This window comes from Urocitellus parryii, chromosome X (genome assembly GCF_045843805.1).
Source record: "Urocitellus parryii isolate mUroPar1 chromosome X, mUroPar1.hap1, whole genome shotgun sequence".
NCBI classification, from domain to species: Eukaryota; Metazoa; Chordata; class Mammalia; order Rodentia; family Sciuridae; genus Urocitellus; species Urocitellus parryii.
In genome coordinates this window covers 14,570,999-14,859,356 of record NC_135547.1, presented here as the reverse complement: position 1 = coordinate 14,859,356, position 288,358 = coordinate 14,570,999, and the positions used below count along the sequence as shown (strand labels likewise).

Here is a 288,358-nt window from a genome sequence, read left to right as displayed (position 1 = left end):
GAAGTTTCATATGCAGCTCATGTAAGATCTCTAGGTACACTTTATTCAGTACAAAAAATGTCTCTGTGGCTGTCAGGCTTTGGCTTTTCCCCTGAATGTTTATCATGGAGAAAAGATTTTTTTCTTCCTAAAAATAGAGGACTAAGGTGGCAGCAGTGTAATTTAGAATTCTAGCCCAATAGCACTTTTGATGAGAAACTGTTTCTGTACAGCACTACACAGACACTTTGGGAGAAATACGTTGTGCCCAGGGGCTCCAGTGCTAACAGGTTCAACTATAATGACCAGGCAGAGGTGCCAATTGGGGCCCTCATTAGTTTCAGACCAGCCACTGTTCTCTAACATTTTCCTTAGGGTGGCCCCTTCTCTCCAATGTGCTGCAATGATATAGTTCTGTTTACAGCATCATCATATATGGACGAGTCTATATAAGTGATAAATTGACTTAATTTTTTATTTTTATTATGGAAAATTTCAGTTTCTACTGAGAAAATAATTTAGCAACTCCCAGTATACTTACTCTCCTCCTCCACTAGATTATTTTAAGCAAATTCTGGACACCAAACTATTTTATCCATAACTAATTCAGTATTTGTCTTTAAAAGAAAATGATCTCTTGATCATACTTAAAGATATCGTTAATATAGCTAAAAAGAAATAATTCTTTCATGCCACCAAGTATTCAGATAGTGCTATATCTAGTATAACTTGATCAAGGTTTTCCTTCTCCTCAGTTCTCTTTCAGATCTCTTTGGGGATATTTCTTTAACTTTTTATAATTTCAATTCCAATGAAGTATATTGAGGTCAATAATTTCATTCACCAGAAATTCTTTGTGATAAGAAACAAAAATAACAGCCACAACCAACAATGGATAGAATGGCACACATAGGAATTTTAGGGCAGTGAAACTAGTCTGTATGCTAATGGTGGACACCAACCATGATACATTGTCCAAATTTACAGTGTGTACAACACCAGTAGTGTGACCCCTAACATAACCATAGACTTTGGGTTATAAAAATGTGTCAATGCAGTTTCATCCATTGTAACAAATGTACCACTCTGGTGGGGATGTTCATAATGAGGGAGGCTGTGCATAAATGGGTCAGAAGATATATGGGAAATCTCTGTACCTTCCAATAATTTTGATGTGAACCTGAACTGCTCTAAAATAGTAAAGTCTTAGAATAGAAGAGAGTGTGTGTGTGTGTGTGTGTGTGTGTGTGTGTGTGTGTGTGGTAATTACACCTCTTAAGAGGTTTTTCTTCCACGGAAAGAGCAAATTAGAGGATATGGAGACTCCAGGTTCTCTGGACATTCATTGTACAGTTGAGCCAATGGATAGCAGCATAGTCACAGTAGTTATTTTGGAGCATAGGTTAGTTAGGCTTGTTAGATTTAACAAGTAAGAATACAAGATACCTACTTAAATTGGAATTTCAGTTGTTCAGAAAATAATATTTTAGTATACATTTATCCCAAATACTGCATAGGAGATATATTCTTTTTTATTTAGGTCATTGTTTGTTTGAAATTCTAGTTTCACTGTACATCCCATGTTTTTAATCTCTCAACCCTAGGACAGGTGGTGTACCAGATTTGACACAGGGAAAAGAAATAGCTAGAAGAACTGATGACACTATACGCTATTTCTTGAAGAGTTGAAAGGGTCTATAAGAGCTAAAGGGCATGGGAGAAGTGAAGAAAAGATAGAAGCTTTTACAGGTGTCTTAGGGTGAAAATTAAAGTACTTTTAACACTTTCTGCAATATTCAAAAAAATTCAGTAATCAAAGAGTGTGGTTGCCGAACTATGTTTCTTTGAATATGACAGCACTCTGAAGCTGAATCATACAATGCTACAACTGATTCTTTTTGCCTCTTCAAATAGACTTGAGCTTTCTCAGAGCAGTTAGTGGAATGACCTTTTTATTTGCAGATTCATGATAGGGAAAGAAAGAGTATTCTGACACCTGCTTACACACTCCAAATACTCTTATTCTCTTCAACTCATTCCACATTTCTAGTTCCTGCCACAATCTTGGGATATGTGCATTGTATTTGTTCAGTGGTAAACAAAAATTTTAATCTGATCTCTATTTCTCTTATTCTGAATCTTGAACAGAGAAAGTAATTAGTACAAAATACCAGGCATGGCACCTCTATAACTCAGTTAAAATGTAGGGCTACAATAGCCATTAGCAATTTTCTGAAATTCACTATCTGTAATGTAGGCTTTTGACATAGGGTTATGGTTTAGATATGAGATGTCCCCCAAAAGCTCATGTGTGAAATGATGCAAGAAAGTTTGGAGGTAAAATGATTGGGTTGTGAGAGCCTTAACATAATCAGTGAATTAATTCCCTGATAGGGATTAACTATGTGGTCATTGAAGGCAGGTGGGGTGTGTCACAAAGAGGTGAGTCTCTGGGGGCATGCCTTTGGGGCTTATATTGTTGTTGAAGAGAGAAGTATCTCTGTGCTTCCTGGTGTCCCGTGCGGTGCGGAGCTGCTTTCCTCCGCCACACCCCTCCAATGATGTTCTGCCTCACCTGGAGCCCTGAGGAATGAAGCCAGCTATCTATGGACTAAGACCTCTGAAACTGTGAGCCTCCAAATAAACTTTTCTTCCTCAAAAATTCTTCTTGTCAGGTCTTTTGGTCATATGAGCCAAAAAGCTGACTAAAACACATAGTTACTAAAGAGATGGTAATATAGCTATGTATATAATAAAAGCACTTCAAGTTTTGTAAATAAGCTTTGGCACTTAATTTTTAATATACACAGAACCTCAAAAAATGGAAATGGTAAAAAGAGAAGTGTCTTTATATTTCTTCCATCCCCTTAAGGTTCTGCTCTTTGATAATGAGGAAACATTAAGTGTGATTTCTAAGCCCTCGTGTGCATAGTACCCTACAGTTTGCAGAAGTCTTGGGTATAACTGTTCACTTGTATAGCATTCCCCAGTTCACAAAGCCTTTTCACATTTGGTTCACTATGTCCTTTGATTCCTACAGTAGTTCAATGGGTTCAGCATAGCACTGATGTACAGATTAAGCTGCTCGTTCTTATCTACGCAGTTGGTGGGTGGCAGAATCCAGACAAGGACAGTTGTTTGCTTCTAGGTGGCTTTTCCCATGATACCACGCTGACTCAGATTACAGGATAAGGAACAAAACATACTTAATAACAGCTCCGTTTGATCATTTAGATGTCGGTTAACTGCACCCTCATTTCCCCCTATTTTAAAGATACCCTTCCCCAGAGTGCCATTTAAAAACAGATTCATAAAAATGAAGTACATCACATGTACAGCATTTGCTGGCCTCTTTACTTTTCCTCTTTGAAATATATTTTTCAGACCTTTGCTTCATTATGAAATATCAAGCCAATTGCCAAATGCCATTCAATATGAAAAGTTCATAATTTTTCTGGCCCTGCTATCTTCAAAATAACTAGAAGCAAGAATGATGCAGGAATTGAATAAACTTATCTAGGAAATGCACCTGCTTTTCATATTTTAATGTAACTTATGATTCCTTAGAAAGAATAAAGGGCAACTTCACCAATGGAATGGATGTTTTTCTAGAGCAAACTTTTTAGGTTGGGGAACAGGGTTTTAAGGAAATTTCTAAAAATTAACATAAAATTCTCTTGAAGAAATGATGGAATTTTTCCAAAGAGCTGATTTTGCCTTTAAAGTTCTTTTCATATTTATATTTCTATGAAATCCCACTGGAGTGTTAAAGCTGGGGGGTGAGGATTCCAGTTCATGCCAGTGAATCTCTGGCGTTCAGTGTTTCTGGGAAGATGGTTTCTTAGAAGCTAGTACATAAACCTAGGATTAGAGTTCTTTCAGTCATTATCCACTGACTAAAGGCTAACTATGGATAGAGGACAAACCCCATTTTTTATTTAGTTCCCAATCATCAGGGTAGAGAAGAACTGCCATAGAATTAATCAACACCACTGATAGGGAATGTGAGTTGATCATGTTGTGTATGAAACTAACCACTGTAGCCCAAATTGTAACTTTCTTTTCTTCCCCTCCTCCTATTCTCTTTCCTTTCTTCCTTCACCCTCTTTTTAAATTGACAAATAAAATTGTATATATTTACCAAGTATAATATTTTTTGAAATATATAACTGTGAAGTGGCTGAATCATGCTAACATATGCTTTAGCTCATAGTGGTTATTTTTGTGGAAAGAACATTTCAAATCCATTCTTTTAGCATTTTTCAAGAAAACATCTTATTAAGTACAAAACATGTTGTACAATAGATCTCTTGAACTTATTTCTTATATCTAACTGAAACTTTGTAACCTTTCCCAACATGAGGATCATGGTAGGGAAGAGAGAAGACTATTAAATCCCTGTCTTAGCTGTACAGTCAATATTAGTCTTGACTGTTCCCAGTGGTGGATAAATAGGCCTTCGTTTCTTAGGAAAGTCATATTCTTTAAATGTGTTCCTAGCTTAAGATTTGGCCTTAGTCCTGTATTGAAATTTCCGTTTAGTCATCAGGATGTTACTAAGGAAGGAAACAAAGTATAATACTCTTTTCCTCATTATTGAGAGGATTATAGTGATGCCTAATATATCATAGATAGAGGAGGAAATTGGATTCTATTCTTAATCCATTGTTAATGACTTAGCTTTACAAAAATACTTAGTCTTCATTATACCTTCTTCTGTGTTAATTGTGGAAGCAATGGGATAAGTCTTCCTGTAAGAACCAATTATCCTACATGACACCTTTTAATTCTATAATTCATTGATCCTCCTGGAGTTGAGAATTTCAAACCAAAATTGGCAGGAAGCAGTTAATTATAATTGTCTTAGCTTAATGGCATTAGCGAATAGCTTTGAATTCAAGGATAGAATATATGAACATCACTACTAGATACAGATGTTTATCTGATATCAAGGACTAAGTCATGTAATAACTGTTTTATATTTCAAATACTTACCAAGCACCTACCATGTGTCAGACACTGATCTGACTGCCTCTATACATACAGATTCAACAGTAGGGAAAAGAATCCAAAAGTACCTGCTTGAATTCAGTTAAACTATGTGAATGAAGAGAAAGAAAGTTGAATTTTTGTCAAAAAGTTGGGTAATTTTCTAACCACCAGTTGCATTTACTCATTCAGCTCTTTCTTGGGATATTTTCAAAATTCTCAAATCCAATCAATTGACTTAAAATCACACTCCGACAGAAGTTCAGCTGGTTGGTACAGATATAGACTACCTTCCTTTGGTTCTATTTTTTCCTTTACCTCAAATATATACCATTTATTTGTGGTGAAAACCTTCAAAGCACTTTTATATTTTTAAATATACAGTACATTAGTATTCAGTATAGGCATCATGCTGTTCAACAGATGACTTGTCTCCCATCTAACTGTAACTTAGTATCCATTGACCAACATCTCCCCATTCCTCCTCAACTACCCATCTCTCTCCAGCCTCTGGTAGCCACTATTTTACTCTTGACTTCTATGAGGTCAACTTTTTATATTCCATGTATAAATGAGATCATGCAGTATCTATTTCTGTGCTTGGCTCACTTCATTTGGCATAATGTCTTCTAGATTTATCCATATTGTTGCAAACAACAGGATTTCCTTTGTTAAGGCTGATTATTATCCCACTATATAAGTATACCACATTTAAAAAAAATCATTAATCCTTCGATGGATACTTAAGTTTGTCTCCGTATCTTGGTTATTGTGAATAATGATGGTAATGCATGTTGATTTCAATTATGTTGGAAGTATACTCAGTAATGAGTTGCCAGATCATATAGATCTCTTTAGTTTGGTTTTTTTTCTTTTTTTGGAAGAACCTCTGTTTTCCAAAATTGCTATGCTGATTTTCATTCCTATCAACAGTGTGCAAGGGTTTCCTTTCCTCTATTCCCCTTCTGGTTGGTTCTTTAACTTGTTCTCTTATAGTCCAAACAGAGCAAAAAGCAACAATGACAACAAACATACTAGCCAGATTATCTGGTATGAATTCAGGGTGATTTCTGGAAAACTTATGCAGTACTTATTCTGTCTTAATGAAAAAAATTTTTTAGGCTGAAAATGCTTCATTACATTTGATTTTTGCCTACTGTGAAAGCATTATTTTTCTATTGAAATACTGAAGTTTATGGAAATAAGAATATTTCCTTAAGTGGCGTAACACTGACTTCAGGCCTATTTTTGAGTTCAGCACTTTAGGTGCTACATGGTGAAGATTTTAATTTTTTTTTTATTGGAGCTATGGTTTTCAGATAATGGAAGGGGCAATATATTATAATTCTAATATGTAAAAACATGTAATTTGACTTAGAAATAGCTTTTTCTTTTTAAAATTTTTTTTTGTTGTAGATGGAATACAATACCTTTTATTTATTGTGATGTGGTGCTGAGTGCCTCATGTGTGCTAGGCAAGCATTCTACCACTGAGCCACAACTCCAGCCCCGGAAGTAGCTTTTTCTTTTAACAACCCCAAGCTCCTTTTGAGAAGAAAGGATTAGAAGGCCATAGGTAATTATCCTAACATACTTCTTTCATGTATCTTACTGAGAAGAACTCATTGGACTGGACCCTGAAGTTGGGAGTCAAAGAGAATTGATCCATCCAAGTTAGAATAAAGTATAGAACCTTAGGTGATTAAATGACAATTCAAACTCATCTTACTAACTGAATTTCACAGAAAAGTTGAAGTCCACAGGGAGAGAAAGACGTGTGTGACATAATCAAGCCAATTACTTATGAGTTGAGCTAGAACCTGCATCTCTGATCTCTAGTCCAGCATCTATTTTCCCAAAGTACAGTGTTCATGGTGGTAAAATCCAGTTAAATCTGACCAGTGTGCTTTGACTTGAAGAAATGAGACCATAGTTTTATGATTTATCATCTCTATTATTCGATAAGGATTCCTCATGTTAGCCATTCTATAATGTATACATATTTTAAAACATGCTGTATACCATAAATACATATAACTTTTATTTTTCAATTTTAAAAAATTCTCAAATAGTAGACATTTTTACGTTTAGAATAATTGGCTTAGAGTGTCAGGTCAGAAGATTTTAGAATGAGAAATTGCTCATGCTCAAGAATAGTGAAAAGGAAGCAATCTCAATATTTGAAAGAAGCAAAAACTTTTCTATTGCATTGGGTTATGGCTTTGGGAATTTGTCAAAAGGGGGAAACACTTGAGAAATCTTGCACTCTCTCTTTGCTATAGTTTTTCACAAGGAAAAAAGAAACTTCTAGATAATCCTTGGAACCAGCAGCAGTCTTGATGCTCGTCTAGATGAGAGGAGAGCAAGTCTTCAACTTTCCAACCAAAGGTTTCCAGCAGTGAAGGAGAAATAAAATAACTCAGTCTGATAAGCATCAACTAAGTGCTCCTTCTCTGGGTAATTGGCTTCCTGGAAGGTGAATTGGTGCTCATTTAGCAATCCAAGGCCAAGTGAGCACTGGTCAGGGGAAAATGAAATGTAACACATTTAGTGCTAAATTAAAGACAGGATCTACAAGCTGAGAACCCACATGAATCAGAGACATGAATCACAAAGTCTGTCCTGTTTATGGCAAATTGGCCCTGACAACAAATAAAAAAAATCGATCATTAATTTTCACGCTCTGCTTTTGATAGACTTTTTCATTTGAAGGCAATTGCTATCATAATAACAATAATAGCACCTTATAATTTTACTTTGCAAAACACTTTCCTGTCTACTTCTCATAATTATAATTTCAGTTCACAGTGAAAAGTATGACTTTATCATTGATGCAAAATGACATTTCAAAAGAAATCCAAAGAGCTACTAAAGCTCCAATTCTATAGTCTCCTAGCATAGAGTGACTGTTTAAGGCAGTATGGATGATATTTATCAGAATACAGAATTCTTATTGGTGGTTTGGGGTGATTTTGGCTGAGAAGGTGACATTTTCATGTTGTGAATTATATATGAGATTCAACATAACTTGTGCGCTTGTGGGAGTTGTGTTAGTTCAATGGCAAGCAGTAACCTGACTACTTCCCCGTTAGTTGATGCCTTTTTTTTTTCAGGGGGGACTAGGGATTGAACGCAGGGGCACTTGGCCACTGAGCCACATCCCCAGCCCTATTTTGTATTTTATTTAGAGACAGAATCTTACTGAGTTGCTTAGTGCCTTGCTTTTGCTGAGGCTGGCTTTGAACTCGCAGTCTTCCTGTCTCAGCTTCCTGAGCCACTAGGATTACAGGCATGCACCACTATGCCCAGCTAGTTGATGCATTCTTTAAACTGAAGATTCAAGTTTGAGTGACATTGACCATGCCTTTGAAATAGAGAAAGGGTAGTCTCAGCAAAAGGAACAGCAGGTGCATAGCCTCAGAGATATGGACAGGCAAGGTTTGTCTAGAAGAAACACAACAGTTTACTATAGGTAAATCACAAGGTAAAAGGGGCTGGAAGGAGCAAGGGAGTAGCAGAAGATGAATCTAGGACCAGATAATAGGCTTATGATGTATGTTAATCAGAGATAAAAAGCCTGAAGGCAAATGGGTGTCACTAAAGGGTTTTAAGATGGAGAGTTATATGAACTGATTTCTTTGCAGGAAGATCATTTAGGTGATCTGTGAATAATGGATGGGAGGGATATCAAGATTGGAGGATATGATAATAATCTAGTCAAGATATGATGGGGCATTGATGATCATGGCAAAAGCAATGAAGAGAAAAAGATGGATTTGATGGACTTACTAGGTAAAATCAGCAAATATTGGTGATCAAGTTTGGGGAAGATGAGGAAAAATGAGGTGCCAAGGTATCAAGATGACCCACTAGATGGTACCATGGCCCAAATTTGAACTCTTTGTCTTATCTCCAAATCTATTCCTAGCTTGCTCTTTCCTGTCTCTCTAAACAATTTCATCTTTTCAGTTACTTAGCACAAAGCCTCTTTTCATTCACCAAATGCCATGTCATAGTACATTCTGTTAGTTCTCCTTTTATTTATTTTTTAATTTCTTTTAATTAGTTATACATGACAGTAGGATGCACTTATATAATTTGATATATCATACATAGATGGGATATAATTTCTCACTTTCCTGAATATACATATTGTAGAATCACATTGGTCATACAGTCACATACATACATGCAGTAATAATGTCTGTTTCATTCTACTATCTTACTTATCCCCACATCCCCTGCCTTCCCCTCCTTTCACTTCCCTCTATCTAATCTAAGGTTAGTTCTCCTTTTAAAATATACACAAAATACAACCATTTCTCCCCGACTACACTGCTGCCATCCTCCTCCAATCCATCATCATCTCTCATCCTGAGAGCCTCCTGAGTTGTTTCCTTGTCCTCACTCCCACCTTGGAGTATATTTTACAGCAAGTCATCTAAAGTGGTTCATTTAAATATAAGTAAATTTGATGAGGTCATTACTTTTAATTTCCAGTTTACCAAAATGCATGAAGAAACAAGTTAATGACACAAGGAAACAATCAGATGAAACTCTCCAGGATAACTGGCCCAGGCTCTTCAATAAGTTAATGCCATGGGCAAAAAAGAATAGGGGTGGAAAGATGTCCTACATTAACAGGTCTGTGAGAAGCATAATAATCGAATGCAATGAATGGTGCTTGAATTTATTGTAGTTTAAACAAAAGTACTACAAAAGAAATTACGGGGATGATTAGAGAAATATGAATGTGGTTAAAATGGCTAGTTTTTCTGGTTATCATAATACATAAAGTGATTATACAGGAAATATTTTTAAAAGAAATATGAGGTATTTGTGGATAAAGCATCATGGTACCTATGCTTTCAACACTTCCACAAATAAAGTACAGTTAAAGCAATATGGCATACTGGTAACATTTGTTAATTCAAGGAACTGAATATATACATGCTTATTGCTTATATTATTCCTTTTACTTTCTACTTAAAACAATTTTTAAGTTAGGAAAAGTAGGCCATCCATGGATACTCCTCAAAATTCTTCCAAAGGCTTCCCATACCAATTAGAGTAAAACACATTCCTTTTCCACAATACAAATCTTGCTATCTCTCTGATCTCATCTTCTGCCACACTTGAGCTCTCACTGTTTCAGAAATGTAGATCTCCTTGCCAAGTACAGTCCTACCAGTAGTCTTTGCACCAGATTTTCTTCCTGCCCAAATCAGTCTTCTCTCATGTTTCTAAGGCTTATAGTTTTACCTTTTTCAGTCTTCTATTTCTTTCATTAACAAAGCTTTTCTGGATCATCCTTTATAAAACATTACCCTTTCCATCAATTCTCTCTGTGCCCTTATCTTGCTTTTTTCTCATTAACATTTTTCACCACTTGACATATATTGTTTGTCATTTTTGATGTAACAGTTAAAAATTTGATTTAAATAATATTTTTTTTTAAAGAACCTAAATTAGTGGTAAATATTCATACCTTTAAAAGCAGTAGGTTTTATGAGGAAATTTTATGAAACCTTCAATTAACAGATAATCACTTCCTTATTTTAATAGTTCTAGAAAGTAGAAAAGTAGGAAATTAATTAGCCCCCCTTACAAAGCTAGTATTATCTTAATATAGTTCAGATAAAAAATATAAAAAACTATAGGGGCTGGGGTATGGCTTACTGGTAGAGCACTTACCTTGCATATGTGAGACTGGGTTCGATCCTCAGCACCACATAAAAATAAAGATATGTTAAAAATTATAGGTTAAGCTCACTTATTTTTTATCACTTTCTTTGTCCTTTTTAGTTATACATGACAGTAGAATCTATTTTGATATGTTTATACAAACATGGAGTATATCTTATTCTAATTAGGATCCCAGTCTTGTGGATGTACAGATGTGGAGATTCACTGTGGTGTATCCATGTATGTATGGAGGAAAGTTAAGTCAGATTCTTTCCACCATCTTTCCTATTCCTATTGCCCTTCCCTTCCCTTCATTCCCCTTGAACTTCTATTTTCCTCCTTCCCCCCTTGTTGTAAGTTAGCATCCACATATCAGAGAGCATTCAACCTTTGATTTTTTAGGATTGGCTTATTTCACTTGGCATGATAGTCTTCACATCCCTCCATTTGCTGATGAATGTTAGTCATTCTTCTTTATGGCTGAGTAACATTCCATTGTGTATATCTACCACAATTTCTTTATCCATTCATCTGTTGATGAGCATCTAGATTGGTTCCATAGCTTAGCTATTGTGAATTGTGCTGCTATAAACATTTATGTGGCTGTGTCACTGTAGCATGCTTATTTTTAACTCCTTTGGATGTATACCAAGGAGTGGTATAACTGGGTCAAATGATGGTTCCATTCCTAGTTTTTGAGGAATCTCCATACTACTTTCCAGAGTGGTTGCAATAATTTGCAGTCCCACCAGAAATGTATGAGTGTACCCTTTTCCCCACATCCTCACCCAAATTTATTGTTTGTATTCTTGATAATTGCCTTTCTGATTGGAGTGAGGTGAAATTGCAGTGTGGTTTGAATTTGCATTTCTCTAATTACTAGAGATATTGAACATTTTTTTTCATATATTTGTTGACTGTATTTCTTTTGAGAAGTGTCTATTTAGTTCCTTTGCCCACTTATTGATTGGGTTATTTATTTATATTTTTGGTATTAAGATATTTGAGTTGTTTGTATATTCTGGAAATTACCACCTTATCTGAGGTGTGGTTGGCCAAGATTTTCTCCCATTCTGTAGGTTCTCTCTTCATGCTCTTGATTGTTTCCTTTGCTGTGAAGAAGCTTTTTAGTATGATACCATCCAATTTGATTTTTTATTTTACTTGTGCTTTGAGTCTTGCTGAGGAAGTCAGTTTCTAAGCAGTGTTGGGCTTACATTTTCTTCTAGTAGGTGCAGGGTTTGTAGTCTGATATCTATATCTTTCATCCATGTTGAATAATGTGCAGGGTGAGAAAGATAGGGCTTAAATTTCCTTCTACTATATTGTGGATTTTCAGTTTTTCTAGCTCTATTTATTGAAGAGGCTATCTTTTCTCCAATTTGTTTTTTTATTTTATGCCTCTTCTCACCCCATCCCAGCACACACTAGAATATAAGTTCAATATGAAGAAGAGTTTGCCTGTCATTTTTTTCTTTATTTTTTATTTTTTATTAGTTGTTCAAAACATTACAAAGCTCTTGACATATCATATTTCATACATTAGATTCAAGTGGGTTATGAACTCCCATTTTTACCCCGTCCTACAGATTGCAGAATCACATCGGTTACACATCCACTTTTTTACATATTGCCATACTAGTGTCTGTTGTATTCTGCTGCCTTTCCTATCCTCTACTATCCCCCCTCCCCTCCCCTCCCCTCCCATCTTCTCTCTCTACCCCCTCTACTGTAATTCATTTCTCCCCCTTGCTTTTTTTCCCTTTCCCCTCACATCCTCTTATATGTGGTTTTGTATAACAATGAGGGTCTCCTTCCATTTCCATGCAATTTCCCTTCTCTCTCCCTTTCCCTCCCACCTCTGTCCCTGTTTAATGTTAATCTTTTTCTCATGCTCTTTCTCCCTGCTCTGTTCTTAGTTGCTCTCCTTATATCAAAGAAGACATTTGGCATTTGTTTTTTAGGGATTGGCTAGCTTCACTTAGCATAATCTGCTCTAGTGCCATCCATTTCCCTGCAAATTCCATGATTTCATCATTTTTTAGTGCTGCGTAATACTCCATTGTGTATAAATGCCACATTTTTATCCATTCATCTATTGAAGGGCATCTAGGTTGGTTCCACAGTCTAGCTATTGTGAATTGTGCTGCTATGAACATCGATGTGGCAGTATCCCTATAGTAAGCTCTTTTAATGTCCTCAGGGAATAGTCCGAGAAGGGGAATAGCTGGGTCAAATGGTGGTTCCATTCCCAGCTTTCCCAGGAATCTCCATACTGCTTTCCAAATTGGCCGTACCAATTTGCAGTCCCACCAGCAATGTACAAGTGTACCCTTCTTCCCACATCCTTGCCAGCACTTGTTGTTTGACTTCATAATGGCTGCCAATCTTACTGGAGTGAGGTGGTATCTTAGGGTGGTTTTGATTTGCATTTCTCTGACTGCTAGAGATGGTGAGCATTTTTTCATGTACTTGTTGATTGATTGTATATCCTCCTCTGAGAAGTGTCTGTTCAGGTCTTTGGCCCATTTGTTGATTGGGTTATTTGTTTTCTTATTGTTTAATTTTTTGAGTTCTTTGTATACTCTGGATATTAGGGCTCTATCTGAAGTGTGAGGAGTAAAGATTTGTTCCCAGGATGTAGGCTCCCTATTTACCTCTCTTATTGTTTCTTTTGCTGAGAAAAAACTTTTTAGTTTGAGTAAGTCCCATTTGTTGATTCTAGTTATTAACTCTTGTGCTATGGGTGTCCTATTGAGGAATTTGGAGCCTGACCCCACAGTATGTAGATCGTAGCCAACTTTTTCTTCTATCAGACGCTGTGTCTCTGATTTGATATTTTGAGTTAACTTTTGTGCATGGCGAGAGAAAGGGATTCAGTTTCATTTTGTTGCATATGGATTTCCAGTTTTCCAAGCACCATTTGTTGAAGATGCTATCCTTCCTCCATTGCATGCTTTTAGCCCCTTTATCAAATATAAGATAGTTGTAGTTTTGTGGATTGGTTTCTGTGTCCTCTATTCTGTACCATTGGTCCACCAGCTTGTTTTGGTACCAGTACCATGCTGTTTTTGTTACTATTTGCCTGTCATTTTAAAAATTGCTATTTTAACTGCATGGGCATTGATTAAATAAAAATCTGTTGAATTAAATGATGAATAGCAAATTTGCTTTGGTAGAAGAACTAAGATAAGTTCAGGACATGTTGCGCTCAAGGACCTGTAGCATATTTAAATGGGAATATTTAGTTGTCTATTTATCCTGGAGAAATTGTGGTTTTAGACTTTGTGGTAAGAAGATAAATAATTTTGAATTGGGTAGTTTCTATTTTTTATTGAAGAAGGAGGCAGTGTCATCAACTGAAATACAGCACATAGATGAAAATTAAGATCCTGGAAGTTGATGTTCTTTCATTCTCTGTACTTTCATAAGTGATGAGAAATGAAGGGAAGAGAGCCAAGGCGACAGCCCCAGAACAGTAATATTTAAGGGGAAGACAGACCAAGAGGAGGAAATGAAAAAAACACTAAGAAGACATGATCAGAGATAAAAGAAGACAATCAAGAGAGTCTCAGTTTCATGTAAACTCAGGAAGATATGTCTTAAAAAGGATCTCAGAGACCAAGGGCCCTAAAATTGGCTATGTAAATTAAAGATGGATGGATGCCATATGAAAGCAAATGGGAAAAGGTTAAGTATTGTAGGTTTAATCTTAGGAAGAAATGAGAGATATAGAAATAAATATCCCATAAAGACTACTCTTGAAAGTTTTGCTGAGAAGGGAAAAACAGTAACTTGAGAAGTAGAGCTCTATATAAGGCTAATGAAGGGACTTTAATTTAGGATTAGAAGTCATTCAAACATTTATATGCTGAGTATGAAAAGATAATAGAAAGGAATTGAAAATCAAATAGAGTAAACATGAAGGGGCAAGTTTTAGGAAAAAATAAAGAAGATAATACAAACAAAGGGACTGTCCTTCAATAGGAAGAGAGAGTCATATACAATGGAGAAGAATAATGGATGAGTAGGGAAAAAATTATGTAGGTGGAATACTGGGATAATAAAATATTTCACACCAATATTTATGATATAGGAGTCTGTCTGAGGGTGGATAGTGTTTTAGTCAGCTTTTTCATTACTGTGACCAAAAGATCCGATAAGAGCAATTTTAGAGGAGGAAAACTTGATTGGGGCTCATGGTTTCAGAGGTCTCAACCCACAGAAGGCCACCTTCATTGCTTTGGGCCCAAGGTGAGGCAGAACATTATGGTAGAAGGGCTTGATGGAGGAAAGCAACTCCAGACATAGCAACAAGGAAGCAGAGCCTCACTTACTGTAGCAAAATATGTAACCCAAAGGCATTGCATGGTGACCCAACTCCTCCAGCAACACTCTACCTGCCTAGCATCACCACCCAGTTAATCCATTCAAGTAGATTAATGCACCGATTAGGCACTTTCAAGGCTGTTTTAACCCAATCATTTCACCTCTAAACTTTCTTGCATTGTCTTACACATTAGCTTTTGGGAGATACCACATATACAAACTAACAAGTAGAGAATGTGAGTAGAGAGACCAAGATTTAGGATTATAGTGTGAGAAATAGGCATAAACTAACAGTAAAGAATTACATGTGACAAAAAGGGTTTAATTGAAATTTAAAAAACAGTTTTATAGACATTCATCTGCAAAATTGTCTGAGTTTTTTTTAGCTGTGTTTAGCCTTTTTTTCTAAATATTTTTTAGTTGTAGATGGACACAATAGCTTTATTTTATTTTTATGTGGAGCCAGTACTTCACATGTGCTAGGCAAGCATTTTACCACTCAGCTACAATCCCAGTCAGTGCTTAGCCTTCTGTTTATAAAATTGAGGAAGGCAGATAATGTACTGAGAATTTGAAGGCGGTAAAGCACCAGAGGGCAGTATTGCATTGTGGGTAAGAGTGAAGATTTTAGTCCCAGGCAGATCTTGATAACTGGCTCTGCTATTTTATAAGTATGTAAACTAGGGAAACTTACATCTCAAAAACTTAAGTTCCTCATCTTTAAAATGGGTCAATAATAGTACCTACCTCATAAGATTGTCAAAATTAGATGGAAGAATTACTATAAATTGTCTGCACCTAGGAAGTCTTCAATAATTGTTACTTACACACAAAAGAAAACTTAAATGGATAAAGATGAAATGAGATGGCTGGTTAGACAGAAATCCATGTTATTGACCCTGGCCATTGGATATAAAATGAATCTCTGAGGGACTGGTACACTAGAAGCAAATGGAAAAGTCTTAGGAACAGAATCTTTTAGTGAGGCTAAAGAACAACTGTAAAGGAAATGAGAGAACTACATAAAAGATAACTGATTGAGATTGGTATTGACATTTGAAATCTGATAGAATGGATCTTGGTAATTACAAAGTCTAGTGTGTGGTCCTATCAAGAAGTTTAAAGGCAATATAGCTGGAGAGCCTGCAAAAGGTTGAGGTTAGCTGTTGGATGAGTTATTCATATGTCACTGAAATCTCCCAACAATTATGGCAGGATGGAAGTAGAGAAATGTCAAAGGCTTCAATGGATATGGGCCACTTCATTAGTTTCCAGTGATTGCTATAACAAATTATTATGGATATATTAACAGAAATTTATTCTTTCTTCATTTTGGAGATCAGAAGTCAGAAATCAAGGTGTAAGCAGGCTTTACAACCTCTGAAGGTTCTAGGGGTAAAGCCTTTCTTACCTCTTCAAGCTTCTGGTGGTTCTGGAAATTCTTTGCTTATGGCTGCATAACTCCAATCTGTCTCCATCTTCACATGGCTGCCTTCTCTTCTCCCTGTGTGTGTCTCATGAGGACATTGTCAACTTGATTTAGAGCTGCCTACCCAGAATATCTCACAGAGAGGTACTTAATTACATTTTATTTATTTATTTTGCAAATGAGATCACACAGGTTCCAGAGGTTAAGACATATCTTTTTTTAGGGTCACCATTCAACCCACTATAGGGAGTGACTTGACAGTTAAAACATTGATGAAAAAATGTCAGATTATACCTTATCTCTCATCTCCTATGGACACATGCTACCATTAGTACAGTTTAATCATAAGAAAAATCTCTATTTTGACTAAGCAAGAGATGTAATAGAAAATATTCCCTCACTCCTATCAACAAGGAGAATATACATAAAGATAGTGGTAATACTAAACTTCCTAATCATAAGAGGTAATGAAACAAAAATATATTACTTACAACTATGGCTATGTAATTGATACCTGGGTCCAATGGATCCTGTTATCTTGTGTAAGAATACTTAAACATTTTCACCTTGTTTTGGTATTTTCCAATGAACCAGGTTTGAATAAAGATGGCCTGTGAGAATGCAGTGGTCAGGGATAAGGGGAGGTGAAGTGGGAAATCAAGGGAGAAGAGTAGAAAAATAGAATCTGTGGTTGGGGGCCAGCATCTCAATCCAACTTCAGTACTCTGGAACCAAAGGTTACACTTTTCTTATTCAGTTTTGAAATTGGAATTTGATAAATTAATGTGGACTTTAGAGAATGTTATCCTTTTTGTCAATTATCATCAGGGTCTGATCTATCACCCTTGAGTCCTATTTTTCTGGAGTAGTAATGATCATATCTTGAAGGAATGATTGAGCTCACATTATCCAAATTATCATTAGATTTATTGGTCAATTAGACATTGATCTATTAATTTAAAATGATAAATAGAAGTTGCAAAGACTGTGAGATGTCCCTCCTGGCCAACAAAGCCAGTGTCCTCTCAGAAGGAAGATTACACTATCTAATTGTGGCTCAATAAGAATGGTGTCCTGATTGTCCTGCTAGAGGAAAGGTCAAAAAGTCTGTGGTCAATGAGTACCCCTTTTACTCCATGTTCTCCTAAACCAGGTGTTTAGTGATTAAGAGACTATCTCCTTGGACATAGTTGGAAGTGCTAACAAGGGCCAAATCTAATTCTTTTTATCTGGATTGTGACATGATTGACCTTCAATTGGTATTGCCATTATATAATCCTTCCTATTTTAATAGATTTGTAGAACCTGTTAAAACTTCTCAGTTGATATCTTATTTTACAGTGATTGCATTTAAGGTTGGCTGCTTCCTAGGAAGACACTTTAATCGTATTAGTAATATGTCACCCTGCCAGATAGGTTACTTCAGGAAAGGTTTCCAATAGCCAGCTGCTTAAACTCACAAGTTTCAAGCTGAAAAGATTCCATTTCAGATCCTTTCCTGTTTCATCCTTTTTATACTTTCATGTCCCTCTTAATTCCACATCATATTGGCCATCGCTACCCTCCTGGAGACTCTTTATAAATCAAATGTATATAACTGGGTTGAATACTTCTCATGATGTGTCATTTTGCATAAAGCTCATTGTTTAGATATTTCTTTCAAATACCAATACACAAACCATCCAAGTTATAAAATGTAAAGAGAGAAGTTCAAATGTTCAAGAGAATTTTCACTAGATAAATTTTATTGGGAAACATTTTTTGGATCATATATCAGCTAATGCCAAACAATCATTAGCGATGACCTCATACAATTCCTTCATTCTATACTCAGTGAAACAAATACGTAACAGTTAAGCTCCTTTCCCAATGTCACCTGGAGAGTTCAGTTTAAGATCAAAGCAAGATAGTGCTTAGGTAGTCCTCCATGTGTGGAGGAACTTGGAATTCCTACACCTCTTCAAGTCAGTGCTGTCTGAATTTACCTGGAAATTCAATACTTGAAAAAAAAAGTTTTCTCATGAACATAAAGTCATTAGAAAAAAAAAACTTACACTATTAAGTTGTGCTGCATGTGGCAATTCTTAATACATACAAACTCACCTATAAAAGAATCTAAAAGAAAGCAGGTTTTGGCTGGGGATGTGTCTCAAGCGGTAGCGCGCTCGCCTGGCATGCGTGCTGCCTGGGTTCCATCCTCAGCACCACATACAAACAAAGATGTTGTGTCCGCCAAGAACTAAAAAATAAATATTAAAAAATTCTCTCTCTCTCTCTCTCTCTCTCTCTCTCTCTCTCTCTCTCTCTCTCTCTCTCCCTCCCTCCCTCTCCCTCTCTCCCTCTCTCCCTCTCTCCCTCTCTCCCTCTCTCCCTCTCTCTCTCCCTCTCTCTTAAAAAAAAAAAGCAGGTGAAAGAGGTAGATACACCAACATATGTATCATTTTGTTGGTCTGGAAACCCATGTGCACACATCTATTCATATTCAAACCAAGAAAATCTTCACATTACATTGACTTTTGATAGATCCTATATTCAGGAAGAAAGAATAAAGGCAATCACATTAACCAAGGTACATAGAAAGAAGCTCTGTTCAGGCAAGTTTTGGTAGAATCTGCAATTAAGGCCATTCCTGATAAATGCCACAATTTATGATTTCATAAGAATAGATAAATCGGGCTGGGGATGTGGCTCAAGCGGTAGCGCGCTCGCCTGGCGTGCGTGCGGCCAGGGTTCGATCCTCAGCACCGCATACCAACAAAGATGTTGTGTCTGCCGAGAACTAAGAAAAAATAAATAAATAATTCTCTCTCTCTCTCTCTGTCCCCCTCTCACTCTCTCTTTAAAAAAAAAAAGAATAGATAAATCAAGGCACTATTTCATTTAATTTTCTCTAATGGAAAGGGAGAAAAAGCTACCTTTTAAATATGCTTATTTTTATCCTGCAAACAGTTTTTGTTATCCACCAGCACTGCAGCCTACCTTCTTGATGCCAGCAGAGGGAGCTCAAAGACAGGTTGCCAAGCTGCAGCAACTTGCAGAACCTGGGGGTGAGGGGAATTGCTCAAGAAGGCATATAACTAGAAAGACAGCAAAAATAATTGCTACCCCAAAATACAGAGATGACATAATGAACTAGGTTATTCCATATGTTGATTAAAATGAATTTGACAAGTTAATTTTAACATTTTTCCAGATAAATAAAAGGAGTGGCTAAGAAATTTGGAAACTTTCTAATAGATTCTTCTAACCATTGCTTTAAAAACATTTAAAAATATTTGCTCTTACAAGATCAAATTAATTTTGAATTAATATAAAGTTGGTTTTACCATACTAATTTGTCACCCATCTTTTTTGGTCACCCATCTTTTAATGCTTATTTACCTTTAAGAGGTTTCCCTTTCCTGAGTACACATTTGCACATGAGCTTGAGCTGAACAACCTCTATGACTACATGTACAGGTAGACCAAACTTGAACCATTGTAATTTGGTGTCTACTATGATCTGAATGGTTGTCTCCCCAAAATGCATGTTGATATCCAATTCCCAATGCAATTATATTAAGATATAAGACCTTTGAAAGTAGATAGATCATAACGTTTCTGCTCTCATGAATGGGATCTGTACCCTTATCAAAGAGAACAGAGGAAGTTAGTTTGCAATTCTGCCATGTGAGGACACATACAAGGTACCACTTACAAGTAATGAGCCCTCACCTGATACAAAAATCTGTTGGTACCTTGATGTTGGACTTCCCAGCCTTCAGAACTGAGTAATATATTATTGTTTATAAATTATCTAGTCCAAGGTATTTCACAATAGCAGCCTTGAATGTACAAAGAGTTGTTTAATCTACATTCATGATTCAGTTTATCTAACATACATTTATTGAGGACCTATAATATATCAGATACAGTATTAAGGACCCAGGGATCCACCAAGGAATATGACCAAGAAACAGTCTAGTGGGGTTCACAGGTGGTAACTAATCAAATAACTAAAATAATTTCAGGGATATGCTGTTGAAAAAATTAAGATAATGTTAAAGAGTGACAGAATGGGAATAATTAGGCAAGAGAAGAAAATAAGAGGGATACAGAAAGGAAAGAAAGAAGTCATATTGTCCCTGTTTGCAGATGATATGATCCTGTACTTAAAAGATGCTAAAAGCTCCACCAGAAGACTTCCAGAGTTGATAAACAAATTCAGCAAAGGAGCAGGATACAAAATTAACATAAAATAATCTAAGAAATAAATGAGTAAAGCAATTGTACTTACAATATCTTAAAAAACAATAAATACTTAGGAATAAATTTAACCAAAGGGGTGAAAATCTCTGCAATGAAAATTTCAGAATACTAGAAGAAATTAAAGACACCAGATGGTGAAAAGACCCCTATGTTTATGGATAGGAAAGGTTAATGTTGTTAAAATGGACATACTATGAAAAGCAATCCCATAAAAATGCCAATGATATTTTTCTTAGAGCTAGGGGAAAAAAACTAAAATTTATATGGAAGGATAAGAGACTTAATAGCCAAAGCAGTTCTGGGAAAAAAAGAGTAAAGTGGAGGCATAACAATATTTGACTTCAAATTATCCTACAGAGCCATAGTAACAAGAGCTTGGTACTGGAATAAAAACAGACAGGTAGACTAATGGAACAGAATAGAAGACACAGACAAATCCATACAGAAACAGTCATATGATACTTTTCAAAGGTGCCAACAACTTATGTTGGGGAAAAGACAGTCTTTTTAACAAATGATGCCAGGAAAATTGGATATCCGTATGTAAAAGATTGAAACTAGATCCAAGTCTCTCACCCTGTACAAAAGTCAACTCAAAATAGATGAAAAACTTTGGAATAACAATTTCTAGAAGAGAAAATAGAGAAACACTTCCACATGTGGGCATAGCAATGACTTCCTCAATAGGACTTATATAGCTCAGGAAATAGTACCAAGAATCAGTAGGGATGGCATCAAACTACAAACTTTTGTACAAAAAAAGAAACAATCAACAGTATGAACCTACAGAATGGGAGAAAATCTTTGCCAGCTACTCTTTTGATGGAGGTTTAATATCTAGAATATGTATGACTTGAAAAACTCAACACCAAAAACATCCAATAAATGGGCAAATGAATTAAAGAGAAACTTCTTATGAGAAGTAAAAATGGCCAATGATTGCTAGAAATGTTGAGTAATTTTTCATGTAATCAGGGAAAAGCAACTCAAAATCATGCTTAGATTTCATCAGATTGGCAATTATCAAAAATAAAAATACCAACTGCTGGTTAGAGTGTGGGGGAAAAGTAACTCTTATACACTATTGGTTGGAATGTAAATGAGTACAGTCACTATGGAAATCAGAATGGAGGTTCCTTAAAAGAGCAGGAATGAAACCATATGCTCCACCTATACCACACCTCAGTATTTACCCCAAAGAACCAAAGTCGGCACACTGTAAGAGAGATGTGCATCATGTTTATAGCAATATGATTCATAAGAGCCAAGTTATGGAAACTGTTTCTGTCAACAGATGAATGGATAAAGAAAATGATCATATATTTATATTTATATTATACATATTATCATATAAAATATATTCTTATTTACTCATAAAGAATAAAATTGTCATTTGCAGAAGAATGAATGGAACTGGGAAATATCATGCTAAGAGAAAAAGTCCAGAATCAGAAAGTAAAGGATATATTCTCTCTCATGTGGAAGCTAGAGAGAGAGAAACAAAGAAGGATCTCATGAAAATAGAAGACAGACCAGTAGGGTAGAGGAAGGGGATCAAAGGGAGGGTGGACAGAAGGCAAATGGGAAGTACTGGGGGATGAAATTGATTGACGAATGTTCTGTGCTTGTACAAATATACTACAATGAAACCCACTATTGTGTATTAGTCTAAAAAAATTACACGGAATAAAACAGTGAAGAGATAGATAGGAAACATGTTTCTTTGAGGGGTGATATTAACCCAGAGATCTAGTAAGGAGATAGCCATGCAAAGATCTAGCCAGATTTGGCAATAAATTTTTTTTTTCTGAAAGGACTTCTGGGTCCTATAACATATTTCTGGATAAAGTCTGCTTTTGTAACACAAAACAGCCACAGTTAGTAGTGAATAAATGGGCATAGTTGCATTGCAATGTTTCACGAATGGGAAAGAGTCCTCCAGACAAAAGGAACAGCAAAGTTAAAATTACTAAATCAGGAATGAGATTGGCATTTTATAGGAACAAATATGCAATCTGACTGGAAAATAATGAACAAAGACAGAGCAATACCAGCATATATCAGAGAAATAATGGTCATATCACCTTGTAGGATGTGGTACGGACTTTGCACTTTATTGAAAATATAAAAGGATAGTATTGGGGGATTTTAAGCAGGTGAATAGCATAATCCAGTGTAAGTTTTAAAAGATTCTCTGGCTTCTGGGTGTAGCGTGGACTATAGTGAGAATGAGTGGAAGTGAAAAACTAGTTACCAAGTGATGCAAGTGAGAGAGAGAACAGCTTTGATTCAGGTAATAACAGTAGTATAGGACAGTGTGGATGGATTCAGCATGTGTTTTGAGGTAGAATCAATAGAAATTTCAGCTGGACAGAAAAGGTATATAGTGGAATCCAGGATTTTTAAATTGAACCACTGGGTAGAGACTCTGGTGATGCCTTTCACTGATTTGGGAGAGATTAAGACAGAAGCAGAATTTGGGGCAGGATGGAAACCAAAAGTTTTGTTTTGGGCAAAAGAAAGGTTTAGCTATCTAGATATGCAGAGAGGAAATTGGAGATATGAAATGAACCTTGTCAAGCCTAAAGGTGTAACTTTGGGAGTAATTAATAGTATAAAGTGTAAAGATCTAACTTTAAGAGTCCTTAGTTAATAGGCAATATCAAAGCCATTTATTGTATGACCTTGTCTACAGAGACACTGTCAGATGGAAAAGAGAAGTTAGAACTAATATCAAGCTTTGAGACTCTCAATACTTGGAGGTTGAAAAGAGGTGGAACAGCAGCAAAAGAAACTAATATCCCCATTGACCATGAAAACTAAGAGTGGGAACTTCCTGGAAGTTAAATGGAAATTGCTCCAAGATGAAAGAGTCAACAGTGGTCTGTTCTGGCTACTGGCCAAGCAAGACAAGACTTCTTGTTCCCCTTGAGTGGAAAAATGTGTAGGGGATCTTAAGCTCCAAATTATCTCTTTACTTTTTTTTTAAAAAAAATATTGATTTTAATACTTTGGAAGCTATGTTGTATGACCAACTCATAATGTTCTATTTTAGTCATTGTTTTCACATTTGTACCACAATGACAAAGTTGTGTTCTTGAACTAGAGTATGCCCACTACTGTTTATTTCTGTTCTGACTCATTCTTATTCAGTTTTCTTGATTTTTCTATTACTATCTCTTACTTAAAATGAAATGACACAAACCTTTACTTCAAATCTCAGTGCTGGAATACTCAATGTTTCAAGAAGAGGGGATAGGAGACTATAATAGGCGTCAGTGAGTTTCCCTGGCAGGAAAGGACCATTATTCTGGGTGCAAGAAGAGATGCAACAACGAAGACAGAACTACTCTTTCCCTGACATCAGGAAAGATGTTCGTAGCAAAGGTCAAGAGCTGTGGTTATCTAAGAATTTCAGTCTCAGTGTCTTTACTGCTACTATGAAATTCTGATAATTGTTATTGGCCTTTGCCTCAATATTAAATGGAGTCACTGTGTCTGAAAAAAATCAAGCTGTCTACTGCCCAAAGCAAATGATAAACTATAAAAATAGAGAAATGGACAGATATTTGCAAAAGTTATGTTTCTGAGGGAGAAGAAATCCAACAATAATTTAAAAAGATTTTTCAACTTTTCTATTCACATAAGATTGATAGGAACATTTATGTACAAATTTTTGGATGAACAAGTGTTCATTTTCTTGTAGTCATATGGTAGATAACTCTGTCTAACTTTTTGAGGAACTGCCAAACTATTTCCTGAAGTGGCTACTATACCAATTGATGTTCCTGCTATCAATGTATGAGAGTTCTAATTTTTCCATATCCTCATCAATATTTCCTATTTTTCATTTATCATTATTATTGCCAACTTAGCATAAAATAGAGAAGAATTACCTTCCCTAGTGACTGTCCAGAGAAGCTTTTGATTTTGTGGGTTTGGTTTGCATTTCCCTGATGATTAATGATGTTATGATGTATGCATTGAAAACTACAAAATATAAATGAAAGAAATTCAGACAAATACAAATGGAAAGACAGCTAGTGTTCATGGATTTGAAGACTTCATATCATTAAAATGTTCATACTAACCAAAGTGATCTAATAAATTCCAATGGCAGTTTTTACAGAAATAGAAAAACAATTGTATAACTCATATGGAACCGTGAAAGACTATAAATAGTCAAAGTAATTTGAGAAAGAACAAAGATGAAGTTATCACATTTCCTGATTTCAAAATATTTTTCAAGGCTACAGAATTCAAATCATTGCCAGTATTGGGGATGTCACTGGAAAATGTCAACTTTAGTTTCATGGCTGAACTGGGGAATGAGGTATGTGGCATTAAAATGCCACAAATCTTACTATTGTTACTGAGATTCTGTGAATTTTCTTAAATAAGCACACTCTGGGTTGGTGCAAACTTTTGGCTAGTTCTGGAGTTCTTCAAAAGATGATTCTACAAGGTTCTTCCAGTCTCTCCCCCCCCCCTTTTTTTAGGAAAAGGCTTTGGAATTCCTTTTTCCTTCATTTTCACTAACATTACTCTTTTTTATTTTTGTATGTGATAGGTGACATAAAACATTGGAGACAAGATTTATCATATCTACAGGGAACCAGTTAAAACATTTTCTTGTTGGGGGCTGAGGTTGTGGCTCAGTGGTAGAGCACTTGCCTAGCATATGTGAGGCCCTGAGTTCGATTCTCAGCACCACATATAAATAAAGTGTCATTGACAACTAAAAAATTTTTTAAAAAATATTTTCTCATGGAGTCTTTCCTATGTGAAGCTTACCTAGCCTAAATACAGAGTCAATGTTAGACATGGAGGTGAGATACTCAAATATCCCTTAAAGAAATAACTTCTATAACTTCCACTGGCAGCCCCCAGCTAATGACAGAGCATTACCAGAGTCTGGTCACTTTTTTCCAATGTGGGACTCTTACAGTATATCTTTTCCTGCAATGAAGGGCTCAGGCTAGAGAGTAACATAAATAAGATATCCTAAAGCAAATGGGCCACAATTATGGAGATTTTGCCAGTTAGACTGAAGTTTAGACTTAATATGTAGACAATACCAGTTTGTTTGAAGGTTAATGAATATTGTGTTTGTGGAAGTTATGGAGGTGTGATATGTTGATCTCCCACCAAGTTAGAGCATATCATTCACCTGTATAGAGTACAATTATCTATACAGGTGACAGCCTCCACCTATTAATTAGTACCTTCAAATTCTGTCTCAGCTATTACTCTTTATGGACATCCCCAGCCAATGAGTGGGCATGGTGAAGGCATTAGGGCCTGGCCCCTGCCCCCATGGTTTTTGCTGTAGAGTTCTCTGTTAGGTTGGATGGGATTCTGACACCTGAACCAGTCTGATACTCTCCTGGGATTTCCCTACTTACTTTTGCTTCCTTCTCCTTTTATTGCTCATAAGTGTAACCTGCAATAAACTTTTATATTTCTAAATTAATTCCAGCATCATCTTCCAAGACAGAGCTCAATCAACATACAGCTTAAGCCATATATTTGTATTTGATGAAGAAAAGGAAATAATAGATTATCTTTCCCTGGAAATCTTTTTAAATATATTTTCTCCTTGGGGTCTAATACGATCCCAGTCAAGATGACACTGTTATAGATACTAAAGGTCAAGTTATGTTATACTTTGAAGGGTGACCAAAGATAAATATAAATGCACATTTATCAGTGCTAATTTGCTGCCAAGTATCAAACATAGGCCTAATTCTAACATGGTGCAAGTTACTCTGGGAGATATACATTATGTAAGTAAATAGCCCTTCAATTAACTAATCATAGCTAGTGCAGCTTAGAGACACAAATTCAACATATATCTGGCATCCAAACGTCTGGATAAAAAGTGAAAAAAAAGCATTCATCCAGATATTTGATGTAATGCTGCCAAACCCAAAGTTAATTGCAGAATTGAGATGACCATCCTTTTAATTTGGGCCTCAAGTACTGTCATCTGACACATTATGCCAATTGGCCTGTTCTTTAACAATTAGAAAGAACCGAGAGACCATCAATGAGAATGTCTTCTCTCCCTGATTTACAGAATAAACTGAGAAACAGAATAAGTGACTTTCCCATAATTACACAAAAATCTAAAGGCTGAGCCAGAGTTGGAACTAAAGTTTTCCTGATATGACACAGCTTTCCCTCTTTGGTCATTGTATTTGACCTGTCATTGATTCTAGCATATTCCTCTTACTATGGCACTACATTCAATAAAGTACATTCATTCACAGATCTTTACCCTTTCCACTGAGTTCACATACAGCCCAACAGAAAAATCCTCTTTCTAGCTGCAGAGATGATACTTGATATATAACAGAGGGCAAATCCACTATAGGTTACTCAATTTATATTATCCAACTTGAAAGTAAGAGAAGGCCTCATGCGACACCATCTGATCATGCAATTTTCCTGTTGTGAGGAAATCAAGTTCATCCTAGAGATTCATCTACTGTGTGACATGCTATTCCTTTACATTGAAACTTCCCAACAATTTTCAACACAAGATGTTCTGATGACTTCTTTTTGTAGTACTTTGGTTTTATTTGAACTCTAAGCCCTAGAAATTGGAAACATTTTGGTTATTCACCTTCAATTTTCCAAAGTGTTTCATAGTTAGGCTTTCTGGCTCAAAGATGTCAATACTCTCACAAGATGGGTCAGCTCCTGGAAGGACAGTAAATTTATTGTTACTTTTATAGAAGAAAAAAAAAGTGGCAGATGCAAGTGAATTGGGCACAATTGAATCTGCTTTTTCCAAGGCACCAGAATTAATGATAATTGTATCTTTTGGCAACTCAGTAGCTGGCACCTTTCCCTTAGTCATTATTTAACTCATGTTCCAACAAGGTATCAGGGAATATGAGGATATGTGAAGTGCCAATCCTGGTGGCAGAAGATCGTATGACAAATGAAAGGATTTAGCTTGATTCCTTTGTGTTCTCTCCTTTTGGATTGTTCTCTCTAAGGATAGTCCTGTGGTTTTTGGACTGGCTCTGCCTTGAACTGGTGGAACTCAAGCAATTTGGCAGAGTGAGACAGGCAGAGATTGGTAATGGCTTCAGCTAATTGGCTATGAGAGGTTGCAAAGACCATAGACATTTCATTTTAATATACCTTGGATGAATAAGTTACTTTCTTGGGAAATTGCAGACTGGCATATACTCCCATCTCAAACTTTCCTATAGGAGGATTAGTTTTAAATGAATTTCAAGGATAGCTGAGAAGGAGAACTGTGTATTTTGTGGTGGTAAGGTGTTACTAAAACCACTTTCATTCGTTTACAAAGCACATGCTGCATATCAGACACTGGGCCAGACAATGAGATTAAAAAGAAAAGGTCACTGACTCTAGAGAATTTGTGATCTAGTGGGAAATAAAAACAAACAGGTAATTAGACCCTACACAGTGATGAGTCCTATGGGAGGGCCTAGAAAGGGAATCTAATGGGGATCTGGTACATAATAGAACACTTCTTAGAGGAAATGAGAGCTAAGATTAAGAGTAAAGAAGGTGAGAAGAGAGGCCAGAGGTTGTGCTTAGTGGTGGGAATGAGATGTGTAAAACAAAAGAGAAAGAAAATGTGGAAAAAAGGATTCCCCTGATGAGTGTACTGAGAAAAATAACTTTGAGAATTACATGTAAAATAAGGAGTGATAAGACTCTGAGAGTTGGCTGTTTTTCCAAAAAGGAAAAGGAGGACTTTAGCATCATGCATATAGGTGTATTAAACAACACACTATTTTTCAGTATATACCACACATGGAGCTCTGCACTGAGTCCTCTAGGAATCAGAACTTTTAATAGTGATTACAGAAAATATTCATCAGGCATTTAACTCTACAGAATAAGTACTACTATTATTCAGTTATCATTTTGAATGTGAAACCATTGAAAACCAGAGAGAAATAGACAGTAAGCACCATGGTCACTCATAATAAGAGTCACAGGATTTTAGTGCTCAAATACAGAAGACATTGAGATAAAGAATGGGCAGGATTACAAAGGACAGGTCAGAGTGGGATTTGTCATCAGCAATTATGGGCTTAAATGGATTTGTCCTCTAAATGAGTGAGGCTGGAGGAGAACAGAGGCTGATGATTGAAACCTAAAAGATACTCATGATTTACTAGAGTGAAAAAGAGAAACCATCACATGAGACAAAGAAGTAACACCCCTTTCCTCCCTGAAGCAAGTCACAACAACCAGAATTGATTTTCCCTAAGGTATATCATAGAAACTATAACTGTTATTCCCCAAAGCAACCTTAAATACTAGAAAGAGCCATCTCTCCCTTCTCCCTTAAAGACCTTCATTCTGTTACAGAAAGCTCAGTCCTTGTCCCTGATGCCAATCCCATAACAAGGACACAGTTTTGAGAAAAAGGAAAAAAGTTTGATTGCTTTGCTAGCAAAAGAGAAACACAGGGGACTTCTGTCCCAGAGGCTGTGATTCTGCCCATCAGCAGAAGCGGGGGTATGGAGAGGTGCTTTTAAAGAGGTGACTCAAAGGCCGCATTCCACGTTTTCTCTGTTGGAGTTGTGATTCACTTATTAATTTGGCAGATAGTCATTTCTGAGACCTTCTGGTGCCACCCCCAAAGTCTAGATTACTTCATTCTTGTGGTGGATGTGTGCGCAGGGACAGCTAACTCTGCCTAGGATGGGAAAGAAAGGTAAACCTGTTTCCCCTGAGATTAGAGAGTGGGGGAGATTAGGGAGGAGCAGGGAGACAGGAAGAGAAATATGTCCATTTTAAAAATCAGTTGCAGAGGCAGAGCACCAAGGAGTCATGCCTTATGTCTGGGAGGAAGGAATACTACACAGAGAGGCCAAGCGGAATCTGAACAAACAGGTTTGCTGTATTTCTGGAATGTAGGAGGGATGCGTTTTTTTTTTTGTTTTTTTTTTGTTTTTTTTTTTTAATATTAGTTGTTGATGGACAACTCTGGGAGGGATCCATTTTGAGGAATGTATGAATGGTTGTGTCAGCTAAAGCCAAAGAAGGAAGTTACTATGACCTCTAACTATGCAATTTTACTTCCTCTTCCCATTCATCCCTCAAATGTACTGTGTAATGAGGCAAATGTTGATAGTTTTCTTGCAATATATGAAAACTGAGATGCAGAAACATGATGTGTTGACAGGTATCGAAGACAACTCTTTGAAGTAGTCGGATCTCTGCAATGTGTCAACATTTCTACAGCCAGAAGATTTTTTTGGGCACATCACCAGATCATTTCTTTGCAAAATACTTGACGTCTTGAAAATAAAATAATCGATTTACTTCACAAGAAGAGTCTTGTGCTCTAACAATCTCTTCTTCCCCTCCAACAAGAACCACTTCTCTTCAGTACAGAAATTCCAGCTCAATGGCATACAGTTAGGATTCATGAAATGCTTCAGTTAAAGTCAACTGTGTAATTGCCAGTTAAGTGCTTCTGCTAGGACTAGAATCTGAGGAACTAAAATCCTAATCATGTACTTTTTCTTCTGGAGAAACCAAATTAAGAAGGAGTTAACCCTCAAACTGTCTTGCCTTCATTCTTTTCCAAATGATTGACATACTATTTGGGCTTTTGATGGGCCATGGAGTTTTAGGGAACAATTCCTAACTTATCATGAGTCAGGATGCTTAGATGCTTAGATCTTTGCTACATACCTGAAACACAGAAAGAGAGGCCAAGAATATCACTTTGGTAAGAAAAGAAACAAATGAAAGAAATAGAAGGGAGGCATCTCAATAGTAACAGGTTTATTCAGGACAAAACTGTAAAGAGGGGTCCAGTGGAGACTGAGACCCATCTTCTGCTGACAGCCTGGGGTAGATGTGAGATATGAGGAAGTGGGGGAGTTTTTGTGGCTAGGCTGTTACTAGGGGTTTATCCTTTTGTGGGGGGGGACCTCCATTCTTTGAGGTCATCACTGTTCCATATCAAACCAGGTGTTTTCAATCTTAGTTTTTTTTAATATTTATTTATTTTTTATTTTATCGGCGGACACAACATCTTCGTTGGTATGTGGTGCTGAGGATCGAACCCGGGCCGTACGCATGCCAGGCGAGTGCGCTACCGCTTGAGCCACATCCCCAGCCCCTGTTTTCAATCTTAGATAACTTTCCTTTCTTTGCATGATGATGAAGTATTGTCTGAGGCTTAGTTCAGGCCAAGTCAGAGTGACTGTGAGGTGACTTTCATTCTAAAATCGAGGCTATGTTTCAAAATGTACCTAAAAACTTCCACATTTGTTTAAGTTTGATGAACTATAACTTGCAGCTTGAGAGATACCTTACTTAAAGACATTTATAAAATGTTGTATGTCAAAATTTCCATGTAACTTTAATGTCTATGCCCTTACATACAAGCTTATCTGAATCCAGGCAACATTTTCACAAGAGTGAAGGGAATGTGCTCCATGTCAACAAACTAAAGTAATGCAATTTTAATTTTCATATGCTTACTTTGGCTTTACATACACACAATATTATAAACAGATTCTCAGTGCAAGAAAAGTCAGACTATGGAAATAAAGTCTAGAAGAATAAATAGAAACAGAGGAAGATTGAACATTTTCTGACTGTCTGACCTTCTACTTAGGTAACCACTGGAAAAGGTCAAGTCTCTTTCTCTAGATGAAAGTGAATCTGATTTAAATGGCAATATTGGATTTTTTAGATCACTGAAGAATGACAATCATGCTATTCAAATGATTCATTTCTTTTGTTGACTCCACTTTGTCTTTGAATCTTTATATAACTGAACAGAAAAAAACTCCTTAAATTATGAAAGGAACTTCAAACATACACAGGGACTGTTCATATTTGTCTGTTTACTAGCTATAAACTTCACATTAACCCTTGCTAGCCAGCCCCCCCCACCTAATGATCTATAGTTTTAAAAAAAATTAAGGGGAAGGGAAGAATGTCTGGGTCTATTTTCTAGATTCTCACTTATACAGGAAGAATGTAGAAGGGATGCTCTCTCTAGAGGGTGTACATAGGGGGGTATTTGCAAAGGTAGTGTGGTGGATGTTTTGTGTGCTCTCAGAATCTTACCTTGGATAAGGCATTTATTTTCCAATTGTGTTGGCTCCCAAAGACTATAATCTGAGTACCTCTTTGGGAATCATCATCAGATAAAAGGGAACTGCCTTGCTCAAGGTTACACATACTTCCAAAGAATAGCCCACATCTAATGCCTTGGAATTATGGATATACATAACCTGGACACCTCAGGTTGGTTCAAAAAAACCTAAAAGGACCTTCCTAGCTCTAGGGCTCCCCCATATGGTGCAAATTGAGGCCTCTACAAATGCGTCTCAGTAGAATCTGTCAAATTCTGCCTCCTCCCAAGAAAACTCCTGCGCACACATTTCCAACTTGAAGTCTGTTTTTTGGGAAAGTTGACCCAAGTCAGGGGAAAGTAGAGATGTTGCTAGATAGCAGAAAGGCTCCAAGAAGTTGGATATTCCTTATTTCTCTTGGCATAAAGATAAAATAACATACTCCTGGCTTACTACTTTCAGCCTTAGAATTGCCAAGAGTTTACCAGTACAAAGTGAATTTCTGATCTATGCATATTTTGCCATATTTAGTATGACTCCATTGGAATGAATAATATACTATCTGATATTTTAGCAGAATTGACAAATCAATTTGGGTAAGATGGTAGACCCACTCAACTGTGTTGGTAACAGCTAAAGAAAAGTGAATAAAATTGGACTGCAGTTGTGTAAAATGAATCAAAATGCATTCTGCTATCATATATACCTAATTAGAATAAATAAATTCCCCAGTCCATTTTTTAATTTAAATTTTAAATTTAGTGACTAAGGATTTATATGATGCATAATTCTGAAATTTCTTTCTAAACCAGCATGAATGCTTATATAAAAGGCTGACATTGTTGTACAGAAAGAAGATGTGCGAGTGCAGATATTGCGAGGTATTATGATTAACATATAAGCTTTATCCTTGCACATACAAGGATAAACCAATCAGAGATAGGAATGTTTTTGCCTCATTCTGATCATTTCTAAAATAAGAGATTTTGATAAGTGAGTTCCAACCTTTTTTTTTCATTATTCTAGTTATACATGACAGCAGAATGCATTTCAAACCATTGTACGTAAATGGAACACAACTTTAATTTATCTGGCTGTACATGATGCAGTGTCACACAATGCATGCAATCATATACATACTGGGGTAATAATGTCTGTCTCATTCTACCATCTTTCCCATCCCCATTCCACCACCCCTTGCCCAATCCAAAGTTCCTCCATTCTTCCCTTGCTCCCAACCCTGTTATGGATCAGCATCCACTTATCAGAGAAAACATTTGGTCTTTATTTTTTTTACTTATTTCTCTAAGCATGATATTCTCCAACTCCATCCATTTACTTGCAAATGCCATTTCATTCTTCTTTAAGGCTGAGTAATATTTCATTGTGTGTCTATGTATGTATATATGTGTATATATGTGTATGTGTGTGTGTATATATGTATGTGTATATATATATATGTATATATATGTATATATATATATATATATATATATATATAATCTCACAGTTTCTTTATCTATTCATCTATTGAACGACATCTAGGTTGGTCACAGTTTAGCTACTGTGAATTGAACATTGACATAGGTGCATCACTATAGTATGCTTACTTTAAGTCCTTTGGGTATAGATTGAGGAGTGGGATAGGTGGGTCAAATGGTGGTTCCGTTCCAAGTTTTCTAAGGGATCTCCAAACTGCTTTCCAGAGTGGTTGCGCCAATTTGTATTCCCACCAGCAATGTGAGTATGCCTTTTTCCCCCACATTCTCACCAACATTTTTGTTGCTTGTATTCTTGACAGTTGCCATTCTGACTGGAGTGAGATGAATCTCAGTGTAGTTTTGATTTGCATTTCTCTAATTACTAAGGATGTTGAAAATTTTTTCATGTATCTGTTGATAGATTATATATCTTCTGTGAAGAGTCTGCTCACTTCCTTAGCTCATTTATTGATTGGGTTATTTGTTTATGTTTTTTATTGGGGGGGTTAAGTTTTTTGAGTTCTTTATATATCCTGGAGATTAGTGCTCTGAGCTATATGTGGTAAATATTTTCTCCTATTCTGTTGTGTCTCTCTTCACATGATTGTTTCCTTTGCTGAGAAGAAGCTTTTTAGTTTGAATCCATCCAATTTATTCTTAATTTTATTTTTTGCGCTTTAGGAGTATGGTTAAGGAAGTCAAGTCCTAAGCTGACATGTTGAACATTTGGGCCTACTTTTTATTCTATTAGGCACAGGGTCTATGGTCTAATTCCTAGATCCTTGTTCTACTTTGAGTTTTGTACAGGGTGAGAGAGAGGGATTTTTTAAAAAATGGATTTCCAGTTTTCCTAGTACCATTTGTTGAAGATGCTATCATTTTCCAATGTATGTTTTTGGTGTCTTTGACTAGTATGAGATAACCATATTTATGTAGGTTTGTCTCTGTGTCTTCTATCCTGTACCATTGATCTACAAGTCTGTTTTGGTGCCAATACCATGCTGTTTTTGTTACTGTAGCTCTGTAGTATAGTTTAAGGTCTGGTATTGTGATGCCTCCTACTTCACTCTTCTTGCTAAGGATTGCTTTGGCTATTCTGTGTCTTTTATTTTTTCAAATGAATTTCATGATTGCTTTTTCTATTTCTATAAGGCATGTCACTGGGATTTTAATTGGAATTGCATTAAATCTGTATGATGTTTTTGGTATTATGGCCATTTTGACAATATTAATTTTGCCTATCCAAGAACATGGGAGATCCTTCCAGCTTCTAAGGCTGTCTTTAATTTCTTTCTTTGGTGTTCTGTAAGTTTCACTTTAGAGATCTTTCACCTCTTTTGTTAAATTGATTTGCAAGTTTTTTTTTGTTTGTTTTTTGAGGCTATTGTGAATGGGGTAGTTTTCCTAATTTCTTTTTCAGAGGATTAATCATTGATGTATAGAAATGCATTTGATTTATGGGTGTTGATTTTATATCTTGCTACTTTGCTGAAGTCATATTAGTTCTAGAAGTTTCCTGGTGGAATTTTTTGGATCCTCTAAATATAGAATCACATTGTTGGCAAACAATGATAGTTTGAGTTCTTCTTGTCCTATTTGTATCCCTTTAATTTTTTTTTGTCTGTCTAATTGCTCTGGCTAGAGTTTCAATGATTATGTTGAATAGAAGTGGTATAAGAGGGCATCCCTGATTATTCCAGTTTTTAAGGGAAATGCTTTTAATTTTTCTCCATTTAGAATGATGTTGGCCTTGGGCTTAATATAGATAGATTTTACTGTGTTGAGGTATGTTCCTACTATCTCTAGTTTTTCTAGTGTTTTGAATGTGAAGAAGTGCTGTATTTTATCAATGTTTTCGCTGCATCTATTGAGGTGATCATTTGATTCTTGTCTTAAAGTCTATTAGTGTGATGAATTAACATTTATGGATTTCCATATATTGAACCAACCTTGCATCTCTAGGATGAACCCCACTTGATCCTGGTGCACTATCTTTTTAATATGTTTTTGTATGCAATTTGCCAGAGTTTTATTGAGAATTTTTGCATCCATATTCCTCAGAGATATTGGTCTGATGTTTTCTTTCCTTGATGTATCTTTGTCTGGTTTCAGCATCAGGGTAATACTAGCTTCATAGAATGAGTTTGGAAGGGTCCTCTCCTTTTATATTTCTTGGAATAATTTGAGGATTATTGATATTCTTCTTTTGAATATGTCTTTCTTAGTTGTTGTTAGATCTTTATTTATTTATACGTGGTGTGAGAATCAAACCCAGTGCCTCACACATGCCAGGCAAGTGCGCTACTGCTGAGCCACAGTCCCAGCCCTGTTATTAGTTCTTTTTTGAAGGTATTATAGAACTTGGCTGAGGATCCATCTGGTCCTAGGCTTTTCTTAGTTGGTAGGCTTTTGGTGTCATCTTCTATTCCATTGCTCGAAATTGATCTTTTCAAATTGTGTATATCCTCCTGATTCAGTTTGGGTAGATAATATGTCTCTAAAATTTGTCAATGTCTTTGAGATTTTCTATTATATTTGATTATAAGTTTTCAAAATGGTTTCTAATTATCTTCTGTATTTCAGCAGCGTATGATGTGATATTTCCTTTTTCATCATGAATTTTAGTACTTTGAGTTTTCTCTCTCCTTCTCATTAGTGTGGCTAAGGGTTTATCAATTTTATTTTTTCAATGAACTAACTTTTCATTTTGCCAATTTTTCCAATTGTTTCCTTTGTTTTAATTTCTTTATTTCAGCTCTGATTTTAATTATTTCCTGTCTTCTAGTACTTTTGGTGTTGATTTGTTGTTCTTTTCCTAGGGCTTTGATATGTAATGTTAGGTCATTTATTGACTTTTTCTTCTTTTAACAGATGAACTCCATGCAATGCACTTTCCTCTTGGTACTACCTTCATAGTGTCCCAGATATTTTGATATGTTTATTAGTGTTCTCATTTGCCTCTAAGAATTTTTTAGTCTCCTCTCTGACATCTTCAGCTAATAATTGTTAATTTAATTGCATAATATTTAGTATCCAGGTATTGGGAGTAACTTCTATTTTTAATCATTCATTTCTAATTTTATTCCATTACAAGCAGATAGAATGCAGTGTAGTGTTTTTTAGAGTTGCTTTGTGGCGTAATATATGGTCTATTTTAGAGAAGGACCATGTGCTGTTGAGAAGAAAGTTTATTCACTCATTCATGAATGAAATATTCTATATATGTATGTTATGTCTAAATTATTGATTGTATTATTGAATTCTATAGTTTCTTTGTTTAGTTTTTATTTGGAAGATCTTCCAGTGGTTGGAGAGGTGTGCTAAAGTCACCCATTATTTTTGTGTTGTGGTCTATTTGACTCTTGAAATTGAGAAGGATTTGTGTGATGTACATAGATGCTCCACTTTTTGGGGCAGAAATATTTACAATTGTTATGTCTTGTTGGTGTATGATTCCCTTAATCAGTATGAAATGTACTCCTTTATCGCTTCTGACTAACTTAGGTTTGGAGCCACTTTATGAGGATGAGGAACCTCTGATTGTTTCCGCAGTCCATGTGAGTGGTTCATTTTTTCCCCCAAACTTTTACCTTCAGTCTGTGTATGTCTTTTCCTATGAGATGAGTCTCTTGAAGGCAGCATATTGTGGGGTCTTTCTAAAAATCCAATCTGCCAGTCTATGTCTTTTGATTGAGTTTAGTCTATTAACATTTATTATTGACACATGGTTTGTATTCCCGGTCATTTGGTTCATTTTTGGTTTTCAGATTGACTTGGATTATCCTTCAATTGGCCTTTCCTTTAGTGTAGTTCCTCTCTTTGCTGATTTTTATTATTGTTTTTCATTGCCTCCTCCTGCAATATTTTGCTGAGAATGTTCTGTAGTTCAGGCTTTCTCACTGTAAATTCTTTTTAACCTTAGTTTATCATGGAGCGTTTTTATTTCATCATCAAATCTGAAGCTTACTTTTGCTGGATATAAGATTCTTGGTTGGCATTCATTTTCTTTTGGAGCTTGGTATATGTTGTTCCAGGATCTCCTGTCTTTGAGGATCTGCGTTGAGAAATCTGAGATCTGAATTGATCTCCCCCTATATGTGATCTGATACTTTTCTCTTGTGGCCTTTAAAATTCTATCCTTATTCTGTATGCTAGGAATTTTCATTATAATGTGCCTTGGTTGAATCTGCTTATAATTTTGTACATTTAGTGTCCTGTAAGCCTCTTGTATTTAATTTTCCATCTCATTCTTCAGGTTTGGAAAATTTTCTGATATTATTTCATTGAAAAGATTGTGCATTCCTTTGGCTTCTATCTCTGAGCCTTTATTCTGATAAATTTTAAGTTTGGAGTTTTTATGTTATCTCATAATTCTTGGAAGTTCTGTTCATGGTTTCATTCCATCTTCAAGTGTGTTCAACCTAATTTTCAAGAGTGTATATTTTGTCTGTATTGTCTGAGAGTTTGTCTTCCTAGTGATCTAGTCAGTTGGTGATGCTTTCTATTGAGTTTTTAATTTGGTTCATTGTTTCCTTAATTTCAAGGATTTCTGTGTTCTCCCCCCCCTCAGACTCTCTCTCTCTTTATTGAAGTGATCTTTGGTGCCTGAATTTGCTCTTTTATATCATCCTTTACTTCACAGATCATTTTAATTATGTACATTCTGAACTCCTTCTTTGACATTTCTTCTACTGTCAATGGATTCTATTATTGAAGCATCTTGATTTGTTTGGGGTGTTTTCTTCCCTTGTTTTTTCATGTTGTTTTTGTGTCTTCCCCTGTAGCAGTGTGGAGCCAAGTTATTACACTTTCTACCCTATAGACTTATAGTGTCCCTGCAGATTTCCAATACCTCACCTTTAAGGGGGGAATCAATATTAACAGTACCCAATGCAAACAATATGCAGCCTTAAACCAAATAGTTCCTATTAAGACATCTACAGTTTTGTCACAATAAACAGAAATGGTGTGTTCAAATTATTATCTACAATATAAACAGTAGGTTAGTAATAGGGTCTACAGTTTCTAATGGTGGACAAAGGGAGAACCCAGGGGATGTAGGATGAGATATTTATGAGGTAGGAGGTGAGAATATAGAGGTATTAAATCACAGGAAACATGAAAGAGGAATCAAAAGAAGCTGGCTGTTAGCAGGAAAAAAGAAAAAGCAGCTCCAGGGAAACAGATAAATGAGAGGAAAATATATAGAGAGAGTTAAATAAAATAGATTTTAAAAAACAAAAATAAAAAATTCAAAAAAAGAAAAAATAAAAATAGAAGAGTGTACAACAAAACTTATATACTATTTAGACATCTCAGTCCTTGGCAGCCTGACTTATGAAAAGTACTTGATTTCACAAATGTTGGGAATGTGGCGGTGGGAAAAGAAAGAAATATATCTCAAAGGAAAATTGAACAATTGTTTCTGTTGGAGTTCAATATCTTCCCTGCTTCCCTTCTTATCTAGTAGGTGGAGTTGCCTGGAGTTTGCTGGTATCTCCACCCTCAGGATGGTGAGGGTTACTAGGGTGCACATGTTAGTCTTGGAGGCAGAACTCTTAGAGATGGGGTATAGCAATTGCCAATCTCCTTTGGAAGATTGCACCCCAGGAATCTCCATTGGGGTCCACTCTTGTGATATGGGGACCTGGACTTAGCCCCTTAGATGATCTGTGGACTCTGCAATTCCTGTTTTCTAATTTAGTTTCTAAACTGTATCTCTTCCATCCCTGCCCTTTTGACTTCCCAGTCAGGAACATCTGTCCCCTGAGGGATGAGCACCAGGACCTGTGGGCCTGTTGTACAGAGCTGTTCTGTATAGGGCAAATTGGATCAGGTGTCGAGAGCTATGGGCCAGCCACATTGCTGAAAGCACTAGGATGGGTTGGTGGCTGGGGAGAGGGGTTGGGAGACTAGGGATTAGGGATCCAGAGGGTCCTGTTGATTGCTAAACAAGCCAGACCAGGAGATCAGTGGGTGCCAGATTGGAGAGGGAGTTGGTAACTAGGCTGGTGTCAGGTCCCAGCAAGTGTTGTCCAAGTTGGCCCTGGGAATTTGATGGGTGCAGAGCTGGTTGGCTGAGAAGCCGGGATCAAGATGCCCTCACACCTTCTTCCAACCTTACTAACCCCGTGCAAATCTCTGTCCTACCTCTGTAGCAAGATGGTGGCTATTAGCACACCTAGCAGGGAGAACTCAGGTGTAACCAAGCCTGTAGGGACATTGATGATGGTCTACTAGGCCCTGGCTATTGTCCCTAGATGGAAGTGGTTCTTTCCCTAGTTAGTGGTGGCAGCAGCAGCTGACCTGTAACTTACCTTGATGTTAGGCTTCCAGGCCCCAGCTGGTCTCCCAAGATGGAAGCTGCCCCAACTAAAGATGGAGATGGCAGCAGCAGAGGTAATCCAAGATTGTGGTGGAGGTGTCCCAAGATAGATGCAACTGCTTTCATAGATGGGGCAGTGAGGGTGGGCCATGTGGTAGCACTGAGTAGCCTATTTGGAGATGGAATGTTTGGATACTGTGGTGGGTGTTGCTGCAGCAGGAAGCTGCCTCCATTCCCTGTCAAGTGTCCCAAGGTGAAGGCTACCATGTTAAGGAGACTATGACAGTGGCAGGGGGAGCCCCATGTTGGTAGATGGGAAGCCCATGGTGTGGGAGGTCTGGTGCCCCAAGTTTCTTATAAAATTTTTTTTAAAGAAAATCACTATAGTTGAGCACAGTGGCAAATGCCTATAGTCCCAGTTACTCAGAAAGCTGCAGCAGGAGGATTGCTTATTCCTAGGAGTTTGAGGCCAGCATGGACAACATAGTGAGATCCTTCCCCCAGAATAATAACTGTATATATGTATCAAATTACCACACTGAGTCAGGTGTGGTGGTCCACACCTGTAATTCCAGAAGCTTGGGAGGCTGAGGTAGGAGGATCTTAAATTCAAAGCCAGCCTCAGCAACTTAGTGACACCCTGTCTCAAATTAAAAGGGGATGTTTCTCAGTGGTTAAGTGCCCCTGGGTTCAATCCCTTGTACCAAAAAAATGCCATACTGTATCATTGTATAACTTCATACAATTAAAAATAATAAAATATCCCTATCCCCATCCTGAACAGTTCCATGAACTCCACGATTTGAAATATAAAACCCGTTAGACAAATTTTTTTAAAAATTAAACAACTTTTTTTTCTTAGATTCAAGTAATTAATATGCAAAACATGTCAACCAGATCTTCTGGTGAATGTGAGGTACCAGTTAAACCACACTAAGTTTAGAAAACTGTAGCCCAAAGCAAAGACACTGGATCTTCCACTTAGTTTGTGCATCTGTCTTTTGAAAAGTAGGACTTCCAATGCAAAATAGTTCCAGATATCTTAATATAGCCTTAGAGGACCAAGAGAAACTTGAGAATGGAAGTCATTAGGCTCTTTTACTTTGAAAGTCCCTCTCAGGTCTAACATGTTTTGTATTTGAGTCTCAGTATAACATTATAATTTTACCCCATTTTGTTCAATTACAAGAAGTCACATCTGATTCTGAAACTTTATAAGAAGTAAATTCCTTGTCAATTGACTATATAGAACCATTTAGTATAACTATTTTTTTTGTACCAGGCATTGAACCCAGGGCTGCTTAACCACTGAGCCCCATCCCCAGCCCTATTTTGTATTTTATTTAGAGACAGGGTCTCACTGAGTTGCTTAGGGCCTTGCTTTTGCTGAGACTGGCTTTGAACTCTCTATCCTCCTGCCTCAGCCTCCTGAGTCGCTCTGATTACAGGCATGTGCCACCACACCCGGCTAAGACTTTTTAATTTTTTTATTTAGAGACAGGATCTCACTAAGTTGCTGCAGCTGGCTTTGAACACATGATCCTCCTGCCTCAGTCTCCGAAGCTGCTGGGGTTACAGGCTTGTGGCACCATGCCTGGCTAGTGTATCTTTTTAAATTGTCTAATTGGAACTGAGAATCAGAAATGAATTATGACAACCTAATATATAGCTAGAATCAACAGACTCACAAACTTTCACCTGTTATCATAATGCACCATGGTAAGTCCACAGTGCCCCAGAAATCTGGAACCCATTATTCAAACATCATAACTAATACATCCTAATATATGGATCCTACAAACAAAAACTTTTAAAAATATACAATAAAATGTATACAAAATAAATAATCTGAGTTCTATCTGAAAGTCCACTTGCTTTCATGGGTTTCTGTTTATAAATTAAAAACAAAAAGTATTCTATCATCCATCTGGGTCAACATACATTTTAGATTAACATGGAAAACATTTGGCCCTGATCTATTTAGAAAGTGATGGGGTAGATCATCTGTGCCTATTGGCAGGAATGGTGAATTTTACTGACATGCCTGAAGAATTCCTAACCAATATGCAAAGTGTCTCCATTTACAGACAAGATGGCTTTATCAAACAGGAGCAGGGAGGCCCAGCTAACAGGAGAGCCAAAGCCTCCCATTAAGCTGCCTGGCTCCACACTACAAACCTCACCCACAACATGGAAATTAAAATCTTCTAAAATTCCTAAATAACACTTCAGTTTGTTGGAGGCAGAGTGGGAAAACTCCACAAATTGAAATAATGAGATAATATATTCATGACTAGTTTTTGAAAAACGACTGGAGGTACAGTAGAAAAGCCTCTTGGGCTACTTTGTATACCCCTGTAAAGTAACCAAACATACATGAAATTAAAATAGGACACACTTTGGGTTCCTCTTATTCTTGTTTTCCTTTCTTCATCAAAGGCTAGTGAGCTAGTATTACCCAGTTTAGGAATGCACCCAAAGCCTATTCAAAGATAAATGCAGTCTGCTCACATAAGTAGGGCTCTGGCATTTTGGAAGAAATTCAACATTAATGCCCTGCCTGATTGATGGTTTTGCTCTTACGCAGAGGTGGTACAGAATGTTATTGGTCACTTTATAAGTAGTGCCCCTGTTAATGTGTTTTGAGTCTAGTTGCTTTAGATGTATTGGAGACCATCATAATCATTTATTTTCTATGAATTTAGTTACCTATTATTTAGGATGACGTATAGCCAACAGAATTATGATTCTGTATGCTTGAAACATATCTATGCCCCTTCTTTACTCACCTTTTATATTCTGTTCTCAGGTTTCAATCAGATAGTACCTCCAAGGCATTAGGGACCAAATGTATTTTTCATTCTATCAGAATTTCAGCAGAGGCAAGGGGAACAACTGTGGTATAATAGAAGGCGCAGTGAAGTGGGAGTTGAGAGAGCTGCCTTACCAGTTCTACTAACTTGCTCTCTGATTGAAGGCAATCACTTCCCTCTCCTAGTACAAGTTGAATATCACTAATCTGAAAATCTAAAATCTGAAATGTTCCAAAACCTATAATATTTTGAATGCCAACGTGATGCCTCAAGTGGAGAATTCCACAACTGACTTCATGTGGTGGGTCCAGGTCAAAATTCAGGTGCATTAAAAATATTGTATAAAATTGAGGCTGGGGCTGTAGCTCAGTGATAGAGCACTTGCCTAGAATGTGTGAGGAACTAGGTTTGATCCTCAGTACCACAAAGGAATACATAAATTAAAGGGGGGCTGGAGTTGCAACTCAGTGGTTGAATGCTTGCCTTGTATGTGTGAGGCACTGGGTTTGATCCTCAGTACCATATAGAAAATAGATACTGTGTCCATCTAAAACTTAAAAAATATTTTCTAAAAATTGTATAAAATTACCTTCAGGTTATATGTATAAAGTGTATATGAAACATAAATTTCATGATTCTAGTTGAGCCACATCCTCAAGATATCTCATCATATATATGCACATATTTCAAAACAATCATAAATCTGAAATAATTCTGGTTCCAAGCATTTCATATAATTGACACATAACCTGTATATTGTTCTCATATTTGCAAAGTGGTGGGCCCAGAGGTATGAGGAGTGGAAGAAGGCTCTCTTTTATTAAGAGTTTTCTATGTACTAGATATTATGCAAATGCGTTAATACCTTGTTTAATTTGGGCTTCACAACTACCATAAAAACAACTACCATAAAAGGTAGATACTAGTGTTATTTCCATTTTACAGAGGAAGAAATTGAGGGTTAGAGAAACCAGGTTTCAGGTAGTGCTCAACAGAGTGCTAGGAGTCTAAAGGTACCTCTGTGGGCATCAAGGTAATGAGAGGGTAGATTACTTAACCACCAACTTCAATCATATCTACTGTTTTATATGCATACATTGGGCTTCCATGTAAGTTTTTTTTGTATTTTAAAGTCTACCACTAGAAAAAATTTGAAAATTTTTAGTACTCTCAATGATCCTGTTACCAGCATACCATACAGTATTTTTCCCCATTAGAAAATACTAATCTGTTAGATTATCTCATTAGATATTATTAGTTTCTTATGTTTTTCTTGCTCTTATTTTAGAAAAAGAAATTCAGGGCTTCCCATATCTCATGGTGTTTTTTAAAAAATTTTTGTTGTAGATAGAGTCCTTTTATTTTCATGTGGTGCTGAGGATCAAATCCAGTGCCTCACACATGGTGTTTTGAATTCTATACAAAAACCGAAGCTGATCTGGAGAGGGCCTGGGTGAATTGTATATGTGGGGTCACTTGTGTTTTGGCTTTATACTCTGTTATCCTGGAAAGGTAAAGCAAAAGTTCAGGGTGAACTCAGGACTGTCCCAATTTTCTGAGTCACTTGAGGCAGAGGTGAGCTATTGGCTTGCCTCACTTAGATAAGGCCTGGACAATCTCCAATTCCCCAGCTAATTAGTTAGTTCCTTCTGCCCTGTGGAAGTTTCCAGTATTGCATACTGTCATAAATATGAGTAAAGCATCTTCTCTTGGCTGTGAAATCATTCAAAATTACAGTTCAGTTCCATTTTTAGTACTCTTTGCCATCCATCTCTGTCCAAGTCTATTCCTAAAGACAATGTAATAAGAAAATCTCATAAATGAATGTGATTTAAAGCCATGCAATCTGCACTAAAATGCTTTACTGATCAATAAGGTTTTTTTTTTTTTTTAAAGGAATTAGACAAATATAGAGGTGGCACCAAAAGTGATGTGGAACTGCATTCATGTATTAATTCTTCCTAGCAGATAGTACATTCTGCTATCATGGGCACCATTTTCTTTGTGATCCTGAAACCCATCATGGCTAAGGCTGCCTTTGCTTTTGGCCCTTCTTGGGCGCTTAAACTCCAAGTGAAGGGGTAAGGAATAATAGCTTTCTGGTTGGGCTTTAGCAATAATCCCCTGTTCTTGGTGTTCTGTAATTTCCAGAGCCAGACAATAGCCATGTGATTTCCTGTCATTTCTCCAACAAATATTTGTTGATGAAGAAAATTTGGGGTAGTGGATACATTCATTATATCTTGATTATGATGGCTTCACAGGTGTATAAACATACCCAAATCCAGCAGATTGTGTATTTGAAATATGTGCAGTTTATTGTATGTCAATTAGATCTCAACACAGCTGTTAAAATGTTTATTTGATACTAACCCTGTGCTAGGCACTATACTTGATGCTTGGGGTGCAGAGATACATAAGTCCTCATAGTCTATATCATGTTTGCTGCATATGAGATATACATGAATGAACAGATACTGGCAATGGTTTAACCTAACATAGATTAACAATTATATGTTCTTGTGTTGTCACTATAAGATATGCAGTATGGGTATTAATACCATTTTATACATGAGGAAATTGGGATATAAAATGACTTGCCAGAGGATCCTCCCCAGGAATCCCTAGCCACCCCTTATCTGGGTTGTCTGACCTGAGTCTACTGAGAAGGCCAACTAGCCCAAATTTGTGTATAGGGACCATTAATCATTATGATATCTATATTTCTACTGGCCCCCAGAGGTGCTGCTCCCAAGGCAACCCTAAGGAGACTGTGGGTCCCAAGGACCTGTCCTGTTTTCTGTGTTGACACAAAGATCTTAACTAGTCTGAATTTCCAGTGCTTGTGTCTGTTTGTTGTACCTTTGCATGTATCTTTGTGTTTTGGTTTCTGCTCATGACCTGTTTTTGTTTTCTTTCTTTTTGCCCTCTATTTCCAAGCAAACTTCCTTTGTCTCTAACTTCCATCTTCTATTGGTGTGGCTATCATTTCTTGCCTAATAGTGAACCTTACCTTCTAAATAGAAACAGTGTCTTCAAGGTCAGGGGTTAGAGGGCTCTCAGGACATCACAGTGTAATAATTTTTTGTTAAATATTTTCTGAGTTTACATAATGATTCTATCTGTGAAGTATATTTGTTATCAATTATTGCTGAGTTACTTTCTATAAAATGAGGATGAAACAATTTATGGTGCCATTATAAAGATAAAATGAGGCAAGCCATGCAGACAACTTAGAACAGTGCCTGGACCTTACTTAGCAGTTAATAATGCTAACTATTATTATGACACATATGCATTATAATTATGGGTCAGTATCTGGGTAGCAGTTTGGGTAGGATAGGATTAGAGACAAAACAGAGCTGGACAATGCAAAGTGACTGCTAGCAAGGAGCTTGCAATCTATCACTAAATTTTTATGTAAGGCATGATGTAATTATAAAAATAAAGAAGCAAAATATGATAAGGGAAAGGTAAAATTCTTAGAGATGGAGGATGGGGAAAATTTTCAGGGGGAATATGACATTTAGAGTGTCTCCTAATGCACAAGTTAAATTTTGACATAAGAGATGAGCAGGAATGGAGCAGGCATGAAGGACTAATGGAGCTACATGAGCAAAGGCATAGAGGAGGGAAAGTGGTCCTAGACATCTACAGGAAAGACACATTATTATGATGTACTTGAGGTACCATAAGAGGTAAAGCCACAAAGGTAAGCTAAGACCAAACTTCCAGGAGATTTTTAACTTGAGGATGTTAGAAGTATCTTTGAAGATCACTTTGAATGTGGGGACAAGTGCATGGAGTACTGCATACAAGACATATGTTAAGGGTGTTTCAGCGGCAGGCCACACCCCTCCTGCTGGGACCATGAGCAGCAGACTACTCACCCAGTAGGCGCAGCCCTGGGTGGGAGGTCACTTGTTGCAATCCCTGTGCTTGCTCAGTGGCCCGCTCCTCCACTGGTTGCTGCAAGGACAGTTAGCCAGAAATTGTATTGGTGGCTGCCTATAATCTGCCTAGCTACTGCCTGAGTATATATACAAGGTAACTGTGCAACATAACCAGACCTGCTTCCTGCTTGATCTCCGGAGGTCTTGATTAGTGACTCTGCAGCCACACTCTCCTTACCCTGTTCTGTGGACCTCCTTGCTGGATGAGAGAGAGGCCACACATTTGAATATACTGAGGAAGGTGTTAGATGCAACTGTATGCAGCATTTTCCATAACTGGTTCAAGCTGATTTACAAACTATGATAGGTGATGCTAAAATTTGCGCATTTATGAACCAACTGATATTATTCAATGAGAAGGCAGCATTACCCATGTGATATTCCCACCCCCCCCCCCGATGATGAGGAAGCATTAGACAAGCCCAAATTGAAGGACATTCTAATAAGTAACTAGCCTAGCCTGAAATGTTCAAAAGTGTCAAGATCTTACAAGTTAATGAACTGTGCAGAAAATGACTAGATAGACATAACAACTAAATAAATACATGATTCTGAACTGGATCCTTTTACTGTAGAAGATGTTAAGACAATTGGTGAAGGCTTGGATGGGATCTAAGGGTTAGATTATCATGATGTATCAATATCAACTTCCTGATTTTGATCATTGCATTGTGATTATATAGGAGATTGCCCTTGTTTGTAGGAATAGTCACTAAAGAACTTGGGGACACTGAAGAATTAAACTGGTAACTTACTCTCAGTGACTCACAAGGACAAGAAAAAGCTTTTTGTATTTGAAACCTTTCTGTAGCTTTGAAATTATTTTAAAAATTACATGTAAATATATATAATGTACACATTACATACACGCACACACACACACACATATTACTAAGATGGGTTTACCAAGGGAAAATGTGATTAAAATAAGTCACAAATTATCTTTTTTAAAAAATTGCTTTCTGTAGAATGTGGCTTTACCTGCTTGGTCCAGGGGGATCAGCATGGCAGAGACTGCCATGCTTTTGAGGAAGCACACAGAAAGAAGCAGCAACAGGCATGTTCTTCTACTTCAGACTCTATAGACATATATTGTGAGCTTTGATCTCCTCCCCACAACTTGGTATAAGAAGTAATGGACAGAGAGGAATAAACCTATGGCCCAATAACAATATGCTAATTGGCATAAGGGCTGCTTTTCCTCTGCTTGTAAGAAACATTAGCATGTTTATTTAAACCCTACTTTCTATGTCTTGGTAAGTCCTATGGGAACCTAGAAAATAATTTATGTTGCCTCTCCTCTTTATCCCAAGACCTTCAAAAAAAGATTCAGACTCAATAGTTGAAATGTGCAAAGACTACCTATTTTAAGTAAAGTGTCAATAAGCTAATTCCTCCTTTGGCACTTTTAGGAATTACGTTTTTCAAAACCTGTCTCCATAGACATTTAGAACATCGTCAATCCTCACCTCACACCCCACGCACTGCAAGGCTGATGCTACCATTACTACTGCCACCCAAACTGGAGTAGCATCTTTTTTTTAAAGCTGAAAAGATGTGGTTACCTGGACCAATTTGCTGAACCACCTTCTGGTTTCCAGGCTATGTTGTTTGTAGGGCCAATGTTTAAATCCCTCAGTCAGCTGCCTGTTAAGCACATTGTTAGCACAAAAAATGCTAACATTTGCTGGGGGTGCAATAGTACATGTCTGTAATCCCAGAGGTTCAGGAGGCTGAAGCAGGAGGATTGCAAGTTCCAGGCCAGCCTCAGCAATTTATCAAGGTCCTAAGCAAGTTAGTGAGTTCCTGTGTCAAAATTTAAAAAAAAGGATGGGAATGTAGCTCAGTGGTTAAGCACCCCTGGTTCAATCCCTGGTACCAAATATTTTATTATATATATATATAGTACCAAATATTTTTATTATATATATTATATACATTATATATATATTATATACATTATATATATATATATATATATATATATAATTTTTTTTTGATGTGTGTGTAAGTGATTGGGGGGAGAGAGGGAGGGATATGACAGGCACCAGGATATGTGCTTTACATGTATCAGTTCATTTGATTGGCATAAAATTCTATGAGGTGGGTGGTTATGTTTATTCTTTTTTTCTTTTTGCAGTGCTGGCAATTAATCTCAGGACCTTGTGCATGCTTGACAAATGTTATACTACTGAACTACGTTCCTAGCCTTATTCCTAATTTTACAGGTAAGGATGCTGAGTTTTGGACAAGGAAAGGTATTTGCTCAGAGTCGCATACCTTTCAAGTTGTAGATCTAGAGTATGAATCTAGACCAGTTTGACCCCAACATTAATATCTTAACCACTTTACTATATGCTGTCTCCTAAACCATTTGGTCTTATCAATTATATAAATCACAACACTTCAGTCTACCTCAGACTTTAGAGCCAGACTATCATGTGCTAGTGAGTCCTTGGGAAAGTTACTTCAATTCTCTGGGCCTCAATTGTTCTTACTTGCAAAATGGGCATAATAACATTGCCTACCTCGTGGTTACTGGTGAAAATGAAATGAATTATGTATGTAAAGCATTTAGAACAATATTTAGCATCAAGGAATCACTGCAAATATGATGGCTACTTCTATTACACAAATTGAACACGGGAAATAATGTCTTCTGAAACAGTATCCCACAATGATAGCTTATCATACTATGATTATCTAGTTAAGCAAAGATTACTTTTCACTCTTCCCATTAGCATAATAAATGTTAGAGTTTTGATCTAGCCATGAATGGTGTCTTATAAAGTTACAGGAACTATTTTTCTTTGTACATTATTCAATACACTATTATGGAGAAATCGTTACCTCTTTTAGCATGTTACTAAGAATGAGGTTATTGCAAAAGAAGTATGAGCTATTTATCTTGCCTTCAAGGAGCCAACAGTCCACTGAAAGAAACTAGCATGGAAGAAATAACAATAAAGGACACTGTGCAGCACATAGCTAAGATCTCAGTGGTAGAGGACTTATTTAAAGAGACATAAAAGTTGAGCAGTCATGAAAGAGGCGAGTTAGAATCAATATTCACATCTGAGCCAATGATGAGAATATTCACTCCTAAATCCGGCAGCAGAGTTGACTACTTGAATATTAACTAAAGCTGCAGTCAGCCTAGTCTCATGGGAATTGGGACTAATATCACCTAGCTAGTCCCCCACACTTGTCAGCAATCCTCCATTTCCTCTTAGGATCATTTCCTAACCAGCCACTTCACTGTTTATCCTTTTACCCATGTTCCTTTTCTTCATACCTATAACTATCCTACTTGAGGATATTTCCTAACTTTTTATCCTGTATGTCTGTGTCACTGTATCATCAGATCCTTGATAATGGCAACTTTATTGACTGCATTGCTGAATCCCCAGCTCCTACAAGAGTGCTTAGAACCTATAGGTGCTCAGTATTTTTTCGGACAAAGGAAATGCCAAGCCTGCTCTCTTTAGCTTTCTCCATTGTTCTCAGGTCAATCCTGTCCCAGTGCTGAAGCCATTGTTAGCTGCCATAGAAAATGATAATAGCGTTGATTGAGCCTTGCCATGGACTAGACTGTAATGCAAACCATACAACCATCTCATAAAGGTGGAAATATTCTTTTTCCCATCCTACCAATGCAACATCTGAGCCCTAAAGACATTGGTGTAATTTATTTAAGTTTACATACCTAAGAAACAACTGACTTATAATAATGATTGACTACATACCTTATGCTCTCTGGTTTTATGTCTTATGCCAACTTCAAGTGGTATTGGGACATGGCCCAGAATTTGAGGCACAGACATAAATCCTTGAAGAGGCAGAAGTGGAAGAAAGGTGGGTAAGAGAACTGGTGAATGATAGTCATTATAGGTTGAATTATGTCCCCTCCCCAAAATTCATATCTTAAATTCCTTACCCTCAGTACCTCAGAATGAGACTGTGTATGGAAATAAGGTTTGTTGCTGATATAACTAATTAAGATGAAGTCATAGTGGAGTAAGTTGGGACCCAAATCCAATATGGTTTCCTAATGTAAAGGAGAAAAGAGGCAGAGATTGGGGTGATTACCACTAAACCATCAGATGCTAGGACAGAGTCATGGAATAGAGTTCTCTCTCAAAAGATAACGACCTTGCTAATACTTTGATTTCAGACATCTAGCCTTCAGAAACACAAGGCAATACATGTCTATTATTTAAGTCACCCAGTTTGTGGTCCTTGGTTACTGTAGCCATAGGAAACTAAAAGAGTAGGGGAAGGCAAAAGGAGGGCTGAAGGAGAGAGAAAACCTTGCAGCTCTTGGATGGACATTCTTGTTAGCATCCCATCCAGAGATGCCAAGATAACAATTGCATCCTGATTTCTGGGTGTCTGTGAGAGTTTTTCTGGAAGGGATTAGCATATGAATTGGTGAACTGAGTAAAGCATTTGTTCCTCTTCAGTGCAGGGGTGGGGGAATCACCTAATCTGCTGGGGACCTGAAAAGATGGAGGAAGGGAGAATTCACTCTGCTGGAGCTATGATGTTCATCTTCTCCTGCCCGGAGTCATCAGTGCTCTTGGTATTCAGTATCAAACTCAAACCAGGACTTAAATTCTCAGGCCTTTAAACTCAGACTGAATTATATACCCAGTTTTCTTGGTTTTTCAGTTTGCAGATAGCAGATCATGGAACTTTTCAGTCTCTATATCCATGTGAATTCCAATAATAAATTCATTTGTTTATTATATAGATATCTGTAAGTATACATATGTGTATGTTTATATATATACATATATGTGGTACACATATGACAGGATATGTATCTCCTATTGAAATTCTATTTCCTATTGGTTATACTTCTTTGAACAGCCCTAATACTTCGGTCAAACATTTCTGAAGGTGCTTGTGATTTCTTAGAAGAGGAAGGTGAGCTTCCTAACTCTTGTTAACTCTTGGTTAATAGTGATATCCATACCCACAAAATGGATCATACGGCAAGGAATAGCCACTTAAAGACCTTTGCCTCATCTGCAGAGACTTCCCAGATTCTGTGACTTTGCCAAGGTCAATGTTGCGTCCCAAGCATTCCACATCTGTGTACATGGATAAACTTTAGAAAATCCCACAGAGCTAGATCTTTCCCATATTATTGTTGGTGGCCCTGCTTCACAGAACTAGTTGGAAACAGGACACTTAGAGGAAAGACACATCCCTAATCCCTGCAGTATCTGCTGCAAGGTATTGATTTCATTGTCCTTTAACCCTCTGGCACTGGGGCCAGATATTATATTACTGGTAATGAAGAGAAAAGTCTGCCAGGAATTGTAAATAGCTGGAAGTCACTATAGTAAGTATTTTTCACAGCAAAAACAAAAAAGTGAGGGCTCAAGAACAATTTTATAAAGAATGCAAGAAATCAAGTGGATCAAAGGGAGGGTAGAGGGAAGGAAAAAGGAATGAGATTGGTCAAATTATGTGCATGTATGAATATGGCATAATGAATACCACTATTAAGTATAATTATAATGTACCAATAAAAATAAAAAGAATGGCAAAAAATGTTTAAGCTAACTCCAAGTCTTGTCCCTGTCCCCATAGACCTACTTAGGGTCTTTAAGCAGTGTATAGTCTCCTTCTAAGTCTCAGTAAATCCTACTCTGGATATGACTCTTCTGTCATGAAAAAAGGAACCTTTTGTCATGAGGATGGTTATTGTTTTATTTCTCTAACAAAGGTCAGCAAACTTTGTTGTAAAGGGCCAGGCAATAAATATTTTAGGTTTTGAGGCCACACAGGCTCTGTTATAACTACTCATTTGTGCCATTGTGTGCAATACTGGCCACAGACATACATAGATACATATGTCTGGCTGTGAGGAAACTGTATTTATAAAAATAGGAAAGTCAGAGTTGGCCAATGGACCATGGTTTGTGGACCTCTGGTGTGTGGCATAATGGGGCTGCAATTTGGCTGCCCTATGAAAATAATGCTCCTGTTTCCAAAGCTTTAGTGTCCAGATCTTTCCTAGGAAATGTCATCTCAGGGCCCACATTCTTTTGTACTGCATCATCAAACAGATGAGAGAAATGAATAAATCTGTCTCTTGATTCCTTTTTAGAGGTCCATATTGTCTGCATTGGAGTAAAGTCATGAGGACCTGTGACCCTTTAATTTCCTCCCCTAGAATATATTGCCTCATATTTTGCGATAAAGAACAAAGAAGAAATTCCCTCACAGAGCGTCTCCTTTAGTGACAAAGTGGCATTGATAGACGAGGACTAGACTTTGTCTCGAGTCCTGGCTTCCTGTCCCTTTCTCTGTCTCTGACAGGTCCAGTGACCCCTCACAGTCATTTCACCCCTCTGGTGTGACAACTCCTCCTTTACCTACTTCATGTGTCATGAGAATGAACTAAAAAAAAAAAAAACACAAGATAAGAAACATGAAAACATTTTTAAAAGGTTAAATTGAGCCAGGGTGCGGTGACGCATGCCTGTAATCCTAGCAGCTTGAGAGGCTGAGGCAGGAGGATCACAAGTTCGAAGCCAGCCTCAGAAGTAGCAAGGTGGTAAGCAGCTCATTGAGACCCTGTCTCTAAATAAAATACAAAATAGGGCTGAGGATGTGGTTCAGTGGTCCAGTGCAGCACCTGAATTCAATCCCCAATAACACCCCGCCCCCCCCGCCCCAAAACAGTTGAAGTTGAAGCAAAATTCAGCTTTATTGGAGAAGGATTGGTATTATTATAGATCCATTTCTCTAAGGAAGCTAGAAACAGGAGAGGGGTCTTTTTCTGCATAGATGGAAATGTTACAACTGAAATAGAGTACAGAACATTTATAATGCAGAGGGATCAGGACAGAAGAGGGCAAAAAGCTTCAGATGAAGCTAGGACAGTTCCCAGCATTCCTGTTAGACTGACGGGTTGTTGTGTCATTTATATCTAAATTGATTCCTTTCACTCTTAGTTGTTTTCCAGCAAGTTTATTGGAAAAAGCAGGTGCTTATTATTGAATTCCCTTGTTTATTTTCTCCCAGATCTATTAAATCAGCACCAAGCAGTCAGAATACTCTGGCACTAAAGCAAGTGATTTATTTATCTATCATTATCTTGTGCATCTGGCTTGATAGGTTTCATTTCTATGTGTTAAAAATACAGAGCACTTTTAAAATTTCATTTTACTGCAAAAAAGCTATATACAGGGATGCGGTTGGAAGTGAAAGGGAGCAACTCTCTGACTGACACATCTAAATGTCAGTATTTAAAAAAATACATCAAAACATACAGAGGAAGAATGTGCACTAAGAGGCCAGACTTTTCATAAATCTTTATAGGGCACTCTTGTTTGGTGTTATGGTTTGGATGTGAGATGTCCCCCAAAAACTCATGTGTGAGACAATGCAAGAGCATTCAGAAGTGATATGATTAGGTTATGAGAACCTTAATTCAATCAGTGAATTAATCCCCTAATAGTGATTAACTGGTAACTGAAGGCAGGTGGGGCATGGCTGGAGGAGGTGGGAATTGGGGGCATGCCTTCGAGGTATATATTTGGTGAGTTGAGCTTAGTCTCCCTCTAATTTCTGATCATCATGTGAGCCACTTCCCTCTACCAGTCTTCTGCCATGATGTTCATTCAGCCTCACCTTAAACCCCGAGGAATAGTCCAGCTACCTATGGACTGAGACCTCTGAAACAGTGAGTCCTCAAATAAACTTTTAGTTAGAGCAGTGAAAAAGCTGAGTAAAACAGAAATCAGTACCAAGAAGTAGGGTCCTTGCTCTGACTAACCTGACCAGAAGTTTTTAGAGCTTTTTGGAATTTGTGGGAGGAATTTTGGAAAGTTTAGTGATGCCAAATGAAAAAGTTGTTATAGATTGTTGTAAGCTGAGCTTAATGGGCAATTCTGGTGTCAGCTCAGACCAGATGCTCATAGGACTATGCACAGTAAAGACAGGACTCATGAGATTTCAGAGGAGGAGGACTCTATTGGCAATTACAGTAGAGGCCATTCGTGTTATGTTCTATCTAAAAAGTTGTCTGCATTTTGCCCATGTTCTAAGACTTTCTGTGAGGTTGGATTTAAAGGACTCCTTAATCTGACAGAAAAAAAATTTCAAGATAGCATGGCATTCAGGCAAAGGCATGGATATTGCAGGAAGCTTTTGGCCAAATTTATTGTGATAATCAGGAGCAGAAAGCAAAGCAGAAAGATTTGAAAAATTTGGACTTGAAAGGTGGGACTAAAACTGGGACTAACAAAGTTGAAGTTATTAAAGACATTAAGGCCATGGCCATGAAAGAAATGCTGAAGACTTTGCCTAGATATAATAAGAAAGATGGCTTGAGGGCATCTCAGGAATTGACAAGACCATACCCATCTCAGGGTCAGGGGTGTAAAAGAAAAAATCCCTGGAGAAGAGATCAGTGCAGGGGGCACCCTGCTTGCACAGGGAGGCCTAGGAAGTGGTTTCACCATGCTCAGCCACCCAGGCACTCAGAGGCTGCTGTAGCCAGGGTCCCTGAAAGTTTGGTTACTGCTCAAGATGGTGGCAGACCTTGGTGGCAAGTATGTGGTGCTGGGTCTGGAGGAATGTAGTATGCTGGACTAGGGGTTCATGGAGACTTCCACTAAGATTTCAAAAGAAGGCCTGGGAGGCCAGGAAAAGTACAGCAGGGTCTGAGTCCCTGAGGGCAACTCCTTACAGGGAGATGCTGGAGTCACAGTGGAGATGCTCCAAATTAATAAATGACAGTACTCTGGAACTTCTGCCTAGGAAAGCTGCAGGAACTCAGCAGAGACAAGTCAACAGAGAGACCTAGTGGGCTGCAACCAGCAAAGCCACAGGGGTAAATCTACATAAGCCCTTTGGAGAGAAGATTATGATGCCATGTGCTCCAGATGCCAGACACAGAACTATAGGACTTGTTTGCCCAGATATCTTTTGGTCTTGTTTTGGTCCCATCCCTTCTTTCTGTGCCCTATTTTTCTGAATGGAAATGTTTACTCTATACCTTTATATATTGGATGCTTATAAATTGCTTTTGATTTTTATAGGAGCTCATGATGTGAGTTTGCCTTGAGTCTCCCAGGAGACTTGGACTTGAACTTTTAGTCAGTGCTTGAACTGTTGAGACTATGGGGACTCTTAAAAATGGACTAAATGTATTTTGCATTGGGAGATGAGCATGAACTTTTTGGGAGCCAGGGCAGAATATTATGGTTTGGATGTGTTGTGAGGTTTCCTCCAAAAGCTCATATGTAAGACAATGCAAGAACATTCAGAGGTAAAATGATTGGGTCATGAGAGCCTTAATTCAATCAGTGAATTAATTACCTGATGGGATTAACTAAGTGGTAATTGAAGGCAGGTAGCATGTAGCTAGAAGAGGTGTGTTATGGGGGGCGTGCCTTTGGGGTATATATTTGGTGAGCTGAGCTTACTGTCCCTCTGATTACTGATCATTATGTGAGCTGCTTTCCTCTGCCACACTCTTCCACCATGATGTTCAGCCTCACCTTGAGTCCTGAGAAATGGAGCCTGCTGTCTATGAAACCATGAGCTCTCAAATAAACTTTTCCTCCTCTACAATTGTTCTTGTCACCGCAGTGAAAAAGCTGACTTAACCATTTGGATTTGAGCCAGGAGTTGAAGGTGGATTTGGTGCAGTTGAAAGAGCAATGGGGTCAGTACACCTGATTCAAATTCATGCTTTGGCACTAACTTGCTATGTAATGTCAGTTATGTTACTCACTCTTGACCTTTGTCTCTTCATTTGTAAAATGGGGGCATTTAATTTGATAAGCTCTAAGCCTTCTTTCTCCATTCACTTTCTACAAAATAAGAATTCAGTGACATGATAAACTAGTGGTGCCTATGTAGATCTTGGGATTTCTTTTGCTTAGAAAACATTTATTGAGATGCTACTATGAGTGAGGCATTGAGAATACAATGTCAGACAAAGATAGACTTAGGTCCTTGGCCTCTTGTATTGTGTGGAATAGAGATTACCTCTCTACCTCCGTCCTTTGAATCAGAGAGACAGAAGGTCTTTGAAACTATTGCAGTTTAATTGCTAGTGTAGCCCATTCTTTTCAATAATCCAAATTTCACCAGAATTTTAAGACAATAGTGACTTACCCTAGAGACAAATTTTGGTGTGGTAGAAATATAAAGTTTGAATGTCCACATGAAGGATGTTTTTAACTAAAAGATTAGCAGAGGAGTTTCTAGTTTAGAGGTAAGAGCTATGAAGCTTTAAGACTCAGCCACTCAGGGCCTGTAGGTAACCTCATAACTTCACTCTGCCTTGAGTGCAGATGGCTCTACCTACTAGGTAAGTTAAGAGGGCTGTGAGGGGAACCAGTTTTCCTGGAGAGAGAGAAGGGAGAGGATTGAGCATGCTCTTCAGATAAAGAGACAGAGCCTATAGCTCCAGAAAGCATAGGGCATGAAAGAAATATGTATAATAACACAGAAGTTTCCAAAAGGGCAGGATGAGTATAATAAATTGGTAGAGGTTGGGAAGAAAGCGAAGTCAGAGACAGTTTTCTGGTTCATAATGGATAAACAGAGCCAGCTTGGGGCTACTACAGTTTTGAAAGTTGAACATTTATTAATTGACATTTACTTGTTGAGGGCCTAGTTCATGTCAGGTGCTAGTTTATGGAAGTACAGAGTTGAATAATACTTGGCTGACACGTTTCACAAGTGCATGTTCCACTGAAGGGGGTGGATAAATAAATAGCCAAATTGGAATCCCTGAACTCTGAGTTTATGTATTCTTGTCTGCTTAGTTCATCATTGTTCCCTTAGTTTAGTACATGGCCTAGTACAAGAGATTGTTGTACATTAGATAAGCAACATGGCGGCACAGAGAGAGAGAGATAAAGGAGGGAGACTAGACCATACTTGGTAATGAATTGGATGAAAAGGCAGAGGGAGGACTAAGGGCTGACCATCAGGCTTCTGAATGGAAGCACTAACCAAATCTTGATGCCATTCATTGAGAGGGGGAACCAAGTACAGAAACAAGTACAGAAATTACTGAGAATGGATGGGAAACAAGTGTGAAACAAGTACAGAAATTACTGAGAATGGATGGGAGCCTTATAAGGCACAATTTCTCTTTTGGCTCCAAAGGTGGAGCTGATCCTTCTATTTGTACCTTCTCTAGACATAGAAAATTTGCCTGACACAGTGAGGGTTAAGCCAGATGTATGTGCGGTAAATAAAGGCTAGTCCCTCCATCTGTAGGAATTTGAATGCTTGAGTAATGCCCTGAGGTTTCAAAGAGGATTAAAGAAAAAAATTATGTGGGGATATTTCATATAATATCAGTCCCGAATCTCAAATTCCTACCTCTCTGTAACTCCTTGAAATTTGAAAATTGTGCTCTCTTTTTAGCACCATTATGGCAATTAGGCTCAGGAAGAATGAGGCCACATCCCCAAACATTATAACAGGCAGAGAGATGAAAAATAAGTGCATGACCAGTGAAAAGTGTTTCTGTCTGAAATATATTGTTGGCAGTTCCCTTAAGAACATAAGTAAGTTTGGGGTTTTGTTGGTTAAAATTGTTTGGCTATAGCACAATATTGGTATGTGTCCATAGGCAGGGGAGCTTCGTTGGCATGTTTTGGCCTAGAAGTTTTAGTAATAGAATTTAAATTGAGAATTCTTTCCAAAGCAACTGTTATGAGGAAGTCAACTATGGAAAGAATATTCGCCTGGGAGTCAGGAAACCTCTTGGATTTTATATCTGTTGTTAACCAGTTTGGAGACTTTAAGAAAATTTCTTCCCTACTATTGATCTCAGTTTCCCCAGCTGAAAAAATAAGAAAGTTTGACTAAATGGGTTCTGTCTCTGTCAGCTCTGAAGTTTTAGAAAAATGAACTGAGAAGATAACTACCGTGAACTATTGTGAAATGAACTGAGAGTAAATAACTACTCTGGTCAACAGCTTCAGTGCAGAGTGCTTTAAAAAGGCAGTAACCAGTAGATAAAAGATAATTAAACCAGTTTATTATTTTCATTAATCATGTTCCTATCCAGAAATTAATCTGATGCCTTTTCTCCCTAAGGAGCTGGCCTAAGGAGCAGAGTTGCAGTTCTAAGGAGAAAAGAGCTCTGTGTTCTCAATTGGCCCTAGTTTAGCCCCAAAGTGCTGGTTTAAGACCTCTGCTACACCCAGAAGGTGGCTGTAGACAGGGATGAAGGTAGTCTCAGGTTCCCATACAGAGAGTTAGGTGAGGGCTGTGAATGCTTCCACTACCATCCTCACATCATATCTCCCCTCCCCAACCACAAACAAGAAGTGCCTCCATAGTGCACTGGAGAACTGGGGCTGCTTTTCATTCAACAAGCACAGCCCTTCCAATCTCATAAAAAAAGGAGCTGAGGTAGCTAACACCCCTGCAGTTTGGCTAGGGATTGTAGGTGATAATCACCACTAGGACTTTGGGTGTCCATATCACCTCTAGACATTGAGTATCTCTGTCAACCCAAAGTTGTCAGAATGAATACAACCCAATTACGCTCTCTCAAAAGCAAAGATTAGAAAGCATAAAGGCATTCGTATAGGGGGATTTTATGTGCTTAATGAGCAGCTCCATATATTGGATTTAAGTCCATGAACTGCCCTTTTGTTTATCTCCATTTCAAAATGGACCTATTTCATAACCTTATTATTCTGTCCTGTGCTGACTACCGAGGTGTGAGTAAAAGAACCTGAGTGTTCACACCCTTTCTATGTACTCCATCAGAGCACCAGGAACCACAAACCACTCCTTTCCTCAGACTTAGAAAATGTAAGAGGATCTCAAGAGATCTTCCTCTACAAGGAGGAGTGCAGACCCTCAGGGATTGGGCCTGGGATATGCTTCAGGTAACAGTATGGTAAAATTTGAAGTTAGACTTCTTTTGCTGAATAATCAACCATAGCTCCTTTCTCTACCAATACTTCTCAACTGGAGACTATACTATCCCCCATGTCTTCTGCCATGCAATGGACATTTGAAACTGTGGGCAGATATTTGAAGTTGTCACAATGACTCAGGATAAGGGCATTACTGGCAATATCTAAGGGAGTTCAACATATGAGACAATCCTGCATTACAAAATGTAAACAGTGTGGGCTGGGGATGTGGCTCAAGTGGTAGCGCGCTCACCTGGCATGCGTGCAGCCCAGGTTCGATCCTCAGCACCACATACAAATAAAGATGTGTCCGCCGAAAACTAAAAAATAAACATTAAAATTCTCTCTCTCTCTCTCTCTCTCTCTCTCTCTCTCTCTCTCTCTCTCTCTCTCTCCCCTCTGTCTCTCAAAAAAAAATGCAAACAGTGTCCCATTCTGGGTCACTGAAGGTCTACACCAGGCTGCGTGCACTTAGAAAGATACAGGATTATGGCTTTATCTTTTCTTTATCCTCCTCTCAGAAGAAAGTTGAAGAGGATGGGAGATTAGAGGCCTTGGTTCTAGTTCTAGCTATAGTATTACATCACTGCACGGCTTTAGACAAACCTTTCTCTCTGGACCTCAGTTACCTACTCTCTAAGATAGTGGTTAGCTGGGATGATTGTCAAGAAGTTTTCCAATTAAACATTTTGGGTCACCTTCTTTCAGAGTATTGGGCCAACTAGATAGCAGCTTGTTAAGAACTCAGATTCCCAAACCTTTTAAGAACCTTCTAAATCAGAGTTTAAGAAGGTGGGGCACTAGGATCCATTTTTGAGACTCACACTCCAGTCCCAATGATTCCGAAGCATAGAAAGTTTGAGAATCAGGGTTCTAATATTCTAAGTGGTGGAACTGTACTCCATCACATGATTATTATGAAATTAGAAGAGTGTATGTTTAGATGTGAAAATCTGCATTCAAATATTTCAAAAGCTGCTGAAGACCTGGGCTACATGATGGACACCAGCTTCATACTTAGTGTGCACTTTGCTCAGTTTAAAAATGCAAACTTATTTTTTACATAATAAAATGCTTTTCATGTAAAAAAAAAGAATACAAAGAGATGGTTTCCACTTTGCACTGAGAGCTGAAGCAGCATCTGTGTGATGTCAAGTCTGCCTCCGGTGCAGCCCCACCACTGCACGCAAGGCCTTTGTGGGCTCCAGGCCAGATTGCTCAGGCATATAAGCAAGGACGACAGAGTCAGCTCTGGGTTTGGCAATAGTAGAGGCGGAGGGTCTCAGAGGGGGCAGTGTGACTTTTTAGGATTGCAAGGCTTATTTCTGTGGCAACTGAGAGGAGACAGCCTGCTCCTATTACAGCTGCCCACCCAGCACCTGCCTTCTCAAGCAGCTGCCTGTGTCAGAGCTGCAAACTCGGGCTACATATTCCAATTGCTGCTAACTAAAGAACTTCTTTACTCAGTCTCAGCAGTGCTTCTGTAGCCTGTCTCCTCATACAGCTCCAAAATCTCTCTTCTATCACACCACAGTGGATAAAGTTGGTGCCAAACATACTGTGTGCAACACACCTAGGGAGAATTGATGGTTTCTCTATTGGCTCATAGAATACTGTGCTCTTCCATTCAATAGTCCAAAGTTGAAGGTCTCTGTCAGTATATAAATCTAGAAGACAAAGACACACAGTTTACCTCTGGCTAGTTTGGTAGAGGTTGGCTCTTCGAGTTTGGAAATAAATGAATAAATAAAACGGGAAACAGATTGCTTTTATTCATTGGGAGGAAAGACACAAGTGTTGTGTTCCAGGGAAGCTTTGGAGATTTATTACCTGGCATTTTAGGTGACCTTCAGGCCAATAGACCATTGGTAATCACCTTTTTAAATAATGCAAAGCATACCCGGCCCAGTTTCCTCAGGGAGTCTCTCAGGGATTTCAAGTTGTCTCAAAAGAAGGGAGGAAGGGAAGAAGTTAGCTGCCAAACATAAACTAGTGTCCCAGTTTAGGATATACTCCCTCTCTGATGGAGAACAATCTTTCTGAGTTCAACTTGCCCAAAGTCATGGAATACAATGTGAGGGAGGGGCTTATACGTAAAATTTTAGATATCAACGTGCTTCTCCTTCACTATTTCTTGAAATTGACAGTGCGTGTTCCTTTCTGTTGCCCACCTCTGACAAGAAAAAGCAGTGTTAAAGTTGTGTTTACAGTTTGGGACTCAAAGCACCAGTTTCTGCCCAGAGTAAATGCCAAAGATGCATACGACCATTATTTAACAGTTTAATGTGAAGATTTAATTACAAATAATTTCTTGAGGGCAAAAATAAGTTAAAAAAGCCAAAAGACAATGTGTTATTGGTGAGGTAGGGCCCATTTTACACCTATTAGAAAGCTTGCTAGTTATTAATCTGCCCTGACAGGAAGAAAGCAGTTTTGTAGCTGACAGGGTTGATAAATGTGGCAAACACTGGCCCTACATTTTAAAATCAATATGGAATGTTTTTCAGAGTAAACCTGGATCAAGCCAGCATACCAAACACAGCAACAACTAACAACCAGCATGGAGACTAATTGTTGAACTGAGTTCCAATGGGCAAATAAACATTATGAGATAGAAGATGGGAAGAGACAATGCTCATAGGAGGAAAATTGGCTTTGGCTTGATTCAGAGAAATTTTTCTCTAACAAAAAGGATTTTCTGGAATGTGAAAGGGACTTGTTATGGCAGAAAGTAGTAAAATGCAGGCAAGAAGTGAGCTGGCCTTCAGCGAGAGTTCTTTATGGCTAGTATGCAATTTGTAGCTGAAAGTGTGAGCTATATATCAGAATTGTACACAGCTACTGGTGCAGAAGTGTTAGCAAAATGAGGGAATCCTCCAGATTAAGGACTTCCAACTACATTTTCTATTTTGCTTGAGTCCATTTATTTATTCAACATACATTTATCAAGCATTCTGGAGTCATTGGTGACAGAAGTGTTTTCCCACCCTTCATGGGTTCTCAGCAGAGTAAGTAATAAAGATATAGATGGAAAATCATAGTGTCATATGACAAATGCTGGGATTGAAAGAGGTTCAGGAATTGTGGGAGCACAGAGCAGGGGCACCAAGTCTGACCTGTTCTGTGGAGAATCCAGGGAACATTCCAAGAGAGGAGCAGAATCATGGAGTGAATTTGAGCCAGTTCATATTTAGATTTTGCTATTTACTTGTTGTATGTAACTTTAAGCTAGTCACTCAATTCTCATTTGCAAAATGGAAACAACAATAGCAATGATAAGGATACACAGATTAAAGGAACCATCTATGGAAAGCAGTCAGAAGCATAGTTTCTGTCATCTGAGATATGTTCAGAAAAGAGTAGGTCTTTATTCACTGGCTTCTTTCCTAAAAAGTGGGTGTTATAGACTGGAAGTGTTCTAATGTACAGGTTCTAAGGTTTCTGCCATCCTATTCCTATCAGAAGATTAAAAAGGAATGATTTTTCTGAAAGTCTTGCACTTAAATTGCTTGACTAGCTCTGGAAAAATCAATCCCACAACTGCCACTGACATCTGCTGCACTTCGTTCTACTAAAACTGGCTAGTAGTACACTTGAGCCTTAAAGGAAGCCAGTAATTAAATACACATGCATGTACATGCACCCATCTGTACACATTACACACACACCTATCTTCTACATTCTGTCCATGTCTTTCACATTTTCTTTTAAAATTCTTTTTAGATATACATGACAGTAGAATGTATTTTGACATATCATACATACATGGAGCATAACTTATCCTAGTTAGGATCCCATTCTTGTGGTTGTACATGATGTTGAGTTTCACTGGTTGTGTATTCATGCATGAATGCAAGAGAGTTATGTCCAATTTAATCTATTGTCTTTCCTATTCTCATCCCCTTCCCTTCTCTTCATTCCCCTTTGTCTAATCAATGAACTTCTATTCTTCCCTCCCCCCTGCCTTATGGTGTATTAGCATTCACATATGAGAGAACATTTGGCTTTTGGTTTTTGGAGATTGGCTTATTTCACTTAGCATGATAGTCTCCAGTTCCATCTGTTTACTGGCAAATGCCATACTTTGATTCTTCTCTATGGCTGAGTAATATTCCATTGTTTCACATGTTTCTCTCACTAAATCCTCACACCAAACCTCAGAGAAAATTGTTATTATCTTCCATTAGAGATAAAGAATAGGAGGCCCAAAGAGATTAACTTTTCCACAATAGTTCATATTGTATGTGAACTTGACTGGGTCATGGGGTGTCCAGATATTTTGTCAAATATTGCTCTGGAAATTTCTATGAGGGTGTTTATGGATGAGATTAATATTTAAATCAGTGGAATGAAGCATATTGCCCTCCATAATATAGGTGGGCCTCATCCACTCAGTTCAAGACCTGAATAGAACAAATAGACCAATCTTTCTCCTTATAAGAGGGAATTCTCCAGTGCACTGCCTCAGGCTTTCCTAGGTTCCCAGCCTGCCAACCCACACTGTAGCTTTGGACTTGCCAGCTCCCACAATGGCTTGAGCCAATTCTTTATCATATATTTATGAGTCTCCAGATTTCTGAAGAATCTTGACTAATAATAACATTCATATGCTATGTTATTTAATTATTTAAAAAGTTCTGTAAGATTTAAATAATATCTAAATTTCATAGGCAAAACAGTGGTGTTATCCAAGATTAAGTAACTTGCCCTAAACCATAAATTTAACCTGTGCATTTCCCCTTCCTCAGACTAATTCAAGATGCCTGTTTAAACTCCCAGTTTACAGAACAAATTGTTGCCAGTAGCTTAGAAATATTACTAATTGTTCCAATGTGACTAGTGATTTTATGTTGTAGGGCATCTATCCAAAGCTCTAACACCTTTGAAAGTCATGGCATGGCACACAGAGACATGCAGATCAAGCTATTGAATACAAACAGAGCCATCAAGTCTGGAGTATACTTCAGTTTACAAAAAGGCTGGGGATGTGGCTCAAGCGGTAATGCGCTTGCCTGGCATGCGTGCAGCCCGGGTTTGATCCTCAGCACCACATACAAAGATGTTGTGTCCGCCGATAAGTAAAAAATAAATATTGAAAAATCCCCCCCCCCCGTCTCTTAAAAAAACAAAACAAAACTACTTCCTTACCCAGAATGCATTTCTCCCATCTGGAAGCCTGCTCTACATAGCAAAAACAAACTTTTAGTAAAGACAATTTTTATCCAAGCTCTGAGTTAGGAAAAATCTTTCCCATTTCTTGTCAAGGGCTGGCGGTCCTGGGTTAAGTTTATCCCCCTATGAATACTAAATGACAAGGATGTCACAGGATAACAGACAGCAAAGTGGAGTCCTAGAGCACAGAGAGAAGGGGGCAGTTGAAAGCCAGAGCTGGCTGGCCTCAGCTTTTCTGACCAAAGATTTTTTTTTAATCCAAGATTTAATACAAAGACAAATAAGACATGTCACTATCTTCAAGAAGTTCATAATTTAGTATACATCACAAGATAACAGGAAATACCTTTATCTGTGGAATAAATACTTATTGACAACTATGTACCAGGCCCATGGACTAAGTGCTGGACATAGAGTGGCAATTAAATCCATACAATATAGGCTCTCAGCTGTAATGAGGCTACCAGTGTGCTGTGCCAGGACACCTGCCCTCAAAATAGATGGGTGGGGAGAGAGAGCCCTGGAAATCATTCTCCCATGTGCAATCTCCTGAGTTGAGCACTTTTGCAATAGTGTGCTGTATTTTCCTTCTCAGATTCTGAATCTACTCCCTCTCTCAGGAATATTACCTTTGTGATGGGAGACAGATTACTATATTTTCAATTATACAAAGCCTAATGCTTGGGGAAAAAATAAGAGATCAACATGTAATCTCTTCAATCAGGAAGCAAGGCAACCAGAGGATGAAGTGACAGTTATCTGTCTTTCTAGAGCAGCTGAAGAACAAAGAGCTTTTCTGCATATTAAAAGCCCAGGAACAATGTAGAGAGAAAGTCTGCACTTGGTTTTTCTCTATCCTCTTCAGTGAAATGCAATTCAGATGTTCAGAGAGGTTCCAACTAAGTAGATAATACAGTCACATTTCTTCAAAGGGCCTACCCTGGCTTTTTATCCTCCACAGCATCTAATACCTGTCAAACATTTTAGATTAAAATGAGTGTGAAAAACAGTCTGTCTGAGCACTTCCTTTGCTCTGTAGGACAGGGTCTAAGATGAAAATCAGCCTTGTGTCCATACTGGTATTTCTGTTCCCAGTGTGTCCTCCCATTGTATTAATCATCTGCTATGTTCAGAAATCACAAATCAGAAATGGCATTGGTTTTGGCTTTGTGCAGACCAAACCTGCTCTTGTCCCTTCTCTAGCTCCCTGCTCCCCTCTCTGGCTCCCCCCTCCCCTCTTCTCCCTCCTCTCCTCCTCCCCTCCTCTCCCATCCCCCCTCCTCTCCCATCCCCCCTCCTCTCCCATCCCCCCTCCTCTCCCATCCCCCCTCCTCTCCCATCCCCCCTCCTCTCCCATCCCCCTCCTCTCCCATCCCCCTCCTCCCCCTCCTCCTCTCCCCTCCTCTCCCCTCCTCTCCTTCTCTCTCCCTCCCTCCCCCCCTCCCCTCCCCTCCCCCCTCCCCCCTCCCTCCCTCCCTCCCTCTGTCTGTGTCTCTGTGTCTCTCTCTCTCTCTCTCTCTCTCTCTCTCTCTCTCTCTCTCTCTCTCGCGCACCTGCCCCTGCGTTTGCCTTGGCATTTCTTGGATGTTCAATCTTCCACACCAGTTTAACAGGACCCAATCTGATTCCACTTCTTTATTCTCATAATATGACAAGGATATTCCAAAATTCCTCCTGACCTTCCTTTGGATGTTTATTGCTTTGTTCTGGTCTCCATTTTCTTGCCAATTAGGAGGTAAGGCATCCATGTAGTATTAATACAACCCAATCAAAATGAACACATTCTGTCTTCATTGAGAAACTGTATAATTTAACTGATGCAAATCCTCTGATAATAAGAAGGTTTTGTTTTCCATATGAAAACAAATCTCTGGTCATTAGCATCCTCTTGTCATTAGCATCCTCTTGTCATTGATGTGTTCTCCCAGGTGGTTGAATGGCTTGGGTCAGTGATTTGCAGCATTCTAGATTCTTATTCTGTAGGGAGTTCAGGCCTGAAAGGAAAGAGGGAGAACTCTCAGCACTTCTGCTGTCATACATGGGAGTGGCCCTAACACTCTACTCTCTGTGCAGAAAACCCCCAAATCTTTTCCTGTCACCATATCTTCCCATTCAAACATCTTTGGTTCATCTCTCAAAGTGGTATATCTGATGCTAATTTGGTGTGTGACTTGAGAAAGTCTCTTGATTTTTTTCTTTCTTGGTCTCAATCTTCTCTTAAATTGAGTGATCTAGAAAAGATCCAAGAGGAATTTTAGAATGTATTGAATTTGGATTCTATGATTTGTCCTAACTCCTACCTGCAGTCAACACCAATAACCCTCTAGTTAGTGTAAACAACAATTGGATTTATGCACAGGACATCAGATTCAATGGGAGGTAGAGACCTAGACTAGGAAATAAATATGAACAAGGACAGAAATTATTTGGGCTCAGGGTGGTGCTGCTTGCTTGGATAAACCGCAATTGCGTTTTCTTCGTCCTTGTATCATTGTGCTTAAAGATAGAATGTGCTGGAATTTTGAGCCCAGTTGTATGCATTTGGGTCACCTGGATATACTGCAGCATCTGGAACAAGTACAGGTCAGAAGCAGCCTCCAGGATCCCTTTTGATTTCAACAGTGGGAAAGCAGGCTTCCCTGATCATCCCTACAACTTCAAATAACATGATTAAACTATTCCATTTATTGATCCATTAACAAAAAACCAAATGTGGCTTGCTTAGTATTTTGTAGGTTGAGAAGATAGATTCCCAACCTTCCCTTTTAATTTCCTTGCCCCCTACCTCCAGCTAGTTCATCTTGTTTCTACATCATCAAACTTGCTTAAGTTCATGCTTTGTTCTGTAATCATGCTTAAATTTCCCATGCTTTTTTTATAGATTGATTTTTAAATTTTATTCAACAAATGTTTAATATTTGTTAATTATTTTGTTTATATACCAGTTAAGTTAATATCTAATAGATTCCTTAGAGACTGCTCATGGAAGTGATGACCCCTGATTATTGATAATAGATTGATAACAATTGTGCCATTTCATACTTGACAGTTTCACTGAATATAGAGTTATTGGTTCCCACTTTTATTTCCTAGATATATTAAGTGTATGATTTCATTTTTTTCAGTAGAAAGCCTGATGATATTATGACTTCCTTTCCTTTATAAATATCATATTTTTTCCTAGATGTCCAGATAATTTCTATTTTTCTTTTAAATCCATTAAATTTATTAGAAAATGTGCCTTTGTGTTGTGGGTCTGGGAGGGGTCAAACATGCAGTATGTGCTTTAAATTATATGGCTTCAAAACATTTTATGCAAGAAATGCTTTTGAGCCAGGCTCAGTGGCACATGCCTGTAATCTCAGTGGTTTAGGAATCAGGAGGGTCTGAAGTTCAAAGGCAACCTCAGCAATTTATTGAGGCCTGAAATAATTTAGTGAGAACCTGCCTCAAAACAATAATAAGGGCTGGGGATATGGCACAGTAGTTGAGCATCTGTGGGTTCAATTCCTTGTACAAAATAAATGTCAGTAGAGAGAGGGACAGAGTATTTGTGGACAAATAATGGAAAGGCTGAGCAGGAAAAAAACAGTCTTTCAGTGCTTAAATTCAGTAGTTTCCCCATGTTTTTAATCTTTATTTTTTGTTCCTACACATTCTTTTGCAAGTTTTTCAGCCATTCTCATACCCTTAATCCCATCTCCATTAAACAACTCTACTCTAGCTCCTGCCCATATCTCATTCAACATTGGACTATTGTTAGATATAGGTGCCTTTCCAGCCTTCAAAGTCAATGAATCTCAAAATACATCTCCCCATACCTCCAGGTCTACCCCCTTACTTTGATTTCTTTCTTTTCATGAAACATTTCTTTCTGAGGTACCATAGAAAGAAATTCTGACATTGTGTTTGCTTCATGTCTTTGCCTCAAAACCAGATTCAGGGAAGTTTCTGTTCACAGTGACTTGAAAGAAATCTTTTAGTTTTAGTTTTTAAATGAATTTATTTTTCGTAGTACCAAAGTTTGAATCTAGGGCCTTGAACATGCTAGGCAAGCACTGTACCACTGAGTTACATCCCCAGTCCACATTATTATTTTATCTTCATCCCTATCACACTGCCTTATAACAATGCCTGCAATCCTAGTGGCTTAGGAGATGGAGGCAGGAGGATCATGAGTTCAAAGCAAGCTCAGCAATTTAGTGAGGCACTAAGCAACTCAGTGAGACCCTGTCTTTAGATAAAATACAAAATAGGGCTGGGGATGGGGCTCAGTTATCAGGTGCCCCTGAGTTAAATCCCCAGTACCCTAAAAAAAAGAAAAAAAACAACTTTCCATAATCATCCATGTGGACCATACATGCCTCTGCCTCTAGTCTCAACTTGCTTCAGTCTACACTCCATGAAATCATCAGTGACTTCTTTAAAAATACCACTGCCCTATTTAAAACCAACAAACTCCCACATTCTTGGTTTTCAATATGTTTAGTACAAGTAAAAGTTACTTTCTTATCCTGGCAGTCGGGGTCCTCCACAATCATGTCCTGGCCTTCCTTTACAACTTTGTATTGTGCTCATCTAGGAACCCCTTTATTCCAGACAATTTTTTTTATCATTCCAGACGATTTGAAATGGCCAAATGTTCCATTATCATCCTTCTACTCATGCTGTTTTCCTAAACTGAAATGCAAATCCTTGTGTCATTCTTAACATTAATTAATATTTGTTCCATCAATGAAGGCCTGTTATGACTCTTATTTGCTATAGCCAATCTACTGCATAGTAATTATGCTAAGAATGAAATATTGAATTCAGAAGGCCTTTTCCAGTCATCATCATCAAAAATGACTGCAATGGGCTGAATGTATATGTCTCCTGAAAAATGACATGTTGAAACCCTAATCCTAAAATGATGATATTTGGAGTTGGGCCCTTTTTCAGGGTAACTAGGTCATGTGGGTAGAGCTCAGTCCTTGTGAACAGGATCCCTTTCTGCCAAGTAGTCATACAAAGAATAGTCACTGGTCTGCAACCTGGGTTAGAGCCTGCAAAAGAAGCTGATCATGCTGGCATGCTGATCTCAAATTTTCAGCTTCCAGAACTGTGAGAAATTAATTTCTGTTGTTTACAAGCCACCCAGTCTTTGGTACCTTTTTATAGAAGACCAAACTGACTAAGACAATGATCTATCTCATAAGAATCCCATACTGACAACATTGAAAATTTCCTCTATATTATCTACCAGCTGTTCAGGAAATGAGGCTCAGTGAGGGGAAGAGTCCTGCAAAGCTAACATAGTGAGTTGATGACTCAGAAGTATGTCTGGAATCTAGATCTCCAGAATCTCATACCAAGGCATTGACCCAATGCTCCAGCTCATTGCCTTGTTATGTGTTCCATAGTTCTTATATATTGCTGCCTTACAGTAGGGTTATACAGTTTGCTCCCATATTCCAAATTAGTGCTGAGTTCCCAGAGTCCAGGTAACATTTCTCATACTTCTCTAAATTCCACACAGCACATAATCCATTACTTTGGACAGAAAAGGCACTAAGTAAATATGTATTGATTGAACAAGAAATGATACATCACAACCTGACATAAACCATCAAATTTCACAGTCTTATTAGCATAGCCTATCAATTAAAATTAGCAGTGGCCTTGGGTCCCTGAGCAGTTACAATGACAAAGCAAAATATTCCAATATAGACAAGTAAATTTGAAGTGCTAATGTATATTTCATGAATAAATATTTCTTTGTATTGCACAGTTGGAATTGCCCTTAAAGTTTATCTTATATAATAGTTCCGTCCTTTAATTTTTACTGATTAAAAAATAGAGGTTCATGAAGTAACAGGACTTGCTCAAATATGCATAGTAAATGAATAGAATAGTCCTGATCAGGAACTACTCTCCAAATTTTTGAGACAAAGTTTTCCATACACCAAAGGTTTGGCATTACCATGGTTACCATTTAAACAGTTTGGCATTTGGAGTCTGATGGACCTGGTTTTACAACTTGAGTGAGGTAGGTAAACCTAGTGAACCTGAATTTCTTCATTTGAACTAATGAGCATGCTTGGGGAGCTCTGGTGCCATCTGAGGAGACAGAACTCTCTATAGGCTGTGGTATTGCCTATATCTCGCCACCAGACAGTGCATCCTGCCTTGATTAGAGAAAATTCAATAACCACATTAGGTCTAATTCCTATAAGATCTCTGAAGACTCCAAGAAGTCATGACCCAGAACATTCACAGGTATGCTCTATATTTTTCTCATAGGCCTGAGATCAAGAAGAGTGCTCCTGTGTGTACATGACAGAGAGATAAATATAATTTCTATTTGGAATATTGACTAATTACACACTTTTAGGCAACAGAGAATAGGTACTGAAGTAATACAATAACATCCTTAGAAACTACCACTCCTCCATAACAGACCAATTGTGAAGCTGTCAACAATGGCAACTGAAAGTCACTGAGTGGAGGAGAAGCATCTTGTCCCTGAGGTCCTCAAATGGAGCTGCTTAGTGCTAGGACAGGCAGAGTAACTCTTTCCAAAGATTAAAAGAATTAGAAAAGGCAGAAGAGTGTCAAAAGATTGAGAATGGCTGAGCTGGTTCCTTTTCTTAGGGTAATGCAGCTATAATCAGGGTGGTACCTGATTATAGCTATGGTCTCATCTGAGGCTTGATTTTCTTTTTAAAACTTATGTAGTTATCATCAGAATTCATTTCCTTGTAACTTGCTTCTTCAAGGCTAGCAGGAGATATTCTTTCAATTCTGATCTCTATATTCTTTTTTTTTTTTTCAGAAAAGGATCACCTAATTAGACCAGACCCACCCAGAATAACTCCTTTTGATTGACTCAAAGTTAAACTGATTAGGACTGGATTATATCTACAAAATCTCTTCATCTTGACCATAATCTAAGTACAGCTGAAAATTCCATTAAATTCAGAAATTCTGTCCTTACTCATGGAAGGAATGATTGGCTAGGAGGCAGGAATATTGAAAATTTTTTAAGATTTTGGCTATCACACACCCCTTCTAAGTACAAATTACATTCATAATGTTTCCCCAACCATATCCCATCATAGCATCAGCTCAAAGTTTTATCATCTAAATCTATTTTTTAATTTATTAGCTTAAAACTTAAAATCGAATACAACTATCATCAGTTGCAAGATCACAATCTCATCATCTAAATTGACTCGTGTTTGGGAGATGCCTGAGCTTATACCTATCACCATTAGAAAGGCCAAGATGATACTAGTCATTGAGGATCTGTAAAATACTGACAGTTTTCTTCTCCATGGAAAGGAAAACAAAGCAACAGGGTCTTGTGCACATTGGGTGAATTTTCTGCCTCTGAGCTACATTCCCAGCTCAGCCAAGAGGAATTAAACTTGGCTCCAGCCACAATCCAGTCTGATTTGAACTTTGGCCAACACTTAAAGGGGAGTCATAAGCTCCCAGCTGTTTCAGGTCCTTCACTATAATTAGAACAATCAATATCAGAATCAAGTTTAAGTAACAACCAATTTCAATAGTGCCCATGGAAATCCCAACTAATAGGGTAATTCACTCTTATAGTAGGAATAGCCATAGAGGGTATACTTCACATACTCTGCTGTTTACACCCTACCCAACCATTCTTGTCATACTACGGAGAAAGCAGGTCCCTCCAGCTCTGATACACTACATGTTATCCAAAACTAATTACAGTTCAAGAAGCCATAGGGAGGTTGTATTATGAAGATCATTTGGAATTAAACTCAACACTATACATCAAACCAATTTCCAACTTACATCATTCAGAGAAGACCACTTTAATAATATAGAGAGTCCCACATAAAAGCAGAAGAGAGATCTGCTTCAACAGATATGCAAATCTCAGCATTAAAACACAATATGAGACGGGGCAGGGATCGTGGCTCACAGGGACAGCACGTTCCTTGCATGCGTAAGGTACTGGGTTCGATCTTCGGCACCACATATAAATAAAATATATTGTGTCTACCCATAATTAAAAAATATTTTTAAAATATGAGAAAGCAATATGGCACTTCCTAAGTCTACAATAAAAGGTTCCAAAGATATCAAAATGGATGAAATGCCAAAGAATTCCAAAGAATAGTTTTTTGAAAAGATCAATAAATTGGAAGAGAATACAGAAAATAAATTGAATGAGTTAACAAAGACAATGTAGAATATGAATGAGCAATTAAAAACAAATTTTGAAAAAGAAACAGAAGTTTCTTTGGAAATGAAAAAACTCAAAATATTAGACCAAAACCTGATAATGACAGAACAAATAAAAGTATAGACTGATATCCTTGACAAACATACAGAAGTCCTCAATAAAATACTTGCAAGTTAAATGCAACAACACTTTTAAAAGATCATATGCCATGATCATTTGTTTCATTCTAAGAATGCAAAGATAGTTCAGCATACAACAATAAATGTAGTAGAGCATATAAATAGAATGAAGTATAAAAATCACATGATCACCTCAATAGATGCAGAAAAATCCTTTCATATAATTCACCATTTCTTTGTGATAAAAGCCCTGAATAAACTGGGCATAGAAATATTATCTCTCAATGTAGGCTTTATATGAGGAACCCATAGACATTCACATACTGAATTGGGAAAAACTGCAACATTTCATCTAAAATCAATGAGACAGAGTTGTCTACCCTCACCACTGTTACTCAATATAGTACTTGAAACTGTAGCCAGAATAATTAGTCAAGAGAAACAAAATGGATAATATAAAAGGAGGAATTCAATTTGTTCCTGTTTGAAGATGACATGATCATACATTTAGAAAACCCTGAATATTCCACTAAAGTACTCATAAAACTGAATTAATATTCAAAAATCACTGACATTTCTGTTTACCGAAAATGGAAAAATAATCCCATCCACAATAGCCTCAAAATACCTAGGAATAAACATAACCCAGGAGATAAAAGAGTTTTGCAATGACTATTACAAAATTCTGAAAAAAAAAACTTGATGAAGACACTACAAGATGGAAAGACCTTATGTGTTCATGGATAGACAAAATTAATATTGTTAATTTGGCCATCCAACTAAAGGTGATCTACTGATTCAAAGCAAACCCTGTCTAAATACCAATGACATTTCTTAGAAAAAGAAAAACACTCAGAAAATTCATATGGAAGGACAAAAGACTCTGAATAGCCAAAGTAATCATGAGTAAAAAGAGCAATTCTGGAGGTATAACAATATGACATGTTACAAAGCCATAGTAACAAAAACAGCATGTTTTTGGCATAAAAACAGACATGTAGAGCTAAGGATAGAGATCCCAGAAAAAAAACCCATGCATCTACAGTTGAATGATTCTTAACAGAGGTGCCAAAAACATAATATTGGAGAAAGGACAGTACCAACAAATAGTGCCAGGGATACTGCATATGCATACACAAAAAATTGAAAGACTCTAATCTCTCAACCTCAAAGTGATTGGTTTGATCCAACTCAAAGAGGATCAAAGGCCTTAATGTAATACCTAAGACTTTGAAAATACTAGAAACTACTAGAAGAAGACAGGGGAATCACTCTAAAGTATTGGCATAGGCAATGATTTCTTAAATAGGAATCCAATGATTTGGGAAAAAAGCAAGAATGAACAGATTGGATTAGAGCAAATTAAATCTTTTGCACAGGAAAGGAAACAATCAGCAGAGCAAAGAAACAACCCACAGAATGGAAAAAAAAATTTGCCAATTATTCATGTGACAGGACTTGTATCTAGAATGAATAAATAACTCAAGCTTATCAAAATAAATAAACCAATTAAAAACTGGACAAATGATGTGAGTACTATTTAAAGGAAGTACAAATGACCAATAAATATATGAAAAAATGTTTATTATGTTTAGCTATCAGGGAAATACAGATCAAAACTACATTGAGATTTCATCCCAGTTAGAATGACTATTATCAAAAAACAAAAACAGAACAATAGGGCTGGGATTGTTGCTCAGTGTTAGCATACTTGCCTAGCATGTGTGAGGCACTGGGTTCGATTCTCAGCTTCACATATAAATAAATTAATTAATGTGCTCTCTATGTGTAATATGAATTATACTGCATTCTGTCATATATAACAAATTAGAATAAAAATTTTAAAAAAGGATTTTGAATGTTATCGCCATGAATGATAAATGTTTGATATATATATATATATATATATATGTGTGTATATATATATGTGTGTGTATATATATATGTATGTGTATATATATGTGTATATATATATATGTGTATGTGTATATATGTATATATATATGTGTGTATATATATATGCTTAACCTAACTTAAATGTTACATATAAATAATTGTTTTAAAATATCACATGGTATCCTATTAATATGAAAAATAATTAAATAAAGGTATAAAATTGCTGGTAAGAATGTGGAGAATAAAGAACCCTTACACTGTTGGTTGGGATGTAAATTAATATAGCCACTATGGAAAGTGGTATGGAAGTTCCACACACACACAATAGAACTTCCATAGGATCTAGCTACACTATTCATTATTCACAACAGCCAAGGTTGCTCTCAAATAGATGAGTAGATAAAGAAAATTATATATATATATATATATATATATATATATATATATATATATATATACACACACACACACACACACACACACACACACACACATACACACCAAAGTATTTTTGTTTTTATTAGTGCATCATCAAAATAATAATGTGGTGATTTTGACATATGCTCAGTCCCTCAGTACTGCCTCTCTCCCCCCCCATCCCCTTCCTCTATTTTTCTGGTCTTCCTTCTATTTATTCACATATGTGTTTCATGGGTGCATTATAATTATACATTTGATATATTTATACATGCATATAACATAATTTGCTCAATTTTATTCCCAAGTTCTTCCCCTTTTTCTCCCCCACCTCTGACTCCCTACCTCTACTCTACTGACACTCTTCCTTCTATTTTGTGAGATCCTCTTTTATTCCTTTTATTCTCTTTCTCTCTGTAACTTCTGCATATGAGAAAAAAAAATCCCACCCTTCAGTTACTGAATTTGGCCTATTTGGAAGATGTTTTCCAGTTCCATTCATTTACTAATAAATGATATAATTTCATTCTTTTTTTGTGGGAGAGTAAAACTCCACATAATGGAATATTATACATCCATAAAGAAGAATGAAATCCTCTCATTTGCAGAAAAAAAGAATGGCACCAGAGAACTTCATGTCCAGTGAGGTAAATAAGACAGAGAAGGGCTGGGATTGTGGCTTAGCAGTAGAGCGCTTGCCTAGCACGTGTGAGGCCCTGGGTTCGATCCTCATTAACCACATTAAAAAAAATAAAGACATCTTGTCCAACTACAACTAAAAAACAAATATTTTTTTAAAAAGAGAAACACAAATAACATGTTTTCTCTCTCACATAAAAAAGGACTTGAAAGTGGTAGAGGTACTATTCAGGAAGGGGAGGAAAACAGAAAAGGGAGAGGGTAGGAGGGTGGGTGGGTATGATCAAAGCACAATATGGTCATATATAGAAATGGTATAATAAAAGCTATAAATTTGTGCAATTAATATGCATTATAATAAAAATATGGATGAGTTTAAAAAATAAAGATTGATTCCATCTGAATTGCAGAATGTGAAAATAAAGAGGATTTTAAAATATATATGTTAGGTATACATGAGGCCTCCTATCCATCTGTTCAGCTCTTCACACACAATATTATATTTAATTCTCAATCCAGTGAATAAATGTTCATCGTCTCCATTTTATAGACACAGAAACTGAGGCATTGAGAATGTAACTCACTTGCCTATAATCTGTTAAAGACCAAGTTTTGTAGTGAAAACTTAAACCCAGATTTATGGAAGTTTGTTAGCAATACCTATTGTCTTCACAAAATCATGTTCTCAATCCCTCTTGGCAAGTAGATCTCAAATGATTATTCATATTTCTAGTAGCCAAGCTTTGGACACTTAAGGTTTTCATACTGAAGAGCTAAATGGCAAATATCAACAATAGCTTAGAATGGTGGGACATTCTTTGGTATATTTCAGTGGCAAAATTGAGAACTGGATTGTGGCAGGAGTATGAATTAATGAAACAAATGTTACTAACTCAAAGTATATGACACAAGAAAAAAGGGGAGGGATGTATGGGTACTAACTCCTCTTATGTCATAATTTCATTCATGATTTGTGTATGTAGCTTTTTTGGTCTTTGAGCCTCAGTTTTTTTTTTCCACAATGAGGAAGATACCTTTGAATGCTAGATGATATCTAGGTCATTTTAAAAAGCTTGTAATTCTAACAAGAGAAGTTCCCAACAATGCAAACAAATGGCATTATTTGGCATTTGATAGAGAAGAGAGACCTATTTATTTGAATTCCATGACATCATTTGTTCTAAAATAGAAAATGCTTAGGTATATGGACCTAGCTTTGACCTCAGGATATCTGATGGATCCTAACAAAAAATTACAAGGGAACAAACAGTTCAGGAACTTTGAGAAATAAAACTGATATTTAAGCCATTGAGTATCATTATTCAGGCTACTATGTTTCTAAAAAGCAATGTCTTGAGAGGTGGTGGGAAAAATGAATGAATTTCTGTGGGAAGTGAGTATTTCCTGGAGGGCACTATTTGGGGAGAATTGGAAGCCCTGGGAGCCTGGAAATTAAAAGGGAGTTGAGTACAATGAAATGCAAGGTTCCACAGGGACAGATACCACTCCTCGCATCACTTTCCTTCTACAAAGTCACCATTCACGTCTTGAAATTCCCTTTCTTCTACTCACAAAGTCCTACTACCTGAATTTATTCATTCTACAAATGTATAATGATTAGGCACTCTGCATTCATAGTATGCATTCTTTGCTCTTGCCTCAAGTATCTGACAAAATCATTTATCTTTCAAGGCTCACTTCCGTGGTTGCATCTGCCATGTAAATTTATCTGGTGAGTAATTCTGCCTCCATTTCCTCTTTCTCCTCCCTCCCATCCCTTCTCTTCTCTTTTCAGCTCTTTGTGTGACCTCTTCACATACTACTTGCCATTGCCTTTCTTATGCTGCAGACAGTGTGCTTAAGTGTGATTTCCTCTGGCAGTCTGTGAGAAGCATCAGAACAACATCATGCTTTGCTTATTACACAGTAGGTGCTCAGTGCTGTGAAGTCTTCCTGTGAGGTAGCTCTTAAGGACATGATTCAGAATAATAATCACTATTGTTACTGTTCTAGGTGCTGTACTGAATACATGCATTATATAATTTAATCTTCATAATATTTTCTCTAGATTAATCAGACTATCAAAATAATATAATTTCAACAGGAACCCAGGTCTGCTTAATTCTTAAATCTAAACACCATGCTATCCCCTTCCTAGAGTATCCAGTAATGTCCTGTCACCCTTCTATGACTCCTATCAATGTACTTCTGTTAAAAGCCAGTTCTTTCAAGCTTTGTTTAGTTCAGGCCACTATTGAAGTTAATTTGTATTCTTAAAGCTCACATCGACTACTGGTTTGTGTAGAGTGGAAGGGAAATGGAGCAAAGGAAGACAAGAGCAAGCTTGAAGGGTAGTAGGACAATCAAGCAACACAGGGAAAATGATTCTCCAGGGTCCTTGGAGTCATTGAGATATTATGAAGAACCATCTTGAAGTGAGAGAAAATAGCTAGAGACAAAATGATTACACTTGGCCCAGGTTTTCAGCTTGCCAAATTCTTGCTTAGAAATGATATTCATGGAAGAGCAAAGAGGGAAAATCTTTCCCTAATATGCTCAGTGTCCTTGACTCCAAAGGGAAGGCCAGAAGTGTCTAGTTCCCTGGGCCTGGCCCCAAATGTCACTGCTACCTTCCAAGGCTCTTGAAGGGACAGGATCACCCTGATGCCCTATGATACCTCGGTGAATAAAGCCTATGACATAAATGACTTTTGTCTACTAAAATTGTAGGAAACATTAGAAAGTTGGCCCACCATTATTTTTAACAAAAATCCAAGTAGCTTTTTGAGCAAACACTGCAACTACCCTCTCATTGGTGCACTCTTATTAATACAGAAAAATAAATTATTTCTCCCTATATTTATAGCCAGTAGTAATAAACTCAGGGCTTTACAAAATTCATTTATAAAATCACATTTTTAGTGCCGCAGATCAGATACAAATTAGATCTTCTCCTAGTTTTCTTAATAGTTCATATTCCAATCACTTTTCTGTGCTCATATTTTATATTACCAATTTTTAATTTGTCTTTGAAATAGTTTTAATAAATCATTTGGTGATGCTCAGTTTGCATACTCCATCCAGCATTCTGTGCTCACACAGTGATCCAATTCTGGAACTACCCAAATCATTGTTCAATTCCAAGCACTTGCAAGACTGCAAGCAGATCATTCTTTAAATGCATTTTTTTAATTGGAACTGTTTTTCTTATTTGAGGCTGTTTCAGATCCTAAATTACTTCTAAATCTCAAATGCATTTTATCAGCTGTAAACAGATAAACTATAAGGCATTATTATTGTGTAAAAATATGCACAGATTTGTGCAAATATGTGTATGTGCACATAATCAAACTGCATGTTATAGTTTACATGTCCCCCAAAAGCTCGTGTGTGAGACAATGCAAGAAAGGCAAGAAAGTTTAGAGGAGAAATGATTGGGTTGTGAGATCCTTAACCCAATCAGTGAATGAATCCTCTGACAGGGATTAACTGGTAACTGAAGGCAAATAGCCTATGGCTGGAGGAAGGGGTCTTTGGTGGTGTGCCTTTGGGGTTTATATTTTGTCCTTGTTGAGCAGTGTCTACACGCTCTCTGGCACCTGCTCTCTTGCGGGCGCGCTCTCGCTTGCTCGCTCTCTCTCTCTGTCTCCCCCTTTTTGGTGACCATATCCTGACATGCTATACTCTGTCACACTATTCTGCCTGTGGTGTTCTGCCTTACTTCAGGTTGCAAGGAATGGGGTTGGTCATCTATGGACAAAGACCTCTGAAAATATGAGCCCCAAATAGGTTCTTGTCACATCTTTTGGTCACAGCAGAGAAGAATCTTACTAAAACACTGTGGAAGGCAAAGGGCAAACCTTGAATGAAAGCACTGCTTCTATTTGTCAGAAATACTGAAAAGATTGCATGTGATGATAAGGTTTTTGCTTTGTCATGGTCTTTAGGTTTCCATGTTCTCCAGGGTGTAAAATGGAGTTCTAGAAATTCATTTCCAAATGAATCTACTGGCTTTTCAGAAATAAAAACAAACTGAATGTCCCAGGGGACAAGAGAAGATGTCACTACAAAGAATGAGAATGTCCAATTGAGACACAATCAATCTTGACTATTCTGGAAGAAGACAAGATCCCTAGGGAGGTAGTCAGACTAACCTTCATTCCAAAAAGCAGGTATCCAGAAACCAGTTAGAGCCTTTCCTTAGAAGCTAGAGCAAAGTAGGTTAACTGAGAACATTGAACAGGGTTGAAGTTGAAGCAGAAGAAAGTTGCCCATGTGGAAGGAAAAATGGGAAGAAGAGTTTTACAAAGCTACTCAGGTCAAAGTAATTATTAGGAGGCTACAGGTCCTGCCTGAGGACTGAGTTCTAGAACTAGACACTGTGGATAAATGTTTAAAGACTAGTCTTCATACTCACACAGACTTGGGTTTAAATCCTGACCTAGACACTTACAGTGGGTCCCTAGGCAAGTAATTTAAAATCTCTGCTTCTCATTTACATGATCTTAGAGCAAGCCTAATTATAGCACTTAACTCCTAGAATTCTGGTGAGGATTGAATTAGTTAATAGAAGGTGTAATCGAATATTTATTTCATAGATCAGAGTATATGATCAATGAAAATGTGATGAAAATTAGACTGTGGGGAAAAGGTAAGCAAGTATAGATTCAGAGCTGAATGAATAGACTAATCTTAGACACCAAGCAGGTTAGTGTCTGATCTCAGAGCTTTAGTTCAGTTTAACTTGGTTTGGTGAAAGTAGGATTCAAAGCTGAAGTAATTAAAATGTTTGACCACAACTACCAAAATACCCCCTTGTAGTTTGGGAGTGAGTCTCTGGGCCTGTGGAAGCAGGAAGAAAGACATGAATTGGTCCAGCTATTCAAGGAGGAAGTCCAAGGGGCAGAATACTAGATACTTCACCATCTTTGCATCTGCAGCCAACATCTCAGCAAGGACACTTAGACCCACTCATGCTTCTCATTCTCAAATCACCTTGACACAAGACAGCATCAACTTTTTCTAAAAATTTATTTACTTGTTGTAATTAGTTATACATCACAGCAGAATGCTTTTCAATTCATAGTACACATTTGGAGCACATTTTTTCATGTCTCTGGTTGTACACAAGGTAGAGTCATACCATTTGTGTCTTCATACATGTACTTAGGGTAATGATGTCTGTGTCATTCCACCATCTTCCCTACCTCCATGCCCCCTCCCTTGCCTTCCCTCCCCTTGCCCCCCTCCCCTTGCCCTATCCAAAGTTTCTCCACTCCACCTCTAGGAGTTCTGTCTCCAAGACCAACCCTCCCACTGTAATCAACATCATCAACTTTTATCTGGATTATTACAGTGTCTTCCTAACTGCTGTTCTGTTTTTCTATTTTCTCTCTCCTTCCAAAATCTGTATTCAAAGCACAGATATATTGCTCGTGTTACAGTGATTTTCAGCTCAGAAAGCTCGTTAGAATGTCTTGAACTTTTAAAATTACCTTCTTCCAAAGGTTGAATCAGAACTTTTGATATAACATTTTACTCCACTGCTCAAACCCTTTGGTGTTTTCTTCTCACTCCGGGTAAACTTCTTTCTCATTGTACTCCAGACTCGCTCTCTTCTTTGCTCTTTTCTTGCACATGCCAGGCAAGCTTTCACTTTGGGTACTTTGCACTTATGTTCCCACTGCCTGGAAAACTCTCTCCCTGACACATGCAAAGTTCACTTCCTCACTTCCTTTGGGTCTCTGCTCAGATATAATTTCATCAGAGACACCTTCCATGCTTAGTGTATCAGAGTAACACCCCCATCACTCTCTGTCCTTCTGCCATGCTCTATTTTTTATGCATCATCACTACCTAGCATATTTTAGATCATTTTGTTTCCATTTCCCTCACTGAAATGTGAAAGCATGGATTTTTGCCTGTCTTATGCATAACCACATCTTTAGCTCTTAGAGCTGTGTCTGACACATAATGGATGCTCAATAAATATTTGTTGTTGGTTGAATGAATGAAAGAGAGAGGAAATCTGTGTTTCCACCTTGCTAGGCTCTGAGTACATGAAGAGGGGCAGAGGGAGTTCCTAGGCTATGACAGTGCATGTAAGCAGATGGCTGAGTAGAAATGCTGTGCAAAGCCCAAGCTCAGGATTACAATAACTAATTGAAAACCTATTAATAATCATTACATCAAATGTGTTTTGGTTCAGTGGTCATAGGATGGACCCCAAGGCATCTTGAAGCTGTTGATAATATATAATCTGATAGGTATTGCAGGACTTTAGATAAAGTCTTAGAGTGGAACAATTTTTGAGCTCATCTCTGAAAACCTAGCAGATGGCAATGCAAATGTGGTATCTGATAGTAATACCACATTTGCATAAGTACTGTATTTTCAAAGCAATTTATTGCTTTACAAAAGGCTGGACTAGAAATGGTACATTATGTGTTTCCCATTAGTTCTTAAATGTGATTCCAGTTCAGGGAATATGTTGGGTGGCTCTGCATTGCTTGGGTTGGCCCAGTGAAAACCTTGTATAGCCACCATGTGGATCCAGGTGGATCTTGAAATAGTATGAAGTTCCAAAAACTGATTTTGCCCCAATTTTCATCATTGGGGAATGACAGAATTGGCCTTCAGTTCTGCTTTAATTCCTTATTTGTATTCTACCCAATTCAGCTCTGCTGGACGATTCACTGTTACAGGAACATTCCTGCCTGAACATTATCATTTCTACAGCTGTGTCCTTGGAATCTTCACTGAATAGAAAACTCCATACTGTCTTGCATTTTTGAATTCTAGCCACCCTCCAAGGACCAGATTTAGTACCCCACACCAGCAGGGTCTTCTCTATACATCCCAGATTAAACTGCTGGCCCTTCTGATCTCCATTAGGAACCCCTGCTCATGTCATCAATCAAGTCTTTCAGTAGTTTTATCTCTGAGCATCACATTGGGTAGAAGCACAGGCTCTTGTCAGGACATAATTGGGCTTCAGTCTTGGCTCTGCCATTTCCTAGTTATATGCCTTTAGCAAAATGCCTTCCTTTCCAAAGTGATTACATCTTAGAAGTGACTAAAATAGTCCTAAAATTAAAACCACTTAAAACGTGAATTCTCCAAACATAAAGAAATGATAGAGATGGAAAGGCTACTTACTCTGATTTGGTCAGTACACGTTGTATGTACACACATTGAATTATCACAATGTAGGCCATAAATATATACAATTATTACTTGTTAATTGAAAAGAAAAATAATTTTAAATAAATATGTCAAACTCAAGAAAAAAATGCTTAGTTAAAAAAACCTGTTTAATGATCAAGCTGATTCACAAATAAAAAATAACTGGTAAAACAAATCCTCATTAAGTCACAATGAATCCCACCATTCTGTATAATAATATGAAACTGATAATTTTTTAAAAACAATTTAAAAGATATCCAGGTGTGGTAGTATCCACCTATAGTCCCTGCTACTCAGGAGGCTGAGGCAGGAAAATCTCAAGTTCCAGGCCAGTCTGGGCATCTTAGTGAGATAAAAAGGGCAAGGGGTGTAGGTTTTTACTGGACCAATATGAAATATTTTTTTAAATATAAAAGGAACCATTAAAAATTTAAAGACAATAAAATGTGGACATTTAACAAGATCACTTTTATAATGTCCACAATCTAATCAAAAATTAATAGGCTCAAAGAATCAGGAAAACATGATATACAACTAGTGGATGTATTAATAAACAAATCAGACATAGAAATAACAGATGAAATTAACATACAAAGATTTTCAGCAGATATTATGAATGCATTAAGTGTAAAGAAAAATGTATACAATGAGAAAATAATCTACAAAAAAGTACTTAGTAAAACTTCTAGAGTGGAAAAATGCAATAGTTGAGATATTTACTTTATAGTCTGAGGTACATATTAAACACTTCCACAGAAAAAGAGATCATTAAACTTAAAACTTAGCAATAGCAACTATACAAATTGAGATACAGAAAAGAAAATGATCAAAAATAAATGAACTGAACTTAAGTGACTTGTGGGATAGTATCAATAAATGAAGCAGATATATAGTAACGGTCACAGAAGTGTTGGTGGGAGGCTAGAAGTATACTTGGAAAAAAAGAGTGGCCAAGTATTTTTAAAAAATTGATGAAAAATATAAACCTACAGATGTGAGAAGGTCAACTGTTTCCAAGATGAAAAAGAAAACACACAGGAAGCAAACCACACAGAAGTACATCATAATTAAATTGATGAAAATCAGTTATGAAGGAAAAATATTAAGAGCAATTAGAGAAAAAAATTCACAGAGAGGGGAAGAAAGATAAACATTGATGCCGCCTCAGAAACAAACAGTGCTGAAGGAAAAAAGAAACACCTATCAATCTAGACAGTTTTTCCAAGCAAACACAGACTGTAAGAATTCATCACCAAAAGGCTTGCACTAGAAGAAATTTTCTTTAGGTTGAAGGAAAATAGTACCTACAGAAACTGGGATCTATACAAGGGTGAAGAGTAATGGAAATTATAAAACTTTTCCTCCTTATCTAAAAATCATTGAGTGCTTAAAGAATTAAAAATAGCAATGCATTATGAGGTCGATAATATGTATAAAAATAAATACATGAAACAATAACAAAATTTGGAGGGAATATTGTAATATTCCTAAATTATACATGGAGTTGTATAATATTATTCAACATGACTCTGATAATTTAAATGTAGATGTTGTAAACCCTAGAGAAACAATTAGAGAAACAGAAATAAATCTAATAAATAGGGAAGGAAAAAAATATATCCTATAATGAAACAACAAAAACCAAACTCCTCAATCTGAAAGGAAACAGAAAGAGAAGGGATAAAGGACAAATGAATAGATAAGGTAAATAGAAAAAAAAATATTGATATGGTAAATTTAAACCCAACCACACATATAATTACATCAAATATAAATAGTCTAAACATACCATTTAAATAGCAAAGCAAAGTTTGTCAAACTAATAAAAAAAGGCAGACTCAACCATATGCTCTGAGACACAATTTTAATATAGTAACATAGATTAAAGGGATGGAAAAAGCATACCATGCCAGCACAATTTAAAAAAAAAGCTGGAGAGCTATGTTAATATCAGACAAAATGGACTTCAGAATAAGGAATCCTGCCAGTGACAAAAGGATTTATTTATCAAAAAACCAGCAAACATAAATGTTCATGTATCTAATTATACAGTGCACTTCACAGAACTGAAATGAGAATTTGACAAGAGCACCATCTTTTTTTGTTTGTTTTTTCACAGTACTGGGCTTGAATCCAGGGCTTTGGGCATGGTGGGCAACTGCTCTATGGCAGAGCTACACCCCAATCTAAGCGTCTAATCTTAGCTGGAGATGGCAACATGGTCTGCTCAGTAACTGCATAAACAAAAAACAAATCAGTGAGGATAGAGAAGAGTTGAATGCTCAGCATGTTTTGTCTCATATGTGGAAGCTAGACAGAAAAAAGGAAAAGGAAGGGAAGAAGAGTAGCAAAAGGAGAAAGGGAGGGAAAAAAGAGGTAATGAGCAAGGAAATTGATCAAATTATGTTATATGCATGTATGAATTTGAACTATTTTTGTTTCATTAATATGTACCAATATAACTTTTTTTAAAAAAGCTGAATATCATGAAATTCCTTGACCTTGCTGATATTTATAAACCACAACATCCATTAACAGCAACATACACATTCCTTTCAAGTACACATGGAGCCATCAGTAGACCATGAAACATGCCTAAATAAGAATATTGAAAGAATATAGAATGTTTTCTGTTCAAAAAAATAAATTATAAATTAATAAAAATTTACTTGAGAAATTGTCTAATATTTTTAAACAAACAACACATCGTATGCATTCCTGTGTTGAAGAAATCACAAGGGAAATTGGAAAATATTTAAATAGAATGAAAATGAGGAACAGCCTCTCAGCTTTCATGTGTGAATGAGAACATGAAGTATTTCTTTCTGAACCTGACTTATCTCACTTAAGATAATGTCCTCCAGATCATCGATTTTGCCATAAATGAGAGGATTTCATTTTCGTGACTGAATAATATCCCATTGTATATATACACCCCATTTCTTTATTCATTCCTGTGCAGATTGGCACCTTGGATACTTTGAAAAGTGCTGCAATGATCATGGGAGTGTAGGTATCTCTTTGATATGCTATTTTCACTTAATTTGGATATATGCCTAGAACTAGGGTGACTATCATTAAAAAAAAGAGGTAGATGTAAAAGAAAAAGAGAACAGTAATGAGTAGAGGCTGGGAAGTAGAAGAAAGGGGGGGAATACAGGGAGTTTGGACAGTGGATACAAAAATACAACTAGAGAGGGGCTGGTGTTGTGGCTCAGTGGTAGAGTGCTCACCTAGCACATTCGAGGACCTGGGTTCGATCCTCAGCACCACATAAAAATAAATAAATAAAATAAAGGTATCGTGTCCAGCTGCAACTAAAAAATAAATAAATAAAACTAGAGAGGTGATATAGTTTGTGTTCTATAGCACAATAGGGTAACTATAGTTTATTTTTTAATTGCTTGTTTTTTTTAAATACATGAAAGCGGAATGCATCACACTTCTTACTATCATTTAGAATACAATTTTTCATATTTCTGTTTGTATATAAAGTATATTCACACCAATTTGTGTCTTCATACATGTACTTTGGATAATGATGTCCATCACTTTCCACCATCGTTGCTAATCCCCTGCCTCCTCCCTTCCCATCCCAACCCTCTGCCCTATCTAGGGTTCATCTATTCCTCCTATGCTCCCCCTCCGTATCCCACTATGAAGCAGCCTCCTTGTATCAGAGAAAACATTCACCAGGGTAACTATAGTTTAAAATACCCTATCATATGTTTTATAAAGCTAGAAGAGGAGAAATCAAAGTCTGTAAATACAAAGAAATAATAAGAAGGAAGTGCTGATTATCCTAATATGATCATTACATGTTGTGTACATGTATTTAATTATCATGCCGTACCTCAAAAACATGTACAAGTATTACATATCAATTAAAAAGAAAAAAAATTAATGAAAGAAAAATATATGGTATCACTATTTAGGGAAGGCATTTGAAGCAGGGCCTAGAAGGAAATTTACAGCATTGAATGTGGGCAATAGAAAACAAACTTTCAAAATCAATAATCTTTCCCTGAGTTCAATCCTCAGCACCTGAGGGAAAAGAAAAAAAAAAGAAATAAGAAATAAAAGGGAAAAGGTATTGAAATACAAAACCAAATAACAGAGAAAATTAAAGAAACCAAAGAAACCAAAAGTTGTTTCTAGTCAGACTGATCAAGAAAAATTAGATCACAAGGTCTCAATATCAGGAATAAGTACAAAAACTCCTTAGAGAGCCCTCAGATATTAAAAATAAAATAGCAGTATGTTATGCATAAATATATGCCAATAATTTTAACAATTTAGGTGAAATGGATGAATTCCTGAAAAGATACAAATTATCAAGTCTGACTCAGGAAGAAATAGAAAATCTGAATATCACTATATCCATTAAAGGAATTAAATTTGTAATTTAAAACCTTCCAACAAAGCAATGATAGCTCACTTAGCTCCACTGATCAATTGTATCAGACATTTAAAGCACAAATAATATCAATCACCCAAATTATTTCAGAAAATCGAGAACAAGGTAACACTTCTCAGGTCACTTTATGAGGCCAACAAAACCAGATAAAGACATTACTAATAAAGGAAACTAAAGACCAATACCTGCTTTCTGTGAGAAGGTACCACCACCCCTTCTCTTAAAGAACAACACTATGGGAGTAGTGGTTAAAAATGTACCAAAGTGAGTATGCCATAAAGTAGAGGGTAATTAGCATTATATATAGACATTTCCTTGAGGAAGGTGAAATTGTTTGATGGTTTTCAAGTTTTCTATATTTTCACTGATTTCAAAGACACAGAAGAAGCAGGAGATCTTCCAATCAAAGATCTGGGAGGAAAGAAATGAGAATGGGGATTGAAATGAAATTCCTTGCATGTAAGATTTGTCAAAATGAACCCAAATACTATGTATAATTTTAATAATCTAATTTTTAAAAACTTGAATAAAAGAGATCTGTGATATTAGGCAATTATTTATGTCCATATCTGAGTTTACTTATTATACTTTTCTCATAGACAGAAAATGTCTCATTTATCTCTGTCTACACAGTGTTCAACATAAGATCATCTAATAAATTAATACTTCATAGCAGGGATTAACAAACTTTTTATGTAAAGGGAAAGATAGTGACTATTTTAGACTTTTCCAAACACCTGGTCTCACGGTTTGTTATGATCTTGACTCTGTCACTGCAGAGAGAAAACAGCCATAGATGTTGTGTAAGTGAGTGGAACTAGTTGTTTTCAGCAAAACTTTATTTAACAAAGACAGAAAGGGGACCAGATGTGGCCTCCAGGTAAATAGTTTTCCAACTACTGATTGAAGGCATAAGACAGAATTCATCTAAGACTGATCCTGAGGGTGAATCTAGTAGTACAAGTAGGAATGATATTTCCCAATTATTGATGTTCATTCAATACTGTACTATAATAACTAAATATTGAAAATAGCCAAGTAGCTTATATGTCAATAATAGAATAATTGACCAAATGTTGTTGTAGGTATACAATGACTGCAGTCAAATGGTAAAGACCCAGTGTTCAACATGAAAAGATATTCTGTACACATCAAGCAAAAGAGCAGAATATAAAATCTTTGTATTTTTATCCTAGGCATCTCACTGAACTCCTTACTCTAAACCATCCACATTACCCAGCAGTTAGAGTGCTATTTGAAAATTCAAATCAAAATGGGTCACACTCCTTTTTCAAATTCTTCAGTAGCTTTCCATCATATTTTCTTTGTGTGATTTGGCCTTCACCTATCCCTTTGATCTCATCTCTTCCTGCTTGCTCCCTATTCTTTAGCAAGCTCCATCAATTCAGCTTGTGCTGTTGGATGCCTTTTCCACATCAAGAGTTTTTTGTTTGCCATTTTCTCTGCTTGGGATGTCCTCATTCTCATCCTTTGGATCTCAGTTGAAATGATGCCTTCTTATAAGAGCCTTTTCTTCCCAATCTTTTGCAAGTTAGCCTTCTTCAATTGTTTTTTTTTTCTTTTTAGAGTTCTTCTCAAACTCTTTAATTATCTTGCTTATGGATTGTCTATTTTTTGTCTCCCTAACTATATGTAAGCTCTAAGGGAGCAGCTACTTCATCATCACATAGTACGTGTACATTTTAGTCATTGAATATACATTTGTTGAATGAAGGAATGAATGAATGATTGGTAGAGATCATATCATTGAAAAGTACTAGAATATGGAAATAACTTCTAGACTTTTTGTCTTCCCTCTCCGTCTCCCCTGCCCCCCATACCTGTCTATGTTCACCCCACCACACCCATTACATGGTTTATAGTCAGATAATCCATTGGTTAAAACCTAGTACCTAATTTTTTGATACTTACAATTTCTGTAAATGTAGCCCTTTATTTAAATATACTGACTTCCCTCAAAACATATTCAGGTTTCTTAAGAGAGTCAAGAATGAGTCATCCTTTTTTTTTTTTTCTACTTTTCACAGAAGGTAGCAGTTACCTCCTCCTGGGAAACAGTAAGATACAAGCTTTGCATTAAACTCTCAAAACTTTTTACCCCTAATGAGAAAGAACCTCTTCACTGGAAGTGTAATGTGTGGTATTTTTGAAAGCCTACTGCTCGCTCTCGCGTTCGCTCTCGCTGGCTCTCTCTCTCTCTCTGTCTCTCTCTCTCTCTCTGACATATATTCTCCACATAGCAAGAAACATCTCTTAAACCTGAAGACTTCTTTAAAGTATATACCTGCACACACAAAAGTCTATGCATATTTATTTACCCAGACAGGATCAATAGCTTTCTTTAATGCAGAAAACATGCACATATAAATAAACATGGAGGAATAATAAGCCTAGATAGCTTTTCAAATTGGCCAGAATAACATATGTAAAACCTATACAGTTGCTTGAGTTATTTTAGCTATTGATTTGCACTGTTATTGTCTTGAGTTTAAATTTTCATTTGTTGCTCAAGTTCTCCACCTCTATAATAGGAAGCAATGGCTACAACTTTTGAGCAATCACAAAATTTTCTAAGCTAACACAAAATCACCTGTTTGAACTTGCCCACTGGCCAATCCATCCAATGTGGGAAGCATTATTCACTCTGTTTTACCACATATGTGACAGCAGTGATTGTTAGACCTATTGTTAGTTATGACTAAATTCAGTTTAAAAGAAGTCATCTGCTCAATTCAAATGATGGCTTGCATTTAGTCAACTAACCAGTGATGGCCTAGTGAATGTTTCACATAACAACCAACTTAGCAGGAAAAAAAATGCATGTCTACATAGTTTGTGTACCACATGTCTTATAAGCAAACATTTAAAATGTAATGCTCTACTCTGAAAATTCTAGAAAATAGAAAAATTATATTTTTGTCACTCAATGCTTTTTCTGCTTTTTACTGTACTCTCATAGGGAAAGACAACTCCCTGGTTTCAATTCAACCATGCTTTGACAAATGGAGTTCCACCCTAACTCTTTCCTCAAAAAAATTGTGTTCTTATTTGTGGACTATATTAAACTATCTCTCATGTAAATTATTAAACTAAAACTCCTTTTATCTTTCACTCTGCTGATTGCAATAGTGCTATGCTTCTAGCTCTTTGTATAAATTGTAGAGACTGGACAATTCTACATGATTTAATAATGGTTAATGGCTCTGTTTCAGAACTGGTTCAAAAAATTCTTGAAAATTTGACAGCTAGTTCAAAAGCCAGTAAAACCTGGTTCAGTATACATTACTGAGATAAGTGGCCAAGCAACTTCCTGTAATTAACCAGGTATTCCTGTCATAACCAGATGTTAAGAAATTTCTGTGGGGGATATGCATTTGTTTACATTTATCTATGCAATTTCATTCAACTTCATTATCACAATTAGACATAGTTGAATATCAAACATTCACTACCTAATATCTTAAGAAGAGGCCCTCTAGGAGTGTTCATCAAAGAGTAAACTGTTCGAATCTGAGATTATCTCAAGTTTTGAGAATGTCAGGTCACCCCAGTAACAAATCTAGGGATTCTATTTGGAAAACCTTAGTGTATTGAAATAAATTAAAATAATTGATCAAATATCTGCTACTATTAGGAAAGAAGTGGTTTCCAAGAAAACAGTACTATTTTACCATTAGAAAACCAAACTACTGGGGCTGCAGTTGTAGCTCAGTGGTAGAGCACTTGCCTAGGATGTGTGAGGCCCTGGGATTGATCCTCAGCACCACATATAAATAAATAAATGAAATAAAGCTATTATGTCCATCTATAACTAATAGATTTTTAAAACCAAACTACTCTTTAAAAAGAATAAAGTGATTAAACAGAAGTCTTCATTCATATTCGGGAAATGAGCTTAGAGGTAGGAAATTAAAGGGAGAGTTAAATTGAGACAACTTTGTAAGAAGAAATGGACAGTTCTCCCTCAGTATCCTTTTTCACATGGTTAACTTTTGTTCATTTTTAAGGTCCTAACTTAATCATCATTTTTAGGTGTCTCCCCTGACATTCCTGAGTCCGTTATGTATTAAGTCAAATCATGAAATTGTGGCTTACACAAATGGTCAAATAATGATGATATATTATGTCCAATCTATTACATCTTCTATCATGCTACTCTTTACACTGTATTCTAATGGGCTTGTTCACTTGTTGATGCTACTTATTTGTGAACTCTATGACTTTCTATGTATAGGTGGTTATCTTTACTAGATGTTTGTTGAATGAATGTATGATCAAAGAAATAATGGAGTCTTCTTAAGGGTAAAAATGTCACCAGTATTTTTTATTTAAAAGATTAATTGGGAAATGCACATCCAGAAAATTTCCAAATTTTCATAAACATTTCAAGTAGCAAAAATCTAAGCTGGTGGGAGCTTCCTGAAAGTTCAAACATCAGAAGCTTATTTGAGGTTATGTGAATGGACCTCATGCATTGACTTCAAATTGGGTAAGAGAGAGGCAAAGAATCTGTATGAAAATCAGTCAAATGTTGCAAAGCATGTCCCATAAAGCACAGTTATTATCCAGAAAAGTGTTTTGGAACTCATAGTAAATGGTTCTCTCTTAACTACAGAGGAGGTCAAATATTAGATGCTCAGTAAGAGTCAGATACTGATATAGACATTTCTAGGTTGGACCAGTATAGTAAAATAGTGAAATCTTATATATATATATACACACACACACACACACACACACACACACACACACACACACACATATATATACATATATGATTATTAATGCTGATATTCTAATTTTTTCAACATTTTAGCCATACTAATTTTGTCAAATACCTTGTGAGAGGTTAAAAATAAAGTTTTTAAATGAAAACCAATATCAATTTAATAATCACCTATAGACTTATATGTTAGAACCCAGTATAGTAATTCTTAAGTTATATTTTAATCGCCGTTAATTAAGCCAAAACTATTGCTTCTCAAACTTTCATGTGTATATGAATCATCTATTAAGATGTTAAATATGAAAATGCAGATTCTGATTTAGTATGTCTGTTGGGATTCTGCATATTTAATGAGCTCCCTTGTGATGTCCATGCTGTTGGGCCCTGAACCATATTTGAGTAGTGAAGAGATAGAAAACACACTTGTGGAAGCAGGAGAAGATGGCTCCTTTCTCCTATTGCCCTAGTGTCTAGTAGAATTATCAGGATTACCAAAATTTTGTTGATCACCTATTAAGGATATACAGGCTAAGCATTGTATTAAGGGCTTTTATTTATGTGTTACATTTTATCTCCATGTGTATGAAGTGCTTATTACTATTGACTTTTCCATTTAAAAGTGACATTACAGTCTGGCCTGTGTATCATTAATCTTTACTCTCACTCATTTATGGCCACGTTTCTATTAAGTTCTTAATATGTTATATGTATTATGCTAAATGATGGTTGGAAATTAAATTCAGGCCCATGGGTTTGTAATGGGTGGAGATTGAAACCACTGAGGTGATTCTTAAGTACAGATAATGAGCTTGGGCTTTGTAATTCCTCAGAGTTCATAAAAATTGGGTTAGGTGGAGTTCATCATAAGTCCCTGCTATGTGAGGAACAAATTGCAGACTGAGCACAAGGGGCACACTATTTTGGAAATCAATGGAACTTACACCACAATTAGCTGGTCATGTATGTAATGGTATACAAAATATGTTATATGCACTACACAAAATGCGGGTTGGAAGTTTAATTCAGACCAGCAAGAAGTGAACTAAATCCATTGCAATTATTTGTCAAGATCCTTATCCTCAAAGTGCTGATCAGAAAGACACAGAATTAAATTAGGGGGACCTGCATCTGATCAGTTGGCCTTTGACATTCTTTATATTTGGGATCTAATCATTGATGTTGCTGAAAGGGTTTAAATTAGGCTCCAAAGTTCTAAAAAAAATATCCCCCATTCTATAGCTCCTATTGCAGGGTAGTCATTTTCTCAAAAATGCCTCTCTGGTCAGATTTGGGCCAGGACAGCTGAAAAGCCCATACTTAACCTGGATAGTTATATTCATTTTGATTAGACCTGTAAATCTTGGTAGGGTCATGGTTCATATATGGTTCAAGTATATCCATCAATTCTTCATGTGTTGAAAGTTACCTAGAATTTTCTTAAAATGTCATGTTCTGCCCTCAAAACTAATATATAGTAGCATATCCCCAAATAGGCAGTTTCCCCATCCCACCAGCAGTCTAGCTAGCTTACTCCTATGAAGGCATACTGAGAACTTGCTAGAAATGCATGATTTCAGGCCTCACCACATCTTAACTGAATCAAAATCTGTATTTTCAAATGATCCCCAATGACTGGTTAAGCACACAAATAATTGAGGAGTACTGACCTATGTCAAAGGCCAACATCTCACCATTAGCCTATACTGTGAGTTTTGTCTCCATCGATCCAATAGAGACCCAGTCCAATGTACACTGCTAAAGTAACTCTTTAACCTCCAATATTATTAACATTAGGGCAAAAAAATTATGTCAGCATGTGGATGGGTGGCTTTTCATGTTAGTCATTAATATTTTGTTCAACTCTAGATATGCTATGGCAGCCAAGGAGCCAAAGTAGAACATCTGGATTAGTTTTAATAATTTAGAAAGCCTGTTTCCTTGCCTTTACTGAGAGACCATTGAGTCAAGCGATGTCTTTTTCCCACCATCTGGTTAGCTCCTGTGGAAACTAATTTTGTTGCTGCTCTGAAAAAGCTCCATTTAAACTCATAATTTTGTGGAGCACCTTTTCAAGTGTTCATTGATCAGCCATGTATTCTCATTTGTCAAGTTTCTGTTCAAGTCCATCACCCATAATATGGATTCTTGATGATTGTCAGAAGTTCTCCCTAGAAAATATTCAATTTTTTTGCCCATTAATTTTCTCAACCTCTTTAAGAAATGTCAGTGTAGGTGAACAACTAATTTATGCCATACCATGACCTATATAGAAAAGGATTATAACTGTACTATGTTAAGCTACACTGATATCTGTACTTGGAGACATTTGAATGAACAGGACTATGTAAGACAGCTGTTCTACTAAAGTATTTGTTGACCACTGCATTAGATCTGCATTTTCATTAATTTCTTCCATTGTGCTCCCAAAATGAGTCTCATATACGCTTGAGTAACCCTCTGAGTATCGAACAGAGTGGCTGCATTTTCTGTAGGCAAGAATAAATTGACTAAGGAATGTGCCCAGTGGGTCAGGGAAACCTGGGCTATGAACCAAGTTCTTTCAGTTACTACCTGTGTGAACTTGAACAGATTATGTAGCCTCTCTGAGTCTCAATTTCCCTCGTGTATTAAATGGCGATAAATGTAATGTGAGGATCATATTCAATAATGTCAGGAAAACATTTTGGTTGTTTGCTTGACTCATAGTATGTGCTCAATAAATGTGTGCTAGGAGCTATGTATATTATTTCATAGAGCATCTTATCCCAGTCTAATGCATAGAACCCATACCTTTTTCCATTCTGGAAATGAAATTTGCCTTTTATGTGTGTATGCATGAACAATATTTGGAATTATAGCTATCAAAGACAGACTACAAAAACCATGGATGATTTGTAAGGATTAGAACAGGCAAACAGATGCCTCTTAACCACTGCACATTTCATTTTGTTTTAAGCATCTGGGCACTGTGGGCAGAAGTGTTCAGGGATAGGAGAGTTGTTTCAAATGCCCCTGCTCATTAAGCCAGCTGAAGAACTAAGACTGGATTCAGAACTTGCCATCTCTGTCTACTAAAAGAAAATGTCACATCATTTTTGAATGTGCTATATTAGAAATCTGGGAAGATCTCTGGACATAAGCTAGAAGTGATAATTAAGCAGGTGAGGAATTTTCTCCTTGCCACAAAAAGATTTTAAAAATGAGAGTGCCTGTTGAGTCAGGTAATATTCCACAGGAAGAACTGATTGGTAGAAGGCATGGAGAGAGTTTTCATTTTCGGATACCAGCTCCCTGAGCTGGACTTATTTGTAAAGTTCCTTAAGTTCAATTGATTCTTCATAGGGACTGAAAGCAGACTGTTTCATTTGGAGTGATGGGCAAGAACATAAATGCAGAAACACAGAAAGGCAAGTGACTTTTTATTGCTGTTTATTAGGACATGAAAAGTCAAAGACTGAAGTTCTTTATGGTGTGTCTCCTGAGTTAAGAAGCTGCAAACCATCCCTACCTATACCTCTTTCCCTTGGCAGCCTGTGGAAGGTGCATTGCGTGATGTACCTGCCTGTTGGGATTTTATGTGAGCATAAATTAGAGCTTCTATTGCAAAAGGAACAGCTTGATAGGAAATCAGCCTAATAGCTAAAGGTTACCCTTAAATATTACATTGCACATTTATTTTTATGTCTACCTTGCAAAAGTGCTTACAAAAGAGGTGTATGCCAGAAAGCACTATTGATTTGAGAACCCTTTGCTGCATTTTGGTACATATTCGCATTAGGCCAGCATCTGAAATGTGACGGACTCTCTTCCTGTAGCAGGAACTTTGTGAAAATGGCCGGGAAACTAGTGTGCTAATGACATCACACTCTTGCTCCTGATTCTCTGTTATTGAGTGCTAACTCCTATGGCCTGTGTGGTTCCTTAGAATTCTGCAGTCACTGGGAAATGAGGGGATGCTTAGCAGTCTGATTGTTTCCAACATCCTGCAGCTTCCCTATGTTCCTCATCTCACCTCTCTCCTACTGTTCATGTTCACCTCTTGTTCTGTCAGTGATGACTATGGAACGCTGGAAGGAAATACTGTGCTTCAGTGTTTTTACCTTCTTTTTCTTAAAAAAATGTTTGATATAATAGGAAAAAACTATAAAGTGAGACAGACTTGGATTTTAGTGTAGAATCTGCCACTTCCTTATGGCTTTCAGGTTGCTATTAGAAAATTCCATGAAGTAGGTAGCTTATAAGCAGCAAAAAGTTATTGCTAACCCATAACAAGGGAGGACAGGGAGGGGAAGAATAGAAGTTCATTGCATTAGATAAAGAGGAATAAAGGGAAGTGAGGGGGATGAGAATGGGCAAGACAGTAGATTGAATCAGACATCACTTTCCTATGTTCATATAGGAATACACCACAGTGGAACTCCACATCATGTACAACCAGAAGACTGGGATCCTAATTAGGGTAAGTTATACTTCATGTATGTATAATATGTCAAAATGCACTTTCCTGTCATATATATACAAAAGTAACAAATTTTTAAAAATTTTATTGCTCACAGTTTTGGAGATTGGGAAGTTTTGGAGATTGGGAAGTGCAAGATCAGTGTACTAACAGATTTGCTGTCTAATGAGGGCCTACTTCCAGGTCCACAGATGATATTTTCTTGCTGTGTCTCACATGATGGAAAGGATGAGTTTTTTGAGGTCTCCTTTATAAGGATGCTAATCCCATTTATCAGGGTCGCTTTTTAATGACTTAGTCATCTCACAAAATATCCCCCCTCCTGAAACTATCACCATGGGAGTTTTGATTTAATCATATGATTTTGGGCTAAGAGGACACAAATATTCAGTCTGTCTTTACCAGTCACTCACTAGGTGTGTGCTCTTAGGTTACTGAGTTCATGTCTCTGAACTCATTTTTCTGATCTACAAAATCAAGATCTATAAAATCACTCATGGAGTTGACAGGAAAATCAAAAGAAAGAATGTGTCTAATATTTGGCATAGTACTTGGTATCTAGTAGCTACTTGACAAACATCAATCTTACCCAAGCCTGAAGCAGTCCCTATCCCACTACAGGGTCTCTTAGAACCTCACATTCCTTCTGGTCCCCTGATCTACTCAAAGACAATAGTGTATATGGACCATCCGTCCTTCTATGATTGTTCAGGGACCTCCTGCTGATATCTCCCCTAGTCATGGCCTCCTTACTCTTCTTTTGTCAGTATTCCAGTAGCTTAGAGAAATTAAAATTAGTTCCATTCCTTGCAATTATTGAGTAGCATCTGAAATTACTCTTCCTTAATCTGAAGCTCTGTTTAATGGTACTGCTGTCTTTGGTATGTTGGCCACTGGGGTAAGCCCTGGCTTTTTGTCAAACCCACAGATCCTTGATACTGGTTAAATCAGAAGGAAGGGAATAGGGGCAATTGAACTTACAACTTCCACTAAATCCCTGAACATAATATTCCAATGATTAGCCATGGCCAATTACCAGCTGCAAGGTAGTTGGAGATATTGGGCTTATCTCACTTACTCCATAACACTGTAAATTTACTCTTGGCCTACATAGTATAGCTAGGCTAGGGTCAATGTCAACTTCATGTGATCTTATGAGGGAAAGAACAGAGTTGCAAACAGCAGTTTCCAGTTTTCTGGTGCCTGGGTTCATAGGGCCCTCATGTTTGCAATACCATCTGTGTTCACTGGGCCTGAGCAACTAAAAATCTCCAAGTCTTCCCTTCCCAGAGATAGGAAGGAACAAAAGCAATCATTTTATCTCACTGAACTCCTTGGTTGCATCTACATAAACCTAAAGTGACATAAAGAACCAACCCAGTTGAACCAGCTCGTTGGAAGTCAATCCAGATGGTTTAGGTGGGGATGAGAGGAATTTCCTCAGCGTAGCCTTGTCAAAGCATTAGGTACAAACATCCCATGCTCTCATAAAGCAGAGTGCTGTATTAGAAGATACATGGATCTTCCCTATGTCTACTGAAACTACCTACCAGATCATTCAATGCAGTATTGAGTCCTCAAACTCCAAGTTACTTTGTCCTTTATTTAGTATACCTACAGGACCCCATTCTAGTAATTGATTTGTTTTGTCTTTCTTACTACAGTTTGTGTGATCAGTTTGAGGAGATAAGAGACAAAGTTGTTTTCACCCTTATTTTCCTCAGTGACATATTTTATTTCAGCAGAGAATGGGGCCAACAAGGCAGGATATGAGCTCTGTGAGCCCCAGCAGTTTTTCCACCTCTTGGATTCAGTTTTCACATCCAAGAAACTATGCAATGATACATGTTGGCTGAATGGATGAAGAAATGAATGCAAAATGGGGATAATAATCACACTCAGCCTAAAGCAGTTTTGTGGAGAGTAAATGAGAAGGTGCATGCAGTTGGCACTATGTTGGCACATAGAAGTAAGGGTAGCAATAAATGTGGGCCCCCTCCTTCCCTACTCCCTCTCCCTGGCATCCTTATAGCCCCACCACCTCCCAGGCAGTCCTGCTCAAAATGCTGTAGCAAATATTTCATTTCAGGCTGTCTTCCCTCAGTACCTCTAGAGACTGCCTCCCATGCAGCTGGTGTGCGCATTCAGATGGCAAGTGACTCAGGGACAGTGTCAACAGGGTGATGGAAACCTCAATGAGAGAAGAGGTTAGTCTGAAGGCAGAAATAACTACTGTGAATCCAAGTGCCTATTGATGAAGCTGAGAAGGTGCACTTTGGATGATTGGAGGTTTTGCTGAAACTGAATTTGTTAGAATATTTCAAGATTCTTATTCATTTACATACTTTGCCAAATTAAAGGCATCCCAGCAGGAAGCATTACTGATAATTTACACACAGTATCAGAAGTCATGAACTAGACTTAAGATAAAAAATCAAGGTTATGGGAGTAGCTGTTGATGCCACCCTACACCAATGAAATGGCATCCTCTTTTTAGTCTGCTCTTGCTGGTCTTCACAGATTCTCCCCACATTTCTTTTGCCTTTTTGGCTGCTCTGTGTCATAGCTGATGTGTCTGCCTTCTTTTTACTTGCCTTCTCCCTTTCCCTCTTGTGAATTTCCTTATTTTAGGGTTAGTGATTTCTCCCTCTCTACTGCACTATCCATTCTGTCTGATGTGGTCTCTAATTTCATCTGCCAGATTACCTGGTTCATCTCATCCAATTGAAAGAGTTTGAAGCTTGGAAGTAGTTTATTTGAAAAAGTGAAATTTTCTAAGAATTAGAACTGTATGAAAAGATAATGGGCTTCCTAGACAGGTGTGAGGTCCCCATTCTAAGAGGTACAAAGGCAAAAGTTCCATGGCCCATTGAATAAGATGTTAGAGTTTTAGTATCCGATGTGGTCCCTTAAGAATGCTGAGATTCTATAATCCTACCTACACCAACCGTCTCATTTTATAGATGAGAAAACTAAGGCTAGGAGTTTAAGGAGATATAATACCCGAACAGGTTTCCTGACTCCTAGTTCAGGGCTTTTCTCCGTATGCCATATGGCTTCCCTAAACCACCTTCAGTCTCAATCCCTCTAGAAAACTCTCCATGATGAAATGAGTTGCTGGATAGATTAAATTTTATTTCAAATGCAATACCTTATTTTCCAAAGAAATTCTATTACTGCCACAAGTCTCCCTCATGCACCCATTATAACTTTTTTGAAGCCATGTGCCAAGACACTAGATGGACCACTGCTAATTAAAAGAATCAAACTCAGAAAGACCTGATTCCCAGGTCTCCCTTCTTGGTTACTTATGGTTATTTACACATGGAGCATTGACTAAAAGTGGGTTGGCATTGCCAAGTTCAATATTATGCAAGATCAAGAAAAAAGAAAGAAACATAGCCAGGGTCTTGCCTTTGGAGAGCTTAGATTCTTGTTAGGAAGATAGCAAACAAGTGAGAAAATGACTTGAGGATAATTGTAAGTAATGTGGCAGGTACCTGATTATGTGCTTAAAAATGAAAGCATTGGTAGGGACTTAGAGCACAGTAAGGGAAATGATTAGGGCTATTTCAAAATCAATTTTTGAAGCACTTGCTCTTCACTTATTATCACTAATAACAAACATTGACGAGCACCTTTTCTACAGGCTGGGAGAAGAGGCATCTGTGTCAGAGTGGAGTTCTAGACCATGCATCAAGTAGCAAGTGCAAAGGGGCAAGAGTGTTCAGATATATGGATGTGCAAAGGAGGTGGTAAAAGTATAGATCTTGAGAGTCTGAAGAGAAAAGGAGGGCTTTCCTGCAGGAGGCTGCTCTCAAGAGCTAGGGAAGCAGAGAATGCAAAGTATGCCAGGATGGGGGACAATAGACAAATGAGAATTAGTTTACTTAGGGCTTGATGGAGATTGAAGAAAGAGGTGCTGGAGTGTGGAAGACCACACATGATACATAAAGACTGTGTACCTGATCTGTAGCCACTCAAGCACCGCTGAGCATTTCTGCAAGGAGGAGCAGAGGGGTCAACTTTACAGAAAGGTTTTTAGCAGTTTTCACTTGACTTCCAGTGTGGGTTGTTAGTAGTGATTGTGGGAATGATCATGTAGATGTACATTTGGAGTCAAAGCCTGAATGTGAGAATTTCAGGGAGAAAAAAAATAAAACTCAGCCCTTGTTTGGGGGATAGATATTTGTGGAAAACCATGTACCACATTTTAAAGGCAAGAGTAAGGATATTGTTTTCTTAAAATTCATTGATCAGTTTTTCTCTTTTCCTTGTCTTCCTCCCTGCTATGTACATGTATCATGATATATTCCAATTTTATATGTAACTATAATGCATCCATTGGAAGAAAAAGAAGTACAAGTGTTAAAGTGGATTAAACTGTTATATGCATATAGATACACACATATACATGTACATATGTGTGTGTGTATATATATATATATATATATATATGAGAGAGATCAAAGGAACCCCACTATTATGTATAACTATAATGCACTAACAAATAAAAAAAATGTAAAAAGTTAATGTACTTTAGGAATTTGGAGTATTTGACCTCTTTTTCATGTTTTAAAGTAACTATAAAGAACAAAGTGAACATGTCTTATGTGCCAGTGAGTTATCTTTCCTTCTTCAAACCTAAATATACCTAAACTACTGTTTATTGCCAACTTGTCAATTCTGCAAGGTTAAGGTGAATTGAAGAAAATAAGCTCTTGTCCCTGATGAACCAATCTTTTGCTAATTTTCATGTTCCCTTCCAGATGTAATCCTTACATATAATTTAATTTATATAACTGTTATTACAGCCATTCATATTATTGCCATTAAAACCTGTGTACTAAATGGATGTTTTAATAGAAAACCAAAAAAAATATAAACAAAGATGTAAAATACAATTAAAATAAAAATGTTTTTAATTGATTTTTTAAAATAAATGACAGCAGAATGCATTACAATTCTTATTACACATATAGAGCACAATTTTTCATATCTCTGGTTTTATATAAAGTATGCTCATGCCAATTCGTGTATTTATACATGTACTTGTTTTTTTGCATTACAATTCTTATTATATATACTACATTTTTTCATATGTCTGTATATAAAGTAGGTTGACACCCAATTTGTGTCTTCATACATGCACTTTGGATAATGACGTCCATCACATTCCACCATCCTTGCTAATCCCCTGCCCCCTCCCTTTCCCTCCCTCCCCTCTTCCCTATATAGAGTTCATCTATTCCTCCCATGCTCCCTATCCCTACCCCATTTTGACACAATTTTCCTCTGATTCTCCAAACTTTCCCTAAACTACAACTAAAGTTGTACAAACTATTAGAAGGCCCTTTTACATATTACAAGCTTGACATTTGACATTCTAAGAACATAAACTGTTGATATTTTTAGGATCATTATACTTCTCATGAGTAGATAAACTGGGCTTTATGATTTGTTCCCTAGTAGTTGTGATATTTAATTCTTTCAACAATAATAGTAGTTGCCTTTACTGTATGATTACTGAATAGTAGGCATCATGCTAATCAATTTACATATATTAATTATTTCAAGAATTCCTTCAAACATCTAAATGGGATAGAAGTTTTTCTCATTTTGATTAATTGTTCAATTGATTGATGTATTACTTTTGTACATGTTAGGCAAGTGAGCTACATCCTCAGTCCTTTTTAATTTTTTTAAAGAGAGACAGAGACAGACAGAGAGAGAATTTTAATATTTTTTTTAGTTTTCAGCGGACACAACATCTTTGTTTGTATGTGGTGCTGGGGATTGAACCCGGGCTGCACGCATGCCAGGCGAGTGTGCTACGGCTTGAGCCACATCCCCAGCCCCAGTCCTTTTTAATTTTATTTTGATATAGGGTTTCTCTAAATGGCCAGGCTGGCCTTGAACTTGCAATACTCCTGCCTCAGCCTCCTCAGTGGATAGGATTACAGGTATGTATCACCATTCCCAGCTATCCCCAGTTTTATATGAAACAAATTTGGTATGAGAAAGGTCAGTAATTTCCCCAAGACTGTACAATTAGTTAAGTAGCAGAGTAAATATCAAATTTAGATCAGCCTCATTCTTGTGTACAATACTCAAAATTTGTTTTAATTTTTGAAGGAGAATGGAGCTATTCTTGTTCCTCTTATTTATGCCCCAATTTCCATATTATTTTTCACATTAGTAGCAACAGCAACACTACAGAATCCCTAATGTCAGCAATCAGTGGGGGTATGAACAACCCTAAAGCTAACACTAAATGTGTGACTCCTGATGGAAGTAGGCACATTGGGAAACTGTTCTGGCCTAGACTTTGGAGGATTCTACCTAGTAGAAAATTACTACTTCTTCCAATGATATGGATTCCAAGTCTCAGCAGCTGGGAATCACTTACTTGCATCATCCATGTCTTCTACTATTTCTGTATTATAATATCTGTTGGGGGTTAGGAGATTGAGTGTACAGCTAAGCACAGTCCTTTATTCTTTTATTTTTAAAATTATAATTAGTTACACATGACAGTAGAATACATTTTGACACATCATATATAAATGGAGTATAACTTCTCATTCTTCTGATTGTATGTGATGTAGAGTCACACCAGTTGTGTGATCGTATATGTACACAGGATAATAATGTCCAATTCATTCTATTATCCTTCCTACCCCCATGCCCCCTCCCCTCCCTTCACGCCCCTCTGCCTAATCCAAAGTACCTGTATTCTTGTCTAGACCCCCCCTTATTGTGAATTAGCATCTGCATATCTGTTCAATAGATGAATGGATAAAGAAAAATGTGGTTATATACACAATGGAATATTACTCACCCTAAAAGAAGAATTTGGAATTACAGCATTTATAGGTAAATGGATGGAGCTGGAGAATATCATGATAAGCACATTCCTTTGCCAAATATTCAAAGGACAAATATATATCATTACATATATGGAACCATATTTGACCAAGTTTTATCACTTGTGTTTATACAAATGTCTTCTTTTTGTTTCATTGAATATTCATTTTTTTTTAAATCTTCGTTGCTTTTTTCCTCTATTGTTTACTTAGGGAAATGAAAACTTCTCAGAAGTTCTCTTTTTGGGCACTACGTGCTAGACATGTCAAACAAGGTCTGCTCATTTTTCTAACAAAGTAGTACCTGAGAAGAAATCTTTTGAGCTGCTATAATCAGTGCTCTTTGTGGGTCAGGGTTTGCTTCCTGGGCATACAACCTGTGTAGTCATACAGGCCTGGGCTTAGAAGAGCCCTATACTTTGTTGAATATTCTGCTGTCACTGTCTTGAAATTCTTAAAGATTTTGAACAAGGTGTCTAACATTTTCACTTTGTACTTGGCCTCATAAATTGTAAGGCTGAACTTGGATGGGCCATGGCCTACTGCAGCCAGGGAGAGCTGTGTTCACAGAAAAAATTCCTGCCATCCTCCTCTAAACCACTCCCCATGCTGAACTGAAGGATAGTGAGAACAGTTCACTTTGTTTAATGAAAGTCTTTCCTCCAATGACTAGTGTTAAAATACTTTGAGTTACCTTATATTTTGCAAAGTTTTCTGCTGACAGACATATTCTAAGCATAAAATGTTATTCTGCTCTACCACTTACTCAGAAGGTGATATTAGTAACTCAATATCTTTGAGCCTGTTTTCTATTGATATAGTAGTGTCTGCTTTACATCCCTGAAAGGGTGTTTATAAGACTCAAATGTGAAAATGTATGTGAAAACTATCAAATGTGTTTCAAGCTTTTGGGATCACTAAAAATTTGTACTCTCAAGGTCTTTATACAATAGTTTAAAACTTTTCTAATTAACAGAATAAGCAGGTGTGATTATAAGAGCAAACAAATAACTGTAAGAGTCAGGAAATGCACAAAGAAATTCATCCAAAGAAGAAACATAAAACCTTGTAGAGAATGCATGACATTTGTTGCATTAGAAGCTAGCAAAGTGATTAACCAGTTACCATATTTTCAATGTCTTGTTGCAGATCTCACTTCTTTAAATAAGAATTAACATCTGAGAAGCATTTTATTCCTCCACTATAAGTATATCATCTTTCTGTACACTAACACTTCAAAAAGTAAAACTGGAGATATTTGGGAGGAATTTGTGCTTACTTGTCTAACTTCTGAATATCTTGTACTCATATTTCTGCTGTCCTATTTGTTGACAGCTGATATTAAATTCTTGTTGTTGTTTTTAGGATAGAAAGATATGTATAAAATGGTATTTGTCCTGTATGTCAGAATCCCCTATCAATCTGCCACTCTCCCCTCCCTCTCCAGTCAGCTATGAGCATTTACCCAGGCATAACTTTTATTGGGAGGTGTTTTTTTTTTTTAAACCACAGGAGGCTGCACTTACCAAAACTGCCAGTCTCTTGTCCCGTTAGCTAGTATGAGGTGAGCTGTCCAGCCATTTTTGAAGCTTAGTTACTCTTAAATAAGCTTCCTCTTATCCTCCATGGCTGTTCTGACAGTTTTCCAGAAAGTTGGCTCAATCACTGATTTGTACAGTGCATTCAATTTTAGGCTTATATTTCACATTCCCAGAGTAAAATGTATAATGTTCACTCCTGATTTATAAGCTCAACTTTGTATCTATTTCTTCCAAGTCTCAAAATCACATCTTGTATAAAAACATATTTCCAAATTATTAGATAACTAGTGGAGTTGTGTGGTTCTTCAGAATTTGAGGGGTGGGGGATGTCTCATACTTTCTACTAGAACTACTTCATCCCTAGGTTGCTATTTTTGGAGGTGGACAGCCTTGCCTAATTTGTGCATAAAGGATTCCAACATCTGAGCAGTCCATACAATTTGACCGTTAAGATGGTCAAAAACATTGATCAACCATTTGTGGTCTTATTTTCCTTATCATACACACATGGCTACACAGTGTAAAATTTTAAGTTAAAAAGCAATTTTACAGTTCCTTGTATTTCATTTCATTTTGTCATATCACCAAAAGCCATTCATAAATGAATCTTCATATTCCTATGGCTTAGCCTCTGGTCTTATCACAGATCCTGCTTTAGCACTTTGGCTACTTTTTTTAAAGGCAATAACCTTCCTGTATTTTGTGTCCTCTGAGGTTTTTCACTAGATTTGTCAAACTTAGTTACCCCCAGATTCTCCAAGGCTGATTGATTGAAGCACTTTAAAGGTACATATGTGCACAGCCTTGAGCAAAATATGCCCCCATTCACAACATTAATGACAAAAAGTACACAAAATGGAATGATTCCATTTGCCTTCAAACTAGCAAAGGGACTGTATTTCTGACCTGCTATTCTTAAGACCCTGAAATAAAAACTGGTAATAGCAGAGCCAGAAGCTCATATAGGTTCCTAGTGAAGATGCCTCATCTCAGGAAGGTGGCTGCCCAAGCATGTGAATATTAAGTTCTACCAATGATTACTTGGGCCCAAGCAAGCAACTTCTGTGCTGTTGGCTGTCATTTCCTTATCTGTAAAGAGAGAGGGTTGGGGTCCTCTTTAAAAACAGACTTTGATAGGAAGGTGATAGATAAGAGACCATACAGAATAGTGGAAAAAATGTGGTTTATGTAGCCAGGAAGCCTAGATTCAATTCTGGTTTGCCATTTATGAAATGAATCTTCATATTACTATGGCTTAGCCTCTGGGTGGCTTTGGGGAAGTTACTTTCTATGCTTTCAGTTCTGCATTCACAGAAAGGGGGCAATAATGGTGCCAACTCCACAATATTGCAAGAGTAAAATGAACTCACACATAGAAAGACTCTTAAAGCACAGTATTGCCAGGTACAATGGTACATGCCTGTAATCCTAGCAATTTGGGAGGCCGAGGCAGGAAGATCACAAGTTCATGGCTAGTGTCAGCGAGTTAGTGAAGCCCTAAGCAACTCAGTGAGAGCCTGTCTTAAAATAGAAAATAAAAAAGGGTAAGGGATGTGGCTTATTGATAAAGTGCCTCTTGGTTCAATCCCCAGTATCAAAATGACAACAAAAGCATAGGACCTGGCACATTGAAAATGCTTAATAAGCTCTAGTTATTGTTATTATCAGTGGTCTTTAAGCTAAAAGAGGTCCAGAATTGCTGATTTGGATGCTTTCTGGTCATGGGGTCCCAGAAAGCTCAAAATATTAGGCCCCTCCATGCCCTTCCACCATCCCACTACTGAATACTGACACACTATCCTCTTCACCTAGCTGAGCCACTGATGAATGGAATATCCCTCTTTTTGCCCCCTTGCCATGGACACCACTCTCATCCTACACCTTTTCATTCTTTTCAAACTGCTTTATGCAACCCACAAAGCACATCCACAGGCACAAAAATAAGCAGTCCACACGTAACACTTGGAATGATAATTTAAAGCCTATCTTCCACCCCTCACAGACAAGCACATGGCCTCTCTTTTCCTCTTTCTTTTTCTAAGACCTTTTAATGGAGTAATGACATTGACAACATATAAGTTTAGAACAGCAGCCCAGACCCACGTTCTGCCCCAACAGGCCACCTCTTTGTGGCCCAGGAATGACATCTTTGTGTTCCTTGTTGCTCATAATGGAAGCAATGTGCTCTGGCTGGCCTTGCATGGCCCCTGTCCAGCTGGCTGCCAAGCAAATGAGAATGCCTGGCATTAACTGACTGAGTGAGACCATCATTACCTGAAGTTCAAAGCTCTTCACTTTCCAACACTACGTGGGTGCCAAATTACAGAAAGAGTCTCTTCCTGCATCACAATCACTGCAATAATTGCTGCCTCAGAGGTCAATGCAATATTATAGCATGAAACAGGACTGATCTCTACTCCCTTGCCTGAGCTTCTCGGTTGCTTCTGTGGATTGTATAAACTATGAGTTGTTCTATGAAACACATCATTTTCTTCCATAGTTTGGGTCCAGGTACTATTTATTGGGCTAGTGTCTGAAAACAATGGAAAGCGACAAAGGCTGCTCTGCCGCAGTCTGGCTGGGCACAATTCAGGAGCCACTTGTCAAAAGAAACAAACTTTATTTTTAAAACTACAAACGCCAAACAAAACAGCTCCTCAGGAAAAACCCTCAGAGCCCAACTGCCACCACTGGCTTCCACACGCCTCTCCCCCACACCAACCACACACCTCCCACAATCCTCCTGCTCTTGAGGCCGATTGGCTAGGTCCCATGGGCGGAGCCAAAGAAGTCCCCCAATGAGCAGTTCCGTAGTCTGAAGGGCAGGGAAACAGCCCAATAAACATGACTGCAGAGGAGCCAATCAGCTAGATGTTGCTGGGGCCACTGTGAGCCAATCATCAGCTGGCAGCTTGAAGGGCAGGGAAACAGCCCAATGAACATCACCGCAGAGGAGCCAATCAGCTAGATGTTGCTGGGGCCACTGTGAGCCAATCATCAGCCGGCAGCTGGAAGTTTGCTGGCAGCTGGAAGTTTGCTGGGGCCCCTTTGGCTGTGGCTCTCAACACTGCTCCTTGATGAAAATTCAATTCAAGAAAATGAATATCCCTCTCCTTTTCGACTAGCCATCTTAAACAACGAACACCCCTTACTGTTTTTGAGACTTATGGGGCTCTCTAGTCCTTCACTTTAAAAAAATAATCTTTAATGGCCCTGTCAGTTTATACATAGAACAATAACACAGATGTCAAGGAGCTATAGGAAGAACACCAGCTTCAACTTGGCCATAAGCCTGCTGTGAAACTTCATCCAAGACACTTTCACAGTCCTCTATGAGCTCCATTTCTCCATATTTGGTGTGTGGGAGGGTACTGGGGATTGAACCCAGAGATGCTTAACCACTGAACCACATCCCCAGCCCTGTTTAATATTTTATTTAGAGATAGGGCCTCGCTGAATTGTTAGGGCCTCACTAAGTTGCTGAGGCTGGCTTTGAACTCATGATTCTCCTGCCTCAGCCTCCCAAGTTGTTGGGATTACAGGCGTGTGCCACCATACCTGGATTCTCCATATTTTTGAATTTCCTCTTTGGTGCAATGCTCTAGATGACCACAGGAGTTATACCTACATTCTTCTAAAACCAGAAGAGTTATTGTCCTGGGTCTCAAAAATTACCCTTAACATAGGAGGAATTGCTCTAAAAGCAACAGTATTGCATGGATCAGGACACACTAAGAAAAAGCAGGAACCAGATCTCAAGTTCTTCTTCAACTGAAGACAGGACTAAAGATCTCACAGCATGGTTGTGGGTGGGGAGACTGGCCTTGCAGTTGGAGGATGCAGTTTGTCAGCCTGCTATGCTACCCACTTACCCTCCTGTTAGGTCACAATTTACATATCCTCTCAGGACCTTTCTGTTTCCACCTTAAAAAAGAGAAGGTTTGCCAGGCATGGTGGTGTATATCTGTAATCCCAGTGGCTTGGGATTTTGAAGTGGGGGATAGTGGAAGAAAGCTGTCTAGCTTATGCTAGAGAAAGAAACTGGGCGGTGGGGGGAATTCATTGGAAGGCTTCTAGTTTTGATATTTCATTATTCTCCTTTAGGGTTTCACATAAAATGGAACCCATTCTATAGTTACATACTATCTTCAGTCCTGGTCCAGTGTTTGGTTACCAGCAGAAACAGGCAAGAATATGTCTATGACAATCCTTACTATCAATCACCAAGTGCATATCTGCCCTACTAACAGAATCAGCAGTGTCAACTTTGTGTCTGGACAACAGCATATTCATATCATTGCTCTGTTTGAAGAAGAGCATCATTGACTACCTGACAGCCAAAAGGACATGAATCCCTCATGACTGCATATGTGCTTTCACTGTCAAGGAAATCGACTATCTGATCATGTGACTTGACAGATGTGGAGGGACTATGTAAAACATAAAGTATGGTAGAAGTAAGCGCTGTTATTAAAATACTAAAATATTTATCCAGTGTACTGATGAAACACTGTGGTCAGTTTCTTGCCAAGTTTGTTGAAATAGATAAGTCATCATAGCGTCCGTGTAACCACAGAAAGATTACCCAGCATGTTTTATTTATAACTCCTCCCTAACTGAAAGAAAAAAAAAACTAGTTATCTAGCCTTTTTGTCGTGGGGCACTTAATTTGATTTCCAAGTTTTAGACCTTCCTTAATAAGAAAATGCCAGCTTTTCTAACCTATAATCTAGTTACCTAATACCTTGCTAAAGTGATTAAAATTGATTAAAATAAGAAGGGAATGCTCTTTTAAAAACACAAAGAAAAAGGAAAATGATTGGATTTCTATGCTTTAGGTTATACTTAAGTGGAAATTGAATTAACTTGATTTTGATTGAATAAAGGACACTCTAAATAATTCTAAACTTATTCCAAGTCTAAACATTATTTTCTAGGATGCCTCAGCACAAAGTATGGCTGTCACTTTTGTTTTATAAGCACAGATACATTTTAATGCATAGATAATGTACTTTATAGGGGCTTTTAAAGCATAGACACTTGCATAGATATTTATTTACAACTGTTTTTACTAAACCAAAATAGAAAAGGCTTAGTTGACTTTTAAGCACTTGCATTTTCCAATTTGAATACAGAGAATTATGACTCTGGAGTTCCTCATTTACATAACCAAGAGGTGGCAGTATTACATCTATTATGTATTCACTGTACCATGTATCATTTAACAATAAAAAGTAAAATGTGCATATAGAAATATGTAACAAATACTTCTGTCCTTTCTAAATGGTTGCATTAGTGATAGCCACTAAAAAGCAGTCATAAAAGTGTGATGTTTCCTTGTAAACAACAATCACAGCCCCCAAAATTCAAAGGTGGGAGACTTAATTTATCTCCACTAGTGAGTTTATTGCAGCTGTGGGAATCCATACACATCTACTTTAGTAATCAATTCTTTTCTGGTAAAGCATTCACATCCTTCCCAAATATATGTAAATTAGTTTTTAAACAAATAGTCACAAGATGCCTCAAGGTAGGAACCCCTGTTTCTCTATAAAAACAATTTCGAAATAAAAGCCAAAGATTAAAATATAGAGAAACATCATCTTATTAACTGTTATTACTATTTAAATCTGCTTGAAATTAAACTCTTTTGATTACCACCCAGATTTTTTTTTTAACATCACCTAAGCTATGACATGTGATTTTTGACTTGGGCCATGATCCAATTAAATTTTACCTAAGCTACTTGAATCAGTTCTATTTTTGGTATTCTATTTCTAACCAGTCCTGGAGATCAAAAACCAATAATAGCAGAAGCAAAACCACTTAAAAAGTTGAATCTGTTGGATCACCCACTTCCAATAAAAGTACTCTTAGTAAAAATCAATACCATAAATGCATTTGAGCAGTCAGGAACTGGTATTTGGAATGGAAATTTTAAAAAAATAATTTAAATAGAATTAAGCAGTCCACATTTGACCTAATAGAAAGTTAGGTAGATCAAACTTTCTGTCACGAACAGGGAAATGTTATTTTAAACCATGAACTGCATTATGCAAGATTTCTAAAGACCAACCATCCCCAAAACTGCTACTGATTAAAATCAGTGCTCAATTTAACTCTATAGAGTGTTTGTCATATGGGTTCTGAGGGTTTTCAAAACATTTGTAAAGCACATAGATTGTTAATATCTGACCCAAACCAAAATATTTCCATCTCCAAATTTCCAAAAAAAAAAAAAAACCCCATTATATCGATTAATCATGAGACTGGCAGTCCTGACTGTGAGCAATGGAGTATTTTAGACCTGACCTTTTTATTTCTTGTTCCATATTTCATTTTGAGTCATTTTGATTATGATGGAGAATACTGAATATTTCTTTCACATATGGCGTAAATAGCGAACACTCTTTCAACGTCTTTAGTCTGAGTACTTAATTGAGGAGAATTTCATTTATAGACAGGATTCAAAGAGTGAATGTGAAGATTATGTAGTAGGACAATAGAGAAGAGTGGAGTGCCAGTAGCCATGTGAGTATATCAAATATTCCTTTCCAATAGCTTCAAAGTGGGCAAGGAATTTAATTCCTGAAAAGGGCGTAAGGATTAATTTAATTATTGTAATCCCCCTTAAGAAATGTTCCAGTTTCATCACTTTGTGGAATAATTTTAAGTTTAGAATTCATTCTGAAGCAAATTTGATGTATTTTGTTGTCATTTTCTACAATGTCAAAATTATATCTGAATGTTTCAATTGATTATCCCATGTGATTTTCACAATTTCAGATAGGAACTGTTATTATCCCTATGTGATGAATAAGGAAACCAAGATTTAGAGATATGAATGGACTTGCCCAAAGTGACATGGCTGTAAGTGATAGATACATGATTCCACACACAGGCGGCAACACCACCAACAGCCCCCATTTGCTGATTTGCATTATGTGCTAAGTACCGGATAAGCACTGTACAAGTATCAGTTCATTTAATCCAAAAACAACCCTATGAAGCAGAGCAAATCTAATCTCAATTTTGCAGGTACACAAATGGAGACACAGAAGTTATGTAAGGACACATAGCTGCTAACCTGAGATTCAAATCCAGGTCTGTTATATTTTGAATCTGGAATGTTCCCCCAAAGGACTTAGTTCCCAGCTTGGCACTATAGGGAGGTGGTAAAAACTTCAAGAGTTGGGTCCCAGTGGAAGGAAATTAGGTCAATAGGGACATGTCCTTGAAGGTGATATTGAGACCCCAGTTCTTTCTTCTTCCTCTCTTTGCTTCCCCACTACCATGAGGTGAGAGCATCAAGGAACCATGAATAGAACGGATCCATTTGGATCTTACAGATTCTTTAAAGAGCAATGCTGGCAGGAAACCCTGGCCCTGGGTATTTGTACTCAAAGGCACAAATCATTAAAGGCCAAGATCTCAGATCCAAAGAAATGAATCAGAAATAGTAGAATTTCATACCAGTGGAGGGCTAGAGAAATTATTTGCAAATGCTTTTCATTTTGTGGACTATAGTACAGATGGAGGACCACATAGTAGTTTTTTTTTTTTCAACAATAAAAGCTTTTTGGTACTAATGCACTGTGAAACAGAGTTACCCACAAAAGACCCCAATTAAAGCAAACTTACTTTTACTTTGTACCAAAGATATGATTTATATCCTAGTCTCCAAAGATTAAAAAGCCCATGCAAAGATAGAGACATCTATGACTTGAATTATTAAAGTTGTCAGTCCCTATTTTTAAAAAGTCAACTTGACATGCAGTCCTGGATGTCTGAGCCTCATTTTCATTTGTAGAAGGCAGCAGTAAGGATGCCGACTTCATTTCTCTATTTCTTTGTTAAGTAATGAACAATTTGAAGAGATGAGTTATTTGTGATCAACCCATCTATTAGAAAAGAAAAGATGTCTTTAAGAGGAAATGCAATCATCAGTTGAAGTTTGGGTTTAGTAGCAGGCCTGTCTTTGGAAAACTAAGTACTAAATCTCATCTATTAGCACATGCATTTGAAATTGATTACAAGTTAGTCTGCAGGGCTTTGCAGGGTGTTGCTGGTATAGATAATGAAAGAACTTGGTGATTTTACCTCAGAGATTTCTGTTCAAGCATTATGCAAGAGTATGAGTAATTTAAGCTTGAGTAAATGCAGTGGAGATGCCACTTCAATCGTAACTCTGTCTCTGTGATCTTGGACAAGTTACTTAACCTTTCATGCCTCAGTTTTCACTTGATTAGAATAGGATGTTTGATTCATTTATCCTGCAGATATTGGAGGGGGGCCTATCATATGCTAAACACTGAAGTTATGACAGTAGATGAGAAAAAACACTTGCCTTCATGGGGTTATACTCCATATGGAGTGAGTCAATAAGCATGTAAATAAAATAATAGAATGTATGATTTCATAGTTGCATGTTTTATGGAAAAACCAATGAAAGGGAATAGAAGGAACAAAAAGGATAAATGAAGTAACTTTTAAAAAAAAATTTTTTTTAGTTGATGGACCTTTATTTATTTATTTGTTTATATGTGGTGCTGAGAATCGAACCCAGTGCCTCACACATGCCAGGCAAGCTCTCTACCACTGAGCCACAACCCTAGCTCTGGAGTAACTTATTAATAAATGTTTCAGGGGGACTTTTTTGAGGAGAAGTCTTTTGAGTATAGACCCTAAGGAGATATGGAATCCAGCCCTACAAAAATTTTGAGGATGATTGTTCCAGACAGAGGGAGACAGAAAGTACAAAGACTCTAAAGTGAACATACTTGTGTTGGAGGTTCAGAGAGTAGAGCAGACTGAGGAAAATTAAGAACAGTAAGAGATGTGGCAAGATCATGGAGAGCCTTCTAGGCTCTGGTAAGAAGTTTCAGTTTTATTCTAACTATGATGGGGAACTATTAGGATTTAAACAAGATAGTGATTGCTTTACATATATAAAAAGATAACTTTGTCATCTATGCAGAGTTTACTGTCAGGAGGTGAGGGTGGAAACAACAGTTAAAATCATGTTAGTTTGGACCCAAATTGCCCTCACAGAGGTGGTAAGAAGTGATCAGATTGGCACATATTTCAGAGGTATAGCCAACTCAGTTTCTTCATATGGATATGGTATGTGAGGGTAAAAGAGGTTCCAGGGATGATTCTGAGTTCTTAGGCTGAGCAAGTGAAAGATATGACTTGACAGCTGAGATAAGGAAGACTATTAGAGAACAGTTTGGGAGAAGTATCCTAAGTTGTTAAAGACATGTGGAGGTTGAGATTCTTATTACATATTTAAGTGGAAATGTTGAAGCAGCAGTTAAATATATGAATCTAGAAATTAAAGAATGCATGCTTAGATACAGTTAGATGGATTTGGGTTTGGGAACTTCTTATGTATCAATGGTTTTTGAAACCATGAAGATTATAATACCAACTTTAAAAGGAGGAAGTATAGATGGAGAAAACATGTCCAAAGATTAAACTTGGGTCAATACTACATTAAGATGCTAAAAGATTAGGAAGAAAACTGAGAAGGATCAGCTAGTGAGAGAGGAGGGAAGAGAATAGGCAAAATAAAATTGTGTTTCAGGAGGAAGTGTTTTAGATGTGGTGTGGAAAGTGACAAAACATATCAAACATGAGAATTGGCTAGCAGACCTAGCTCCAAAGTGCTTCTTGAGAAACCTTATAAGGATGGTTGCTGAAAAATGCATGTTGAAGCCTGTTTGAGAAGGCAATGGAAGGTGAAAGAAGAAGAGACAGTGAGTATACACAACTATTTCTTAGGAGTTTTACTATGAATAGGAGTAGATAAATTACATAGTAACGAGGCTGAGTTTCCTAGATTATAATAGAAGTGGTTTGCAAATTGTTAGGCAATGATAAAGCTCTTCACTTTCTAATGTCCATAACTGGAAAGCTCACTTCATGTGCTTCTACATATGCATACACTATAAAGTTTTATTGACAATTTTGTTGACCACATTTATCTGCACTTAAGCACATGACAGTTTTGAAAATCAAGGACCCACATTTTGCCACATGCTTTTGTTACCAATAACCAGAATAGAAGAGATTGTATTTTCAGATTAGCCTCTATTCCCTGATACATATACTAACTAGAGGGATAATACTTTCTCTCCAGTCTTTGATAGAAGCATAAGATCTATGGGGAATATAAAACAGGATGAGTCACAGTTCTAGAGAGTGACTCGAGGTCAGTTTCATAGTAATGAAAAGAGGTGCAGTAGATTAGAGAACAAATATATTTTGATTTCTTTTTTAATGAGACAATCATAGAAAAGGGAAGGAAATCAAACTTGCATTATATTGCAACTTTCAAAGAGACATTGACATGTACACATGTATTTATTTTCATTCTAAGGTGTCTAAGGAGTTCTTTGAAACCTGACCCCATTCATTTAAAAAATGAGAGTGGTAGAAGAGTTTATACCAAAAGTGCCTGACGGCATTAACTAATTCTAGAGGCTGTAGTTATCATCAATATTCTCTGTATTCCCCAATGATACTTAGAGTAAAAGAAAAACAGAATTTGATCCAAGGCAAAGTAAATATTGACCGTCTTCTCTAGGGTTTACCTGGTAGGCTTGGTAAAAGCAAAGGACCTTCAGTATGTGCATGTGTGAGCGAGATGGTGGTGGGGAGAGAGAATGAATCAATCCTGTGTCCAAGTACAAACCCTATTCACCCCAGCTCTCATCTTGGAAAACTGTAAAAGCTTACAATATGTATTTCAGCCATATATGTTTGCACACATATGTGCACACGCGTGTGTGTGTGTGCACGCACACACACACACACACCCTTTGTGCTACCTAATACCTAAAGACTAACACTAAATAATCTTATTCATGGGGAAAAGTAGTCAACAGATGTATAAACTCCATTGACATATTTTCTCAGAGCTGATTGTTTTGTGCTAATTTCCCACAACTCTTGCCTTGATGGGAACTGGTGAGAGGAAAAAGAAAAAATAAACAAACTATGGCATTGTATAGTTATATTCATGTTTAAAATTTCTTTTTGTTTCTCATCAATATGCAACACTTATCGTATATCACTGTGTTCTGACAGCTCTAATATAAGAAAAATAAAGCAAACAATTAGCCTTGGGGGAAAAGATATAAACTAATGCACAATTCATGAATTTGCTACTCATTCATACTTGCTGTGATTCTAACAGAGTTGATGAGATACAACAGTGAGTGATTTTGAGCAATTTTGATTTAATCTTCTGAAAAAAATATTTGATGTCAAGATTACTTAAAATACGGCTTTTTCTTATGGTATATATTCAAGACAGGCTTTCTTTGAGAAATTAAATTCAATGATATACTTTGGTACAACCTTCCTAGGTAGGATTGGAATGACAGTCAGGGAAGCTTCATTATAGCTACAAAAGCACTCTGCCATTTACTGAATATTTGTCTCTCTCCCCAAATTCATGTGTTCAAGCCTGCATTTCCAATGTGAGTGTATTTCAAGGTGGGGCTTTTGGGCTGTGTTTAGGTCATAAGGGTGGAGTCCTTATGAGAGCAAATATATTGAATAGATAATTTATCTCCAGACTGGGAAGTGAGTCCTTACCAGACACCAAAGTATAAGAAATAAATTTCTGTTGTTTAAGCCACTCGGTCAATAGCATCCTATTAGAGCAATCTGTAGCCTTGATGTGTCTGTCTTGATGGGATTCAGTTTTGCAGATGCAGGTGTGGTCTGCAATAGTCAGAGCTCTGAGTTGACTCCAACTCAAGCTAGTTTATGGACAAATAAAAATATATTGATTTAGGTTATCAAATATAAAAGAAAGAAGGTTATACCAGGTGGTCAGCAATGACTGGAAAAGGATCTTATCTTCTGGATATATCTCTTTTCCTCTATTGCTGGTCTGCTTCCCAATGTCTACCAGTTTCATTCTCCTAGATTATCTTTTAAAATGCTAGGGAGATGATTTTTTTTTTTTGGCCCAACTGGAGTCAGGCTCCCACTTTTATACCAATGAATGGTCCCTTGAGCATTACTTCTGGCAAATATGAGGCTACCCATACTCCCATGAAACTTTCAAATGCCCTGGAAAAGTTATTTCTAGGTGTAGTTTGGCCACATAGTATTACCTGGATTAAGGCCAGGAGAAGTAGTTACTGCCAGCCTAGGATTTGGAACTGTTCACATCTCAAACAAGATTAATAAAAAGCTAAATGAAATAAAGGGAAAAAACTCATATATCCTCAATAAAATCAATATTTTATTTTGTTGGATTTCCTTACAGACCCACAGACACCTGTGTTGGACCCGGCAGGAGCTCATTATTCAGTCTTTTTCATTTTTCTGAAAGCAATTGAGAAATAGACACAGGAGCCATATGAAATTAAATGTTTGTTTATAGTCAGTAATAGTGGATTGGAAGAAGTGATTTGGACTGGTTTCCAAAGGGAGGGTTCCATATCACTTCCTCAAAATTCTTTATCTGGTGACCTATGGGTGATAAGTGTCAGTTCTAAAGACCAGCCATTTACTCAGATTGTCACATGGAATACCCTTAATGAGCAGGAATCAGAGGGACAAAAAGGAGAGAGACTTCTAGTCTTGCCTGTAGAAGGTAGGCCCTGGTCCAGCTGGGCTTTCCATATATAGAAGCAAGTGGAGAGAGAAGAACAAGTGCCCTTGAAGACAGAGCAAGCAAGAAACAGATGTATCCATGTACCCAGTGACACTTTTCCCTACCTTGCAATCATATAAATCATCTTCCTTCCCTAAGAGAAGGAAAAGCAAGAAATAAAAAGAAGGTCTTAAAATGTCTTTCTGATACTATTCCCTCCTGGGAATGAAGCAAAAACTCTCTCATGGGAACATGAGGACAGAAGAGTAAGATCTGCTCCCCTATAAAATATTATTTTTTCATGACCATTATTATACCACAGTGTTTTTCACTTTTTTATGTCATGAATACTTTGTGTCATTTACATTGTCTTCCAAATCATAATCATAATGGCTGCATAATATCTCATTTAGGTGATTACTGCTTTGCTAGATAATTTACCTTTATTAAATATTTAAATGATTTGTTTGTCTAACCTAGATAATACTTAATTGGAAATTTTATGACTAGAGTTTATTTTTCTTATTCTTTGGGGGATTCTGAGAATGAATTCTCAGAAGTAGGATTACTATACCAAGGCTACATATAACTGAATCCAAAATGTTTATTACAATCTACTCTGCCACCAGTGATAGGGGCATGTGCCAATTTTGCTACAGCTTTGTAAGGATTACGGGTGATTAATAACATTTTAGTTTTGACTGATTTAATGGCTAGAAAAGCCACCTCATTAGTGTTCTCTTTTTTATTTCTTTGTTTGCTACAGGGTGTAAATATTTTCCTTTATCCTTTTATATGTTGATCATCTCCATTACCTATTTATCTATTGAATGTCTTTTTTCTTCTCATCAATCTGTAGGAGATTTTTGATTATATACACATCATCTTTTGTCATTTTTCCTGTTAACTATGTCAGTTGTTTGCCTTAATATTTTTAACCTTTTTGGTGTATATAGAGGTTTAATTTTTAGGGAGTCTTCATCATCCTTTGTTCCCTTGTAAATTCTGAAACAGTGTCAAAGCAAAGAATGTTATCAACCCCTTATTCTGATTTTTTTTGGTGGATATTTATTTTAAAAATAGTCATGTCACATATCCAAAAAAGTTTCATGAGAATCAAAGCAACCTTGAACTAGAACACAGTTTGTAAATGAATTAGTTAAGCTTCAGGTTGATTTTTTTCCTTATTCATGCTGAAAAAGGTTTTTTTCTCTTTAAGCAAGCAAATATGGATCACAGCGGGAAGTATTAACTTCTAACACTTTCCAAAGAGCACAAACCTTCTGTTATTCCATTCACATAAAATATCAGTTGACAGATGGTACTTGCCAGAAAATAGGGGAGAAAAGCATTTGAACAGAGATTTATAAATTGAAAATTCTCTCAAGAGAAGTACCTGCCTATTTGCTTGGATATGTAAGAGATAATAAGACTAGGGCCAGTGTAAGAAAATGGAAAGAAAGCAGGGAGAAAAGGAATTTTGTTCCTAAGCCAGGTTCAATTTTTAACTAGCTATATGATTTTCATCATCTATCTACTCTCTTGGGTCCCAAGTTTTCTCATAGTTTTAACAAGGGAATTGATTAGGGTATTTTATTAAATCCTGTTTAGTGCTAGCATTCTGATTTCACATTCATCCAATCATTTATTCAATAAACATATCTTATGCCCATAATATGTTACAGATATTATGCTAGTTGCTAGGAATATAATGGTAAATAAGATAGTCTCTGGCTGGGGTTGTGGCTCAATGGTAGAGCACTTGCCTAGCATGTGTGAAGTACTGGGTTCCATCCTCAGCACCACATAAAATATAAATAAATAAAATAAAGCACAAGCTCTTAAAAGAGAAAGAGTCCCTTTATTCACTCTTCTTTAGTAGAGTAGGGAAAGACACATGCAGGACACTGAAATTAGATGAAATCAGTTGTATAGTGACAGTGGAGAGAGAGGGCTATGTACTGAGGGCTAAGGGAGCACAGAAGAGAAGCATCTTCCCTTCCACCCTCCCCCATGCTCATTTTCATGCCTTCTACCACACAGGCTGGGTTGCCAAGGGGAAGATTTCTGGAGGAGGTGACACCAAACTGAACCTTAAAGAGGAATAAGATTTAGCTAAGGGTAGAAGAGCTGTGGGTAGATGAAGAAGTCTATGCAGAGGAATCAGTAGGATCAACGGCTGAGAAGCATAAAACAGCAGGAAGCATGTGGAAAACTACAAGTTTGAATGGTACTGGAGCTTGGAGTGTGAAGCCAAATAATCCAGAGAGAAGGCTAGAAAATAGAGCTTAGTTTATAGGGGACCCCTTGATTTAGGCTAAGGAATATGGCACTAATTCTGTTAAAAAATGGGGAGCTACCACAGGGTTCAAGCAGTAGCATACCGTAGCCAGATGTGTATTTTGGCAAGAGAATTCAAGGTGGATTGGAAAAGAGAAGAGACAGGATCAGGTAATATGCTGAAAAGCTATAATCACCAACTCCATGTGATCCCAAAGGCTTAAATGGGGACGGTAAGGATAGTTGCATATGGTTGTTCAGGTCATTCACTGCAGAATGGGTCCTTTTGCCCCTGGCTGAGGGCACAAAATGGAAGCTGAAATCCAGTTTGCACTACAGTTGCCAAGTCTATGCCCTTGGGAGAGGCTTTACCCTTCTGGAGAAAGAGACACTTTGTTATAATCCATGCAAAGAAGTCACCAGGGCAACACTGGCCCTGGGGGAGGCACATACATATGGACACAGATTTGAGGCAAGATGAAGCTCAGACATTTTTTAAATATTTTTTTTAGTTGTAGTTGGACACAATACTTTTATTTTAATTTATTTATTTTTATATGGTGCTGAGCATCGAACTCGGTGCCTCTCATGTGCTAGGTGAGTCCTCTACCACTGAGACAAAACCCCAGTCTAAGGTCAGACATTTAAAAAGTTACTTTCAGTATTGAAAATGTATTTGGTATTTTCACAATATCTATACCAGGTGACACTGGTCTTTCCCTTTATCGAATTTGCATGCATAGTTCTAACTTTATCAAAATTAACTTATTTAAATAAAACCCATTATAATTATCAGCAATTGTTACTTTAAAGATTCCCAACACTATATTTGGCACACCTCCTGTGATCATGGTGCTTCAGAGTCTAGGCATGTTTACTTTTTGTCACTTTTAATTTTCATACAAACCACCTAAGGAAGGCAAAGCAAGTGGTCTCATTTCCCTTCTGTAAACAAAGAAACATAGGATCAGAAAGCTGAAGGAACTTGGTATGTTCACAAACATAGATACAAGATGAGAACCCAGGTTCTTTGGCTCCTAGTCCAGCAATTATTGCTTTACAACAAGTAGCTTCCATGACTACTCATGGAATCTCACTGCATAAACTAGTGTGAAAGATACCATAACTGAACATTCCTATATTAATTTTCAGTATTCATGGCGACAATCGTGGCATAGAAAGCATACTGATACTTAGAGTTCATTAGTAAAAACAGTTTATTCAACTAGGAAAAAAAACCCACTAAGCGTTAGTACCATTAGATTAATGAAGCTATCAGAATGGGGAGAGGCTCCACTTCTCTGACATTCATTCTAGCATCTGTGCCTTTGGTTCCCATATTAGTTGTCAAGTGCTGCGTAACAAATTACCCCAAACCTTAGTGAAATTGATGAATAGATTGTACACAAAGCCCTAAATATCTACCAAGTGCCAAACTCTATACTAGGTGGTAGGAATATTATAAGACACATTCCCTGCCCTCACAGATCTTAGGGTTTTGTGGTAAAGCAAACACACAAGAGCAATGAACTCTGATGAGGGCTTTGTTGAGGGTAAGCCCAGGGTGCTTTATAAGTACAAAGAAAGTAAGCTCTTGCCTCAAATACTGTGACAAGAGAAGAACAAAGGAAATCATCATAGCAGACATATATGTGGTTGACTAGAAGTGAGTATGCTAATGGGACCAGGGGCAGGAAGTAACATTCCTGGTAGGCAGAAAAGAAAGGGTAAAGGCCCAGGGACCAAATGTATTTGGTTTGCTCTACTAAGATAGGGTTTTCTAGAGAAACAGACCCACTATGATATTAAGATGTGCATGTATATATAGTCAGCTCTCCATATCTGCAGTTTCCACCTTGGAAGAGTCAACAAACTGCTGATGGAAATTGCTTTTTTAATTCTAGAAAGTTCCAAAAAGCAAAACATGAATTTGTGTGCACCAGGTAATACATTGAATTGAGGCCAATAAAGTGATGTGAGGCATGGCCTGCTGTAGATTCCTGTCCTTATTCAGACCCTTCTCTGAATCATACAGTATAAAAACTATTTACATAAAATTTACATTGTATCTGGTATTAAAAGTAGCCTAGAGATGATTTAAAGTATACATAATAGAAAGTGTATATTTTGGCACCATATTCTTATCCATGAGGATGTGACAGGTTCTATGCAAGCATTACATTATTATATATATGGGACTTGAGCACTCATAGAGTTTAGTTTCTGGGGCAGTCACCTATGCATACCAAGGAAGGACTACATAGGTAGTGTGTGTTTGTGTGTAAATAGAAAGGAGGAGTGATAAAGAGACAGAAAAAGAAGAGAAACTTTAATAAATTGACATAGGCAGTTACAGACTGAGAAGTCCCAATCTGCAGGATGGGCCACCAGACCAGAGACCCTGGGAAGAGTTGGTGTTGCAGTTTGAGTCTGAAGACAGTGTGCTGACAGAATTTCTTCTTTCTCAGAAAGGATCATTCCTTCTATTAAAGTCTTAGATGAGGCCCATTCACCTTCTGAAGGATGATCTATTTACTCAAAGTCCACTGACCCGAATATTTATTCAACCTGAAGATTACCTTCACAGAAAAATCTACAATGTTTGACCAAACACCTGAGTACTGGGGCCTAGTGAGGTTGATCAGCAAAATTAACCATCATGTTTGATAAACATGTCTGCATATGCCTAGGGAGAACATATGTGAGAGTGGTTTTGCAAGAGATGAAATGACAGAGTTAAATAGAGCTCCAGTCCCTAAAGATCTTGCAGTTCAAACAAGGAACTAGACAGAGTCTTGAGTACAATGAAGAACTATGTAAGACTTAAATTTTTATTTTAGAACAACTCTTGTGAATGCAAGGAAGAAACTTAATTGGGGAGGGGAGGGCATGAAGAGCTGGGACCAGGAAGAATATAAAACAAAAAAATTGGGGTGGTTCAAGGAAGAAATGATTGTAACCTGGACTAGGGAGATGGAGATAAATGGTTGGAATCCAGAGATCATTTGGTGGTTGCAGTCCCAGAATTGATCATGGATTTGATGTGTTAGGGCAGAAGAAATTGCATATGATGATACCCAGGTTGCTGGTTGGACACTGGGTAGATAGAGATTGCATTTATTGAAATAAAGAAGAGGAAGAAGGAGAGGCATGAAGGAAAGTATATAAAGGGTTCTTTGGTACATTTTGAGTTTGAAATACTGTGAGATTCTAGCTAGAGTAGTGATGAAATACAGAGAAATATATAGCCCTATCCTATCTAAAGCAGTGAAAAGTGACTTTATCCTGCTGTGTGATTCATCTGCCTTTATCTCTTCATGAGACAAATACATTTATTGTAAAGGCCTCCTAATATTTCTATAAACTAATGACTATCTACCATCCTCCCTGGATTCACTTTGAATGCAACATAGAATGATACAATTGAGCTGTACATAGTAGTATCAAAAATTTCCTGGACCTCTTTGAGATTTTTATATCAAAATAATAGAATGTGGATATTTTGGCACTAGATTCTTATCCATCTTCATAGTCTCTGGAATCCTGTGAACTATCTAACTTAGGTGATGTCAAATGGACTCCTAAAACACAATACTAAGTTGTCATCCTACTTTTTTTAAAAAAATTGTAATTGTAGATACAGCATGCTTTATTTTATTTATTTATTTTTATGTGGTGCTGAGGATCAAACCCAGTGCCTCACATATGTAAGGCAAGTGCTCTGCCACTGAGTTATAGCCCCAGCCCTGTCATTCTACTTTTGTATCCACACAGAAACCAGTAAGATCCATTACAATGTAAATAAGTAAACTCTTGCTTTGGTTCTGTGTATAAGCCAAAACCTTCAGAATGACTTTCATCCTACAAGATCAGTTCTCTGGCTATTTCTTCCATCTATTCCATTTTCCCCTTACTCCTATCACTCTAGCCCTTGTGGTCTCCTTGCTGTTTCACAAAATGCACAAGGTACATCTCATTCTTAGAATATTTGTATTTGTTTCCCTTTTGCCTGGAATATTCTTTTGCCAAGTATCAACATAAACACAGTCAGCCTTTATTCCAGTATCACCTCTTGTAAAAGGTCTTCCCTGATCCCTCTAAATAAACCTTGGATGACTATACCAAATTTGGTGTCTGTCCCTTTGCTCATGCAAGCAGATTTAGGCATTTCTCTCCACAAAAATGAGTTCCTTGGCAGAAACAAATGTTCTTTTACAAAAGATCTCCTTGGCTAAGATTGTGGTATAATCCTCCTTGGTCAGCCTCTATCTCAGTAGTTTATGTTTCAGTTCCCATTTTTAATCTCTGGAGCAAATATTCCCTCAACTCATAGAGAATGTGATTATATTTTATTATTTTTATTATCAACAACTCATGCCATATGCTCAAGAAAGAAAAAGGAGGTTGGGTGTGGGTGGGGGGTTGAGGAGAGTAGGCCAAAGGGACAATAATTCATGGAACACATCATTTACTCTAGGCTCTTATGACAAGAATTTATCATGTTTCCTTCTACAGTATAGCCACAACCCTGTGACTGTCCCTGCAACATCAGTATAACAAACACACCATTATAATTGAGAAGCTTTTTAACGTTGTTTGAAGGCATTAGGAGTTAGCTTAATAACTTGACTATTATATTCAACAGAGTCTATTCAAATTATAAATGAAGCTTCATCATTAGCTTTTTCCATTTTAATTTTGCACACATGTACAGTATCTCTGCTTCACAGAATGACAGCTCACTATCAGTGAGCAAACACAGGTAGAGGAAGAAAAATATCCAGCAGAGAAATTGAAACTAGCTAAGAAGTTCAACATATATCCCTTTATGCTGAATCTGACCTTGGAAAGAGGAAGCCCATTGTTAGTTAAGGTTGGAAATCCAGGACAATGTGTCCAACATATACAAATCCCAAATCCTACAATTGGTTGTTGCTGCACACTTTATGACTATTTTATACCTCTGCAGCTTTTCCAAGGGGCTCACTGTACCTGGAAGGTCCTCTCTGGAGGTACCTCCCTCTCCTTGACTACCTTGCCAACATCAGCTTTGTTTTCAGGATTCAATTCAAGTTCCACCTTTTTTGACAATTAATAGTCAATGGCATCTATTAGAGTACAGGAAGGAGAACAGGGGAAGGGAGAGCAGAAAAGGGGAAAACATGAACTGAAATTGAAATTTGTGCATATGTGAGTATGTTGAGATGAACCCAACTACTATGTATAACTTAATAGCCACATGTGGTGCACATCTGTAATGTTTGGGAGGCTGTGGCAGGAGGATCACAAGTTCAAAGTTAATCTTAGCAACTTATCAAGGCCTGTCTCAAAATAACAAAAAATAAATAAATAATAGGGCTAAGAATGTGGCTCAGTGGTTAAGAACCCCTGAGTTCAATCCCTGGTACCAAAAATAAAATAATAAACATTAACCAAAAAATTAGCAAAATATTTTGAACTGTGGGAGCAATAATAAAATGATTTTTTAACCTCAAAGAATTAACAAAAATGTCAATGAGAGTTTGTTTTTATTTTCCATCCACCTGTAACATTTTAAATTTTTTTGTAGTTGTAGATGGACAGCATGCCTTTATTTTTGTATATAAAAATACACTTGCCTAGCATGTATGAGGCACTGGGTTTTGTCCTCAGTGATCGAACCCAGTACCTCACATCTTGCTAGGCAAGTGCTCTGCTACTGAACCCCAGCCCCAGAATGCAACTGTAACATTTTAAAACTTTTAATTTTGAAATAATTTCATATTTATAGAAGAGTTTCAAAGTATAGTTTTTATAAATTTGTCATTCTGCTTCCTTGAATGTTGATGTCTTATAAAATCACAGTAAATATATCAAAACTAAGAAATTAACATTGTTTTAGTATTACTAACTATATCCTTTATCTAGATTTCACCAGTTTTCCTACCAACATCCTTTTTATATTTCAGGATCTAATCCAGGATCCTACATTGCACTCAGCTGTCATATTTTCTTAGTCTCCTCCAATCTGTAATTGTTTTTTCTTTCTTTTGTTTTTTTTTTATAACCTTGGCACTTTGGAAGAGTCCTGGTCAGGTACTTTTCAGAATGTCATCTTTCTTCAGTGCAAAGTTATTATTTTTTCCCCTTTTCTACTCTATTTGTTAGAAGTGAGTCACTAAATTCAACCCACACAGAAGAGGAATGAAGTTCCACTTCCTAGATGGAGGAGTCTGAAAGAATTTGCAGATGTTTCTTAAAACCACCACAGTAATATTTATGTGAATACTTTGAAACTATGTAAATATCCCATTTCTTTTTAATAGCTTGCCTACATCATTGATCACTATTTGTCACCATTTATCACTCATTGCTTCTACATATTTTAATGAGAATTCTTCTGTGAGGAAGATTTGTCCCTTCTCCCCATTTATTCACTCAACCACTTACTTATATCAATATGAGATCACAGCTTTTTATACTCAGAATTATAATTTAATACTGCTATAATTTATTTTCTTGCTCATGTTTTCAAGTATAAGACAGGAGGCTATTTTACTTGGGTTATGACATACTTTTAACATCACCCATAACATTTTATTACACTTACCTGGGTATGTGTCCATGTTTTCCAATTAAATTGTGAGTCCCTGAAGACAGAAATATTATCTTATTTATCTTTGTGTCCCCCATCCTGAACACAGTGCCCTTCACATAGTAGGTTCTTGATAAATGCTTGAGACACAGAGAAATAAGAGTTAAAGTCTTATCTGTCTAATAAAAGAAGAAAGAATCTATCACTTTAGGCCCATACAAACCTACATAAGACCACAGGAAACACAGATACGGAGGGGGTTTTTTTGGGAAAGAATTCACCATTTTCATTGGAATACTATCTGAAACAGTTGTAGATCAATTTGTAAGCAGAATTACTATAATCAAAGAAGAAGGGCTGTAGTTGAATAGATGAGAATAAATAGGGTATGTGTTAGTCAGCTTTGCATCACTGTGACCAAAATACCTAACAAGAACAATGTAGGGGAGGAATAGTTTTATTTTGGCTCATGGTTTCAGAGGTTCAGTCCATGGTGTGCTGAGTCCATTGCTCTGGGCCCAAGATGAGGCAGAACATCATGGTTGAAGGATGTGGTAGAAGACCACTGCTCCATTCATTGCTAGCCAGGAAGCAGGGGTGAGGGTACAGGAAAATTATTCCTTTTAGAGCATGTCCCCCAGTGATCACCTCCTTCTGCCATGCTCCATCTGTTTACAGTTACTACTTACTCAGTCTATTCCAACTGGATGGACTGACTAGGTTATAGTTCAATCCAATCACATTACTTCGGAATATTCCTACATTAACATAAGAGTTTTGGAAGGATACTTCATACCCAAACAAGGTATCTAAAATAGCAAGAGTGTCCCCAAAATCAGGATCTTTCATGTTGGAAATGTGCTTTGTAAATAATACTAGTAAGCAGTTGAGGTAACTTTACTGATCAGACTCCTTACAAGGCTCCTTCTGAGTGGCAAGTTCTCACTGATAGCCCAAAAAGCCACACACACCCTATCCAGCATCACAAGAGTGGTATAAAGTTAGAGTAAGACTATTTAGCCAGTTCTACTTTTGGGATTGACAGTCTGATGATTTAAGATAATATATTCCATATCTCAGTGTTCTGACATTTATTTTCATTTTTGATTTGCATTGTTCAAAGAGTAAAAGTCAGCAAGTGGCATAATTTCATAATAGCTAATATTCTCATCCATTGTCGTCTTTGGTGAGGATCTTCTATCCCAGTTTCTTGATAGAAAGCTTATGGCTCCCAAAGGCAAAACTGACTGAATGTTGGCCAGGATATGTTTTGTCTCTATCCAAGTATTAAAGAGCTAGAAAAATACCCACTTAGGCTAACCCAAAGCTCCCATGGTCTCATTTTCAAAATATTCAGAAGAGGAAGATAATCAGTTATCTTTGAAGTATCTTTGAAACTTTTGAGAAACACTGTAGAATAGGCTGGGGAGTCCATCAGACTTGAATTAGAACCTTGTCTACCTCTTGAACAAATTATTTACCTCTCCAGGCCTGTTTTTACCTCTGTAAAATGGTGATTAAAGTGCCAATTTGATAGGTAGTTTTCATTTATTTATTTCAATCATAGATATAAAACCCCTAATGGAGAACTTGGTACATAGTAGGTGCTCAAGAAGAGTACCTGTTATAAAGGCTTCCAACCCTCACATTCCTCAAGCTCTTCCTCCTAGGATTTCAAATTCTAGTCTAATTTGCAGTAAATATCTGGTGCTGCCCTACTTCATCCTAGAAGTGAAAACAAGGCACTAGCTTTCTTGCATACAGTCCCCATGCCCCTTGACCTGCAATGTTTCCTTGTGGCTTTTAATCATGTTTATAACTCTCCTCAAAATGGTTCCAAAAATGTTTAAAAGTGTTACCAACTTCAGAAGCCTCCAAAATCAACTTCCTTCTTTTATTTTTTTTCTCTCTTCAAGCCATCCTGTGGTTCTCTTGACAATACATTGTGTTCCCACAGCATGCTCTAGTAAAATGGGATGAACTCTCTTGTGTTTTCTGATTGAGTATTACAAGCTTTTTTTTTAAAATAAAAGGAGAAGAAAATTCACTCTTTATCATGCAGAATCCAAAGAAGGAAAAAAAAAATCCCCACACATGGGAATTTATCATCACTGGGAAAAAACTGATTAGAATGCAGTGATTTGTTCCCATTGTTTCTTGACTTCTGAGTAGCCTGAATCTAAAAACACAGAGCTCTTGCAGGCATTTTGGCTTCTGATGCCTCCCATCCTATGCCCAGTCAGGCTGATGGAGATGAATCTGTTGAGTATAAGCCTTTAGGTCAGACTCTGGCTAGCACAGCATTGAACATCCTATGAGCTGACAATAAATAATAAAACCATATTACAAGCACCTATAAAAGTTACATGGCCTGACCTCATGCACTACAAGATAAAGGTTCTATAATCAGGACCTAATTGGCCACTTTTAGGATGCTGGTTCACTGCCATAAATGTGCCTCCAGGGCTACAATTTGATCTGTGCAGCTGAGAAGAAAGTTGGTAAGTAGGCAGGATATTTATTTCTAAATATCTGAGGAAAAACCATAAAAGGAAGAGCTGGAAATTGTGCAGCAGTCAGTGGGGCTAGAAAAAGGTTACAGAGCTTCATTTGTGTTTTTTGAGGCACCAGGCAAGTTGCATTGTTAAGGAAAACGGTATGTAACAAAAGGTGAACAGAGGGCACTCTCAAGATTCATTATTAAAATAATTTCATTACTTTTGATTTGTAGGTGAGAGAGTTAGGGATAGAAGGCTACAAGCTTCCTTACAGTGTGAGACTCCAGGATGGGGGGACAAGGTCAGACAGGGTCACTCTGATTGGGATAATAAGAATTGAAAATGAAATAGATGGGGTTAGCCATCTGTGGAAATCTTTTCAGAAGCAACCAACCCTAAGAGATGACTTGAAAATGTGTTGCTAATGAAATGAAGGCCAGTCCCTAAAATTTCCTCAGGAAGATGCCAATCAAAATGTCATGTGTTTAGGATCTGCTGGGATCTGAGAATTGTTAATTCGATTGGGAGTAAGAACTGAGATCCTATACTTATTTTCTGGGTGACCTTAGGGAAGTTCTTTGAGTTCCATGATACTCAGTTTTTCTATAGTAAATATAGTAAAGTCTTATAGCTACCTGATAGAATCACTGCATTATATGAAAACATACAATAGAAATTGCTTTGTAAATAAGAGCTTGAAAATATTAGTTTGATGATGATGAAGTGACAAAAATGCAAAATAAACTGTAGAAAATGCAGAATTATTGTGTATGTTCCTCTTTACAGTGATTGTGTCTAAGTCCCCCTGACTGGTTTAGGGATATCTTGGGGTGCTTCTGACCCCTGTCTACCTCCTTTAACCCACCCAGGCATAATTATCAATGATTTGTTATCCAAATCCCACTCATCTCAGTCATTCATTTTACCTGAAGATAAGTATCCCCCCTTCTTTGAGGAGCCCAACCCCTTCCTACTTTTTAGCACTTCTTACTTCTCCTATAGACAGTTGTATAATAGAAGGGGAAGAGATTTTTCTCTTTTTTTGCTACCATTTCTATTTTGCTTATTGCCCATATGCATGTAAAGTGCATCATGTCAAGAGAATGTGCCATTGAATAGTCAATTACCTCAGCCTCAGGTCTAAGCCCCCTTGGGGAAGGGACTATATTGGTTCATTTGTTTTGTTTTCGATCCCCCTAAAACCACACTGAGCATTCTTATATATTTTGGGACTGATGGTGCTGTAGTCCTAGGAGGCTGCCAGATCTCTATCCAATGTGATGTTTTATTTTGTGATTCTGCAATTTATTCCAAGCATATGCAACCATTTCTCCTCATGCTTCTACTCCTATCTGCTCTTTTGTAAATCCTGCTCTAGAACTATTGACTGCTCAAGATTGTGTTCCACATTGGCAATGAATCGTCAAGATAGTAATTCATTTTGATTGCTTTGGAAAACACTTTGGACAGTGTTTTACATTGGAAAAAAATTATAACAAAGAGTCAGAGGAATTGAGTTCAAGTTCTCAGGCTGTGAAAAGTTGGAAAATATTTTATTGGTTGAACTTCAGTTTTCTCATCTGTGTCTTTGGAATAATCATTGTAACTCTTCCTGTCCTGCAGAGCCTCTGCAAGGATTTCATAGCATCCTACCCTTTGGTCTCTCATAGCATATATTATATTGTGCTTTAATTGTTTGCTTTTTTATCTATCTCCCCCATAAGAGTATCAGTTTTCTGATGACAGGACCCTCTGTATCCTCAGAACCCAGCAGAAATCCAGGCACATTGTAGGTTGATCACATGAATGAATAAGATAATGATTAAGAAAATACTCTGCAAATATAAAAATTTATTCAGAAGTATTTTGAAATGCCTTGATTAAGTACATATTGTATACATTTGCATACCCATTTTACAGATGGAGTAACAGAAATAAGTACATTGTTCAATGTAGTACAATGTGTTGATTATGGAGAAAGGAGGCACCCTAAGTATTTTGATTCCTAATGCAGTTCATTCTCCACTGTTGTACACTGTGTCCAGTTTCCTTATCAGCACTGTTAATTTTATTGGTTGCAGTTTTCAGATATCTTATCCTGGACCATGTGGAAAAAAGTTGTGATAATGCTCAATTTGGCTTGGGTCTGGATTTTTTAGAAACATTGCAGATTCGAAAAAAAATGGTTGGTAGCACATAAGTCCCATTATTATCAGTAAAGTCAATGCAAAAGGACACAATCTTTTTCATCAATGAAATGTTTTTCTATTTTAATTAACATCTAATAAGGAAATGTCTAAATGAGGAGACTTTTACATTTTTAGTCCATTATATTATACACTTCACAACTCTGTAACTGGTTTTAAGACAAAACATTTAGTTTAAAAGTTATCAACTTGAAATTACACATATTAATTAAACTGTGTATAGGAATTTTACTAAAACAAAAGATATGATGGGTACTTTTCTTGATTCTGGATCACCTGTCTCAGGCAGGAATTTTTTAAAAATATTTTATTTCTTTTTAATTGGTGCATTGTGATTATGCATAATAGTGGGATTCATTATGCCACATTCATGCATGCACATTACATAATTTGATCATTCTCATTCCCCAATTCTTCTTCTCCTCCTGCCCCCAATCCACTTGCTCTAATCTACTGATCTCCCTTTTATCAATATCATCATCAGCATCATCATCATTATTTTATTAGTGTATTATAATTATACATATATAAGAGGAACTCATTGTAATATGTTGACACATGGACATAGCATAATTTGATACATTTTGCACACTTGTACTTCTCCATGCCCTATCTTTTCAATCCACTTCTTCTACTCTGTTGGTCTTCCTTCTATTTTCATGTGATCCCTTTTTATATTCAAAAGGACACAATTTCTGAGCAAGGTCCATCTAAGCAAGAAAGTGATACCAAAGAACAGAAGTAAAAATATTTGCAGAGCTACTATAATTTGCAGATAATCAGATAATTATCAGCAAGCCAGTCTCCTCTAAAGCACTCGAAACCACTTTCTTCTCAGGAAACTAAGTAACTTGCCTTTATTTTATTAGGTAATGGTTACCCTAGGAATCTTTATAGCTAGAACGGATGCTAAAGGAGCAATAATCACCTTTATGAAACAAGTATATGGCAGATTTCAGGAGCCCTGCAATTGTAATGTGGTGTCTCAATCAATTATTTCAAAATAGCAGCAGCTGCAGAGGCGTTGTTACCATAGAAACAGAATAAGCCCAATAAGCATAGCTTATAGAACTGGACAACAGGACCCAAGCACCCACGCACTTCTATGTGAAGATAGTTCAGAGCATAATTATGCCAACTCATGCCACACCAAATACCCATTTTTAGGGTACTATATTACACACGAATAGACTATATAACCAAACCTAGATGGGCTCCAAGAAAATCCTGTGTTGCATTCAATTCCATGCTGAATTAGTTAATCCTTTCTGTCCATTATTATATACCTGCCCTAAGCAGGACCTCATCCTTCCATATCTAGGGTACTGCAGCAACCTGTACCCTATTTTTGAACCCTCTATAATTCTTTCTTTGTTCCCAGGAGTATTCTTTCTAAAATTCAAATATTTGCTCATGTCACTAAACTACTCTATGAAAACCATTTCCAGTGATTCCCCATAATCTCAGCTGTAATTCCCAACATGTATTATTGGGTTCCATTTTCAAATAAGGTTTAGAAGGGCTCATATCACATTCATTTGCCTGCACATTCCCCCTGAGAAGAGTAACATAGGAAATCTGATTTGTTTAAGCCCAGTACTTTCATATTTATTTTACAACAGAACACTTTTTCCATACTGCTTCTATCAACATGTACAAGCCATTTTTACATCAATTTATCAGTCTCTTCAGTGTCTAAGCCATGTACTACCGTTTTTCTTTTTTTGTTTTCTTTTTTTTTTTTTCATTTTTGGTACGAGGAATTGAACTGATGGGTAGTTAACCAGTGAGCCACATCCCCAGCCCTTTTTGTTTTTTATATTGTCAAGGTCTTGCTAAATTGTTCAGAGTCTCCCTAAATTGCTGAGGCTAACCTTGAATTTAAGATCCTCTTGCTTCAGTCTCCCAAGTCACTGGGATTATAGGCATGTGCCACCACGCCTGGCCCATGTACGGCTTTCTAAAAAATGAATGTATAATATATCAGTAGCTTAACCATTTTGTAGACCCGTGTTCATTTTTATTTCCAAGTTGCCTAGAAAACCTGAAGATTTCTTCATTTTGTTTTCTTTTTTAGGTCATTGGCTTAAGCCTTTTTAAAATTAATTAAACTTTATTTTACAGAGCAGTTCTAGGGCTATAGTAAAATTGAGTGGAAAAATACCAAGTTCCCATGTAACCCTGTCACCACAGGATGTACACCCACAACCTCCCCTTCTATCTACATCACTGTGGTGTATTTGTTACAATTGATAAACCTACATTGACACATAATTATCACCCTAAATCCATAGTTTATATTGGGGTAAAAATAGGAGTTCATAACTCACTTGAAACTAATGTTTGAAATATGATATGTCAAGAGCTTTGTAAGGTTTTGAACAACCAATAAAAAAAATAGAATTCACTCTTGAGTAAAACCTTAGATTTTCAGTACAAAATAAAGTTCCTTGCAACTTTCCAATCTCTTAGGATGGCGTTTCTGTTTAAAATAGGGGCATCAACAATTTACTTTTAAGGATTAGCTTTTTAGTATTCAATAAAGGTCCTTGATAATGAACTTTGTTGTACAATGAACTTGTTAACACAGCAACACCTTAGGGAATTAGTTGTTCTCATTAGCAACATTTCCCACAAAACTGTCCTTTCCTACTGTCAAGGCATAATGACAGGGTACAGTACATAAAGACAAAAGATAAACACTGAGTTTTGAAGAGAGGGGATAGAAGTTTGCCAAATCAAGGAGTGGAAGAATGGCACTTTAAGGACTGAATTATATCCTCCCCCAAAATTCATGTGTTGAATCCTTAGCCCCCTTGTGACTATATTTGGAGAAGGGTCCTTTAAGGAAATTATTAAGGGTAACTGAAGTCTTAAGGATTGAACCCTGATCCAACAGAACCGGTGGCATGATAAGAAGAGAAAAGCTGGGCGTAGTGGTACATTTCTGTAATTTCAGCTGCTGGAGAAGCTGAGGTGGGAGGATTGAAAATTCAAGGCCAGCCTCAGCAACTTAGCAAGACTCTGTCTCAAAAATAAAATTTTATAAAGGACTGAGGATGTAACTCAGTGGTAAAGCACTTGCCTAACATGTTCAAGGACCTAGGTTCAGTTCCTAGTACCCACCCACCAAAACAGAAAATAATGAAATATCAGAGTTCTCCCTCCATTTGTGAGGACACAGAAGATAACTACCCTTTGACCTGGGACTTTCAGCCTCCAGAACTATTACAAAATAAATGCTTGTTGTTAATCCCCCCAGTTTATGGTGTTTTGTTATGGCAGCCTAAACTGTTTAATATGGTATCCAACCAGAGAGAACAGCCTATGTAAGGGAAAAGTGTCCTAAGAAGAATGTTTGCAAAGAGTAGCAGGTGATGAAGCCAGATTTCAAATGCCCTTTATGTCATCCTAATGGGTTTCAAAAACAGTAGGCCAAAAGCATTAAGTTCAATGTGTGTTTTTTTGTCTGTAGTAGTTGGACTATTTTATGAAAAATTTATAAGAAGGGAGAAACTAGTCAGAAAATAGGTATGGAGCCAGTGAAAGTTCCAGAAACTGCACAGAAAATTAGGTGATTGATAAAGGATTACCTGATTTTCAGCAGTGGAATCTTCAGAGCCCACATCATCTGTCAACTGAATTATTACATTCACTTCTTTTTTTTAATATTTATTTTTTTAGTTGTAGCTGAACACAAACCTTTATTTTATTTATTTGTTTTTATGTGGTGCTGAGGATCAAACCCAGGGCCTCATAGGTGCTAGGCAAGTGCTCTACCACTGAGCCACAACCCCAGCCCATTACATTAGCTTCTTGACTGATCCCAAGTCTAGTTCAGTCCACTTTGAACCTCATCAACCCATTTTTTTTTCATTTGTGTCCAGAGTCCTAGATCAGTGATTCTCAAATTTAGAGTATATCTGAATGGTTTAGAAGGCTTTATAAAACAGATTGCAAGGCCCTGCTCTTAGAGATTCTGAGTTAACAGATCTGGGGTGGGGCCTGTGAATTTGCATTTTTAACACCCACAAATGAAATATTTACTCCAGTTGTCGGATAATTATTTGACCACTGATATAAAGGCAAATTGAATCAGTCTCCTGCTAACTTTGGTAGGCCCCAAAGTGTGGAAGAATCTGCCACCTCTGATATTTCCAGTGCCTCAGGATAAAATCCTTAATATGGAAAATATGGTCTAAATTATCTGGCTCTTATTATTGCCTTAGACTTCATATCTCACCCCTTCCCTTGTTGAACTATTCTTTTTTAAAAATATTTTTAGATGTTGATGGACCTTTATTTTATTCATTTATTTATATGTAGTGCTTAGAATTGACTGCACAGCCTCGTATGTGCTAGGCAAGTACTCAACCACTGAGCCACAACCCCAACCCCCCTGATACTACCTATTCTTATTTTCTGTTTAATAACTTCATATGCATTTCTCCATCTGTCTGAAACCTTCAATAGATCTCTTATTGCATCAAATAATTTTCTATTAATCTTTAAAGGTTAAACATAGCTATAATTTACACAAATTTTCCTCTTAACTAATCTGAAAGAGATGCCCCTTATCTAGGTTGCTGAATCATCTTTTACAAACACTCATTGTTTTATGTATCATGTAGTATTGTCAGTATCTATTTGCATTTTGATTTTCATCTCTAAAACATGAGCATGTTGGAGAACAGGATATTGTATTGCATTTTAGTCATTTATTTGTTTTCTCGGTGCCTTGAATAATACCTGCACAGAGGGTAACACCATTAGAGTTGAATAAAGAAATAAATGAATGCATGGGCTCCAGCTTTGAAAGTAAGTACTATTAGAATACCCCTTTTACAGATGATGATATTGAGGCTCATAATTTAAGCAGCCTGCCCACCTTCACACATCTAGTGAATGATGAGCCAAGACTGGAATACATAAATTCTCACCTTGCTATTGAATTTTAGCCACCAAAGACATGAATGACCATGGACCAATGTGGTTTAGTTGAAACAGATGCAGAAGAGAAAGAACTGTTAGTGGAAAGTCGTCTAATCACTGCAATCCCATGCCTGGGCAATAAGACCTTCCTTGAAGGGACATTTAGGTTGAACATGTTTATGTCCACCATAGTCCACACCTTCTACTACTACAACCCACTTTATGACTTGAGAGCAGTTACCCCAACCTTTTGGTGCATTTCTTTTCCAGAGCTGAAACTGAGACAAGTTAGTGGAGTCAACTGGAGTCAACTAGAGCGCTGGCCACTACATTTAGTCTTGGAGCTACAATTGTCCTCTTTCTCTAATACCCATTGTAGATTCCCTTTGTCTTTAGCTACCATATCTGTTAATCTTGGTGGCTTTCCTGGGGTGTGACCTTGACTCTCATCCATAAGTGATATGAGTCCCTGGTCTACCCCTTTTTAAGCTGGACTATTGTACTTTTCTATTCAGAGTTATGATGATACAAGGAAGGTACCTAGAGAAGCCTAAGAAGATCATCTGAGTTCAAAAATTATTTGTGTAGCCTCCCTACCTTCCTGAAGAATGACTGTAGCCAAAATGGTGACATTTTCTCTGCTATGGTGTAAGGATACCATCTCAAGTTCTCTAGTGGTAACTGTAGTTTCTAATTCAGTGTTATCCTTCCTTTGGTGGCAAGGACAAGTACTCTAACTCTGTTAGGACCGCAGATCCAGGGACAGAAAGCATGAAGCTTCTCATTGGCTAATATGGGCTAAAAGTAAGTAGGACTACTCCTACTTTTATCCATCCATTATTGTTCATCCTTGAGAATTGTTTTTGATATTCTTTAATTTGTAAGGAAAATAAAGAAGTTGCCATATCATGATCACATGTCATGTAACCATATTAGTGTCCTCTAACATGAATATCATATACCATAGCTGTGGTGTAAGCTAGACACTATTTGGTATCTTTTCTACTTCTGTAGGGACCAGATTGGTGGGTTAAATGGAGATAGGAGAACTATCATCTCTGCATTCTTTAGATCCTTAAAGCTACTGACAATTTTTGCTACTCCCAGGTTATAATACTGGTTTGAATGTATTACCATCATCTGAGTCTTGGAGTGAGGGCAGCTGTTATCCTATAGGCCAAGGACCCAGAATGTGGGTTTTCCCAGGAAAGAACTCTGTAATAGGTTAAAGAACTTGTACCCCTGCTGCTCGAGCCACATGACAGCAGAGCATATGGTTTTGGAAAAGATGCTATATGAAGTTTGCAGAAAGCCTTAGTGGGAGAATTGTAATATGAAAAATGGATAAACATACATGTTTTCCAAATATTGCAATCCAAGTATACATTTGAGAGGAGAGAAATTACCTCTGAGTGGGTTCATGGATCCAGTAGACCACAGTAATCAAAATATTGGCCAGTTCTTTGTTTCTCTGGCCTCCAATGTGCCTCCATGCTGCAAGCAAGGCTAGGAAGGTAGTATATTAACAGTAAGGAAAGCCTGGCAAATTGCCAACTAAAACAATCTGAGTTCTATAGGGAAGGAATAGAAAATAGATGGTGAATAGGTAATTAGTTTTGTCTTCAGCAGCAATACCCATTGAATATGAGATGTTTCTTTTCTGTTTGATATGCCACCTTCTTTTATATTTGAGGTTTATATAATAACAAGTTGAGAAAAATTACAACAATGTTCATTATTATCCCATTTGAGGTACTGTTTACAAAATACAATGGTATCTTGGCATTAGTGAGTCTAAATCCTCAGAATCGGCTACCATTTGATGCTGAACATTATCTGTTTCCAGTTTTCTAAATTTCCAAAATCACATTTTCCCCAAATTAACATTAATTTTTAAGAACATTTTGTGTTTTGTGCTGTCTATAAGGGAGAGAGAAAGCCAAATATTCACTAGTTTAGGATGATGTCTTTTTTGCTGATAAAATTATCCATTTTATGAAGCGATAATGATAGTAACTTGCAATCACATCATAATTAATTATCTTAATAACTTTAGTTGGAAAAACATTTTTTCCAGATACATGTGACACCTGAACTTAACCCTTAATAATAAAGGGATGTGGATGCAGACCTTAATCAGATTGCTTTGTTAAGTAATACACAAACTCCCAACTCCAAAAGAATGTAGTAAAGTGTTCTTTACTTTCAAAGTAAATATATGCTCTAAATAATTTGAAGTATATGGAAACAGAGACCATCTCTTTATATCATTCAACTCATCCCAAGTTTACTAATAGACACATAGCCTTCATTCAATTCTTTCTAGTTAGTCCATTAAACCAAACTTTTTCAACTGCAGAGATGTCTCTCCACCCTAATTTCATTTTTCTCTCATGTGGCCATTTAGATCCACTGATTCATCCTCTTGACTTACGGAAAGGACTGTCAAATGGTCTAATCCTTGGACGCCTGATAGATTGCTTGGTGTATTCATACAAGGGGAGTTTAGATTCTGAGGAATAAACAAGGAAAGTCCAATATAATATGTTACCTTTGTCTGCCTTCAGGAAGGAGTATATAAAAAGAGTCAGATATTTTTTCACCACTCAGATCAAACTGGTTTTAACAACATCATTCTGCATTATTAAGGTAAAACAATCTCTAGTTCTTTGTTATCATGGGGTTGTGGGAACAGAGAACAGTTTGAGTTATTCTGTCCCAGGTGTGCTTTTTACCTCAAAAACAAAAGCAGGAGCAAAGAAAAATATGCATTCCATTGCACTTAACAGCATCCCAACTTCAAATTGATATATGACATATGATAATTAGATTATAGCAGACTTGTACCATGTAGTTACATTAATCTTTTACATCTTAATACCACTTTCAAATTATTGAAGACCTGCCATTGTTATCCAGTACCTTCTTTGATTTTTCCATAGTCTCCTGTGAAAATACTTGAAGGAGGTAGTTGTTAATTATGATCACAAATGTTTAAACTATGTCTCCTGTTGGCACATGAGAAGATTGCACTTCTCTGCCCACTTGAAGTTAGGCGTTGTCATATAACCTGCTTTGGCCAATAAAATATGAGCATATGTATCATTTCCCAGTGGAAGCATTATAGCCATCCCTTTTACTACCCTTTATTTTCCTTATTTACTTTATTTGGAAAAACTTTTGGAAAAATAGAGTAATCAGTGATATCTAAGTCTCAGTATGAGAGCAAACATTACAATTCAGAGCCAAGTCCTCCAGACCCAGAATGAACATGCAATATGAGTGAAAAATAGCATTTGTTGTTTTATGTCACTGATTTTTGAAGTTTTTATTAAACCACATAACCTAGCTTATCATGACTAATATAAACAGGCATGGCATAATTGAATCATAGCAAGAGATCAAAGAAATCCATTCAAGCTATTTTGAGAAAAGTAGGCTATGAAGATAACATACAAAACCTAAGTGTAAGGGATGGGATGTACCTCAGTGGTAGAGTACTTGCCTAGCATGTGTGACATCCTGGGTTCCATCCCCAACACTGCAAAAGTAAGCAAACAAACAAAAATACAAGTGTAGGGAGATATAGTCAAGACTTGTGCAACCAGACATATTAGACATCTCCTTATTTCTCCTCTATCCTTTCTCTCTCTCCATGCCCCTTCTCTTTCTTTCTCTTATATACACACACTATATATGTCTCTTTCAACACCTCTGCTTCATGCTTTTCTGCTCATCTACCCATTTACATATGCTTTGGCATGCCTTCCCCCAGCAAATGACAACCTTGGGCCCCAAGTCTACACAATCAAATTTCTAAAAAAGAAAAATTGATTGCCCATGGTAAAGGGCATTCAGTCATGACCAAGAACACAGAGTCCTGTGGGAAGTAGGTTGTCCAATTTGTACTATAGGCAACACATACTCTCCTAACAAGAGAGAATACACAGAGGCATTTTTATCCAGTCGTCAAAACTAGTAGGCTTCAGAAACAGAAGCAGAACTCAGGTGTTCTGACTTCTAGGTCAGGACTTTTTGTACCTTACCACCTGCTGTAGTTTCAAGCTCTTCTGTTTGGAAGAAATGGTTGTATCCAAACTCTATCTAAACCAACATAACAAGAACTCTTTTTGTAACAAGATACTATTATACGTTCAAAATCGTCTTATATAGCAACACAAAAGGAAACGGGTGTGTCTCTAAAGACATTCATATTTAATTGGACAAGTCAAAATCTCCTTGTATTTATAACTGTAGTTTACTTATTATAGTTGCCTCCTTCCCTTACCCTTTTCCCAATGTTTCTGATCTGAATGATCTGTCTTTGTCTAAATCCACCTAAAATTTTTTTAAAAAAACTGTTTTATATTCCTTCCTCCAAATTTCAGAGTCAGATGTATTTTTTCCATCCAGATATCTTTGGCTCCATATATTTTACATACGTTAGTATTAAATCTTTAACTCTAATGTTCCTTAAAGTACTTAAAGCAAATTGAAGGTCAACTTAGTAACTTGTATTTCTCCCAAATTAATAAATATAGTATGTGTCCTATAATGTTACTCCACTACATGCATAATATTCCTGTGGTCAACATACAAAACTCAATATTTTCTGAAGAATTTTTGCACAATTCGGGCAAGCTTCCTATATTAAATGAGTGGTGGCAACTTTTTTCATGGTTCTGTGAATAGAATAGGTATCCTCTAGGGTTATTTCAACAGTAAGAGAGATGACAATTATTTTATCCTCTGTACAAAAAAGATATTCATATTCTTTTCATTCTTTTCCACCTTATCTATCATCCACATTTCTGTACTTGATTAGGGTGTAAAATATTTTTATGTTCTCCTTAGCAACCAGTATGTATGCTATGTTTCTAGAGATCAAAGCTATCCAGACAACTGCTTACCATAAAGCTTCTTTTGGAGGCAGGATGGTGTAATAGAAAGAGCTCAATCTGGTATTGATTAACCTAGCTTCTATCCCTAGTTTTATTATTTATTAAGAGTTCTATTCTTTATTACAGGTATGTGTCTTTATTAAAGTTCTATTCTTTATTACAGGTATGTGTCACCATGCCCAAGAGCTGGGTGTGGTGACACATACCTGTAATCCCAATAGCTTGGGAGGCTGACACAGGAGGATTGCAAGTTCAAAGCCTCAGCAATATAGTGAGACCCTTTCTCTAAAAAGAGCTAGAGATATGGCTCAGTGGTTACACATCCCTGGGCTCAATCCCCAGTACCAAAATTGAGAGAGAGAAAGAGAGAGATGAACCTTCTCAAAGACAGGAAACTATGAGCTTCCATTTCCTCATCTGGAAAAGACATGTTATAGTGCTGTTTTATCCATCTCTCAGGCTCACTAGAGGCTCAAATGAGATACTCAGAATAATTTTTAAAACTGTGAAACAATATACAAATGTAATATACCATGAATATTTTCTACAAGAGTCTTTCTCTTAAACTTCAAAAATCAACACTGAAAAAAAAATTGAGGGCTCAGGTTGTGGCTCAAGTGGTAGAGTGCTCACCCAGCATGTGTGAGGCACTGGGTTCAATTTTCAGCACCACATAAAAATACAATAAAGATATTGTGTCTACTTAAAACTAAAAAAAGTATTTTTTTAAAAAAAGTTTGAGCATAATCTTTGGACTAAGAATATAGCTCAGTTGTAGAGTGCTTGTCTAGCATGTGTGCAACCCTGAGTTCAATACCCAGTACAGAGAGAGAGAGGAGGGAGAGAAAAAGAGAAGAGAGCAAATAATCTTAAAAAGAAGATAAGCAATCCCTGACTTAGCAGCATCTAAATCATAGATGATTTAATATGCAATTTGCCATAGTTAGCCCAACTGTTGCTTATCAATGTTAAAACAACTGGAACTTTCAGAGAAGCTGTAGGTTCATAAATGGAAGGAGGGAAAAAAAACTAATAAATAAAACCACTTTAAGAACAGATCTGAGGACAGATCCAAGGACAGATACATAGTCACACTCTGTAGTGGATACCCAAATCCTAAATTTCAAATGCCCCTCTGAATTTTTCACTGCATGAAGTCCTATCAATTACAGAATCCATAGAATTAATATGCATCTTCTTTGAAGATGGAAAAACCTCCTCTTAAATCTCTGCCTTATAAGGATAGTGGTTTGGGGTTGAGGCAAGGAGGTATTTATTTTTATGGGAATAAACCTTATAGCATGGAAGAGCAGAAAATGTATTTTCTGAGGGAAAATTGCCTTCCAAAAAGAGATACAAGGAACTTGAGGACATGAGTCATTAGATATCCTGTAATGAACAATGACAATAACAACAAATTCATGTGAACATGATACTAAAATAAGAGAACACAACCTTAGATGATTTCAGAACCCCCCAAAAGGAAAAGCACAGAAAAGTACAACTAGAAAAGACAAAGAGTCAAGTTGGTATGAGACTGCTCACCAATAAGTTGTGTCTTTATGCATCTCCTCCATAACTTTTATTCTTGAGTGTCCTATTATATAAAAAACGAAAATCTTTGCCAGCTACTCATGACAGGAGATCAATACCCAGAATACATAAAGAACTCAAAACACTCAACATCAAAAATGTATATAACCCAATAGATAAATGAGCAAAAGAACTAAACATAAACTTCTCAAAAGAAGAAGCACAAATAGCCAACACATATTGGAAAAAATATTCAACATCTCTAGCAATCAGGGAAAGGCAAATCAAAATTTCACAAAGATTTCATTCATGGCAATGATCACAAATACAAACAGTAATAAATGCTGGTGAGGACTTGGGGGAACATGCACTTGTGCATTGTTGGTGGGATTACAAATTAGTACAATCACTCTGGAAAGCAGTATGAAGATTGCTCAAAAAACTAGGAATGAAATCACAAAGGACCAGGTATCCCTGGTATTTTCCCCGAAGAACTAAAATCAGCATACAATAGTGATACATCCACCTCAATGTTCATAGCAGCTCAATTCACATTAGCTAAACTATGAAACCAACCTAGGTGCCCTTCAACAGATGAATGGATTAAGAAATTGTGAGATACACACACACACACACACACACACACACACACAATGCAGTTCTACTCAGCTATAAAGAAGAATTAAATTAAAGCATTTGCTGGTAATGGAGAATATTATGCTAAATGAAATAAACCAGACTCAAAGTCAAAGGTCAAATGTTTTCTCTCTTATGTGGAAGCTAGTAAAACAAAGGAGGAGGAAAGGATAGGATCATAAAGATATAGGGACTATCAGTACCAAGAAAGGAGGAGATCAAAGGCAGAGTGGAGGGATGGAAAAGGGGAGGTAAGGCAGAAAGGATTCTTTAAAAATCATGTTATGAGCATATATAGATATATCACAGGGAATTTTACCTTTATGCATAAGTAAAAAGAACCAATTGAATATAAATGGATGAGCAAAATGAAGTCTAGAAGAGTAAAAGGAGAACAGGGAAGGGAAGGGAGGATGGAAATAAAATGGGGGGTGACGGGTGGAATCATGAACTGAAATCGAATTCCATGCATGTATCATTTTGTTTATAGGACTCCTTCTGAATAATGCGTACAATGTATGTTAATGGGTACCAAATAGTTCAGTTATATTGTTATCAATCAGTGAAAAAAAGTTCCTTTATTATGTTTAAATACATATTAGTGGCTATACAGAAACAACCAAGAATATACCTAGGAATATATCTAATAAAAATGTGCATGACCTTTAAGTATTAAGTCACAAAACTTTATATTAAAGAATATTAAGGGGCTGAGGATGTGGCTCAAGCGGTAGCGCGCTCGCCTGGCATGCGTGTGGCCTGGGTTCTATCCTCAGCATCACATACAAAGATGCTGTGTCTGCCGAGAACTAAAAAATAAATATTAAAAAATTCTTTCTCTCTCACTCTCTTTAAAAAAAGAATATTAAATAATATCTAGATATACCTTGTTTATGGGTATGAGTCAATATCACCAAAACATGAATTCTTTCAAACTCATCTATAGATTCTATGTGAAGTCAAGAAAAAGAGGTTTATACTGCATGATAGATTTTTTTTTGTAAAACTATAGTTACACAGTGAATTATTGGTACAGGGATACACAAATGAGACCTTGAAACAAAATTGAAGATATTTCCATATCTATATATATGAAAACTTGATATATGATGGAGATGGCATAATATACTAGTGTGAACAAAGCATTTAATAAACATTGCAGTATAATTGGTTTTCCATGTAGAGAAATAAAATTGAGTCCTAACCTTATGCCACACACAAAATCAATTTCAGTTCATTTAAGGAGGTAAATGTAAAAAGCAAGACATTAAAAAAAAACCTCAGGAGCCAAGCACAGTGGTACATGCATATAATCCCAGAGACTCTGGAGGCTGAGGCAGGATGATCTCAAGTTTGAGTCCAGCCTGGGCAACTTATCAAGACCCTAAACAACTTTGTGAGACTGTGTCTCAAAATTTAAAAAAAAAAAAAAAAAGTGAAAGGGGTTGTGAATGTGGCTCAATGGTTAAGTGCCCCTAGGTTCAATCCTTTGTAGAAAAAAAATCCTCAGAAGAAAACATCTTGACCTGGTGTTAGGTAAGAATTTAATAATCAAGACATAAAAATTTAAAACCACAAGGGTATTAGTCCATTTATATTAAGGTAAAAAAAAACCCTTACAACTATATACTATACTGTTGTAATAAACTATAAGAAAAACAAGAGAGCAACTTAAATAAAATTAAGAAAAACAAATCTTCTAGAGAGATGAAGCTAGATGCCATGGAGGAGAAGCACAGTGGGGCCATTTAAGATACTAGTGATGTTCTTTATTCAGTTTAATAATAGTCTTTGTTTCTTTTATTTTTAATTGACAAAGAATAATTATATACATTATGGGTTTAGATGTAATGTTTTGATACATGTATACATTGGGCAATGATCAAAAACTCTTATTATATAACCTTTTTGTGTATATGATATATTTCATACTTTTAAAATGCAAAACAATAAATTTATTACTTTAGCAAATCTGCAGTGAGTACCTCCTAGGTGATGGGCACTGAAGATAGCACAGTGGACAAAACAAAACAAAACAAACAAAACACAAAACACTGTTTTCATGGTGCTTGCAATTTAGAGGAAGAGGAAAGACAATAAACAAGACTAATCAGTACCACAGTTTATACTTTAGACAGTGACAAGTGCTAAGGATAAAACAAAAAATCAGGTTAGAGCTATGGCTGTGGCTCAGTGGCAGAGCACTTGCCTAGCATGTGTGAGGCACTGGGTTCTATCTTCAGCACCACATAAAAAAAAGGTATTGTGTCAACCTACAACTACAAAATAAATATTTAAAATCAGGATGGGAGTTATGAAGTGTTGCGGAGGATGGATGGAAGGGAAGCCCTTAGCAAAATACTAGGGTGTAGAAGATGATGTCTCAGAACTGATGAGATTGGATCTAAGTAAGAAGGGAAGCCATTGAAAGGTGTTGCACACACAAGTGGATATGATCATAACAAGACCACTGTTAATGAATGTCATATCATTTGGAAAAAAATGAGTGCCATAATTGCTCTCCTGCACAGTTACCATGAGGTTCAGAAGTGAAGTATTAAATATATCAAAGCCAAACCCCCCCAAAACCATAACTTTTATTATTTTAAAAGCACTTTGAAGACAACAATAGTATAAGAGAATCAATTAGATATTTAAGGAAGACATACTGGGGAGGGGCTGAAATGAAAAGTCCCAGATTGGCAGCTATTATAATATAGTGCACTTGTGCTGCTACTGGACCTTCTGATCCATATCATAGCAAGACTTCAGGGCATTTGCATCTGAGACTCTCTTCATGTATCTATAAGATTTTGTAGTCTCCCTATCCGTAAAGCTTTCTTTTCACCTTGAAATGATTCCAAAGAGAAATGATTGTCAGGAATCCAGGTAGGAGCTACATATTGTCATGTAGAGATCATAGTTTCTAAAGTGATGTTATCTGACACAGCTACTCATTACTCAGAACCTAGGAATCCATTCTGTTGCTGAGAAGCTAAAAAAAGAAATGTACCTGAAATGTACATGCCAACAAAGATGTCCTTGCAGAGAATTTTGAAAAATAAGTGCAAAAATAATGGTACAGTTGTTTGCTTCATATTTCAGTCATTGTGTCTTGTTACTTCCACAGGCACATTAAGGGAGCGAGTCCACTAGCAGATACTGAGATTTACATGCAGAACTACTTGGTAACCTCCAGTTTAGAAGGTAGGTGTATGTGAAATGTTATATGTGAGAGATTTGGGAAAAATTAAAATGTTAAAATTGTGAATTCATAACATATAATAAATCATATTAATAAGTACACTTTGCTAGGCATAATACCAGTCACCCAATTTATTTTCACTTGGAAAGTTTTATAAACTAGATCTTTAGACATAGACAACACAATGAATTAGCATTTTTAAAGTCTAGTCTGATTCAGATAAATGATAAGAGGCTAAGAAATGACACATGGGAAATGTCAGATATGTGGAGGGAAATTTAAAGAGTCATTTCATTGATTTATGTTATTCATACCTAAAATCAGCTACTGGACATAGAAAGCATGAAAAAAGATACTGATATTAATTTGACACTGAGATGTTAGGACAAAACAAATACAAATGAGACATTTATTCTTGTCACAGGAATTGCTACTGACACAAAGGGACCTTTTGTCTCTGGGCCATTGGATAAAAAGAAGCTGGTACTGGTCAATGCTGTTACAATAACCTCTAAGAAACCGGCCACATTCTCTTCTTTTTTCTTTTATAGTTGTAAACGGACAGAATGCCTTTATTTTTATGTGGTGCTGAGGATTGAACCCAGTGCCTCACACATGCTAGGCAAGTGCTCTACCTCTGAGCCCCAGCCCCATATTCTCCTCTTGTACAAGAATTTGATTGCATCAAATACTCCTTAGAGTACATGAAGTGGAATCTCAGTTTGGCAATCATCATTACACACATTATACACAGACTCTTAATGGTGTATATGTGGGAGGTAAAGAGTGAAAACTATTCTATGTCTAATTTGAGATATAGATTAATTGGTTTGAATATATACGTATTCTATGTATATATAGAGAGACAGAAACAGAGAGACTGGTTTCAGTTTTCAAAAAAGGATAATTAACTCAAAAGTCAGAAGCACCATCAATATATAAAAGAAACAGAAGAAGCCAGGAAAAAAAATGGACTTGTGTGAGGGCTCTTCAAGAGCCAATGTTCCTCCATAAAAGGACTGCAACAGCTAGTGGCCTGAAGCCATAGTTCTCCTAATGATAAGAAAGTATCAAGCAAGAGAAATTCAGCAAAAAGAGCCTCTTTGTAATTGAATGAGTAATGAAATAAAGTATGCCTGACAGTGAACCCTGCTGAGATCTAGAGTGTTTAAATTGACCTAGGAATCTGATGAAGGAGGGGGTCAAAGCCACCCACCATCTGCCAAGTAAGTTAGAAAAGAAATCACCATTCTTTTATTTTGTATTTGTTTGTTCTTGTATTGGCTGCTTTATTATTGTCAACACATAGAACTGTGATGAGAATTTAACTTGCTCATTTCATAAATATTTATTAACCAATTCTAATAGTGTAAGATACTTTGTTTAGTGCACATATAAGGTGATGAACAAAACCGATATGGTCTCTGTACTCATCAGTCTAACTCTGGTAAGATAGGTAAATATTAAGCAAATTGATCTATAAATATATGAATGAATATATACACACAAATCAAGATAAGTGCTCTAAAAGAAAATTATAATTTTTGTGCAATAACAAAAAGTAGCAGGAGCACTTACAGTTGATTGTGTATTATGAACGGCTTCCCAGAGAACATTGTTTTATTTAAAACTCAAAATAATTGGGCTGGGGGTGTATCTCAGTCATAGAGCACTTGCCTAGCATGCATAAGAACCATGTTTGATCCCCAGCATTGTAAAAAATAATAAAAAAATGCAACTCAAAATAACTGTAAGTGAAATATGCTATTATTACCCCATTTCACAAACAATAAAAAGGAGATTTAAAATGATTAAGTGCCAACAGTTAACTCAGCTAGTAATGAGAAGAAAGTGGAATCAAACCAGGCCTGCCTGATACTATATACCATCCTTTTAGCTACTGAGCATCAGGTTGAGGAGCAGATACTGTAAATTTCCTTGAACTAACTTATTCATGTTCATCTGTATTCTGAGCCATGACACTGTCTATGCCTGCCTAACATCTAGCAGTACTTTACCTTTAGACAATGAATAGGGAACGTGGTATGGCTCCAAGCAATGAAGAGATAACAAAACCTAACCAGAACAGAATTTGATTGGTGTGAAAAGAAATGCTTCATATTTTGGCTTAAGTTGGATTTTTTTATAAATATAAATCAGCTTTAAAATTGAAGTTTAGCTATAGTTGTTAAACACTTTTTCCAGAAATGTTTAAACTATAGTGTTAGGCTAGGCAATTTTCAGAACCATCCTTATTAAGTCACTCATTTGTATATAGATGAAATATTTGATCCAAATAGTTAAAGGAACAAGAGAATACAATTAGAAAAAATAATACAAGGATAAGAGCAAAAATTATTAAACTGGCAGAAAGACTTTAGACAATATTAAAAGTAAAATCTGATTCTTTGGAGAAAATAGAGAAACAAGAAGTAGTGTTACATCCAGGAAACATTTTTTATATTCTTTACTGTCACATGTTCTTTCTTTAAATAGTTTCATTTCTCTATCACATATAAAAAAGTAACACCACCAGCTGAATGTGGTAGGGCACATCTGTAATCCTGTGGCCCAGGAGGCCAAGGCAGGAGGATTGCAAGTCCAGAGCCAGCCCAAATCAACCAGTAGAAATTCTCCAGAATTCTCTCTTCCTCTATCTTCATTACTTGATCAAACTGTAAAATCTTAGGATCACCAGAATTTTATAAGTTCTGAGAAAAAAAGATGGATGCTGTCAATGTTAGAAATGTTTGGTTTAAGAAATTAACCAGAGGGAAAAAAATCCAATTCACAAATATATTTTGAGCAATAAAGGAAGGTGGTACAGAGAACAGATATATAGCTATTTTTCTTATGTTGGTGACAATTTAGTTTTGGAGACGAGATATATATGCACATGGGGGAGGTCATGATTAATAATATTCCATAGTATATAAGTGGTGAGTGTGTAGAATGGAGAATATATAGTGAAGTGGAAAAAGCAAGACCCCTAGAACATAATCTTACAATTCCTGAAAAATCTATCTGACATTGAACAAGTCTCTTCAACTTTCTAATTGGCAAAGTTCTCCTGTTAAAAGGGGGGGGGGTACATCTTGGGATATTTTCAAAATCCTAATACCTCTTTCCCAGAGATTATGTTTAATTGCTCAGAAGTGGGTCCTGGGTTTTGATACTTTGAAATTGGTCTTCTAATCTTGAGAATCTTCAGACCAGATGATCTTTGAGGTTCTTTCAGCTTGAATAGTCCAATCATTGAACTGTAGGATTATCCAGAAGACAAAGAGGTCACTTTCATCTAGGGGTGATGAGAAAGTCAAGACTTGTGTAATTTTAATAGATAACCGTAATCTTAATAGCTGAAAATGAAGAAAAATAGACATCAGAATATATATACAGGAAGAAATATGCAACATGCGTTCAGGTAATAGTTTATAGATAATGTTTTTCTTGAATAGCGTAATAATGTTTGGAAAAGTAAATTAAAGATCAATCTAAGAATTTTTGCCCCTTATCCTATAAGTAAGGGAAGCAGGGGAGATACATGATCTGTTGATTTTGTTTTTTGAAGAAAAGTATGGCAGGCCAAGCCAAGTATATAATTTGTAGATCTCCTTGTTCAAAATGAAAGAAAATTCATGATTAAAGGTACATGTAAAAACTTTATTTTCTTCTGCAGTCTGTCTTTCAACTTGTCCTGGTATATTTTTACTTTATGCAACTCTAAGTAAGACAAATTAAAATTTTAAATTATTAGCAGGAATTTTATGATTCACCTTTATATTGTGCAATGCCAGTTTTGAATGTGAATATCAGACCCTTTAACTTGTACACAAAATCACTAAAGTGACACAATTGGTACTCTGTGGCTTATCTATGGAGGCTGCCTAGAGCTGGCCAAAAGTAAAAAACACAAGGCAGACTCAGGAAGATTGGAAAGAAAAAGAGAATAACCCAGGCCTGGAACTGGCAGGGGAGTGCTCCTGGGCACCAGTATACTAGCAAGATAGTTGTGTACTCAAAGGACTTGTATCATAGCCTTCTCAAGCCTGACTACCGCTATCCCTCCTCCAGCCAATGGGCCTTTGCACTGCTCCCTGAAGAAGGAGGGGTCTGAGGATGTCCACTTAGGCATCTTATAAAACCAGGGCAAACAAATGATTCCTAAAGATATTTAAGATTCTACATTGAGATGTACTTGATACTTGGATAGAGAGTATGTGAGCAAAAGATTTGCCTCCACCAAGATGTAGAGCCAGGGCTGGCCACCTACTCTTCTGTGGTGCTATTAGCCTTGGGTGGGGCTGGCTGCCACCATGTCCAGCCCTGACTTGTGCATGCACACCCAACGTCAACTTGTCTCACACTTGAAATTTTCTTTAGAAGGTGGCAGAAAGTGAGAGTGCACATGAGCCAAGGTTCCAAACTTCCAGTGCAGACACAATTGTCCTGATGGCTTAACTTAAAAAGCAAAACTATAATGATCAAATCAGTTCAAAAATTTAAGACAGCACTGCATAACATCGATCATGAAGTGTATGGTCTTCATGTCTGATCTTCTGTGACTGCACTGACCATGTGGCTGTGAGGCTGATCTTCCTAGCAGGATGAGGGAAAGTAGATGCAAAGAGCAGGTGGGATTAAGAAATGAATCCAGTTATGTAACTATTGAGGTAGCTGGGACTAGAGCAATGTTGATGTGGACAGAAGGGGAGAGAGCCATTGGTGGGCTGTGTATGGAAATAAGTTTGGAGACACAAAAATGAATATGTGCTAGTAAGCATGAGGGGCAAAAGGAAATAAATTGGAAGGCAAATGGCTCAGGAAGGTCAAAGGCAGTATTTTCTTAGGTAGGGAAATGTGACCTGGGAGCTTGTTCTTGATAACACATTGACAAAGTTCCTCAACGTAATACCACAAGGCCAAAATGAAGTAGAAATGAGGGTAGAACATAGAAGCACAAAGGGAATCTTTTCCCATGATGTTCAGTCTCTCATCTCATAGCTTATCTTCTAGGCTTCCTTCTCAATCACTATAGTTAAAATCTCTATATGCACATTGCCAGGAGTTTTCAGGTGGCTCAATGTTTTGGTCTATCATTTTGTACTGATCCAGGGAAGATAGCCAAGCTGACTATTTCTTCTTGTATATCATCCTTGGACTGTTTGCATACATGTCCAAACAGCTATTATCTATATTGAACTCTTTCAAGGACTCACTTTATAGGAAAGTCTTTCCTTCATCTTTTCCTTACTCTTTTGTCTTTCTTCCTTTATCAATGTGTCCAAGTTTCAGTTTTGTATTCCCTTTCTGTGACCCTAAATGTAGTAAAAAGAGAAATCAAAGCAGGATTACCAAAGTTCTTTTCATATTCCCTTTCCTCCCCTACAATCACATCTCAGCTGTTCAGAAACTTTTCTGTGAAAGTTGTTGATATGTAGTTTATATGTAATCATAAATGTATGGTTTGATGAGTTTAGACAAATATATGTATACCATTTAACATCACAAAAATCTCGATACAAGGCATTTCCATTAAACAGAAATTTCCATCACGCACTTTGTTGTCAACCCCCCCCCCTTTTTGTGCAATCATGAATCTCTATTACTTGTACGTTGCCAGTTTTCAATTTCATAAAAATAGAACTACGTAGTACATACCATTATGCCTGCCTTTTTTTCACTTAAGTATTTTAAGATTCATGTTGCTTCTTACCACCAAAAAGTATTTCATTGTAAGAATATACAACTAATTTATTCATTCAGTCACTGATGGGCATTTTGGTTGTCTCCAAATTTTTAACTCTGATGCATAAAGTTGCCATGAACATTCATTTAAAGTATTTGTGTGAAAATACATATATACATATGTATCATTGTAATCTTATATAGGTGTATATAAGATAATATTATATGTACATACATATATACATATGTATATATAATATTTATTTGGGGTATATACCTAGGAGTATAGTAGCTATATCTTTAGGTAAGTGTATGTTTAAATTCATATGGAAATTTCAAGCTGTTTTCTAAGGTAATTGTACCAGTTTATATTCTAATCAGAATGTACAAGTAATCCAATTGTTTCACATCATTGGAAAAATTTGGTGATGTCAGTGCTCTCCATTTTAGCCAATTTACTGGGTAAGAAGTGTTATCTCATAAAGTATTTTATAAAATATGTTTCATCTGAATAATTGATAGTGTTGAGAATATTTTCATGTGGTAATTGGCCCTTAATCTGCTCAAATATTTTGTCCATTACCAATTGAATTATTTATCTTACTTTAGAGTTATAAAAGTTTATATGTTGCAGATAAAAGTCTATCATCAGACATATATCTTCTAAATGTTTTCTCCTCATATGTGACTTGCCTGTTAATTTACTTAATTGTATTTGGAGAAGCAGACATTCTAAATTTTCCTGAAGGCAAATTTATTATTTTTTATGATTGCTCTAAGAATAATAAAATGTATCCTTAACTTAAGAAAGTTCACTTGTAGTTGATAAAGTACCTATTTATATCTGACCCTTCATAGTCCTACTTCTCATTTAACATGTGACACTTCTCATTTGCCTCTTCACACATCACAGATATAATATTTTCACAATGTTTAGTTCCATTTACTCATCTCTTATCATTTGTGTTATTAACATATTTGTTAATATATACACATTGTAAATCCCATCTTATAATGCTATTATTTTATTTTAATCGGATGTCTTTTAATTACATTTGGATAAATAAAACCCAGTGTTTATTTACCCACTTACTTATTCTTTCTGAAATTCTTTTTTTTTAATAGATCATGTTATCTGTGTGGTATCATTTCTCTCTAGCTTGATGAGATTCTTTTTTTAAAAAATTTATTTTTTAGTTGTAGCTGGGCACATACCTTTAATTAATTAATTTATTGTTATGCAGTGCTGAGGATTGAACCCAAGGCCTTGCATGTGCTAGGAGAGTGCTCTACTGCGGAGCCACAACCCCAGCCCTTGATGAGATTCTTTTAGCATGTATTTTGTTGCATGTCTGCTGATGACAAAGTATATCATTTTTATTTATTTGAAAAAGTATTTCACCTTCATTCATGAAAAATATCTTTTGTTGTGTATGGATAGGTTCACAGGTTCTCTTTTTTTTTACCTTACTGTACTTTAAAGATGCTGCTTCACAGTCTCTGGTCTACACTGTAATGGAAATCCAGCATCCACTCTTTAACAACTATTCCCTGTGTGTAATGGTGTTTTATAGTACAGCTGCCTTCAAGATTTTCTCTTTATTTTTGGTTCAGTAATTTGTGATGTGACCCATTTTGATTTATTTATAGTTGTTTGCTTATTTTTTTGTTGTTGTTTTTGTTTTTTAGTCAATTGGATCCATAAGACAATATTTTCTATTATTTGGGGGAACTTTTTGATCATAACTTTACAAATTTATTCTGCCCTTACTGCCAGCCTCTTCTGTTTCTGGGACTCCAATTACAAATATGGTGTATCTTTCAATATTATCTCACAGGTCTCTGAGGTTCTGCTCCCTTTTATCAAACCTTTATCTCTATCTTTCAGATTAGATGACATTTGGCTGGGAGTGTGGCTCAGTGGGAGAGTACCTGCCCAGTGTGCACAAGACCATGTTTGTGATCCCTAGCACTGCAAAAAATAAAACACCTCCCCCCCTTAAAAAAAAAGATAGCATCTATTGTTCTTTCAGATCACTGACTCATTATTCTGTCATCTTCAATTCACAATTTTATGCTAAATCTAAGTAGTGAATTATTTATTTTAGTTATTGTACATTTCACTTTGAGATATTTCATTTTTATATTGTCACTTTCTCTGCTAAGATTCCTTATCTGTTCACTCACTAAAATCATGTTTTTCATTTGATTATCTTAACACATTTCTTTTATTTTTTTTTTATTGGTCGTTCATAACATTACATAGTTCTTAATACATCATATTACACGGTTTGATTCAAGTGGATTATGAACTCCCGCTTTTACCCCGTATACAAATTGCTGTATCACATCTGTTACCCTTCCATTGATTGACATATTGCCTTTCTAGTGTCTGATGTATTCTGCTGTCTGTCCTATTGTCTACTATCCTCCCTCCCCTCCCCTCCCCTCCCCTCCCCTTTTCTCTCTCTACCCCTTCTACTGTAAATCATGTCTTCCATTTGTATTCTCTTGACTTACCCCTCCTTACCTCTTATATGACATTTAACACATTTCTTTTAGTTCTTTATACATTTTTATAAAAGTTGCTTTAAAGTCTTTATTTGCTAAATCCAAAATCTGCATCATCAGACGAGCAATTTCTGTTGACTTTTTTTCCCATTGACTAATTTGTCATATTTTCTTTTTCCTTGTATGTTTATTAACTTTTTTATTTGTACTTGGTATTGTTGATGACACATTTTAAACACTTAAGATTCTGTTATATCTGGAAAGTGTGTATTTTTAATTACCCAGACAATCATCTTATGTTAGCTCAAGTTTACACTTTCATATGTAAGATCTATGAAACTTCCACGGTATTTCCAAAGCTTCTACTTAGTAGAACTCAATGTCCAAACTTTTTCTGCCAAACATTTTGTCAGAGATTGGTTTTCTTCTTCATGAAGGTAGATCTAGAGTCAGCCATAGTGTAGTTCTTAATCTTGAGGCCCAGTCTTTCTGATGTCTCAGCTGCATGCTCAGGATGTTCTTGAAGTGTTAAAGAAGACTTTATACTCTGTTTAGGTCAGACTTCCAATGGTTCCCAGTGCTGAATGACCGCCATACCTGTGTTCCTCTGTCAAGCACATAGCAGCTACTCTCTAGTGAGAATCATGCAGGGGCTTTCAGGGGCCAGTCAAGAAATCATGCAGCACCCTTTATTAGATTCCTGGGTGCCCACCCTCTGTGCAGGTCCTTTCTCTTCAGTACTGTACTCTGCACATTATAGCCATTTCAGCTTCACTGAACTTTTATTTCAGTTCAATAAGATTTCTATCCTCTACTTAGATTCCTGTCCTCTGCATTGTGAAGATTATTGCACAGTAACTTGAGTATTCCTTAATGTTTTATATATTTATAGGTCCATGCTCACACTTTGGTCTCATTCAAAAACCATCCCTGCTGTTTGTTTACTATCTACAAAGTTACTCCCTTCAATTTTTTAAAATACTTTTTTTTAGTTGTTGATAGGCCTTTATTTTATTCATTTATATGTGGTGCTGAGAGTGAAACCCAGTGCCTCACACATGGCAGGCAAGTGTGCTACCACTGAGCCCCAGCCCCACTCCCTTCAGTTTTTACTACATTTAGTAATAACAATAAAATTTTTCAGATGTAGTGGTTTAGTCACAAACATAAGTTAACTGAGTTTTCAGTAGGTGATTTGATCTCACCTTATGGACATGTGGGTAGGTCCTCAAGTAAACAGTTCTCCATTGTCTGATAACTCTTGCATTATGTATTTTGTCCAGTTTTATGATTACTTATGATATGGAGGCAAGTATGGTACCAGTTACTCTATCATGAGCAGAAAATATTATTTTTTCCAAGTCCTCTCTTACTGGTGGTTCTTTGCAATCACTGTTCCTCTGACTAGAGGCATGGGGTGTAATTCTGGACCTTTAATTCATCTTCTTTTAAGATAGTCACTGCCATTTAAAAAAAATTGAATTTACAAGTCCAGAATGAGTACATTGATAGAAAGAGACAATGTTAGTTATACTAAATGCAGCACTTTAAAAGGGTTCATCATTTGCATTAGTGTCTAATATTTATTTAATAGTAATTTTGAAGATTGGTTATTTGTTTTTTAGTATGCCTATCATTTCTCTTCAGTATACCTCCTATTTCTCTTTATATTAATGAGCTTTCTAGTTTTTAATATAATTGATATTTATTAAGCTTTTAGTATAATACACACAAACATACTATACTGTATATTGTGGATACAGAGATCAAATATAGTCCCTCATTGTCTAGTGAGGGAAGCAAATGTATAAACAGATTATTTGCACAATGCCAAAGCTGTCGAATTATTTAGTGCAATATATGGGAAACTGACAAATAGGAAAATATTGTTACCTTTTTATTTTACTGATCTATTGCAAATTACATATTAACTTGATTATTCCTTGATGTTTTATTTCTTGCCCACTGTTCAAAATCAATCCATGCTCACACTTTAGTCTCATTCAAAACCCATCCCTGCTATTTGTTTATCATCTATAAAGTTACTCACTTTAATTTTTACTACATTGAGTAACAAACTATAAACTTTTTTAGATGCAGTGATTTAGACACAAATATAAATTAACTGAGTTTCCAGTAGGTGTTTTGATCACACATTATCAATATGCAATCACTCGAGTGGGGAAAATAAAATGCATTTTTATTGTTTCTTTGCCTATATTTGGGAAACAAGAATCATTCACTTATTGGATAGACTGTATTAGGGATGATTAATCCACAATTGAGTATGCTATAGTTGGCTTCTTGAAACTGTATTATGAGACAGAAGGGATGGGAGAGAAGCACTTAACACACCTAGCCCCTCTTCCTTGAAAGGCTAAGGGTTGGAATAATTCTATTTGATGGGTTAAGTATTGACCTATAAAAGTAGAGAAAATAGGCCAGGGAAGAACAGGTAAGCTTGGTGGAAAGAAGTTGAAGTGTGGTTGCTTCAGAGTTATAAAACTCCTAGACCTGATCAAAGAGAGGAAGGCCAAAGGGGTCCTTTCATGTGCCAGAAAAGGAAGTTTCAGAGCATTCTCGTGAAATATAAGCAATGATCTTGCTTAACTGTTAACTGGGTTTCCTGGAGGCTTTTTCTGTCCTTTTATTCCAACATCAGCAGTTTAATCAGTTTCATGAAAAGAAAGAAGGGCTTGTTAAAACTCCTGCTTGGACTTTTCTCTTTTTTTTCCTCTTTCTTGCACACTGTTCAAAATCAACCAATAAATGAAAAACGTACATGACAATGTTTCAACTCGTTAATGTGAAGGGAAATGGGAGGCCTACTGAATAACAAATAAGTAACCAATCTTTAATATAACTGCTAATTGATGACATTAAACAGCAGTTCAAATGATGGGCCTTTCATGGTGCTATATTTAGTAGAATTGAGATTCATCCATAAAAACTTTATGTATTAGAGGAGATGGAAAAATTGGGCTTTAGATGAATGAAAACCAGGTTTTTAAAATGAAGAGAAAATACATGCAAATGCTTAGGAAAATGATACGGCTAAAGTCTCAGCTATAATCTTTCTATTTCCCTTGTTTCTCTGAGTTTTCAGTTTAGAGTATCTAACACTCAATATATTGAACAGAATTACATTAGATTAGTAGACAAAAATGACTGATGATGTGTTGGTCTTCATGGCATGGGGTAATAGAAGAGGGAAGAAAATGAATCTCCTCTCTATTTTGGTTGCTAAATTTCACTGTAAGCAAGACTAGTAAGCATGTTTAAGGGCAGTATTTTTAGAAATACTCTGAATGACTCCTTTGTCAAAAGACCAAACACTTTTTAAGATATGAATCTCTGCATGGCCTTTTGTTTTGAGATGGATTCCATGTGAAAAATGTGATCTGTGGAGACAAACTTCTTGGGTTCATATCACAAGTCTGATTTCTCAACTTGATCTCTCACTGCCCCAGTTTGTTCATTTTTTTCTTCTTTTTACTGTTGTAAGGATTTAATGGTCAGTTAGGTTATTCACAAAAATGGAAACTCCATGAGGACATAAACTGTGCATTATTCATAATTGCATGTCTGGTTGTACCTAGTGCCAGACACATCATAAAAACATGATAAATAAATGTGAATGAATGAGCCCCATTCCACCCCCATTTTAAATTACATGGAATAATTCACATCAAAGATGGTACAGGCTGTTAATGAATTCTTACAGAGAGCAACCAATATAGTCAAACAACAAAATCCCATGTAGGGAAAGACTCCTTCTGTCTCTGTGCCTCTGTAATACAAATACTTGAATGACAACACCTAACCACTAGAGGGCAGAGATAGCAACCTGGCTCTGTGACAGCATACCAGTTGGGAGAAATGGAGGACATATGGTTTTGGTTTTAATCTTTTGATGTTCTTTCTTTAAATTATTCTGTCATATCAGTGATACACAGTAACATCTCCAAAAGGTAACAAGTCTCTAGAAAGATTCTTTCAAGATACCAAGAGTTAATCTATGTTTGTTTAAGATTACTGGATATAGCAGAAGTATTCACTGACAGTATTTAATTTACTCTTTTAAAAAAATTAATGCAATAGCAGTAACTTTGGTCCTCATTGATTTGATTAAAATATACCCATAAATGTATTTATACCAGTCCAGACCCTTGTACTTTTGGATCTCTTTCTTGGAGATACTCTGAATGACTTCCAAAATGAATCCTCTGGAGGAATACAAATATAAATAAAAGATTCATAGTTTATCAGTACTCAAAGAAACAACAAATTAAAAGGAGAAAGGGTAAGTGTGAGATGGCAGTGAATTCTGATTGTATAAAACTATAGCAAACTCCTTATCTGAAAGGGAGCTGAGATAAGCAGTATCCTACAGCTTCTGCACACTGGATGGGCAAGAGAACTCTCCCCTGTGTAGTTATCACACCCAGTCAGCTCTTTGCCTTTGAAGATTACTATGGTGATAACGTGGATTTTTCTCTCTTCTAAGCAGAGGTCTAGAAGGGTTTCCTTTTACAGTATGCTTTCAATCTCTGTGACAAAATATTTTAGTCTTTATATTATATTGATCTTTCTATAATTTATTAACAAAGAGTGATTAATTTTCTTATTATGAAATTAACCCCACTTAGTTGAGAAACTAAAAATTGCAGTGGATGAAAAGGTGTTAGAGTCGGGAAGATGTAGAAACAGAATCTATGTTGGTCACATAGGACCTTTGACAAATTCCTGTGTCATTGTGTACCTCAGTTTCTTCAGCCAAAAACTAAGAAATGATGATACAACTTTAAAGTGTTTTTTTTTAAGGGTCAAATCCTCCTCCTCATTTATTTCCAACTTATATAAAGAAGAGTCAGAGATGAAGATTTCAGATCACTTTGAGCTTTAGAAATGTGGATGTTTAGATTCTTTTATTACTTGCTAGTCAATACAATTAATCATATTTCACTACATACTTGAGACTTTTACAAAATAATAAAGAAATAACTGAGTATTGTTATTTCATTTCAGAAAAAGAGAAATACTCTTACCATAAAAAGACATTTGCCAAGATGATGAAATGTTCTTTTTGAGTGCAATATAAGTAATATGCTCAAGTAGCTTTCAGTGAGTAGAAAATCGAGCTGTGTCACTTGGTTTAAAGAATTATAGCTATTTTATTTTAGATTAGAAGTGTGGTGGCTAGAACTTTTTTCCTGTCTTTCAAAGCTATGAAGTCTAAGGGAATAGGAATGACTAAGCTCATTTAGATAGGCCCACAGATGCCTGTCAATCAGTGACCCAAGCCTTCCTGCAGAACCAATAAAATTGGAGAAACTGACCTCTTTCACTTTAGGCTGCCTCAAGTACCAGAGGCAAATACGAAACTATTAAATGTTCAAGTGAGATTAGGCCAAATTCGGAAAAAGACGAAAGCTGAAGCTTAAAAAAAATGACTAGAACCACCATCCCCATATCAAAGCATGGCTAATGTAAATAAATTAATTTTAGTGGTTTTATTGAGAGATAATTCTCATATCAAAAATTCAATATAAAGCAGGGAATTCAATGGGCTTAGAATTCAATGTCCAAGTATAATCACAGTGTTATGTAACCATCACCATTATCTAGTCTTAGAAATTTTTCCCATCCCAAAGAGAAACCCTGTACTCATTAAGCCAGTCCCTAGACATCACTTATCTGCTTTCTGTCTCTATGGATGGGCCAATTCTGGATATTCCATATACATAGAACCATACAATATGTTGCCTTTTGTGTATAGTTCCATCTAATTAGTGCAATATTTTCAGGTTTCATCCATTTCAAAACATCAGTGCATTACTCCAAGTAATATTCCAAGTAATATTCAATTGGACAGATACATTGTTTTATTTATTAATTTGTATCATTATGGACATATGTATTATTTGTAGTTTTAAATATTTTTTCCTAATTGTCAATGGACCTTGATTTATTTGTATGTGGTGGTGAGAATTGAACCCAGTGCCTCACATATGCTAGGCAAGTACTCTACCACTGAGCCATAATCCCAGCCCACTGTTTCTACTTTTAAGGTATTAAGAATACTGCTGCTATAATAATTCATGTACAGATTTTTGTGTGGCTATATGTTTTCATTTCCCTCTGATATTTACCCAGAAGTGAAATTTCTGGGTTATAAAATAATTATTGAATTGTGGGAGTCTTTAATACAGTCTGAAACTAAGTATTTTACAAATTATATGATATGCAAATATTTTAACCCATTCTGTGAGTTATTTTTTCACTTTCTAGGAGATATGTTTTGAAACATTATTTAAAATATTTTGATGAAGTCCAATTATCTTTTTTTATGGCCTGTGCTTTGGTGTCACATCCTAGGTGAGGTGGTTGCCTATGATGTACTCCTATGTTTTTCTATTTTTTTCTTTCTTTTTCTGGTATCAGGAGTTAAACACACTGAGCACATCCTGAGCCATTTTGAAAAATATTTTATTTAGAGACAGGGTCTTTCTAAGTTGCTTATGGCCTCACTAAGGTGCTAAGGCTAGTTATATTTCATTTTATTTTTTAAATTTGTTCTAATTAGTTATATAAGACAGCAGAATGCATTTTGACACATTGTATACAAATGGAGCACAACTGTCTCATTCCTCCGGCTGTACATGGTGCAGAGTCACAACAGGTTGTGTAATCATTCATGTATATAGAGTAATAATGTCCATCTCATTCCACCACCTTTCCCACCCCCACATCCCCTCCCTTCCCCTCACTCCTCTCTGCCAATCCAAAGTTCCTCCATTCTTCCCTACCCCTCCCCATTATGAATCAACATCTACTTGTCACAGAAAACATTAGGCCATTGGTATGGGGGGGGGTTGGCTTATTTTGCTTACTATGATACTCTCCAGCTCCATCCATTTACCAGCAAATGCCATAATTCCATTCTTCTTTAAGGCTGAGTAATATTCCATTGTGTATATATACCACATTTTCTTCATCCATTCATCTGTTGAAGGGCATCTAAGTTGGTTGCATAGTTTAGCTATTGTGAATTGAGCTGCTATAAACATTGAAGTGGCTGTGTCAATGTAAGTCCCTTGTGTATAAATTGAGGAGTAGGATATCTGGGTCAAATAGTTGTTTCATTTCAAGTTTTCTGAGGAGTCTCCATATTGCTTCCCATAGTGGTTGCACCAATTTGCAGTGCCACCAGCAATGCATGAGTGTACCTTTATCCCTGCATCTTGGACAACACGTATTGCTTGTATTCTTGATGATTGCCATTCTGAATGGAGTAAGATGAAATCTTAGAATAGTTTTGATTTGTATTTCTCTAATTGCTAGAGATTTTGAGTATTTTTCCATATATTTGTTGGCCAATCATATTTCTTCTTCTGTGAAGTATCTATTCAATTCCTTAGCCCATTTATTGATTGGGTTATTTGGGGTTTTTTGGTGTTAAGAGTTTTGAGTTCTTTATATATCCTGGAGATTAATGCTCTAAGGTGTGTGTGGTAAATTTTATCCTATTCTGTAGGTTCACTCTTCACATTGTTGATTGTTTCCTTTGCTAAGAAGAAGCTTTTCAGTTTGAATCCATCTCATTTATTGATTCTTGATTTCACTTCTTGCACTTTAGGAGTCTTATTAAGGAAATCAGGTCCTAAGTTGACATGATGTAGATTTGGGCCTGCTTTTAAAAGAAATAGGTGCAGAGTCTCTAGACTAATTCCTAGGTCCTTGATCCACTTTGAGTTGAGTTTTGGGCAGGCTGTGAAATAGGGGTTTAATTTCATTTTGCTGCATATGGATTTCCAGTTTTCCCAGCACCATTTGTTGAAGAGGCTATCTTTTCTCCAATGTATGTTTTTGGTACCTTTGTGTAGTATGAAATAACTGTATTTTATTGGTTTTGTCTCTGTGCTGAGGCTGATTTTGAACTCATGATCCTCCTGCCTCAGCCTCCCAAGTCACTGGGATTACAGGTGTGCATGACCACACCAGGCCTGTTTTTTTTCCTAATAACTATACAATTTTAGTTCTTGTTATGGTTTGGATATATGAAGTGTCCCCTGAGGACTCATGTGTTGAGACTTGATCAACAATGCAGCGATGTTCAGAAGGGAACTTTTGGTAAATAATTGTATCATGAGTGCTCTGACCTCATCAGTAGATTAATTTACTTATAGGTTAATAATTTGAATGGACTACTGGGAGGTTCTGGAAACCATAGGCAGTAGACATGTTTGGAGGAAGTAGGTCATTGGGGGACATACCCCTAGGGATTATATCTTTTCATCAATCCCTTTCTCTCTATGTCCTTGCTTCTTAAGTGCCAAGGCTGAGAAACTTTCCTTCACCACACCCTTTCACCATGATGGTGTACCTTATCTCAGGCCCAAAGTAATGGAGCCCACTAACCATGAACTGAAACCTCTGAAATTTTGAGCTAAAATAATTATCTCCTCCTTTAAGTTGTTTATGTCAGGTATTTAGGTCATAGTGATTAAAAGTTGATTCATACACTATTGTGTTTAGGTAATCTATTTTGAATTAATTTTTGTATATGGTGTAATGTAGGTGTCCAGCTTCATGCTTCTACATGTGGGTATCCAGCACAAATTGTTGAAAAGACTATTTTTTCCCATTGCCTTGTGTTGGGACCTTTATTAGTCCAATTTGTTATAAATAAGTGGATTTATGTCTAGACCATCAATTCTATTGTCTTGATGTATATGTCTGACACTAGGCAAATACAACACTATCCTTAATTACTAAGACTCTCTGATTTTTCAAGATTACTTTGCCTATTCTGGGTATCTTGAATTTCGACGGGAATTTTAGGTTCAATTTGTTCATCTTGCAAAAAACAAAAACAAAACAAAGCCCCAGCAGAGATGGCACTGAATTTGAAGATAAATTTTTGCAGTATTGCTATCTTAATAATATTAAGATTTCTAATCCATTAGTACAAACTGTCTTTTATTTGCTTATCTCTCTTTAAGTTCTTTCAATAAATAATTTTGTGGAAGAAAAATTTTGTGGGATGTTTTCTGGTACTCATCCATCTCCTTTAATACTGTAACACCTCTTCCAGGCATCCTTAATGGCCTCATTCCTTGGACTTTTCATGGATAATATAATAGACTGGTGTTCAAACAGATCTGAGTTTAATACTAACTGTTTTGTTTAAGGTCTGTGGGATCATTTGAAAATCAATTCATTTTTCTGTGCCCCAATGCCCTCTTCTTTAAAATGGACAAAATGTCTGCTTCAGGATTACGGTAAGGAATCAATAAGTACTGGAAAGTGTCTGCCTGGTTTCTGGTATATGGCCGTCATTCAATAATAACTACTCACCTTCTCACCCTTTGTTCATATCAAAATAAATCTTTCCTTAAGATGAGTGTCAGTAGCTCATGGGAAAAGCACACTATATTGTATATTACCTTTCTATAATAATAGTCATTTCAAGAATAACTTAGGGGAGATTTTTAAGTCATGTGCTTTTCAAATTACACACTACAGGCCACTCCCATACAATTATATTAAACATTTACTACATGTATGATCATGTGAGAAGCTACAGTTTATGTAAGGTATAAAGAACTCTTTGCCTAGAGATTCATATTGTAGGTAGGGAAAAAAATAGAAAGAAAATAATGAAAAATTGTCATAAAATGTCATAAAAAATTGTGGCTATTCCTGGCACATGCTGTGGGTTTGTCAGACTTTAAATACGGTTATTCTACACTCAACAATAGCCCCCTTTCATTATTTTCTCAAAAGGATTATATGAAATAACTGGCATGAAGTTACAGAGGTAGAAAAGGTCAAATGTGGATTGGTTTGATACAAGCTGTTTTAGTCAGCTTTTTCATCATTGTGACCAAAATACCTGACAAGAACAATGTAGAGGAGGAAACATTTATTTGTTGCTCATGGTTTCAGAGGAGTCAGTTCATGGATGACTGCCTTACTCTGCGCCCAAGGTGAGGCAGAACACCATGGCAGAAAGATGTGGAGGATGAAAGCAGCTCCGGACATAGCAAACAGGAAGCAGTGAGAACTCCTCTCTCCAGGATCAAAGCATAAACACAAAGGCACATCCCCAGTGACCTGCCTCCTTTATCTGTAACACAGTGTTTGCATATTCTTACTATATATTGAATATCTGATTTAAAATTTTAAATATCTGTAGATCAAGACTTGCTTGGTAGCCTTATTTTCATAAAAAATATAAAAACTTCATGTTTTTCTTTATTTTTTTTTGAGATTCACTGTGGTGTATGCATCTAGGTACATAGGAAAGTTATGTTTACCCCACTGTCTTTTCTTTTCTCATTCTCCCTTCTCTCCACTCTCCCTCTTGCTCCCTTCTCAGTTTTAAATAGTTCCTCATCTACTCTCATCATTTTTTCAAGTTTCCACATATGAGACAAAACACGTGATTCTTGTCTTTTTGTGTCTGATTTATTTCACTCAGCATGATGTCCTCCAGTTTCATCCGCTTTCCTACAAATGGAAAGATTTCAGTTTTCTTTATAGCTGAATAACACTCCATTGAATACATATACCATATTTTCTCTATTTCTCTGTTGACAGACACCTGGGCTGTTTCCATATCTTAGCTGTTGTGAATAGTGCTACAATAAATGTAGGTATGCAAGTGTCTCTTTTGTATGCTGACTTTCTTTGGGGTAAGCACCCAGGAGTGGTATAGCTAGATCATAGGCAATTCTAATTTTAGGTTATTGAAGAGCCTCCATATGGTTTTCTAAGATGGCTGAACTATTTACATTCCCACCAACAGTGTATAAGTGTTTGCTTTCTCCACATCCTCACCAGCTTTTGTTATTTTTATAATAGCTTTTCTAAATGTGGTGAGATGGAATCTCAATGTAGTTTTGATTTGCTTTTCCATGATGGTTAAAAATATTGAGCATTTTTCATATATTTTTTGTACTTCTTTTTAGAAGTGTCCATTTTTAGATTGGATTACTTGTTTTTGCTAAGTTTTTTAGTTTTTATATATTCTGGATATTAATACTATGTCAGAAAATTGGCTGGCAAAGATTTTCTCCAGTTTCGTAGGTTATATCTTCACTCTATTGATTATTTCCTTTGTTGTGCAGAAATGTTTTAACTTGATACAAACCCATTTATCAATTCTTTTTTCCTTGAACATTTTTACTTGTTCTTTTTAGATATACATAAAAGGAGAGTATTTTGGCATATTATACATACATAGAGTATAACTTATTCTAATTAGGATCCCAGTCTTGTAGTTGTACATGATGTAGAGTTTCATTGGTCATGTACTCATATATGAACATAGGAGAGTTTTGTCTGATTCATTCTAATGTCTTTCCTATTCCCAGCCCCTCTATTCCCTTCATTCCCCTTTCTCTGATTCACTGAACTTCTGTTCTTACCTCCTCCCCACCTGTTGTGTGTTAGCATCCACATATCAGAAAGAACATTTGCCCTTTGGTTTTGAGGATTGGCTTATTTCTCTTAGCATGATACTCTCCAGATCCCTCCATTTATCAGCAAAAGTCATAATTTTTTATGGCTGAGTAATGTTCCATTGTATATACATACCACATTCAGCTACTGAAGGGCATTTAAATTGGTTTCATAGTTTAGCTATTGTGAATTGACCTGCTATAAACACTGATGTGGCTGCATCACTGTAGTATGCTGATTTTAACTTGTTTGGGTATATACCAAGGAGTGGGATAACTGGGTCAAATGGTGGCTTCATTCCAAGTTTTCCAAAGAATCTCCATACTGCTTTCCAGATTGGTTGCAACAATTTGCAGTCCCACCAGCAATGTATGAGTGTGCCTTTTACTCTACATCCTTGCCAACATTTATTGTTACTTGTATTCTTGGTTTTATTTATTTATTTACTTATTTATTTGGTACCTGAGATTGAACCCAGCGGTGCTTAACCACTGAACCATGTCCCCATGTTATTTTTATAATAGCTTTTCTAAATGGTTATTTAGGGTCTTGCTGAATTGCTAAGTGTCTTGATAAGTTACTGAGGCTGACTTTGAACTTGTGATCGTTCTGTGTCAGTCTCCCAAGCTGCTGGGATTACAAGCATAAGCCATGGTACCTGGCTATTACTTGTATTCTTGGTTTTTTCCCCACTCTGACTGGTGTGAGATAAAATCTCAGTGTAGTTTTAATTTGCATTTCTCTAATTGCCACAGATATTGAACATTGTTTTCATGTATTTATTGACCATTCATATTTCTTCTGTGAAGTGCCTGTTCAGTTCCTTTTCCCATTTATTAATTGGGTTATTATTATTTTTTTGGTGTTAAACTTTTGAGTTCTTTGTATATCCTGGAGATTAATGCTCTATCTAAGGTGCAGGTTCCAAAGATTTTCTCCCATTCTGTAGGCTCTCTCTTCACGGTCTTGATTGTTTCCTTTGGTGTGCAAAAACTTTTAAATTTGAAGCCATCCAATTTATCAATTCTTGTTTTTGTTTCCTGACTTATTGGAGGCCTTATTCAGGAAAAATTTTCTTTGCTAATATCTTGAACTTTTCTCCTAAGTTTTCTTCTATTATTGTAAAAATTTCAGGTCTTATATTAAGGTCCTTGATCAAGTTTTAGTTGCAATTTGTACAAAGTGAGAGATAGCATTCGAATTTTAATCTTCTACATATAGATATCCAGTTTTGCCAGCACCATTTGTTGAAGAGGCTGTCCTTTTACCAATGTGTGTTTTGGGCAACTTTGTAGAAAATCAAGTGGCTCAAGATGCATAAGTTTATTTTGAATCCTCTATACTGTTTCATTGGCCTTTGTGTCTATTTTTATGCCAATACCATGCTTGTTTTGTTATTATGGCTCTGTAGCATGTTTTGAAATCAAGTATTGTGAAGCCTGAAGTCTTTATTCTTAAGTCTCTTAATCTGAGGCCTTGGGCAGAGGTATTCTTCAGGTCCCTCTGCCATGGCTTTACCATTGGTAAATATGGGAAAAAGTGTGTGTGTGTGTGTGTGTGGTGCTGGGGATTGAACCCAGGGCCTTGTGCATGTGAGACACCCACTCTACCAACTGAGCTATTTCCCCAGCCCCAAGGGGAAAATCTTAATGAAAAAATTTTCCCCTCTGTCTTGGTCCATAATCACTACTTTTCTATTCTGACCCATCCTTGACCACCTTCTTAAATCTTAGGGTCCATAAAACCGTAGGAGCCTTTTGTTGTGGCTGAGATGACTCCTAATTCTGCCCAATAAACCTATCCCTTGACTGGTGCACCATTCTGTGGGGGAAAGTAGAACAAGGTGAGTTAGTGCTTTCTTGGGATTTAGCCTCTTAATTATACGATTGCAGTGAGTGAGTGAGTAAAAGCTTAACTCTTTAACTTTGGGTTTGTTGCTTTAATCAACGATTGTAATACCTGGCAGTTCAGCAATCTCTCCAAGCTCAGTTGAGCTTCTGACAGTATGCACGAATGAATAACTTGCTCTGGCTAAATATACAAAAGAGAAACTTTCTTGGAAAGATAAAAGAAAATGTAGAGAATTGATGGGAAAGTTAAAGAACCAAACATCAGAAAAGACAGAGTACAGAGAATTCTACAGAGTCCAATATAGTTAATATTTCAGAGATAATTTTCTGGATGAATCAGGTCCAACTCTTATGTTTAGTACTTATTTACCCTGATTCTGAATGAAAATTCCAGACAAAGGGAGTTTGGTTCAATTAAAACTATATTTTCCTGTTGGGTACTTTATTGGATGGCCCACAAAGATGTATGCAATGGGAGTTGGGTGGGTTCCCCCAAACAATATTTGCTACTTGAAGAGCATGGATGAATTTTGGTGGGGAAAAAGAACAGGTATATTTTAGGGAACCTAAAATTGTATATCAGAACCAGTATAGATTCCAGTTTCCCAGGACTATGGGGTTCATCCAAAACATTAGGGAGTAGAAAGGAAATACTAGAGGCTGACTCTATGGACATCTTAAAACTCAGACTAAGGAGTTTGTTCTTTATCTTGTAACCATAGGAAGTCACTAAAATATCTTGTCAATGAGGCAACATGATAAAGGTATAATTTTAGAAAGATTGACCTGATAACATAAGGAGGAGTTGGGGGAAAAGGGCGAGAAAGGTAGGAGGTTACTGTAAGAGTATAAGCATGAGACCCTAGAGGAGAAGATGGTGGGCCAGAGGGAGGCAGCATTCTGTGTTGCTCCATGACCCAAATCTCACCTAGTCAGAATACTGCATCTCAGAGAGTGTAAGAGGACCCCTACACAGTTGATTTCTGCAGCCATGCACAGCTTGTGAGCACCTTAGCAGAACCACCTATCAGCACCTCTGCAGAACTCCAGACTGCATTCCACTCCCACACAGATCACTCAGCTGCTACTACCCACAGCACAACACCATCACCCGGCTCCCCTGACCTCACCAGACACCCTGGCGCTGGAAGTAGACTCTCTCCATCTTCGACTACCTTTCTCGCCATATTCAGTGGGGGCAGCTCCCAGATCGGATCTCCATCTGTCCAGGTACAGGTTTTCAACTCCCTCTCTCCCAAGTGGCAATAACTCAATATAGTAACCACCCAACACAAAAACAGCTCTCAGTTGGACAGGTGTGCAGTGCGACCAGGGCACCACAGAGAAGTAATTAACAAAGTAATTAACAAAAGTTAAATAACAAAAATAATCAAATATGGCTGGGAATACAAACCATGTCTCAATAATAACCCTGAATGTTAATGGCTTAAACTCACCAATAAAGACATAGGATAGCAGATTGGATTATAAAAAGACCCATCAATATGCTGCCTCCAGGACACTCACCTGATAGGAAAAGACGTATACAGACTGAAGGTGAAAGGTTGGGAAAAATCATACCACTCACACGGACTTCGGAAGCAAGCAGGGGTCTCCATACTCATATCAAACAAAGTAGACTTCAAGCCAAAATTAATCAAAAGGGATAAAGATGGACATTACACACTGCTCAAGGAAACCATACACCAACAAGACATAACAATCATAAATATATATGCCCCAAACCATGGTGCACCTATGTTCATCAAACAAATTCTTCTCAAGTTCAAGAGTCAAATTGACCACAACACAATAGTCTTGGGTGACTTTAACACACCTCTCTCACCACTGGATAGATCTTCCAAACAAAAGTTTAATAAAGAAACTATAGAACTCAATAATACAATCAATAACAGACTTAACTGACATATATAGAATATTTCAACCTGCATTAAGTGGATACACTTTCTTCTCAGCAGCACATGGATTCTTCTCTAAAATAGACCATATACTATGCTACAAAGCATCTCTTAGCAAATACAAAAAAGTAGAGATACTACCATGCATTTTATAAGATCAAAATGGATTGAAATTGGAAATCACTGACAAAAATAAAGAATAAAAATTACTCCATCACCTGGAGACTAAACAACATGCTATTGAGTGAACGGTCACAGAAGACATCAAGGAGGAGTTTAAAAAATTCTTAGAGGTAAATGAGAACATAGACACAATATATTGAAATCTCTGGGACACCATGAAAGTAGTACTAAGAGGAAAGTTCATTGCATGAAATTCATTCCTTAAAACAAGAAAAGTCAACAAATAAATGACCTCACATTACATCTCAAAGCCCTAGAAAAAGAAGAACAAATCAACAGTAAAAGCAGTAGAAGGCAAGAAATAATTAAAATCAGAGCTGGAATCAATGAAATTGAAACAAAAGAGACAATTGAAAAAATTGACAAAACAAAAAGTGGGTTCTTTGAAAAAATAAATAAAATTGACAGACCCTAAGCCATGCTAATGAAGAGAAGGAAGAGAGAACTCAGATTACCAGCATACATGATGAAAAAGGCAATATCACAACAGACACTACAGAAATACAGAGGATAATTAGAAATTTTGAAGCCATATACTCCAATAAAATAGAAGACATTGAAGGCATTGATAAATTCCTTAAGTCATATGATGTACCCAGATTGAACCAGGAAGATATACACAATTTAAACAGACCAATATCAAATGATTAAATACAAGATGCCATCAGAATCTTACCAACCAAGAAAAGCCCATGTCTGTATGAATACAAAGTCAAGTTCTATAAGACCTTTAAAGAAGAACTAATACCAATACTCTTCAATTTATTTCAGGAAATAGAAAAAGAGGCAGCACTTCCAAACTCATTCTATGAGGCCAATATCACCCTAATTCCAAAACCAGGCAAAGATACATCAAAGAAAGAAAACTTTAGACCAAAATCTCTAATGAACATAGATGCAAAAATTCTCAATAAAATTCTGGCAAATTAAATACAAATCATATCAAAAACATTGTGCACCATAATCAAGTGGGATTCATCCCAGGGATGCAAGGTTGGTTCAACATACGGAAATCAATGAATGTAATTCATCACATCAATAGACTTAAAGATAAAATTCCTATGATCATCTCAATAGATGTATAAAAAAACATTTGACAGAATACATCACCCTTTATGTCCAAAACACTAGAAAAACTAGGGATAACAGGAATGTATCTCAACATCATGAAGGCAACCTATGCTAAGCCCCAGGCCAACATCATGCTAAATGGAGAAAAATTGAAGGCATTCTTTCTAAAAGCTGGAACAAGACAGGGATGCCCTCTTTCACCACTTCTATTTAATAAAATCATGGCATCTGCAGGTAAATGGATGGCTTTGGAGAAGATAATGCTAAGTGAAGTTAGCCAATCCCCCCTCCAATACAAATGCTGAATGTTTTCTCTGATATAAGGAGGCTGACTCATAGTGGGGTAGGGTGAGGGAGCATGGGAGGAATAGACGGACTCTAGATAGGGCAGAGGGGTAGATCAAGGAGGGGAAGGGAGGGGCCAGGGGGTAGAAAGGGTGATAGAATGTGATGTACATCATTATCCAAAGTACATGTATGAAGATACAAATTGGTGTGAACATACTTTATATACAACAAGAAATATGAAATATTGTGCTGTATATGTGTAATAAGAATTGTAATGCATTCCACTGTCATTTATTTTTTTAAAAATCAATTAAAAATAAAAAACAAAAATCACCTTATTTTCTTTTTGGATACTGGGGATTGAACTCACGGGCACTTGACCCCCAAGCCACCTCCCCAGCCCTATTTTGTATTTTATTTAGAGACAGGTTCTCACTGAGTTGCTTAGTGCCTCGCTTTTATTGTTGTTGTTGAGGCTGACTTTGAACTCTTCATCCTCCTGCCTCAGCTTCCAAAGCCACTGGGATTACAGATGTGTGCCACTGTGCTCAGCTAAATATCACCCCATTTTCTTATAAGCAAATAATAATGAAGCTTCAATAGCAAAATTTATTTGTTTTTAAATGCATTTACTTAAATAAGCTACAACCTTTTTTGTTGTTGTTGTTCATCCCTTTCTGGGCAGATGAGTTTGAGGAAAAAAATCAAGCAAAGCAAGTATGAGAAAAAGGAGAAAAGTAGGCAAATAAAAGAAGAATGGCATAAAGAAGGTCAAAGGCCAAATACTTATAATACATTAGCATCAGTGATATTGTATGAGATGAGTCTGTCAGGCCTTGGGACCTGCTTAAGGATTTTATTGTTCCTTTTTCTCCAAAATTTTCTGATGAAGAAACTAAAACATTGCCAAGTCAGGGTAAAAACCACACCAATATGAGAAGCTCTCCCATATCTGCTTGGGGTTTCAGCTACATCTTCTCAGTTCTTTCAAAGTTAGCCCACGGAAACCTCCAACTGTTAGTTGGAACATCTATTCAGTTTATAATGTATTTAGTTGAATTTGTTATGGGGTAATTCTGCATGTGAAAGAAGAGCCTTGGAAATAATTTTTAAATTATTATTGCAAAAAGTTTATTTCAGAGTATCTAATATCTTTAAATAAATAAAATAATAAGAAAACATTTTAAAAAGAGTATAAGCATGAGATTAGCTACCTGAAAGATTTCAAATGGAAAGATATTGCTAGATATTACAAGGTTAGATTTGCATTGCTGAATGGTTAGATAAGTGGTGGGGGAGGCAAAGATGAAGCCTGACCAAGAGACAGATTGGAAAGTGAATTGGAACATGCTGCTTTTGGAGAGAAGAGGGAATTAATTCCTCTATCATAAAATGAAGACGTTAGATTAGATTTCTAAGGTGATTTCTAGCTCTCATTTCCCTTGATTATGGGAGGGAGTTATGTGGTTCTCTTTTTAATTATTTTAAATTGTTGATTGACACATAACATTTGTATGTGTGTGTATACACACACACATGTATACATGCAAGTTAAAATGTGATCTTTTGATTCATGCACATATTGAGTAGTGATCATCTCAGGGTAACGAGCATATAACTCTATCAGGAATAATTGAGATACATAAAATAACAATTAATAGATAAAATTGGATGAATATAGATTTATGCATAAACCTATGAATCCATCACTGCAATTAAGGTAAATAAAACCCATTGCCTCCCCCCAAATCCTCATTTTACAAATTTATTTTTTTAGTTAAATTTTTCTTATTAAATTTTTGTTCCAAAAACATGTACTATGAGACCTAAAAATCTCTTAACAATTTTTAAATACTTAAAACTGTATTGTTGGGGCTGGGGCTGTAGCTCAGTGGCAGAGTGCTTGCCTAGCACATGTGAGGCCATGGGTTAGATCCTTAACACTGCATAAAAATAAACAAGATAAAGGCATACTATCCATCTATAAAAAAAATTAAAAAAACAAAAACAAAAATTGTATTGTTAACCACAGGCACTGTATTGTTCTGTAGATCTATTGAAGTTACCCATTATGCATACTGATATTCCATACTCTTTGAGCAAAAACTCCCAATTTTCCCAGGCCCTGGAAACCATCTATTCTCTCTGATTCTGAGTTGAACTGTTTGGATACTTCATATATGTGAAATCATGCAGCATTTGTCCTTTAGTGACTGTTTCATTTAGTGAAAATTATTCCTAAGTTTCACCCAAGTTGTTATATATGGCAAGATTAATTTTAAGATTGAATAATATTGTCCATGGTGAGAATACACCATTGTTTCTATGGATGTTTGGATTGTTTCCATATCTTAGTATTGTGAATAGTGCTACAATGACTATGGATGAAGATATGTATTTGAGATCCTGATTTCAGTCTTTTTGATATGTGCTTAGATATGGAATTTCTAGATCACAAAATAATGATCTTTTTGAGAAACCTTCATACTATTTTACACAGTAGCCATACTATTTTAAACTCACACAAATATTGCACATGGGTTGCAATTTCTCCATATCCTTGCCAACAGTTTTTGTTATTTTGATAATAGTTATTCTAATAGGTGTGAGGTGCTATCTCAGGGTGGTTTTGATTTGCATTTTGGATGATGAATAAGGTTAACCACGTTTTGGCCCCTTCCATTTTTCTCCTATAAATGTCTATTCATGCCCTTTGCATTTTGAATTGAGTTACTTGCTTTTGATATTGAGTTGTATCTTATACCTTATAGTTCTACCTTACATATTTTAGATGTTAACTCCTTATCTGATATGTAGTTTGCAAGTATTTTCTACCTTTTTGTAAGTGGCCTTTTCAATTTGTTGATTATTTCCTTTGTGTTGCAGAAGCTATTTAGTTGAAGTCGGTCTCACTCACCTGTTTTTCCTTTGGTTGCCTGTTCTTTTGATATTATATCCATGTATTCTGGTTTACTGCTGTTGGCACAGCTTTAAGAAATTTGTATAAGTTACATAACTCTGAGAATTCTCTCAGGAGGGAAGAATAGTAGTGGAGCATGGATTCACCTTTCTGGCCTTTGGTGTATTGTCCTAAAGAAAATGTCTGGATGGCTCGTTGCAGCCAGCATGGCTCTGAAGATTGTGAGAATGTGCATAACTCTCTCAGAAGGGAGAGAGAGGAGTGGAATGTGCATACTACATAAAAGATACAAAAATCTCCCAGAATGTATAACAGGCTGATTGGTGCATGTCTTCCCTTGTCAAAGTCAGTATATAAAGACTGGCAAAGGTGATATCAAATATGCAGATACCAAAGTGTGTGTGTGTGTTGTATAATGATTTGGGGGAGCTACTTCCAATGATTTACTCTTTCACTTCTCCCTTAGACAAAACTGAGCATTTTTTAAAAATGAGCTTATTGATTGGAAGAATCAATTTAAAAATGTAAACATTTGGAACTGGAATCGTAGCTCAGTGGTAGAGTGCTTGCCTAGCATGTGTGAGGCACTGGGTTCGATTGTCAGCACCACATAAAAATAAATTAAATAAAGGTCCATTGACAAATAAAAAATATTTTAAAAATATAAAGATAGAAATGGGATCAGTCACACATTATTTCTACCTCTCATCCCTATTACTTGGCTGTAATATTGAACACTGTCATGGGTTAAGCAGGAAGGTTGCTTATGGTAGACAATGTTAATGCCCCTATTAGACCACTGGATTATATTCAACGAGTACCCTGATAGCCCCCCCTCCTTTTTATTCGTCCCTGGGGAACCTGGAGGAGAGAGTTGGATTTCAAGACATCATCCACCCATTAGCATTGAACCAAATTCCTGTGGGTCCTTCTCTGCTAAGCCTGAAACATCAGAAGTAGAGGGAGAGACTTATGATTTATTGCTGCCTAAAATACAAATAAAAGAGATGGAAGTCAACTACATCATCTTCTTTTAGGAGAAAAAAACTAAATATTAAAACATCCCTCTGACTTGGTCATGCTGACAGGTGTAAAGTTATTTTTTGAATCCTGTGTATTTTGAATGGAAAAAAATAATTTAAAAATAATAGTTAAAATGTGAATATAAATTTGGTTTTGGGCTTTGTTACAAAAGCAAAAAAAAAAAACTCAGTTTAAAATCTGTTCCACCATTCTTTAGACCAACCCCTAAGATCCATAATCACAAGTAGCACTTTCAGAAACATACTCTACTGTCCATCATTCATCTATCACATGGAAGCAGAGGTATAGCAATCATCCTTTTAAAGTACTGCTTTAATCAAACTGCACCAATTCTAAGAAAAGGGCCATTATAACAAAACAATTTTCATGGACTATTGATCATACATGTGTTTAACATGGAAATGTATAATGTTTGTTTTATGGGTAGAGTGGGATTGACAATAGATGTAATTTTTTTCATTTTAATTATTTCCTCATAAATATGTTCTTAAACAAATGACATTAGTCACAACATGACTACTAGTGAGTATTCTTAGATAACAGAAATAATCAGCAAAATGGGAACAGATACTCATAGGATAGGAAAAAAGCTAGTAAAAATCGTATCCACACCTACCAATTTAGAGCAGCTTTACAATATTTGGGGAAAATATTCAAGTTCATTGTTCAGGCATGATTTTCCTCAATATATATATTTATAATCATTTTTCATGAACTCTTTTGAAGAATCTTTTCATCTAAATCAGTGTGTATCTTCTGCTGAAGCTCTCCCTGAAAGTAGTATCTGTCCCAAATATTAGCAGTTTGAATTCAATGAACACTGTCAAGAGTAGGAAGGACACTTTAGTAATATTAAGATTCAGCATTTTCTTTTTGCATGACATACCCAGAATTTGAATTCAAATTAACTTACCCATACAAAGTGTGGGACACTTTGCTAATTGGTAGAGTGTAGAAACCCAGATAAAGGCCTTCATGAGCTAGGTCTCCACATGCTTATGAGCACATGCTTATGAGCCCAGTGATTCTGGAGACTGAGGAAGAAGGATCACACATTCTAGGCCAGCCTCTACAATTTGGTGAGATCCTGTCTCAAAAATAATAAAGGACTGGGATATAGGTCAGTGGAAGAGCCCTTAGCTAGCATGTGTGAGATACTGGGTTCAATTCTCAGTACTGAAAAAAAAAATAGAAAGAAAAAAGAAAAGGCCCTTATACTCAAGACCTGTGGAGTCTAGTTGGAGATACAGAAATAGAAGCAAATAATTCTAATACAATGTGGTATGATAACTGCTGCAATAGAGATAGGTTCTAAATACTGTGTGTACCAGAGGGAGTGCAAATCTCCTTAGGTAAGGGAAAGAAGAGGCTTTCCTGAGGTGGGGATATTTACTTTGGGTCTTGAAATATACTTAGGAGTGCTTCAGACAAAGGGAGATGAGAAGGGAAATCTGAGAAGAGTAAAAACTGATATAAAACTAAGATGACTGCTATATCCAAATATATGGGACAAAGTAAAAAATTCAAAAAAGCCCAACGGCTTTTTCTATTGATTTACAGCTTAATCATATGAGCACAATGAATATTTAGAGACTGTATGATATAAAAAGAACAATCAGAATAAGCTATTATGTCTTCCTGAATCTCATTTAAAACCTAATTAGGTCTGGTTGGAAGCTGGCAGAGTCTTGTCTGGGTGGAAGGAGATAGATCTGTCACTGAAAAAAAAAAAAAAATTCCGAAAAGTCAGCTTATTTCTTCACAAGCCTAGCATTTATCTTTTAACTCCACTTCACAATGCTGGGAGAGTAGATACTTGCATTTAAAAAGACATTTTGATTTATAAAGTGTTTTTCAGATATGTTTTTTTTTCATTTGATCTTTAAATCACCCTTTGAGGTATGGACAAATAAGACCTGTATTACCGTCTTTACTCATATGTAAAAAAAAAAAAAAAAAAAAAATTCAGAGAAGTAATGTAACTTGTTCTAAGTCACAAAGCATGACAGTTTGCAAATCTAAGACCTAAACTATACCTTCTGATAACTAAATTCCTTATTCTCTACTGTACCACACACTATTTACCAAATCTAAAACACATTTACAAAGTAAAATATGCCATGAAATTATAATTGTTTTTAAATTGTTCTATAGTAATCTTCACTGCAATTGAATTAAATCACTTCTTCAAAATAAATTCTACTTCTGTAATCACATCCACTTGGAGACACATGTAGGCATGTGATCACTTTTTTCCAGAAATCCTTACAATAGAAATCTCTGCATTCTTCACCCTTCTCATTGCCCCAGGATGCTGACTCCTGTAGGCTTACATCATCAGGCACCCTACCCTTCAGCTTTCGGTCCAATGGGAGTGCTACCGGGTGGGAAAAAAAGAACAAAGTGAAGTTGGTATGTGTATTTCGCTAACTCCCTTCCTGAGGCCCTATGGTGGGATGACAATGTTCCTCTGTTGAAGGTTGTGGTCCCTTACCATATAATTGGCTTGTCTGGGTTCTAATAATCATTTCCTCTTTTGTCCCTTCAAACCAAGAGATAGTTACAGAATCCTATGTTGTTAGCCTTGGGATCCTTCACCATTCTTTATGGCTTTTCCTAAATCCTATCCACGCTTTTCCATGTGTTAAATTGTCTTCAAATTATGGAATATGAGTGTGGCATCTGTTTCTTACATGGACCTGACTAATAAAGCCCTTGATCTTCCTCTTTTTCCCTGCATACATTTCCTGATGATAATAATCTCATGTAAACACTTTATTTTCTAATGGCCATTATATGTCGATTGGAACACTCTCATTCTCACTGTCCATTTTATCATGTTCCAGTGCTATGATTTTTTTTTTTATTTTGTGTGTTGTGTTTTTTTCCCTTCTTGTTTTTCTTTTTAGTACTGAGAATTGAATTCAGGGGGGCTCTAATATTGAACTGCATCCCCAGAATTTTTTTTTTTTTTTTTTTACTTTTCAAGATGAGACAGGATCCTATTAAGTTGCCTGAGCTGGACTCCTGAACTTGACTCAAATTGCCATCCTCCTGTCTCAGCCTCCCAGGTTGCTGGGATTACTTGTGTGCACCACTGTGCTTGGCCCCAGTGCTAGTTCTTGGTCATGAAACCCTTTATATGATTGTCTTTGTTACACATGTTTAGTGGTTAGGGATGTAATCCTGTAGACTCTGAGGAGCTATGGAGTTTTGGGTGCTTAACATGTAATTTATTAATTTAATGGCAAGGCTTATCCCATAATTCACAAATATTGGATATATACACACACACATACACAGCACAACTTAATGACATAGGCATCAATTTGTTTAAAATTTTCAGGTCTGTGCAGTCATTGCTGCGTTAGTAAATATAAACTATATGCTGAAATTATGATGACCAACAATTTTAGAAACTGATTTTGTCATTTTGATGCAGTGCCTTTCTCAACACAGCTTATTTTGCTGAAAGCAGAAAAAGAAAACCAACCTAGAATTCTTATGCAGAGAGCATTTTTTTGGTAGTGGCAATTGAATTTTGGGGCACTCAACCACTGAGACACATACCCAGCCCAATTTTGATTTTATTTAGAGACAGGGTCTCGATGAGTTGCTTAGCACCTCCCAGTTGCTGAGGCTGGCTTTAAACTTGTGATCCTCCTGCCTCAGCCTCCTGAGCCACTGGGATTATAGGTGTGTACTACAGTGCAGGGCAAAGAGTATTTTTAGAAGCTGTCTGGTGGAATTTTTTGGATCTTGTAGATATAGAATCATGTCATCAGCAAATAGTGATAGTTTGAGTTCTTCTTTACCTATTTGTATCCCTTTAATTTCTATCTTTTGTCTAATTTCTCCGGCTAGAGTTTCAAGGATGATGTTAAATAGAAATGGTGAAAGAGGACATCCTTGTCTTGTCCCAGTTTTTAGCGGGAATGCTTTCAATTTTTCTCTATTTACTGGCCTTGGGTTCAGTGTATATAGCTTTTACAATGTTGATGTATGTTCTTACTACCCCTTTTTTTTTCTAGTATTTTGAACATGAAGGTGTGTTGTAATTTGTCAAATGCTTTTTCTGTATCTATTGAGATGATCATATGATTCTTGTTTTTAAGTCTATTAATATGATGAATTACATTTATTGATTTCTATATGTTGAACTAACCCTGCATCCCTGGGATGAACCCCACTTGACTGTGGTGCACTATCTTTTCAATATGATTTGTATGAGACTTGCCTGAATTTTATTAAGAATTTTTGCATCTATGTTCATCAGGGATATTGATCTGAAGTCTTCTTTCCTTGATGTGTCTTTGTCTGGTTTTGGTATCTGGATGTTATTAGGCTCATAGAATGAGTTTTGAGGTTTCCCTCCTTTTCTATTTCATGGAATACTTTGAGGAGTATTGGTGTTAATTCTTCTTTGAAGGTCTTATAGAACTTGGCTGAGAATCCATCTGGTCCTGGGCTTTTCTTGATTGGTAGGCTTTTGATGTGTTTTCTATTTGATCTATTGAATGATGAATGGATAGTAGAAGAAATCAAGGACAAAATAAAAAATTCATAGAGGTAAATGAGAACACTGATACAACATATCAATTTCTCTGGGACACTATAAAGGGAGTACTAAAAACAAAGTATATTGCATTGAGCTCATTCATTAAAAGAATAAAAAGTCAACAAATAAATGACCTAACACTACATCTAAAAGCCCTAGAAAAAGAAGAACAGATCAACACCCCAAGTAGTAGAATACAGGAAATAATTGAAATCAGATCTGAAATCAATGAAATTGAAAGGAAACAATTGAAAAAATTGACAAAACAAAAAAGGTGATCCTTTGAAAAAATAAATAAAATAGATAAACCTCTGGCCATGCTAATGAGAAAAAGAGAGAAAACTCGAATTACTAAAATACAAGATGAAGAAAGAAATATCACAATGGACATATCGGAAATACAGAAGATAATTAGAAACTATCTTGAAAATTTATATTCCAATAAAATAGAAAATATCGAAGACATTGACAAATTTCTAGAGACATGAAACTATGGCATTTGCCAGTAAATGGATGGATTTGGAGAATGTCATGCTAAGTGAAAAAAGCCAGTCCCACAAAACCAAAGGCTGAATGTTTTCTCTAATATGCGGATGCTAATTCACAATAAGTTGGGGTGCACTAGGGAAGAATAACATTACCTTAGATTAGGTAGAGGGAAGTGATGGGAGGGGAGAGGAGGGGACAGGAAAGATAATAGAATGAAGCAGACATTATACTGTATGTATATATGTGACTGCATGAATAATATGAATATGAACAACATGTACACTCAGAAAAATGAAAAATTATATTCCATCTATGTATGATATATCAAAGTGCATAAATGCATTCTACTGTCATGTATAACTAACTAAAACAAATTTTAAAGTAAAAAGTATTTTTTCATGTCCTAAGAGCTATTAGTTTATGTACTAACATTGCCATAAGTTGTCATCATGTATCAACTTCTCCACAACTATGTATTTTTGTACATTTAAAAGAGGAATTCTTTGAGAATGAGTCACTGTGTTGCAGGTTAGTTACTACAGCTCAGGCAAAAAAAAAAAATTGTCCCTACAAAAACCAGACAGCTACTGGAAGCAACAATCTATATGTTAAAGCAAAACCTATATGAGTACACACCCATCAAATAACTCAAATGAGCACAATGATTTAAAGAGCAACATTTTGTCACCTTATACTAAGAATTTTCCAATTAGCTATACATGACTGTTGAATGCATTTTTTTGCGAGAGAGAAAGAGAAAGAGAGAGAGAGAGAGAGAGAATATTTCTTTTTTGTAGATGGACACAACACAATGCCTTTATTTCTATGTGGTGCTGAGAATCTAACCTGGGTACACTGATTGTGTAATCACACATGCACACAGGGTAATAATATCTGATTAATTCTACTGTCCTTCCCACCTTTGTATCCTATCCCCTTCCTTCACTCCCCTCTGTCTAATCCAAAGTACCTCTGTTCTTCCTTAGCCACTTCCTTATTGTGATTAGCATCTGCAAATCAGAAAATATTGGCCCTTGGTTCTTTGGGATTGGCTTATTTCTCTTAGCATGATACTCTCCAGCTCCATCCATTTACCGGCAAATGCCATAAATTTCATTTTTCTTTAAGGCTGGTTAATGTTTCATTGTGTATATAGACCACATTTTCTTTATCCATTCATCTGTTGAAGGACATCTAGTTGGTTCCATAATTTAGCTATTGTGAGTTGAGCTGCAATAAACATTGATGTGGCTATGTCATTGTAGTATGCTGATTTTAAGTCCTTTGGGTAGAAACTGAGGAGTGGGATGACTGGGCCAAATGGTAGTTCCATTCCAAATTTTCTGAGGAATCCCCATACAGCTTTCCATAATAGTTTCACCAATTCACAGCCCCACCAGCAGTGTGTAAGTGTACCTTTTCCCCACATTCTCGCCAACATTTATTGTTGCTTATATTCTTGATAATTACCATTCTAATTGGAGTGAGATGGAATATCAGTGTAGTTTTTTTTAAACAGAGAGAGAGATAATTTTAATTTTTTATTTTTCAGTTTTTGGTGGACACAACATCTTTATTTTATTTGTATGTGGTGCTGGGGATTGAACCCAGCATCTCGCGCATGCCAGGCGAGCACACTACCGCTTGAGCCACATCCCCAGCCCCTCAGTGTAGTTTTAATTTGCATTTCTCTAATTGCTAGAGATTTTGAACATTTTTTCACATATTTGTTGATTGATTATATCTCTTTTAAAAAATTTTTTAAAATTTAATTAGTTACACATGACAGTACAATGATCTTGACGTATCATACATTTGAATCAGATGGGATATAATTTCTCATTTTTCTGAGTGTACAGGTTGCAGAATCACATTGGTCATGCAGTCACGTATATACCCACAGCAATAATAATGTGTTTATTTTGTCCTACTTCAAAATTCTGTAATGCAGAGAAAGTATGAATAAATAAGTAAACAACAAACATGCTTATTTGGTATTAGCAAATAGCATTTACTCTCTTTGACCCATCTGCCAATCAGTTCAAAGAAGCAAACTCTCAGCTGATTTAATTGACTCATGTATTTTGCTGTTATTGCCCACTGAATGGATGCATTTGACCAAATTACTTATTGCAGTGGTTTTCTGTATCAGAGGGTAACTTCTGACAAACTCTAGCAAATTGATGAAAGCAAGGTAGTTAACTTTCTCAAATGATCATCAGGAAAAAAAAATCTAGTATGCTATGTCAAAAAGATTCTTAAATCATCACCACAACTTGATACTTTGAAACTTGCACAACAATGCAAGCAATTTGGTGGTAATGTCTAAAATTATACAAGAACTGGGACAACTTCCACAAACAGCAACAAGGAGAAGAATCTATTGCCAGGGTGTTTTTAGTGTCTGTGGGTTTTTAAAATAAGGCCCAGTTTTTCTCCTGATCTGGAACACCTCATTATCATCATCAAAAGGAATATTTCATTCTGATGTCTTACATATTTACTATCTTTAAAATATAGCCAGGGAATTGCAGTCCTTGACATTTACATTTATCTAATTTATTGTCCACAGGCTTTGAATTGCTTATTTAATTTAAATTAATGGGCCGTGTTCAAATCAAAGGAAGCTAAACTAATTAAGGCAGAAAAGTCTAATCTGGCACTTTAAACTCTAAGATTTATTGCAGACATTCAAGATTTGAATTTGATTGCATTTATTGAATTAAGCCAGGAAGCTATTTTACTCTAATGTTTAGACTAGATTGATCTATAATAAAGTCCAACCTAAGATTAAAGGTAGGGGTTCAATTCAGTTCAACGTTTCAGTGCCATGTGTTATATAAATAGATGCTAGATACTGGGCAAAGAGTAATGAGTAGGCCTATGATCTTAAAAGAGGTCCTGTCTTCTGAGTAAAGGAAAAGAAGATGTTAATAACTGAACAGATGCATCTTCCTATTTTCTGTCCTACCTCTATCTACTCTGAGCAGGATATAAGTTTCAAATATCTACACAGTTCAAAAATCTTTTACTGAGCACTGACTACTATGTGACGAGAACTAGTACTCATTCTGTGGACTGGGAATGCATAGATTCATCTGTTGTTGAGTTTTATCTGAAGGAGACAGGAAAAAGAAAGAAATGTTCACAACAGAGTGGAAAGAACAAAATATATGAGCACTGTAAAGAGAAACACAACTTGTTCTGGAGGAGTGAGAGATGATGAGATGTTGTCAACTCATACATTAAGTAAACATTTAATAAGTGCCCACTGTGCAACAAAGTCACCAGGTTAAAAAAAAGATGAACAAGATATGATACCTTCCCTAGAGGAGCTCACAATTCAGTGGAGCTATGTATTGCAAAGTGATAAAAGTGTTAGCACCAGATGGGTGTTTTTATAGCAAAAAGTAAAAAATGTTTTAAGTACTCAATCTTTTGAAAGATACATCAATGACTTAAAGGTAAACACCAAACAAAAAATTCCAAGGACAGAAATAACAAATGTTGTTCACTTAAATACTCAGAACTGTTAGTTAGATGAGGGTTAATAAATTATTTATTTTACTTAGTTGTGTTTAAAAAATAATTTAAATACTAAATGCTGAAATTCAATATAATTAGGGTTTCCATAAATTAAATGATGTGCCTCAAATATTTTTCTCAGATTAAATTCTAATCTATAATATTAGACTCTGTTTATACAGTATCAAAATTGCTGATGGAACAGTACAAGATTTGGTGAATTAGTTTTGATCTACTTTATGTTAAATGATTTGAATAGAGCAATAATAATTTCTATAAATATAACAATGCTCAAACATGATTCACAAAATTGTTACCATAGTACATTTCTGTACAATCGAGAGTTATTGAATTGGTTAGGAACAGAAACTCTTACATTTTCATAGAACAGTTTGTTTGCATTTAAACAGGACATATTCTTTTCCAAATTCTGAAACTCAAAAAATATTAATGTATATGATTATGTACCTAAAACTCTAGTCTATGTTTAAGAACCATGACTTTTTTATTTTGAATGTTCTACCTGCATTACCAGTAGTTGACTTCATCATGAGGGCTCTTCTTCCCTACAAAATTCTTTATCACTTAGAATTATGTGAGGTTGACAGGAGAATAATCCTGCCACTTACAGAGGCAAAAGCATTCTAGTCTGCTGGCCTCACCTATTGGCTTCATCCAAACAAGTACTGAATGTTGCTATTGGTATGAGAAGGAAGCAAATCATAACATCATTACCCAAAGCACCATGTGAAAGTAATTTAAACTTTCAACATGAAATCCAAGATTTCTCTTCTGTACTATAACCATAGTTTTATAATATTTTCACATATATGCCTGGCAACATCTCGAATCCCCTGACAATCAATATGAGAATCTTAGAAATAATTCCAATCACCCCTCCCATCTTCTATGTTTTTTGTGCCTAGTATTATAGTCCCACCTTCTTCATGATCACATCATGCCCAATTGGTCATTAATATGATTGTTTATGCCAGAGGTTAGCAAACTTGTTCTATGAAATAGTAGATATTTTTGGCTTTGCAGGTCATATGATATCTGTCACAGCTAAACTCTGCTAAGGTGGTGGGAACGTGGTCATAGACAATAGATAAATGAAATGAATGGAAGTGGCTGTGTCCCAATAAAATTGTACTTATGAAAACAAGGCATAGGCTGCAATTGATCTGCAGGCCATAGTTTGACAGCTCCTGGTTTGTATAGTCAGAGCTTTGTTTAGCTTTACATAAAACATAAGCCCACTTCTGCCTTTTTCTTAAATTTTTGTACCCTACTCCTTGATTGCAGTTTTCTCTTTCCCGAAATGCATCCTTTTATAGAACTTTCTGTTTCTAAAGCATACATTTTTTTTTTTGGCTGTAAGGCAGTCCAGAAGCCCTTTAGTCTACAGCTTCTAATCTAATTTGGTAATAAGTCCAAGCTTTACATAAAAACTTTACATAAAAATTTACATAAAAAGTTCTGATTATTTTCTTCAAAAAGCCCTATTATAATACATATCCTCTATTTAAATCTACTTAATCATGGTATAAATATGGACAACAGCTGGGAAAGAATGTATAGGAAAAAAAGAGTTGATTTGTTCAAATGGTAGGATTGAAAGTGATTCTTTTTTTCTATTTATATTTGTTCAATAAATAAAACTTTAAAGGTCTTCTTAAAACTGATCCAACTTTCTTTTCCATAGAGAAAAAGATATCTCCATCTTTCAAGTAAATTGGTATATTATCAATATCTAGATAAAATGACATTGTTTCCCCTTTGTAAGATTCCAGTTTATCAAAGAATACCTTAGGGACAGATCTTGACAATTCTCTGTAGTTATGGTGTCTGGTCGACACAAATGTGTCAAATAATAATTCCCAGAAGTATACACTGATTTCTTCCCAAGGGGCCTATATGCCTATCTCATATGCTGAAAATTGGTGGCCTCTTGGCACAGGAGCTCTACTATATAGTCTCTGCTCATGTTCCATCAGTATAATTTGTGCTACTGACTTAATCTCAGACTTACTTTTTAAAATTTTTAAATTGTTTTATTAGAAATAAATGACAGTAAAATGCATTACAATTCTTATTACACATATACAGCACAAGTTTATAAATGCCAAATGTTTCCTCTGATATAAGGAGGCTGATTCATAGTGGGATAGAGAGAGGGAGCATGGGAGGAATAGATGAACTTGAGATAGGGCAGAGGGGTGGGAGGGGAAGAGAGCAGGCAGGTGGTTAGAAAGGATGGTGGAATGTGATAGACATCATTATCCAAAGTACATGTATGAAGACACTTATGTTGATTTTAATGCCCTTGGCAATGGCTATTTGGAAAAAAAAAAAACTTTGTTACTAGACTATCACTAGAAAAACCTAGGTCTTACAGTCTTGACATGTTATTCAGTGATGACTGTCATAATGGAATATTCTTCTTGAAAATGTAATATTATATCATGTATAACAAAGTGTCTTAAAACTTAATGGCTTAAACAAGCAACTGAATCCTATCTCTCCAAATTTTTTGAGTCTCCTAGGATCCATTTCTGATATACGCTGGTTTTATTGATGTCTTCTGTGATCACAGATGTGTCTCTGTTCAGGTAGTGGGTTGGATGGTACCTGGATGTTCCAAGATAGCCTCACTCAGGTGTCTGGCACTTGCCAGTCTAATTGAGTGGGATCTTTGTTCTCTGTAGGATGCTACTGAATGCAATTCATATCTTCCTCTTCAAGGCCAAAATATTTTTTTCCCTACAATACCTTGAACTATTTTCTGTGGACAACTTACTGATGAATTCCCACTCTGAAAATTGCTAAGTGTAGCAGCTCATACTCCCTCATTGTGGGCATCTCTACTCCAATGACTGACTGGTTGATGGGGAAATAAAAAGTTGCCTCTGCTTTCAGCAACTTTGAAGAACCATCTGAGCTCCATAGTTTTCCAAGGAATTACCTGAGATTTGTTTTAACTGTGTTGTAGCCTATGACAAATTCTATATTTAGTGCTGCCTTATTATGGTATTCCTCAAAACTTCCAGCTTGGAAATTTCCATCCCAGAAGCTATCAACTGAGGAATATGACCTAAGGCTATCCTCCATGTGGCCTCTCATCCTCCAGCAGACTTTCTTGTGTTCATTCACCCAACAGTAGTTACAGGCTTCCAAGTATATAAAAGTAAACCACATCTTCTTCTGAGACCTGCTCTCAGAACTTGAATAGTTTTTAGTCTGTCACATTATTTTGCTCAAACATATCAGATATTACTTTGTGTCAGGCATCATTCTAAGCACTATATGTACGTTAACTTCTTTAATACCACAGCTTTATGAGGTAAATTCTTGTTATTATTTTTTACCAATGAAGGCCATAGGGTTTCATCATATACTTTGCACAATAAGTTAAATCTACCACGTGAAAGACCTCGAGTCTTAAAATGGAGATGAGTGACACAGTTCTGTGAAGTATAAGGAAATCAATTGGCTGATTTTAGTTTTGGAATTTCAATCATTGAAGACTGCTAAATGTAGTAAGAAATTTCATTGATTTGAGAATTTTGCAGGTTAATGAAACCTAGGTAAAGCACAGATAGTGACAGACCTCAGTTATTCTGGTCTTTATTTGGAGTCCTCCAATGTCATAGCCCTCGGTGTACTTATGGTCATGGACCTTTACCATATTCTATTTACTAAAATGCTGAAAGAATTTCAGCTGAAAGATTAGTCTAGTGTAGGCAAACCTCCTGTTGTGCGTCAGAGCAGACATTTGAAACATCAAGCCGGCTTATATTTGAATAGAGGTGGATTTAGTTCTGATCCCATGCATTTATGCTGTCTATCTTTTATTTTAATGATTGCTTTTCCCCAGCCTCCCTTGATAATCAGAAGCTATTTTTATGTCTACTCAAATACTACATAGTGAGCATAGATTTAGCATAAAACTTTGTTCATCTGAGAATTAACCATTCCTTCATTCCTCTAACATAAAAGTGCAGAGACCATTTTTAAGGGAATGTGAGAGCAATATTCTAACACTTTTATCCCCTGAGTGAGAGGATGGGTATTTGGTCTGTCTGGTTGGGTGAATTCTCTCTCTTCCTCACTGTTTGACCATATATTTGTCAAAGAGGCTGATATTCCCATATGGTAAAGAGTACTACTTTGTCCAGGGAATGCAGGATGTCCTTTCATGCTAGAGTTTTTAAACAAGCTTCTAGAAAACAAAAAAGGCATCTTAAATACCCTACAATTATAGAATATGCATTTTTTTTTACTATTAGGACATCTCAAGTGTCTTTGTAGATTCTCAACCCAGAGCTATACCACTTCCCTGTCACTTGTACTGGAGGGAGAACACTAAATATATGATTTTAATGTAAACCTTTTTCTCTTTCATAAGATCAAATAAAAAGTCATCATCCAAAATAGAGCAGTGTTCAGATATATTCTTTAAAAACTGGTATACAAGAGATTAATGGAAAAATTTGCCAGAGAAAAGAGGATGTATTCTAACCACTTCTTCTAAAATGCTGCCATTGACTTCAAAACAATCATAATCAAACTCCTGGGAGAGTTAGTGAAATCATTAATGAAAGGTGACTGAACACTAATAAGATTGGAAACGTTCTCCAGTGAATAACAGCCCAATCAGAATATTCATTTTGATTTTTTTGTATTTATCACTTACTGAGTTTATTAAATTAACAGAGCTCATGTTAGGCTTCCTGACCTCAGTGTTATTGATATTTCTCAGAGAGTATGATTTTCAACAAGGGAAATCATTTTGTTTAATTTCTCAGTGAACTAAGGAAAGATTCTATTTCATTTCCAATTCCCTAGAGTTTATCTCTATTCACTTCATTCAGTCTTCAGTGTTTATATTGGAGTTTGTCTAATTTCTTAAGTAGGACAGGAACAAAATGATGTCAGAGTACTAAGGTATCTGGATATTTCTCTTCATAGCCTACTAGGTGTTTTTTCTGCCTAACTCAAAGAAAGTTCTACCTCCCTAAATAGGGCCCAAATTTCCAAACTGAAAGAACATCACCATTTTTATCAGTGGAGCAATATGCTAAAAATGCCTTCAGCAAGTGATTTGTTATAACTGAGCTAAAATTCTACAGAACTCCCCATTGTTTTGAACTGGACCTCTATTTGTTTTTACCTTATGCAGCTAAGATGTCAAATTATAGATAGAGAAACTGAAGTGATTTTTTAATTCCTCAAAATAAAAGCAAATAAAAGCCTTTAAGCAGTTTGTTTTCTCTTAAAACCTCCAACTCCACAGATAATATCCTGTTCCAAGAGAATTAAAATCAAGTCATCAGATGATTATACCTATAGATAAAGTTATTTTCTTCACTATTCGGATCCCTTTGAAATTGTCTTCCCTCTAGCTCTTAATTTCTTATTAAGTGTATTTTAGTACAAGCTTGAAATCATTGAATTACCACTGATGGTTCTGCCTTGATCACATTTTTTCCCACTCAATGTTTCCCTTGATGTAGCTAGGAGCTATTTTCCACTTTGATTTGACTGAGATTTTGAAAACTAGAAATGCAAATATCATTTTACATCATAAACTGCACTAAATATTTTTCCTTCTCATCCTTGGAGGATCTTTGTTAATATTGGTTTAAGATGGCTATTCTTAGCCATGAGTCACATAAATTATTCTTCTGAACTGTATTTGAATTGATTTGGTTTTTACAATCAAATAAAGGCATTTATTGACATCATTAAAATAAACAAAAATTTTCAGATAGGGAGTTAATTTCTAGGATATATAAAGAACTCAAAAATCTTAACACTCCCCCCCCCCAAAAAAAGGAAAAGAAAAAACACAAATAACCTAATCAATAAATGAGAAAGAAATAGTCACTTCTCAAAAAAGAAGAAATATGATGGTCAACAAGTATATATAAAAAAGTTCAACATCTGTGACAACTAGAGAAATGGAAATTAAAACCACACTGAAATTTCATCTCATTCCAGTCAGAATGGCAATCACAAGAATACAGACAACAATAAATGTTGGTAATGATATGGGGAAAAGGTTCATACATTGCTGGTGACACTGCAAATTGGTGCAACTTACTCTGGAAATCAGTATGGAGATTCTTCAAAAAACTAGGAATAGAACCACCATTTGACCCAGTTACCCTACTCCTTGGTCTATACCCAAAGAATTTAAAATCAACATACTACAGGGACACAGCCACATCAATGTTTATAGAAGCTTAATTCACAATAGCTAAACTATGGAACGAACCTAGATTCCCTTCAATAGATGAATGGATAAGAAAATGTGGTATATATACACAATGGAATATTATTTGGCCATAAAGAAGAATGAAATTGTGACCTTTGCCAGTAAATGGAAGGATCTGGAGATGATCATGCTAAATAGAATAAGACAACCTCGTAAAACCAAAAGATGAATGTTTTTTTCTGATATGTAGATACTAACACACAATAAGGAGAGGGGAAGGGAAGAAAAGTTCAGTGGATTAGACAAAGGGAAATGAAGGCAAGACAGCAGGAATAGGAGTAGGAAAGACAGTGGAGTGATTACGACATCACTTTCCTATGTACATATACAAATACACCCCAGTGAATCTCATCATTGTATATATCCACAAGACTGGGATCCTAATTAGAATAAGATATATTCTATGATTGTATAATTTTATTTAAGAAATGGACCCTGCAATTGTGTATAACTAAAAAGAACCAATAAAATTTTTTTAATCCATTCATCCATCTAGATTTTCCAGATTGTTGTGTTTTAGGATTGACCTTTCAAGTCACTTTCCCCAACTTTTCATCCTGCTATGCCACTATAAACCTGAGTGGCAACAGTACCTACTAACAGTCATATGTGTGTGCACACATACCACAGAAAAAGAATTTTCAAATGCCAAAGATAAAGTTTGTGACTACCTTTTCCCAATTGGTGTGCAAAATTTTATGTGCTGGATACCTAGTGGAATTTCCTTCCAAATATCTGTAGACAGGGAGCTACCTCTTGATTTAAGCTGTGAATTTTAAAAATGGAAACCTCATTAACCTTGATTATGGACTCTTGAGATCCAGCTGAAAAACACACTGTGAAGAAACTGTTAATTAGGAATTAAGTTATGTAATTGATTAAAATTTAACATGTTTTATAAAATTATATTCAACCAAAAATATGTAGTAGGGTCATTAAAAAATGACCAACACTATAGAAGCCATATTGGGAGTACATAAGAATGCAAACAGTTTAGAAAAAAATGTGTCATAAGATTGTGGCCAATGAAAAATTTGGATTTCCAAAACCTATCATGGGCCCTTACTTCTTTCTTCTTTCTCTGGCAAATTATAATTCAAATAAAGAAAAGAAGCCCCACGGAAAGCAATGTTGTGCTTACTACTCTTCTTCATTTATTGTCCTTATTATTCTTGTTCCTTCTGTTTTTGACCTCATTAGTTGTAAGTACCTGCATTTGTGTATACAGGAAATAAATACTAGGCAACAGTATTGAACTCACAACTTAAAGCCACATGACTAGCTCAGTTTCTGTCCATCACTGTGATTCCAAAAAACTGCAGAAAAGGGATGGGCTTGGTTAGTCTTCCAGTTAAATCTCCTCCTGAATATCCAAGTATGAATGATAAAAAATAAAGAAGATACGTTATGCACATTAACTTTAATTATCTCATCTCTTTAGTAATTCATGTGAGTCTAGAAGTAATATCCAATGACAATACATATTTTTGTACCAGCCTTCCCTGAAAGCCACATCTGGGCCAGGATTGTAAAAACTGCCTTAACTGTAGTCTGGTGTCCCAGATGTATGCGCTCCTTTGCAACCTATTTGCTAAACTATTCATGGAATATTTAATCCATTTTGGAGAAATAGTATGGGATATTAGCAGCAGACTTCATTCTGCAAATGAGGAAACCAAGACCCACGGAGACAAAATGACTTCCCCAATATTACCCAGTTCGTTTGTTAAACTAAATGCAGATTGAATAGGTCATAATTCAGAACCTCAAAAATTGCTGTATACTACTTTTATCTGCATTAATTGACATGTAGCAGATAGACGGGAGCAGTAGGAACCTATAAGAAGATACCTACTGACCTCTGCCAACAGTGCTCCCTCCCACCACCTAAGCTCTCTTTGGAAAAAAAAAATAGCCTAAGACCACTCTGGCCCTACCCTGACTTGAGTAAATAGGACCTGTTACATTCCTCACCCAACAACCCCGTTTTCTGCAGAGCTATTGTCAGGGCCTCTCTGCTGATGAGAAGAATACAAGTTACCCTGAGGGGGGGACTTTTGTAATCTTTACACAGACCAAAGATTCCAGAACTCAGGATACAGGATAATTAAAAGCAAAGACCACGCACCATAAAATAACAGTAGGGATTTAAAAATCTGAAAAAATAAAATAAAAAAATAAAAATCTGAAACGACCCCACTGTCAGTCAAAAGTTGAGAAGGGACATCTGGACAGGACTCTCTAAAAAACTTCCTTAAGATTCCCAATAAAATTGGGAAACAAAGAGCACACATTCTCAAACTCCTTTCTGAGAGGACCCACTCTCCCTTGAGAGGGTCTTTCTTCTCTTTTTCTCCTTCTAATAAAATTTGCTATACTTTTACTAAGTTTTGTGTCTTGCCCAAAATTTTCTCATGCAAGATCACATAAGCTGAGAACACAACACAATCTCCTATAACATTAATATCGGTCCACAAGAACCATTTGTAATATGGGCTTTGATGAAATGAGTTTTGTTAGGACAGAGGGTAAAGGTAAACTTTACGTGGAGTGAATGACTTTAGCCACTTCTTAAATGTCATAAACCTATGTAGAATGACATAGCAAATATCATAAATACAGAAAGTACTTAGGTTATGATTTCAGTACCAGGAGAAAACAATAATTATTATAGCACCAATAGTAATATTTCCCCCCATGTATTTTTGCTTTTATTTTTCATTAGAAAGAAAAAGGAATTGGCTTCCGTGATTGTTGATGCTAAGAAGTCCCACAATCTAATGAATTCAAGCTGCAGATTAAGGAAAGTAAGTGGTATAAATCCCACTCTAAATCTGAAGGTCTGAGTATCAGGAGTGCTTATGATGTAACTCTCAGTCCAACAGCAGAAGATCCATGTCTCAAATTATACAATAAGGTAGAAAGAGAAAGGATTCTACCTTCATCTGTCTTTTTTGTTCTGTATAGGCAATCAATTGTTTACATAATGGCTTATATTGGAGAAGTCAATTTGTTTTACTCAATCCATCAATTTAATGCTAATGTTTTCTGGAAACACCCTCACAGACACAACAGAAATGTTTAACCAGGTATCTGGACATCACATTGCCCAATCAATTTGACACATATAATTAACCATCACATATAGATAGTGGTTTTAATGTCTGGTCTAATGAATCTTCACTTACCACTAAGATTGCAAATATATTATCCTATCTGTTCTTCTAGAAACTATATAATTTTAGCTTTGACATTTCTATGATCAATAATAAGTTAATTTTGTAAAACATATATTAGAGATTGTGTTTCATTTTTTTTTTAAATTTTACATTTATCAAATTCTTCTACCACTGCCAGTTAGAAATGTAATTTTCTCATTCAATTATTTTGTGGTGTTTTCCCAAGATTTCTTGTATCTTTTTAAATTCATTTCTGTACTCTGTTGCATTCCATATGTAAGTGTATCTACATGTTGATACTATACTCTTCTTTGATTATCATACTTTCAGAGTAAGAATTAAATTCAGATACTATGAGTTCTTCAAAATCCTTAATAAACACATGAAGAAGATGGTACATCATGATCAAGTGGGTGTGAGAAACAGAAGGTTCAGTGGTCCATTTTCAGTATATAGTATTTAGCCTTAATTGGGATGTAAGATCCAATGGTAGCCATTTTAACTCTAGACCTTTTCTTTGCCATCCTCAATTTTAATTAGCTGGCATAGATTGTAACCCTGGGCTCCTCCTATCAGGGCAAGGAGCAGTGCTGTGTTAGGGATAAAAGCAGGAAGGCTGCCCATGTGCTTGCTTGCTGGGTTTTCTTTGGTAGCACATCTGTCTGCAGAAGTGAAGTTTGCCTTGCCAATCTACTTTCAAGCATGCGTTTGATTCCTTGTGACACTCTGGTATTTCTAACATAGGTTTTATCCCAAGGATGCAAGATTGATTCAACACATGCAACTCAATAACTGAAACTCACATAAATAGAGTTAAAGACAGGAAGCACATGATCACCTCTACAGAAAAAAAAAAAGAAATATAGTCAAAAACAGTTGGAAAAAAAATCCAGCACCTTATTCCTGTTAAAAATACTGGAGAAACTATGGATAGAAGAGACTTTCCTCAGCATTGTGAAGGCTATATACTAGTTCTCTAAATTAATTCTTCTTTTGCAAAATTGTTTTTAATCTGTTATAGATATTCTCCATTTCCATAATAATTTTATGATTAACTTATAAATTATTCAGAAAGTTTCTTAAAATGGGGTTTTCTTTAGAATTATATTGAATCTCAAAATGAATTTGGAAAGAATGAATATCTTAAATTAAGTCTTTGGTTTCATTTATTTAGGCCTTCTTTAATGTACCTCAGCAATATTTTGTAGTTTCCAGTAGAAAACTTGTATATCTTTTAAAATATTTCAGTCCTAAGTATTTTTGATGCTGCAGCAAGTGGCATTATTTTAAAATTTTATTTTCTCAGTTTTTTGATACTATATACAAATGTAGTTGATTTTTATAAATTTAACCTCATATTCTTTAGCTTTACTAAATTTACTTGCTAGGGCAATACATTTTTGTAGATTCCGATTTTCACATAAACAATTGTGATCTGGTCTGTGAATAAGGTAATTTTACTTATTTTGTGGGGGGCAATGCCTTTATTTTTCTTAGTTTTTCACCTCACTGCATGGTCTAACTCCTCTAGAATACTGGTAAATATCCTTCCCTGGTTCTTGATCTTAAGGAGAAATCATTCTATACTTCATTACTAAGTATAGTGTTACTAATGCTGCTTTTTAAAAATGCATAATTTAGTGGCTAAAATCGCACTGATTTACTATTTTTAACCAATCAGTGGATTGGTTGATGGCTTATTTTTCTGAAATAACTCATGTGGCTCCAATCAGCATATGTACCTGGGAGATGTGTTCAACTGAGATGTTAGAGTAGCTAGGTGTCCCTACATAATCTCAGAACCTTTCTCTCCATGTGATCTCTCACTTTTCAATGGTCTAGGTGAGGTTATCTTACATGGCTACATGAGCCTTTCAAAGAAACACAAATGAATGCTGTAATGCCTTTTAAAGCCTATGGCCAAAGGCACACAAGAGCACTTCTGTCATAGTTTATTGGCCAGCAGTAGACACAGTGCAAGCTTAAATTCAAGGAGAGAGAAGGTAGATCCCTCCACTTTGGAAAAGAATGGCATATATTTCAATGGATGTGAAGAATTGTTGATTGCCGTCTTGGCAGAAAATCTACTACATTAAGTTTAGGTTTTTTAGGAGACATCATTTATCTGATTGGGAAATTCCCTTGGATTCTTGGTTTGCTTAGAACATTTTTGTTGTGCAAGAGTATTATGTTTTATCAAATTATTTTACTATATTATTGAGATAATCATACAATATCTCTTTTATTCTATACAAGTCCCAAATTACATGGTTTGATTTTCAAATGTTAAAGCAATCTCAATGTTGCCATTTATTAATGTCAAGAATTGTACATGGATCACTAAATTTTTAACTTTTTTTTTTCACTTTTAATTGATAAATGTATGTGTTAAGGAGTACAATGTGATGTTTCAATAGATTATATACAATGTGGAATAAGAAAATCAAGCTCTTAATTTTCTTAAATAGGTGTTTTCCCATCCTATGGAGAAAAAATTGATTTTCACTGTTTGAGTTGTTTATTTAGTGCTATGATTTGAATAATTTGTCCCCATCAAAATTCATATTGAGGATTGATTTCTCAATGTACTATTATGGAGAGGTGGTGGAATATTTACAAAGTAATTAGGTCATGGGAGCTTCAGGGCCATGAAGGAGTTGATAACTCACTCATTCCTATAAGAATTTTATCTTGATGCTGTGTTGTGTTTATTCCTCTCTTGTCATGTGATCTCATTATGAGTCTGCTTACTTCTGCATTTCATCATGTGGCCCTTTCCAGATACTGAGTATATACTGGTACCATGTTCCTGGACTTCCAGAACCATGAGTCAAAATAAGCTTATTTCTTTATAAATTATCCATGTTCAGGTATATTGTTCTAGAAATAGAAAATGGATTAAGATACTCAGGGTTATTTTCTAGTATGCAGTAAATCCAGAATTCAAATATAGGTTAACTAAACCAAAATCAGCACCTTTCTTCTGCATTCTGGTAGTGGGGTACTTAAAAGGAAATGGATAACCTCTGGAAGTCATTTTTTTTTTCTAGCTAATAACTTGCCACATGTTTACTTGTCATTTTAACCTTTGAAATGTTTAAAAATTTACATTATATATGAACCTGGTTCTGCTTACATTGGCATTTTCAGCCCACATTTTATCAAACATTCAAAAAATATTCAGAAAATTGGGCTAGGGTTGTGGCTCAGTGGTAGAGCGCTTGCCTAGCAAGTGTGAGGCACTGGGTTCCATAATCAACACCACATAAAAATAAATAAATAAGTAAAAATAAAGATATCGTGTTCATCTACAAGTGAAAGTATTTTTTATAAATATTAAGAAAATTGGGGGCTGGGGATGTGGCTCAAGTGGTAGCGCACTTGCCTGGCATGCGTGTAGCCTGGGTTCGATCCTCAGCACCACATAAAAACAAAGATGTTGTGTCTGCCGAAAACTAAAAAATAAATATTAAAAAAAACTCCCTCTCTTTAAAAAAATATTTTAAAAAAGAAAATTGGTAATGAATGATTCTGAAATATTTTTAGCTTTACTTTCATACTCACTTTACAACTAATTACAAAATAATTTAAAAATAAAAATTATAAGATAGAAAAATCAATCCGAATTCTGTTGTCATTGACTCAAAAATGTGATTAGGTAGGATAACAACTCTCAAAATAATGTACTATATTTCCATCAAACACAACAGATTATCTTACCTATCACAAAAATGCCCAACATTGCGAACACAGGACTTACTATGCTAGGAATATACTACTGCTCTGCTTTCACGTATACTCATGAAAACTGTCCTTGGTGAAAGCATTAGAGTGAATAAAACTATTTTTAGTTAATTTGAGAAAGTAAAATTACCTGTATTCAATCAAAATTTCTCCCATGATAAAAGATACAAAACATTTTGGTAAGTCACAATGTAGCAATCATTTCAGGTGTCATAGTAAAAAAATTGTGTCCCTATCACCATGTTTACCTATATTTAGAAATAACAGACCCATAAATGTAAGCATTTATATAAATTATACTGAGAAACATTATTCATATACCTTAAACTGATGTCCAATATTCTTTTACCGCATAAGAACTGTAGTTTTGGTTCTTTTTAGTTATGCCTAACAGAATTCATATGATACAATGATACAAGCATGGAATATATCTTACTCTAGTTAGGATCCCATTCTTATGGATGTACATGGTGGTGGGATTCAAAGTGGTGTGTGTGTGTGTGTGTGTGTGTGTGTGTGTGTGTGTATATATATATATATATATATATATATATATGAAAATTATGTCAGATTCATTCCACTGTCTTTCCTTTTCTCAACCCCCTCCCTTCCCTCCATCCCCCATTATCTAATCTACTGCATGTCTACTCTTCCCCTCACCCACACCTTATTGTGGGTTAGCTTCCACATATTAGAGAAAATATTCAACCTTTGGCTTTTGGGGACTGGCTTATTTCATTTAGCATGATAGTCCCCAGATACATCCATTTGTGGGCAAATATCACAAAGTCACTCTTTATGGATGAGTAATAATACTTCATTGTGTATATATACCACATTATTTTATTCATTCATCTGTTGAAAGGCACTGAGGTTGGCACTGGGTCAAATGGTGGTTCCATTCCTAGTTTTTTGAGTGGTTGCACCAATTTGCAGTGTCACCAGCAATGTATGAGTGCACCTTTCTCCCCACATCCTTGCCAACATTCATTGTTATTTATAATTGCTATTCTGACTAGAGTGAAATGGAATCTCAGTATGGTTTTAATTTGCATTTCTCTAATTCTAGAGATGTTGAACATTTTTTCATATACTTGTTGACTACTAATATTTCTTCTGCAAACTGTCTTTTCAGTTCCTTTGCCCATTTACTGATAGAATTTTGGGGGGGAGTGTTAAGTTTTTTGAGTTCTTTGTATATCCTGGAGATTCTCTATCTGAGGTGTAGGTTGCAGGTGGCAAAGATTTTCTTCTATAGGATGGCTCTTCATGCTTTTGATTGTTTTTCTTTTCTGTGAAGAAGATATTTTTAGTTTGTTGCCATCCAATTTATTGATTATTGATTTTATTTCTTGTGCTTTATGAGTCTTATTAAGGATGTCCCTTCCTGAGCCCATATGTTGGGCATTGGCCCTATATTTTCTTCTAGTATGTGTAGGATCTCTGGTCTAATGCCTAGGTCCTTGATCCACTTTGAGCTGAGTTTTGTGCAGGATGAGAGATAGGGGTTCAACTTCATTTTGGTACATATAGATTTCCACTTTTCCCAGCACCATTTGTTGAGGAGTCTGTCTTTTCTCCAGTGAATGTTTATGGTGCATTTCTCCAGTATAAGATAACTATTTTAATGTGGATTTTCTCTGTGTCTTCAATTCTGTCCCATTGATTTTCATGTCTGTTTTGTGCCAATACCATGCTGGTTTTGTTACTATAGCTCTATTGTATATTTTCATGTCTAGTGTTGCTGCAAAAGAACTATTAAAATATTTTAAAAAGTATTTTTTAAATACTGTGAAAATATTTAAATATATTGCATCTCTATAGTGTTCTGAATTTGTAGTTCAAATGAATGAAATTGGGCCACTATCAAGATGTAGCTTTGTGTAACATAGACACCCATGTTGTTATAATGTATGGGACCCAAGATATGTCCTTCTATAGAACCATTTTTGCCACACACTCCTCACTGCCTTTTATCCACTTGGAATGGCAGTTTTAAAAATGTAAGCAACCCAAAGGCAACATATTAATTCAATGATAAACCCAAATAACAATATCTAAAACATGCACATCATACTATGTTTGTCAATTATAATTATACTTTGAGAAATTATTTTAACCTTCCTAAACTTACTTACTATAACTATATGAATTAGGTGGTTATAGTAGCAGTAGCAGTAATAATAGAACCCTTATATAGCCTATACTATGTACCAGATACAGTACAGATATTTAGTCCTTGTTTAGCATGCTGAAGGCCCTGGGGTTCAATCTCCAGCAAAAGACACACACACACACACACACACACACACACACACACACACACCATCATCAAGTTGTATACCTTGACTATACACATTTTTTATTGTCAATTATACTTCAATACAACTGGGAAAAAACAAATAAGTAGCTCTTCCCTAATCACTATCTTTCACACAACATTTTATACTTTATCTAATATTATTAACTAAAATTTTCTATATATGTGTGTATATATCAACACACATACATATAGCAATGTATGAATATTGAGCACTATAGTATATTAACTCATTTGATCATTATATCAACATTATGAAGTAGGTCCTATTTATAGTACCATTTTTAAAGCTGTTAAAATCAAGTCATGGAAAAGTTGAACACCTTGCTCAAGGGCATAGGACAGGCAAATAGTCAGGATTCAAATCCTAGCAGTCTTATTCTTAGGGCCTATACTCTTAAATGCTTGACCAAGATTTTTTATTTGGTTATTTACTCAGTAATTATTTATTGAGCCCATATGCCAGACATTCCTCAAGGCTCTGGTGATTGAACAATGATCAAAAAGTTTTGGTCTCTCCCAACAAGGGTCTTCAATTACAGAAGGGGAGATGTCATGCATGGAAAGGACAATTTAGCATTAATGTTAGATAAGGAAAGTAAAAGAAAGTGATTATGAAAGAGTTATGTATTTATTTTTCCCCAGCTGTATTAAGGTATAATTGACAATTGAAAATTGGGTATAGTTGTTATACAACTTGCTGATAACTGCTGTGTATATGTGTATGTGTTTATGTGTATGTGTATGTGTGCATGCACATGTGTGGTGGGGATGGAACCCAGGCCCTTGTGAATGCTAAATAAGCACTCTATAATTGAACTGTATCCTCGGCCCTTGATAATTTTATGTATGTATACACTTAAGATCTACCCTTTTAGACAGTTTCAAATGTATAATAAAGGATGGTTGGGCTGGAGATGTGGCTCAGCGGTAGCGCGCTCGCCTGGCATGCGTGCGGCCCGGGTTCGATCCCCAGCACCACATACCAACAAAGATGTTGTGTCCGCCGAGAACTAAAAAATAAATATTAAAAATTCTCTCTCTCTCTCTCTCCTCTCACTCTCTCTTTAAAAAAAAAAAAGGATGGTTAACTATTTAGTGCATTTTTCCTGCAGAATTTATTCTTCTTGTATAACTGCAATTTTATACTTCTTGATCAAAATCTCTCCATTTCCCACCTCATTTCTTTTAGCATTATTCACAATAGCCATGATATGGAAACAACCTAAAATGTCCTTCAATAGATAAACAAATAAAGAAAATGTAGTATTATCATACAATAGAATTTTATTTGAGTGTTTAAAGAATGAAATCCTGCCATTTGTCACAGCATGGATGAACCTGAAGGACATTATGCTAATTGAAACAAACCAGGCACAGAAAAGGCCAATATTGCATGATCTCACTTATATAGGATGTAGCTACTTTTATTTGGGATCTAGGAAGAGAAACCTGATATGAAAACACTGGAGCTGAGAAAAGAGCAAGAGGAAAGAAATAACCATGTAGAAGATTTTAGAAGAGTTCACTGTGAAGGAAAAATAAAAATAGCTGTAAAGTGGAATTAATGAAACAATAGAGGAAAAGGGAGGAAGTAAGTGTGGATAAAATTTGGAGAATGTGGGTGAGGGTAGCAGACCTTGATATCAGAGGTTTCAAAGGGGCTCAATTTGGCAGAAGATTTCTGGATTTTGCTCTGAGAAGAATGGGAAGTCATGGAAGGCTTTTGAGTAAGATAGTATCATGGTCTGATGTAAATTTAAAATGGCTATTTCTGGCTGTTTTGGGGGAGAAGGAACTTTAGAAGGTTCAAAGTGAAAGCAGAAAAAACCCATTAGAGAGAAACAAATGGATTGGAAACATATTTTAGATTCACAGATAGTGAAGAGAGAGAGAACCTGTATGAGAATTCAAGTTGTGTCAAAAACTGTTTCAATTTTAACACCAAGGAAATGGATATTTCATTTTCCAGCAGAGAGAGGTAGGGAATGAGCAGAAGAGCCTAGGGGACAGGAAAAGGTGGGGAACAGGAAAGGGAAGGAGAAGAAAGAGATTTTGGACTATAGATCTCTGTGGATATCATTTAAGTGAATGGCCACAGATGGAAGTTTTTAAGCAATAGACATTTTCTAGATTTGATGGAGAAGGTACTTAGTGTTACAGAATAGCAGGAGGACAATTTAGCCTAGGAAACTTGCCCATTAAGGATAAAGGCAAGATAGACTCTAGGTGGCTTCTAAGATGGGAGGCAGAATATCAGAGTTCATGCTCATAAAGTAGCTCCCCTTTATCCTTCCAACAAACACCGCTCCCCCAAATTGAAAAGACTAATGGAATTCAGTGAACTAAGTGTACTTTTTCCTTAGCTTCTCTAATACTTATTTAGCAAATTTCTGCCATTTTCCTTTTAAATAGGGATGTATAGTCACAGCATATGCCTGATAAATGTTCAGTCACTAATGAACTAAAACGTCTTCCTGGATGGCCTTAGGCTTTTCTCTGGGGTGTAAAGTCTACATAATTCTGAGAAATAGTTACAGTAATGGTTCAGTCAATTAGTATAAGTATTAGCTGTGACTACATTCAAATGATGAAATGATATTTTAAGTACTTTGGATATAAAGCACAATATATCTAAAACCTCTTTTATAAATTAAATCAAATTACAACCAATATTTCATCAAACCCCATTTAACAAATCTTTCAAAAACTTAGAAGATCACTCCCTATCAACATTATTTCTCCTTCACTTCCTTTATCTTGTCAAAATCTACTCTAAGGCAAAGATTTAAAAACTCATTTGCAGAAGTATAAATGTCTAATAAGTCTTTAGATATTTATTTACTCCTCTAGCAAGATTTTCATTCTAATAGGAAAATAAGAAATCCCAAGCAAAAGATTGAAATATTGTTACAAAAATATTATAAGGAGTTTGATCATGCTATTTATTATAAAGGATGGTAATTCCCCATTTACAGTGTGGACCCTTAGGCTAGAGACCAAGAAAGCCAGTAGCATAGTTCTAAGTCCAAAAACAGTCTACTGAGGAACTCCATCTTGCTCAGGGATGCCATTCTTCTAATTTCCTTCAAGTCTTCAACTGATGGGATGAAGACTACCTATACCATACAGTGTACTGTTTTCAGTAAAGTTCACCATTTTAAAAATTAATCTCATTCAACCACATCCTTCAAGTCAGCACACAAATTTAAACAGCCACTTTGATAACCATAGTTAAGAATATAGTTCTATTTGTTCACTAATTATGTGGTCTGTAGTCCCCCATTATATTTGTTCTTATTTATTTATTTGTTTCTTTTGAGACAGGATCTCACTATGTTGCTCTGACTAGAGTCAACACTCCTGGGCTCAAGGGATTCTCCCACCTGAGCTTCCCAAGTAGCTAAGTCTATAGACATGTGCTACGATGCTCAGTTTCCCCATTATATTACATTCTCTTTTATTTGTAGTTATGTACAAACTAAATCTAACTACATATCCCCATATTTGAAATGTTATATTATCTTCTATCTGTATATTGATATGATGAAGAATTGGTTATGGATGATTGACCCTGTCCAATTTGACAAATGTATATATTGAGCCTTTATTATATGATATGGATTGCCTTTGAAATTTAAAAAAAAAAAAAAACAAGACATAGACCTTATTCTCATACACTGTGTAAGTGAGGAATAATGTGAGTATAGAAGTAACCATAAAACAAGGCAGAATAATAACACTATCAAAAATAAATATTAGCTTGATGTTTGGGGGTTCAGTAAAATGAGATATCAAATTCCATTCAAAGAATTTATCCACTTTCTTCCACAAATATTTATGAAGTTCTACTATAACCAAGTACCATTTTAGATTCTGTAGATACAGCAGTTAAAAAAGTCTCTGCTCTTATGGAACTCATCTTCTAGTGGTTAAAACAACAAACATTGAAACAAATAAGTGGAGTGATTTTAGGTTCTAATAATATTTCAAATAGTATAAAGCGAAATTAAAAAATAAAGTGAGTGACACCCACAGAGCCCAGGCAGGCCCAGGACAGCCCTGCCAATGCCTACGGAGTCCACACTGGGTCTGGGCTGCATCTTTGAACATATTGCCACCACCAGTCCCCCTCCCCATGAGAGCTGACACTCCATCACTGAAAGCAGCTGCCTCCATCTTGCATCACCGTCATGGCCATCTTTCGTTGAGGCAACTCCCAGCTTGGAATACCACCTGAGCATGAGAGGTATTGCAAATTGGTACAAGCATTCTGGAAAGCAGTATGGAGATTCTTTGGAAAACTGGGAATGGAACCACCATTTGACCCAGCTATCCCACTCCTCAGTTTCTACCCAAAGGACATAAAAATAGCATACTACAGGGACACAGCCACATCAATGTTTATAACAGCACAGTTCACAGTAGCTAAACTTTGGATCCAACCTAGATGCTCTTCAGAGGATGAATGGATAAAGAAAATGTGGTATATATACGCAATGGAATATTACTCAGCAATAAGAGAATAAAATCATGGCATTGAAGGTAAATGGATGGAGTTGAAGAATATAATGCTAAGTGGAGTTAATCAGTCCCCAAAAAACCAAATGCTGAATGTCTTCTCAAACATACAAAGATGCTGATTCATAATGGGGATAGAGGGAGGGGGGAACATGGGAGGAATAGATGAAATCTAGATAGGGCAAAGGGGATGGAAGGGATGGGAGGGGGCAGGGGATTAGCAAGGATGGTGGAATGTGATAGACATCATTATCCAAAGTATATGTATGAAGACACTAATTGGTGTCAACATTTTATATACAACCAGAGATATGAAAAATTGTGCTGTATATGTATTAAGAATTGTAATGCATTAAAAAATCAATAAAAATAAGAGTGGCATTTGAACTGACATCTGAACAAAGGGAGAGAATTATCCATACCTGTGTCTAAGGGAAGAACATGGCAGTAAGCAGGAAGAGCAAGAAGTAAGACCTCTGAGGGAGAAATGAGCTTGAGATGTTCAGGAAAATCTTCCTGATGTGTGGCATTTATGAAGGAGCTTAAAGAAGAGTTAATATTTTTGTAAGTAAAAGCTTTTTTTGAGTGAAAAAGCACTGATTTAGAAGCATAAACTTTTCTATGGAGAGTTTTAGTTCTAGTTGGCCACTGACTTGCTGTGGTTTAACTTGGGATTTTCCAACTGTATGATGGTGCAAATGTGATACATGTTCAGTTGAAATCACATTTAAAATTTCAAATTATGATTTATCTCCAGACTAGCAATATGTAATACAATCCTCTCTTGTATACTGGGCATTGGCAGAGAACCACAGCTCCCAGTCCAACAGGGGATCACCAAGGGAAACTCCTGAAACTTTGTACTGTGCTCTGTAGCTATGTGAGTGTGATTGGTAGGTTAGATGAATAAAATAGAATTTTTGACTTAAAGATATCTTCAATTTGTGATGTGTCCATCAGTTACAACCCCATTGTGGTTGAGGAACAGCTATATATGTGTTTACCTGGCCTTATAATATTAATTTGAGTTGGATAAGTCCAAATATAGTGCAGTATTTTACTTACTATGTATTTTATTTCTCCCCTGCTTTGTACAATGAGGAATTTAAAACACTACCAAATATTTGCCTGAGGATTAGCCTTGTCCATATGAAAGAGTGAAAAAAGGGAGGAAGTGGGGAGGGGGGTGCTAAGCAGAATATGTATAAGATGGTGGAAAGTGCTATTCTTTCCCCAATCACCTTTATCTCTAATTTTACAATGAAATTCAGATAAAGCATGTAGCAGTTTTATATGCCACCAGAGAGGGTTAAGTCAATTCATCATTCACACTGAAGTGAGAATAATTCTGATCACATAATTGAATACTTTCTTTGACTACTTCATGCAACTTCAGGTAATCAGAAAATTTAAAAGCTGTCTCATCCGAACAATTCCTAATGTTTTTTTTTTCCTAATGGTTTTGTCCCATCAAGCAATTACTTACCTTATAGAACACAACTAATGATGTTTACAAGCCATCTCATCCCATCATGAGTAGCTTTGATTAAATCAATTCCTCCTTGAAGTTTGTAGCCATTTTTGTCTGAGATTATACCTGCGTAAAAACCAGAGTTCCTAATCATAGAATCTAGCCACCTAACCATAACAGGACTCATCACAAGTTGCTAGATTATTTACAGAACGTCCACAAATAGAAGAGACCTCAGAGTGGGTATTATGCAACCACTAATGTGAAGTTCCTAATGAAACTATGGGACCACTCTAAAAGGAATTCCAATCAACACCTACGATTTTTGGCAACAAAGAATGAAACCTCTGATATTTTCTCTAGAAGATTTTTATTCATAACAACATTTCCCTCTCAAATTTAATAGGAAAGTGCACCTGTTTTGGTGAAGCCTAGATCACATGCAGAAGTATAGATGCAAGAAAACCTGGGAAATGTGATTCATAATTACAAGACTCTTAGTAGAGTAAGGCATGGCAGAAAAATATTAAAAGGAATATTAAATAAGCCAATTTGCAATATTTGTCATACTTCTCTCTGAGCTTTCTTGAGAGTAAACATCTCCAGTTCCTTCAAATATTAGAGGATGTTGAGGTTTCAAGTTCATTCATCATCCTCCTACTCCTTTGACTGCATCCCAGTGTGTGCAGGTCCTTCAAATGTCACAACAGAAACAGAATAAATTTTTAAATTATCTTTTGACCTGTGCGAAATGGAGCAGGCCTATCACCTCTTCTAGATATTGAACATTTGTCACTATAGCTTCATAATGCTGTTGACTCATAGGATCTGTTGCATAAGACAGCAAATATTTTTCACACGTTTTACAATGTTTTTAAGACAAATCATTCCAAACCCTGCTGTTGCATTTGTATGCTGGTTTTCTAACAAAATTGGGAGGCTGAAGTATATCACTATTAAATTTTGGCTTATTAAAATCAGAATTCAAAACACAATATCAAGAGGCTAGAGAGAGATCTTTAGTTATAGCTCAGAAATATTGCCAGTTTGGTTCAGACCACTGCAATAAAGCAAGTCACATGCATTTTCTGGTTTTCCAGTATAAAAAACATTATAATCATACTTTATTGTAGTCTATTAAGTGTGCAATAGCTTTATGTCTAAAAGTATATGCCTTAATTATACAATATTTTGTTGCTAAAAATGCTAGAAATAATCTGAGCCTTCAGAGAATTGCAATGTTTTTGATGGTGGAGCGTCTTGCCTCCATGTTGATGGCTGCTGACTGATTGGGGTGGTGGCTGCTAAGGGTTGGGGTGGCTGTGGCAGTTTCTCAAAATAAGACAACAGGTGAAGTCTGCCACATTGATTGACTCTTCCTTAATGAAAGATTTCTCTGAAGCATGTTATCATTTTACCCATACAGAATTTCTTTCAGGGTTGGTGTCAATTTTCTCAGACCCTACTGCTGCTTTATCAACTAAGTTTATGGCATATTCTACATCCTTTGTTGCCATTTCAATGATGTTCAATGCATCTTCACCAGGAATAGATTCCTTTTCAAGAAATCACTTTCTATGCCTATCCATAGGAAACAATTCTTAATCCTTTTAAGTTTTAGTATGAGATTGTAACAATTCAGTCATGTCTTTAGACTGACACCACTTCTGAATCTAATTCTTTATTTAAAATTTCCACTATATCTGCAGTTACTTCCTCCATTGATGTCTCAAACCCCTCAAAATCATCCACAAGATTTAGAATAAACTTTTTCCAAATTCCTGTAAATGTTGATATTTTGATCTCCCATGAATCATGAATGTTCTTTTCTTTCCTTGGGGTACTGGGGATTGAACTCAGGGGCACTTGACCACTGAGCCACATCCCCAGCCCTATTTTGTATTTTATTTAGAGACAGGGTCTCACTGAGTTGCTTAGAGCCTCACTGTTGCTGAGGCTGGCTCTGAACTCGAGATCCTCTTACCTCAGCCTCCCAAGCCACTGACTGGGATTACAGTTGTGTGCCTCCATGCCCAGCTCATGAATGTTCTTAATGGCATCTGGTATGGTATTCCAGGTTTTCAACTGACTTTGTTTGGCTCCATCAGAGGAATCACTATGTTTGATCTTACAAAATGCATTTCTAAGGCTATAGCTTTATGGATTATATTGCCTAAATGATAAAACTTGAAAGTTGAACTTAACTCCCTGATCCCTGGGCTACAGAATGGATATTTTGAATCTTCATGAGAACTCTTGGGTGACTAGGTACATTGAGCAGTAACATTTTAAAAAGAGTTTTTTTTTTTTTTTCTGAGCAGTAGGTGTCAAGAGTGGGCTTGAAATATGCAGTAAACATGTTGTCAACAGGGGTGCTGTCACCAGGCTTTGTTGTCCTACTGAAACACTGGCAGAGCAGACTCAGGACAATTCTGAAGGGCCTAGGGCTTCAACCCAATCAGCAGCTGCATTACATACCCCACCCCCACCCTGCAGGCAGGAGAGTCAGCCTGTCCTTGGAGGCTTTGAAGTCGGGGTCCACTTCTCCTCTCCAGTGCTGAGAGTCCTATAGCTGCCATTCTTGCCACAGAAGGCTGAGTCGTGTCCGTTGAAGACGTGTGTCTCCACTTTTCCACCTTCATCCAGGACCCCAGCTGGGTCTCCTGGAGAACTTGCTGTGCTTCTCCATCCGCTCGTGCTGCCCCACCGCCCGCTGGCTTTCCAGAGATGGCCTCTTTCCTTAGGCCTCACCAACCAACCTCCCGCTAGCTTCCAACTTTGCTTCTGCGGCTTCCTCACCTCTCTTGGCCTTCAGAGGATGGAAGAGTTGGGACTTGCTCTGGATCAGGATTTAGATTAAGGGGATGTGGCGGCTGCTTGGTTCTTCTGTCCTGACCACTAAAACTTCCTCCAGATCAGCAATGCAGCTCTTGTACTTTCGGAGCTTTCCAGTGTTCACTACAGGAATACTTTACTTTCCTTTAAGAACCTTTTCCTTGCACATACAATTTGGCTGTTCATTGTCAGATGCCTAAATTTCAGCTAATCTCAGTTTTTGAAATGCCTTCCTTACTAAGCTTACTCATTTGTAATTTTTGAGTTAAAGTGAGAAATATGTGACTCCTTCTTTTACTTGAACACTTAAAGACATTTGTAAGGTTATTAATTTTAATTAGTCTAATTTCTTTTTATTAAAATTTTTATTTTTTTTTGTTTTAGTTGTCGATGAACATTTATTTAGTTTATTTTTATGTGGGCTGAGAATTGAACCTAGTGCCTCACACATGCTTAGGCAAGTCCTCTACCACTGAGCTACAGCACCAGCCCAATTGGTCTAATTTCAATGTGGTTATTTCTAGGCTATAGGGAACCCTAAGGGGAGAGAAGGATGAGAATGACCACAGAAATTTTGTGGAGCAGTCAGAACACACACAATATTTATCATTTTTTTGTCATCTTACATATATTTGGTTTATGCTACTCAAAAAAATCACAATAGTAACATCAAAAATCACTGAACTCTGACTTCTTAGGACTGGCTTATTTCACTTAGCACGATAGTCTCCAGTTCCATCCATTTACCAGAAAATGCCATAGAGTCATTGTTCTTTATGGCTGAATAATATTCCATTGTGTATGTCTACTACATTTTCTTTATTCATTCATCTGTTGAAGGGCAACTTGGTGGGCTACTATGAATTATGCTGCTATGAACATTGATGTGGCTGTGTCACTGTAGTATGCTGATTTTAAGTCCTTTGGGATATATACTGAGGAGTGGGATAGCTGGGTCAAAAGTCAAATATTTTCTCTGATATGTGGAAGTTAATCCAAAATAAGGGGGAGGAAGTATAAAAAATAGAAGAAACATCAGTGGAGTAAATGAAGGGGAATAAAGTGAATGGAAGAGGGAGGGATATGGGAAGACAGTGCAATGAATCTGACCTAACGTTTTTATGTGCGCATATGAATATACCACAGTAAATCTTACTATCATGTGCATACACAAGACACTAATTATAGAAAACTGTAAGTAAATAACAGAAAGATCTGTAGAATAGAGGAAAGGGAAAGGGGAACAATTGGGGACTGAATTAGAACAAATTATATTCCATGCTTCTATAATTATTTCAAATGAATCCTAAAGTTATGTATAACTAAAAAGAACCAATACAAAGAAAATTGATCACAGATAATCACAACAGATATAATAATAAAAAACTTAAAAAATTGTGAGAATTGCCAAAACATAACTCAAAAACATGAAGTGGGAACATGTTTTTTGGAAAAATGGCATTGATAGACTTACCTGCTTGAAAAGAGGTAGCCACAATCCTTTAATTTATAAAAAATTATAAAAATTGCAATATCTGTGAAGTTTAATAAAACAAGGTGTGCCTATACTTATGGTTGGATAAGCATGTCAATTATGTTCTCTCTCTATTCATTCATATTAATGATTAAAATGACAAGGCAGATGACAGAGTTCTAAAAGAGATGAGTTCACATTGATGTATTAATTAGGACAAAAATTATTTAGCCAGATACATATCAGCACAATTATGTGGTTCCAATTTATTCATATTATTAGTAAGATACTAGAAAGATTTTGTTAAATGCCACATAGAAATTCAGTTTCAAAATATTTATAGAATACTATTATCAACCAATCTGATACAATTTAATGCAATTAATCTCATCAGCTTACCCTCATAATAGATTTCTCTCTTGATTTCCCTGTGTCTAAAAAAGAGGTCTTTTCTCCTCAGGTTGCCCAGGGTAGAATGTTAAATCATCTTTGATACCATCCCTAAGATGACTAATTGTTCTTCAATTATAATGTTGTGGCACTCTGGTATCTCCAATTTTGTATTTTCACTACCATAAGCCAGGCCCTTATCATTTCAGATATGGACCACTGAAAAATCTTATTTTTCCCTTTTTTATATAACGGTAGTGTGAACAATGGCTTCCCTTTGTTCCTATCACTCCCATTGAAAATATACTCCTCCATCTCCTCAGTACAGATTTATTACACATTTTGGGGGTTGTTTCTTATCTTTTTCAACCTGTTGTAAACAACATTAAGGCACATATTATAGTATCAAGCCCCACATTCAATGTTGACACAAATACTGCATGATTTTTAGTAGATTAACTAGAGCTTGACTCCATTGAATCAATTCATTTATTTAAGGTAAATACATGATCTCATGTAGCCCTTCAGTGAAGACAAATATATGCATTTTTTTGAAGCTAGAACACTAAACTATATTGACTTCAACAAGGAAGTCATGTGGCAAAGTATTATGAACGTGTTTTTTGACACTCTTCCTAAAGGTATAGGCTGCTACTCCAAACAGAAAGCTATTGGCACACAAAATACCCTGAGTTCAGTGTTTCACTTGCAGGGTTGGACAGAATCATATGTGTCAGTAAAATGCATCTAGAGACATCAAGAGACTTACTAAAACTAGATAATGCTGAAGCATAGCAAAATATTTTTCATTTGGACCATGGTGCTAACTTAATAGATGTATGAAAAATAAAATGATTAAGTAGTTTCTGCTAAGGACATACATCTAACCATGCAGTTCCTAAAACAGCCAATATGTATACATGTATTAGGTCAATGTAGTTGACCTAACTTCTTTGAACCCTATGACCTAAAATATGAAGGCCAAGAAATGGCCTCATACTGCAGCATGTATGTACTATAATAGTAGAAATAATTACATAATTTTGAAGTAGAAGTATATGCTCCATTTGTATGACATAACAAATGAGAATAGTCACTGGGAGAAAATCTTAGTGATGGGGGCATGGTTCATTGGTTCCCAACTCTGTATATGAAACATGTTTATCTCAAGTCTCAAAGCAATTAAAAATGTTCTGATTGTCAGTGGAATAATTCATTGTCATTATAGAACACTTAGAAAATACTAAAAGAAAACAAATTCACCTGAAATTCTATCACTTATTACTTATTCCAGTTAAAATTTGGAAATCTATATATGTAAAATTTTAATCACACATGATATAAAATTCATATATATAGTATGTGTGTGTATATATATATATAAACCATGCATATTTTTTAAAGATTTTCTACAATAGAATTTTGTTATTCATTTTCTTGAATTATTGATGCTTCCTAATTGACATCCATATGTCTATTGTTATCAACTTTAACATTTTATTGGTTTGTTTTGAGAGAAAACCATGAACATGTGCATTGCCAAGATCACTGTCTGAGGCTTATTTTAGCAATTTTGCTAGCTGTTATGAAGCTGTTTTCTGAAAGGCCTCATTGGAGGCACAATAAGGTCCAGTGAAATGTGAAGCTCTTTGATTGTTGTCAACAAGTGTCAAATAGGCTCCTTGCAGGGAAAACTGTACTTCTTAGGAGCCTTTCTGGTGGGAAACATTAGCCAATGTGAAGACTGGGAACTAGAGGTCTAAGTTGTTATTGTGACACTGCCACTAAATTGCCACTAACCTCCATTTCTTACCTATTTATGGAGTTAGGGGGTGGGTAGGAGAAGCAAAATATTTTAAAAGATCTTAAAACTCACCAGGGACCTATTCTAGTCTAAACAGAAGGTACAAGTGATCAATGTATGACACATTGGATGTTGAATGATTGAATAGGCTCTCTAGCTCAGAAAGGTTAGACAGTTATAGCTATAGCACTAAATTAACTAGAAATGTGGGAAAAGGTAAAGGAAAAAATATTGTATCAACTCTCCTAAAAGTGTTTTTCAGTGAGACACAATAAATACCTCTCCTTTATAACCATAAGTAACTGAAAATATCCATTAAATAATGCTAAGTCACTCATTTGCTGAGGTTGAAATCTTGATCACCTTCGGCTCCTTCCTATCACAATCTTCCTTTTTCTTTGAAGATTTGTATTCATTCCATTCTTGGAGCAGTGGAATGACACAGGAAAACACCAACAGAAATCTCAAGCTGGGTAGCTCATTATATTAAAGTCTTGAAATATATCATCATGTGCCCTACTTAAATCCATATTAAAGTAGTTAAGGTTAATGTTTCCTGAACTTCCTCTGCTGTTAATTCCTCCTGAAATTGACTAAAAGAACAATTGTATATGTGTATTCACAAGTTTTACTAATGAGACAGCCTATTTTTATGTTTTGGCTCAATTTTAGTGACTTGGGGTTGGAGATTCACATTAACTATGTGGCTTTTCAAGACCTTACAGCTGACAGAGTAGATTATGAATGATACAGAGGAGCAAAGCTCTGACAAGGTCTCACAGTGATAAAGTGCTATGTCCCAAGACAGACAAAAACCTACAAATCTCAAATCTATCATTAAATCTCTGTTTTCAACAATAATAACAGCTACACACAGGAATAAGTAGAAGAAACCCCACTTTTCTAGCCACCTACTCCTTTCTTCTGCATTACTCCCATGTTTGCCTACATTAGACCTGGTTTCTTGTGTCTGTATTCAAATTGTTCCTGTTTGCTTCAACCATTTTGAAAACAAAATCAGCCAGAAAACTTTCAGGGGAGAGACAAGAAAAGTCTGGGAAAACTAGAGATTTTGCCTGTATAATCCATTGCCCTGTCATTCCTTATTGCTACCTTGGAAGCTGGAAAACTTCCAAAGTTTTCAGAGGAAGAGATGAATGGAGGATAAGAAGCATTGTGTGTCTTTTTTTTCTTCTCAAGGATCTATGGGGGCCTATTTCTGAAAAACATGGGAAAATTGAGGAGAAGAAACAAATCACTGTCACATGCAGTTTGAAATTTGAAAGCAGTACTGCCTGGTAGCAAAAAACAAACTTGATGACAGATAAATCTTCTTCAATGACAATTGGATCAACATGCCACAAGTTCCAAGTAGTATAGCCACAATCACCAGCTGAGGACTTTATTGAAAAGGATGGAGCAACAAGAACTTTGCATAGAATCAGTACCCAGTTTACAGCATCTCTTAGAGAATAAGAAAGTGCCCGGCATGGTGGTGCATGCCTATAATCCCAGCAACTTGGGAGGCTGAGGCAGGAGGATTGCAAGTTCAAGGTCAGCCTCAGCAACTTAGTAACACCCTAAACTTAGTGAGATTCTGTCTCAAAATATAAAAAGGGCTGTGGATGTATCTCAGTGGTTAAACACCCCTGAGTTTGTTCCCTAGTACTAAAACAAAACAAAACAAAAATAAGAAAGAAGAAAGGCACTTATAGAAATAACCAAAAAATTACATCTTGTTTGTGAATATTTCTACTCACAGCCATGAAGGATTCTCAAAAAAATCTCTTTGCAAAGCCTTGGGAAAATGAAAATTTAAATTTCTGCCTAATAGTAGAAAGCAAAGGGTTCACTAGAAGACTCCTAAATCATATCTCCAATCTTTCTTGTTAACCCATCCTTATTGGTAACACAATAACAACTACCAATATGCCTGGCATTTATCTAATATGCTTCTATACCACCTACATACTATTTGTATCCATTCTAATTGGCCAGTGCCTGATTAAGCTATAATATTTCTAAAGGGGATTTTGGAAGCATATAATTTTCTTCTTTGATTTTGCCTGATGTATTTTTCAGTTATGAAGGCTTCTGTCAGAGAGCTACTAGGGAGGTCAGGAGCTTTTACATGAAACCAACTTTCCCATTCTTACATTTGACAACCAAATGCTGCCAGATGTTTAAGGGCTGACAAAGTCAATAGTCCAGGGAAGATTTGGTTAAGGGGTACATAGAAGTTAAAAAAAACTAACAGCAGATGGTGTGGGATTCCCAGGAGAAATGTCTTCTCATTATCTCTATCTTCTCCTATTTCTGGTTGCAGGGAGTTCTCATGGCTGCTCACATCCACCCAAACCAGGAGACCTAAGGAGCTTTAGCTGCTCTAATAGCCATACAGCCCAAAACTTGTAGTAAATATCAAGTAGCAGCAGGGATATTCTAGGTGTAGAACACCAAAAGAGATGGGAAATCTGAAATATTAGTAGTAGAAAGTGGTTACAATGACATCTCTAAGTTTGACAATTTCCAGGGTAGATCCAGAACTGGTTCCTAGAGTTGGAAGTATTTTATCTTTTTGGTCATATTTCTGTAGCTAGTTTTCTGCTGCTTTTCCATTCCAGCTCATAGATATTGGGTGAGGATGAGAAGGTACCACAGAATATTGACATCAGTTCAGTCTTAAGGGTGAATTAGGGAAAGGCCAAAAGTGTGCAAAAGGTGACACTGGAATGTAAATGTTCTGATTCTAAAATATGATAATAAATCCATTAATGTAAGCCTGTATAGGAGAATCATGGAAATGGGTTAAAGTTTATGATTCCTACATGTCATCTCATAGTATAGCTTATAGCTCTACCAAGAAGCCAAAATATAGAATGTAATAGCTGAACATTTTTTATAGTTTGATATAATGTTGTTGTAGGTATTGTCCAACCATGAAAATCTAAGGCAAATGAACTGGGAACTCGGATAGATGAGTTCTTTACAAAGGGAAGGTATCATAGTACGGTAAAAAGTATATAGATTTGGGAGTCAGATAAATTGAAGTTCAGATCCCAGATATGCCAATAAATATATATTTTGTGAATTTAATCAACTTGGCTTTGGTCTTCCCATTTGTTAAATGGAACTAATAATAGCACCTATTTATTAAGGTTTAACAAGGATTGAATAAAATATTATCTTAAAAGGCCATAACATAACCATCTGATACATAATAGGTACTCAGTAAATGGTTATTCAATTTCACTTCACTTTGCCCTTCTTTTAACTTAGCCTTGTGGAGTACAAGAACTTAAAATACAGACACAGGTATGGGTCCAGGAAACCCAGAAAGTGAAGGGTAACTAAGCATGATACTTCTTTTCTCCAGACTATAGTTTAAGAAAAACCAGCCTTTTTGAGCTTGAAGGAGACCACAAAAGAAAGATTTTCGCTAGGAAGTATGCAATCAGCAATGCTGCCAAGCAAGCTGCCCTACTTACCTTACCTAGGATCAGTCTTTAAAGTTTCTTTTCATCAGAGCTTATGGAATAGTGGCTAAAATCCCAGAAATGATAAATAATCCAATTCAGAAAATAGCTGAAAGATACAAATGTTTATCAGTGTCAAACTGTTTCCCTAGCTAGGCTCTGTGGATGCTTTAATTATGACTAAGAAAAATCAAACATGTTACAGATACACCATATAAAATTACACCATACAGCTGGGTGGGGTGGCACACACTTGTAATCCCAGTGGCTCCGGAGGTTGAGGCAGGAGGATTGTGAGTCCAAAGCCAGCCTCAGCAAAAGTGAGGCACTAAGCAACTCAGTGAGACCCTGTCTCTAAATAAAATACAAAATAGGGCTAGGGATGTGTCTAGTGCCCCTGAGTTCAATCCCTGGTACCCCCCTCAAAAAAATACACCATATAAAATGTGGTGTATCTGTGACATATTTAGAATTTCTGTGTTACTTTTGTTTGAATCTGAATTAGAAGAAATTTCTTTATTGAAAAAAAAAATCCACACCAGGATTTATTTCAATAGCACATTTTAGAATGAATTTTCTCCATATTCAACTCTTCATGAATGTGCTTACTGGGAAAAAGCAGAGTTCTGTATATAAAAGGAAAGAGGTGATGATTTACCAAAAAATCAAGGGAAGCAAGCATGAACTGGACACAGGTCTTACCATTTGTTCAATTGCCTTCTTTATCGGTGATACTATGCTATCAACCAATCACCAGAAACAGCTAAAAAAGAGTTAACCACATGACTGAAAATTTAAGTGTGGCTTTTGAAGTGTTAAATTGGAATCAACTATTGCTGAAAAGTTGCTAGATGTACAAGCATCTCTTTTAATACATATTCTGTACAATATATTATTATTAAAACCTATTAAGTAATAATTTGAGGCACCCAGGGAGTCCATGTGTGTCAGCTATAGCTCTTTTGGTGATGGAGGAGATATTATAATTTAGAAAGGCAAGAAGGAAATAAAATTAGTTTCTATTAAAATTAAAGGAAAGCATTAGCTGACTTCATTAAGACAAGGCAGAGCCATTAGGAAATGAAATTACATATCCCAAATCATGAAGCCTGCAGATAGAGCAATAAGTATGGAATCTATCTATTTCCCTTCTAAATTTATCTAATGTTACTTCAAACCCTGCCAGAAACATAATTCATTCTCTCATGCCCCTTTCCTAGTTAGAGTTATAGAACTTTTCGTAAGAGGCTAAAATTACCCTATATTGTAAGACACAGGTTGTTATTCATGTTTTTAGTCCTGGTGTTATATTCTTTCCTATGATATCAAGTGGAATTTTCAAAGAAGCCAAGTCTTTTTTTTTAATTTAATTTTTTAAAATTTGTTGATGGACCATTATTTTATTTCTTTTTATGTGGTGCTGAGAAGCAAACCCAGTGCTTTGCATATGCTAGGCAAGTGCTCTACCACTGAGCTACAATCTCTGTCCCCAAGTCTTAATTTATATTTCTTAAACATTGCTGTAACAGTCAAAGTCCTGGTAGGACAAAGAGAGCATGCCCAAGGGGTATTATTGAAGGTACTTTAATACAGGGGATGTTTTTACAAAGGTGTAAACAGGGAGGGGAAACCAACAAAGATGGCACAGTGCTTGGGGAGAAAAAACTGAGGGAAGATGCCAGCATGCATATTATTAGAGGAATCTGGGGAGGGAGTGGTGTTATCAGAACTCAGCAGGAATTGTAAGGTTTGGGAAAGGATGACAAACACTGGGAAACAGCATAGTCTGGTTGGATGTGGGGTGGGGAGTCAATGCCCTATCTAATATCTCTTTCTTCCCATATTTTGATATGAAGCTAATTCCTCTCATGGACTGAATCAGAAGTCACTGATAGGGACCCTAGAGATACAGTAAGTAGGCCCTGTAGAGAAATAAAATAGAGCAGAGAATCATGGAGAATTGTTATGATTTGGATCTTGGAATGTCCCCTAAAAAGCTCATGTGTTAAGTAATACAGCAATATTCAGAGGTAAAAAGATTGGATTGTGAGAGCTGTAACCTCATCAGTGCATTAAACTATTTGATGGATTAATGATTTGAATGGACTACTGGATGATAATTGTAGGCAGATGGATATGGTTGGAGGAGATAGGTCACTGGGGGCATGCCCTTGGGGACTGTGTCTTATTGCTAGCTCCTCTCCTATTGAGGAAGAGCCCAAGGGTTTGAAGGATTTCACAGATAAGTTCTACCAAACATTTAAAGAAGAACTAATATCAGAACTTTTCAAACTCTTTCAAAATTAAAGTGGAGGAAATATTGGAAATATTACAAGGCTAGCATCGCCCTTTAACAAAGCCAGATGGAGAAAAGATAGCTTCTTCAACAAATGATGCTGGGAAAAATTGGACATCCATATGCAACAAAATGAAATTAAACCCCTATCTGTCACCATGCACAAAACTCAACTCAAAGTGGATTAAGGACCTAGGAATTAAACCAGAGACACTGTGTCTATTAAAGAAAACGTAGACCCAACTCTCCATCATGTAGGATTAGGCCTCAACTTCCTCAATAAGACTCCTATAGCATAAGAATTAATATCAAGAATCAATAAATGGGATGGATTCAAACTAAAAAGATTCTTCTCAGCAAAAGAAATGATCAGTGAGGTGAATAGAGAGCCTACTAATTGGGAACAAATTCTTACCGCATGCATGTCAGATAGACCACAAATCTCTAGAATATATAAAGAACTCAAAAATATTAACATCAGAAAAACAAATAACCCAATCAATAAATGGGCCAAGGTACTAAACAGACATTTCTCAGAAGATGATATACAATCAATTAACAAATATATGAAAAAAAATGTTCAACATCTCTAGCAATTAAAGAAATGCAAATCAAAACTACTCTAAGATTTCATCTCACTCTAGTCAGAATGGCAGCTATTATGCATACAAACAACAATAAGTGTTAGCAAAAATGTGGGGGGAAAGGCACACTCGTACATTGCTGGTGGGACTGCAAATTGGTGCAGCCAATATGGAAAGCAGTATGGAAACTTTTTGGAAAACTGGGAATGGAACCACCATTTGACCCAAGTATCCCTCTCCTCGGTCTATACCCAAAGGACTTAAAAACAGCATACTACATGGACTGGCCACATCAATGTTTATAGTAGCACAATTCACAATAGCTAAACTGTGGAACCAGCCTAGATGCCCTTCAATAGATGAATGGATAAAGAAAATGTGGTATATATACACACTGGAATATTACTCAATATTAAAAATGAATAAAATCGTGGCTTTTGCAGATAGATGGATGAAGCTGGAGAATATAATAAGTGAAATTAGTCAATCCCCCAAAACCAAATTCTGAATGATTTCTTTGATTTAACAATGCTGATCCATAATATGCTATGTGTGTGTGTGTGGGGGGAGGATTTAATGAACTCTAGATAGGGCAAAGGGGAAAGGGGAAGGGACAGGGCATAAGGGTAGGAAAGATGGTGGAATGAGATAGTCATTGTTACCCTAAGCATATGTAAGAAGACAAGAAGGATGTGACTCTACTTTGTGTAAAACAGTGATATAAAAAATTGTGCTCTATATGTGAAATATGAATTGTAATGCATCCTGTTGTCCTATATAACAAATCAAAATAAAAAATAAATATGTAAATTCAAAAAGAAAAGACATTACAAGAAAATAAAATTACAGGGAAATATCCATGATGAACAGATATGTAAAAATCCTCAACAAAATGCTAACAAATAGGATCTAACAACACATTAAAAGAAGGTTTCACCATGATCAAATGGGATTTATCCCAGGAATGTAAGAATAATTCGACACATGCAGAACAATAAGTACGATACACCACATAAACAGAATAAATGATAAAAAGCATATGATCATCTCAATAGATGCATAAAATAATTTGAAAAAAATCATTATTCTTTCTTATATTATTTTCTAAAACCAGGGAAATGAGTTCCATTTTGATTTTATTTATTTATTTATATGAGGTGCTGAGAATTGAACCCAGTGCCTCACACATACTAGGCATGCTGATAACAGAATGAGAGAAAGATGGAAGAAGAAAAAAATATTTGAAAAAAAATCATGACTCAGAACTTCCCAATATCTTGAAAACCATTAATCTATACCCAAGCATCCAACAAACTCCACATAGAATGAAAGTATAGATCCAAAACCAGTCACATCATAGTAAAAATCCTGACAGGCAAAGAAATGGAAAAAAAATTAAAAGCAAGAGTAAATGATGCATCACTTAAAAGGGAGCTTCAATAAGATTAATAGCTGACTTCCCATAAGAAATATTGGAGGCCAGAAAGCTGTTTGATAGCATATTCAAAGGGCTCAAAGGAAAAAAAGTGTCAACCAAGGATTCAACATCCAGCAAAATTGTATTATAAAAATGAAGAAAAATAAAGGCATTCTCAAATAAACAAAAGATGAGAGAATTTATTGCTGGCAGATCTTCCTCACAAAAAAATATATATATTTAAGGAAATTCTCTAGACTGAAAGAATCTGAAACAGTATTGCAAGTCCACATACACACAAAATGAAAGAACACTGGCTAAGGTCATTATGTAATTAGAAAAGATAATATAACTGAATCACATCAGCATAAATGGTAGAGTAGGCAGCTTCAATCTTCCATCCTACCACCACCCACCAGTGCAAAGAAACAGCATAAAACAAGCAGAAGCTGTCATAATCAACTTTGTCAGAACTCTGAAAGACATTTCAAAGTTTACAGCAACCTAATCAAGAGTGAATGAAGAAAAAGGTAACTTAAAAATGGTAGGAAAGTTTTGTAGTGCTTTTATCTGCCCTTGCTCCACCCCTCCACCCACCCTCTCTTGTGGGAATGGTCTTGGTCTCTTAGCAGTGGCAACCTACCTATTCTCAATATGGGACCATTGTTCCTGATTCTGGAGGAAGGACAGCAGACCTTATTTGTGAAGTATTGTGTTTGTGTTTTCTAACCTGTCTAGAGGTTACCTGAGAAACAGACACAGGGTACTCATATCTATTTTGCCTAACTTGGGACTCAGGCTGGAAAATGTAGATTTTGCTCAAAAACACTGCAAGCTGAACTAACAACCCTCAAATGCCAGGGGCAAAAATTTATAGTTGAAACATTCAGTCTATGACTGAACTGGTTTAGATGTAGTTTGTTCCCTCCCAAACTCATGTTGAAATTTGGTCCTCAATATAATGTTGAGGTGTTGAAAAGCAGTGGGACTTTTTTTCAAGAGGATTTGGTTCATGGAGGCTCTGCCTTCATGAAAGTATTAATGTGGATCTTACAGGACTGGATTAGTTACCTGAGAATGGGCTAATATAAAAACCAGTTGGTTGGTCTTCCTCGGTTTTCTTCCTAAGGCATGAGAAGGAAACCTGCAGAAAACTTCTTTGTGAAAGCAACAATATTCAGAAGCAACAGTATATACATGGTCATTTAGAAAACAAATGCACATCCACAGCAAGTTACATGCTAAGAAAAGACCCAAGAAGAACAAAAGAATTAACCATGCACTGCTATATAGTGTCTCTCTACTCATATGCCCTTAGTGATTTCATAACTTTACTGTGACAATAGGAAGAAGATTTTTAACACCAATAGTCCAGAAGAAAAACTGGTATATAATAAAGCACTAGACTGCATATAATTAAGGGCCTTAATGCATGATAAAAATTACCATAGGGTTTATTCTCTTGGTTTCAGAAAATACTTTGAAAATTTTTTCTTTTTTTCCAAATTAAATATTTAGTATACCTTTAAAGTATTCATATCCTTTTGTTTTAATTTTAATCCTTAAAGCACATGCAGATACTCAAGCACATATAGTGCTATACAATTCCATTAAGATCTCAGATTCATTAATGAGGAGGCCTCTGATGGAAATCGTGATTATTTTCCACCAACACTTTCACATTGATTGGCACCATCTCTTTTCTTCTTAGCTCAGATGGTTTTTCAAGTTGCTATAGGGAATTTTTCTTCATCATTACAGTGAAATGCCAGGCTTATAATAACCACTGCCTGGAGACAGGAGCTAACAATCTATTACCCCAAACTCTGAGAATCAATTAAAGTACTTTATTGAATCAATGAATCAAACTTTCATCAAGCATTCTTGCTAAGGCCCTAAAGCACAGGCATCCTTTCCTTAGATATCCATTATCTCAGTGTTTTCCCTTGTTTTCAATTCTCCTATACTTTTCCATTTTCTGTTTTGGCAAAAGATTCATGCTATATGGGGTGGCCCAAGGAAGTAGGCTTCACTATAATGTCACTAAATAAAAATGATAGTGAAAAAGATGGTGAGCAGTGGGAAGGGAAATAAATAGTAGGTTATTTATTATTTTAATAACAAATTATTTTTATAAAACTTAAAATATCAAAACATCACCAAACCATACTTAAAGAAACAAAACTACATGAGAATAAAGACCTATGCCATGTTACTGAATATGAAGATTTCATAGTATACAATTTTTTATTCTTTCCAAATTCCTCTATACTTTGAGAACATACACACACAACCAACCAATGAAATTTATTCTGCACCTGAAATTTAATCTTATATTCATCAAAAAGAATAAATGTATATGACCCATCAAGAAAATATTGTAAAAGAAAAATGTTATAGGGTAGTTTATTACAAAATAATTTTTAAAGTATAATGTGATCATAGAATAAGTCAGTATAATAAAACAATAGAGAATCTTGATGGATATCACATATACATCAGATATAAATATATGATTAAAAGTCACTTCTATTTAGTAGGAAAAGGAAAACTATCATATATGTTGTAACAAAATCCACCAAACCAACAAAACGTTTTTATAAGCAAAACTACTGTGAAAAAAACTGAACTTATTGACAAATCAGAAAAAAACTATTATTTCAAGCTCTATTATACATTTTAAAAATGAATAACATTTTCCCTTAGTTTGTAACTATGTGAATTCAAGAAAGAGAAATGACAAACACAAAAATGAGATAAAACCTGAAAAATCCAATCTCTCAAATAAAAAAAAAAACTGGCATAACCATACAAAATTATAGTAACTCAGTTAGTCAATGGAATGTGGGAATGTTGACAGGCTGATATTGAGAGGGTAATCCAATGAATCTCTGGAGGCAATGTGGTAGCATGAACCAAAAACCTTAAATACATGATTCAGCTGAGAGATAGCTATTCTGCTTCCAGGAGTTCATATGAAGGATAGGATCATGGAAACTCAGAGATTTAAATGTGAGAATGCTTTGGTATTTTTGGTATCTCATACCAAAAATATTTCTTTAATCTTCTTGGTGATCACCTTTCCCCCTAAATTTCTACATTGAGCAGTACTTTTGTAATAGGAAAATCAATATTGTATGCTTTTGAACAGAACTAAATAAGCAAGAAGGTAGCCATTTGATTTAATGAAAATAATATCGGAAATAGGATTTAAAATGCAGATGTGTCTCAGAATCACTGGAGTAACACTTTTCTAAGATTAATCTTTACTGGAGAATATGTCATATCTGACTTGGGCCTCTATTGCTCTATTACCCATTACCCCATGACTATTAACAATCCAAGATGTATGAATACCTTTGCTGCTCTTATCCCTGGTTTGCAGAACAAAAATCACCAACATACTTGTTACTAATGTTATTGTCACTCTCATTCCTGAAGGCCTTGGTGAATGATGAGTATTTCAAGTTCCCCATGGAACATAAATCTCATTGGATTTTACAGCCCCATATCCATTCCAGAATTACCATTTCCTTGGGCTTATTTTCCTTTTCCTCTACCATCTGCCAGGACAACTTTGGTATTTCAACTTTCCACAGCTTGAAACATCACTTTCCCCAAACATCTAAGAGAGACATTAGCAGTGAAGGCTGTCCTATCCAGGGGATCCTTGCCAGGTGGTAAATCCTGTGCCCTAAGTAAGTGCCCTAAGTCAACATATTCTTGAGGATCAAGTATTGGATTCCAGTTATCCTGTAGACCATGCTTGGAATTCAATCTGAGGGAGTACTAAGTTTTCTATAGTACATTCTAGCAAATTATTGTCATTACGTTAGTATGTAATGTGTCTCTTCCTTGTCAGACCCATCATATCCTAAACCAAGTTATGCTGAGATTTAATCCTACTTAATTATGGGCCTGGTAACCAGAAAAGCTGATAGGACATCTCTTTAGGGTGGGCCGTACAAGTTGTCTTGCATGGGAAGTCCTCAGCAGTTTCTTTCCCCATGAGAGAACTGCTGGCTAGTAACTCCAGAATGATGGGCCACTTTTTCAATCTCTGAAACGTTTAGGAGAAATATACAGAGTCAAAATCCTCAAGACTATCTCTCAGAGGTCCTCTTCTTATGTTTTATCATCTCTCCCAACAACAAATTTGATTTTATCACAGTTGACCTGCCTTGCCTGACAATTTAAACATCTCTAGGACCCTAACAGGCAGATTCTGCATTTAGTCCTTTTCTATGCCTGTTCTACTCCTGGAAGCCTCCTATTAGGTTACCAAAATAATACTCTAGCTTTCATATTTGGCCATTCTTAATATCACTCTGCAGATCACAGTGCAACTTAGTAAAAAACCAGCAATCCCTATTGGACTACATAAAAATTTCAAACTTTTTCTCTTCAAAAGACCTTGTGCAGCCAGGTGTAGTAGTGCTCACCTGTAAGCCCATCAACACTGGAGCCTGAGGCAGGAGGAGTACAAGATCCAGGGAAGCCACAGGAACTTAGTGAGATCCTGTCTCAAAATAAAAAAAAATAAATAAAAAGGACTAGGGATGTAGCTCAGTAGTAAAGCACCCCTGGGTTCAATTCCTGGTACCACACACAAAAAAAGACATACTACAGAAAAGTACACAACTGACACAAACATATTCAAATCAAACATATTCTGGACCATAAAATAAAGCATAATACTTTAAAAAGTTCAAACCAACCCAGTTACGTTTTCTGAATGTAATAGAATTTAACTAGAAAAAAAGAAGTAGCTGGGTGTGGTGGTGCACACCTGTAATCCCTGCAGCTCTGAAATCTGATGCAGGAGGATCACAAGTTCAAAGCCAGCCTCAGCAACTTAGAAAGGCCCTAAGTAACTTACTGAATCCCTGTCTCAAGATAAAATACAAAAAGGGCTGAGGATGTGGCTAAGTGACTAGGTGCTCCTGGGTTAAATCCCCAGTGCCAAAAAAAGAAAAAGAATTAAACTAGAAAAGGGTCAAAGTGGAAATCACAAGGGAAATACAAAAATAATTTTGGTAGAATAATAAGTTCCCAGAATGTGGAGGTACAACTAAAGCAGTGCTGAGAGAGAGAAAAAAGTAATGTTTTTTTTTTTTTTACCATTTTAAAGATTCTTATTTATTCAATTTATTTGTGTTGAAATTACACTTATTTTCATATTTTAAATTCAATGGCCATGACAGCCAGGTCTAACTCATCAGGTTAAAATTCCCATCGACCTTTACTCTCTTCATTCCTGACAGTTGTATTTACTCCACTGGAAATTATGACTCCATCAAAATATTATGTACTCTAGGCTGAAGGAAAAAAAATCTCTTAAAAAAAATCTCTTCTTCATCTCTTTTCACAGGGAGCACTGTCATCAGAAAGTTAGACTTGAGAATCTGGAGGACTCCATGGAAAAATGTGACTCCCTCAACTTCTTCACTGCAATTTCTGGATACTCTTTTCTACATTCCTAAATTACAGAATTTATGACTCAGAATTTAATATTTATAAAGAATTCTACAATTTCAGAATTTATTCATACACGTCTTTTATTATTTAATTATATGACATAATTTTATGGCATGGAACCTGCATTTATTCTACGTGTCCCCAATATTTAATCTAGGACTGAGTAAGGTAGGCAGACAGGTAGACATGAGCAAGGGGATGGGAAGAGAGACAGAGGACTCATTCCATCTTGAGTCGTGAAAAGTCACTCCACTTCAGGTGATGGAAACCCTGCTCATAAACCCACCTCCTTTGCAGTCATTCACTACTTTATTAAACTAAAAGAGCCAGATGTAACCAGCTTAAGAGACTTTCCAACTTCAGAACATGGACATAGTGCTTCCCGGCTCTCTAATTTGGGGGACCTGGATTCATTGTAATTTTTATTACTGCCACCCCATACACACATTGCCTCCAACCTAGGTTTCAGTGAGGTAGTGATACAAATTTCCCACATGGCAAAACCAGAGCAAGCACACTAACCTATGGTGGGGAAACTGCCACAAATTTATAACACATGAGGATGAGATTCCAAGACCAAATAAAGAAACTCCCTGGGTGGAAAACTCCAGACCATTTCCTTTTTTGGAGGCTACCTGCTCCATGCATCTCTGAGCAGTCGCAGTCTTCTTTTTCACCAAATAAACCCACTATACTTGTCTGTCTAGTCTCTTGACTGACTTGACTGAAATATTTCCAGAAGATAAAAAAAAAATGAGAAATGATATCTCAGCAAAAAATGGTGCTTAATGAATTCTTTTCTGTGAGTAAGATGTATCAAATGTATCTTTTTCAAATTTTTTTTTCTGTATATAAGTATATTTTTAGAAAAAAATAGGAGATTTTAACATTTTAAATTTACTTTTCAAATTAATTTCAAAGTTTTAAATGAATCAGTAGATTTCCCTTAAAATCTAAGCAAAGAAACCCTCCTTTTGTGGAATATAAAAGGAATATATTAGCTTCAAAGAGCCTAATTACTCTTTGGGCATTAAATCTTTGTCAAATATCTATGAAAAGTAATGTTTAATGCTTATACTATAAAAGTAGAAAGATCTCATATTAGTGATATAAGATTTCACCAAAAAAATAGATGGGACTGTAAACATTGGTGCATCCACTCTGGAAAGCAGTATGGGCATTGCTCAAAAAACTAAGAACGGAACCATCATTTGACCCAGTTATGCCACCCCTTGGCTTATTTAAATTCAATATACTACAGTGGATTAAAAAAATTAATGTCAGTATACTACAGTGATGCAGCCACATCAATGTTTATAGCAGCACAATTCACAATAGCTAATTGTGGAACCAAAGTAGGTGCCCTTCAGCAGATGAATGGATAAAGAAAGTGTGGTATATATACAAAATGGAATATTACTCAGCCTTAAAGAAGAATGAAATTATGGCATTTGCTGGTAAATGGATGGAGCTGGAGATTATCGTACTAAGTTAAATAAGCCAATCCCCCCAAACCAAAGACTGAATGTGGATGCTAACACATAATAAATAGAGGGGATAGAAGTTCATTAGATTAGACAAAGGGGAATGAAGGGAATGGGAGACAAAGGGAATGTCTTTCCTAGGAGAAGGAAAGACAGTGGAATGAATCTGAAATAATTTTCCTATGTACTTCTATGAATACATCATAGTGAATCCTACCATCATGTACATCTACAACAATGGGATCCTAACTAGAATAATATATATTCCATGTTTGTATAATTATATAAAAATGAATTTTACTGTCATGTTTAAGTAAAAAGAAACAATAAAAACTCTTTAAAAGGATTTCACCAAAAGAACTAAGAAAAACACTGAAACAAAAACAAGTAGAGGGAAAAATATAAAGGTAATAGTAGTGAAAACAACAACAGTAGAAAGAATCAAGGAGATAAAAAGCAGTTTCCTTGAAAAAGGCAATAAATCTGATGAACTTTCTAGCTAGACTGGCCAAGAAAAAAAGGAATACATCAATTACAATTATCAGTAATAAAAGAGGGGAAATTACTGTAGAAAACACGGATACTAAAAAGATAATAAGGGGATATTTAAAACAGCACTATGGCAATAAATTCTACAAGTTAGATAAAAATAGATGAATCCTCTAAGTGCTACAAGCTTCCAGAACTCACTGATGGAGATACAGATAACCTGATAGTGCTCTGTAAGTAAGAAAGTGGATTTGTAGTTTAATAGACTTGCAACAAAGAAAAATCATGTTTCAATGGCTTCACTGGAATATTTTATCAAATGATTTATGGAAGAAATAATGACAATTACTGAGAAACTCCTGTAGAATAAATAAAACGAAGGAATCCTTCCAAACTCAATTTATGAGGACATCATCATGCTGATAAGCAAAACAGACAGACATTACAACAAAAGAAAATTATACAATAGTATTCATCATAAATGTCAATGCAAAATTCCTCAACAACATATAAACAAATAGAATCCAACAATATATAAAAAGAAGAATTACCAAGTAGGGTTTATCTTGGAAATACACGTTACTTCAGCATTCAAATATCAATCACAGTAGTTCACTTTATCAGTAGACAAAAGAAAAATACATATGGCCATTTCAATAGATGTGGAAGAAGACTTTGACAAAATTTAACATCCATTCATAATGAAAACAAATTTTTAAAAACCTTAGCTGGGTGTGGTGCGCACTCCTGTAATCCCAGTGACTCCAGAGGCTGAGGCAGGAGATCGGCAAGTTCAAGGTGAGGCCCAGCAACTTGGTGAAACCTGTCTCAAAAAAATAAAAATAAATGCTGGGTATGTATCTCAGTGAGAGAGCATCCCTAGGTTCAGTCCCCAGTACCCCCTTTAAAAATCTCCTAGAAATCAAGTAGTGAAGTGAACTTCCTCAGCCTATTAAAGCCTGTCTCCAAATATTTTACATTTGTCCAGTGATGATCTAATTTCACTATTTCTTTAATAACTGAAAATGTTTGGTTTTCAGTTTATACTGAATAGTGGCTTTTATTCATATTCAAAAAAATTCACTGTACGCTTTTAAGACATTGGATTAGTTGGGGAATATTCTAAGTTCACCATAAACATCCACCAGATAGGCAATAATCTTTCAACTATTGTTTCTCTAGAAAATAAACCTTACATCTCTTTTTTGAGTTGGACAATGTGGCTACATGAGTTCCTATTGAAGACAAGAAGTCTAATAGCATTTTATATAGATTTTAAAACTATTCTTATCCTTTCATATTACCTCAGTTTCACCTATGCTTTCTGTGGGTATGTGTGAATCGGGCCTCTAATTCAAAACCATGCTCATTTTTCTCAAAGAAAAATTTGGTCCCTACTTATTATTCCTCCCTGTAACTACATAGGCTTTAGCTCTTTCTGTTCTGAGAAGTCATTTACTATTCTTCTAGTTACTATTTATCTTTCAAAATTTGTACATATTCTCTTGTGCTCTAGCCTCCTCTCCTATGCTCTTCGTAGTTATGGTTTTATATGTGTCTTAGTTCATTGTGTTCTTTTAATGGGATGTAAGGTAGCAGCACAGATAAAGACATCTTCATGTGTCACTTTATAGTGTTATTGTTGTTTAATTTACCCATTCTAATCCTACTTTCAATGACTTTTAATAAAATTTTTAAGGTTATTCAACTTCCCCTACAGTCCAGTTTTAGAACATTTGCATCACTCCCCAAATTTCTCTCATACCTATGTCTTGTCAATACCCATTCCTATACCCATACTCAAGCAACCAGCGATCTCTTTTCTGTCTCTGTGGATTTTCCTTTTCTAGATATTGTATATAAATAGAAAAAAATCAAAGTCTTTTGCTGCTCACTTTTTTCATTTACCATTATCAAATTTCACTACATAATAGTCACCAGAGCATTAATGGATATTGACAAATATTCCATTCATCCCAATCTTGCACCAAAGACAGATTTGAAATAAATTATTTTTAAGTAATAGAGGCACAATGTTTTAAAAAAGTGGCTTCCTATAATTGTTGCACCCCACCATTGCTTTCTCAAAATCTGTAATTATTATGTAGTAAAATACCATGTATTTGAAATTTGTACATGTGTAGAGTGTATCAGTGGTCTTTCTCTCTAATGATGAATGCTATTTCACTGTGCATAAAAAGCATTTTTTATCTTTTCAAAAGTTGATGGATATTTGACTTGATTCCAATTTATAGCTATTACATTAAAAAATTCTTCTAAGGATTTTCCATCACAAGTTTATGTGGGAACATGTTTGTATATCTCTTGGATTGATATCTAAGAGCAGAATTTTCTTGTGTGGTATGTTTATGAGTAAATATTTAAGAAATTGCCAAACCATTTTTTAAGTACCTGTAGCATTTTGCATTCCCACCCACAATGTATAAGGGTCCTAATTTTTCCATATTCTTGTCAACATTTCTTATTGTTTGCCTTTTAGCTATAGCGTTTTTAGTCATTGTATGCTGTTATATCCTTATGTTTTAATTTACATTTTCATAATAACTAGTGATGATAAGCATTTTTTCATGTGGTTCTTTACTATCCCTCTAACTTTTCTGCTGAAATGTCTATTCAAATCTTATAGCAATTTCTTTTATTGTGTTTTTTCCTTGTTCATTTTAGATATACATGACAGTAGTGTATATTTTGATATATCATACTTACATGGAGTATGTCTTATTCTAATTAGGATCCGATTCTTGTGATTGTACATGATGTGCAGTTTCACTGGTGGTGTATTCATATATGAACATAAGAAAGTTGTGTCTGATTCATTATACTCTCCTCCCTTCCCTTCATTCCCCTTTGTCTAATTCAATGAACTTCCAATCAACCCCACTGTTGTGTGATAGCATCCACATATCAGAGAAAGCATATCGCTTCTGGTTTTGAGGGGTTGGCTTCTTTCACTTAACATGATAGTCTCTAGATCCACCCATTTACTGGCAAAAGTCATAAAGTCATTTTTTAAATTGTCTTTTAAATATAACTTTTTAAAAATTTATTTTTAGTTGTAATTGGACACAATATCTTAATTTTGTTTACTTATTTTTATGTGGTCCTAAGAATCAAACCCAGGGCCTCGAATGAGCTAGGTAAGTGTGCTACCACTGAGCTACAACCCCAGTCCAGTAAAGTCATTTTTAATTTTTTTTAGTTGTAGATGAATACAATATCTTTATTTATTTATTTTTATGTGGTGCTGAGGATTGAACCCAGGGCCTCACATGTGCTAGGCAAGTGCTTTATCACTGAGCTACAGTCTCAGCCCCAGTCCCAGCCCCATAAACTCATTTTTTATGACTGAGTAATACTCTATGGTGTGTATATACCACATTTTAAAAATCCATTTATCTGTTGAAGGGCACTTCAGTTAGTTCCATCACTAAGCTATTGTGAATTGAGCTACTATAAGCATTGATGTGTCCATGTCACTATAGTATGCTAATTCTTAGATCCTTTGTATATATACCAAGGAGTGGGATAACTGGCTCAAGTGGTGGTTCCATTCCAAGTTTTCTGAGGAATCTCCATACTGCTTTCTAGGCTATTTGCACCAATTTGCAGCCCCACCAGAAATGTATAAGTGTACCTTTTACTTCACATCCTTGCCAACTTTTAATGTTATTGTATTCTTGATAATTGTCATTCTGACTGGAGTGAAATGCAATCTCAGTGTAGTTTTAATTTGCATTTCTCTAATTGCTAGAGATGTTGAACATTTTTCATATTTTGTTAACCATTCATATTTCTTATGTGAAGTGCCTGTTCAATTCTTTGGCAATATATTTATTAGGTTATTTGTTTCTTTTTTTCTGGTGTAAAGTTTTTTGAGTTCTTTTTATATCCTGAAGATTAATGCTCCATATAAGGTGTAGGTGGCTATGATTTTCTACCATTCTGTATGCTCTCTGTTTGTATTCTTGATTATTTTCTTTCCTGCGAAGAAGCATTTATTGGTTCTTAATTTATTTCTTGCTCTTTAGCAGTCTTGTTGAGGAAGACAGTTTCTAAGCCAACATGATGAAGATTTGGGTCTACTCTTTCTTCTAGTAGGCACAGAGTCTCTGGTATAATTCCTAGGTCCTTGATCCACTTTGAGTTGTATTTTGTGCAAGGTGAGAGAAAGGGGTTCAATTTCATTCTGGTACATATGGATTTCCAGTTTTCCCAACAACATTTGTTGAAGAGGCTGTCTTTTCTCCAATGTATGTTTATGATACCTTTGCCTAATATGAGATAGCTATATTTATGTGGGATTTTCTCTGTGTTTTCTGTGGTATTCTCTTGGTCTTCATGTCTGTTTTGGTGCCAATACCATACCGTTTTTGTTACTATAGCTCTGTAGTACAATTTAAGGTCTGGTATTTTGATGCCTCCTGCTTCACTTTTCTTGCTAAAGATTGCTTTGGCAATTACGAGCCTCTTATTTTTTCAAATGAATTTAATTACTGCTTTTTCTATGAAGAACATCATTGAAATTTTAGTAGGATTTTCATGAAATCTATATAGCACTTTTAGTTGTATGGCCATTTTGACAACATTAATTCTGCCTATCTTAGAACATGGGAGATCTTTCTATCTTCTAAGGTCTTCTTCAATTTCTTTCTTTAGTATTCTGTAGTTTTCCTTATTAGATTGATTCTCAAATATTTTTGAGGCTATTGTGAATGGGATAGTTTTCCTAATTTCCCTTTCAGCTGATTAATCATTAACGTATAGGAACACAATTGATTTATGGGTGTTAATTATATATCAGATACTTTGCTGACTTCATTTATGAGTTCTATTAGTTTTTGGTGGAGTTTGTTAGGTCTTCTAAATATAGAATTATGTCATTGGCAAATAGGGATAATTTGAGTTATTATTTTCCTATTCATATCCCTTAATTTCTTTCTTTTGCCTAATTGCTATGGGGAGAGTTTCAAGAACTATCTTGAATAAAAGTGGTGAAAGAGAGCCTCCTTGTCTTGTTCCAGATTTTAGAGAGAATGCTTTCAATTTCAACAACTGGAGGAGGATTAGTCTTCGTTCTTCTCTGAGGGTCTGATAGAACTTGGCTAAGAATCTGTGTGCTCCTTGGCTTTTCTTGGTTAGTAGGGTTTTGATAGCATCTTCAATTTCATTGTTTGAAATTCACCTGCTTTTATTTTCTATGTTCTCTTGATTCAATTTGAGTAGCTCATGTCTCTAGGAACTTGTAGAAATGGTTATTTTATTTATTTTTATTTTTTTTAAAGAGAGAGAATTTTTTTAATATATATTTTTTAGTTTTCAGTGGACACAACATCTTTGTTTGTATGTGGTGCTGAGGATCGAACCTGGACCGCACGCATGCCAGGTGAGCGCGCTACTGCTTGAGCCACATCCCCAGCCCAGAAATGGTTATTTTATTCAGCTCTTTTGCTGCTATGACTAAAGGACATGAACAGCACAATTATAGAGGGGGAAGATTTTATTTGAGGGCTCACAGTTTCAAAGAGCTTAGTCCTTAGAAAGCTGGCTACATTCCTTGGGGCTTGAGGTGAGGCTTAACATCATGGTGGGAGAGGGTGGCAGAGGTTAGCATCTCACATCCTGGTGATCAAGAAGGAGAGAGAGAGAGAGAGAGAGAGAGAGAGAGAGAGAGAGAGAGAGAGAGAGAGAGAGACCCCACTTGCCAGATATAAATATATATACCCCAAAGCCACATCTATAATTCCCACTTCCTCTAGGCACACCCTACAACTTCAGTTCCTACTTAGTTAATCCTGATCAGGGGATTAATTCATTGATTGGGTTAAGACTCTCACAACCCAATGATTTCTCCTCTGAACCTTCTTTCATTGTCGTCTCACATGTGAGATTTGGAGGACACCTCAAATCCAGAGTATAAAAGATGTCAAGATTTTCTATTTTATTAGAGTATACATTTTCAAAATAGTTTCTGATTATTATCTGTATTTCAATAGTGTCTTTGGTGATATTTCCTTTTTTATCACAAATTTTAGTAACTTGAGTTTTTCCCTCTTTCTCTTGGTTATCATGGCTAAGGGTTTATCAATTTATTTTTTCAAAGAACCAACTTTTTCTTTTTTCAATTTGTTGAATTTTGTTTGTGTATTTCAGTTTCACTATTTTGGCTCTGATTTTAATTATTTCCTGTCTTCTGCTTTTTCATGTTGATTTCTTCTTTTTCAGGGCATTGAGATGTAATGTTAGGTTATTTATTTGTTGACTTTCTATTCTTTTAATGAGTGAGCTCAATACTATGAACTTTCCTCTTAGGACTATATTAATAGTGTCCCAGAGATTTTGATATTTTCTGATGCTATTCTCATCTACCTCTAAATATTTTTTTTTAATTTTACTCCAATTAGTTCTGAATGCTATTGATCATTCAATGATGTGATGTATTACTTAGTTTCCAGGTGTTGGAGTAGCTTTTATTTTTATTTAATCGTTGATTTATACATTCATTCCATTATGATCTGATAGAATTTTAGGTATTATCTCTATATTTTTGTAAGATATGGTCTATTTTAGAAAATGATCTGTGTGTTGCTCAGGAGAAATTTGATTTAGTCATTGACTAATAAAATATTCTATATATGTCTGTTAAGTCTAAATTATTATATTCTTTAAATTTATAGAATTTTTACTTAGTGTTCTTTTGACAATGTATCCAGTGATGAGAGAAGCATGTTTAACTCACCTAGTATTATTGTGTTGTGGTCTATTTGATTTTTGAAATTGGGAATGGTTTGTTTGATATATATATATTCCATTGTTTGGGGCATAAATATTTATGATTGATATATCTTGTTGATGTATTCCCTTAAGAAATGACCTTCTTTTTCCCTTCTGATTAACTTTGGCTTGAAGTCCATTTTATTTGATATGAGGATAGAAACCTCTGCTTGTTTACAAGATCCATGTGAGTAATGTGTTTTTTCCCATCAATTTACCTGTGGTCTGTCGATGTCTTTGCCCATGAGTTGAGCTTCTTAGCGACAGCATATTGCTGGGTCTTGTTTTTTAGTACAACCTGCAAATCTATCTCTTTTGATTGATGAGTTGGGTCCTTTACATTCAATGTTATTATTGAGATATGATTTGTAATTCCTGTCATTTTTATTTTTTTATTTTTTTCTGGCTTTTAATTTGAATTAATTCTCATTTTATTGACTATTCTTCTAGTGAAATTCCTCCTTTTTCTTATTTTTAATTTTATTTTTTTATTCTTCATGAAATATTTTATTGAGTATGTTTTGTAGTGCAGACATTCACATTATGAATTCTTTAATTTTTGTTTATCATGGAAGGTTTTTATTTCATCATCAATTCTGAAGCTTAATTTTGCTGAGTATATTATTCTTGGCTGGCATCCATTTTCTTTCAGAGCCTGGTATATATTATTTGAAGACCCCCTAGCTTTGACAGTCAGCTGAGAAATCAGCTGACATCCTTACTGATTTCCCTCTAAATATGACCTGCCATTTTTCTCTGATAGCCTTTAAAATTCTAACCATATTCTGTATATTAGGGAATTTCATAATTACATTCATTGGTGTGGTCTGTTGTAATTTTGTATATTTGGGGTCCTGTACACCTCCTGTATTTGATTTTCCATTTCATTCTTAAGTTTGGGGAAATTTTCAGATATTATTTTATTGAACAGATTTTATATTCCTTTGATTTGTATCTCTAAGCATTCATCTATTAAGATAAATATTAAATATGGTCTTTTCAATTATCCCATATTTCTTGGAAGTTTTGCTTCTGTTCTCTTAACACCTGTTCTTCAGGGTCAATTTTATTTTCAAGTTTATATATTTTGTCTTCATTGCCTGAAGCTCTACCTTCCAAGTGGTCTAGTCTGATGGTGATTTTTTATTGAATTTTTAATTTAGTTTATTGATTCTTTCATTTTGAGGATTTCTACTTTTATTTGAGAATTTCCATCTTTTTAATGTAGTGATCTTTCACTTCCTGCATTTTCTCTCTGGTTTCACTCCTTACATCATCCCCTAACTCTCAGATCTTTTTAACTATGAACTTTCTAAACTCCTTCTCTGACATTTCTTCCACTGTGCTATCATTGGTTTCTGCTATTGAGAAATTTCTATTTATTTAGGGTGGTTTATTCCCTTTCTTTTTCATGTGGTATATGTGTGTCCCATCTAACATGATAGATCTGAAGCAGCAGAGTTTCTACCCTGTGGACTTAGTGTCCCTGAAGTTTTCTAGTACTTTACAGTTTTCGGGAGACAAATAATAATAATGAATGCAAACAATATACACATTAAGTGTAGTTCCTTCTATGTCATCTACAGTGTTAATTGACACATTAAGCAGAAATGATTGATTAGTTATTGCCTGCTGTAAAAACAGTAAGTTTGCAAAAGGGTTTATAATTTCAAATGGTGCACTGGGAGAGAACAGAAGAGGTGTAGAATGTAATGATTATGAGGGAGGGGGAGAAAAGTAAAGAATTAAAGTATCTCAGTGGCAGAGCACTTGCCTTGCAAGTTGAGGCACTGGGTTCAATCTTCAGCACCACATAAAAATAAATGAAGATATTGTGTCCATCTACAATTAAAAAAATATTTAAAAAAATAATAATAAAATAATTAAAGGAAGAGTGAAAAAGAGAACAACAGAGTTTGACTGGTAGCAGAAGTAAACTGAGAAAGAGAATCAAGGGAAATAAATTACTGAGAGAAAATATAGATATAAAATTAAAAAATTTAAACTAAAAATAATTAAAAACAAAACCAAAATATACTAATCAAACATCCTTGCCCTCAAAAGATTGAACCATGACAAAATACATGCCTTCAAAAGTGCTAGAATTGAAGTCGGGCATGGTGGTGCACACCTGTAATCCCAGCAGCTTGGGAGGCTGAGGCTGGAGGATCACAGGTTCAAAGCCAGTCTCAGCAATGGCAAGGAGCTAAGCAACTCAATGAGACCCTGTCTGTAAATAAAATATAAAATAAAGCTTGGGATTTGGCTCAGTGGTTGAGTGCCCCTGAGTTCAATCCCCAGTACCAAAAAAAAAAAAATGCTACAGATGAGAAAAAAGAGAAAAATAGGCATATTTATAAGTGTCCATGAACCACTCAGCTTACAATTAAACAGAAAAAGAAAAGAACATGTTGTCAATAAGAAGTTAAGGAGTTGTTTCTGTTGGAGTTCAAAATATTTTCAGCTTCCCTTCAAAGTGTTACATGGGATTGGCTGGAGTGTGATTTCTGCTCCACCCTCAGTGTTGGTTCACTAGCATATGAGAGGAGAGCCCATAGGTGGAGCTTCTGGAGGCTGGGTTTATGCTTAGGTAGGCTCCAGGTTCTTTGTTGAATGGTGATTGGTCTGAAGATTTTAACTCAGCACACCTCCAGGGCCCAGCAGTTGCTGGTCCACACTGGGGTACTGCACCCCACAAATCTCCCTTGAGTTCCACTCCTGTGGCAGAGGAGTCAATCCTTTGTCCCCTGTATCATCAGTAGACCCCACATTTCCTGGTCCCTTGTATTCAGTCTCCAAACTCATTTACTTTTTCGCCAGCCCTTTCAAATTCCTGGCAGGGTGCATCTCTCCCAGCTGGTCCTGTGAGTGGCCACTCAAGAGAGATGGGGGAGCTAGCTAGGTTTCCACAACCTGTATAACCCCTCTCTGATCTGATTTTCTCTTGGTCACTTGTGTACTCTCTATGTCATGCAGTGTGGGTTTGCCAGTCCTTTATTTTGGGTACATCTCAGGTTTGTCAGGTTTGCTCCTCCAGCTCCTGGCCCTTGTGTTGTGGCTTCAAAATGGCTTCTTCTTCTGTCTTCCACAGGTTTTCATGAGAGATATAGCTTCTTTCCAGCACAAGGGCATTGTGCAGCACATCATTCAGGTTAGTCCAGCAGCGTCTTTGATCTCTGATCTCTCCATACCCAGCCACACCACAGGCCTCCTAAAAATGTGAATTCCTTTAATTCCCTTAACCTTCCACATTGCTCATAGGGGACTTCTCTGGTTGGTGCTGGTGCCAGTGTTGGCACTGGGGATTTCTTATTTTATTATACTCAACCTCCTGAGTCCCCAATCTGCTTTGAATGTCCAGTATTGATTCCCAATAAATTTTCTCTCCCCTTTTTATTACTCACCTTACTGAAAAGCTGCCTATCCACATTCTTTGTTTTATACCATGGAGCAGCCAGGAAGGCAACCTCCTCTATTCCACCATCTTGAAAAACCATATGACCACTTCTTAATTGGGTTGTTTGTCTTATTATTGAGTGACAGAAGTTGTTTAACTATTCTTTATTCTACACTTTTATCATATATATGACATGTAAATATTTTCCTTCCAGTTTGTGAGGTGCATTTTTATTTTCTTAACATTGTATTTTGAAATACAACAGATTTTTATTTCTATAAAGTGATTTAGTTTCATGGATCACTCATTTGGTGTCATATTTAAGAACTTGCCTAACTCAAGGTCAGAGAAGTTTTCTTTTAAAAGTTTTAAAGTTTTTCCTCTTATATTTTGTTTTGCCAAATTTTGAATTAATTTTTGGGTATTACCTGAGGTAATAGGGTAAATTCATTTTTTTCACATATGGTATTATTAGACCAGGACGCAAGAAAAGACCACTGACTCCAATTAAAATCAAATTAAAGCAAGCTTATTATTTTGACTGGCCAGGCTGCCTCTCCCACCCAAAACCGTGGGAAACCAGACAACAGCTGCAGCTTTCCTGCAGCCCAGCTTAAAGCCCAGAAAGTTACACAAAGCGGGGTTACAGATAACAGAACTCTGACGAGCATCACACTAATGGTAGCTTACATTTTTTGCTGGCCCCAACATCAGAATTTATGAGGACCATTAGAGCCTCAGAGAGGGTCGTTGTCTGGCCAGGGAAGGCCAATATTTATGAGGTGTCACTAAAGTTTCAGAGAGGGCTGCTATCTGTCCGAGAGCCAGCATGGGTGAGTTCAAGGCATGGGCAGGCATTCCAAGCAGGTTCAGAATTTGCAGTAATTTATAGTAAAGCCGAAATTAGCTTTTCATGGCTTTGTGGCGAGATGGCTCCCAATTTTAAGAAAAGATCAGGTTGGGTCTATCAGGTATTATAGTGTCCTGGGACCATTTTTTGAAAAGGATATACCTTGGGGTCTGGGGTTGTAGCTCAGTGTTAGAGAGCTTGCCTAGCATGAGTGAGTCACTGGGTTCAATCCCCAGCACTGCATAAAAAACTAAATAGGCTGGGTGTGGTGGCACACACCTGAAATTCCAGTGTCTTGGGAGATTGAAGCAGGAGGATCTCAAGTTCAAAGCCAGCCTCAGCAAAAGAAGTGCTGAGAAACTCAATGAGACCATCTCTAAATAAAATATATAATATGGCTGGGGATGTGGCTCAGTGCTTGAGTGTCTCTGAGTTCTATCCCCAGTACACCCCTCCCCCCACACACAAAAAAACTGAATAAAAAATAAAGGTATTGTGTCCATCTACAGCAATTTTTTTTTTCAAAAAGGATATACTTTCTCTATCAAACTGATTTGACAATTTTACTAAACATAAATTGACCATAGAAGGTATTTTGAGGATTTTAGTTCAGTTCCTTTAATAAATAAGCCAATCTGCACATTATTATCAGACTGTCTTTACTAGTGTAGGTTTATAATATGTTTTGAAAGTAGGAAATATAAATCATTCAACTTTGTTCTTTTTCAAGATGTTCTTGGTTATCCTGAGTCCTTTATATTTACATATGGATTTTAGGGAGAGCTTGTCAATTTCTGTAAGAAAAAAAGAACATCAGAGAATTTGTTAACATTGACTCAACAGATCAATTTGACCTCTTAGCATGTTGACACTTATAATCCATGAACATGAAATGTCTCTCCACTTAGAGTCACTGTAATTTCTCTCAGTCATGGTTTATAGTCTTCAGATTGTAAGACTTGCTTTCCTTTTGTCAAATTTTCTCCTAAATGTTTGCTTCTTTGTTGGTAATTGTTTTAGTTAGCTTTTTCTACTGCTATGACTAAAAGATCCATCCAGAACAACATTAGGGGAGGAAAAGTTTATTTGAGGGCTCATGGTTTCAGAGGTGTTAGTCTATATAAGGCCAGTTCCATTCCTCAGGGCTCAAGGTGAGACAGAACATCATGGTGGAGTGTATGGCAGAGGGAAGCAGCTCACATGATGATCAGAAAGCACAGAGAGAGGTGTCCACTTGCCAGATACAAATATATACCCCAAAAGTCATGCCCTCAATTACCACCTCCTCCAGGTACACCCTACCACTTCAGTCACCACTTCAGTGACCACTCAGTTAATCCCTATCAGGGGACTAAGGCACTGATTGGGTTAACCCTCTCACAACCCAATCATTTCTACTCTGAACCTTCTTGCATTGTCTCTCACAGGAACTTTTGGGGGACTCCTCACATTCAAACCATACATTCTGCCCCTGGCCCCCAAAAGCTCACAATCATCTCGCAATGCAATATACATTTTGTCATTTCCAACAGTCCCCATAGTCCCAACAGTTCTCAGATTGCTCAAAGTTTAAGTTCAAATTCTTCTCTGGGGCTCAAGGCAATCTTGCATTGTGAGCTCCTGTAATATTAAAAGCAATTTACAAATATAGAATATATAATAGTACAGACTAAACATTCCATTCACAAAAATAGGGGCATAGAAAAAAGGTATGGGACCAAAGCAAGACTGAAATCCAGCTGGGCAAACAAGTCCTTCAGCTCCACATCTGACATCTGGGGCACATGTCATTGTGATGTTCTCTACAAAGGGTTTATGCAGCTCTACCCCTGTGGCTTTGTTTGTTGAAGCCCAAGTGGCCTTTCTGTTGACTTGTCTCTGCTCAATTCCCACATCTTTCCTAGGACAATGTTCCATGTTACTGGCGTTCTAAACCTTGGGGGTCTCCACTGCAGCTTCGGCTTCCTTTTCTCATCTCCACACCTTGCCTTCTCAAGGGGTTCCTACAGGTACTCTGACCCTGCTGCACTTTGGCCTCCAAGGCCTTCCTTTGAAATATTAGTGGAAGCCTCCACGAACCCCTAACTCCACCATTCTGCATTCTTGCAAAACCAGTACTACATAGATGATGCCAAGGTCTGCCATTATCTTGAGCTGCAGTCTAGCCTCCAGGGACCCTTGCTGCAGCAGCCTCTGCATTTCTATATGGTTGAGCATGTTGAAAAAACTTCCTAGGCCCCCTTGTGTAACAAGAGTGCTCCCCTGATTTCTGCTCAAAAGCATTTTCACCTTTAATCCCTTGAATTTGAGATAGGTGTGGTCTTGCCAGCTCCTAAGACACCCTCAAGCCATCTTTCTTATTGTGCCTAGGCAAAGTCTTTAGCATTTCTTTAGTGGCAGTAATGTCTTTAACAACTGCAACTTCCTTAGCCCTAGTTTTACTCTGGTCTTTTAAGTCCATGTTTACCAAATCTTTCTGCTCTGCTTTATGCTCCTGATTATCAAAATAAATTTGGCTAAACACCACCAACAATATCCATGCCACCATCTGAATGCTATGCTGTCTAGATTAAGATTAAGAAATCCATTGCTTTTAAAATCAGCCTCACACAAACTCTCAGGACACAGGCAAAATGCAGCCAGCTTCTCATCATGAACATAAAATGAGTGGCTTCTAGCCCAAATATTAAGAGTATCCTCGTTTTCCTCTAAACCCTCCTGATCCCTCTCTTCACTGTCCACATCCTATTGGCATTCTGGTCTTCTGAGCTCCCACCAGGATCTGCCATTAAGCTCTATTTACAACAACCTAATGCATTTACAGCTTTCATTGCTAAACATCTCAAAATTCCTCCCCCCAATTCCAAAAAGCTCAAGAAACTTCTGAACCACATAGTCAGGTTAGTCATAGCAATGAGCTGACTTCTTGATACCAATTTCTGTCTTAGTTTTTTTACTGCTATGATTAAAAGATCTGAACAGAATAATTTCACAGGAGGAAAAGTTTATTTGAGGGCTCACACTTAGTCTATAGAAGGCTGGCTGCTTTCCTCAGGACTCAAGGTGAGGCAGAACATCATGGTGGAGTATAAGGCAGAGGGAAGCAGCTCACATGACAATCAGGAAGCAGAGAGAGAGGTGTCCACTTGCCAGAAATAAATATACAGCCAAAAGCCACACCCCCCAATTCCCACCTCCTCCAGGTATACCCTACCACTTCAGTTACCATTCAGTTAATCCCTATCAGGGGACTAATTCACTGATTGAGTTAACACTCTCACAACCCAATCATTTGTACTCTGAACCTTGCATAATCTCACACGTGAGATTGGGGGACACTGCACATCCAAAACATCACAGTAGTATAAACGAAATTGTTTATTTTCAGATTATTTATTGACTTAAAAGAAATTCCCTATAATGGTCATTACCAGCCTTTTAATGTAAAATATTAATTTCATAATACTAGTTGAAAAGCTACATAAATACATTTTTCTAGTGACATTTGCAACAACACTACCCATTCTCTTATTTAGAAATTCAATGTCTGATGTTTAAGAAATACTTCCCTGTAAATAGAAACAACTGGGTACCTAAAACTGTGTTAAAAAAAAAAAAAAACAGTAAACCTTGATTTGTAAATTTAAAAGGAAGGACTTAAGATAAAATTTCAGACAATTATACTAATTCAAAGATTATCTTAGTTTGTTTAATTCTTGACACTCAGCTTTTATTAGAGATTATGGTTAGATTTTTAGACTTATAATAAATATGCTGACAGAAATAAAATCATTATGAAATGATACATCTGTGTAATATTCTATGAATCTATTAGATTTTTTATGACAGTAAAATTCTTATTACAGCATAATATTATAAACTTTTATACATGTTGTATACACAATTTATCAGTTAACTATAACACTCCACAAAATCTCAGTGGCATAAATCGTGAGCATTTTTATAGCTCACAGGTCAGTGGGTGAACTAATCTAGCTATGTTCTGTTGAATGGCTCTGCTAATCTCAAATTTGCTTGCTCAAACATCTGGATGTTGGCTAATCTAGGCTTGGCTCTGTTGTGATACCAACTGGACTCTTTATTCTCATTCTTTTTTTGGGGTTCCAGTAGGCTAGCCTGAGTCATGTTCTTTTTATAGTGATATCAAAGGCCAAGAGCAAATGGAAACATACAAGTCTCTTGAGACCTAAGGTTGAAACTAGTTCACTGTTCTTTCCAGCTTACTCTACTCTAAAAAGCAAACCTCACAGTCATACCCAAATTTGAATTAGGGAGGACACTGCTGCAACATGGTTTTAGGAAGGAAGAGGGAATGTGAAATAGCACAATCTACAATAAAAACCTTTAAAATAACTGATTTATAAAATTCTGAAATCAGCATGAATTCACTTATGCTTATTCAAACTCACACTTAAGAGTCTAACCCTTAGAATCTCTCAAAATGAGAATGTCTATTCAATGCTAGAGTCAGGGACTACTGAAAATGTATTATCTGGGTCTTTGTTCTGCTTTCTGCAATTTAAGTAAATAAATACACTTCTAATACATGCTATATTGATGTATTGACCTACACAGTATGCTCCAAACTACAGACATTTATCTAAATAATGCTTTGGAATGTCACAACTAATATATTTAATTTGATAAGAAAAACAGATGGCTTTGTGCTTTTGAAACTGTGCTTTGAGTATTCGCTTGCCCTTTGTACCTTGCTCCCTCTGATTTTTATCCAGCTCTAATGGCTCTGTGTTTCAACAGTCCCCCAGCCTCTTATGCTGAGGAGACTGAGTAGGATGTTCAGCAATTGTTATACTATTCCTAGTTGGCCAGATTCCATACAAATCACTAAATGGTAGAAACATCTCAGTGTATTACAAAAAGAAAAGAAATATTTGACATGTAATTAGACTGTACTTATTTAGTAAATTATATTGGGAGCAGAGGAAAATTGCATTTTGAACAAATATATCAAGACACTACTATTTTATCCTAATTTGTAGTTTCACTGTGGGTTTCCATTCAACTGTGACTAGGAAATTGTTTTACTTGGTGAATTTTAAATATAGAAAAAATTTGAAAGGAGAACCAATTTATTTAAAGTCTAAGTTTTCTACAAATCTTTTAGTAATAAAAGTCCTAACAATGTATCACAGTCTAATCCCACAAAAGTCAATGGCACCCAGATAATACCATATCCAAAGAATGCTATGAAACCTAAGTGAATAATAAGTTTGAGTTTAGTTAGATATACCTTTGGATCAAATCATTGATTCAGTATAAATCCTCATCTACTCTCAAATCTATTGATCTATAAGGAAACTGACCATAGCTCCTTTTGAATCAATTCAAAAGGAATTACTGGGTCCTCATTATTTATAAGGCACATGAAAGTACAGTATGCATCTGGATATAGTTCTGGAATCCACACATCTAAGAAAGGAGAGAAATACCTAGAACAATACTAATTATGAGAACTAACTTTTTTGAGGGCTTACTATGTGCCAAACAGTATGTTAAGTGTGTTATAGTCATTATGCAATTTAACCCTCACAAAATTCTGAGACACAGTAGTTATCATTAATCTCATTTTATCAATGAGAGAACAAAGGCTTAGAATGGTTAAGTAACTGGTGCATGGTTTCACAGCTAATAAAGAGGGCCCAGTTTGAATTTGAACACCATTGTGTTGGATTCAGTATTAATAACCATTATTTAGTAGAAGTGCTCCAATTGGAACAAAAAGTGCAATAGGATCAAAGAGAAGAAGGAACTTAGTAGATATTAAGGAAGGAAGTCATAAATGGATGCAGTGACGAATGGAATATTCAGGCAGAGGGATATATGAGCAAAGTAAAACTCTACAGGGCATATCCAGGCAAAGGCAAAACATTGGAATAGCTGATTGCTACTATTTTATCCTAATTTGTAGTTTCAGTATGGGTTTCTATTCAACTGTGACTAGGAAATTATTTTACTTGGTGAATTTTAAATACACAAAAAAATTGAAAGGAGAAGCAATTTATTTAAAGTCTAAGTTTTTGCCCTCCAAAGTGAGGGCAACTGTAGGAATGTGAACCTGGAATGATAGTTTGGCATGAGTTTGTCCCATGACTTGAATGTTTTTCATAGAAAATTGTGTTTTAGGTTTGAAGGCTGCAATCTATCATAGAAGGCATTTTAGAATAGGGACGGTGATGAATTTAAAATTGAGATCTATATGCTTACCAAAGGGGTGCTAACCATTTGGTGTTATTCAAAAAGCTACAAACTTCCATTATTATGGCATGCTGCAGTTAATCTTGGAAATACAAGGCCAATTCAGCATTCAAATATCAATAAGATAAACTCACATTATCAACAGAAAAACAACAAAAAAAGATCATCTTAATAGACATAGAATAAACCTTTGACCAAATTTAACATGTATCCATGATATAAAAATACAAAAACAATAAAACCTCCCCAAAGTATAGTTATAGAAAGAATCCAATGTGAGCATATAGGAGAGTCAGTTTGAAAAACCCATGTTTGAGCCAAAGTCAGTACTAAATGTATAGGGAAGCTATCACTTCAATGGTATATGAAGTAATATTCATTTGCAGATGTTTGTGAAACCTGGACTATTTGAAATTTAGTTCTCAGATGGGTAAAATAGATGGTAAGCATTTAAGAATTTCAAGATTCTTTTGACAAATGTATAAGTTATAAACTGAATGAAACATGGCATCCATGTAAAGGTGACTTCAAAAATGAATTGTTTAGTGAGGTCATGAGGTATCATGTAGGATTGTAAGTGAACTTTCCTATTCTATTGAAGTTCTTATTTGTTTTGTTTCTTCCAGCATTCCCATCCTTACTCTTAGTCTTACCTTAATGACTTTGTATTAAGTGGTTCCTGTACCTGGAATGTCCTTCCCCTTCCTCTGCTTGATTTATTCTTAATGGTCATACAAGACTTAGCATGGGCATTACCACCTTCTTTCAGTAAGCTACTGTAGCACATTTTCCCACCCACATATTAATTATGTGCACATTTTGTATGCAATCTAAGTCTCTTGTTCTGGGCTCTGGCTACTCTTACAATTTTTCTTATACTAGATTGCATTATTCTGCTTACTTTTCCATGTAATGATGACTGTGAGGTCTGTGAGTTCAGGGACAGTCATATTCACTTTTAGGTCCCCAATCATCTTTTATCTATATAATTACATGTGCAATAAAACATTTGCTAAATGAATGAATGCATCTGTAACTGTGAAGCTAATACTTCTGGAAAAGTGATTTGACTGCTTAAGAGCCATGATTTTAATTATAAATGCTATAAAGTGAGATGAGATAGCCTTTCTTTATAATGAATGTGTACTTTTATTTAATAGTTATATATTTATAAGGGACAACAAATGTTGGTGCTAAAAATTGGATGAAACCAATCTAATAACCCTTGCTCTGAGACTGAATATGATGTTACTCAGTATACTGGAAATAATTAACTCCAAGACCAATTTGAAGCACTATCATTACATCAAACTCTAGGCAAAGTTGACTCTATCTCTGGATCTTTTGCAGTTTTTCTTTAGTTGATTCAATTTTGGACATTTCCTGTGTTTGAACCAAGACATAGGATTCATTTTCTGTTTTCATTTTATTGATAGAAATCTTTTGATAAGCATTTGAGCTACTGGCTTCATATTCATATCAAAATACTGTAATATCGGGAATGGTATCTTATAAGTATGATGAGTTGGTACCCAGCTATTTCTCTGGCTTGATCATATAGAGCTGCTGAATTTGAGTATTGTAAAGTTTAAACAGATCTCAACTCTTTCTTCTCTCATAATATTCACAAGGATAAAGGTAGTTTTGAGTTGTTTTCCTGACTCTCATACAAATATCCAGAAATTGACTAGTTTTCCCATTGGTATTTGGGCCTACTGTGTTAAACAAAACCTTTAATATAGAACTTTAGAATGTGGCATGTATTTCTTTTCTGTAACATTGCATTTCTTATTATATAATATTTTAGAATTTTACTCCTCATGAAGGAATTTAGCACTTAACACTCTTGTCCTGGAAGGGGTGATGCTCTTATCTACAACGAAGAGTTTAGGTCATGTTTGGAATGTATAAACGCTAGAAGCCTATGCTTTCCTGCTAGTGATACCACAAGTATCCCAGGCTAATGAGTGAGCTAAGATCGACCTTCAACATAGCACCTTGCAGTGCAGAAACTCTGGAGCAGGCCCAGCATGATTCCTTCCCCTCACAATATAGTAAAGACTTACATACATACATACATACATACATACATATATATTTCATTTGATGAATTGAAAGTCCTTCTGCCAGACCATTTTTTAAAGATTAATTTGGTTCTTTCATGAATCCAGTGATACCATTTTAAAATGATTAGCTTGATAATCCTGCTTTGATTGCATTTTATTTTCCAATATATCATACTTTTATAATCTCATTCCTTCACTTGGAAACCAGAATTTAGATGGTCATTCATATCTTATTATAATCATTTTCTCTCATCAATTCAGCTCTCAGTTAAGACAGTCTGGATTGATGTGTATGATTTTGGAATATGCACTTATACATTTATCCCCAGATCTGGATTTTATTATGCATTCCTTAAGGGAGAAAATTCTAACTGGCATAACTATAGTTATCCCACATGTTGATAAACATATTCCTCCAAAATGTAAAGAGGGACTTTCCAATTTTTCAACAAACTGAACTCCCACTCATAACAGGATAGAAGAACTCAGTTATCTAAAAGTTAAATTATTAATATGTGACAATGAATCCCATAATTATGTACAACTCTAATGCACCACTAACAAAAATGTAGAAAGAGAAAAAAATTAAAAGGTGAATGGTGAATATGTAAAAGTTTAAAAACAAATTTAAATTATTTTTAATATTCATAGTTTAAAATCTCATACACTAAGTAACCAAAATACACGTTTGTTATATAAGACAACATGATGAATAAAGAAAAATTAAACACTCTTTCCTATCAACAGGAAAACTAAGAAATAAGAAAGTGTATTTTCATATAGTATCCTGAGTTGGTTTACTTCATTAAGTTTCTTGCATTAGAATTCTCTTCAGGAATGCACCAGCAACATAGCTTCATTTCTTATTATATTAGTGATCTCTTAGAAGCGAAGCATTTCTTTTTAAAATATCCTCAAGGAAGAACATGGTTTAATTACAAGAAGAAAAGCCAACAGAAATATTTTTGGCACAGAAAGTTTACACTCTGCCAAAGTATAATTTGTTCCTATATGTATATACATAAGAATATAGAAAAAGAAAAAGTGTATATTCTTTCAGACCACATCATTTACTACATTCTCATCAAGATGAAGGAGGAAAGAATTGGATGACACATAAAGCCCATGATTTTCACACTCAGCAGCCAAAAAAGATGAGCATTCTTTCATTCATTCAAATCGACTTTATAAATTTTTTTTCTAAATACCATAATTGTGGGTTTGATTCCCAAGAAGCCAGTTCTGAGATGAACTTTGATATTCAGGATATTTACTCAGGAGTGATCTGGAAATACAAACCTATGGAAGGAAGCAGGAAGAAGGCAAAAGTGAAGTTGAACTAGACAATCTGTGATGTAGTCCAATAACCACCATGTGCGACCCCACAAGAATGTCTTAAAATATTAATTCCCCTCAGAATTTCCACCCCTCACCAGGTCTGTCTACTCCTAAATCAGCTGCTCATTATGTCTAGGTCACCATGAGAAGGGATATGACTTAGAATCAGTCACTTCTCTCAGAAGCTGAAATGATCCCTGAATTAATTACTGAAGGGTGTCTGCTGTCAGTACTCTCAACACCCCTGAAGCAGAGTCCTTCACTGAAGGGGATTTTGAATAGCATATCATTGAGTCCATCACAATGCTAGGGCCTAGGTTGGCATAATCCCATTTATGCCAATCTTTGCCAGTACCTAGAAATGCAGAAGTGGACATAATGTTTGCCCTTGGAAAGGTCAAAGTCTTATAGGGTAGATTGTCTCATAAACACACAAACAAAAATAATATTGCCATTTCTTTTGTTATTTATGCTATTCATTTTGTAGATTGAAGACATTGTCACACATATTTTACCTACATTATCTTTTTTAAACATCATCAGGTCCTAATGTGTGTGGTACTATTCATATTTCCTCTAACAGAAAAGGCAAAAATCAATTATAAAGTGACTTGCCCAAGGTCTGATAAGTGGCTGATGGATCCAGGATTCAAACCCTTTCGGCCTGACTCCAGTGGAATAAGTGATAAAATGGTAGTTGCTATAGAAGCACACAAAAAGCATGGTCCACTATGATTGTAGAGCTATTTGCAGATTTCAAAAAGCAGGATCTTTTCTAAAACACAACATATGCCATGACCCTTTCTAATTTTAAACCTTTTATAACTACTCATTGACTTCTAAGACAAGGCCAAACTCATCAACATGGAGTTTTCCAAAGTACTTTATGATCTAGCCATTCTAGCTCTTTATACTTATCTTTATTAAATATTTAAAGTCTCTCTCATCCCTCACCTCCTCACTCATACACAGGCAGATTGGATAGCTTGAAGCTTCATTACACAAATTTCAAATAAGGTTATATTGTTTTAAATTTATCCATCTTTGCATACCCAATCCCCTCTTCCAAGAATGATTTTACCAGAATGATCCATTACCATCCTAACAAATCTTATATATTCTTTTTTTTAAAGTAGATGTCTTTTTTTTTAAGAGAGAGAGAATTTTTAATATTTTTTAGTTTTCGGTGGACACAACATCTTTGTTTGTATGTGGTGCTGAGGATCGAACCCGGGCCGCACACATGCCAGGTAAGCACACTACCTCTTGAGCCACATCCCCAGCCCTCTTATATATTCTTTAAAGCCTTCCTCAAATTTCCCAGGTAGGGTAAATCACTTCCTCCTCTTCATTCTCCACTATAACTTGTATATAATTTTACTTTTGTTCTATTATGCTATCTTATAAATATTTTTATGTCTTTCTACTTCTTTTACCTAAAGACAAGGACTGTATTCTACTTATCTTGAGATTTGTAGGCTCTAGTGATTTCTGGCACAAAGCAGGAAATTAATATATTTTTAAATGAATGAATGAATAAATCATTTTGGATTTCTACCTCTACTTCATCTCCCACACCCAATCAATCACCAACCCTTGCAGCATCTGCCTCATTCTGAATCACTGTTGCCCTCCATATACCTGCAAGCAGTAACTAGTTTAACACATATCATTTTATACCTACAGTATATCAGTAGCATCCTAAATGGGTTTCTTGCCTTCAATTATGCTCCCTCCTCTCCCTGCTCATGCTATCTTATGCATGGCTAGCAAAGTGAATTGCATAAAATGTAAATTGAATTATACCAATCTCATAGCTAAATCCTTCCCATAGATGTTAATGATGCACAAGATAAATTTCATATTTTACATTGTATATAAGGCCTGTTAGTTATTTTCCCCTGATGATCTCTGCTGCCTCATCTCTCATTACTCTCCCATATTCAGAGCCAGAGTAATAAAAAGTTCTATTCTTGGGATGGCTAATAGTTTGGCACTAAATTAAGTCAAAAAATTTTAAATACTTCTTCAGCCACTTTCAAGTGAGGGTAGGAAGAAACATATTTCCTAATGTTAAAATCTTATTCCTTTTTATATTTAAAGGAAAGGATCTATGAAATTAATTTATTCTATACAGTTGTCAAATTCTGACAACTTCTTGGGCAGCAGAGTGAAGTACTTAAAATACAGCTACTTGCCTGGCATGTGTGAGAAACTGGGTTTGATTCTCAGCACCACATATAAATAAAATAAAGGTTCGTCAACAACTAAAAAATATATATTAAAAATACAGCTACTAGATAAAATTTCTAATTCCAAATAGTCCTATACTTTGCTACTGAATTTGAGTGACTGTTCTCTGCCTGATGTTGGATTTAGTTGTACCAACTGCAATTGGAACATGCAACTTGCGTGTATATGTTACAAAGACCATTCACAATGAGAGGATAGCACACTAGGAACATTTTAAAATTTCTCTTTGAGATACTAAGAATTTCAGTCAAAGAAGGCCTTATTTCTATTTTCCCAGTTGTATGAATGACTTGTAGATAGAAATATGAAAAATGGTGCCATTTACTATTTAACATTTTAATGCTGATAAAATAATAGTTTGACACCTGTGCCACTGCCTGCCTGATCCACCTGAATCTGCTTCTGCCCCTAACTACTTTGTCTGACTATACCATGTATCTTCAAGCCTTCAACATGTTCCTAAACATATGCTTTTTGAATATACTATCATTTCTTCCTTCAACACTGTTATGGTTTGGATGTGAGGTGTCCCCCAAATCGCACGTGTGGGACAATGTAAGAAGGTTCAGAGGAGAAATAATTGAGTTGTGAGAGTCTTAACCCAATCAGTGAATTAATCCCATGATGGATTGAGTGGTACCTGAAGTGGTAGGGTGTGGATGGAGGAGGTGGGAATTGGGGGGTCGTGGCTTTGGGGTATATATTTTCTATATGGAGGGTGGAATCTCTCTACTATTGGGTCACCATGATTTGAGCTGCTTTCCTCTGCCACACTCTCCCGCCATGATGTTCAGCCTCACTTTGAGCTCTGAGAAATGGAGTTGCCCTTCTATGGACTAACCCAAACCATAAGCCCCTGAATAAACTTTTCCTCTTTTATAGTTGTTCTGGTCAGATACTTTAGTCATGGTATCAAGAAAGCTGACTAAAACAAACACTCTTTTCTTTCTTTATTCTCACTAGGATTTTTCTTTTCAAAAATGTTATCTTATTGAAAAACTATAATTGTATGTAATTATCAACTACACAGTGATGTTATGTGTATATAGTGTAGAATGATTGAATTGAGATAATTAACATATTCATCAACTTAAATACTTGACATTTATGCTAACTGTAACTTTCTACACTTTGACGAATCTCTCTCCATTCCCTCACCCGTTTCCTCTGATAACCATCATTTCTACTCTCTAAATCTATGAATTTGATTGTTTTAGATTCCACATGCAAATGTGAACATGTGGTACTTTCTTTTCTGTGTCTGGATTTTTTTTTAGCACAAATGTCTTCCAGCTTCATCTCTGTTGTTGGAAATGATGAGATTCCCTTTGTTTTAAAGTTTAATAGAATTCGTGTGTGTGTGTGTGTGTGTATCACATTCTTTGTGCATCCATTGATGAATGCTTAGGTTGCTTCTATATGTTAGTCATTATGTAACTTGATCACCCCAACCAAAATGGGGGTGCAGATATACCTTTGACAAACTGATTGCAAAGGTTTTTTTTTTAGTGTCATCTGCTCCATAAAGCTTTCTATAAACCTTTCTCTAATGCTCACCTTCAAGCCACCAGAGGCAAAGTTATGATATTCCCTTGTCTTCATTTCTATATAGCTATCTACATAACTCCTAGGTTTGTAGGCACACATTGTGTAGGAGATATCCATTACCAGGAAAGATTATAGAGATGTCAGTGAGAAAAACAGAGTTCAATTTTGAATACATCTAACTTGTGATTACGTTTAGGGCACCTAAGTAAAGATATCCAGTATTCTGTGGAACATGCATCAGTTTACACTTCAGATGAGAAGTATGTGGAAATGGCGCTTCATGATTTCTCACATTTTGGCATGACTTGAGAGCAGAGAATTCTAAGTTCTAGATATAGGGGAATTTATTTACCATGAAATGAGGATTCACAAAGGTACAATGGAATAGGCCATGACAGAAGTCAGCAGTGAAAGAATTATTTAATGCAGATCACTAAGAGATGAGAGCAATGATACCCTTGACTTAAAAAATAATCTGCACTTAATGATGTTTGTCTGCCTAATAAACTCCTATTCATCCTTTTATTCTCAAGAAGTCTAAACTTGTACAAACATTTTCCAGAAGACCTCAGTTTCCCTTTCCCATCTTTATACCACTATCTATCTTAGTCTGTCACTTTTACACAGTATTATTGCTGCTGTTCTATATGCTTTTCCCTTTTTCTCTAGAACAAGAAAGAAGTGAACAAACTACAAATAACACAGTCATTTTTCTTAGTATTTATTTGAGCTAATGTTATATTTTGGATATAAGGTATCCCTCCGACATTCCTATGTTAATGCAGGAATGTTTGGAGGTAAAATTATTGGATTGTGAGAGCTGTAACATCATTAGTCCACCCTCTGGGTGGTAACTGTAGACACGTGAGGCATGGGTGGAGGAGGTAGGTCACTGAGGTCATATATTTGGGGATTGTATGTTGTACTTCTAGCTCCTCCCTTGCTCTGATTGTCTGCCATGAGGTGAGCAGCATTCCTCCATCAGGACCCTTTCATCTGTGATGTTCTGCTTCACTTTAGGCCCAGATGGAGCCAGCCAGCTATGGACTGAAGCTCTGAAACTATGATTCCCAAATCGACTTTTCCTCCACTAAGTTGTTCTTGTCAGGCATTTTGGTCACAGCAATGAAAGCCTAACTAGCACATTTAATAAGAGAGGTATATAAAATAGTGCTGAAAAAGGACTTATACCTAGAATAATCTTATGTAGGGAAGAAGTATGACCAGGCTGTGGGGTGGCAAACGAGGCAAAGGACAATTGTTACATAGTCAGTGACACAACATAAGGATCTGACTATGAGAAGAGAATATTTATGGTTGTGGATAAATGCACAGGTAATTGTGAAAAGCAGGGCACAATGATAATGAGAAAAGTAATGACAAGTAATGGCTACATTGTCTAAGCATCTGCACTAGGCATTTTTTGTACATTGTTTCATTTAATATTCCAAACATTAGTGTAAGGTAGTTACTATGGTAATTTGGAGGCTTAGAGATATTACATAACAGACATATTTGCAAAGGTGGTTAAAAGAAAAATATGGAATATGAATGAAGGCCTGTCTAGTTTTAAATGCTTTTTCTAGTATACAAGTTTTTTCCAATCTGTATTTAATGTAATGGTGATATGTGCACAACTATCCAGAAGATGTTGAATTAGTATGCCTCAATAGAGTATTCTGAAGTCAAATAAGGTGAGAACACTGAAATAAGCAAGTTGACTATATACATTAACTGTGGAATTCCTTTTTTTCCTTTGCAGGTGCACTTTTTAAAAAATATATAATTTTAATTTGTTCTTTTTTATATATACATGACAGTAGACTGTACTTTGACTAATTATTCATACATAGATCATAATTTATGCTAATTAGGATCCCATTCTTGTGGATGTACATAATGTGGAGTTTCACTGGTTGTATATATGTTCATATATGAATATAGGAAAGTCATGTCCAGTTCATTCTACTGTCTTTCCTATTTCCATCCCCTCACTCTACTCTTGATTTCCCTTTGTCTACTCCAGAGAAATTCTGTTCTTTCTGCTCCTTATTGGGTATTAACACCTACATATCAGAGAGAAAATTCAGCCTTTGATTTGGGGGATTGGCTTATTTCATTTAGCATGATAGTCTCCAGTTCCATCCATTTAGTAGCAAATGCCATTCTTTCATTCTTCTCTATAGTTGAGTAATATTTCATTGTGTATATATCCCATATTTTCTTTATCCATTCATCTGTTGTTGTTCACCTAGGTTGGTTCCAAAGCTTGGCTATTATGAATTGAGCTGCTATAAACATTGATGTGGCTGTGTCACTGTAATATGTTGATTTTAAGTCCTTTGGGTATATGCCAAGGAGTAAGATAACTGGGTCAAATGGTGGTTCCATTCCCAGTTTCTAAGTAATCTCCATACTGCTTTCTAGAGTGGTTGCACCAGTTTGCAATCCCACCAGCAACGTATGAGTGAATCTTTTCCCCCACATCCTCGCCAACATTTATAGTTATTGTATTCTTGATAAATGCTGTTCTGACTGGAGTGAGAAAGAATCTCGGTGTAGTTTTAATTTGCATTTCTCTAATTGCTAGAGATGTTGAACATGTTTTCATTATTTTTAACCAAATGTCTGTTCTGTACCTTTGCCCTTTTACTGATTGGGTTATATCTTTTATTTTTGTTAAGTTTTTTGAGTTCTTTGTATGTCCTGGAGATTAATGCTCTATCTGAGGTGCAGGTGGTAAAGATTTTCTCCCATTCTGTAGGCTGTCTGTTCATGCTCCTGATTGTTTCCTTTGCTGTTAAGATTTTTTTTTAATTTGATGCAATCTCATTTATTTATTCTTGATTTTACTTCTTGTACTTTAGGAGTCTTATTCAGGCAGTCTGTTCCTGAGGCAATATGATAGAGAGTTGGGGCTATTTTTCTTCTCATATGCACAGGGTCTGTGGTCTAATGCCCAGGCTCTTGATCCACTTTGAGTTGAGTTTTGTGCTGGGTGAGAGAGAGGGGTTCAATTTCAATCTACTACATATGGATTTCCAGTTTTCTCATCACCACTTTTTGAAGAGGTTATCTTTTCTTCAATGTATGTTTATGGCATCTTTGTCTAGTATGGGATAGCTGTATTTTTGTGGGTTTGTTTCTATGTCTTCTATTCTGTTCCATTGGTCTTCAGTTCTATTTTTTATATATTTATTTTATTTATTTTTATGTGGTGCTGAGGATCAAATCCAGTGCTTCACATATGTGAAGCAAGCACTCTACCACTGAGCTAAAACCCCAGCCCTTCAGTTCTATTTTTGTGCCATTACCATGTCATTTTTGTTACTATAAAGTCTGGTTTTGTGATGTCTCCTGCTTCACTTTTCTCACTGAGGATTTCTTTGGCTATTCTTTGGCTAGTCTCTAGTTTTCATGACTGATTTTTCTATTTTTATGAAGATTACCATCAGAATTTTAATGGGGGGACCTGCGACCCACCAGCAGGTCAGGCCCAGCAACCTGCGGAGGGACAGAGCTGCCCACGCGCCTGCAGGGTAGGCAGATCTGCGACCCACGAGCAGAGCAGGTCCAGCGGCCTGCTGAGGGGCAGGCCTGCCCCCTCCCCCCGTGCCTGCAAGGTAGGCGGAAATCTGACCACTGGCAGATCAGGCCCAGCGGCCTGCTGAGGGGCGGAGCCGACCCCTCCCCCCGCACCTGCAAGGTAGGCGGACCTGTGACCCACCAGCAGGTCAGGCCCAGCAACCTGCGGAGTGACAGAGCTGCCCCACGCGCCTGCAGGGTAGGCGGACCTGCGACCGACCGGCAGAGCAGACCTAGTGGCCTACCAGCGTGTTAGACAGATCACCCCAATTGGAGGAGGATCACAGCCACTACCTGCCCTGCAAGGGAGTTTTTTCAACTATACAAGAGCAATATAAATAAATAGAGGGAAAATTTCCAAAACACAACAGTTTCACCAAGCAGAAAGAAACGCGAGCAGTATGAAAAGACAAGGAAAGAAAGGACCACAAGCAATGCAGTTCAACTCAACTCTAGAAGAGGTAATAGCTGCAACAGATGGAATGTCAGACAAAGAATTCAGGATATACATGCTTCAGATGATCTGGAGTCTCAAGGAAGACATGAGACAGCAAAATCAGACAATGAAATCACTTTGACAAGGAACTACATAAACAAATCCAGGAAGTAAAAGATCAATTTAACAGGGAGTTAGAGGTAATAAAAAACAAACAAATAGAAATCCTAGAAATGCAGGAAGCAATAAACCAACTTAAAAACTCAATTGAGAATACTACCAGCAGAGTAGATCACTTAGAAGATAGAGCATCAGACAATGAAGACAAAGTATTTCAACTTGAAAAGAACATAGACAGCTCAGCAAGTCTGCTAAGAAACCATGAGCAGAACATCCAAGAATTATGGGATAATATTAAAAGACCAAACTTAAGAGCCATTGGGATACAGGAAGGCACAGAACTCCAAACCAAAGGAATAAACAATCTATTCAATGAAATAATACGAGAAAACTTCCCAGACTTGAAGAATGAGTCAGAATCCCAGATCCTAGAAGCCTACAGGACGCCGAACATGCAAAACCATAAGAGATCCACACTTAGACACATTATAATGAAGATGCCCAACATACAGAATAAGGAGAGAATTTTAAAAGCTACAAGAGAAAGGAAGAAGATTACATTTAGGGGTAAACCAATCAGGATAACAGCTGATCTTTCAACACAGACTCTGAAAGCTAGAAGATCCTGGAATAACATATTTCAAACACTGAAAGAAAATGGGTTCCAACCAAGAATCGTGTATCCAGCGAAATTAAGCTTCAGGATGGAAGATGAAATTAAAACCTTCCACGATAAACAAAAGTTAAAAGAATTTGCAGCTAGAAAACCATCTCTTCAAAAAATCCTTGGCAAAACATTACAGGAAGAGGAAATGGAAAATAACAATGAAAACCAACAGTGTGAGGTAGGACAGTAAAGGGGAGAAAATAATCAAAGAGGAAAACAAATCAGGTTTAGTAACATTAATAAACAAATATGGCTGGAAGAACAAACCATATCTCAATAATAACCCTAAATGTTAATGGCTTAAACTCACCAATTAAAAGACACAGGCTAGTTGAATGGATCACAAAACAAGACCCAACAATATGCTGCCTACAGGAGACGCATTTGATAGGAAAAGATATACATAGACTGAAGGTGAAAGGTTGGGAAAAATCATATCACTCATATGGACTGCAGAAACAAGCAGGAGTGTCCATACTCATATCTAATAAAATAGATTTCAAGCCAAAGTTAATCAAAAGGGATAAAGAGGGACACTACATACTGCTCAAGGGAACCATACACCAACAAGACATAACAATCATAAATATATATGCCCCAAACAACGGTGCTGCTATGTTCATCAAGCAAACTCTTCTCAAGTTCAAGAGTCTAATAGACCACCATACAATAATCATGGGAGACTTCAACACACCTCTCTCACCACTGGACAGATCTTCCAAACAAAAGTTGAATAAGGAAACTATAGAACTCAACAACACAATTAATAACATAGACTTAATTGACATATATAGGCTATACCACCCAACATCAAGCAGTTTCACTTTTTTCTCAGCAGCTCATGGATCCTTCTCAAAAATAGATCATATATTATGTCACAGGGCAACTCTTAGACAATATAAAGGAGTAGAGACAATACCATGCATCTTGTCTAATCATAATGGAATGAAACTGAAAATCAAGGATAAAAGAAGGAAGGAAAAATCATGCATCACTTGGAGAATGAACAATAGGTTACTGAATGATCAATGGGTTTTAGAAGACATAAAGGAGGAAATTAAAAAATTCTTAGAGTTAAATGAAAACACAGACACAACTTATCGGAATCTATCGGACACATTGAAAGCAGTTCTAAGAGGAAAATTCATTGCTTGGAGTTCATTCCTTAAAAAAAGAAAAAAACCAACAAATAAATTATCTCATATTTCATCTCAAAATCCTAGAAAAAGAAGAGCAAAACAACAGCAAAAGAAGTAGAAGGCAAGAAATAATTAAAATCAGAGCTGAAATTAATGAAAGCGAAACAAAAGAAACAATTGAAAAAATTGACAAAACTAAAAGTTGGTTCTTTGAAAAAATAAATAAAATCGACAGACCCTTAGCCATGCTAACGAAAAGAAGAAGAGAGAGAACTCAAATTACTAGCATATGGGATGAAAGAGGCAATATCACAACAGACACTTCAGAAATACAGAAGATAATCAGAAATTATTTTGAATCCTTATACTCCAATAAAATAGAAGATAGTGAAGGCATCGATAAATTTCTTAAGTCATATAATCTGCCCAGATTGAGTCAGGAGGATATAGACAACCTAAATAGACCAATACCAATTGAGGAAATAGAAGAAACCATCAAAAGATTACCATCTACGAAAAGCCCAGGACCAGATGGGTATACAGCAGAGTTTTACAAAACCTTTAAAGAGGAAATAATACCAATGCTTTTCAAGCTATTTCAGGAAATAGAAAAAGAGGGAGAACTTCCAAATTCATTCTACGAGGCCAACATCACCCTGATTCCGAAACCAGACAAAGACACTTCAAAGAAAGAAAACTACAGACCAATATCGCTAATGAACATAGATGCAAAACTCCTCAATAAAATTCTGGCGAATCGATACAAAAACAAAGCAAAAAAATTGTGCACCATGATCAAGTAGGATTCATCCCTGGTATGCAAGGCTGGTTCAATATACGGAAATCAACAAATGTTATTCACCACATCAATAGACTTAAAGATAAGAACCATATGATCATCTCGATAGATGCAGAAAAGGCATTCGACAAAGTACAGCATCCTTTATGTTCAAAACTCTCGAAAAACTAGGGATAACAGGAACATACCTCAACATTGTAAAAGCAATCTATGCTAAGCCTCAGGCTAGCATCATTCTGAATGGAGGAAAATTGAAGGCATTCCCTCTAAAATCTGGAACAAGACAGGGATGCCCTCTCTCACCACTTCTGTTCAACATAGTTCTCAAAACACTGGCCAGAGCAATTAGACAGACGAAAGAAATTAAAGGCATAAAAATAGGAAAAGAAGAACTTAAATTATCACTATTTGCAGATGACATGATTCTATACCTAGCAGACCCAAAAGGGTCTACAAAGAAACTATTAGAGCTAATAAATGAATTCAGCAAAGTGGCAGGATATAAAATCAACACGCATAAATCAAAGGCATTCCTGTATATCAGCGACAAATCCTCTGAAATGGAAATGAGGACAACCACTCCATTCATAATATCCTCAAAAATAATAAAATACTTGGGAATCAACCTAACTAAAGAGGTGAAACACTTATTCAATGAAAACTACAGAAACCTAAAGAGAGATATAGAAGAAGACCTTAGAAGATGGAAAAATATACCCTGTTCATGGATAGGCAGAACTAACATCATCAAAATGGCAATATTACCAAAAGTTCTCTATAGGTTTAATGCAATGCCAATCAAAATCCCAACAGCATTTCTTGTAGAAATAGATAAAACAATCATGAAATTCATATGGAAAAATAAAAGACCCAGAATAGCAAAAACAATGCTAAGCAGGAAGTGTGAATCAGGCGGTATAGCGATACCAGACTTCAAACTATATTATAGAGCAATAGTAACAAAAACAGCATGGTACTGGTACCAAAACAGGCGGGTGGACCAATGGTACAGAATAGAGGACACAGTAACCAATCCACAAAACTACAACTATCTTATATTTGATAAAGGGGCTAAAAGCATGCAATGGAGGAAAGATAGCATCTTCAACAAATGGTGCTGGGAAAACTGGAAATCCATATGCAACAAAATGAAATTGAATCCCTTTCTCTCACCATGCACAAAAGTTAACTCAAAATGGATCAAGGAGCTTGATATTAAATCAGAGACACGGCATCTGATAGAAGAAAAAGTTGGCTATGATCTACATACTGTGGGGTCAGGCTCCAAATTCCTCAATAGGACACCCATAGCGCAAGAGTTAATAACTAGAATCAACAAATGGGACTTACTCAAACTAAAAAGTTTTTTCTCAGCAAGAGAAACAATAAGAGAGGTAAATAGGGAGCCAACATCCTGGGAACAAATCTTTACTCCTCACACTTCAGATAGAGCCCTAATATCCAGAGTATACAAAGAACTCAAAAAATTAGACAATAAGATAACAAATAACCCAATCAACAAATGGGCTAAGGACCTGAACAGACACTTCTCAGAGGAGGACATACAATCAATCAATAAGTCCATGAAAAGATGCTCACCATCGCTAGTAGTCAGAGAAATGCAAATCAAAACCACCCTAAGATACCATCTCACTCCAGTAAGATTGGCAGCCATTAGGAAGTCCAACAACAACAAGTGCTGGAGAGGATGTGGGGAAAAGGGTACACTTGTTCATTGTTGGTGGGACTGCAAATTGGTGCAGCCAATTTGGAAAGCAGTATGGAGATTTCTTGGAAAGTTGGGAATGGAACCACCATTGGAATGGAACCACCATTTGACCCAGCTATTCCCCTTCTCGGTCTATTCCTTAAAGACCTAATAAGAGCATGTTACAGGGACACTGCTACATCGATGTTCATAGCAGCACAATTCACGATAGCAAGATTGTGGAACCAACCTAGATGCCCTTCAATAGATGAATGGATAAAAAAAATGTGGCATTTATACACAGTGGAGTATTACTCTGCATTAAGAAATGACAAAATCATAGAATTTGGAGGGAAATGGATGGCATTAGAGCAGATTATGCTAAGTGAAGCTAGCCAATCCTTAAAAAACAAATGCCAAATGACTTCATTGATATAAGGGGAGTAACTAAAGACAGGGTAGGGACGAAGAGCTAGAGAAGAAGATTAACATTAAGCAGGGATGAGAGGTGGGAGGGAAAGGGAGAGAGAAGGGAAATTGCATGAAAATGGAAGTTGATCCTCAGGGTTATACAAAATTACATATAAGAGGAAAGGAGAGGTAAGAGAAGAATAATACAAGTGGAAGAAATGATTTACAGTAGAGGTGGTAGAGAGAGAAGAGGAGAGGGGAGGGGAGGGGAGGGGAGGGGAGGGGAGGGGAGATAGTAGAGAATAGGATAGACAGCAGAATACATCAGACACTAGAATGGCAATATGTAAATCAATGGAAGTGTAACTGATGTGATACAGCAATCTGTATACAGGGTAAAAATGGGAGTTCATAACCCACTTGAATCAAACTGTGAAATATGATATATTAAGAACTGTGTAATGTTTTGAAGTACCAACAATAAAAAAAATAAAAATGAAAATAAATTTACCTATCCAAGACTTTTCCATTTTCTAAGGTCTTCTTCAATTTCTTTCTTTAGTGTTCTGTTTCTTTCTTTAGTTTTCATTGTAGAGGGCTTTCACCTCCTTTGTTAGATATATTCCCAAGTATTTTATTTTATTTGAGGCTATTGTGAATGGAATAGTTTTCCTGATTTCTCTTTCAGCTGATTCATCATTGGTGTATAGGAACACAATTGATTTATGGATGTCAATTTTATATCCTGCTACTTTTTTGAATTCATTTAGGAGTTCAAGAAGCTTTTTGGTGGCATTTTTTGGGTATTCTAAAAATAGAATCATGTCATCAGCAAATAGGGATAGTTTGAATTCTTCTTTTCCTATTCCTATCCCTTTAATTTCTTTCTTCTAATGCTGTGGCTTGGGTTTCAAGGACTATGTTGAATAGACGTGGCGAAAGAAGGTAGCCCTGTCTTGTTACAGGTTTTAGATGGAATTCTTTCAATTTTTTCCCCATTTACATTAATGTTGGTCTTGGGTTTAGCATATATAACTTTTACGATGTTGAGGTTTATTCCTACTATCCCTAGTTTTTCTAGTGTTTTGAACACGAATGGATGCTGAATTTTGTCAAATGCTTTTCCTTTCATCTATTGAGATAATTATGTGGTTCTTGTCTTTTGATGTGATGAATTATATTTATTGATTTCCATGTATTGAAACAACCTTGCATCCCTGGATTGAACACCACTTGATCATTGTGCACTATCTTTTTAATATGTTTTTGCATGTGTTTTTCCAGGATTCCATTAAGAATATTTGCATCTATGTTCATGAGGAATATTGGTCTGAAGTTTTCTGTTTCTTGATGTGTCTGGTTTGGTATCAGAGTGATACTAGCTTCATAGAATGAGTTTAGAAGGGTCCCTTCCTTTTCTATTTCATGGAAATAGACCTTATTTGAATGTCTGGTAGAACTCAGCTGAGAATCCATCTGGACCTGGACTTTTCTTTGTTGGTAGTCTTTTGATGGTGTCTTCAATGCCATTGCTTGAAATTGATCTGTTTAAATATTTTATGTCTTGCTGGTTAATTCTGGGTAGGGTATATGTCTCTAGAAATTTGTCAATGCCATCATGATCCTCTATTTTAATGGAGTTTAAATTTTCAAAATAGTTTCTGATTGTCATCTTTATTACAAAAGTCTATGGTGATATTTCCTTTTCATCACGATTTTTAGTTATTTGTATTTCTCTCTTTTCTTGATTTGCCTGGATAAGAGTTTATTTATTTTATTTATTTTTTCAAAGAACCAACTTTTTGGTCTCTTTTTTGAACTTTTTTTTTTGTTGTTGTTGTTCATTTGTTTGAATTTGATTAATTTTGGCTCTGATTTTTTTTTTTTTTACTTATTTCCTATCTTATACTGCTTTTAGTGTTGATTTGTTCTCCTTTTCCTAGAGCTTAGGGATGCAGTGTTAGGTTATTTATTTGGTGACTTTCTATGCTTTTATAGAATGAAAACAATGCAATGAACTTGCTTCTTAAAACTGCCTTCATAGTGTCCTAGAGATTTTGACAAGTTGTGTCATGATTCTCATTACCTCTAAGTATTTTCTAATTTCATCTCTGATTTCTTCGACTATCCATTGGTCATTTAGTAATGCATTATTTAGTCACCAAATGTAAGAGTAGCTTCTATTTTTTGTTTTATTGTTGATTTCTAATTTCATTCCATTATGGTCTGATAGAATGTAAGGTATTATCTCTATATCTTAGTATTTGCTAAGAGTTGCTTTTTGGACTAAGATATATTCTATTTTAGAGAAGGATCTGTGTGATACAAGAAGAAAGTATGTTTAGGCTTTGATGGATGAAATATTCTATATAAGTCGGTTAAGTCAAAAATTATTCGTTTCATTTTTATTTCTATCACATTTTTATTTACTTTTTGTTTGGAGGACATATTCAGTGATGATAGAGGTGTATTAAAATCACCCAGTAATATTATGTTGTGGTTTATTTTAAATATTCTTGAAATCAAGAAGGATTTCTTTGATGTATGCAGATAGTTCATTGTTTATGGCAATAATATTTATGATTGTTATATCTTCTTGATGTATAATTTTCTTAAGCAGTATGAAAAGGCTTTCTGTGTCCTTTTTGATTAGCTCTGGCTTGAAGTCTACTTTATCTGATATGAAGATAGAAACTCCTGCTTGTTTACAAGATCTATGTGAATGATATGGTTTTTTTTTCCCCCGTACTTTGACCTGCAGTCTATGGATGTCTGGACCTGTGAAGTAAGTCTCTTAGTGACAACATATTGTTGGGCCTTGTTGTTTAATCCAATCTGCCAGTCTATGTCTTTTGATTGATGTGTTTAAGCCTTTTATAGTCAATGTTATTATTGAGATATGATTTTTATATGCATTTTTTCTTAGGTTGTAGGTGGACAAATATTGTCATTTAATTTTTATGTTTATGTGGTGTTGAGGATCAAACCCAGTGCCTCACACATGCCAGGTGAGCACTCTAGCCTTGAGCCACAGCCACAGCCCGAGAAATGATTTTTAATTCTTGTCATTTTGATTTATTTCTAGTTTTTAATTTGAATTAGTTTCTCCTTTGATTGAATATTATTCTGGTGTAGTTCCTACCTTTTCTTATTTCCACTTTTATTTTTCATTTCTTCTCCATGAAATATTTTATTGAGTATGTTTAGTAGTACAGGCATTCCAATTGTGAATTCTTTAACTTTTGTTATCATGGAAGGTTTTCATTTCATCATCAATTCTGAAGTTTAATCCTGAAGCTTAATTCTGGGTATAATATTCATAGCTAGCACCCATTTTCTTTCAAAGCTTGGTATATATTATTCCAAGACCACTTATCTTTTAAGGTTCAAGTTCAGAAATTACCTGAGATCCATGTTGATTTGCCTTGAAATATGCTGTTCTTTCTGGCAGCCTTAAAATTCTATCCTTAGAAGCAGGAGTGTAGCACACTTGCTTAGCACTTGTGAGGCACTAGGTTCAACCCTTAGCACCACATAAAAAATAAATAAAAGTATTTTTTAAAAATCTCAGTCTTCATTAAAAAAAAAACTATCCTTATTCTGTATGTTAGGAATTTTCATAATAATATGTTTTGGTGTGAATATGTTATAATTTTGTATATTTGGGGTCCTATATGCCTCCTGTATTTGATTTTTTATTTAATTCTTGTTTGGGAAATTTTCTGATATTATTTCATTGAAAATATCATGTATTCCTTTGGTTGAGCCTTCATCAATCCTGCTAAATCTTTAGTTTGATCTTTTCATTCATTCTGTTCGTAGCCTCCTAACATATTTTCTCTGCAGTCTACTTTATTTTCAAGATTATATATTTTGTCTTCATTGACTGAAACTCTGTCTCTCAAATGGTCTAGTATGCTGGTGATAATTTCCAATGAGTTTTTAATTTGGTTTGTTGATTCCTTTATTTCAAGGATTTCTGACTGTTCTTCAGGATCTCGATCTTCTTATTACTATTTCACTTCTTATATTTTCTCTTCTTTCTTTCTTACCCCATCTTTTATTGTGTAGATCAGTTTAACCATGAATTTTCTGAATTCCATCATTAAATTTCTTCTACTGTGGTGTCAATGGAATCTATTGTTGAGGTATTCTATGTTGTTTGGGACAGTTTGTTCTCCTGCTTTTTCACTCATTTATGTGTATACCCATCTTTCTGGATTGATCTGAAGCTGTAGAGTTTCTACCTTATGAGTTTATAGTACCTCACAGATTGAATTGGGGGGGGGGCGCCCAATAACAGCAACAATCTATGCAACAATATATAGCAGTAGACTGGGTACTTAGTTCCTATTTTGATATTTACAGTGTCAATTGGTACAATATGCAGAAATAATAGGATCATCAGTTTCCATCAGTAAAAACAGTACATCATCATGAATTATCTCTGGCTTAAAATCAAACAATAGGTGTTGTCCGTGACTTCTACCATATAAATTATTGCTCTAACATTGGTGGTAGAGGCAGATATATATATATATATATATATATATATATATATATATATATATATATAAAATAAATTAGTATTAAGAGGTATTAAGGATAGATCTATGTATGAGGAAAGAAGAGATAGGAGGCTAGAAAGGTGTTTGAAATTTCAAAGGGTAAATAGGGCAGATGCAGTGGTAATTTAGGAGGTGTGGTTAAGGAGAAAGGGAAAGACAAAAATAGAAGAATATAAAGCAGTAGACAGAGAATAGAATTTAGCTGTCAGGAATAGAAAAAAAGAGAGAGGGAGACAAGGGAGATAGAAAACAAAATCAAAAATATTCTAATCAAGCTGGCACAGTGGCACTTGCCTGTGATCCCAGCGGCTTGGGAGGCTGAGACAGGAGGATCGCAATTTGAAAGCCATGCTCAGCAACTCAGTGAGACCCTGTTTCTAATAAAAAATATAAAATTGGACTGAGGATGTGGTTCATTGGTTGAGTGGCCCTGAGTTCAATCCCCAGTACCCCCCAAAAAATATTCTAATCAAAAACCCTAACCCTCAAAATACAGCACATGGTAAAACAACACCTCCAAGACAAAAAGGCAAGAAATAAGGAGATGGAGACAAATATGTATATGTATATGAGTCCTTGAATCAATCAGCACATATTCAAATAAATCAAAACCCAACCTAGAAAACCAAAAACAAAAATCAAAACAGCAAAAAAATAAAAAAATAAAATAAAAATCTTGTTGAAATGTTATAAAGTTATGGAGTCATTTCCATTATGTTAGACTAAATAGTCAGTGAGGATATGTGTTTGCTGTGCCAAAATAACTTTCTTTTCATTTCATTTTGAGGTATGACCTAAGCGTGGGAGTATGGGTCATGGATTGTCACCTCCTTCCTTTTTTTTTAATGTCTTCATAATGTACTTAGAGTAATGATGTCCATCTCATTCCACCATCTTTCCTACCCTCAGCCTTCCTCCCCCTTTTTCCTCCCTTCCCCTCCCTCCCCTCTGCCCTATCTAATATTCCTCCATTCCTCCCATGCTCCCCCCACCCCCATTATGTATTAGCATCCACTTATCAAAGAAAACATTAGGCATTTGTTTTGGGGGGGATTGGCTAACATCACTTAGCATTATCTTCTCCAATTCCATCCATTTACCTGTAAATGCCATGATTTTATTCTCTTTTAATGCTGAGTGATATCCCATTGTACGTGTGTGTGTGTGTGTGTGTGTGTGTGTGTAATCACTTTTTTATCCATTCATCTACTGAAGGGCATCTAGGTTGGTTCCACAGTTTAGCTATTGTGAATTGTGCTGCTATAAACATTGATGTGGATGTGTCCCTATAGTATGCTGTTTTTATGTCCTTTGGGTATAAACTGAGGAGTGGGATAGCTGGGTCAAATGGTGGTTCCATTCCCAGTTTCCCAAGGAATCTCCATACTGCTTTCCATATTAGCTCTTCCAATTTGCAGTCCCACAAGCAATGTGTGAGTGTACCTTTTCCCCACATCCTCGCCAACACTTATTGTTGTTTGTCTTAATAATAGCTGCCATTTCTGACTAGAGTGAGATGAAATCTTAGAATAGTGTTTTTTTATTTGCATTTCTTTAATTGCTAGAGATGTGGAACATTTTTTCATATATTTGTTGATTGGTTGTATATCCTCTTTTGACAAGTTTCTGTTCAGGTCCTTGGCCCATTTATTGATTGTTTTTTATTCTTGTTTTAAGATTTTTGAGTTCTTTATAATCTAGAGATTAGTACTCTGATGTGTGTGTGGTAAAAATTGAATCCTTCCTTTTTATTGTGTTGCTCTCTGAGTTGAAGGTTTAGGTTTAAAACTTCCCAACTTTCCTTCATGGGAAATTAGTGTGGGTGGGCCAGGCTGTGGGTTGGGTTGTGAAGCCACAGGTGGGCCTAGCAGTGAATTGGCTTATTGGGCAAGCTGGCTGTGGCTGGGCAATGAAGCAGCAGGCTGGGATATGGGCTGGGGGGTAAAGCTGCAGGCCTAGTAGACAGAGTGGTGGGCCAGGTTATGGGAGTGGGGACTGAGAAGCCCAGGGGAGCTAGCAAGTGCCAGACCAGTGTCTGCAGGGCATGGTGGATAACAGGGAACTGGGTGGATGCTGAAACCCCCAGGAATGGGCTAGTTCTGGGGAACTGATGAGTTCTGGCCTGGGTGGGTGCCAGGAACTGTAATGCCAGATTAGTGGGACCCAAATAGACCTCCAGGAGCCGAATTCAATGCAATCACACAAGAGTCTTTATTGCAAGCTTGAGCCTGGACTCACAAGTGTTTCCGATGCAGTGGTCCTGAGGAGTGAGTTCTGGTCCTTTGTTTAGTGAGACTTTATAGGTTTTGAGGGGATACCCCAAAGAGGGTTACAGATAACAAAACTCTGACGAGCATAACACAAATGCTAGTTTATATTTTTTGCTGACCCCGACATCAGAATTTATGAAGTTCAGTAGAGCCTCAGAGAAGGTCGTTATCTGGCCAGGGAAGGCCAAGATTTATGAGTTGTCACTAAAGTTTCAGAGAGGGCTCCTATCTGATAAGGGAAAGCCAGGCATGGGTGAGTTCAAGGCACAGGTAGGCATTCCAAGCAAGTTCAGAATTTGCAGTAATTTATAGTAAAGCCGAAATTAGCTTTTTTATGTCTTTGTGGCGAGATGGTTCCCAATTTTAAGAGGGAATAAGGCTGGGTTTATCAATTTGCAGACAAACATCTCAGCAGGGTGGCTATGTGCCTAGGAGTGCTCTGTGGGTTTTTCCAAGGACAAGGGTCATGCCCCCTCCCTCTGGACAGGCCTTGAGGTAGAAGCTGTTTTAAAAAATGGAGTCACATCAGTTTCTCAGAACCAGTAGGTGCCAGACCAGCTGACTGGACTTAAGGAGAGCCAAGGGCCCTCATACCCACCTTCCCAACCTCCCAACCCACTACAGCTGGCTCCATCAGCCCCTGTGAGCCATAGGACTCTCAGGGCTGGGTAGAGCCTGGTTCTCTCCAACCTCTTCAACCTTTCCACAGGTTTTCTAGGCCCAGTCAAGTTCTTGCTTGGCTTAGACAGGCCCACAGGGACTTATCCACGAACTCATAGATCTGGGTTTCCAGTTCCTGTTGGGGCCATGGTGCTGCCGTCTCAAGATTGTTCCTGGATCTGCTTTCCACAGACAATTGATAAACTCAAGGAAACTTTTTTTTTATCCATTTAATGAGTCAAACAGTTTGGTTTGACTGACCCAGTCTCAGGATTTTTTACTCTAAGCCTCCAGAAGAAGGAATATTCCTGCTGCTTGAGTCCTGGGTAGCTGAGCTAGGAGAAATACTGCCTCACCCTAATCTACCATCTTGCCCCCTCCAACTACAGAATTTTTGAGATCTCCTGGTAGGTTAAGGTTTACCATGAATAAATTAAGAAGGAGAACCCAGCAGGTCAGAGTTTAGGAAATGCTACACAATACTATGATAATAAATGTCATATGAATACAGTATTTCATTTACAGATGAAATATAACCAAAACAAAACATGCATGACTTTCACCCATTCATTCACTTAAAAGTCTTAAATGTATCATACGGCTCAAAGGTCCTATGAGCCAGTTCACATTGTTCATTCTCAACGTGTCATTCTACTATCAACATATCAAAAAAGACTTATTCCATAGCAGGGCCACTAATGTTTGGCTTTGTTTGGCTCATGATAGCAAATGCTCCCCGCTGCCTTAGAAAAACTATACAATTATAGATGAACAAAATGATCTGCCCGTGATCTTATGTCAATTTTGGAAACACCAATGTGGGTATTCTTAAACTAAAATGACTTTGTATGTAAAAGTACTAATTAAAAACTCTTTAGGGAAAAATATACTTCAGTATTACATGCATCTAAGCAATTTAAAGGAAAGTGTCCACAACACTCAGAGTGACCAAGGGATCTTTATTGCAGTGGTATCTGACCAGAGAAAAAGAGGAGGGAGGGAGGGAGGGAGAGAGCGCGCGCGCGAGCGAGCCCAGCAGGAGGAGGTTTTTATAGCCCTTTGCTGTGCTGATTGAATCTAATAGGGTCTCTGGGTCTGCAAGTTGCCTTGTTGGCATACAATGATTGGGTCACACAGTAGTTGCTAAGGGTGTCATCTTCTGCCTTCAAGTGGATTGGGCATGAGCGAGGTACGGGTTTCAAATCGAAAAACAATGGGAGGAAGTAAAGGGAAAAGGCACCAAATAACTGCCCCAAAAGGAAGGGACATGAACGGTGGGGGTTGGGTACTCAGTTTTACCCTGCATTTATTCAGCCTGTCCTGCAGCTAACAGCAATATATTGCTCTTTGTTGATCATTGCTCTACTTTACATGGTCATTTATTGGTGTGTGTGTGTGTGTGTGTGTGTGTGTGTGTGTGTGTGTTGAGGAAAAGAAGTTTTATTGCTTTGCTAGCACAGGAGGAAACAGGTGGCTCTGTCCTAGAGGCGGTGATTCTGCCCATCACTGGGGGGGGGCTTTTTTTGGGGGGGGGATACTGGGGATTGAACCCAGGTGTGCTTAACCACTGAGCCATATCCCCAGCCCTCTTCTTTATCTAGAGACAGGGTCTGGCTAAGTTGCATAGGGCCTTGCCAAGTTGCTAAGGCTGGGTTTGTCTCATGATCCTCCTGCCTCAACCTCTTAAACCGCTAGGATTACAGGCATGTGCCACTGTGCCCGGCAGCAGGGGGCTTTTATTTTTATTTTTAGTAGTAGATGGACACAATGCCTTTATTTTCTTTATTTTTTTTATGTGGTGCTGAAGATAGAACCCAATGCCTCACACATGCTAGGTGAGCACCCCACTACTGAGCCACAACCCCAGCCCCAGTAGGGGGCTTTTAAAGAGGTGATTCAAAGGCTACTTCCATGTGTTCTGAGTTGTAATTCACTTGTTAATTTGGGAGATAGCCATTTTTGAGATCTTCTGGTGCTATCCCTGAAGTCTGAATTACTTTGTTCCTGTGATGAATGTATGCTCAAGGACAGATAACTGCCTAGGATGGGAAGAAAGTTAATCCTATTTCACCTGAGATTAAGGAACGGGAGAGATAGAGAAAGAACATGCCTATTTTGTATTAAAAAAAAAAAGTTACAGTGGCAGAGCAGGGAGGGCTATACTTAAAGTAAAAAAGTGGACCACTGTTACATTTTCCCACTGACAATTTCTACATTCCATTTCTATGGGAAAATGGGTGAGGATATCTCCAAACTGCTTCCTGATGAAAGAGTGCGAAGTTGGGGCAAGTAAGCAAAAATCTTTGTTCTCTATCAGATGGGATGTGGACAGTTAAGGGTATTCAGCATAAGAGCCATCCAGAAGTCCGCAGTGGCAAATCGGGGGTGAGTGGACAAGGCACACATAGGGCAGAGATTGTTTAAAGACAACCATAAATAAGACAGCAAAGTATTGCTACTTTGTAAATAATTAGTGCAAAAACAATTAGTAATTTAGCCCGTCTCTGAAAACCATTGAAGACAGTAACTCATAATCATTATCAGTGAAAAACAGGAGTTACCTCTGTAGGACCTTAGGAAGATTTGTAAATCAGTCTCAAATTGACTCATTTGGTGTTTAAATTGCTTGCCTAATTGGAAAACCATCTCATGTTGTCTGCAGGTGATTCTGTAGACAAATGAAGATGGAGATATTAACAAGCTAATGGAGGCCTTTGTGTATGTGAGGTGGGTGGAGGACAGAGAGAGGGAGAGGTGTAGATAGATAGGGGCAACCTACCACTGAGCTGCATCCCCAGTCCTTTTATTTTTTATTTTGAAAGAGGGTCTCACTAAATCGCTTCCACTGGCCTTAAACTGACAATCCAAAATAGAGGCCTCTTTTAGGTTTCCATGTGAGTTATGATTTCAAATGCATTACATTTCCCTCAAAACCTAAAAATCAATGTAACCTTTGGTAATCTATATTGCTATTATCTGTTTTTTAAAGTAAAGATATTAGAATAAAATTTTAATTTAATATGACGTAGAAGTATAGATTCTTGATATATACCATATGAGTCAAGTGATATAGAAAAATTAACATATACTTAACCCCTGCTTCATTGAATTTTAGGTGAATTTAATGAAATGACAAAGCCCTCCAGGAAAAAAAAAAAAGGAATTCAGACTTTGAACCACATTAAAATGTTAACTCAATGTCCTACTAGATTTGCCTTATGTTATTTATAAAATATGGTCAATAGTAATACCTACTTTATTAAAAAGTCACTGTGAAGATTAAATGTAATCATCTGTATTAAATACCTGGTAATAGTAATTGCTCAAAAATGCTAGTTTAAAAAAAAATCCCTTAGGGGCTGGGGATGTGGCTCAAGCGGTAGCGCGCTCGCCTGGCATGCGTGCGGCCCGGGTTCGATCCTCAGCACCACATACCAACAAAGATGTTGTGTCCGCCGAGAACTAAAAAATAAATATTAAAAAATTCTCTCTCTCTCTCTCTCTCTCTCTCTCTCTCTCTCTCTCTCTCTCTTAAAAAAAATCCCTTAGATTAGTACCTGTAACATACTGATGCTTTATAATTGGTAGATTTATTAACTTCAGGGCTTTTATCAAAACCTTTAATGTGTTTGTTTGTGGATCTATATGAGCTTAACTGTCAAGAAATGGAGTAGCATCCTACCTATTTGGTACTGTACTAGAATTCCTAGCTAGCTAGCAAGCACTCTGAGCCAAGAAAAAGGAAAAAAACAAAACAAAACATAGGTTTGAAAAGAAAGAAACAGGACTGAAAAAGAAATGGCACATCAGAGGAACCCACAATATCATTGCAGCTCCTGAGAGTGAATTAGAAGAGCAGTCCTCCTGTAGGAAACTGAGATAGGAAGATTGGGGAAACACCTGTAGGCAATCCAAAGTGTTAGCGACCAAGTGAAAACCAGTATCATCAGTTTCTATAGTACAGAGACTTACTGCTGACATCTGTTGATTTCATTATCTGGTGGCTCAAAGAGGTTGGAGCTGGAAGCTCCCCTTCAACCAGATGAGATTCTTTGGTAGAAATCTGAATAGAAAATAAGCTCAGAAACAGCAAGTCAAACCAGTATGCAAGACCTCTGAGGAACTCCCCAGAATCACCTTGACAACAATACCAGATAAAGACAAGCCAAGGGGAAAAATTAGAGACCAATAACCCTAATAAACATAGCTGCAAAATAGTTAGTATTTATTAATTTTATTTATTAATATTTATTAACAATATTAATTGTTAGTCTCTGGAAGTTGAGAACAAGCACCACCAGCAACACCTTCGACGTTGTGTGAAGGGTTGTCTCAGAGAACTAGAACACCTGATGAAGGCAGGCAGGGCAGGTCCCATTAGGAGAAAGTGTGAAAACTTTGAGAAGGACTGAAAGTAACCTCCAACCCAGAACACGAGAAATCACACAGAAACCTCCCGACTCATGTAAGCCTCCTAAGAGTCTGTCTGGCGAGGCTGTACCTCACACCCATATTGGTTGTCTCAGGGCAGTAAGGGCATTGATCTGAGGGGTGTGGCCTCACATCGACACACTGAGAGGGTGTCAGAAATCGGAGTGCGGACACAGCTGTGATTTATGGGTTTTCCCATCTCAACCAAAAGAGAATCTGCACAATGCGATCCTGCTATCAGCCCTAATAAACCCCACGTGGAGTGCCCGGATGTGGGTGTGGCCTATAGTAACTTCCGCTTTTGGCTTTGAAAATCTGAATGTGAGGAGGCCTCCACAGAGGTCGGAAGATTGAAGGAGCTCTAGACGGTGTCGGACACCAAGACTTTGTTGGATTTCAAGGCAGCTGTCGTCCTACTTAAAGGTGAGTAATCCAGAAAGAAGAGTAACGTCCATCTCACCACAAATAGGACCCCCATTTTCATCCTAGCCATTCCCTTTCTGTCAGCCCTCGATGACTCAAGGCAGGGTTCCCGGATGCGGTGTATTGGTCGCCCATCTTGAAGTTAGGGAATAGTTTTTCTGAGCGGTTTTTCAGACTCCGCTGAGCAGAAGGAGGCTTCTCAATCAGCGTCAGGCATCAAGATGATGATTATGGTGGGCAGAGGGAACTTTTACCAGTGTAGCTCATAGAACTGCACCCCTGCACTCAGCTGTGGGAGCTCAGACGGGACAGTCAAGCAGAGACACCTCCCCCAATTCTCAGCACTTCATGTTGGTATTACCATGGTAGGGTCTTGGCTGAGTTCAGGAAATGGAACTATATGGAAATATATGTCCCAGTCATTAAATATGACCTTGGAGACAAGGAGAGTACCCACCACAGAACCCAGAACAACATTGAAATTCCCCCTGGCCAGGCAGAAATCCTAGTGGCTCAGGGGGCTGAGAAAGGGGAATCCTGAGATCAAAGACGGCTCTAGCAACTTAGCGAAGCCTAAGCAATTCAGTGAGACCCTGTCTGTAAATAAAAACACAAAATGGGGCTTGGAGTGTGGCTCACTGGTTAAGCACAACAAAAGTTAAGCGCCAATACCAAAATAAAAACAAATAAGAGAAATGCACCCTGATCCCTGTTATCAACATTGCTGACTCTACGAAATGCTGCCCACTGGAGCCTCCTCCTCACCTTGCATTCTATCTAGGAAGAGCATTTCAGGGTGGTGAGTGCCTTGGTCTCAACTGAGCCTCTGCTTCTCAAGGGAGGCACAGGTTCTCCCAATTGTAAGAGGAGTACCCTTTGATACAATAAAGCTGAGTGTACTTGCCACCGCATATTGGGAGAGATCCACAGAAAAGCACCCATTTTCTAACAGCCCAAGGTGCGGTTCTACAGCAAAGGATTCACTTTCTATTCCCTTTACTTCCTTATCTGGCATCTATGGGAGTTGAGGGACTTGGTTTAAGGGAGGAATTCTCAACTTGGACAAATGAAAAGGTTGGCTGGACACGGTGGTGCACACCTACAAACCCAGAAGCTCAAGAAGCTAAGATAGGAGGATCAGGAGTTCAAAGCCAGGCTTGCAATTTAGCGAGGCCCTAAAAAATTTAGCAACACGTTGTGCTAGATGAAAGAAGAGGGTTGGGGGATGTGGCTCATTGGTTAAGCACCCCTGTGTTCTGTCCCTGTTACCAAAGGAAAAATTGACCCTGATCCCTGGTGTCAGCACTGGGGACCCCAAGAAATGCTACCCAGCTGAGCTTCTTCTTTTCCTTGTATCCTATCCAGGTAGAGCGTTTCAGGGTGGTGAGTGCCTTGGTGTGAAGGGCTGAGCCTCCGCTCATCAGGAGAGGTGCAGGCTCTCCCAGTTGTGAAGGTGGGTACCCTTTGGTAGAGTACAGTTGAAATCACTTTTCATTGTAGATTGGGAGACAGCCATAGAAATGCACCCTTTTTCCAAGAGCTTGAGGTGTAGTTTCTAAGAGCCCAAGGTTCCCTCTTTACTCCCTTTACATAGTTGTCTGGCAGAGATTACCCCCCTCTACTCCCTTTACTTCGTTTTCTGGCAGAGGTTCTCCGCCCCCCCCCACTCCCTTTACTTTGTTGTCTGGCATCTCAGAGTTGTGGGCTTGGTTTTAGTGAGGCATTCTCAATTTAGGAAAAGGAAAGAATGGCTGAGCATGGTGGTGCACACCTGTAATCCCAGCAGCTCAGGAGGCTGATGCAAGAGGATCTGGAGTTCAAAGCCAGTCTTGCAACTTGGAAAGGCCGTAAGCAACTCAGTGAGACCTTGTGTCTAGAAGAAAGACAAAAGAGGGTTGGGGATGTGGCTCATTGGTTAAGCACCCCTGGATTCAGTTCCTGGCACCAAGGGAAAAGTTGACCCTGATCCCTGGTGTTAGCACTAGGGACCACAGGAAATGCTACGCAGCTTAGCCTCTTCCTTCCCTTACATCCTATCCAGGTGAAGCGTTTCAGGGTGGTGAGTGCCTTGGTGTGAAGGCTGAACCTCTGCTCATCAGAGGAGGTGCAGGCTCTCCCAGGTGTGAAGATAAGTACCATTTGATAGAGTACAGTTGAAAACACTTGTCATGGCAGAATGGGAGAATACCATAGAAATGCACCCTTTTTCTTTTTCTTATAATTTAACTATTTTTTTGCATTACAATCCTTATTACACATACAGAGCACAATTTTTCATATCTGTTCCTACAGTATATTCACACCAACTTATGCCATTATACATGTGCTTTTTTGCATTACAATTCTTAATACACATATATAACACATTTTTTTCATATCTCTGTATATAAGGTGTGTTGGCCCCAAATTCAAATCTTCATATATGTATTTTGTATAAGGATGACCATCAGATTCCACCATCTTTGTTAGTTCCCTTTCCCTCCCACCCCATTTTTTTTCTTGGCTAGAATTAATCTAATCTTCCCATTCTCTCCCTCCCTACCCCACTGTGAATCACTCCCCCTTATGTCAGAGAAAACATTCGGTGTTTGTTTTGGGGGGATTGGCTAATTTCACTTAACATTATCTTCTCCAATGCCATCCATTTACCTGCAAGTACCATGACTTTATTGTTTTCTTAGTGCTGTGTAATATTCCATTGTATATAAATGCTACATTTTTTTAATCCATCCACTGAGGGACATCTAGGTTGGCTCCACAGTTTAGCTATTGTGAATTGTGCTGCTATAAACATTTTTGTGGCTGTGTCTCTGTTGTTTGCTGTTTTTAAGTCCTTTGGGTATAGTCTGAGAAGAGGAATAGTCGGGTCAAGTGGTAGTTCCATTCCCAGATCTCCAAGGAATCTCCGTACTGATTTCCAAATTGGCTGCACTAATTTGCAGTCCCACCAGTAATGTATGAGTGTACCTTTTTCCCCACATCCTCACCAACATTTGTTGTTGCTTTTCTTCATAATAGCTGCCATTCTGACTGGAGTGAGATATCATCTTAGAGTAGTTTTGATTTGCATTTCTCTGATTGTTAGAGATGATCATTTTTTTGTATATTTGTTGATTGATTGTATATCCACTTCTGAGAAGTGTCTGTTCAGGTCCTTGGCACATTTATTAATTGGAGTATTTGATTTTTTGGTGTTTGTTGAGCTCTTTATATACCCTAGAGATTAGTGCTCTATCCGATGTGTGAGGGGTAAAAATTTGCTCTCAGGATGTAGGTCCCCTGTTCACCTCAGGTTATCTCTTTTGCTGAGCAAAACCTTTTTAGTTTGAATCCATCCCATTTGTTGATTCTTGGTTTTAATTCTTGTGCTATAGGAGTCTTATTAAGGAAGTTGGGGCCTAATCCCAATTGATATATTAGGGCCTACTTTTTCTATTAGACGCAGGGTCTCTGGTTTAATTCCTAGATCCTTGATCCATTTTGACTTAATTTTTGTGCATGGTGAGAGATAGGGGATTCAATTTCGTTTTGTTGCATATGAATTTCCGATTTTCGTAGCATCATTTGTTGCAGATGCTATCTTTTCTCCAGTGCATGTTTTTGGCACCTTTGTCTAATATAATTGTAATTTTGTGGGTTAGTCTCTGTGTCCTCTATTCTGTATCATTGGTCTACTGGCCTGTTTTGGTGCCAATACCATGCTGTTTTTGTTACTATTGCTCTGTAGTATAGTTTAAGGTCTGGTATAGTGATGCCACCTGCTTCACTCTTCCTGCTTAGAATTGCTTTAGCTATTCTGGGTCTCTTATTTTTCCAGATGAAATTCATGACTGCCTTTTCTATTTCTGCAAGGAATGAATGCCATTAGGATTTTGACTGGAATTGTATTATGCCTGTATAGTGCTTTTGGTAGTATGGTCATTTTGATAATATTAACTCTGCTTATCCATGAGCAAGGTAGATCTTTCCATTTTCTAAGGTCGTCTTTGATTTTTCTCTTTATGGTTCTGTAGTTTTCATGTATAGATCCTTCACCTCTTTTAAGTTGGTTCCCAAGTATCTTATTTTTTTTTTTTTAGGCTATTGTGAATGGGGTAGTTTTCCTCATTTCCTTAGAGGATTTATTACTGATATACAGAAATGCCTTTGTATGGGTGTTGATTTTATGTCCTGCTACTTTGCTGAATTCATTTACTAGTTCTAGAAGTTTTCTGGTGGAGTTCTTGGTGTCTTCTAGGAATAGAATCATATCGTCTGCAAATAGTGCTAGTTTAAGTTTTTCTTTTCATATAGTGATTCCTTCAATTTCTTTCATCTAATTGCTCTGGCCAGTGTTTCAAGTACTATGTTGAATAGAAGTGATGAGAGAGGGCATCCCTATCTTGTTCCAGATTTTAGAGGGAATGCCTTCAGTTTTTCTCCATATAGAATGATGTTGGCTTGAGGCTTAGCGTAGATAGCCTTTACAATGTTGAGATGTTCCTGTTATTCCTAGTTTTTCTAGTGTTTTGAACGTAAAGAGGTGCTGTATTTTGTCAAATGCTTTTTCTGCGTCTATCGAGATGATCATATGATTCTTAAATCTTTGTCTATTGATGTGATGAATTACATTTATTGATTTCTGTATGTTGAACCAAACTTGCATCCCTGGGATGAACCCCACTTGATCATGGTGTACAATCTTTTTGATATGTTTTTGTATTTGATTTGCCTGAATTTTATTGAGGATTTTTGCATCTATGTTCATTAGAGATATTGATCTGAAGTTTTCTTTCTTTGAAGTGTCTTTGACTGGTTTTGGAATTGGGGTGATATTAGTCTCATAGAATGATTTGGAAGTACTCCCTCTTTTTCTATTTCCTGAAATAAATTGAAGAGTATTTATTAGTTCTTCTTTAAAGTTCTTGTAGAACTTGGCTGTTTATCCATCCATTCCTGGGCTTTTCTTGGTTGGTAGGCTTCTGATGGCGTCTTGTATTTCCTCACTTGATATTGGTCTGTTTAAATTGTGTATATCTTCATGGTTCAATCTGGGTACATCATATGACTTAAGGAATTTATCGATGCCTTTACTGCCTTCTACTTTATTGGAGTATATGGCTTCAAAATTTCTAATTATCTTCTGTATTTATGTAGTGTCTGTTGTTATGTTGCCTTTTTCATCATGTATGCTGGTAATTTGAGTTCTTGCTCTCCTTCTCTTCATTAGCATGGCTTAGGGTCTGTCAATTTTATTTATTTTTTCAAAGAATAAACTTTTAGTTTTGTCAATTGTTTGTTTTGTTTCAGTTTCATTGATTTCAGCTCTGATTTTAATTTTTTCTTGCCTTCTGCTTTCACTGCTGATTTGTTCTTCTTTCTAGGGCTTTGAGATGTAGTGTGAGGTCATTTATTTGTTGACCTTTTCTTCTTTTAAGAAATGAACTCCGTGCAATGAGTTTTCCTCTTAGTACTGCTTTCATAGTGTCCCAGAGATTTTGATATGTTGCGACTGTGTTCTCATTTACCTCTGAGAATTTTTTAATCTCCTCCTTGATGTCTTCTGTAACTCGCTGTTCATTCAGTAGCATATTGTTCAGTCTCCATGTGATGCAGAAATTTTTATTCTTTATTTTGTCATTGATTTCCAATTTCAATCCATTATGATCTGATAAAATGCATGGTAGTATCTCTACTCCTTTGTATTTGCTAAGAGTTGCCCTGTCGCATAGTATATTGTCTGTTTTTGAGAAGGATCTATGTGCTGCTGAGAACAAAGTGTATCCACTTGATGCTGGTTGATATATTCTATATATATCAGTTAAGTCTAAGTTATTAATTGTGTTATTTAGCTCTATAGTTTTTTTTTATTCAACTTTTGGAAGATCTGTCCAGTGGTGAGAGAGGTATGTTAAAGTCACCCAAGATTATTGTGTTGTGGTCAATTTGACTCTTGAACTTGAGAAGAGTTTGTTTGAACATAGCTGCACCATTGTTTGGGGCGTATATATTTATGATATGTATTGTAGGTGTACGGTTCTCTTGAGCAATATGTAATGTACATCTTTATCCCTTTTAATTAACTTTAGATTGAAGTCTACTTTGTTTGATATGAGTATGGAGACTCCTGCTTGATCTGTAGTCCATGTGAGTGGTATGATTTTTTTCCCAACCTTTCACCTTCAGTATGTATTTTCCTATCAAATGAGGCTCCTGTAGGCAGCATATTGTTGGATCTTTTTTAATCCAATCTTCTAGCCTATGTCTTTTGATTGGTGAGTTTAAGCCATTAACATTTAGGGTTACTATTGAGACATTGTTTGTATTTCCAGCCATATTTATTTTTGTTATTTAACTTTACTTGGGTTTCCCCTTTGATTAATTTTTCTTTTAGTTTACTACCTCCCTCTGCTGGTTTTCATTGTTCTTCATTTTCTCTTCATGAAATATTTTGCCAAGGATGTTTTCTAGTGCCAGTTTTCTAGCTATAAATTCTTTTAACTTTTGTTTATCATGGAAGGTTTTTATTTCATCTTCAAATCTGAAGCTTAGTTTTGCTGATATAAGATTCTTGGTTGGAGCCCATTATCTTTCAGAGTTTGAAATATTTTGTTCCAGGATCTTCTAGCTTTCAGGGTCTGTGTTGAAAAATCTGCCCTTATCCTAATTGGTTTACCCCATATGTAATGTGATTCCTTTCTCTTGTGGCTTTTAAAATTCTCTCCTTCTGTAACTCATTTCTCTCTCTTATTTTTTTCCCTGCCCTTCGCCTCACATCCTCTTATATGTATTTTGTATAACAATTCAGGTCTCCTTCCATCTTCCGTGCAATTCCCCCTCTCTCTCCCATTCCCTCCCACCTCTCATCACTGTTTGATGGTAATCACCTTCTCATGCTCCTCCTCCCTGCTGTTTTGAGTTGCTCCCCCATATCAAAGAAGACATTCGGCATTTGTTTTTTAGGAATTGGCTGACTTCACTTAAACGTGGCTGTATAATCAATCCGATCCTGCAATCTATACACGTGGGAATAATAAGAATTCATACCCCATTTGAAATAAATGTATGATATATGATATGTCAAGATCAATGTAATGTTTTGAGCAACTAATAAATTTTTGATTTTTTTTTTTTAAATTCTCTCCTTATTCTCTATGTTGGGCATTTTCATTATAATGTGTCTTGGTGTGGATCTCTTGTGACTTTGCACATTTGGCATCCTGTAGGCTTCTTGTATTTGGATTTCTGTTTCATTCTTCATGTCTGGAAATTTTTGTGATATTATTTCATTAAACAGATTGCTGATTCCTTTGGTTTGGACCTCTATGCCTTCCTCTATCCCAGTAACTCTTAAATTTGGTCTTTTGTGCTATCCCATATTTCTTGGATATTCTGCTCATGGTTTCTTATCAGTCTCTGTGCTGTCTATGTACTTTTCTAGATATACTTTGTCCTTGTTGTCTGATGTCCTTTCTTCTAAATGGTCTACTCGGCTGGTGATACTCTCATTTGAGTTTTTAATTTGGTTTATTTCTTTCATTTCAAGGATTTCTGGTTGTGGGTTTTTTTTATAACCTCTATTTCTCTGTAGAGGTGACCTTTTGCTTCTTGGATTTGTTTTTGTAACTCATTGTCAAAGTGATCTTTCACTGTCTAATGTCTTCCTTGAGATTCCAGAACATCTGTTTCATGTATATCCAGAAATCTTTATCTGTCCTTTTTTTCTATTGTAAATGTTAATTCTTCTAATGATGCTTTGTCTTGACTTGACTTGTGGTACTTTCTTGTCTTGTTGCTTGCCTTTCTTTCTAGCTCTGTGGGACTGATGTGTAATTGTTTTTACCCTATAGATTTGTAGTGCTCTTGCATAGTTCCAAGATCATTCCTTTGTGGGGAAGGACAATGTTAACAGTTCCCAATATCAACAATACATCACCTATGAGCCAATTTTTGTTATTGAGACATTTATAGTTAGTCTCTGTCTAGAAATATTGGATTTAATTATTAAAGTATAGTCAGTAGTTTCATAAAAGGCGTACAGTTTCTGGTGGCGGATAGAGAACTGGGGGTTGGGCGTAGGACGTTATAAAGGGGAAAAGATGTGAGGGTATGGGGTTAATATATCTTAGCAACTTTGGAGGATAACTAATGAAGAGGGTTAGTACAGGAGAATAGACGGGAGATAATTTAGGGTAGACAAGTACATGGGAGTACCATAGAATGCATAAAATCAAACACATATTTAGAAAATTACACAAAGTAAAAATAGTAAAAATTAAGAAGTTGAAAGAGGAAGAAAAATAAAAAAAGAAAAAAGAGGAAGAAAATAAAAAAGGGGGGCTTATGCAGTTCCTCTATTATATTATTCTGGTGACTCAGTTCTTAAAGTTCTATTTCATGCAAAGTTCTATTCAGTAGCAGAATCACGCTGGTAGCCATGCCCACCAAAAGGTGGCAAGAAAGGTTTTTCCAAGATGGATTCTTCCTATTTCCCATGTCGAGGTGTCTGGTGAGGTGGGTGGAGCTGGGATGCCTTATGCTATGGCCAGAACTTGGTCTGGTGACCTGTGCGGGAGCGGAGCGTAGTCTGGCATTTTGAAGCAGTGCTGATTTGGTGCTTCTGATCCACTTCTTGTGATCAGCACATGTGCTCTAACTGCAGGCTTTGGGACCAGCTTCTAGAGTCTTCTAGAGTCTTACCAACTGTCTGTTGTTCGCCGCTTAGGTGAAGTCTGCGAAAATCCGCTCTATGGGGTCCTGTCACATGCTCTGAGATGTTGAATTTCATCAAGGCAAGACCTCATGGAGAAGCTGTTTGACTGCTTTCTTGGATTCATGCACAGAGCAGCCAGAAACTGTATCTCCTCTCCTCTGCCATCTTGGACCCCCAACGCACCATTTTTCTAAGAGCCCTTGGTGTGGTTATAAGGCAGAGGTTCCCACTTTACTCCCTTTACATCCATTGTCTGGAAGAGGTCTCCCCCCTCTACTCCCTTTACTTTGTTGTCTGGCATCTCTGAGTTGGGGGCCTTGGTTTAAGGGAGGCATTCTCAATTTAGGAAAAGGAAAGAATGGCTGAGCATGGTGGTGCACACCTGTAATCCCAGCAACTCAGGAGGCTGAGGCAAGAGGATCCAGAGTTCAAAGCCAGCCCTGCAACTTGGCAAGGCTGTAAGCAACTCAGTGAGACCTTGTGTCTAGATGAAAGACAAAAGAGGGTTGGGGATGTGGCTCATTGGTTAAGCACCCCTGGGTTCCGTCCCTGGTACCAAAGGAAAAATTGACTCTGGCCTTGGTTTAAAGGTGGTTTTCTCACCTTAGAAAAAGGAAAAGGTTGGCTGGACATGGTTGTGAACACCTGTAATCCCAGTGGCTCAGGAGGCTGAGGCAGGAGAAAAGCAAGTTAGCCTCAGCAACTTATTGAGGCCCTTTCTCAAAATTAAGAATAAAAAGACCTGGAGATTGTTCAGTCATTATGCTTCACTGGGTTCTATTGCCAATTTTAAAAAAGTTATATGCCTTGTTGAGAATAAATATGCCGTTAACCCATCACTCAGAGGGATCCACACAGACAACTACTCTGCTCTTTGTGAGCCCCGGTAGACCTGTCTCTCACACTCACCCTCACTTCCTTTCGGATAATCTTGGTCAAGTAAGAGAGGAGCCCCAGCTGTACCAGGAATCAAAATATGGCCTCTGAAAAAGGCCTGAGAGGACCTCCAATTATAGATAGAGATCTAGCTCTATTATCCTGATATAATTTCTGGAAAACCCTGGTAGGGCTCTTTGGCACAGGTACCACCCTACTACCCCCTCCCTCCATCTATGTTCCTTGTTGGCATTTGGAAGATGGAGGCCTTGGCCTGAGGGATATATCCTCAGGATAGCAGAAGGGAAGGATTGTAGGTCCAGTCAGGAGTAAACATGAATACCTTCAGGAGGATTAAGAGTAACTCTTACTCCAAGGTGGTCCTCAAAGAAACCTGCTTCACCCCTGTTAACTCTGGCAGAGCCCACACAGGTCTATCTGAATCACCCCTCATTTCCAGATGACCTGGTTGTGTAAGGGTGGTGAGGATTGGTTATTATTGTTTTGTTGTTTGAGAAGACCAAGTCACCAGAAGGAGTCCCAGGTTCTGCTGGGTATAGAGGAGCAGACCCTGAGGGAGTACTACCATATGCCTAAAGGACATACTGGGTTGAGCCCCTGCTGTCTGCCCTAGGAGATCCTGGGCAGATGTGACTGTGATATCTTCTCAGTTTTTTTTTCCATTGGTCTGAAGGAGGTGAAGGTCTTGGCCTAAAGGGGCAACCTCACATCAACAGGTAGCCACATGTGGTCAGCCTATTGAGATGACCCAAGGTAGGAGTCAAGGTGAAGAACCTGAATTTAGATTGAGAGGACCCCCCCCCTATGCCTTGGACGTTTGGGGGCCCTGACCTGAAAGGCCCTGGGCACTGGGTTTCCAGATGTGTTGTGCCCTTACTCCTACCTGATAGTTGTAGTGAGCTAGATTCAGTTCAGCTGAGGGAGGAATCTTGGGCCTTTCAATAAATCAGTATGAGGATAGAGAGCCCCTGTGCACAAGAGCAGATGGAGCTTAGCTCTCCATTCCTTTTAGTCTGTTGTTGGGAGGGCCCATCCACTTCATAACTATAGAGATCTTACAGAATCCAATTATTTCTGCCTACCTGCAGTCTGAAACCTGTTTCTCTTACAGAGGCTCCAGAAACTTGGGGTGGAGGCCTTGAAATGAGTCACATAATCCCCAGATCATAGAGTAGAAGAGGGTCCAGCCATGTTAGAAGGCATGGTGAGATGCACACCCTGAATGTGTATCTGGGACCTTACCTCTAAAATGAAGAGACCCCATAGTTCTGAATCTACCTGCTCTGCTGCCAGCCTCAGACTATGCTGGCCAAGTATACCATGAAGAGCATTCTCGAATCCTCCTACAGGTTCCTAGGAGATAGGCTGATGAGAAGGACAGAAGACTTGTGAGGCCCTAGAGCACTGTCTGAGGGAAGACGGCTTTTGTCAATGTTTAGGAGGTTGTTTTTCACACTCTTCCCCTCTCAGACCAATTTGTGTTAACAACCCTTCTGGTTTGTCTTTGCAGTTAATTATGATTCCTTCTAAGCAGAAGACTCAAGAGTACACTCCCCTCCGCGCTCAAGGAGAGGAAGTGGATCCACTTGATCCTGATGTTCCTGTAGTTGAGGAAGTGCTTGCTATAGCTACCTCATCCCCTGCTTCAAGCCTGAGCATCATGGAAGAATGGCCTGAAGCTGGAACACCTGTCCTCTCCCAGAGTCTATTAAATCTTACCCAGAGTCTTTCTCAAAGTCTTTTGGAAACTGCTTTTATTGAATCCAGTCTAACAGGCCAGTCCAGTGAAGGTTCTAGTGGCCAAGAAGGTGATGTAGGTGCCTCATCTGCCTGCAGGGATCCCGAAGTCTCTCTTATTAATATACTAGAGAAAAGAGTGGGTGAATTGGTGAATTTCCTTATCGCCAAGTATAAAACAAAGGAGCCTGTCACAAAGGAAGAAATGCTGCAGAGTGTCCTTAAAGAGCAAAAGGACTACTTCTCTGCAATCTTCAAGAATACCTGTGAATGTATGGAGGTTGTTTTTGGTATTGAAGTGAAGGAAGTGGATCCCACTAGCCACTCCTACATGCTTATCGAAATGGTAGATCTCACCTATTACAGGAAGATGAGTGACCAGGGTATGCCCAAGACTGGCCTTCTGGTATTTATCCTGGGTATAATCTTCATGGAGGGCAACTGTGCATCGGAAGAGAAGATATGGGAGATGATGAATATGCTTGATGTGCATGGGAAGAGGGAATTCATGTCTGGGGACTGCAGGAAGCTCATAACTAGAGAGTTAGTGCAGGAGCAATACCTGGAATACCAGCAGGTGCCAAATAGTAATCCGCCATTGTATGAGTTAGTTTGGGGTCCAAAATCATATGCTGAGACTAGTAAGATAAAAGTCTTAGAGTTCTTCTCGAAAGTCAGTGGGAATCGCCCCACTTCTTTCTCATCCTTGTATAGGGAAGCTTTTAGAGAAGAAAGAGAAAGATCAAGATCTGCAGGTGATGCTACTACTGTAGACAGTGACAATTCAAAGTCCAGATGCTTTTCCTATCCCGAGTAAAGTCCCATAAAGATACCTAACTGCTCAAAGAGAAAAGTTTTAAGTAGTAAAGAGATTGAGAGAAACATTTTCTTTTTGGTATTTTCACATTTTGTTTAGTAGTTTTATTAGCTTCGAAATTTAGGTCTACTAATTACATTGGTCACACATTTATTGCTTATTAGGTTTAATGAGTTTTGATATTTTGAAAAACAAATTGAGAAACTTTGTTTTGTGATCTGCAACAGTATACCATGGTGTTGGAATAAAAATTTTCTTAAAAATGTGAAAATCATTAAATGTAGGAAAATGTAAAAGATGATTCATCTTAAGATTTCTATTTCCATTTTGTCTGATCGTTGTGCACAATTAAAGATACATACATCTTTGGTTTAAGAATATGCAATAAATTAAATATTGATAAATATAGTCCTGGTTTATTGGCTTGCTTATTCTGTGAGCATTGAGTATCTGCTCATTGGAATGAATTGTATTAGCAATGGAGATTCTAAGATCAGCAAGGAAGATGGTAAGATGTTCTCTAAAACATAAAGATCAAGTAAAAGATGAAATGAGGAGGTGGTATTCCAGATGCCAGCAGTCAAGTGTAAATGCCCTGATCCAGGGGACTTGGGGATTTGGGAAGCTGTCATTCCTTCCATGGGAGCTTAGGTTAAGCTAAGTGGTGACAGGGGTCAGACTCAGACTGTGTATTACTGGTGAGAGAAAAGCCTGTAATGGAAAACTGATCTGAGCGTTTCCTTTTGGATTATAGATAAACCTGAAAGAAATCTACACCTGGGCCAGGTGTGGAAAGTGTCCAGGTATAAATGAACAGTGCACAAACTAAGTGTCATATGCAAAATCCTGTAAGAGTTTCCTGGGAAATATTCCCTTGCATTCTTTTCCCTGGCCTGGGACAACTGGAGTCCACTTCATTGAAAAGATTTATAATTAAGTTATCTTGATTGTAACTTAGGAGTTAGATTTTTGGTTAGAGTGAAATGAATGAAAATGGTTTGGATGAAGAGCTAGTTTAAATTTCTAGGGGCTTTGAGCTACACACAGTTGGGGAAAATTCAGCCACATCCAAATTCTGTCCTGTCATAGAGGAAAAATTGCTGAGTTATGTGTGTAAAGTAGCATTTCTGACCCAATTTGTTGAGTCAAATTATAGAATTATGTCTCTTGAGATGTCTTTAATCTCACTCCCAGAGAAAATAGTAGTTAGGTAGAATCTAGGGTCAAACTTGGAAAATACTGCCTTTAAAAAAAAAAAAAAAAAAACCTCCAACATACACCAGGCAGTATGTAAAGTGCTTTACATGTTTAACAGAAGTCCTACACAATAGGACTCAATGAAATCATTTTATAGATGAGGAAACTTGGATTTAGCACTTGGCAAATTTTCCAAAATCACATGGCTAGTAAAGGACAGGGTTGGGACTTGACTCCTAGTCTAAATCCATCTAGCCCCATATTGTCCCCACTCCTATCAGTTTAAGGCAGACCTATTTCTTAGTTCCATTTTTTTCCCCTCAGTCTTTCAGGCAACAAAAAGGAGAGCCTTGAGGCCAAGATACTAAAAGCAGACCTAAAGAAGAAAGTGATAGGAGAAACAATCTGGCACTGTCTTAGTTTGTTAAACCTGAGGTCCTCCAGCCTGAGTTCCAGGATTCTAGAGAGCTAACTTTGCCCAGGTGATGGTATCTTTGCCCCACCCCAGGGATTTCCCAATTTTCAGTACCCTTTCCCTAGTGACTCCACATGCCCTCCTGTCCAACTCTGGAATCTAGCCTGATGACTTATCACTGCAGCTTCCTGTGAAGGCTGTACTCTGCTCTCTCAATGGAACAGCCCAGAATCGCCTTCTTTCTCCCTGATGTGCCATCCCTCATTCTTAAACCTCTTTGATAGCAACAGCATATTCAATTTAACAGCGCACTTTGAAGAATGTTTTGATGCCTGGTCACCCCCATTGAGCCTCTTCAACACAAAAATTATTTTTCAAATGAGCTGTGAGTAGAACCTAATTTGCAAATAAAGTACTGATCCTTGTAATATAACCCTAAAGTTAGAGGAGAGGTTTTGAAATCATCCTGATATTTGCAGTAGGATTTTTAAAGAAGTTGTATTATTTGAAACAGGCCACTGGACACACATACAGTTGAATGGACTTAGATGCTTGAAAACTAAAGCCTCTCACATAAGTGGTAGATGAAGAAAGACCATAGAATATACATAAGAGGTTAAATTCCTAAAACCCTGGAATTCCCTTAGGAGGTGGACAGTAGTTCCTTGCCGCAGTCTGGCTGGGCACAAATAATCAAGCCGCCACAAAGCCTTGTAGGTTCAAACAGCAATTCTTTATTCCCCAACTCTCACTGGCACTGCACACACACTACTCGGGAACATACTCCTTCCACAGTCTCCCCGAACCCCAGGGAGAACTGCCCGGGGAACTCCAAAGTAGCATCTGAGGCAGATTCCCCGAGCCGCCCTATTCTCGGAGCAGGGTCCATATACAACTCAAATTAATCCAGCATCACAGCAATTATATACAGCTTAACTTATCTCAATGGTTTGCTGGTGTCACCTTTCAACCATTCCCTCTGGCAATATGCCAGGCATCATTCTGACTTGGCTATGGCTCTCAACAGTTCCTAGTTTACCTCCTCATGCTGATGGAAAAAAAGAAAATGTTTAATAGTCCTTCCACTGCCAGTGTTTGTTTCCATAGGAAAATATTTGTTTGCAGTTTACCTAATGGCATCTATACAGGTGTTCAGAAAAGTTTGTTCATGTGGAAGGTAGCAGAGGCTTGTAAGTTGAGATTTTTACCATGCCTCAAATAGGAGAAAAATCTCAACCTACTAAGATTATATAACTTATTACAAAGAGCAGTGTATAACTCCCTATTAACATTTACAAGATCCATTTGAAACTAGATGTAACCCTATATTTGAAGGCATTTGAAAAAGTGGATTTAAAAAAAAACACTTGGTTTTCTCAGAAATTCCTCTAAGAAATGAAGGGTTTTTTTATTGTTAAAACATAATAGTAGGGGCTGGGGATGTGGCTCAAGTGGTAGCGCGCTCGCCTGGCATGCGTGCGGCCCGGGTTCGATCCTCAGCACCACATACCAACAAAGATGTTGTGTCCGCCGAGAACTAAAAAAAAAAATATTAAAAATTCTCTCTCTCTCTCCCCTCTCTCACTCTCTCTTTAAAAAAAAAAACATAATAGTAGCATGTAATTGAGCACATACTATATAAAACCTTATGGAAGAAACTAGAAGTGCTCACCCAAGGCCTATCTTTCTCTCCTTCTGGGCCATTCACCAGTAGTTAGTCAGGAGCCAGTGTGACATTTCCATTCAACAGAAATGGCATCCCTGGGTCAAGATGATGAAGCTAAACATGGAAGCAGCCTGGATCCCTGGCTGTATTAAGAGAGGAAGTCCCTGCCAACCTACATCAGAA

General features: G+C 36.6%; 1 protein-coding gene across 1 annotated transcript; it reads left to right on the top strand.

Moving 5' to 3' along the window:
• Positions 1 to 163,762: 163,762 nt before the first annotated feature.
• LOC113185180 (putative MAGE domain-containing protein MAGEA13P) lies at positions 163,763 to 284,897 on the top strand. The gene is made up of 3 exons (XM_026392198.2): positions 163,763 to 163,782; positions 168,807 to 169,047; positions 283,854 to 284,897. Exons 1-3 carry the CDS (start codon positions 163,763 to 163,765, stop codon positions 284,895 to 284,897), a joined length of 1,305 nt encoding a protein of 434 aa, XP_026247983.2.
• The last annotated feature ends 3,461 nt before the right edge of the window (positions 284,898 to 288,358 follow it).

What these genes read in the sequence shown, in the direction of transcription:
- LOC113185180 (XM_026392198.2), top strand. Translation starts at nt 163,763, where the DNA reads ATGTCTGCTTCAGGATTACG. An exon ending in ATGTCTGCTTCAGGATTACG is followed by an intron (nt 163,783 to 168,806) that starts GTAAGGAATCAA and finishes TGATTTCTGCAG; the next exon opens with CCATGCACAGCTTGTGAGCA. An exon ending in TCGGATCTCCATCTGTCCAG is followed by an intron (nt 169,048 to 283,853) that starts GTACAGGTTTTC and finishes TTGTCTTTGCAG; the next exon opens with TTAATTATGATTCCTTCTAA.